Consider the following 284,254-nt stretch of genomic DNA (forward strand, 5'->3'; position numbering starts at 1 on the left):
GCCTCAGGGACTCTGCCTTGCAGCCGGCCCCTGCCTGCACTCACCCATCCCCAGGCCTGGGCCTGGTGACCCATCATCCCGGGTTCAGAGAGAACATGGCCTACCTAGACCACCCTGTCTGAATCTCCACCCACATAAATCTGCCAGACCATTCTTCAGAGCAGGTCTCGCTATCTGAAGTTCTCCTGTGTCCTCGCCTGTCTGCCTCCACCAGATATCAGCCCAAAGTCCATGGCTGACCCTTTCAATAAAGTGGCCCCAACCCCTCCTGCTGAGCTTGGAAGCTACTAAAGTCTCTCTCTCTCTCTCTCTCTCTCTCTCTCTCTCTCTCTCTCTCACACACACACACACACACACACACACACACACACACACACACACAATATGTGGAAAAGGCGGGCATCCCTAGAAATGTACTCAAATGTTCTTTTGCCCTAATCCTGGGGACAAACTATATCAGCCTACAGCTTTGGCCAGGACTCTGCCTATGGAACTCAGAATCCTTGCTGAGGGACATCCGCTGCAGAAAAGGCGATTTAAAGTCACTGTAGGTGGCCTATTTTTTTGTTCTTGGATCATCTTCCCCAGGACCCTTTAGCCAGGTAAAATTGACGTGGAACCCACCTCCCTCTGATTTGGCATCCCCAACAGCCCTGCCCTCCAGCAAGTGAGTCTCTAGAATGCAGACTCCGAGGTGCCAGCCGCACAGAGTTCCAGGCGGCTGGTCTGGGTGATGCCTGAGGGTCTGAAATTTTTAATTTTAAAAAATGGTGCCTCAAATAAATAAAAAAAGAGTCAATATGAAAAATCAACAGAACCCCAAACACTGTCCCCAGAAACCCACAGCAAATATTTTACCTCTTTGAAATGAGTATTTGGATTTTCCTGGTTTTGTTTTTTTAACAAGCTTGCATGGCTACGAGGGTTTCCAGTTTTAGGATTATTGAGTAGCTTCACATGGGGCAAAGGGAGGGTTTAGCTTTCAATCCCTCCCTGTGTCTCTAAAGCCCCCTCTCCTGGACCTCCTGGAACCACTTCATTCTACTTTGGCTTAGAACAACATCAGGGACTTGCACAGCCCAACGACAAATGGAACAGTGGCAGACTCTGGTTACAGGTCTTCCTGGGTCGCTTCTCACCTTAGCTAAATCCTTTATCCAGGGTGCATCAGCTTCCAGCTCCCAAACTTTTGTAGCTGCTCGCTCCCTCCTCGTGTCCCTTCTCCCTGGGTGGGGGGAGAGGTCACCCCTTTCCTACTGTTCTCATGGATTTGGGGGAAGGAGTGAAATTCAGTGCAAAGATTTTCTACCAGTTTATGGCTTGTCTTTTCGCACTTTCTTCTCTTCTCCTTCTTTTTTATTTTAGTACCAAGGATTGAACCCAGGGGCATCAGACCACTGAGCCACATCCCCAGCCCTTTTAAAAAATATTTTATTTAGAGACAGGGTCTCACAGAGTTTTTAAGTGGCTCACTAAATTGCTGAGGCTGGCTTTGTACTCACAACCCTCCTGCCTCAGCCTCCTGAGCTGCTGGGATCACAGGTGCCCAGCTTCACACTTCCTTAATGGTGTCCTTAAAAGAGCAAAAGTTTTACGTTTTAAAGTCCAATTTATCAAATGTAGTGTATCACCTATGTATAAAATTTTCATGTGTGTATATATTTGAAAATGCTAGCGGACAGGATTTGCTAATGGACTGGATGTGGGACAACAGAAGACTGAAGAAGGAGCCCCATGTTTTTGGCCAGGCAGGTGGAAAGTCACAGGACAAGTTGGGGTCAGGTGTCAGGAGCTGGGACCTCCATATAATGAGCCTGACCTGGTTAGAAATTCACATGGTGGTGGCCGGGGTTGTGGCTCAGCATTAGAGCGCTTGCCTCCCACATGTGAGGCCCTGGATTCCTACTGAGCACTACCTAAGAGTAAAGAAACAAAATAAAGATATTCACAGGATGATGCTGAGAAGCAGCTGGAATCCAGAATTTTGAGGTCAGCTGACTGATAAGATGGGACTGAGGGTGACAGACCGGTGATAGTAGAGATAAGATCATATCTGAGATTAAAATCTTCCTGGAGCTTGCTTTGTGTTTTCAGCTCTTGTGTCTTTGCAGGAGAGGATTTTAAGTTAAAAAAATAACGAAGTTTTTTAGAAAAAAAAAAAAAAAAAACGAGAGGGAAAGACCCTCAAGGGAGAAAGTGGGTCCCTCATAGAGTGACAACTTATTTCTTCATGTGTCAGCTTTTGAATTATTTTTTAGTCATTGATGGAACTTTTTTATTTATTTAGATGTGGTGCTGAGAATTGAACCCAGTGCCTTGCATATGCCAGTCAAATGCTCCACTTCTGAGCCACAACCCCAGCCCCCCCATGTCTCAGCTTTTGTGGGGGCAGGAGGGAGGCTATTAGAAGGTCCCCCCCCCCCCAAATATCACCTCTCTCCTCCGGACTGAGAGACTACAGTAGCTAAGAGTCTAAGGGCAAGTCTCGGTCATTTTGGCCATGCTGACAGATCCTCATTGGAACTTGCTTTACAGAATTTATGGTTGGTGGGATCCAGTCTTTTTTTTTTTTTTTAAAGAGAGAGTGAGAGAGGAGAGAGAGAGAGAGATAGAGAGAGAGAGAATTTTTTTTTTTTAAAGAGAGAGTGAGAGAGAGGGGGACAGAGAGAGAGAGAGAGAATTTTAACATTTATTTATTTTTTCTTAGTTCTCGGCGGACACAACATCTTTGTTGGTATGTGGTGCTGCTGAGGATCGAACCCGGGCCGCACGCATGCTAGGCGAGCGCGCTACCGCTTGAGCCACATCCCCAGCTCCGAGAGAATTTTTTTAATATTTATTTTTTAGTTCTCGGCGGACACAACATCTTTGTTGGTATGTGGTGCTGAGGATCGAACCCGGGCCGCACGCATGCCAGGCGAGCGCGCTACCGCTTGAGCCACATCCCCAGCCCGGGGTCCAGTCTTAATCATCCTGTTTCTTGGATCTAGAGATCTCTGGTCCATGTTACTTGGACAGGATCTTACTTAAGATGTAAGATGGCTTAGCAATGAGGCCCTTTTGAGCAAGTGTGTCCTTGCCCTTTGGTTCTTACTCCCTGAATGTCTCTATCTTCCTCCTGTCGTAGGAGGATAGGGTTGTAGGGCTGAGCCTGGCGAGGGTCCTGAAGCAGCTCTCCAGCCAGACCTCGTGTTGCCCCTGAGGCCAAGCTGATTTGCCCTGGTCTGAGTTTTTCTTTAACTCCTGTCTCCCTGCCCACGCCTAACTGCTACCTAAGAACAGGAGGAGGAGACCAAGGCCTGCAGGGTCCAGGGGGCCTCTGCAGCTAGAGGCTGAATGCAGGAAGCGCAAGAAGAAGACCCAAGAGCAGCTTCTGAGGTGACTTCATCTTCCGCAACTTGGGCTTCCCAGTAATACCCAGGGATTAGCAGTTGACAGTTCTTCCCCCAGGGTGGAGATGGGGATGCCGAGACAGGCCTTGCGAGTGCCCAGGGCGGTGCCTTTCACAGTAAGTGCTCAGTACCCGGAGTCGGAAAGTAACCACCTTATCTGAACCTTCTGCAGAACCAGCAAACCTTGCCGATGGCTCTCGGCTGGGAGGTGACAGCATCTGTGGAGCAGGGTGGAGCCCCATGTGGCCAGGCGGCTGGGCAGCGCAGGATGCCAGCGAGTGGGGTGGAGAACGGGGCACTGCTTGGAGCCTGCTGCCCGAGGCACTCTGCCAAGCCACCAGGTCCGGGAAGCAGGCTGAGCTGGGGGGGGGGGTGCAGACACCCTCAGGGGTGTGGTCTGGCTGAATCCTGTGATTAAGGAGGGCGAGAGTTGTAATTTTGCTAGGAAACCTCATTTTACAGCCCTGATCCTTGAAGGCTGGATCTGAGGATTAGTCCTTGGTGGCTGAGGCTGACCACCACCCCAGGCTGCATCATTAGTAGAACCCAAGGTCAAATGAAGATCAAACATCACAAAGAACTTCAAGATGGTTCCAGAGGAGTGTTAAACCAGCCCCAGGGTCCCTAGTGCAGGGCCTGTGTAACCAAGTCACGGACCCTAAAGCTGGCCCAGCCCAGCACTGCCTGGTTTCCCTCTGAAGGATGGGGAAGGGGGAGGTGCTGGCTCTCCATGTTCAGAGAGAACATTCTGGCACAGTGTGGGTAGTGAATCGAAGGGAGCTGCTTGCTGAGATGGCATGAAGCCCACTTTAGATCCATTGGGGAGGGAATTCAAGGGGAGCAGGACCCTCTCTCTGGGACACGGAGCTGCAACTTCCTCTCTCTCCACACGGCCTGCTCCCAAGGCCCTTTCTGGGTTCTTGGCAGGAGTCTCCTGGGACTGCCATTCTGGGATGTGTGTGTGTGTGTTCTTTCATTCCACTCCCCTTGGAAGGAAGAGAAACTTCCCCATTGACATGGGGCTGAGGACAGATTCTGTTGACAGCCACATGGATGCCACAGCTCCCCCCTCCCACGGCACCATTGATATCCCTCTGGGGAACTGTGGGCTTGGGATGTCCTGTTGAGTCATTTCATACCCGCAGTCCTGGCACACAATGTCAGTGACATTTATAGACCGAAAAAGAACAATACAACTTCAAAAAAATTAATAATGAGCCTGAGTCAGACACAGTGGCACACCTCGGTAATCCCAGTGGCTCAGGGAGGCTGAGGCAAGAGGATCCCAAGTTCAAAGCCAGCCTCAGCCATTTAGCAAGGACCCCGTCTCAAATTAAAAAAATATATATATATAAATGGGCTGGGGATGTGACCCAGTGGTTAAATCCCTGGTACAAAAAAAAAAAAAATTGCAGAAGACTGTCTATGGCCTCGAGTGGTAACACTTGCAATAATCCCAGTGACTCAGGGAGGCAAAGCAGGAGAATCACAAGTTCAAGGCCAGCCTGGGAAACTTAGCATGACCTTGTCTTAAAATAAAACACAAAAGGCTGGGATGTAGCACAGTGGTAGAACACTTGCCTATCATGTGGGAGACCCTGGGTTCCATCCCCAGCCTAGCAAAAAAGAAGAAAAGAGCACACTGTCCCTGAATGCAGAATTCTAGGCACAATGGCGGTTGTGATGGGTAGGTGCCAGCATCTGTCTCCTGTCTGGGGATGAGATTAGTGTTGCCTCTGGTTCCAGTAAAACAGGTCCTCCCACAAAATTAAATCCAGCTGGTGAGGGCTCTTTAGGTTGAGTTAGCCTACTTAACGGGACGGGGAATCCCGGACATTATGGAGCATCAGGAAATGTACGAAGTTCCCTTCTCTCAGACAGCTCACAGTCCACTGTAAAAGGAAGAGAAGGAAAACAAACGATTTGAGGACAGGAATGTCCCTCCACACCGGGGACAAGCATTGGAGACTTTGGCAGCTGTGAGGAGGTGAGCTTGTGGGGCTGGAGGTGACGGAGTGGTGCTTCTAGGAAGAGGGAGCCCTGTGTCCTGAGTGTGGGTCGGATTGGAGGAGCGAGAGGGATTGCGTGGTAGAGGGATTGCATAGGAAAAGGACAATTTGAAGATCCCTTGGCCTGTGACTCCATAAGCCTAAGGACTTAGGCTATATTTATGGCTGTTCCAAGAATAAAACCCGGAGCTAATACCAACTCCCCATGACTACCAACCCCCTCTGGAAGGTGTGGAGGGTGAGCTGGCTCTTGGGTGACAGGACTTCTAGGAGTTAAAAGAGCAACATGACTCTAGAAATGCTATGTATTAGCTGCGCGCAGTGGCGCACACCTGTAATCCCAGTGGCTTGGGTGACCGAGGCAGGGGGATCGAGAGCTCAATGCCAGCCTCAGCAAAAGCAAGGTACTAAGCAACTTAACTCAGTGAGACCCTGTCTCTAAATAAAATGTAAAAAAGTGCTGGAGATGTGGCTCAGTGGTCGAGTGCCCTTGAGTTCAATTCCCAGTGCTAAAACTAAAACAAAAGCAAAAAGAAAGAAAGAAAGAAATGCTATGCATTGTCACTGTTGTTAACTATATTACAGGTGTGGGAAGTGGCTCTGGGCACTTGGATCCTAGGAAAGTTTGAGCCAGGGCTCAGAAGTTGCTGGAATAACTACAGGCAGGCCACAAAGCAGGGACTGTGGAAAAAGGAAGACTTAGGCTTCAGTGAATTCTCAGAAATATGCAATTATAAAGTCTGAAGAGGGTCTTTCATTTCAACATATTTAGATTTTGTCTTTTGTGGGTTTTTTTCTTTTCTGTTTTTGCAGTGCTAGGTATTGAATCCAGGGCCTTGTGCATATCAGGCATAGTTGTCTACCACTGAGCTACACCCCCAGCCTCTTGATGTCATTTTTTATTTTAACTCCTATTTGTGAGAAAGGACACCAAAATCTCTTCAGTGCTTTGATCCTGGAAAGAACATTGCATAATCTGTAATTTCTAGACACTCACCAAACCCCTTCCAAACAACCTGCCATAGACAGCCACTGGGCTGTCTCAATTCAATGCCTCAGTCTATGTTCACCGCTCCCTTTTGCTGCTTGTGACTATCAGGAAACTTCTGGAATTGGAAGATCATACAATAGTTATGGAAATGACTGGTATTATTACAATATGTTCACATGCTCCGGGCCCCAGAGATGGGAATTTGTATGCATTGTTTACTTAATCCCTGTGACAACCTACTCAGGCAATTTACAGATGAGATAAAGTGGTGAGATAAAGTGACTCGGTTAAGGTCACACCTTAATGAGGGTTAGAAGTGAAATTGAAACCCAGGGTGCCTCTTCTGCAGCCCTAGTCCTTGACCTTTCCTCAAGCTGCCACATGGAGCCTAGAACCAGAGGGGCAAAGAGATGATCTCATCTAAGTCTTCCATTTTGGGAATTAAATGACAATGACGTGGGCTGGGGATGTGGCTCAAGCAGTAGCGCGCTCGCCTGGCATGCGTGCGGCCCGGGTTTGATCCTCAGCACCACATACAAACGAAGATGTTGTGTCCGCCAAGAACTAAGAAAAAATAAATAAATGTTAAAATTCTCTCTCTCTCTCTGTCCCCCTCTCTCTCTCACTCTCTAAAAAAAAAAAAAAAAAAAAAATGACAATGACGTGCGACCTTATCTACCTCCAACTGCAGACTGCCAGAGTCTCTGCTCAGGTGACTTTCACACTATGTATAACGTACGTAAGTATAAATTTAATAGGAAAGGAAGTTTCCTTCCAATAATCCAGTAGAGGGACTGGGGGTGTAGCTCAGTGGTAGAGCATGGTAGAGGCCCTGGGTTCAAAACCGGGTACTAAAAACAAACAATCAAAAAATCCAGCAGAATATTTATGTGTGTACTGGGAAATTCAGTCTTGCAAAAGTGAAATACCGTTTTTTCACCTTCATCTTGCTATGAGACATTTGCAAAGTCTTTTGCTCTTCATTTCTTCGGCAACTACTTGTTAAGCACCTGCTGTGTACTAGACACTGTTTGAAGTACCAGGGTTAAAGGAATGGACAAAACTGTCGGGTAGGAAATCCCAGCAAAAGCAGGGAAACAAATCCATAAGGCAACCAGGCTGCCAGACAGGTCACATGGAAGGAATGAACAGGGCAGCATGGCACAGTGACAAGGGCCAGGGGTGACTGTACGAGTTCAGCCAGGGAAGGCCTTTCTGGGAAGGTGGCATTTGAGGTGACAGTTGAAGAATGAGAAAGCACCGTTCTTCTAGTTGGGGTCAACCTGAGAGAGGAGCCAGCAAGAAGTCCAAGAAGTAGTCACTCACCAGAGGGAAAGACCAGCAGAGTGTTTAGGGTCCTGGAAGCCAAGAGGTGGATCTTTTTCTTTTTCCCCCGGCACCAGGGATTGAACTCAGGGGTGCTTAACCACTGAATCACAACCCCAGCCCTTTTTATTTTTTATTTAGAGACAGGGTCTTGCTAAGTTGCTTAGCCTTGCTAAGTTGCTGAGGCTGGCTTTGAACTTGGGATCTTCCTGCTTCAGCCTCCCAAGCCGCTGGGACTCTAGGCATGTGTGCCCAGCTAAGAGGATTGTTTCAAGGAGGAGGATGTGGCAGGCTGTCCTTGAGATTTGGAAGGTGGAGACCATAGGTGACTTTAAAAAGAGGAGTATCAGCTGGCTACAGTGGCACATGCCTGTAAGCCCAGCTATGTAGGAGGCTGAGGCAGGAGGATCCCAAGTTGGAAGCCAGCTTCAGAAACTTAGGGAGACCCTGTTGAAAAATAATAATAATAATAATAAAAAAGGACTGGGGATGTAGCTCAGTGATGGCGTACCCCTGGGCTCAATTCCCAGTACCAGTAACACACACACACACACACACACACACACACACACACACACACAGAAGAAGAAGAATTTCATGGAGAATTTGTTGGGCTGTGTGATGGAGACAAAAGGTAAACTAGTGGGCCGGAGAAAGACTGTGTGGTGAAGAAGTTGAGTGCAGACAATTCTTTCAAGAACGTTTGCTATAAATGAAGCAGACGCTGGCGGGGGATTTGGGGACAAGGGAAGGTGTACTAGAAAATCTCCTAGCTCTGCCCATTTGTGTCCCACTCTGAGCTCTGGGAGAGGGATCCTTTTGCAGGGCATCCCAGAGACTCTTGCTAGGTCACTTCCAGATGTCTCCAAGGGGCGGGGGGCAAAGGCAGGAGAGCAGGAGGCTGGAAGCAGGAGAAGCGGTGTTACCCCCCTCTGCCTCAGTGTGAGTGGTGCTCTGCGCCTACCGTCTCTGGGGGCTACCCAGTCCTCCTGGACCCTCGGACACTCTTCTTCCCTTATTTTGCCTGGGAGTTACTACTCCCACCCACCTTTGCTTGTCTCTGGGTGTCTCAACTTCCTTGTTTGTTCCTTCTCTTTGTAACCAGCCCCTTCTTTGATGTCAACTGAACCATCTGAGTGAATTCTAAATTTCGCCTAACAGAAAGAGCGAGCTTGTTTTCTTGCTTGCTTTCTTCCATCTTTCCGTTCTTCTTTCTCTTCTTTCTCTCTTTGTTGGAGATGATCAGAACATGTTTGTGTGCACATGAGCATGACTGGGTAGAAAGGGAGAAAACAATGATTCAGGGAAAAGCAGGATACTTGCTGGAGTGGAGGCTTCGAGCCTGCTTGAGAGGGTGAGACCCAGAGTCCAGGCAGAGGTCATCGGCCTTAGGTTTACACAGGATGCCTCTTGTGTGGTCCCAGGAGGAGAGGGGGGGACTCACGGGCACAGGGACAGGAAAGTGGGTGGGTTTGGTCTGCTGGCTTTTGGTTTCTCCATGAAGGATGAGCCAGGATCAGGAGCTGAGGAGTGCAAGGTGGTTTGTGGACACACAGAAAAAAAAAAAAATGCATGAAATAGCCATCCTGGAGAAGAGGAAAATGAACTTTCTAGGAAAGGCTGGTAGGCTTGCCAGGCGTGAGGAATGCCAATTTGAGGTTTGTGGTCATGAATTTAAAGGGCAACCCGTCAGCGGGCTGCACACTTTCCCAGCATCATTGAGCAGCTGGAGAAGGGGGAAGGTTGGGTTTTGTGAGGGCTGGGCATCAGCCAGGCTCATGTGGTGGAAGGAAGGGGACAGGCTTGTTGGATGTCAGCCAGGGAGTGCTCGTCAAGATGGAGCGTGGGTCTGTGTACGGTAGGGAGGGATAGAAGGACATGAACAAGTGACAGTGACAAAGGTGATAATGAAAGCAAAGGGGCCGGGCACCGAGGTGCAGGCCTGGAATCCCAATGGCTCGGGAGGCTGAGGCAGGAGGATCACAAGTTCAAGGCCGGGCCTGGGCCATTTAGCAAGACCCAGTCTCAAATTAAAAAAAAAAAAAAATAATAATAATAAAAAAAATAAAAAAAGGGCTGAGGATGTACCTCAGTGGTAGAAAATAAAATTTAAAAAGAAAGAAAAAAGGAAAAAAGTGGCTGGTTTTGATGAAGAGGCTTTGGTGGAATTTAGGGGTGTAGAGGAAGCCAGAGTCCAGAATAAATGAGCTAAAGTGACCTGGAGATTACTACAAGAGAACACAAGGTGCCAGAGAGCACATGGTGTACCTTGATGGCTTCCCAGGGCCCAGGGTTTTGGGAGTGGAGGAGGATAAATGGTTTGGATGGTACCTGGAGACACAGAAGGTACCCACGCCAGCTCCTGACCTTTCCTGGATCCGTCTCTCCCTACATCTCCCAGAGTACTTCTGTGTCTTGCCAACTTGCCTGAAAAAGCCTGTGACAACGTGGGTGTCTTCAGTTTTAAGGATGAGCAGATTATTTTTTCAACCCGGTTCCTCTGGCAGCCTGACCCACAGCCTGGTTCTGTCCACACGGCAGCGGTGGGAGCGATGTGTCTTCTAGAAAGAGCCCACAGTATCTCTCAGTCTCCCTAGAGAGAAGCCCTGCTTTCTTTGCCTTTGAAATGCGTTCTGTCCGTTGTGTTTTATTTACTGCTGTGGGTCATCCTATCTGCTTCTTTTCTTGACCCTTCAGGGGTGTCTACCCTGGAAGGAGGGATTATTATACTCTTTTCCCTCTCTCTCTCTCTTAATGTGGTACTGGTGTCAAAATCTAGAGGGGCTGTACCACTGAACTGCATCCCCAGTCCTTTTTAGTACCTTTTTTTTCTTTTTTTTTAAATTTTGAGACAGCCTCTCGCCACGTTGCTGAGGCTGCCCTTGAACTTGCAATCTTCCTGTCTCTGTCTCCTGAGTTGGTGGGATGACGGTGTGAATCAGGCTTTTTACACTCAGTTTTTAGGGATGAGGAAATAAAACCTCAGGGAGGTGAGAAACCTCACCGTGGTGATGAGGATCTACCACTGAGCGAGGAGGACTCACTATCCAGGTGGGGCAACCCGGTAGGGGAAAACAAAAATAAGTTCCAAAAGTAAAATTCTTTGGGAGCAGGGCAGTTAGGTGAATTCTGCTGTGGAGAGGAAGAAGAGTGCATGAAAACTAGACCCACAGGAGGAGTCCAGATTTAGTAAGGAGATGGCCGCTGACAGAAGTGAGGGCCTGAGCCGAGACACTGTGACGTGAAAGTGTGACCTGAGATTGTTGAGGAAGGACAGTGGGGATCTCTAGTTAGGCAGGGTTCCTAGCCTTGTCTATAGCCCTGGGATTCATGGCCAGCCTTAAGGGGCCCACAACCCCACTACCCTATGTTTTGGCACAATCTTGCGGGTATCTCTTTATTCTGCATTCTGGAGGGACGCTTTTAAAATTTTCATTAGATTCTTAAACTGGGGCATCTACTCAAAATAGCCTTGAGTAGTAGATAAGCTTGGAGAGGTCAGCAGGGCCCGGGAAGGAAGGGCCTTGCAAGCTCTGCTCAGGAATTCACGCTTCTCTCTGGGGTCCACAGGGAACCCACGGGTTTCTAGCTGCAGAGCAACATGGGACAGGCCTTAGGATGACCTCACAGGAGCATTGCCAGCTCAGAGAGGACATCCTGTCATAGACTGTAAAGTGATGTGCCGCTGCCCCTTCCGTATCCATGCATTCTGCATCTGTGGATTCCACCAACCTCAGGTCAAAACTATTCTAAAAAATTTCATCTGTATTGAATATGTATAGACTTTTTATTCCCCCCTCAGTGCTGGGGATGGAACCCAGGGCCTTGCCATGCTGGGCAAGAGCTCTATCACTGAGCTACATCCCCAGGACCTTAAACTTTTTTTTTTTCTTATGGTTATTTCCTACACAAAACAGTAGAGCAATTATTTTCATAGCATTTATATTGTATTAGGTATTATAAGGAACCCAGAGATGATTGAAGGAGGATACAGGCAGCTGATGGTCAGAGACCACACCCTATTTTATTTGTTTTGCTTTGGAGACAGGGTTTCCTTCTGTTGGACAGGCCTATCCTCTCCAGGAGCCTAGGCCACAGTTGTGCACCACAGTACCTGCCTTTACTATGACATTTTACATAGGGACTTGAGCATATGCAGATTTTGGTATCTGCAGGGGCCCGGGAACTAATCCCCTGAAAATCCCAAGAGATGACCATGCTATTCACTGCTGTAACCTAGTGTGGCTCGGTGCTGAGCACATATTGGGGATTTAATGAATATTTGTTGAATGAATGAATGAGTGAGCACGGGTAGGGGTATGTGCTAACAAGAAAATGGGTCTCTTTAGAGCAACTCCACATATTTCTTGGGTGATTTGACTGAAGAGGGAATCCAGGACCCCAGGATCTGCACCCGCACTGCACTAGGCTCTAACAGAAGTTTGCTGAATCCTGAGGTGATGCTGGGCGTGGTGAGCAAGGAAGAGTGGATGTGTCCACACTTGGTGCCCCCCCCCCCAATGCAAGGCCAAAATGCTTCCTTCCTTCCTTCTTTCCTTCCTTCCACGTTTGACCTATTGGCTTGTCCTGTTGATTCTCTGGTCATCGCAGCCTCCAAACCAGTGCCATTTCTTCTGCCCTTGTCTCTCTACCACCCACTCTCCACGTGGTGACAAGAGGGATCTTTTAAGTCTTCTTCTGCAAAGAATGTGTCTTTCTTTCCACAGACTGAGAAAGCTGTGTTTCTAAAATTTTAATAGACATACGGGAATTTTGCTGAAATGCAGGCTGTGATTCATTTGATCTGGGGTTGGGAAGGAGACTTCATTTCTAACAAGCTCCCAGGCCAGGAGATTGCTGCTACTCTTGGACCACATTAGGAGCAACAAAGAATTAGAGAGAAGGCCAAACTTCCTCCCCATGTCCTACTTTATCTGGCTCCTGCCCAGCTCTCCTACGTCATCACCAACCTCTGTTCTTTCTCATCACTCTGTGGTCACATTGGCCTTCATTCTGTTCCTGGAGTGTGCCAAGTTTTCCTACCTCAGGGCCTTTGTCTGTGATGTTTCCACTGCTTGGAACGACTCTTTCCTGGTGTATACATTGCTTGCTTCTTTTCTTTATTCATATCTCAATTCAATGGGCAGAGAGTACTTCTCTGACCATCTCAGAGAATAAAGTACCTCATCCTCCTGGGGACTATCAGGTATTGGCTTTTTAAATATTTTCTTCTCCATAGCATCCATCACTCTCTGAGTGTATTTTGGTAATATATTCATTGCTTTGTGGATGTTCTGCCTCCACCCTTTCATGTGTTCCACATGATAAAAAGACTTGGTTTCCTTCACTTGAAGTCTGCCCCTGAGCCTGGCACATAGCAAGTACCCTTTTCATGTTAATTTGGTCTATGCATGAACGTGTTACTATGGTGACTTTGTTGTTCAGATGCATGTGGGGAAAACTTAGAGTGACATTAATAGAGGTGCCTGAGACAGAGGGGTGGAAGGAGGGAAGAAGCAATCTTTTTATACTGAGGGTGCTGCAGTAAAGGTCTCAAGAAACTGGAGATGACATTGAACCTAAGAATCAGCACATGATAGTTACATTCATCTAAGACACTCACTCTGGAAGGTGAGGAAGAGAGTAACTCCTATTGGTTAAGTGAGTTAATGAGACATTTGGAACAGTGTAAGTATACACATCATAAGTATTTATTAAATAAATATGTTGAATGCTTATTTTAAAATCATCACTTTGCATAATTATGGTTTTTTGTTTTTGTTTTTGTTTTTTTGATACTAGAGATTGAACTCGGGGGCACTCAACTACTGAGCCACATCCCGAGCCCTATTTTGTATTTTATTTAGAGACAGGGTCTCACTGAGTTGCTTAGCACTTTGCTTTTGCTGAGGCTGGCTTTGAACTCATGATCCTCCTGCCTTAGCCTCTGGAGCCACTGGTATCACAGGTGTACGCCACCACACCTAGCATAGACTTATCTGTTTATCCTCACAACATAGTATCTCTGTCTTGCAAATGAGGAGCAGTATTATGAGTTGGGAGACTTGCCCAAGGTCATACAATTCAGAGACAGACTGACAATCCCATTTCCTAAAAAGCTTTATTCGATGTTGTAAATTCCATCCTGCCCTGTCCCACCTACTGTTAGCACCTGGTACATTGTGCTTTCTACTTGCTTATCTGTCTTCTCAGAATGTAAATTCCCTAAGAGGAAAGATCTTTGTTAAGTTCATTGCTATTTTCCAGTGCCCAGAACAGGGCCTGCAACACAAGTAGACACTTAACAAATACGGAATATTTGTTAAATTGTTTTAAAACCCTTTCTTCCCCATCTCCAAGAGGTGGTTCTGTACATGGGAAGGGACAGAGTGGCTGACTGGATATATAAATTCAGACACAACAGCTGGAGTCCCCCTGAGGCGACCTGGGAAGGAGAGCTGGGGCAAGCAGAAGGACAAGTGACCACAGAGGTGGGAGCAGCTGCTTGGAGCCTGGTGGAGAGCAGCCGGGGAGCTGGCCTTGCCCGGTCCCCAGCCCTGATGCCACTGCTGTGGTGGCATGGATAGGTGTAGATGCCACAGGCCAGGAGCGGCCTTTCTCAGGATGTGGCTTCCCACAGAAAGTGACCCTAGAGGCCCCATGGCAATTACAAGCTGATGTAAATGCATAAATAGGCACTTATCAGGCAATTGCTTACAAATGGAGTCAGGCAGTTGCTCAAGTCTGTCTGCTGGAAGTTCTGAACGAGTCAGTCCCTTGAGATGGTTCTCTGGCCTACTGACCTTCCTGTGTGCCATGGTTCTCAGAGTGTGGTCCCCACACCAGCAGTATCAGCATCACCTGAGAACGTGCCCCAAATGCAAATTCTACCCTCTGACCTAGGAAACTATAGGCGTAGGACCCATCATTGTAGGAATTAACAAGCCTTTTAGGTAATTGTGATACATGTTTTGAGTTTGACAACCATGATTTCAGTTTCTCTTTCAGGGTAATTATTAGTTTGCTGCAAAAATCAGGGTTAGGGGACTCAAATATACTACAGGAGGTTCCCATTATAAAGTGAGAACTGGAGCAGTGATTACTTATTTTTTAGGTATCAGGGATTGAACCCAGGGGTCTATAACCACTAAACTACATCCCCAGCCCTTTTTATTTTTTAATTTAATTATTTTTTAATTTAAAAAATAAAGAGAGGGTCTTGCTAAGTTGCTGAGGTTGGCCTCGAACTTACAGTCCTCTTACCTCAGCCTCCTGAGTTCCTGGGATTATAGGTATGCATCACTGCACCTGGCTGGATCAGTGATTCTTAATGGGAAAGGACAGAGTTTGCTGGAACTCCTTTTTATTTCAGAAAATCCCCAGAAGAGGGGTTGTCAAAAGTGCATTTTAAAGTTACCATAGTTTTTTTTTTTAAGATCTGATATTTAATTTGTTTTGAAATGTCAAATGACATTAAAGGAAGGTATGATATAAACCACCAGCCAGTACTGATTGTTTTAGTGTCTGTAGATCAAATAAGAATATAATGCTGGGATCTCACGTCCTGTCCCATCCTCAGCCTCAGCCTCAAAAACAAAAAATAAAAACAAACAAAACAAAAAGACTCAATTCTCTATCCGTTCACAGCCCCCCCACCCCCACCCCAAGTGCCTAGGCCTCAGCTGGCCTGAGAGATAAGAGAAACCTGGCATAGGGCCTGCCTAAGAGCTCATGAGACTGGTTGCACAATTTAATGGAGACTTTACTGTGCACAAGGCACTGTACTGTATTTGACTCTGTGAAAAGGGTGCAAAGATAAATTAGCCAGTGGTTTCTGCAATCCAGGAGCTTTAAAAGAGATAATTCAGAAGGGAAACATTTCTTCTGGTTGGCAGATGTCGAAAGTACAGAGGTGTGGGACCTTTGATCAGAGCCTTGGTTTTTCAGTATTGCTAGATAACAGAACTTACACATCGGACTGATGGCAGAGGAGGGCGAACACCTGGGGTGGGGTTGGTATGTGAGGTAGGAGGCACTAATTCCAGTCCCTAGAGGTACTGCTGCCATGCCCAGGGACTAGTGGGTTCAGAGCCTTATTAGGAGAGCTGAGGTTGGACAGCAACACTTGCTAACGTTTATCCAGTGACTGCATGTGTCAATAACAAACATAATCTTTCATGAGAACCCTATGAGACAGGCACTATCACGGCCCCATCCGACTGAGAGGGAAACTCTGGTGCTCAAAGGAAAAGCATCTGCCCAAGGTCAGACACCAGGCAGTGGTGGAGTCAGAATTTGAACCCAGGCTATCTTGATCTACAGAGCTCAGCAATAAGGACTTGACAAAACTATGCACTGTCTCCAGTGTCCCTGGGCTGGCCTGCTGGGTAGGGGATGGCACACTGATTTTGGTGAGTAAATAGGATCCTGAAAGTTCTTTCGCCTTTCTTCATGCTGGATCATTCCCTTTAGTGTAGGACTTGCCCCTCCCCCCACGGCTCTCCCCCTTCCCCCCTTGTCTCTCCCCCTGTCTGTCCCCCAGGGCTGCGGATCAACCCTGCACAAGCTATGCAATTGCTCTACCACTGAGCACACCTCCAGCTTGGGAAAAATTCTTTAAGCACCTTCCTATTAGATGGCGGCCCCTAAATCCACATAAAATTCCGGAACCTCCGCGGTCCCCCATCTTCCAGGCAGCGGCTGCGGCAGAACTGCAGGAGGAACGCCCTCCTCCCGTCTAGGGGGCCACGGGCTGCTGCCCCGCCCCATCCGGGGGTCGCGGGAAGCTCCTAGGCGAGGTTGCGGGGAGGGGAGGGGGGAAGGGGAGACTGGTTCCCCCGACTCTGCGCCCTGGGGAGGAGCCGGAGCTGAGCAACGCCTCATCGGGCGCCAGGCGGGGCCCCCTCTCGCCGCTCGTGCCTGCCGGGAGGGAAGGCCCGGCTGCGCGGCCAAGGGTGCGGGCGGGGGCTCCCGAGGGCGCGGGCCCGGCGGCAGGTGCGCGGGGCGGACTACAAGTCCCAGCATGCCTGGCTGCCCTGACCCGGCCCCCGCTGCCGCTTAAAGGCTCCGGCAGCAGCAGCCGTCGGGTCGCCGCGGCTTTCGCTTTGCTGCCGCGCTTGGGCGGCGGGAGGAGCGGTCTCGGCGGGCGGCTCTCCTGGAACCCCGGCTTCAGCAGCACGGAGGGCGCTCCTGGTCCAGCCTTCCAGGTCGGGGCTTCCTTGCCGAGGCGCCCGTGCCCCCGGGCTCCCCGCCTCGGCCCCCAGCTGCCCCGATGCCGAGGCATGGATAGAGCGGCGCTGCGCGCGGCGACGATGGGGGAGAAGAAGGAGGGCGGCGGCGGGGGCGCCGGGGCCGCGGCCAGCCGGGCTCTGCAGCAGTGCGGGCAGCTCCAGAAGCTCATCGACATCTCCCTCGGCAGCTTGCGCGGGCTCCGCACCAAGTGCGCGGTGTCCAATGACCTCACCCAGCAGGAGATCCGGACCCTAGAGGTAAGGGTCCGCTACTCCAAAGGGTCCAGGACCCCGACTGGGCGCGAGGAGCGGCCCCAGCTCACTCCTTCCCGAGTTGCATCCTGGAACCTGGTCCCCTCCTTGGAGGCTTCCTCCGTCGCCTCCCTCGCTGATGCGGCAGCTTGAGGACCCAGGATCAGCACTCACCTTGGGCAGGATTTTTGGAGGAGAGGGCGCAGACTGGGAACCGGGATGGGAGCTGGAGGAGCCGGTGACCGGCGTGGGCTCCGCGCCGAATTCCCCTGCCAGCCTTCTCTCCGCCCCCACCCCATTTCCAGGGCTTGCCGGGGTCGTGTCCCACTGAGTCACGCGTTGGACTTTTCGCTGTGGGCTGGGGTGATGGGGAGGTCCCCTGCCCTCTGCCTTCCCTCCAGCCCTGGTCCGGTTCTTGTCCCTTCCTCTCCTCCCCTCCAGGTCTTGTCTGTTGCTTTTCATAAAGTGTTTGCTGAAACTGCATTTTTTACTGTTCAGGCGTTTGGTGCTTTCCTTTCCTGATGCCACAGTCTTTCATTCCTCAAAATGTAATTACCCACTCCCTCCCCCCAGCTCCCCCCTAAACGTGGGGTTTTGGCTTAGGAAGGATTATGCTGGGGAAGGAAGCTTTTGGTGGGAAGATGGCACTACTTAAGGGCTTCTGCTGAAGTCTGCATGGAGTGTAAAGAAGAAATGTGGGCCTCCTCTTTCAAATTATAGCTGGGTAGTGCAGCATTAAAAGGATTTGGAAGAATCATCCAGAAGGGTTGTTGGGTTCTCAGAAGGGAGAGCTCCCCCCACCCCTTACACAATAGATGGAAACTAGTGCATTCCCAACTTGCTTTTGTCCAGGGACAGGGAGACCTCTGAAATTCTTGGGGACAGTTAATAGCTGCCCTGTCTTGAAGAGGGACCTTCCACTACCATGCATTGCCACATCTGGTCTCCTGTAGGTCTGGGGATGTTTTGTTTTACTGGATCCTCAAGGCACCCACCCCTTGTTATTGCTAATTGCCTCTGCCAGCTGTCAGAGGGCAGACGGTCATTGCTGTAATTATTACAAGACCAATCCTCCCTCCACACACACCACAAGCCTGAATCCTTGTTTGATCTGAAATGCTCGGAGTGAGTCTCCCTTAGTTTTATTTGCTTAACAGCTACAAATCCAGGGACATTGGAAGAATCCAATTAGTGTTGGCTATTATTATTATTATTGTTGTTGTTTTTATTATGCCTGTTATGGCAGGACTGACCAGGACATTGCTTAAAAAACAAACCCACAAAGCCCTCCAACATGCCTTTCTGTATGTGGACTACCAAGTGTTTTCCAAGTGAAACTGATTTCTTGAACACGGCCAGAGTGTGTTTGCCCAGCGAAGTTCAGTTTTTAAGCGGACACAATAGGTGGCCTGTGTGGTTTAGTTCTGGGAGGAGGGGTCGTTGTCCAGCAGTGTGTGTCTGGTTGGACTGCTGTGTTGTTGGGCTGAGAGAATGTTCTCTGAGTTGGCCTGTGTCGGGTGGTCTCCGTGTTGCTCTGAAGTGGTTCCTGGATCCCAGGGTGAATGTAGGAGAATGGTTTGCTGTTCATTCTCTGCAAATGGCTGTTTGTCCTCCAGGTGAACTGACTTCTAGTCTTGCTCATTTAGACCAAGGTGCAGCATGGTGACACCTCAAAGCCTCCAGCTGTTGGGGTCTCAGTGCTGGTTGACTGAGTGGCCTCCCTGATGAGTGTGTTGGAATGGTCATCTCTGGCAGCCAAAGGCAGCCCGAGTGCGATTTTCAGGGTGAATGAGACTAATACCAGCTTTCTGTTCTTCCCACTGTGGTATAGGTTTGGGCTCACCTGCTCCCTGAAAAGGCAGGATCTGGGTTGCTCTTTGGGATAGGAATTTAGACCCCTGGAACTAGTTCCTGGGACTGCCACCAGCTAGTTTGGGTGAATCATTTTTTCCTGGAGGCTTAAGCTTTCTTATCTGCAAAATGAGCAGGCTGATGTGGGTCTCTGAGGGCTCCTAAAGCTCTGCCTTCGGTGCGTTAGGGAAGGAGACTCAGTTACATTGAATGAAGCATTGGTGAGTGTTTATATTCATATTCATATTTTAGAATAATTCTATAATCCAGATTTACTAGACTGACAAAATAGAAGGTAAGTTGATTCCTACAAGAACCTTGACAGGGACAGTGTGGTGAAGAACAGAAGCCCACAGCTTTGAAAGCCATCCTGGCTCAGTCTGTGTGGCCTTGGGCAAGTCCCATGACTTCGACTGTCAAACTCCCTCATCTGTAACATGGGGACGGTCTGCTCACACCTGTGGCATCTTAGCTAGAAGCTCCCTGGTGAGGACCCAGTGACATCCATCCATGCCCAAGCCCCTTTGAGAGAAAGGACTTCTTACAGCTCGCTCTGACTTCCTAGAGGTGGATGCCACTGGCCAGGAAGCAATCCTAGCAGCTCCACCCCCAACAGCACTGGAACGGCCAGGCAGGAGGCCAGGGTCCCTTTGGCTTTCTTTTCTGTGCTGCAGACTCCTCTTACCACTAGGCCAGGCCCCCAGAGACTGTGCTTGCGACATTGGATTCCTGGCTTTTGAAGAAGGGTCTGGCCACAGGGCTTGCTTGGCTCATGCAACGACGTCAGACTTGTTGTAGAACCTTAGGAACCACAGTCCACTCTGGCCCTCATTAAATGAGCAGTTGGTGGGAGAAGCAGCATGTGAGATGTCTCTGGAAGACCCTGATCAGGGGCAGGCTGCTGCAGTCCAAGATTTCAGGTTGCGACAGGCATGCAGGCACTGGTGTGCTTGGCTGCCCGGTGACAGCTTTTCTCTGTGGACCAGCTGGATTAAAAATGGTGGAAGGAGGCAAGTGGTAATGTTATACACACATACATACTTTTTTTTGAATGGATGGGCAGGAGACACAACCAGAGTCAATCTATAGAAAGAGTCGTAGGATTCACTTGATCCTGATCACTCCTGGTGCCTTGTCTCCTTGTCTCAGACCCTTTTAGGGGTCTGAGAAACCCACTAAGGCAAGTGGGATGTTCCCACTCTCCATTTGTGCTTACAGAGGGACACCTGGCCTGCCTCAAACCAGTTCCTCCCTTCATCCTCTGCGGGTCCCATCTGTGCCCTGTGCTGGTGAGATAGAGTATGCAAAAACAGACATTCACATCGCCTGCTGAGATTCACTTTTATTTTTTTGGTACTGGGGATGGAACCCAGGGGCGCTTGACCACTGAGCCACATTTCCAGCCCTTTCTTTGTATTTTATTTAGAGACAGGGCCTCACTGAGTTGCTTAGGGCTGCCTTTGAATTCCTGATCCTCCTGCCTCAGCTTCCAGAGATTCACTTTTTTGGGTACATTGTAACTTGCTCTTTCCTGCCAGCACACTAGCCTTTCCCATGTACAGGCTCCGTCCCACCCAGGCTTCCCACTTTGTGCTTATGCAAGCTGACCTAGAGATGTGTTCCCCAGGGGAGAGGACACTGGGAGTCATGGTAAGTATAGTGTAGTTTGGCCACTTCTCTGAGAAGTTGCTCTGGAGCCAAGATGTGCTGGGGGGAGGCGTCAGGTCAGAGAGGCCTGATCCACACTCAAGTGGGCCCTGCAGAGGTCAGAGCCCTGCTGTTTTGAGGACTGCAGCTTTCCCTGGGCCCTCCGCGAGTGTCCACATAGTGGAACTGCTGGAGGTGGTGAGGGGTGTCCTGTGTCCTCGGATCAGGTCCTTGGGGGCACACAGGGGCATGCTCCTGCTGCTGCTGCTTCCTGAATTCCTGCTGGGCTGCTGTCTGGCAAGGGTTCTGAGATGAGTGGGATGCCCTCCTGTCTTGGGGATTGAGGGGTACTTTCAGTCTAAAGGGGGAGTCACAGAAGTGGACAGTAGTGCCTGCAGTGCCACAGCTCCTGGGGAATGCTGGGAACTGGGCCCTGCACTGGGAATCCCACTGAAGTGTTAGCCAGTCCCACTTCTTGGCTCCATGGGAGATATTCCTAGAGACTTGGTGATTTCTCCCAAGTCCCTTGTCCCTGGCAGAAGTGAGACCGAAAGTTGGCTTTCCTTTCCTGACTCAGCCACTGTCCTGGAGTATGACATTTCTCTGCCATGGTTTTAACCCTTGGCCCGAGTGACTCTAATCATCCCTGAGGGAACACAGAGCTGTGGCACTGTCCCTTTAGGTGCCCACTTTCACCTTGCCAACTTTTTCTGTGGACAAACCTACTTCCTGAAGGCCTGGAGGGGGACCTGCAGTTTCTAGAGGCTGTGAGCTGGAGAGGGCTGGGGGTGCTGGAGGGAGGCCTTTGCATCTCTGCAGCCCACGGCAACATAGGAGTAGGACACTGGGGTTTGCTGCCTGGGGACAGGAGTGGGGTTGCTTCTTTACTTTCAGTGGCCTTGGTTGGCTCAAAATTCTGGGAACACTAGAAGCATTCTCGTCCTGCCTGCTGTCTGAGGCTGGAGAGGGGCCGTGCAAAGGTGATGACCCGTGGTGACAAGGTCTTGCAGAGGTGTGGAGAGGTAGGAAAGCCAGTGGCCATGTCTCTGAGCTGTGCTTTAAAAAAAAGGGACATCCTTCCAGAACACGCTGGTTGAAATCTCTTTTTATATTCCGCTCAAAGGGGAAGCTGCATAGGTGCCTCTGGGGTTGTGGGAACCCCCTTTGCAAGGAGAGGACCCATGTAGAATGAGGAACATTCTTGGCCACCCCCTGTGTGTCCAGCTCTCTGCTAGGCTCTTGCCTTATATCACCCTGTTGAACACAATGGTTCTGTGAGATTTTTATCCTGATTTTGAAGATGAGGAAACTGTGGCTCTGAGGGATGAAGATATCGAGGAGGTAGTGGAACCTGAGTTGACTCACCTTGGGAGCCCATGTTCTGAACTTTGCAGCTGCCTTTAGACATGGTGGTGGTGGTGGTTCTGTTCAAGGTCATGGCTGCTAATACCCAGGAAATTGCCAATAACTAAAAAGGCAGGCCCAGGGGCAGGCGTCTCCATCACTGGGCTGACTGGTGGTCACCCCAGGCTGTCCAGCCTTTGGCATGGGGCTGTGTCCCACATGTCCAGCCCAGCACATCCTCACAGATAGGTTCTGTCCGCAAGTCCTTAAGCACCCAGCCCAAGGCTGGTCTCATTCTGAGAAACAAGAAGCTGCCTGGAGATCAACTTACTCATAATTTTTTTAATGACTCCCTGCCTTATTCTTTCTAGACAATTCTTCTGATAAGTAGCGTGTTCTTTAGCATTCTACCTTTAATTAAAATATTTTAAGATGATATAACGTGTTCACGATGAAAAAACAAAATATAAGGTAGATCAAAAAAAAAAAATCACTCCTAATATCACCTTTGAGTTAATTCCTTGAACATTTTGCTGAATTATTCTTCCAGTCTTTCTACTCTCTGCATTTGCATATCAGTAGACACCCTGTGCTTCTAAATGCCTTGCACACGTTGTCTTTCTCGGCACAGTGCCCCGCGGTACCGGTACCGCTACACTGACTGCACTGTGTGGTCAGACCAGACTTCTTCTAACCAGACCCCAATGTCGGCTTTCAGGCTGTTTTTTCAATAAACCATGCCGCAACGAGGATCCTCCTAGAAGTGGAATTTGCTGGATCAAAGTGTATGAACACATTTGATGTCTGTCCATTTAAAGTCTCTAGGGTATGACATTTTCCCTGCTTCCTAGTGGGAATGCCAGGATTTATGAAACGGTAGCCTTTATCCATTTATCCTTTTGTCGATTCATCTTTGACCATGTCCAAGTCTAGGTTTTTAATTTAAAAAACAAAAAACTTTTGCAGTGCTGGCATTGAACCCAGGGCCTTGTGCATGCTAGTCATGTGCTCTGCCACTAAGCTGCATCTCAGTTTTCATTATTTTTTATTTTGAGACAAGGTTTTGCTACGTTGCTGAGGTTGGCCTTGAACCTGCCATCCTCCTGCCTCAGCCTCCTGAGTAGTTAAGGTGATCACTGTGCCTGGCATGTCCAAGGGTTTATATAAGAAATGGGATATGACCCGGTGGCTGAGGTCCTGTCAGGAATTCTGGGTTCTAGTTTTGCACCGGCTTTTGTGGAGTTCTGGGTTATGTGTCAAGGATTGTGGGTTCTAGTTTCATGGTTGCCTGCAGCACAGGGGAGTCCCCTTGGCCTGACCAAGTAGAAGGACCTTTCCTGGCTCTAAGATAGCAGAGGGAGGGTTAGGAGGTCTCTGTCCAGGCAGTGCACAGCGCATGGTGAAATCTTGCTCTCTGGACAGTAGTGATGCATGCTTCACATGCTGCAGCCTGAGTTCAGCAATTATCAGTGTTGATCAGAGAGCCTTTGGGGTGTCTGTCTTTGGGGTTGATTTAGTAGACTTGGGGTTGAACCCTGAAGCACTCTACCACTGAGCCACATTCCACACCTGTTATAGTTTTTATTTTGAGACAGAGTCTCCCTAAGTTGCTGATGCTGCCCTTGAACTCGGATCCTCCTGTCTCAGCCTCCTGAGTGCCTGGGATTCCAGGTGTGCACCTCTACGCCTACCAACCCTTTCCTCTAGCAGGTGAGGAAACAGAAAGTGGGGAAGTGACTTGCCAGGAACACCTGTCAGGGAGAATTCATCAAGGGAGGTTCATAGAGGGGCACTGAGCTGGGAGTCAGACCTGGGACTCAAGGACTCATGAGTGAGACAGGATGCTACCTTGGGCCTGCTTTGCTGACTGAGGGGGACACAGCAGCCTTCCAATTCCGTCTTCCAGGAACATGGGTCTCCACCTCAAGGGTTTTCCTCCAAGAGGAAGCAAACGGGTTTGCTCCTTACTCATCCAATGTCTTAGGGACCCTGAGGGTCAGACAGATTCCCGGAGAGCCCTCTGAGTGCCCTTTGGGGGGGACCTGGCTTAGCCCATGTGGATTATCTTGAGTCCTTGGCTGTGAATTTCAAGGGCTATTCATTTTTCCAGGGAGATCCCCTGAAAACCTTTACTCCTGTGGGACCTGGTGATTGTCTTAAAAAATTCCTGCAGATTTTTCGTCCTGCACCCCCCCCATCTGTTGCTGGTTTTGCTGTCAAGATAATGTCATAAATTCTTTCCAGTGGCTCCCAGGAAGGTGCCACCTTTTCATCCAGTATCTGTGTGTCCATCTTGGCTTTCTTCCTGATTCTAGAGCACGGGTGGAGAGGCCCAGGCGTACTCTGAGGACAGCTGTTGAGATAAAAAAAATGCTTTGTCACTTATTCCCAGGCGTCTGTTTCTCATCAGTCCCAGCAGCCGCCACCACCACATAGCAAACCTACATATTCATGTGTCTCTGTATTTCTGGGTTGTCCTGGCATTTGGGGCAACAGTGCAGATTGCCTTTCCAAATGACGGGGCTGAAGTCCTCCTATTCGCTTGCCGCGTTTTTCCTCCCCCTTTTCATTTTTCCACCCTCAGAATAATTGTGAGAATGAATTAAAACTTGTGTTCAAAGTTGGAAAAAAAAAAAGACAGGAAAAGAAAGTGTGCAGTGCATGAACGAGGCCAGCCGTGATTATTAAAGATAATGTTTTGTGCAGCATGCAGTGTACCCTTTTCTTGGCGACATAACGATCATATTCATGGGGCTTTGTTTTCTGCAAATCTGATGAGGTGAGTTGCTTGTGGGGTGGTGGGGCCTTCTTTCGCGTGGTACCTGGATGTTTTGAGTGCCAGCACAGCCAATTATTTTATTTTAGTTCTTGGTAACTAGGGATTGAACTCAGAGGTGTTGTACCACTGAGCCACATCCCCTGCCCTTTTAATTTTTAGAGACAGGGGTCTTGCTAAGTTGCTGAGGCTGCCCTCAAACTTGCAATCCTCCTGCCTCAGCCTTCTGAGTTGCTGGAGTTACAGGTGTGCACTGCTCCACCTGGCTGGTTTACTTTTAATATGGATAAGCAGGACCGACTTCACTCCTGGTGCACACAGAATTTTTGTGGATAAACAAAAATGAATAAAAAAACCCCCAAAAGTAAAGTTACATGTAATTTTTAAAAAGTGACCCGAGTGTTCTCACTCATTCAGCATTGTCTTGAGGACTCTTACCCCAACAAGAAGCCTGAGGACCTTGAAAATCCAAATGCAGCCTTTCCCATACTGCATCCTGCAGGATGCTCCCGGGAAAGAGAGATTCATATAGTTGAGAATGGGTCGCATTGTCCACCTCACTTCTGGAGATCCTCAGTATGGGGATTTGTGTTTCAAAGGCCCCGAGAATTCCTGCAGTAGGGGTTCCAAACTTACTCATCAGAGGGTCTTTTTCCCCTTTGCATGTGATTGGTGAAACACAATCTTAGCCATGAGTTGGGAAAGACAAGAACGGTGGGCTCAGTCTTGGCTAGTGTTGCTTTTATGTTTTATTTTATGAAATGGGGGTCCCATTTGGGGTTGCAGGCAGAACTGGGCCTGGTGAAGAGAGCCTGGTGTCCCTGCAGACTCAACCAGTCTCGAGAAGTCGATTTTTGGGGAAGGAGGTATTTTACCAAGGGTGGCTGAGGCTCTGAGCTCTTAATGATGTGGTTCACTTAACCTTCCCAGCAAGAGAAAAACTGTGCCCAGAGCCACTGTGTCCTGCCTTCTCTCTGCCTCAGGTGCGCTTAGTGGGTACCCAGTGCCCTCCAGATCCACCAGGAACCTCAGGGTCCCTCTGGTGGGCAGAAAACAATGCAGGAGAGGTGCAGATGGCTGGGGGTGTGTGTGAGCCCCAGGCTGGGTGGAGGGAAGGGCTGGGCCGCAGACGCAGACGAGGAATGCTTTTTAAAACAAAAAAGGAAATGCTGGCTCTGAAGGGAGAGGAAAGGAAGCAGCTTCCTGTTGCTGGTGGTGGCTTTTTGGAAGGCGGAGCCTTTCTGGCCCCATGACCAAGCAGAGGCTGGGCTGGCTGGGGCCACTCTGGGGGCACTGGCGTTGCGGGCTGCTGGAGGTTTCAGAATGACAAGCTGCTTCTTCTACTCCATCTTCCCCAGATCATTGAGTCAAATGGACCTGTGGTTTTCAAAACAACCCTCTATACCTGTTACAAAATGGATGTGTCATCATCGCTGACATTTACCATGAGCTTACTCCGCTGCCTGGTGCCCTGGGTAAGGGCTTGGTGGGGGCCTGTACCTACGTCTCCCAGCACACTTGGAAGGAAGGCCCTCCCGTTATCCCCGTTTTCCAAGTGAAACCGAGGTGCAGAGAGGTTAAGTGACCTGCCCCGAGTTACACAGCTAAGAAGAGACCGAGCTGTCACTTGAACCTGGACATTCTTAATTTCCTGCCTACACCACCCAGCTGGCATTTGTAAATTCCCTTCAGCTCCAGATGGGAAACTTGTTACACAGTGTAACATATTGAGATGCACCTCCCACGGGCTAGGTGGGTGTCCATCACTGAGCCACCTCCCCAGCCCCAGGTTTTAAAGATTTCTGGTGGCCTTTGGGTTCCCCAGGGCAAGCCCAACGCTTGGGCCAGGCCCTAGTGATTCTTGGCTGAAGTTCTTGGGTCTGAGTTTACATTTTGTTTAAACTTTATTATGGAAATGTTCAAACTTATACAGAAGTTGAGAGGAGGTAATGATGGTCCCCAGGTGGTGATTCTGCGGTAACCGGCTCTGGCCCATCTTGGGTCATTTAGTGCATTTACATTCCCTGTAAGCCTGGTTTTTTAATTTTTATTTTTGTTTGCTTCTTCATTTATTTATTTATTTTTGATACTGGGGATTAAACCTAGGGATGCTCCACCACTAAGCCACACCCCCAGCTCTTTTTTTTTTTTTTTTAACAATTTTTATTAGATACAGGATCTCACTGAGTTGCTTAGTGCTTTGCGGTTGCTGAGGCTGGGTTTGAACTCGTGATCCTCCTGCTTCAGCCTCCCAAGCCACTGAGATGACAGGCATGTGCCACTGTGCCCAGCTATTTTTTTTTTTTAATTGGGGGTTGAACCCAGGGACACTTTACCAATGAGCTACATTTCTTTTCTTTCCTTTTTTTTTTTTTTTTTTTAAAGACAGGTAAGAACCTTGCTAAGTTGCTGAGGCTGGCTTTGAACTTGAGACCCTCGCCTGGTATTTTAAGTGTGTGCCACCGGGCCTGGCTTTGAAGGGAACTTTTCTTTCTTGCTTGCTTTCTCTCTCTCTCTCTCTCTCTCTTTCCTTCTGCTGGGGATTGAACCCAGGACTTTGTGCATGCTAGGCAAGTGCTTTATCACTGATCTACACCCCCATCCATTGAGTGAGCCCAGTTTGGGAAATGGTGGCTTTGGGCCTTTAGTATCAAGGACATAGAGAGACCCAGTGAGATCGGGTCCCATCCTCTGTCCCCAGGTAGAGCGGTACCTATCTCAGCAGGCTTTCATTTCTTTATGTATTTTTCTATAGAAAGATGGTTTTGATCGCCTTCCCTGTTCCCAGGCGTGCTCTGTCCCCTGCCAGCCTGGACAGCTCTCTTCCCTGTTCCTGCAGCCATGCCTGGGGCAGACCTGGGAATGTGTAAGGAGGCTGGGCAGGAGCCCTCAGTCACATGCTGTGACCTGCCCTGCTGTCCAGGCCACAGTTCTCCATGGCTCTACTGACCACTTGTTGCTTTATCCACACCACGAGGACGAGGGTACTTCTGCCAACATCTATTGAGTGCTGCTGCACGTGGGCCCAGAAGAAGTGCCTTTGGGTAACAGGAGGAGGCTATTCTCTGTCCGTTTCTGAGGTTCCAGCCTGAACCCAGAAGGAGCCTCCTTGTCCTTTGCAGGTCCATCTCATGGTTCTGCTCGGTCCTTCCTGAAATTCTGTGCTCATTCCTTTTCTCTGTGGTCTCTGGACCCCGACAGGGGGTTTTCTTTTGGAGAGTCTGCTGTTTTGTCTTGTGCTGTATTTGTCCGTCGCTCTGTTATTGCAGGCTGACCTGGGTCTGGCCTCCCCGGCACCAGCATGATGTCATTTCAGGAAAGGAACAGTGTGGAGATAGGCAGCAAGGATGTCAGGGTGTGCCTGGGCTTCTGTGGGGTGAGATGACACATTCATGGCCCGCCATTTCATTGCTCTCTCTGTGGCCTTGGGTTCGTTCCTTAGGTCTTTGCACCTCAGTTCAAAAAGGAATAAGGATAGGTTCCTTTTGGACTCCTGTGTTACAGCACACGTGCTGAACGGTGCCTGGGACTCAGAAGGAATTCAGATCTCTTTTTAAACCTCCTCTTGCTGAACATTATTCTCAAACACCCTTCCCTGTGTTTCTCTTTCGGTCATTTTAATTGCTGCGTGATGGTCCGGCCAGTGGCTGTGCTCTTCTTTGCCAAAGCATTTCCCCTGTTGCTGGACATTTCGGTTGTTTCCAGATTTCTGCGATGACATAAACAGCGTGACAGGCATCGTTCTCCTACAGGCACCTCTTTATTTTTGTTCTTATTCTGAATTCATTTCCTTGGAAAAATTCCAAGGAATGGAATGACTGGGTCAAAGGGCATCGCTTTCTTTCCTTCCTTCTTTCTGTGATAGGAATTGCCAAACTGATCTCCATTTTATGCTTTTTGAATGATGGAGATCTTAAAAATTGGGCTTCTGGGTATCATATATATATATATATATATATTTTTTTTTTTTTTAAAGAGAGAGAGAGTGAGAGAGAGAGAGAGGGGGACAGAGAGAGAGAATTTTAACATTTATTTTTTCTTAGTTCTCGGCGGACACAACATCTTTGTTGGTATGTGGTGCTGCTGAGGATCGAACCCGGGCCGCACGCATGCTAGGCGAGCGCGCTACCGCCTGAGCCACATCCCCAGCCCATCATATATATTAATAATAAGAATTTTTTTTGTGTGCGTGTGTGGTGCTGGGAATTGAACCCAGGGCCTCATGCACGGTAGGCAAGTACTCTACCACTGAGCTGTACTGCCAGCCCCTTATGTATTATTTTTAATCATCCTTTTAGAGCTGAGTGTGCAGTGGTGCACACCTGTAATCCCAGCAAGTCCTTGAGAAGGGAGGATCGCAAGTTCGAGGCCAGCCTCAGCAGCTTAGTGAGGTCTTAAGCAACTGAGTGAGCCAGGCACTGTGTTAGGCCCTAGGGAAAGAACAGTGAAGACAGAGGAATTTCCTATAATGGAAATCAGCTGGTAGCAGACAGAAATGGTATGAGACAAAGCAAACTGGAAATGGATTGGGGAGTGATGATCATGGGGAAAGAGATCCCTGCTTTAGTTTGGGTGGTTGGAAAGGCTTTCTTTCCTGAGAAAAGGGGGGTGCTTGGGCTGAGTTTCAAATAATAATAAGAAGGGCACTGCAGCCTTGAAGGGGGCTCCAGACAGAGGGACCAGCATGTGCAAGAGTCTCGGGGCAGAAGCCAGCTTGGTATGCTCCAGGGCCAGAGAGGTGCCTGGGACACAGTGGGAAGGGAGGGCATCCCCTCCACCCCCTCCCCACCCGCCACACCTCAGTGGTGTTCCAGGCACTGTTCTGGGATATCAGTGAGAAGAAGAAGTGCATTGTGTTCCAGAAAATCACCTCTGTGGGGGAGTTTGCGGATGAGTGAACCCACAGAAGGTGCTGGTGAGGTGCGAATGAGGCTTCCAGGCCCCACGGCTGACTCATCTGTGCACCTAGGTGTGCAGGACTCTGCTGCCAGCCTGCGCTGTGGCAGTGAGCTCGTCAGTTCTGGCAGGTCCAGCCTGGCTGGGGGCACCCTGGCTCTCTGCCGGGAGGGAGGGGGCCTGGGAACTGAGGTCGCCAGCTCAGACGTGGAGCTGCCGTGACCAGGTGTGAGTCGCTGGCACTCACTTATGGGAAATCTGCCTGAGAAACAGAGGTGGGAAAGCCCCTTCTTCTGGGCCGCCCCACCCCGCCTTATTCTTGATTTACAGAGACTTTGCACCATGGCTCTTGCTGGGAATTGGGGACCTGGGGACACTGGGCTTTGCATGGCTTTCTTCCTTAGGGTGGGCAGAGAAGAGAGTGTGAGGTTCCAGGAATGCATCTGAGGAGGTGGAGAGTGTGTTCACTTAGGTGAGGGCCTCGTGGCATTGCAGCAATAGACCTGCTGGCAGATGTTGGTCGCCATGTTGTTTGGAAGAGGCTGATTGACTCAGGCTGGGGATGCTCTGATGCTGGAACAGTGCCTGGCTGTCACCAAGGGCCACAGTGGGAGGTGTATCATTCCCCCATCACTATGTCCCAGGTTCCTTTCTGGCCTCCAGATCTCTTGCACATGCTCTGACATGGTGCCAGCTTTGGCCAGAGTTATCGAGCTCCTTGGATTCGTTGCAAGGGGAGGCTAGATCCTGGGAACAGAATAACTTAGACCCCTGGTTCCCTCCCTCCACCGCTGTGGCTAAACCCAGACAGACAGGCCTGTTTTTTCATAGCAAGCTTTTTACAAGAGTTCCGTGAACTCTCCTCGGGAATAACTTTGCGCACCCACTTTGCGGATGAGGAAATTTCGGGCCCGAGTCATCCAATGCTTGGGGGAGCTGGGGTTCAAATCTTTTTTTTTTTTTTTTTTTAAAGAGAGAGTGAGAGGGGAGAGAGAGAGAGACAGAGAGAGAATTTTTAATATTTATTTTTTAGTTCTCGGCGGACACAACATCTTTGTTGGTATGTGGTGCTGAGGACCGAACCCGGGCCACACGCATGCCAGGCAAGCGCGCTACCGCATGAGCCAAATCCCCAGCCCAGGGTTCAAATCTTGAATCCTCTCAATTCACATTTCTGTTTGTTTCATTGAAACTTACAGAAATCTGCTTGACCTTGGGGGTCTTGCTTGGGGTAGGAAGAGGTCCGAAAAGGCCTTGCATGGCATTCTGGATGAAATAATGCTGGATGGAAAAGAGTGTAAAAATCTCTCCTTTGTTCCTTACCCTATGAAGGGGTCGAACAGGATGAAAATAGCAATGTGGGGACCTGGGGTAGCAGAGTGAAGGAGGCAGAGCAAGAGGCCAAGGGCTCCTAGCGGAGAAGGAGGCCGGGGAGAGGCATCCCTGGGAGCCGCTGGCAGGTGGAGGCCCCTCTCTGATTCCTGAGAGCAGAGAGGTTTCATCTCAAAGAATCCTGCCTCTGCTTTGAAGCACTCTGGTTCGAGAGGCAGCCTGGTCGGCGGTACTTGGGCCTGATGGAGAGGCCTTGTGGTTGTCCTTTAAATGTTGGTGGCTTATCGCAGAAGAAGGTGACAAGTCCCTGGGGAGATTCCCCTCAGTGGCCCTGACTCACTGTGGCCGAGGGGATGGAACAGGGCAAGGAAGAATCCATCGGCCAATGGAAACTTGTCTCTTTTTAGGGGACAGGAAATCTTCTCGGTGTGGTTGGCTGGTGGTTTGTGAGGAGAGGTGAGCCTTTGAGACGAAGCCCTGAGCTACTCTTGCAGCTACCTCTCTGACACGTTTGAGAATTTTAGGAAGTAGTTTAGAAAGAAAAGAAACCCAGAGTCAGAGACGTCACTTACAATACTGGTGCCCAGACAGCCACGCGGGTTGGGATTTGCCACGTGACCGATGGAAACTTCCTCACTTGCTCACTGCCCTCCTGCCTTGGACCCATCAGTCAGAGGGCCCTTCTGACTATTCTTAGACAAAGACTTAGGTGGCCTCAAACGACCAGACCTTGTCTTGGGCATCTGATAGCTTACATTAAACTTCTTCTCTGGCCCTGCTGGGTTTAAGCAGTTTCTTAGGCGGGCAGGATTTATTCTCTGAGCACCCGGCTTGCCCAAGCTCCAATCCCATTTGTGACAGCAAACTGGCCCTTGTTGCTCCGTGGCTGCCAAACCAGGCCACTCTTGGGTTCTGAAAATCCGACCTGCTACTCCCCTGGGGAAGTGGAACACCTGCAGGCTCCTGGGGCCCCCTGCCCAGCCTCACTGCCCCCATCCCTTTTTGATCTCAAGATGGGCACCTTTGCATTGTCTTTGGATGTAAGACCAAGAAGGTGAGCAATACTCATAGTAGGTGAAAGCACAGGTTCTGGTGCTGGATGGCCTGGGTTCAAACTCTGCTCCCTCCCTATCTATGTGTCCTTGGGCAAGTTGCTTAACCTGTCTGGGCAAGAGTTGCCCCATCTGTAAAATGAGAATCATAATGGGGTTGTTGTTCCCAGTAAATAAATGAGATAAACCATGTGAAGCACGATGCCTGGCACAAAGTAAGAATTTTTAAAATTAATTAATTTTGGTACTGGGGATTGGGCCCAAGAGCTCTTTACCAGAGAGCTACGTCCCCAGTCCTTTTTTTAAAAAATTAGATAAAAATTTTTTTTCTTTTAATTTTGAGACAGGGCCTTGCTAAGTTGCTGAGGCTGGCCTCAAACTTTCGATCTTCCTGCCTCAGCCTCCCTAGTCATTGGGATTACAGGCATTGAGATTAGAGGCCCTGCCTCTGTTCTGTAGAATCCAAAGGGAATTTTGAAACTCAGCCCTTCTTTCTTTTTTTCGGGACTGTGGGTTGAACCCAGGGGCACTTAACCAGCATGTCTCCACTCCTTTTTATATTTTATTTAAAGACAGGGTCTCACTGAGTGGCCTAGTGCCTCATTAAGTTGCCGGTGGCTGGCTTTGAACCTGTGATCCTCCTGCCTCAGCCTCCTGAGCTGCCAGGATTACAGGTGTGCCCCCTCCCCCCCCCCCAGTGCCTGGCCTCAGCCTTCATTTCTCGTTGACAGCTGGGACCTGACCATACTCTGCAAGGCTGTACTCCTGACTCATGCATGCTGTGCCTTCTGACCTGTGGGCAGGTAGCAGACCACAGCCTGCCCCAGGCCAGTGCTCTGCCACCCACTCAGAGTGTCACTTGGGTGAGGCACTTGTTCTCATTCCCTGTGCATTTATGGAGCACCCAGTGTAGTAGCTCATACCTGCATCCTCCTGGTGCTCCTCTCCTCATCCATAACCTTAGGATGAGAGCTCGTCTTTGACCCCCCTCTATCCTTCTTTGGGAGTTTTTCCCTAAGGCAGTAGCTAAATAGAAAAGCAGAATTTATGAGGCTATTTAAATTATCTGTAATACAGAAAAAGAGAAAGCAAGGCTATCCAGTGACAAGGGGACGGTTCAGTGTGCCGAGGCACAGCACATACGGCTGGGCTCTTGTGCACCCGGATGCTAGTTACGAAGGTTGGGTAAGAGTATGACCATATTTGTAATATCACATTAAGTGAAAATAAATATACAGGAGGCAGAGTTGCGTGCACGCAGCATTTGTCGTTATATAAATTGGTCCAAACGTATGTTGATGGAAAAAAAAAAACCAAACTAGAAGTAGAATGAGCTGGGTGGGGTCTGTTTTTCTTTAGGAGAAATTCCTTTCATATTCCATTCATTTGTTTATTTAAGTCATGAAAACGTGAGCGCCCGGCAGGCTGCAGGCTGTGAACCCGTGATCCTCCTGCCAGAGCGGGTGCCCAGGTACCGTGTGGATTGCACTGGGGGCCCCTGCCCCGGACGCAGCTTCTGTGGTTTCTGATCCCGTTCCCTCTCAGTGCCCGCAGATGTGGCACAGAGCTGAACCTTTCTGGAACAGGATGGAGACTTGGTCTTACAGATTTTCCTCTGGGTGGTCAGGGCTGGATTGAGCCACCCCTGGATTCTGCTGAGCAGAATCTGGAATCCACTGAGTGGTCCCCAGAGCTGCCACCCCTCCTGAGGTCAGTGAGCTGTTTCTAGCAAGCTGTCCTGTGGGAGCGGAGGCTGGCACGGAGAGGGTCCCCAGGCATCACTGCTTGTACTTGAGTGACAGCCGGGTGCTGTCAGAAGGTTGGGATTCAGATTCCAAGGGGCGGCCCTGACTTTCTGACTGTGGGGCCCTCTGCATGGGGGGGCCGTCCAGGAAGGAGAACCTCAGCTCGGGCCCTGTCTCCTAGGTGCCAGCACTCAGAGAGGAATCATTGCCCCCGGAAGCCTGCTCTTGGCTAGTCACGATGGCTCTTGCTGCTTATACTCCAAGGAAGATCTTTTTGGGGGTCATTTTTAACTTAGTGACTGCTCTCTACGTTCTGGGCTCTGGGGTAGCACTGAGAATACTGTACCCCACTAGTCCTTCCAGCTGCCAGAAACAGCTGGAGTGCTGGTCTCACCTCCTCTGTACAGGAAGGATCTGAGGCCCAGAGAGGTGAGTTGGCCTCCTGTGGGTGCACAGCGGTGACAGGCTGAGATTGACTTGGGGCCTGGCTGATCGGAGTTGTAGCCCAGAGTGGCACAAGTTTAAACTGGCTACACAGGAAAAACTGCAATTCCTGGGACCCTTCCCTGCCTCCCGCTCCCAGCCCTCCCAGAATGCCGTCGCTACCACAGCATTTGCCACACCAGAGGCTTCAGGGACAGTTTCCTGTTCTTCACAAAGGGTGACTAGAGCCCTTTAGCTGTAAGGAAGGATTTCCTCTTCCTTTAAGGACAAAGACTGTGTCAGGACCTTTAACCCAGAAGTTGCAGGGTCTGGCCCAGGGCTTGGCACCTAGTAAGTGCTGAGGCATTGAATGCGGGACCTGGAGCATGTATTGGAATCCGGGTGACATTCCTGGAAAAAAAAAAAAATTACGTGAATCTACGCAAAAGACCACGTGGAGCAGGGCTCAGGAGTGTGGCCTCCAGCATTAGGCAGTCTGGGTTGGACTCCTATTAACCTGGTCAAGTTATTTTACTCCTCTGGGCACCAGAGGGGGGGCAGCTGCAGTACCTGCTGCTCAGGCTGCGGTGAGAATTAAATGAGTGAATGTTGGAAGCGGTGAAGCAGGGCTTGTGCGTAGTCTTGGTCAATAAACAGGAATCGCAGTCATCGTTGTTTGTTTGTTTTATTTGGTACTGGGAATTGAATCCAGGGGTACTTAACCACTGAGCCACATCCCCAGCCCTTTCTTATGTTTTATTTAGAGACAGGGTCTTGCTGAGTTGCTTAGGGATTCGCTAAGTTGTTGAGGCTGGCCTTGAACTTGTGATCCTCCTGCCTCAGCCTTCTGGGTGGCTGGGATTATGGATGAGTGCCACGGTACCTGGCCTCATCATCATGGTTTTTCGTTACCATGCATGAAAGTAAAGGTAGTGGAATGTCTAGGGAGAATGCTCAGCTCCCAGGGTAGATTCTTCCCCTGTCTGTGGCTCCAGAGGCCAGACCTGCAGCCCCTGACTCCCCTGCCTTTCCTCCACCCTTACACAGAGCACATGGGGGAGTGGGGGAGTGACATCCCTTTAGGAAGATTGGATGCATTTGGAGGCAGGAGAGTTTTGGGCAGAGCTAGCTCTGTGGTCCTGGGCAGGTCCCTCATTTTTTTTTGAGAGCTCATCTCCTAATCTGAGAAATGAGAAAGACTGTCGCTGGGATCTGGGATCGTGGGAACAAGGTCAGTGCTGTAAAGCGTAGGCACGTCACAGGCCCTGTTGAAGTCCTCCTTCGACCTGGAGGACAGGAGCCGCTCCATCCCGCGTGAACCCCGAGGCCTGGATCAGCAGGAGAGAACCAGTGGGCGGCTGCTTTCTCCTCCGTCAGTGGCACCCCCTCTCTACCCATGTCACCTCTCTTTGCTCTTCCTCTCACTTTGCCTGGAGCAACCAGAAGAAGGTGGGGAAGGTGTCTCCTCCTAGTACAGATGACAGGGATGGGCCACTCTGACCCACGCTGGGCCCATACCTGCTTTTCCGGCTCAGACAACTAACTCTCTTCTTCCCCTTCAACCACCTGGGATACCAATGACAGGCACTTGGGCTGCAGTTGAGATTTCTCTTGAAAGAAGGCACCTCCGACCTGCAGGGGATCTCTCTTGCTGGGACCCTAATGGCGAGGGGCTTCTGTGGGATGGGGAAAGGGCTTCAGTGGGATGTGGGCCTCAGGTGCAGGAGGAAATGGCAACCAGGATCCTCACAGTTGAACAGAGGCTGTCCCCAAGAGTTGATGGAGGATAGTGAGGGGTGTCCTGTGCTGCCGGAGGCCTCTGGCTCGTGACATTGAGTTCATGTGCCTTCCTTTGCATTGGCTAGGATTGCTTGGCGAGTCTCAGCCTCTGTGATTAAGGATGCATTGATACCGATGCCGATTTTTATAATTTTCATAACAAAACTAGTTTTGACCGGAGCAGTCAATCATGTCTAGCTCTTGTTACTGTTTATATCATTGGCTTTTCTTTTTCATCACATATACTGTAGATCTTAGGTTAGTTAAATCTCTGATCAAAGTTCTGTAGGTAACTCAGTTTTGTTGAAAATCCAGGTAGTTTTTTTTTTTTTTTTCCCCTTGCCTTAAACTAGATATTTTGTTTTTGGGTCTTTAATACAGTTCTTATGAATTGTGTGTTTTGCTTGCTGTTGTGAGTTACCTCTTGGACCACTGAGTTGGGGGGCATGACCTGGGTCTCCTGGGAACTGGTTTTATCACCTAGTTTCCTTGAGCCTTCGTTTCCTGGTTTGTGGCAACAGGTTGAGGGGATTGGATTGATTTCTTCTGCAATGCCTTCCAACCCTGTGGTTCTGTCTCTCATGGGACAAACTAACAGTAATCTAAGCATCCAGCACGCCTGTGCTGTGTGTTAGCCCCGCATGCCGCTTGTTGTATGCAAGCTGTCCTGTGGTCTCTGGTGTGGATCAGCCTCGGGCTCTCCTGTTGTGTGGTTGGGGCCTGTGGAGCCTCCAACCTGTCTGCTCTGTGCCCTGGTAATTGACAGTGCAGTCCCAGGGCCACCAGCATTGAACAGCCACCTCTATCCCATGGTAACCCATCTGAAGAGGGGTTCTGCTTCATTCTCCTGCCCTCTCAGAGCTGTGGATTTTATTGCTGAAGGCCTGAGCCTGCTGACGGTGAGCCCGGAGCTGATGCAGTGGGCATCCTGAGTGCTGTCATGCCAGTACATTGATGGGATTCTTTATGTCGAACCTCAGTTTCCTCATCTATCAGATGGAGTTGCTCATCTCTCTCAGGATGATATTGGGGGTTAACTGTGACAGTGCATGCAGCCTGCCTAGGAAAATGCATAAGTGTTCATGGGGATGATAATAAAGAAGAGTTGCTGTGATATGGGGTAAAGAATATCTGTCTCCAAGAGTGGAAAAGAAATGAGAAACTTAGGAAATCTGTAATCTACAAAACTAATTTTTGAATTTAAAAGATCTAGAATCAATTGAATGAATACCATTTGGCTGAAAATTGGATGAGATTCTAGGGGTAAGTTCTAAATAGATGCCTTAGAACATGTGAGGTCAACAGGCAGGAAGACATACCTTGCCTGGGGTGAGGTTGGGTCACCAATCCACTTTGGAATTTCAGGGCCAGGGATTTAGGGTAGAGGCCAAAGTCAAGGCTGATATTTCTACCCTCCTAGAACAGCAAAGAGAAAGCCCCATCTTTTGGAGGTGCAGAGGCAGAGAGTGGGTCTGCACTTCCTCTCTCTGCTAGTAACTGCTGTGGGTATTGAGGACCCGTTATTTAAGTTTGTAGGATGCAAGTTCAACAACGGTCATGTGAGTATAGGCACTGAGGATTCCTGTTAAGGACCGACTAGAGCCAGCTACCACCTTGCTGGGTTTTATGGCCTTTAGAAATATAAAAAACTTATTTGCTATAAAAAATTACTAGTTGACACTGGGCACTCTGAGGCACCTCTGTAATCCCAGCTGCTCAGAGGGCTAAGGCAAGAGGATCACAAGTTCAAGGGCAGGCTGGGCAACAGACTGCCTGTCTCAAAAAAAAAAGCATGAAAAAAAAATGTAAAAAGAACAAAAAAAGAATTACTACTTGAAAAAATGATCACTAGCAGAAAACAAAAACAAACAAACAGGTCATCAGATAGCATGACTTCAGTTAATTATTATTATTAATTTTGGTATCAGGGTTTGAACCCAGGGGTGCTTAACCACGGAGCCACGTCCCCAGCTTGTTTTATTTTTTATTTTGAGACTTTGAGGTCTTTCTAAGTTGCTTAGGGCCTTGCTAAGTTGTTGAGGCTGGCTTTGAATTTGCAATCCTCCTGTCTCTGCCTCTTGAGTTGCTGGGATTACAGGCGTGTGCCACCATGCCCGGCTATGACTCCAATTAATTATTAAAAATAAGTGGAGGGGATACTATTATCCTATGTGCATATATGATTCCGCGACCTGTGTAACTCTACGTCATGTACAACCAGAAGAGTGAGAAGTTATATTCCATTTATGTATGATGTGTCAAAATGCATTCTACTGTCATGTATAACTAATTAGATCAAATAAAAAAAATAAGTGGAGGAAAAGAGAAGGAGATGCATAAAGTTATCGGTGGTGGGGGGCTCATCCTTGAATAGTGGCATAAGAGTCAACTTATTTTCTTGTTGCTTTCCTTTTTTTCACAATTTTTCTTTAGTAATCCCGCATTTCTCATGTCGTGGGGTAAACACACACACACACACACACACATGTATATTGGTATATATTTTTACATCCATATATGTGTTTCATATATATGTGAAATATTTTAGATGGATTTCCATGTACCTTAAGATTTAACAAGCATTTCTCACATTTAATTTTTGTTCTCACTATCACGTTTTAACTATTTTATTGCCCCCATCTCGTCCCCCGCTCAGCACACGCCCCTGCTCACGTGACGTGCCTTGAGTCTACAGATCAAAAAAATAAAAATTTTTTTTTCCAGGTGTGTGAACTAGGAGCCTGAGAACGATGAGGGAGAAAATGGAAAATTCACAGAGCAACTTGTCGACAGGGCTTTTTTTTTTTTGAAGTGAAATTATGTGTTCTTAAAAAATAATCTAAAACCAGGGAAGCGAACGTTAGATCCTATCAGCTCAGTAGTGGGTGACATGAAAAGGACAGGCCCGAGTCCTCTTCCCCTTTGACTTGACATGTCATTTCTTGCGGAGATAGCTGGGCTGATTTTCTATTCTAGCTGAAACTCTTCTCCAGGGAACCACGGGCAGAGACCACAGGCCTGAGAGGTGTGCCCTGTCCCTGCTCAGAGACGGGGCCCTGTGACTTCTGGAACAGGTGGCCCAGGCACAAGCCCTGCCCTCCAGAGGCCTGTGGGTCTTGACCTGAGGGTGTCCACTCTGCCCAGACAGATTGTGCTTCTGCTGAGGCCAGCACCTTCGGTGGCTCTACCCTCCAGCTCCTGAAATGTCACCAAACCAGGTGACTGTTGATGGGTAGGCAGACCGGTGGAGGAACAGTTGCTTCCTCAGCCTTTGAGGCCACTCTTGATGCCTGCGGGATGGCATTACCCCTCTTAGACTGGGTGGCACTGTGCCTGCCTGGCCAGCTGCCTGGCCAGCCTCTAGAGTCTTCATCTGCAGCCACAGTGGACCGTGCCCCCCTATTTCACGCCTTTAAGCCTTCCTGTCCTATCTTTTTCCTTTGTAGCCCCTGCTCCTCTATGAATGCCGGGACCTCCTCTTTCCGTCTTTCCTCACGGACCACAACCTCCAACCACGCCCCTCTGTGCCTCTGGGTAAAGACATTTCCATCCTGTGCTCCCCACGTGGGTACTGTCACTTCCAAGTTGCATGTGCACACCGCTGTGCTGTGCGGTCGTGCTCTCCGTTATCGGGATCCACCTGCAGAAGGAAGAGATAAGGAGGTTCTGTTTTCTTCATGCAGCCCCTTTGAGGGCCTCTGGACAGGAACTCGGAGATGGAGAATTTTCTGTGTGTGTGTGTGTGGGTGGGTGGGGGATGATTGTGTCCCCACCATATCCTCCGAACCAGGGACAGGTGAGGCCCACCTTGCTTCACCCAAGAAGTTAGTCTTGGGTGAGAGATGCACTCGCTGGGGAGCAGACGGTGCAGGGAGATGGACCTGGCCTTGCTCAGTCCTGGTGTCTGAGGCCCTGGGGTGCGCCCACTCACTGGAGGGTTTTGTCCTGTTCACACATTTCAGAGGGTGATGATCATAGTGTTTGTCATTTACTTGGTAAATATTTACTGAGCACCTAGTGTATGCCAGTCACCTTGGCATGTATGGGGTGGGGGTACAGAAGGATGTCACTGCAGGGAGCTCTGACCCCTCCCCCTGGTAGAAGTTGACCAGTGGATGCTCAGGGAGTGATGGGGAGGTACCTGTGCGTGAGGAGGGGGCTGTGCCCAGAGGAGAGGTAGAGGGGGGCTGGCCCTCGGTCTGAACCTTGATCCTCCCCGGTGTGAAGACATGTGGGACTGCTGGGCTGGGCTAGACCAGGTCCCATTAACTGTGCCCCCCTTCCTGTGGGATTTGGGGATGGAGTGCTCCTCTTGCTTTTACCAGGGAGGAGACCTTCCAGTGAGGATCATAGAATTTCCCAACGAGAGAGAGTGGCCGAGCCTGTCTTGCCCACTTCCCTAGCCCAGCGGCACTGCCCCTGCCAGCCAAAGGGTCCATGGAGTCCTTGGGCCTCTGTGGCTCTCCATGAGTGGCACTGAGTTTGCTCATCCTGGGCTGGTCACTCATCTCTCCCACTAGGACCTCATCTCTCAGGCTGTGAGCCTGGTGTGGTGTTAACATGTGGGCTGATGAGGTCATCCAGGCCCTCGGTCTCAGCTGCAGCAGAGATGGCAGTAGCAGCTGGGCTTGGTGGTACACGCTGTGATCCCAGTGACCCAGGAGGCTGAGGAAGGTGGATTGCAAGTTTGAGGCCAGCCTTGGCAATTTAGCAAGGCCCTAAGCAACTTAGCAAGACCCTGTCTCAAACTAAAAGGGCTGGGGATGTGGCTCAGTGGTAAAGCACCCCTGGCTTCAATCCCTGGTACCAGAATAAGGGAGGAGACAGTGGCATGGATGGATGCTTCTTCATGAGGAATTCTGGGAACTATCTGCTCTGTCCCCCTGTCTGCCTGGCTTGCCTGCTTGGGCAGCTCCCTTTTCTGGAGTTTGATGGATGGACTTCTGAGTATGTGAGTGGGGAGCAACAGACCAGGGCAGAGTGGATGTAGATGTAAGGAGCGGGGCTCCTGTGGACAGGGCTGTGTCTTGCCCAGTGGGTGGGGAATGGGCATTGGAGCCAGATAGGCCCCAGTGTGCCATTTGCTAGCTCTGTAACCCCGGATGAGTTACAAAGCCTTCATTTCCTCCCCTGTGAAGTGGGGTGATCCCAGACACGTTGGAGGACTGGAGAGGGGCCGCAGTGAGCCCAGCAGTGTGCCTGGCACGTGTTCCTGTATTGGAAATGTTCTCCAAAGGTTAGTTGTTCTAACTATTTTTAGCGCTCCCACCCAGCCTGGCTCACAGTGAGGTGGTATTTGTTGAGAAGAATGTCTGAGCTCAGGGTTGTTAGCATTTGTTAAATAGGAAGTATTAGGATTTGGATTGAGTTGTTTCTGGCCACGGATCAATGGAGCAGGTATGGTGGGAAACCATCCTGTCTTCTTGCCTCCCGCTGGCTCGGAGGTGTCATGATCCTCCAGCACACCTCTTCAAGGATTTTCTTCAATGTAAACACACGGACACGGGTAGAATTTAACAAGGGTGGTTTGACCCATTTGCATGGGTCTGGGATCCTTTGGCTGGTGAGCTGGGGAGGCTGGTGTTTGGCATGAAAGCATCAGGGTAAACACTTTCCCCCCCAGAGTGTGGTTATGACTGTAAAGTGGTCAGCATGTGGAACTCCCCCAAGTGGGTTTGCTGGGCAGTGGTTTCTTGGGAGGATTCCTTTGCTGAGGGCACAGGAATGGCCATGCAGGTTGCTGCCTGGGGTGTCAGGACGGGAGGTGGGAGGCACAGAGCCAGGCACCCACCTGGAGGCCTAACCCCCAGGGAAGAGGGTTGCACTCTCTAGACCTGGGAACTCTAATCTTGACTGTGTCCTCTACTGCCTTCTTGTTTTTTTTTTTTTGGTTCCAGTGATTGAACCCAGGGGTGCTTAACCACTAAGCCACATTCCCAGCTCTTTTTATATCTTATTTTGAGACAGGGTTTTACTGCATTGCTTCGGGTCTCACTCTGTGGCTGAGGCTGGCTTTGAACTTGCCATCTTCCTGCCTCAGCTTCCAGAGTTGCTGGGGTTACAGGTGTGTACTTCCACGCCTGGCTTAACTGTGTCCCTTGACTCCCTACCCTGGACTTGTGGGTCCCACCCTTGATTCTCCCTGCTCCATCTGTGGCTGCAGGTGGGGAGGAGGGGCAGCAGGAGGTGTGACCAGGCCAGCAGGTAGCTGGTGCTCCTTGGGGTTCAGAAGCCTGGGAGTCCCTGGTTGAGAGCAAGAGGTAGAGAACCTGGCCTGCATGCTGGAGACTCGGCTTCTGAGTCCCCCACTCATGTGCTGTATGACCTTCGACAGGACACTTAGACCCCCTGCGCTGTGGCTTCTTTAGCTACGAAATGGGGAAACTGACCCTTGGGGTACTTTCCCGATCTGTGATGCTGAAACACCCTGGAAGATTGCCAGCTACCGTTGTGTGTGTGTGTGTGTGTGTGTGTGTGTGTTTGTGTGTGTGTGTGTGTGTGTGTGTGTGTGTATTTAAGTGGGCAGGTCATACATGTGGTAAAAGATTTTGAAAAGTTATAAAAGGAAATAGAATAAAAGAGGAAACCTTCTTTATATCCTAGTACATATACACCCACAAATAGGCACATATTCCCACCTTTAAAAAATTTATATTGTGAAATATTCAAAAGCATGTGCAAGGGTTGGGGCTGTAACTCAGTGGAAGAGCGCTTGCCTAGCATGGGTGAGGCACTGGGTTCCATCCTTAGCACCACATAAAAATAAAGTAAATAAAAGTTAAATCCTTTTTTTTTTTTCAATCCCTGGGAGTACCAGGGATTGAACTCAGGGGCACTCAACCACTGAGCCATGTCCCCAGGCCTATTTTGAATTTTATTTAGAGACAGGGTCTCACTGAGTTGCTCAATGCCTCACTTTTGCCGAGGCTGGCTTTGAATTTGTGATCCTCCTGCCTCAGCCTCCTGAGCCACTGAGATTATAGGTGTGTGCCACCATGCTCAGCAAAAGTTAAATTCTTTTTTTTTAAAAAAAAGCATGTTCAAGCCAGGCATGGTGGCATGTGCCTGTAGTCTCAGCTACTCAGAGACCGAGGTAGGAGGATCGTTAGAGCCCAGGAGTTCAGGGTCAGCCTGAGCAACATAGTGAGACCTCATCTCTTAAGGGGAAAATTCAAAGCATGTACAAAACATACACAGAGTTAAAGAATAATGCACTAGAGACCCATGTACCCACTTCTCAGATTATGAAACAGAGCCTTCCCAGCCCCTCTCTGTTTCTTCCCTCTTATTCAAATAGGAAGGTGCTATTAATGCTCTTTAGTGCTTAGTTTTTCTTTCTAAACTTATAGCTAGAAGATTGGCTCATGCGTGTTTTTCCTTTTTAATACAGGCTTAACATGTCTTCTAGGTGGATGTTCCCCTGTTAGTGGAAGTGTATTTGATTTTTAACCAATTCCCTCTTGATGGATATTTAGGGTGTTTCCAATCTTTTGCTGTTACCAACCATGCTGCAATAAATTTTCTGGCTTCCAGGAGCTGACATGAGTAAAAATGTGCTGTAAGAGACCCTATTGCATCAGGCTCCCTAATCTTGGTCGTTTCCAGAACATGGAAACCACTCAAGGAATGGAAGCCCTGATGGCTCTGGTCTGCTAGCATGGATATCCCTGCCACTCTCCATGCACCTTGTGGGTGCCGGCATTTCCTGTCTGATGGAACACCTTCCCTGAAGCCCCTAGGCCCTGGGAAACCCCAGGACCCCCATCTGGACCCCCAGGTGGGTGCCCACCACCGGTGTGCTCAGAGGCAGGGCGTGGAGAAGGGTGCTGCTGGGGACGAGGCTGCAGGCTGCGCTCCAAGAAGAAAAGTTCCTATTCTTTTGATGATGCCATGTCCCTGTGAGGGTCTGGGTCTGCTCTTTTGCTTTTCTTCGTCTTTCTGCAGAGGGGCCTGTGGCAGGAGAGGTGGTTTGGGGTTCAAGCCCAGGGCACTTGTATTTTTGAGCTGAGCCTCCCATTTTCCCTTTCCTGCTCCATCGGCCTCTTCTTCATTTCCTCTTTCCCTTTTCTCTCTTCCCTTTTGTTCTTTTTCCTTCATCTGCACCCTAGACTAAAATTCCTTGTAGCCTGGCGGATTCTCCCATCCATGGGGGCAAAGTTCTGACCTTTCCTTCCTCTTAGAGTTCCGATTGGAGATGGTGCCCAGTGTGAGATTGTGGGTGGTGGAGCTCAGGTCAGGGGTCAGGAATTGGGGCCTGGGCTGTGGCTCCCTTTGCCTTGCCTGTCTAGGGTTGAGCTGGGCTTCTGCATGGGCCGTCTTCCTTCTTCTTGTTCAGGGTGTGAGGCTGTGAAGTGGGGAGGCCAGAGCTGCCCAGAAGAGCTGGACAAAGATCAGCAGCAGGAGTGGGGCCTTGGGGTCTGGGAGCCAAGTGGCTGAGAGGGTCTTTAGGGAGGAGAGGAAGTGTGGCCACCTTCTTAAAATTATAATGTTGTCTTGGTTTGCCAATCTGGGCAGAAAGGGGTCATCAGGAAACTTGTCACCTAAAGTTGGTTTCAATAGGTTGAAATCTGGAAGTGTGTATGTCTGTCTGTGTCTGTCTGGCTCAGGCCCCTCACTGGAAGGTTTCAGTGGCTGGGCAAGTGTAGGGAATTGGACGTCAGATCACCTAGATCCATCCTGGTTTCACCTCTTACTAGCAACTGGGGAGACCTCACAAAAGTCCTTCTAAGTCTCAGTTTCTGCATTTGTAAAATGGGGTCGTTGAGAGGATTGGATGAGATTCTAAAGCATTAAGCACACAGTAAGTGCTGCACAAATGCCTTTTAGGTGTTTTTTTTTTGTTGTTGTTGTTGTCGGTTTGTTTGTTTAAATGTTCTCTATAAAAGACGGTAATGCACTGGTTCACATATCGTGAAAAAATAGTTTAATTGTGAAATGACCCAGAAAGTTTTACGTGAAAGTAACTTTCATCCTCCTGGCTGTTAAAACCCAGGTGAAAGTGCCTTGGAGTTTGTGCAGTGATTTTTTTTGAGCATTTTAGTTGGAACAGTCCTTCTGTTTCTCCAGGTGAAATCTCATGGGGGAAAGCCCGCAAGGGGGATGAAGCCAGGCTGCACTGGCTGAAAGGGTGGGTGGGTGGTGCAGCATGCGGGCAGCAGAGGCCCAGGGATCTTCCCCCTGGCCCCTGCACCTCTCTCCTGTGGTCTGGGGAGAAGTTTGCAACTCTCATATGTGGTAGAGTTTTGCAAATTTTTGAATTGTGATTTGAGAGTTCTTATGAAACTGAAAATGTAGATTCTTAGGAATCAGCAATCCCAGTTGGACTACGACGGCTATAGAAACTCGTATGCATATCAGTATATACACAGAGCTGTTCATTGTGTGAAAGGTTAGAGATGCCTGAATATCCAGTAATGGAGAAAGTCTGAATCAGTTCATTTTTGGTGGTTGGTGGGGGGGGTGTGTGCCAGGGATTGAACTCAGAGGCACTTGACCACTAGGCCACATCCCCAGCCCTGTTTTGCATTTGTTTAAATTTAGAGACAGGGTTTACTGCTAAAAGCGAGGTTTTAGCACCTCGCTTTTTGCTGAAGCTGGCTTTGAACTCGTGATCCTGCTGTCTCAGACTCCCGAGCTGCTGGGATTACAGATGTGCACCACTGCGCCCAGCCTGAATCCATTTTGAAACACTGTACAATCATAAAATGGATGAGACAGCTCTATGGATGGTCTTGGAAAATTTTTCATGATAGAGTAAGTTAAAAAAAAAAAACACAAGATGCAGAATTTAGATATGCAGTATAATCCTGTTTTCTTTTTTGTTGTATGGGGGATTGAACCCAGGGCCCAGCATGCACTCTACCTACCACTGAACCTCAGCCCAATTCTATTATTATTATTTTTGGAAATAGGGTTTCACTATATTGCCCAGATTGGCCTTGAACTCCTGGGCTCAAGAGATCCTTCAGTCTCAGCACTGCAAGTAGCTGGGAGTATAGAAAGGTGTCACTGTGCCCTGCCCAATCCTGTTGTTGAAAAGCATCTGTATGCACGCCTCTGCCTATGTGAGCATGTGTAGATACACACAGATACACAGATACACAGCTCACTAGCTCAGGAACCAGCAGGGAAGGTTTCAGTCCAAACTGCCAACATCACTTTATTTTGGGGGGATGGAGAGGAAGCTGGTGTATTTTTTCCTTCCAGCCCATAAAAGCTTGCTACATTGAGTAATTTTACTTTCTAGTTGATGTTCCTCCAACTGAAAAAACGATGTATGCAGATCATCTTAGAGCTGAGAAAACAAGTCCCAAGAGGGACAGGTGGGTTTGCCCAGGTGGCGCAGGGCTTTGCTGGAAGAGATCTCAGGGTCCCTGATGTCATCAGCCGGCTGAAGGACGCGAGCCCAGGCCCCTTGCTCCTGTCTGGCTGTTGCCCCCCGAGGGCTGGCTCTGTGGGCTGCATCCCTGCTGCGCTCAGCTCACCATCTGTTGAGGAAGCAGTTGATAGGCTGCTGGCACGCCTGCCTCCCATGTCTAATTTAGCAAGCCACCTCTCTCAATAGGCCTCCGCAAGGCTATGGGATCACCCTTTAATTATTTACCGGGGTCAGCCACCTGATGGAACTCCTATGCTGGAGACACATGGTACTGACAAACAGATTAGTTGCACGTTGCCGCAACGGCTCCGAGTGGGTGGCTTCAGAATAGAAATTTGCAAAGCATCGAGGAAGATAATTTTAAACATAGACTATCTAGAGGCTCTGGTTCCGGGTGAGCAGAGCAGGCAGCGGCCACACACGTCAGGCAGCTTTGCTCTCCTGGCCAGCTTGGGAGGGAGGGGTCTCCTTGGCTCGTTTCCACATTGCTCTTATGTCACACCTGTGTCTTCCCACAGCCATGTTCCTCTGGGAATGCTTGGGCATCTATTGCAAGATCTTTTCCAGAGTCAATAGACTTGACCCAAAGACTAGCCCAGCCATGTCACCTTGAACAAGCCACTTGCCCTCCCCTGGGCTGAGTCCCTGATACTCGTAAATCTGGGGATTGGGAGTCTTGCAGTTCTAGAACATTCCGAGAGTCGTAAGCCCATATGTGCTGTTTGCAGGGAGAGAGCCATGAGCTAGACAGAGCCCCAGAATTTGAGGTGCCAGGTGTTGGTGCTGGCCACAGGCAGAGAGGACTGAATCTACCTCTGTTGCTTGTTTGCATTGAGATTTGGGCCTGGAGTAGGAAGGAGGTGGGGCGTATTTAGAGCCTGGGCTCCCCATCTGCAAAACGGGGCTCCCTGTACTTGCCTTGCAGAACAAGGATTTGTGAAAATGTGGTTCAATTCCTGACACGTGGTAGGTGCTTATTAAGTGGTGTTAAGCAGTCGGTACTTGCATTCCAAACCCGGCTTTAGGTCTTAACTGGAAAATATATCCCATGTAGGGAGGGATATGAGGGTGATCTTGCTTTATAGACACTGCCTCTTGGAAAACGTTGGTGGTGGGACTTGCCAGCCTTGCCCAAAGCATGCTGATTGTGATCAGCAGTCACTGTGCCCTTGACCATGTATGACATAGGTGACAACTCCAGTCTTTAAATCTCACAAAACCCTATGAAGTCATAGTCACTATCATTGTTCCCGTTTTATAAGAGGAGCTTATAATCGAGGCTTGGTGAAGGGGTGTGGGTGCCCAAGGTCACGTGGTCAGTACCTGGGCCAGCTAGGCCTGGGGCCACAGCTCTTAGAACTCAGAGTCCTCATTCTTAACTTCGTGAACTTTTCTGGATCGGAAGGGCTCTGAGAGATCAAGAGGGGCTCCTGTTTTGAGATCATGGCTGTGAAACACCTGGGCCAGGGAGGAATTCATGCTCTTGAATTCTTTAATCCAGTAGCTTTTCTGGGTGACATTAACCATCAGCTCCACACAGTCTTCTGGCTTGTCTGTCCCTGAGAGGCAGTGGGGCCCCATGACCCACATAGGCCAGATGATTCGGGTTTTTTTTTTTTGTGTCTTGTTTTATTGCAGGTGACCTTGAATTACCTAAGACCCAGGGAAATGTGTTCTTAATTTGCCCTCTTAATAGTGCTGATTTCCCCTTTCTACTGGATTTAAATAACTCTTCCTTCTGTGTTGTCATGCACTTAAAAGGCAGCATCACACACACACACACACACACATACACACATACACAATCCCAACCCTAAACCCTAATGAGGGGGTATGGCAAAGAGGGAGGGGCACTGAACAGGAAATAATGGGCTCCTCCTAGCATTCAGAGCTGCGCTGGTTATATTCCGGAGCAGAGGGGAGGATTTTTGCCTGCTGCTGGAAAGTTAAAAAGCAAATCACCCTCTACCCACCCACCCACCAGCCAAAGGGTTTAGCTGCTGATTTTACTCCCTTTAATTTGAGGTCTCTGAGGCTCCCCTTTGTGGTGTGATTGACTGGGCCGTCACCCGGGTCTTCCTCTATGTGGCTGGGGAGCAACTTGAGGATCCTGAGGCTGCTTAGTCTTGTCCCTACCCCTTGGACCACTTGTGGTCACTGTGGGGTTTCGATGTCTTTGGTGGTTTGGGGCAGAGGTCTGGAAATGCTTGGGGTGGGGGCGGGGGGTGGTCTGTGATCTGGAAACAGGACTCTTTCCCCTCCTCTGTTTGACAGCAGGGGAAAAAAAGAGAGAGAGAGCTGGGTGCTAGGCTGGGTGCCATGGTACATACCTAGAATCCTCAGCAGCTCAGGAGGCTGAGGCAGGAGGATCTTGAGTTCAAAGCCAGCCTCAGCAACTTAGCAAGGCCCTAAGCAACTTTGAGAGACCGTGCCTCAAAATAAAAAGAGCTAGGGATGTGGCTCAGTGGTTGAGTGCCCCTGAGTTCAATCCCCACCACACACACACACACACACACACACACACACACACACAAAATGTATACAGAGTACTTCCAGGAATAAGGAGGGAGGTTTTTTAAGGGTGAAGTTTGAGGGTGAAGAGGCCAGGGGGTTTTCTGCAGGGAGTGTTAGCGGGTGGGGACAGTTGCACAGGACGACACTATTCTGTGCTGAGGTTACAGGGGTGGGAAGTGCGGCTTGATGGGCCAGTCCAAGCAGGTGAGCTCACTGGGCCTGTGAAGGAGGGGAGGGAAGAACGGCAGGTGGCAGTAACTGGGAAATTTGCCCTTATCTCAGGCATTAAAAAAAGCGAAAGGGACGAGTTCCCCAGAGTCACGAGACTGGTCAGCCCTTAAGTGGACACAGAATGTGGGCCCCCGATTCGCCCCTCCCTGGCTCCAGCAGAGCGCGTGTCTGCTAGAGGCTGGCTGGGGGCTGGTGTCGGAGGTTTCTGGAGACATGACCGAACAGGTCTTTTAACTTGACTTTTAAAACAACGAAGAGCAGGAAAGAGATTTCTGGCATTTGGACAGTTTAAAAAACCAACTAGACCAAAAAAATCTTGATGGAGCCATTTCCCCGATGGGCCGGCGACCCGGTCCACCTTGATTTCCTGATACGGAAGGTTTTTCTGAGAGTGCCGTTGGGTGGTGTCCCTTTCCAAGTTCTCCAGGAAGCCTAGTTTGGACCCTGGCCACTGACTCAGTATGGCCTGCTGGGTGGCTCCCTGTGCCTGCCTGGGAGGTGGCCCTGGCAGTGGCCCTAGGCCCAGCCCATAAGCAGGTGCGCCAGGTGATCCTGCTCCCATTCAGCGGCTGGAGAGACAGTGGAGGGGTCCCTGCTGGGTCCAGCTGGTAAGTGGAGCTTCCAGGCGGGGGAGGGAGAGAGGCCCCAGGTGGAGGCTTGAGAGCCCCAGGTGTGCCAAGGCCCCAGGTGTGCTGAGTGGGTGTGGTTTCTACGCAGAGCAGAAGGCCTTTACCTGTTGGGCAAGGAGAGACACTGGCGGAGTGGAACTTGGCTTTGGAGCAGCCGGCTGGAAGCTTGGCTTCAGCTGGGCAGGAGCCTGCAGCGTCTTAATGTAAAGTGCCTCGGCACCCTTCGGCTTCTGGGGTACATATTCATCTACTGTGCCTCTTCCTTGTCCCCCAAGGTCTCTAATACTGATCTCACTTCCCTGGCCTTGACCCAGGTCTCAGTTGGCAGAAAAACCTAGTTTCTCTGTGTGTGTGTCTTTGTGTGAGACTGTGTGACTGTGTTTCTGTAGTTAAAAAAAAAAAAAAAAAAAAGTCCAAGGGGGGAGGTGAGGCACAGCAGCAGCCTGGACCAGGGCAGCTTGGACCAGCCCATTCTGGTACCTGCTCCAATGATGTCTTAGGCCTAGTTCCTTGGTCTCTCTGGGTCTCCCTGGGATGCAGCCCTCTTGTCTGCTTCCAAGGGTGCAGATGGGCCACCAGAGGAAAGTCTGGCAATCATTTCCAACGTCCCTTCCAGCTCTGAAATCCTGTGAATAGTGTCGTCCTGTGAAACTGCCCCCACCCGCTAACACATGACTGCCAAGCGGGTATTTTAATCGCTGTGGGTTCAGAATAACAGGGCAAGTTCTCACAGCGTTCATGGCTTCGTTGATCACGCCGCTGATAGCAGATCTGCAGTGGCTTCAGTGTTCCTGTAGCTGTGTCTGACCGGGGGCGGACACTCCCTTCCAAGCCTGGAATCATCTATATATGTTAGGTTGGATCACGTTTGTCCATTATGGCCAGTAACATTTTGGTGCCTTTGGGAGGCAGAGGGAGCAGTTTGGAAAGCACTTCCACTTGGGGATGGGATGCCCTTGTCAGCGAGCCACTTTTATGGGTAGGCAGCTCGTATATGGTAAACGCTCTGGAACCTTCTGAACTCTGCTCCCAGCCCCATGAGGAGCCTCAGGCTCTGGCTTATTGGGACCTCATGGCCCAGTGGTCAGGCTTTGCACTTTGAATCCCCTTTTGCCAACCTCCTGGGATAGCCAGCTTTTCCTCTAATAACTGCTTATTTTGGGTGAGATACTTGGGCCTGGGGGTGGGGGTGCTTTGTGTTTGCCTGAAGGGGATGCCTCATCTCCAATGACCCAAATAAACCAGAAAGAGGCAACCATGAGGCTTCTTTTGTTTGTCTCCAATTATGTTTAATAGGATGGGAACCAGGGAGAGGGAGCAGAAGGGATCGTTCTAGCTAATAAAACCCTGTTTCCTTTAAAATAAGAAATCCTAGAACTCAAGAGTTGAGTTTTACAAGCTAGATCATTTGCTGCCCTCTTGCTCTGTTTGGGCCAGCTTTGTGATCGAGTCTGCCTGATTTTAGGGCTTTTGCCCTGACGCCTGCGCCCCACCCCCCACCTCCCTAACAGAAGGCAAAGGTGCCTGCCCAGCTGGGTCTCTGGCTTGCAGGGCCACTCTCAGCAACTCTGGAGGGGACTTGCAGATGCTGTGGCCACCAGCAGGTGAGGCTGGGGGGATCTCAGGACTGTGATAAAGCCCTGAGCCCTTGACACTATTTCAGAGGGGCTAATGGTCCTCGGGATTCCCATTCCCCTGCAAAGCTTGGTGCCTTTTACTCCTGGTAGCTTTGCAGACTGTGTAAAGACTAAAACTGTGTTGGGGGAAGAATCCTGAGGGGCTGGCAGCTGCTAGTGAATTTGCTAGTAGTCACAACTGTGCCATGTCACTGTCTCAGGTGAGCGTGTGGGCCAGCATGTTGGAACTTTGGATGCAGCCACCCAGGCCTGCCTTCAAGGTCAACTTTGTCAGACCCACAGAAAGTTTTCTAAGCTCCTTGTTTGTGTTCATTTTTGTAGAAACAGGAAGTATTAGACCCTAATTCCTGGAATTTCCAAGGGGCAATAGTAAGTGGGCTCCTCCCTTTTGGGAGAGGGGCATGCTGAGCTAGCTGTTCCTTGAGGTCAGCAGGTGAGCAAATATTTGGTCCTCAACTCTTCTCTCTCTTCTTCCCCCTGCCTCCCTCTTTGCAGTACTGTGGATTTAACCCCAGGACCTTGGCTAGGCAAGTGCTCTACCACTGAGCTACACCCCAGCCCTTATTGTGTTTTGACAAGATCTTGCTAAATTGCCCAGGCTGGCCTTGAATTTGTGATCTTCCTACTTTGGCCTTCTCAATAGCTGGGATTACAAGTGTGCCACTGTATCCGGTGGTCCTCAGTTCTTTCATTTGTACCATTTTGTGCTTTGGGATAGCCAGTGCTTGCAATTTGTGTCACTGGTAGTCCCATTCCATTCTGTAACACTTCCATAAGGTCTGTAAATCATGTCAACCCCATGCAGAGACCCAGAGGCTACGTGGGGGAGATTGAGTCTAGCTCACGGGTGAGATTTGTCCACCTGTGAAGCCACCAGTAGCCCCAGCGCCTTTCACTTCTCAAAATGGTTGTCATTTCTGGCACACAGCCAAGGACATGCCGAAGGGTAGCACCTCAGATGATTCTAGATGATGCTGGATGTGGCATGAATATTTTAAGTCCCTTATGAAGAAGCCGTCTACGGCTAGACCCCTCCCAGTCCAACTGGCCAAACCCCTTTTGAAAACCATTTGTCCCATTTCCCACAGTCAAATGGCCTCTAGAAGAAACTCTGAACATGACTTTTTTTTTTTTTTTTCTCAAAAAGCAAGGAGTTGAGACGTGGAGACCTCAGAATCCCAGCCTTCTGCAGGCAGCAGGGTCCAAGAGATACAATAATCTTGTTGCAGTTATACTTGTTCTCATGTAACCTCTCTTTCTTTCTTTCTTTCTTTTTTTTTTAAAAAAAAGTGAATAGATTTAAGAAAAAAAAAAGTTAAATAACCCTTTGGGAGCCTAGGCCCAAAGCAATAAGCAGCCAGTATTGGGGAAACCTGCTTGGAGTGGGAGGGCCCACGGTATGTTAAGGAAGCACTCGTTGTCAGTGCCTGACCGAGAGGCCGAGGTATCTTTCTGGAAAGCCTGGCAGCTCAGTGCGGGCACACCCACGAGACTGCCAGGGCGGCGGTGTCTTTCCAGGATGACAGGCAGGTTCCCACAGGCTTTGCCACCACCTGGGGAGCGTGTGTGAGCACTCATGCACTCAGCTCAGCGCTTCCCTGCAGCGGTCACGCTCTGGTCACGCTCTGCGCTTGTGAGGGTCTGCAGCCCCCTACCCCCCCACCCCCCTGCACACACACCTGGCCTGGTCACTCTATTCAGGAGAGTTTAACCACAGGGAAGCAGTCAGGAGTTTCCCTGGGGGGGAAGAATCCCCTGTTACCAAACCCCCTTTGTAAAACTGTTTTGCTCCATTTTCTGAAGCAGTCCTGATCATTATCAGGATGGCCTGGGGGACAGAGGCCCAGGCTCTGTCCCACTGTGGCCTTTCATGCCCTCCAGGTGTCCCCACATGCCCTGGTGTTTTGAGCCTGTGTTGTAGGTCTGGATCCCCGCACTCCTGCCTGGATCCCATCTGAGAGGAGCCTACCAGAGTCTGGGGTGAGGCCTGGACCCTGGAATTCTTTTAAAAAATTATTTATTAATTTTTGGGGGTGGTGCTGGAGATTGAACCCAAGGCCTCGTGCAGGCTAGGCAAGTGCTCTACCACTGAGCCGTACCCCAGCCCACACTGGGTTTTTCAAAATGTTCCCCAGGGGGATTCTATTGTGTGGGCAGGTAGAGACCCATTGCTGTAAAGACTTTGGAGAAACTGTGGGAATGTTCTGGATAAAGAAGCCAAGGCACCCATGAGACATTTAAAGAAATGACTGGCTGCAGAGGAGAGGCACAGAGCCGAGTTGGGGGTTTGGAGAAGGCCAGTGGGAAGCAGGGCTGGAAGACAGGTGAGCCCCGGGGGGGAGTAGGAGAACCACCCCAGGCTGCGAGAACAGGCTCCGCAGCAGGGGCCATGGCCCTGAGAAACGCTCCAGGCACCAAAAGGGCTCTTGAAGGTTTGTTCAGAGCAGCAGGAGGAGAAGTGGTGTTGAGTCAGGAGGTGGAGGGCTCAGGAAGTGGAGGCCACAGGGCATCTCTGATTTCTGTTAGGTCCCTGGGCAGCAGGAGTGACTAAGCCAAGAGCCAGAGGAAATGGAAGCAGAGATAAGCGCAGAGACGGCCAGAAAGCACGGGTCACCCCATCCCATCCCCAGGACTGACTTCCCCTGGCTGTGAACCTGGTCATTGCCCCCACAAGGTTGCTATGGGTCAATTGAAGGAGGAAGATCGAGGCCCTGGAAGACTGGAGGAGGGCAGAAGTTGTCTTAGCTTTTAAGAAGTTAGGAAAAACTGAATTCCAGACACCACAGTCTGTGCGCTTGGGCTCCACTTCCAAGACATTTCCAGACATCATGGTGTGCAGCTGCTTTGTGAGCGTGTGTGGAGCCTGGCTGGCTCAAGGCAGTGACTACTTTTGTCTTTTCAGAATGAGATGTACCAGGCTGGCTGTGCCTGTTCTGGCAGGTAGCCAACCACAGGACTGCCCACCAACAGGGACTCTGTGCCTAAGGCCCCTTGCAGAGTGCTGGCACAGTGCTTCTGGTATTTTTTTTTTTTTTGTACAGGGGATTGAACTCAGGGACACTTAACCACTGAGCCACATCCCCAGCCCTTCTCTATATTTTATTTAGAGACAGGGTCTTGCTGAATTACTTAGGGCCTCGGTAAGTTGCTGAGGCTGGTTTTGAACTTGAGATCCTCCTGCCTCAGCCTCCTGAGCCACTTCTTCACGTGCCCCCAGGTGGAGCTGAATGTGGCTCAGGTGGCACTCACTGTGACTGTGAAAATGCCTGTGGAAAGATGTACAAATGGGGACTGAAGGAAATGCTGCTGTGTGTCTCCAGAGTGAATCCATCTGCCACTCTCAAAGCAGAAAGGCCCCTGAACTTTGATGTAGGAGGGGGTCTGATGAGGTCCCCTTTTTGGAAGGGAAGCATAGGGGACCTGTCTCAAGATCATGATGATGGCAAGCCCTGGGTTCATTTAGATGACCTGGTATCAGAGGGCGGCTTGGGGGACTGGTGGAGATGGTAGGAGCCGAGTCATTTGCCAGATCTGTACCAACATGGCTGCTGTCTTGTCAGTGGACCTGCCGGCCTTTTCCATTCTGCACCATTACGTGCATAAAGACCTGAATAAAGGTCTGTTTCCTAAAGACCCAGGTCTGGGCAGGCTCAGCCAGGAGGGTGACCACGAGCTTACAAAGAGCACCCCTGTCAGAGGCCCTGCAGCTTCGAAGTGATGCCCTTGGAGTCTTCCCTCTAGCATTAGAGTCAGAAGTGGCCCTGGTGAGCTGGGACACCATGAAAATGGAGGTAAACTGTCCCAAGGCCACAGTAAGTGGCAGCTGTGTAAGCACTGCTGGAACATCTGTGGTGTGAAAAGACTCAGATATTAGCAGCCATGGCCCCCCGCTGACTCTGGGAGGTGTGTCTGCCAGCAAAGCCAAGAACAACTGAGGCCTTACTGGTCAGAGGTCTGGCGTTCAGAATTGTCAGTCTGCCCCCTGCCCCTGGGCCAACCAGGCCTCATCTGGGTGCTCATGTTTTATTTTGGATACTCCTTTTTATTTGTAACGTATCTGGGCTACATTAGAGACCATTGTTTTGAAAGACTATTTTTAAAAGTTCTAAATATAGTATTTCAACCACAGAAATGTTAGGAAAAACTGGGGCCTGTCCTTTGGAAGAGATGCCGGCAGTCCTGGGTGATAGGGGAGCAGAGGTATGAGGAACGAGAGGAGGAGGTTTGCAGAGGGAGGCTGATGGCCACCACCTTCGGAGGTCAGGGGTCTCTCTGGGGAGGAAGACAAAGGGAGCTGCCAGGTTTTGGTTCCGGCACTGCCAGGCCTAGTACCTGCCCGTTTGCACAGGTGAACTCTGACTCTTCGGCACAGCGTTACCAGGAGCAGATCAAACTCAGTGGAGTTGTAGGATGCAGAATTCCTACAAAAGCTATGCAAGAAAAAAAAATTCTATACTGGCAATGGCTGGCATCTTCTAGACCCTTCCTCTGAGCCAGGCTTTGTACTAAGGTGACACTGAGTGAATTGCCGAATGCAGAGTTCAGACCAGAGGCTGCGTGAAGTCTGTGAGCTAATTACAGATGCTCATCGCGCCTTTCCTCCGTGCCCAGCTCCTTTCGCATGGTGTCCCGTATAATCCTCATTGCCGCCCTGCGAGGCACCATTCGGGCTGGTTGTGGTTGCTCTGGAGGGAGGACATTGGCCCAGGCTACAAATGAAGTCATCGCCCATCATCGGGAGTCACCATAACCTTCATTGCCATGATCCCAGTGCCAGGCACAGCCGAACACTTTGTGTACACTGTCATTAATCTTCATAATAACTCTGTGGAGATCTGGGGATTATTGTCCCCATTTTGAGGTGGCAGACTTGAGGATTCAGTGAGCCACTGTAATACATCATACCGATTTCGTGCCAGTGACTAAGGGCTGTTCCTCAGGGTGGGCCACGAGGGGTTGCTGGGCTTGGTGAGGTTGGTATGAGCTGGACTCCTGCCTCCACGCCCGTCTTCTGGACTGGCGCCTTCATGCAGGGCTCAGACTGCTCGGCCTCAGGTGACTGTCGGCCCTGATGGATGATCAAGGCTGAGAACTTGGCAAAGCCACATAGCTGGGGAATGGTAGAGTTGGAATTTGAAGCCAGGTCTGCTGATTCCAGAGCTGGCGCTCCTCTATCAGGGCAGAAGAGAGACAACCATGTGCTCATCAGACTGTCCAGTGTGGCCTGGGCCATCCCAGGGCATGCCTTTGGAAGTGGACCCTTGGCACAGAAGACATCCCCCTAGCCAGTGGGGGAGGGTGAACTCGGTGACCCCAAAGTGCCCCTCCGCTGGTTCTCAGAGCCCATGATTCAAGTCAGTTAGCTGTCAAACCTCAAAACCTGACACCTCCTGCAGATTCTTTTCCTTTTGCTAATTTAAAATCGACTTCATCTTTCCCTCCCATCCCTCCCCCCGCCAGCCTGGGTGAAAAGGCAGGGGTGTGGATGCTGGGGGAAGCGGGGAGCGCTGGCCATGTGCAGCCTCACAAACGGTCATTGTATGCTTGTGGGTGACCGAGTCCCTCGTCAGGATCCCTCTCGGGGCAGATGATCCTTTATCATCTCTCCATGCTTGCCCACGTGAGGGTCAGCAGGTTCCTGGACCTACCTCCAGCGGCTGGCGTGGCATAATAATCGCGATTGGCATAATATCACGACCGGCATAATTGCAGACACCAGATGTTTGACTTCAGTCATTGGGGACTGGGGTGCAAATGGCAAGAATTCTGTACCAGCCTTGGATTCCCTCTGGGCCAGGATGACCTTGGGTCAAGGGAGTGGCTCCCCTGGCTCTCTGGGGGAAAGAAAAGAAATCCACACCTGGCTGTCCCGCCTGGCTGTCCCCGCCTCTCCTCACCGACAGCAGCAACAGCGCTGATAGTAACAGCAACCCAGCGAGGAGGCCTCATTACTCACGCAGGAGCACCGTCGACCTCAGCCTGTGCACCTGCCGGTGCCCAGTGCTTTCCATCCCTCCCTTGGTTGAACCTTTGAGGTGGTCACGTTCCTGTTCCTATTCTGCAGATGAGCAGTATGTCTATAAGGTGGTTCTGAGCAAGAGACCTCAGGGAGGTCTCTTGGATGTCATTATTTCCTGGGCTCTTCAAGAGAGATTATACTTCTTGTAAATCTAAGCAGAGGTTCTCAACTGGGGTGATTTTTTTTTTTTTTTCCTGCAGGGGACATTTTGGCAATGTGTGGAGACACTTGAGATGGTTACTATTTTGGAGGAGGAGAATTTGTGGCTGGTATCTTGAGGGTAGAAGTCCAGAGATGCTGCTTAATATCCTGCCGTGCACAGGACGACCACCTATAACAAAGAATTATCTGTCCCCAAATGTTAATAATATGAGGTTGAGAAAGTGATAAAAAGAGAAAAAAAAAAAAAGCTGTAGTCAACCTTTCACCCAGTTTGATACCATTAGTGTCTGCTCCAGCCCCATTGTGGTCACTTGTGCAATTTACCATCTCCTTCTGGTTCTCTTTCCACTGAACACCTGGTGGGAATGACCTTTCCTACCTTCAGTTGAGGTATGGACACATGCATGGGCCAGTGAGCTATGAGCAGAGACTACCGTGACCCGTGGGGTGGAGACCTTGCAAAGCTCTTGTAATTTGCCACATCGGTTTCCCTTTGTGTCCCCAGAAGGTGGAGCTCAGTCAGCCAAGTCCTCTCTCAGAAGGGTGGGTAGAGCTCCAGGTGGACTCACAATGGTTTGAATGAGGTATAACCTTTGTTGTTTAAACCGCTGACGTTGAGGGTTATTTGTTACCATGGCACAGCCTGTCTGATCCTCACTGATAGCCTCTAAATATTAAAAAAAAATAGGAGTTGGGCATTGGGGTTAGACGGCTGGCTGTGGATGCTGCTTATGGATGTTCTGGTACTCCAAGTCTGTGATGCCCAAGAGAGTGTGCTTCACCTTGCAGGGAGTAGAGAGATGCTGGGCAGTTTGCTTTGTAGAGGAAATTGGAAGAGAGTTTAGAGGATCAGCCAGCCCTAACTAGACCTCCCCGAGGTCCTGAGGCTTAGTGGCTTATCTAGCCATCTGCAGGTCCCCTGCTGGGATCTGACAGCTACACCCAGACCTGGCTTTGCAAGGCTGGACCACACTCACCCGCACTTACCCAGTTCAGTAAGTGGTTTTAAATCGGTTGCTGCTTTGAGGGCGAAGTCCATCTTTACCTTCCCAGGGCTTCTGGCAGCATCTGGCATGGTCATGTTTGTTGAGTCACGGGTGCAGGGACAGGGTAGAAAATGGGCCATGGCAAAGTACACCTAGGGGCCTCTGAGGGCTCTGGGGGAAGAGAGGACCTGGTGGCCAGCAGGGACACTGGAGCCACTGAGGGTGGGTAAAGAATGGGATTGGGCCTGGACGGGAAGAGAGAAGGGCAGAGCATCTCACGGTTCTGAGTTTCAGGTGTGTAGGAAGCACCCCAATCCCGAGGAGCTTGGTGAAGGAGTCCTGTGGGATGGGGTGTCCTCTCTTTAGTGAGCGCTTGGAAGAACCTCTGGACTCCCTGCCTTGGCCTGGACAGGCACTGCCCTATCTAAGCAGCACGTGCCCTGGGAGGGGCCTCATCCGGGAGGTAGGCTGAAGGCTATTGATTCTTCTCCTCTCCTCAGAGGCTTGGGTCTGGTCATTTAGTGCTAGGAGCAGCTCGCCCTGGCGCTGAGCCACAGTGTCCCCAGCAGTGCAGAGCACAGTCAGCTTGAGTCCTGCTCAGTGCCTCAGTGTTCCTGTCTATAAAATGGGTGGGACTGGGATGCTCTCCTTCCCCATGTGCTGCTGAGGTCAGCACATGGGTGAGCTTTGCCCTGTGCAGCGGGGTAGGAAGCACTTACAGGTTGGAAGGAAGGAGGGAAGGAATGAGTGACATTAATTTCCAGCCACTCAGTTCAGGCCATAGAGGAACTGTTCCCAGGCATTGGGATGAAGCCTGGGAATGACTCAGACAGCACCTGTCCAGTGGGTACGACTGGCTATGGGCAGGGGCAGTGCTAACACACACTTCAATGGGATGGTCTCTGTGACCCTGTGGGAGCTCACCTCCCTGTTCTAGGTGCTTGTAGCTTCCGGGTCAATCCTAACGGGCTGTGGGCTCCTTGATGGACCTCACTTGCCCAGCCTGGTGACCTCTCCCCCAGGGCCCCCAGGCCCATGTGTGTGCGCTTCCTGCCAGTCAGCCCCCTCCCTGCCCACTGCCCTACTTAATCCAGAGGATCAGCTCCTCATCCAGGAAGGTGCCAGTAGTCTCCGCCTCGGTTGGGTGATTCATTCAGGTGCCTGCCACAGAGAGTTGTTATTACTGCCGTCAGAGACACAGGGTGGCCAGAAGGCTAGGAGCCTTGCTCTGGAGCCAGACTCCCTGGCTGTGTGATATTGAACAAATCATTCGTCTCGCCGTGACTCAGTTACCTTATCAGTAAAAGACGGGAACCTGCCTCAGTGGGGCTGTTGTCTGGGTAAATGAGTGTATGTAGAATCTGCAGAAGGCTTACACCAGGGCCAGGTGCCATGCGATGTTAACTATTAATATTTTTATTACATTTCTCCCATTTTGTGTCAGGATTGGTGTCCCTGAGCGGTTGCCACCAGCCTTGTCTGCACCTGGTTCTTTGACATAAATAATTGATGTGTTTTCTTTCTTCCTTGAAGCACCTTCCCAGGGTGGGTCAGGTCTGGACTCTTGGCCTCAGGAAAGACCAGGCTGGCTGTATGCACAGTTGGTTTTCTTGGTCATACTCTCATTTTTTTCAGAAGGTAGATGCCTTTAAAAAGGATGCATTGCGGGGGGTGGGGAGGATGCATGTCATCAACAGCATAACACTGCAAAACTAAATTGACTTTTGCCCGCCAACTAACCAAACTGTTTCTATGTGTCCTTGTGTAAGCAGATCGCAGCTAGTAATGGATACTGAGATTAAAGAGTAGAGGCATTTGTTAATGTCACCACCCCCAACCCTCCCAAACTCTCCAAACCCCCAGATTGGAAGGCAATAGTAAATAAGTTTAAATAAGTTTGGGTTCTGGGGTGTGGTGGACTCTGGTCAGTTTGGCCGTGGCCCCTTGCTGGCTGGGCCAATTTGGGCAAATTCATGTTGCTTTGGGGGAGATGGCTCTCTGTATCTCAAAGCATGGGGATAATGCTATTCTAACTCATGATTTTGCTGCAATAATTCATACAGGTAGAGTAAGTAAAAATTCCAGCTTCCAGTTGGGCATGATGGCACATGCCTGCAATCCCACATGCCTGCAATCCCAGCTAGTCGGGGACCTGAAGTAAAAGGATTGCAAGTTCAAGTCCAGCCCCAGCAACTTAGCAAGGTTGTATCTCAAAATAAAAGAGAATGAGGATGTAGTTCAGTGGTAGAGTGTCAGCCCAGCATGTGTGGGGCTCTGGATTCAATCTCCAGTAATTAAAAGAAAAAAATTAACTTGGGATGGCTGTTTAACAAAGTTTACTTTTTTGTTTTTTTTTTCAATGTTTTTAGTTGTAGCTGGACACAATACCTTTATTTGTTTATTTGTATGTGGGGCTGAGGATCGAACCCAGGGCCTCATACGTGTGAGGCAAGTTGCTTGACCACTGAGCCCCAGCCCCAGCCCCAAAGTGTGCTTTTTACTAGTCTTAAGTGTTCACTGTGACGTTTTAAATGACTACTTGAGACTCTGCTGTCTACATACAACTGAATTTATCTAACCGGTGTCTGTGATTTGGACATTTCGATTATTTCCACTCCTCTCCCCTCTGAGCATCACTCTGGAGGGAGCATCTTGGGAACCAATGACTGTGAGTCCCCCAGAGTGAAGCCCTTGGCGTCACTTGGTGTGCCCAGGTAAGAGGTGACCCAGAGGCCTGCTCAGGGTTAGCCTTCATCCCCCTCCTTCCCCCCCTGCACCCACTGGGATCCCCAGGCTGTGTTGTTCTCTTTTCTGGTCTGGGTACTGGTTCAGTTCCCTGGGGGCACGGGGCTTTGGGCTCTGCAGATGTCATGGAAACCCCCAGCCCTGCCTAGCCCTGAGGAGGGAGGAGGAGAAGGCTTTTTCATAGCCAGACACACAGATATTTCCTGTCAGCCCCAGCTGTCTGAGAAATCAGCCCCTTTGGGAATTCAAAAGAGGAGCCCTACCTCTTTTGAGGTTTCAGAAAATGTGAACAAGAGCAGGTACATGGATTTATACACGGATTTTGTGTATTTTATTCAATTGTAGGTCAATGATATTTTGAGTATGTTTGTTTAACTAAAATATGTCATTAAAATTAACATTATCATTAGTTATTTCAGCTTGTAATACAGCTACTAGAAAATGGAAAATTCCATAGGGGCTTCCATTATACTTTTTCTTTCTTTCTTTTATTTACTTTTTGTTTTGTTTTTTTTTTTGGTACCAGGGATTGAATCCAGGGGTTTTTAACCACTGAGCCTCATCCTAGCCCTTTTTATATTTTATTTTGAGACCGGGTCTCACTGAGTTGTTGAGGTTCTTGCTAAGTTGTGGAGGCTGGTTTTGAACTTACAATCCTCCTGCCTTAGCCTCCCAAGTTTCTGGGTTAACAGGCATGAGCCACGGTACCCAGCTCTGTTACACTTTTCCCAGACGGTCCTGTTCTAGAGGGTGTGGACTGGCTGTTGCTGTCCTGCCCTATGGAGAAGGGAGTTTGGCTTACAGAGGGGAGAAGTGAAACCCACCTGGGCATTCCCAGCTCCTCCTGCCCGGGGTCCTCCTGCTCCCAGACCTGCCACCCGGGTTAAGAAGGAGCAAGCGCCTGGGTCACAGTGTCTGCTGAGGCAGCCACCTGGTGCTACCTCTGGGTGTTAGGAACAGGAATTCTCTCCCAGTGGGGTGGCTGGGTGAGGGCGGACTTTGGGAGCATAGCCATGGTCTTGAGGGTGTCATACTGGACAGAAGACGTAATGAGCCTTGGCTGGAATCCTGGCTCTGGGCAGTTAGAGTAATAGTGCTCTCAGTTGGGTGCCTGTGGCCTGCCAAGCCCTGTGCTGGGCACTCTGTCCTCCCCCCTGAGCCTTCCCATCAGGCCAGGAGGCACCGTGGCACTCATGTTGAGGATCACTGAGGTCCTAGGTGGTGACAGACTGGCGTGGAGTCCTGCTGTTCCGTAGTGGACACCCTGTGTGATGCAAGGTCCTGCTCTTTGCTCCACACCATTCCTCTCTGAGACCAGCCTCCTCTTTCCTTCCAACCCCCACTTCCTTGTGAAAACAAGCAGGCTGGACCTCTGCTCACAGGTGTGGAGCAAGGGCAGGGCCAGCCACCACCTCAGATTTCAGGTACCTGCCCTGCAGAGGGGACAGGTTCACTAGTGTCCACAGGCCTCTCTGCTGTGGTTCACCAGGTTTAGAACTGAATTTTTCCCAGACCCACAGAGAAGCCACGTCCCAAGAGTCTGGGCAGCCAGTCCTGAGCCCCCTCTGCAGAGGGAGGGGGGGAGGCCTTGTTTCTTACGTCTCAGGCATTTTCCTACCACCTGCTTTCTGCACCAAGTTTAAAAGCACCGACAAATATTTGTTAGAGACCAGAGGCCTCCATGATGCGGTGTGTGTTGGGGGAGGAGGGACAGACCTAGCCTTGGACTCACTTCATTATCCAGGGTCCTCAGATGGGGCAGATTTGGCTTCCAGTAGTGGAGGTTGTTGTGGTATCCTGATTTGGGGGCTTGAGGACAGTACCCCCAGGACCAGCTCGTCTCCCTGTCCTTCCTCTTGGTATCCTGGGGAGTTGGGCAGTCTCTGCCTGCACATATCACCTGGCCCATTGCTCACAGCTTGAGGCTGCCTGAGATGACCTCTGTGGATTTCCGGTTCCCAGCTGACTTCCAGTCCTGCCTCCTGATGGCTGTCTCCAGGACCTCTGGCAAGTCTCTCTGTCTCCCCGGGCCTCACTTTTCCCCATCTGTAAAAGGGGAGTCATTGGTGAGATCAAACACACCCCAAAGAGTTACAAGGTCTAAGAGTACATGGAAGGGCTTGGTCACCAGGAAAACGTATGGCACCGGTGGGAGTGGTCATCTCACCTAGTTCCATGGACACTTGTTAGACATGGAAAGACAGTGTTAAGGCTGGAGAAGTTCCAGCCCTAATGCTGCATAGCTCAGTGGCCTTAGTTAAGGTAACTTAGGGGACACAGCCTCTCCAAGTCTCAGTGTCCTCGAATGTAAAATAGGCTTGTTGAGATGATTTGACTGAGATGTAAGTGCCTGGTCTGGTCATAGCAGATGCTCAGTCACCACCTTGTTTTTCTGAATGTCTGGGTGGGGGTGTGATGGAGAGGTGGCTTCTCTGGTGTGGTTTTATAGTGTACGGATTTCCTGGCTCACACATTTATATCCTCCTCTGAGCATCCTGTAGTGACCCTCCAGGCATGCTTCTGCAGTGTCCAGAGCTGCTAACCCATGACAACGCACACAGAGGGCCTACATGTCCCTCAGTGCTCTCTGGCATCTCAAGAGCAGGTAGCATGGTTGTTGTCCCTGTCTTAGAAGACAAAAGTCTCAGGAAGTGGGGACAAGCATCACCGTGCTCACACAGCTCTTGGTGAGCATACACCATGTCGAAATGATAAAAATACACTTGATGTCAACCTCCTTTGTTGTTTACTCTTACTCAATTAAACAAAGCTGGGCACAGTGGCTCATGCTGGTGATCCCAGCCACCTGGGAGGCTGGGGCAGGAGAACTGCAAGTTCGAGGCCAGCCTCAGCAACTTAGCAAGGCCCTAAGCAACTTGGATCCTGTCTCAAAATAAAACGGGCTGAGGAGGTGGCTCTGTGGTTATGTGCCCCTGGGTTCAATCCCTGGTACCAAATATAAATAAATAAAAATTAAAAAACCAGAAGTGAGGTCAGAGATTGGAGTCCATTTTTCTCTGGCGGAATGGTTGCCTGTGAAGAGGTAGACCAAGAAACATGTTGGGACTACTGATTGGGGCTGGCCACCTCTGGGGAGTCACATGGGTGTGGGATCGTCCTGCCATCTCAGAGCCAGAGAGGACCTCTCATCTCTCGCCCCTAGGGTGAGTGCTTTGAACATTCTGGGCAGCAGCAGGGCAGTGGAGTCCTGCCTGCAGGAGGGAGGGGAGGGGAGGCTGGGTACTGAGGCCACCAGCACTCCACCAGGAAGAAGCCCAGCACCCATTCATGGGCACTCGGGGTCTAGACCTGAGACAGGGAGGGTCACAGCTTGCCCTCTGGAGCTGACAGACACCCTTGTGAAGGGCTTGGGGATAGTTGGGCCATGATTCCTGCAGAACCCCAGGGTGGGTTGCGGTCAGGGTGCATGCTCCTGGGCCAGCTCCTGGATTGGCTGTGGCTCACAGAGGTATCTCCATGGAGACAATGATTTAAAACTGGCATGGTCAGCCATAGCTTCGGACAGGGAGGGGTCCTGAGGCGGGGTCCTGAGGCAGGGTCCTGCACCCCAGGGAGAGGCATCCCCCTGTGAGGACTCGTGAATTCCCTCCCTCTGACCAGTAAGGCCATTGCTGTGGTTATGGCAAGGATCCAGGTTGGTTTCCTGATGCCACTGAAAATGGGAGTTCTTCAAACTGGTTTTTGATGTCAGATAAGGACAGGCTTCCTGAGCCAACAGATACCCAAGCGCCAGCCTGCTACCCGGGGGGAATGCACTGGGGACCTCCGAGGCTAACAGAGCCCGCCATAACACGACACCGGGGCTTTCTGCAGTTGGAAGCAGTCTCGTGTGCATTAAGTTAGCTTGAGTCCCCTCTTGGGGCTGGAAGTGGGCCAGATCTGGGCCCCTCGTGTCCCTGCTCTGAAGTCCTCACTGCTGCCTGGGTGCCGGCCCTTGCTCTGTGGACGCCAGCAGGACTTACCCCACTTTCTCCTTGAAGCAGCTAGTCGATGGAGACATGTGAGTGTCCCAAACTGTTCTCTTCCTTTCAGAGCTCGTAATTCTGATCCAGGGACAGATGGTGTCTGTGAAGCCCCTAGGGAAGCTTTGATGTATTCCTTAGATCACCTCTGAGCTCCTCTTGGGGATACGCCCCTTTTCCAGGTGTGTGTGTGGAGGGTGGGATTCGAGTGCTGGAGCTTGTGGGCTACTCATGTTCGGCCTCTGTACCTGTGAGTGAGAATGCAGCCGGGCGCCCCGGAGGGGTCCTAAGGTAGCTGAAGATTCGGGCTCACTTCAGTTGTACTGCGTCCCCGCCGTGGGCTGGGTTGTACCCAGACATCATTCCTTTTCCATTTTATTTTTAACTGTTGATGTTGTAAAATATAACACAGATTCAGGAAAGTATGCAAGACATGAACGTAGCTCTGTGAATTACCACCAAGGGAGAACCCTGTAACCACTGTCCATTAAGAGTCGGACCCTGCCAGCTCCGCGCCAGTCTTCCTGATTGTCAGTCACTGCCAAGAGGAACTTTAGCCTCTTTGGGAATCACTGCCTTGCTTCCCCAAACACTGGGATTTAGTTTTGCCTGTGTTCTGGGCTTTTGTAAGAGAATCATACAGATAGATGTGTATGTGTTTGGCTTCTTTTGCTCAATATTGCCTGTGAAACCCATGCATCTTTCTTTTTAGCTTTTTTTGGTACCAGAGATTGAACCCAGGGGGCACTTAATCACTGAGCCACACCCCAGACCCTCCCTCCCTCCCTCCCTCCCTCCCTTCCTTTCTTCCTTCCTTTCTCTCTTTCTCTCTTTCTTTCTTAAGATATTTTATTTAGAGAAGGCCCTCACTAAATTGCTGAGACTGGCTTTGAACTTGCGATCTTCCTGCCTCAGCCTGCCTCCTGAGCCACAGGGATCACAGGTGTGCACCACCACCCCGGGCTTTCTGTGCATCTTTCTTGCACATCCTTGCATTTGTTCATTTTTACTGCAGTGTATTATTTTAGTGAATGATTGGCACACTTTTTACATCTGTTCTCTTGATGACTATTGGGTTTGTTTACAGTTTGGGGGTTTTACCAAAGATTGCTGCTGTGGTCCTTGTTGGACGCGGTTCTCGGTGAACTTGCCTCTGTGCGCACGCGCATGCGCACTCTTGCACACTTTCTGCTGGGAGCAGGTGGCAGTGGAGTCGCTGCATCTCATTCCGTCCTCACATCAGCCTGTGAGCAGGTGGGGAGGGGAGGCGGAGCTGAGGGGTGTCTGTGAAGCCCCTAGGGAAGCTTTGATGTATTCCTTAGATCACCTCTGAGCTCCTCTTGGGGATACGCCCCTTTTCCAGGTGTGTGTGTCGGGGGTGGGATTCGAGTGCTGGAGCTTGTGGGCTGCTCATGTTCGGCCTCTGCAGGTGGCTCGGGTGTGGTGTGGGACAGGTGGGAGAGGCTGGTGAGGAGGCTGCAGGGCTGAATGGGAACACGACCTGTCTATATAGTCTTCCAGAGTGGACCTGGGAGCCCCGACCCTTTAAGCCATGGTGTCTGCCTGCAGGGTTCCCTCCCCGTGGCCCTGGCGCCCTTCCAGCGCATCTAGTGGAGAGTGATCAGGGAGGCCAGGGCCTCAGCCGAGTCTCCTGGCTGCTGCTTGCGGGGCAGCTCAGCTCAGCTCCTAATGTGTTTTCATAATCAAAGCAGAAAGGCCCCATTGTGGCACTCACGCCCTGGCCATAAAGCACTTTTTGTTTCCTAGCAAAATTCCAAGTTGCAGAAGCAAGTCAGCTTAGCAGAGACACAATACCAGCTAATGGCCGTTTGCCACTTGCAACAACCAGGCAGGCTCCCGGTAAATAACAGTTAGCCAGCCTGTGTTTATTGGGGCACCCCAAAACACACACAAAAACACTTTGCAGACTACCTGCAACGTCAGAGTAAGATATTGGGAGTGGTGTTTATCACCCTGGAATTATAATCTGATATTAATGTGTCAGGGTTCATTTGGCTCCATATTTCAGAAATTTGAATCACACTGGGTTAAACAAGGGCTTCTTTTTCTCATGAAACAAGAAGCCCAGAGGTAGGCATTCCTCGGGCTCCGTGGGGCCTTCTTTTGCTTTCTCATCCTCAGCACACAGCCTCCTGCTCTCAAATGGCTGCTTCATCTCTAGACTTCACATCTGCATTCCAGGTGGGATGTTTAGGTTTTTGCCAACTGCCTATTATCCATTTTAATGAGGAAAACTAACTTCCTGGAAGTACCAAAGCATAGGCTTCCCTTTACATCTCATTATCTCAAACTGGATCGCGTGGCAACCACTGGAGCCTAGGAACCGAGCCCATTGTTACCTGAACAAAATCACGACTCCCCAGAGTTAGGGAAGCAGGGGAGAGTGGACACAAGAAGGCAGCCAGCCAACACGGGGCAGGTGTCACGGTTCACTGAATAAAACTGACAAGGGAACAAGATGCTTCCCAGAAAATTATATATTTCCTTGGTAACGGAACATTATTCCTGTAAGCACCAAAATGCCTTTTAATCATTGGGATCGGTTCAAGAAGGCTCATGTGTTTTCTTCTGAATAAATTTAATGACTCCCCCCACCCCCGCCTGGTGGCTGGGCAGCTCTGCACACTCTGTTGAGGGTGGTTTGTGTGGTTACTTCTGCCCCAGAACCTGGGGTCTGCTCTGTAGTTTCCCTAACTTCTTTCATTGTTGGGCTGGGTCTTGGGGCTTCTAGAGTTTTGGGGTAGGAGGGGCAGGTAATCAAATGTGATGGACATGCCTGGGGCTGGGGTGGGCAAGGCTTGGGTAAAAGCATAAAGGGCGTCCATCCGGTAGGGAACCTTCTTGAGTAGGCTGCTTTATCAACTTCCGAACATTCAACCCCTTTGGTTTACTAGATAAGAGAATTAATTTCTTATTATATCATAGGATATATTTAAATGCAGGGAGAGTTTCCTTTTGTATACTCTAATTAAGGGGATGCTGGACAATTTTTTTTTTTTTTTTTGGTACTGGGGATTGAATCCAGGGGTGTTCTATTACGGAGCTACATCTCCAGCCCTTTGTATTATATTTTTAATTTTGAGACAGAGTCTGGCTAAGTTGCGGAGGCTGGCCTCCAACTTGCCATCCTTCTGCCTCAGCCTCCTGAGCCACTGGGATTGCAGGTGTGTGCCACCGTGCCTAGTGGGACAGTTGGTTTTTGCATGGCTGACTTCATGCTGATTTTCCCACCACCCCTTGAAATAACTCCCACTTTCCCCCAGTGGGGATTTCCATTACCAGAGGAAAGCCCCACTTGATAAGCACAACATCTAGAAAACCTGGTTCTATCTCATTGAGGCCTACCCCATCCAGGCAGTGGCCAAAGGAGAAAATCAAGAAAAGGTAGCTGTGTGACTCTGGGCAAGTTCCCTGACCTCTGTGTCTATTTCCTTATCTGTGAACCGGGGAGAATAAGGATTACCTTGTGGCCATTGTGGTCACTGAAAGACGCAACTGGGAACCAGTTAGTGAGTGAAGTGGTGCCTTGCAGATAGTAAGTGCTCAGTAAAAGCCGCCATAGGCCTTCACGGTAGGGGTGTCTGATGGATCGGGCTGACCTGGGAAGGCATCTGGAATGAGGCCAATCTGAGCCATATTTACCTGATGACAGAGGTAAATCTATTGTTGGGACAACATGGGAGCAGATGTCCCACTGGGCCGTTTCCCTGTTCCCTTTCCATGATAGTCCACAGTGGAGTTCCCCTCCCCCACCTTCTTCCTCCCTTCTGTACTTCTCGCTTCTGATTATCAACTTATAATATGTTCATCAGGACAATTTTGAAAAACAAATTCATAAAAGAGAATTCAGACATCAATCTTACAATAACACATGCGCAGAGAGACCGGTGGGGGCCAGCAGAGGACCCCCCCTCTGTGCCCCAGCTTCAGCAACTTGGTGAGACCCTAAGCAATGCAGCAAGACCCTGTCTCAAACAAAACAAAACAAAACAGGATGAGGCACTGGCCCTTAGCAGTCTCAGACAGGGTCTCAAGCTCATTGAGGGAAAAAATGTTTAAAACCAGCTGAGCTGGGCGGGTTGGTGCGCACCCGGGGTCCCAGGCATTCAGGAGGCCAAGGGAGGCAAGAAGGGACATTGCTGGAGCCAGGAGTTTGAGACCAGCCTGGTGACCCAGGGAGACTGAGGCCTGAGTCTTAAAAACAAACAAACCAAAGCAGCTAGTGCAGAGTGTTGTTGGGGATGCTTGTGTTGAAATCTACCGGCTCCTAGGGGAGCCTGGGGGAGGGGCTGGGGCTGGGGCTGGGGCTGGGTGCTGGGCAGCAGGGCTTCAGGGCTTCAGGGCGAGGGCGTTCCAAGCAGAGGTGTCGAGGAGCCTGGGTGGATTAGGTTAGCAGCAAGATGAGGCAAGAGCTGCACCTTCCCATTCCCCAAACCATTTAATACTGGGTGGGGGAGCTGCACTTGAGAAATTTGGCATTGAACTTTAATATACTTAAAGGAAAAGGAGGGGCGGTGCTTGTTGGAAAGCACACGTAGGTTTCTTTCTGGAGAATTAAAGATTTCCTCCTGAATCATCGTAGAGTTAGTTGCTTTTAATTGGCCTTTGTAGTCTCCCCTCCTGCTGGGGACCCAAGCCTGCCTGTGCCAGGTCCTCATGATCTGTTGGGGGATTGGGGGGTGGCCATCTACATATAGTTGTTGTTCTTTGCTGATGGGTTCTGTTTGAAGGCAGAAGTGAGAGAGAGAGTTCTTCCCTGACTCGCCTGCAATCCCAGCAGCTCAGGAAGCTGAGGCAGGAGGGTTGCAAGTTCAAGATCAGCTTCAGCAACTTGGTGAGACCCTAAGCAACACAGCAAGACCCTGTCTCAAAAAAAAAAACCACACAAAAAAACAAACAAAAAACATAAAAGAGTTGGGGATGGGGCTCAGGGGTTAGTGCTCTGGATTCAATCCCTGGTACCAATAAAAAGCTCCAGTCTACATAATGCTGGGAAAGTTCCACATCCAATTGTCTACTGCAGTGGAAAAAAGGGAGAGTCCTTTAAGGGAACTGAACCATCCCAGGCTGGGTTCTGTGGTAGGACACATGATCTGTAGCCTATGAACGTAGTCCGATAGCGTGAGGCAGTTGGGGCTCAGATGTGGCATGATTTGTCCAGGGTCATGTGGTCTAGAAGTGGCAATGGCTTGCTTGACCCTCAAGCCCTGGCCCTTTTGCTCACTCACTGAGCTGCAAGGTCACTTCTGGGCCTTGCAAGCTGCTGCTGCTGCTGATAGTGGTGGTGAGGTTTATGCCTGACCAGAGTCTCCCCCAATTAGCAGCTTGTAGTCGTCAGCTCTGGCTGTGGTTCTCCTGTAGAGAGGGAGGTTTTGTTTTATCACAATTGTAAGTCACCTGGATGACACCACCCCTTAGCATTCCCAGAGAGCAGGAATCCGGGAACCACTGCCCTTCCCCTGGCCTTGGGTTCCCATTCTCCAGATGCAGGTCCAGGCCTGTGCTGTGGGCCAGGGCGCAGCACTGGGGCAGGATCAGCCACACCTCTCTGACTTCCAGAGGCATGCAGACAGAAAGCCCTTGTAAGGTCGCTGAGTTCAATAGCCCTTCTCCACATACCCATTTTACAGCCGAGGAAACTGAGTCTCCTTCTACCCTAAGCGTTTGGTGAGCCTGTGGTGTTCGCACATTTCCTCTTTGACTTGCCCGCGGAGGGTTTGATGCCAAGAACAAGGGACCATGGTGAGGGTCAGTCAGTCTGCCCCTCTGCAGAGTTGCAGGGCTTCGGCTTCTCCCTAAATGTCCCCACACAATCTGGCCTCAGATGTCACCCGTAGACCCTGCGTGTGAACATTTAGTAGTGTCGGGTTGTAGGAGAATTTTTGTTTTTTCAAGTGCTGGGGATGGAACCCAGGCCTCCGGCATGCTAGGTGAGCGATCTGGCACTGAGCTACACCCCCAGCCCGTGTGTGTGTGTGTGTGTGTGTGTGTGTGTGTGTGTGTGTGTGTGTGTAGGGGGCTAGGGGTTTTCCATGGTTAAAATCAAACAGAAAGCAAGGAGCTGTAGTAAGCTTTAGGATCCCTTGAACTCTAAACCTGGGTGGGGGTGGCTGCAGCCAGGAGGGACCCAAAGTCAAGGACCAGAGGAAAGTCCAGCTCAGGCTTTGAATCTATTATTTCCAAAGGGCTTGGAACGCACAGGAAGGGCTGTGGGCGCTAGGGTGTTTGTTAGATAAAATGAAAATAAATAAATAAGTAAAATGCTAATAATGCCACTGGCCCCAAAGTCTCCTGTCCCTGCTGGCTTCCCCCCTCCACTGTGCACCCACCTCAGGGCATCACAGTAGAGCTTTGTTCTTCTGCCTGCCTCTTTGTCCAAACAAGTGACCAGTTCCTGCTGTCCTCCTTTCCCAAGGGAGGGCCGCCCTGTCTGGTGGCTGGGAGGGGACCCAGCCTGCGCCCTGTGAGTACCCAGTTTCTAATGAGCAAATCCAGTGAGTTACCCCTGCCCCCTTGATTGGCTGTGGGCAGGTGGACCCCGTGAACTTCCAGCGTAGGATCCCCATTTGCCTGACTTCTTGACTGGAGTCTTCCTTAAGCCCTTGCATCCCTGGGAAAAAGAGAATAAGTGGTTACGGGCTTGTGGTCTCTGATCTGCCCCTTCCTGGGGCAAGTTCTGGGTCAGTCTGTAAGATGAGATTCACAGCCCCTGCACCCGAACATTGTTCAAAATAGTGGTTCTTAAAAAGATCAACAAGTGGGGCTCGGTGGCACATGCCTATAATCCCCAAAACTTGGGAGGCGGAGGCAGGAGGATTGTAAGTTTGAGGCAGCCTCAGCAACAGCAAAATCCTGGGGCTAGGATTGTAGCTCAGTGGTAGAATGCCCTGGGTTCAATCTCCAGGACCATCAAAAGGAGAAAGTGTCCTTTGTCACCCCCACCAGTAGGGAAGCAGAGCTTAGGTAAAATTCAGTCTTTCATCCTCTGACCTCCCCTCTGACTTGCTTGTTATTTTCCACTGCATCTTCTCACAGAGCATCGCAAGTATCTGTTCTCTTTGTTGCAGAGGGCAGCTTCCACCTTATGGCTGTTGTCTTCCTGCACGGTGCCTGGACAGAGCAGGTGCCCAATCAGTGGAGTGAAAGGGTGGATCCATGCTGTGAGCGTTGGGCAGGGTGGAGAGTCTGTCTCCTGAGCCCCTGGCTAAGCGGGCGAAGGCAGCTGCGCTCTGCATTTGAAGCACGTTCAGATGAAAAATGCGTGCACGGCCAGGCGAGTTGCACAATCAGGACAGGACAGGGCTGTGAGTGTGAAGACCTGCTTCCTAAAAATAAACAGCTCCAGCCCCCTACCCCCCACCCCGTCCTGCCGTCCAGCAGCTGGGTTTTGCAGCGAGCTGATCCAGTATTCCTATCACAGCTGGAATCTGGCTTGTTTGGAAATAAACAAGTTGGCTCCTCTCTCTCTGCCTGGGACTTTCCTTTATTAGGAGACACTCTTCCAGATGAGCTGAGTCGGCAGCCGCCTGTGTGCGCTGAGGAAGGGGACAGGCTTTGCAAGAAAGAGGCCCGCACACCTTCCACCTGTCTTCAGGTTGGCATTTGGGGAGGGCTTAGGAAACAGGCTGGCCATGAATTAATTGGAGGCATGGTGGATGCATTTTTTTCCCCTCCCAGAATGCTGCGCGAGAGCCCGTTTCCATAGCGCCCAGGACGCCGCCGTCCACAATGTGACCTGGGAAGGCTCCTCTCTCACTGGGGCCTGCAGGAGGCTCTGGGGTTCCCGATGCCGGGGTGGGGGTGGGGTCCTCAGGGTAGCTGAGGAAGCTAAGGGTGCCTGTACCCAAAGGTCCAAGGAAGTGCTCAAGCAGCAGTCACTTTAGCATTTTCCATGATCATGAAAAACCAGAAGCAGCTTGAATGCCTGCGGGCAGGGAAATGCATCCGCGCGTGATGGTGGAGTTACAGCGGGTAGTTCAGCAGCCACCTGTTTCTTGCATGAATTAGCCTGGCTACCTCCAAGAGAAAGATTGGTAGAAATATTCATTCAGAATATATGCAATAATGATTTAAATTCAAGTCAGAATAAATGCAATAATGATTTAATTTCTGTAAGAGAAAACAAACTGTGTAGCTAAAATAAATAAATAAATAAAATCCCAGATAGGAAGGATATATTTGCAGGTTGGAAATATTTTCTTTCTTTCTTTCTTTTTTTTTTTTTTTTTTAAAAAAAATGAGAGTCATGTTCCAAACTTCAAGTTGCTTGGAGTCTCATTAGCAAATAGCCATGAGATTCCAGAAAGGGAATATTGATGTTATTATTGACCCAGACAAGGAATTCAAGAAGACACCCATTTGGATGGTATATTAGTGAAAATGGGATTCAGATAACAGCAGCACAAACAAGTTAGTTTATTTTTCTCACACATTAGAGACACCTGGAGGTGGGAAGGATAAGTTGGGTGTTAGGTCCACAGAATCCATCAGGAAGTGTGATTCCTTCCAGCTCACCCCTCTGCCATTCCTTGTCCTTATGTTCCAAAATGGCTGCTGGAACACCAGCTCTCATATCATCTTTCTAGGCAGCAGGATGATGAAGGGCTAGAGAAGGATATATCTTTTAAATATTTGATTTGAAATCACCACATGACAGTTTTATTGCCATGGCGTTGGGCAGATGTGAGTCACATAGCTAGGAGCTGCAAGGGACGATGGCAGTGGGCCAGCCGCACGTTGGCCTTCTGTGAGGAAGAAAGGCGAATGGGAATAAGGAGGAAACTAGATGATGGGAGATAAGAGCGAAGGCGTGTGGCTGGGGCCTGTTGAGCCTGAGGTGCCTCTGGGCCACGTGTGGGACTGGAGAGGGCTGGGCTTGGAGTTCTGACTCAGGGGCTGAGAACCAGGGTGGGCATGTCTGCGGGAGGAGGAGCCTCCTGTGCCAACTGTCCCTCGAGGCCAGGCAGGGTTGGGGCAGGAGTGGGAACAGACCCTGGGGCTTCTGCAGGAGGAGCTTCAGGGGAGTGGGACGCCCAGATGGAGGGCCACACCTAAGCAGTGGGTAGGCCTTGGGTGGAAGGGAAGGGGAGAGGCTGGAAGCTGAAGGAGAGTGTTTCTTCAGACCAGGGAGACTGGGGGCAGGCTGGAGGCAGAGGACAGCTGGTTCTCTCCCAGTCCCTTTAGGAGGCTGGTGGCAACAGGGGAGGTGAGGAGGGGAGGGGCGGCACTTGGGGGGGGAATCAGTGGACTCCACTGTCTCTGATGGGGGCTTATGGAGCTCCTGTCCCAGACCAGGGCACTGGCCCTGCACTGGGAAGAGCAGGATTAGGTTGGAGTGTGCAGAGCTGCTAAGCCCAGGTGCCCGAAGGCCCAGCCACCTGCAGCCTTCTGCTTCCTCCAGGCAAGGACAGGAGCAGAGAAAACAAGTTATGGGGACAGGAGGCAGCAGGCGGGGGGGGGGGGGGGTCAAGAAAAGGGAAGGGGCTATGGGGCCTGGATGGTGAGGTGAGTTCAAGGAGGGTCCATAGTATTTGGCGTACTGTGTCCTAAAAAGTGGAGAAGGGTGGTGCACATTTTTAGAACTATTTCCACTAGAAATGCTGAACAACCAAAGAGCCGCCGGCCCCGTGAAGTGGTCAAGGTCAGAGCATTTTCCCACCCCTCCGAACAACTGATGGTTTCGGGCACAGAGAACCAGCACTCACTCAGCCAAATCAGTGCTTCTGGGCCTCATGGCTTGCATGGATTTTTCTGGCTGCTCATTTACTATTAACTGGTACCCACTTGTTACTCGGGAGGCAGGGGAGCTGGGTGGATTCAGGCACCAGCTCTGCCTTTTACCAGCCTCTGGCACGATGGAGCAGTATACGGTCAGGCAGATTGTGCACTGTACCAGGGGTGAGGGAGTGCTGAACCGCAGACCACTCCTATCACTAGGCACATGTGCCTTGTGAGTCTGGGCAGAGGGAGGGATGCCCTCTTCCTTTCTTCATGAAGACACTGGATGGGCTGGTTCTGGCTCTGACCTGGGGCAAGTGACTTAATCTCTGTGCATGGGTTTCTTCCTCCATTGGGAGGATACAGAAGTTACAGTAAGTGAAGTGCTTGGAGCGGTGCCCGGCCCGGTGGTAAGAACCACGGTAAGGATTAGCCACCGTGGTTATGTTTAGAAGTGGGGTTTGCTGAGCCTCCTGGGTTTCCTGGTTTGCCTGCGCCTGACATTTAGCAGGGGGTGTGGCCCTTGACGGCTTACAGTTTGGTTGCTGAGCTTGCATTTCCTTGCAGAGCATTCTTTCTAAGCCTTCCGCTTTGCCAGGGCGCTGTGCTTACTCTGGGGACAGCCGACCTTGGCATTGCTGGCGTCCTCTTCGTCCAAGAGGATGCAGTGGTTGGGGAGGCCAGGGAAGCTTGCTGTGCAGATGTTTACCGAAGTCTTCTCCCCAGGGTCAGCCCCAGGGTGGGCTCCAGGGAGATGAAGCTCTGCTTCACGGAGGGTCGGGCTGCATCCCCCTGCCATCCAGATCCACGCCGGAGCTACTAGCTCATCCATTCTTTTGAGCCCCAAATCAGATGGTAGAAGAAGCTCATGTCTTGGGCTTCTATCAAAGGCTGTATCCTGGTTGTCCCCATGTTTAGAAGAGGTATTGTTTCCATGTTCCTTTGATTTGGGGATTTCATAGTAATTTTTCTGAACTCGGGATGCACCGTGTGATGTCTGGTTTTTTTTTTTGGAGGGGGGGATTGAACTCAGGGGCATTCAACCACTGAGCCACATCCCCAGCTCTATTTAGTATTTTATTTAGAGACAGGGTCTCGCTGAGTTGCCTAGCACCTTGCTTTTGCAGAGACCGGCTTTGAGCTTGCGATCCTCCTGCCTCAGCCTGTAATCCCAGCGACTCCGGAGGCCGAGGCTGGAGGATCACAAGTTCCAGGCCAGCCTCGGCAACTTAGCGAAGGCCCTAACCCAACTTAGCAAGACCCTGTCTCAAAAAAAATAAAAATAAAAAATAAAAAGGGCTGGGATGTGGCTCACTGATTACGCACTCCTGGGTTTAATCTCTGGTACCAAAAAAAAATCAACCAAGCCACCAAGCCACCAAGCCAGGATGGCTGCTTCTTCACCCAGCAGGATTCCCCCACTTGGTCTTCTTTCAGTCCAAATAGCAGCGCTGTATGATGATAAAAGCGGCATCTGTTCTTTCTAGAAAATACAAAAAAAAAAAAAAAAAGTAAAAGCATCAAATAAAAATTCTCTGTTTCCAGTGTTTGCATTTTGATACGTTTATTTTGCTGTAAAATATGTTGACCTCCCCGCCCCGCCCCCCCCCCAAGAAGAAGATGCTCTAAGGTCAAAGTAGAGAGGTACCTGGTGTGGGCTGCTGCTGTCCTTTTCTTATCTGGAGCTGTCAACTCGCTGCAGATAGTGTCATGTCATGTTCTTTTAAAACAGGGGTTTTGTATTTTTCTTTTAGTTGCCTCACAGCTTTCTGCCCATCAGCGGCTCCCCTACTTCCCCCTCGGTGCCTATTTTAGGCTGTCCTTCCGTGCATGGCCCCTGCTCGGGCTGTTTCTTTAGAATAAATTCCTAGAAGGGGACTCTTTGAGGGTCAGAGGCCGCGTGTCACCTTATAGAGCTCTGCTGCAGGATCCAGTTTCTCTGCTACCCTCTTGGGAGGCGGTGGCCCTCAGGGCTCCCATGGCCACCCATCCAGACCCAGAGAACCACGAGAAGTCACTGCTCCTGTCACCAGAAACCTCCGCCTGGGTGTTTGCACTTGGTATCTCCTTGCTTGTCAGTGAAATGGGAAGGTTTGGTTGGATCACTTGTATCATAATTTTCTTTTTTTTGGTTTGAACCCAGGGACGCTTAACACTGAACCACATCCCCAACCTTTTTTATTGTGTATGTTGAGACAGGGGCTCGCTAAGTTTCTTAGGGCCTCGAGAAATTGCTGAGGCTGGCCTCAGACTTGTGATCCTCCTGTCTGGGCCTCCCAAGTTGCTGGGGTTACAGGTGGGCACCACTACGCCTGCCTGTGCTTTTCTTTTGAGGTGAGCATGGTCATTTTCTTGGCCTGTTTTCCTGATCTCTTTCTGGACTCTTGCTAGTTCTCCAGGGCTTACTGCAAAGCCCAGCTTTTCCACAAACTTGTTTTGGTGGTTTTCACTCTTTAATTCTCCCAGCATTGTGTATTGTAAGACCTTTGCCAAATACCCTCTTGCATCGTCCCTTGATAATAACCTTTGGTCCCTACTATAATCCAGGGTTTTTAGGGTGGCAAGCAGATCTTACCTATTTCTGAATTATTTGGCCTGGTCACCAATAGGGATTCCAGACTCTTGAATGGAAGGACAGACAAACTCATGCTGTTCTTTTCAAAAATAAATAAGTGAAAAAAAGCCCCACACGTTTCAGCAAAACGAGTCTCATGCCACATCGTGCAGGTCTTTTCTTCCTTCCCTCCTCTTTCCCTGGGAACCAGTGAGGTCTCGCTGCACCTCCAGACCCAGCAGGGCACGTGAGGGACCTGGAAGTCACCCCTGGTGGCAAGGCGGGACATGGGGCCGAGCTCAACTCCTCTCCAAGCCAGATGAGGATGACTGGCCATGCAGAATCTTCTGCCCCGCTGGAAAAGAATCCGCCACGTCTTTTTGACAATTTAAAATGTATTATAGCAGTAATAGCCCCATATAACCAGTGCATGGTAATTACAGAACACTCAGAAAACAGAAAAGTAGAAGAAAGAAAACGATTACCTGTAACCTTTCCACGTCAGGGCTAGCATTTCTTCTTTTTCTTTCTTTCTTTTTTTTTTTTTTATTGGTTGTTCAAAACATTACAAAGCTCTTGACATCTCATATTTCATACATTAGATTCAAGTGGGTTATGAACTTCCATTTTTACCCCAAATACAGATTGCAGAATCACATCGGTTACACATCCACGTTTTTACATAATGTCCTATTAGTAACTGTTGTATTCTGCTGCCTTTCCTATCCTCTACTATCCCCCCTCCCCTCCCCTCCCATCTTCTCTCTCTACCCCATCTACTGTCATTCATTTCTCTCCTTGTTTATTTTCCCTTTCCCCTCACAACCTCTTATATGTAATTTTGTATAACAATGAGGTTCTCCCTCCATTTCCATGCAATTTCCCTTTTCTCTCCCTTTCCCTCCCACCTCAAGTCTCTGTTTAATGTTAATCTTTTCTTCCTGCTCTTCCTCCCTGCTCTGTTCTTAGTTGCTCTCATTATATCAAAGAAGACATTTGGTATTTGTTTTTTAGGGATTGGCTAGCTTCACTAAGCATAATCTGCTCTAGTGTCATCCATTTCCCTGCAAATTCCATGATTTTGACATTTTTTAGTGCTGTGTAATACTCCATGGTGTATAAATGCCACATTTTTTTTTTTTATCCATTCATCTATTGAAGGGCATCTGGGTTGGTTCCATAGTCTAGCTATTGTGAATTGTGCTGCTATGAACATTGATGTGGCAGTATCCCTGTAGTACGCTCTTCTTTTTCTTTATTTTCTTTTTTTGGTACCAGGGATTGAACCCAGGGGCACTCAACCCCTGAGCCACATCCCTAGCCCTGTTTTATATTTTACTTAGAGACAGGGTCTCGCTGAGTTGCTTAGGGCCTCGCTTTTGCTGAGGCTGGCTTTGAACTCTTGATCCTCCTGCCTCAGCCTCCTGAGCCCCTGGGATTCCAGGCGTGCGCCCCCACATCCGGCCAGGGTTGGCATTTATCCAGGGTTTTCATTCAGATGCATTTTCCAGGCAGAGATTGTTAAGAGTCTTTCCTACGTAGATGTGGCCATGTGTCAGGCAGCTCCCTGTCCCGCCTCTTGTCACTCAACAGAGTAACACACACAAAAAAAAACTTCCTGTGTTTTTGTAAACTTGTTCGGTGGTTTTATTGTATTTTATTAAGTGGTTTTACCATGACCCACTTAGCGGTGCCTTCTGTCATTCTTGGTCCATGGGCCAATCTTTTCCCTGGGTGGCTCTTGTGAGCAGCCCCTGCATGGACAGGTTCCCGCACAGCTTGCTTGTGTGGCCCATGCCCGCCCTCCCCTCCCCTCCCTGGGGTCAGCGCCCCCTTGGCCTCTGGGTTCCTTTCTCAGTATCTGCATGTAGCAATACATTGAGAAATGGCTTCCTTTTTCGGGAGGAAAACTCAAGTTCTTGAGCCTCAAGGAGGCCGCACACAGGAGTGCAGACTCATGTCAGGCCCTTGGCCCCTCCTCCCCGCCATGGCGAAGCTACAGCAAGCCAAGGGAGATAGGTGGCCCTGGTCACATGCTCCCGGTCCCTGCAGGGATCCATGGTGAACACCAGGGTCTGTCTTCTGTGTGGTCCCAGATGTGGCTCCTTCAGGAGAACTCTGCTCCCTCGGTTGTGTGGGCGAGTCTTGGGGACGGGGCCACCCTCTGTGGGCGCTGCTGAGATGGAGCTGCCCTGAGCTTGCTGGCGGGGTGCTGCGCTCCACAGGCTGCTGACCTCCAAAAGCCCGCCTCCTTCAGCAGCAGCCTGCCTGCATCGTGGGGCTTGGACTGCAGAGGTTCACATCTGCCCCTGTGTCTGGCTCTCCTCCCTCCGTGGGGTAGCAATGACTGAGCTCTCTGGATGGAGTGAGTCTGCTTTCACACCTTAAAACAGTCCTTGGTTCGCTGATGGAAACAGGCAGTTGGTGGGCTGTTCACCCAGCAGGAGGACCCGGGCCTCTGCCCTGCACCCAGGGGGAGCCTGCAGGGGCTCCCCAGCACCGCCTTCTGATGCTGCGTGATGTTGACCAAGTGGCTGCTGGTCCCTGGCCCTCCTTCTCCCCATTGATTATTTACACATTTGTGTGAGATGACCTTGAAGGCCCTTTCTCATCTTAGCACATTTCTAGTTTTTGGGGGTTTAAGATATTCCTGGTATCTCATGGGTCCAGTCCTGCCAGGAGTCCCTGCTGGTGGTCACGATCCTCCATGAGGATTGCCCAGACAGATGGCATTAAGCCCTGTCTTTATTTTGAAATGGGTTCCTTCTATGTCCGGCTGGAACTTGTCGGGGCTAGCAGGTGTGTGCACATGTGCGTGTGTGTGTGTGTGTGTGTGTGTGTGTGTGTCTTATTAAGAGTTCCCCTAAAGGAGCCACATCTGGGACCACACAGAAAACAGACAGGATAGGAGATGCAGAGCCCTTTGGGGTTCCTCCAGTAGGTCAGGTAGGTCTCCTGCACCTGGAGGGTTAACTCGAGTATGAGATCCGGGTCATTTGGGAACGGGCCGTGGGAACATGAGGTGTGCGCTGTCTGCTGGCAGGAGTGTGGCCTGGGTGTGGGCTGCTTGCTTGCCTGGAGGTCTGTGTGTGAGCAAAATCAGCTCTTATGCAAAATTGTGTGTGTGTGTGTGTGTGTGTGTGTGTGTGTGTGTGTGTCCAGATCCTTGTTCTGGTTCTTTCTGCTGTCCGGTAGGAAGGAGTAGGATGTGACCTGCAGGCCCCCCGAGGAGATGACTGGTGCTGGATTCTCTCCCAGGTACTGCTGGGGCCTCTGGGCCTTCTGGAAGGTTCTGGCTAGGTTAGGGGACAGGGTCTTTGTGCTGTGTCCATGATGAGTCCCAGTGCATCTGGAGCACAGGCTGTGGCCGGGGACCTCCTGTTAGGTCCAGCTCAGCGCCTGAGCTAGGAGGGGCAGCACGGAGCATGCACATCTGCTAATGTGAGCTGGCTCTGGTGCGGACCGGTGGGGTGGTGTTGGGTTGGTTCTCTGACCTCTGGGTCCTCCTTTGTAAGCGAGAGGACTTGTACCAAGATGCCAGCAATGGCCTGGTGCACTGAAGGTGCCCGCACATCCCAGTCACTCAGGGAGGTGATACAGCTTGTGGTTAAGAGTGTGGGCCTTACTAGCTGCGTGACTTGACTTTCTTGTCCTTGGTTTGCCCCTCTATGAAATGGGGATTTCATAGAGGGGCAAACCAAGGTTTGGGCGCGTCCCAGGGGTCTGCTCGGAGAGTCATGCGAGTTGGTGGAAGGCATTTAAAGCAGAGCCCGGCACATGATGAGCGCTTTATCCGTGTGAATGTGATGATCTGATTTCTGGGAGGTTGGCAGCCTGCTGCCTGCCCTGTCTTTATTTCGAAATGGATTCCTTCTGTGTCCGGCTGGAACTTGTCCGGGCTAGCAGGTGTGTGCACGTGTGCTGTGTCTGTGTGTGTGCGCGTGCGTGCGTGTGTGTGTGTGTGTGTGTGTGTGTGTGTGTGTGTGTGTCTTATTGAGCTGTGTCATCCCTGCCCAAGGTCCTGTGAACAGCTCCTGTTTCAACCCATGGGCTGGGCCCTCCTGGCCTGGCTTCCTTGGGCTGTGTGCCTCGGTAGCTGTCCTGGTTTGCCTCGCTCGTCTGCACAGGTCACTCTCGGGGCTTTGGTCTGGCGTGGCTGTTGACCTGCTCTTGGCCTCTTGAGAATCAAGGGAGTTTCAGGAAAGCCACCCTGGGGTGAGCACATTCCAGCCACACCCGGCCTCATCTGCCTTTGCCCCGTCAGGAATGTGTGAGGGTAGCTTGGAATTTGCCATGTCAGTGTGCTCACCCAGGAACATGTTTAAGATCTTAAAAATCAGTCAGATCACAGCTGCCTTCAAAGACCCCTAGAGGTGGGAATTGTCCTGGCAGAGGTGGCTCCCAGTGCTAACAGTCTCCCACGCCTAGTGCTAATAAGCACTTTATGTCTCCTGCTTCCCCTGTTTTACAGATGAGGAAACTGAGGCATAGAGTGGTGGAGTAGCTCACGCCAAGCCGAGGCAGCTTGTCAGTGGCAGAGTTGGGAAGTGCCCTGGGTCTGCTGGATTCCTGACCGAGCCCCTGACTGTCCATCCCTCATAGGCTTCTGGCTGGTGCTCCTAGGATTGCCCAGCAGTGACATTGTGTTATCAGAACACTTTCTCATTCCCGCTGATGATCGCGTTGGTGACAGGAGGCAGTGACAGCTGATAGCCTGGGTGTGAGGTGCTCGGGGAAGTGGTGCTGTCGGCCTCGGGCTGCTGCTCGCTGGAGAGGGTGCCTGGGGTTCTTTCCTCTCCCAGGCCTGGGGCTGGCTCGGTTTTGCTGCAGTTCCATTCCTGGGGTTTAGGTCTTTTCTACAAAAATCTAAACCCCACGTGCTTTGCTGTCCAGATAAAATGGTCTCACAAGGAGAGAGCTTGGAAGGTTTTATAATAGAGGAGGCCATGGCTAGTTGAATGGCCTTCGCAGACTCTTTCCAAAGAGAGGCAAAGAGATGTCCCTGTCAAGAGGCCCTGCCTTTCTTCCCTGCGTGGGACTCAGTGTTCAACTGTGGACTCGAAATCCTGCTTTCCTTGGGGCTGGGGCTAGGGCTCAAGCGGTAGATCTGGGGCTCGCATGTGTGAGGCCCTGGGTTCGATCCTCAGCAGCACATAAAAATAAATAAATGACGAAAGGTATTGGGCCCATTGACAACTAAAAATGTTTTTTAAAAAATAAAAATCATGCTCTCCTTTGGGGGAGGAGTGTGTGGTGGATGTGACGCTGGTTCCGTATTGGATGGCTTTGGCTGTGCCACTTCTGAGCCTTGGTTTCTCATCTGTATAAAATGGTGATGGCCCGGCACAGCGGCACACGCCTGTAACCCCAGCAACTCAGGAGGCTGTGGCAGGAAGATCACAAGCTTGAGGCCAGCCTCAGCAACTTAGTGAGGCCTTGTCTCAAACAATAAAAAGGGCTGAGGATGTGGCTCACTGGTAAAGCACCCCTGGGTTCAGTCCCCAGTACCAAAAATAAATAAATAAAATGTTCTAACCATATTTGGGATGAGGATCAGATGAGATGTCTCTCTGAAATGCTCCTAAAGCTCCAAGAATGGATAGTCCCGTGACTGGTGGGTCACTTTGGTCATATTTGAAATGCAGCAAGGGCGTTTGGTGTCAGAGGAGCTCCTTAGGCCTCAGGTGCACTGTGGATTGCAAACAGGGTGCCGTCAGCCCTCGTGTGCAGGGTGTTTGTTTCCATGGTGGGGTGCTCTGCCTGTCCTGTGGGGAGCAGATCCATCCGTTGACAAAGACCTTCATTCAACCCTTTGAAGTCTCCCCTGCTCACCTGGTCTCCCCGTCCACAGGCAAAGGCATGACCTTCCCCATGATTAAGGCTGCAGTGAAGGAAATTGCAAACAAATATTTGCTGGCCACCCGACCTGCACTGTATCATTTTGTCTGCTCTGTGATCTTTTGAGGCCAATCTTTCCCCCTCATTGACTGAATGAGGCTCAGAGACATTTGGTCATTTGCCCCCGCTGTGCAAATGACAGTTGAGAGTGAGATTTGACCTTGGGTCTGTCTGACTCTGATCCCTGTGATCTCTCCAATTGAGATGAGGGAGATGGATGGGTCAGGGTCTCTGAGTCTGTCTCCCTCTCTTATAGGTTGGGGAGGCGTGGTCAGCTCCAGCCTGGAGAAGGCCCTGAGGAGTGCGACCACTCTGGCAGGTGCAGCTGTGTCCCGTCCCCGTCTGACCCTGCTCTGGGGCTACAGGGGAGAGTGGAAGGCAGCCCTGATGGAGCAGTGTCTTTTGCTCTTTAGAAGTTCAAGGTTCCCTCTGCCTGGGAGGGGAGCAGGTGCACTGCTCAGCTGTGGAGGAAGACCACCTGGGCAGTTTGCTGCCCCTAGGCTGTGCCCCGCCAGCAAAGGCCTCCTCTCCCACAAAGTGCCAAGTTCTAGTAAATCAAGCAACAAGCGGGGCTCTGCGTGGTTGGCTCATTGGCTGGAGAAACTCAGCGCTTCGGCTTCCTGCATTCCAGGGGACTGGTATGCCAGAAATTCCCTGGACAAGCAAGAAGGGAAGTCTTGTCTTCATAGTAAAAAATGCTAATAAAACATCTCTTGGATCTGCCCCTTCCTTTCCACCCACACCGCCACTCGCTAAATTACTTTTTGTTCTCATCATTTGCTGAATCGCAGTGGCTTCTTAATTGATCTTCCTGTCTCTCGATTCTCCACGCCCACTTCCATCTGTCCTCCACACGGTTTCCAGAATGATGATGGTTCAGATATGCGAATCTGATCACGTTTCTTCCCGCACTTCCTCCCCACATCTGGGAGACGGAGTGCAGATGCCAGGAACTACCCAGAGCTTTCCAGGACCTGCATGAGCTGGTCCTGGGCCCACTTTGCTCTTGGTCCCCTCCCCTTCCCATCTACACACTATACCCTTAAAAAGAAAGTTCCTTCCCGACTGTGGTCCCCCACCCCACACCTGTGTGTGCCCCTCCCCCACCCCACCATGACCCTTTGAACTCATTTTAGGGATCACCTTTTCTCTGAGGCCTTCTCGGGGTTCTACCCACTCCAGCCTTCTGCTCTGGGCAGTCTCCCAGGGATCGGCGAGGACAGAGACCTGCGTGGCACTGAGGTGGTGGCCTCCAGGTACTGTCACCTCTCCTGGTCTGGCAGGTCCGAGGAAGCCCCACTTATACACTTGACGCCTTGATGGGGCAGCTGGCAGGCTGGGCTCAGCTGGGGTGCCCCACCTCTGCACACAAGCTCCTTATGGCCTGGGTTCCGGAAGACTCTGGACCCTGGTGGACCAAACAGCCCCAGACCAACTAAGATTTCCAGGGAGAGGAGATAGACTAATAGACTATGAAATACTCGAGGGCCATCCTTACTCCACCAAGATGGTCTACGCTTACATCACAGCCTCAGACGATCCTGCAGCCCCCTGATGGGGAAGGACAATTCTTCACACCCGTTGCCAAGAGCAGGGGCTCTTCCCCCATCCTTTTTCTGTAGCATGTGCAAGACCCTGAGTGTCTTGCTTCATCCCACCCCGACCATGTGCACCGCTGGAAATCGAGTCACCCACTGTGTCAGAGGAGGGATGCTGGAGGGAGGGGTGTTCCCAAGCAGCAGGAATCGCATCAGGCTGGTTAAAACATCAGTCCCCTCTTTAGTCAAGCTAATGTCCTCTACTCCGGGTCCTGTGTAATAGACATGAAGGTGCTCTAAATGGATTGTAGTACATGAGGGGCCTTTTTTTTTTTTTTTGAGTATTTGTAATGCTCTTAGCCTGTTTCCTCATCTGTAAAATGAGATTAGTAATAGTACCTGTCAGAGGATTAATGTGGTTATTAGATAATACGTATGGAATGCATACCGCAGCCCAGCACAGCGGAATGTCAATTAAAAAAAAAATTGTGGTAAAATTAGAACTGGAATAAAAAGAATTAACTTAAAGGCGGATCTTAGATTTAGACAAAAAAAGATCACACTGTGAAACTTCTAGGAGAACATCTTTGTGGATATGGGCCTGGTGAAGATTTCTTAGGAGATAAAAAGCACAAAGTAAAAACCAACAAAAAGACTGATAAATTGAACTTGATAAAAAATTAACTGCTCCTTGGAACTTTGAAGAACTTTTGGAAGAATACTTTTGGATAGCATGTGCCCCCCCACAAATGAAAGGAGACCCCCTTTATCCTCTTGTAGATTTTCTGGAAGCCAACAGGAAACATTAGTCTAAGAAGGAGGTTTGGAATAGAGTGGCCTTAATAAAGGTTAGCAAGGACTACTTTTGTTGCAAATTATAGAAATGTAACTTAAACAGGCCATTATGTTTCTCCTACAAATAAGAAGTTTGGAGTTGGTGGCATGCCTGCACTGATTCAGCACGAGTGATGTTGGCAGCCATGATTCTCTGATTCTCTTGGCTGTTCTAATGGTTGCAAGACAGCTGCTGCCGCTGTCCGTCTTCGAAGGGAGCGGGTGGTGGTGGGCCGCCTCTGAGATTGTGCCACGTCTTCTCCGCAGTTCCCCAGCAAACATAGCCAGAGCTGTCACATGTAGGGAGATTGGAAGTGGCGACTGGGTCATCATGACAGCCCTGCTGGGAAACCACCCAGATCAACTGTATTGGAATCTCTGAGGCTGGGGCTGTCGGGCCTATAGTGTAGGGACTGGCTGAGAACCACGGACTCAGACCAGTTCACCCCCGGCCATGGTGCTGCCCCAGACACAGGTTGGCTCTGTGAGCGGGGAAGCAGCCAGGAGTGGATACTAGGTAGATAATGAGCCATGCCTAGGGGGCACCCATTATCACTCAGGAGACTTGCCTTGGCATTAGTGTCAGGCACTCACCTGCCCTTGACCCCTGTCCCCCTGCACATCCTTTTCTGTGATGACCTCAGTTGCTAAGCCAAAAGTCACGTGCCCTGAAAGGAAGTCCATTTCTCTGTCCAGCATCCTGCACGATCTCCTCCTCATCTACTTGTGGCAGGTGCTGATTGGTCAGAGTTTGAAGTACCTTGCTTTCCCTCGTCCCTCTCTGGAAGGGAGACTTGAGACCGATCGGGGCAGGCTCCATTTTTGCCATTAGGTGTGGCCTCTGCCTTTTTCTGGGTCTCTGCTTGGTACTTCACACTGGGTCCCTTCCACTGTGGAGGATCAGGAATTCTCCAGGATCACCTGTTGTGACTGAGGAGCTCAAGAGTAGACCAGCTCTGTGGCTGTGTCCTGTAGGCCTGCTGAACTTCAGACGGCCACATGGAGCCTCTGAATGGACACCCAGGCTCTGTGGATGAGGGATCTGGTTATGAGCCCTGACACCTGGGCCACTGTCCCTTTGGTTTCCCAGCAGAAGCACTGGACATTTTTATGGGCGGAGGCAGTACCAGGGATTGAATTCAGGGGCACCCAACCACAGCCCCCCTCCCCCAAGCCCTATTTTGTACTTTATTTAGAGGCAGGGTCTCACTGAGTTGCTTAGCACCTCACTTTGCTGAGGCTGCTGTGAACTCGCCATCCTCCTGCCTCAGCCTCCTGAGCCGCTGGGATTACAGGTGTGTGTCACTGCACTGGTCTAAGAGCAGTTTTTTATTTGTTTTGCTGTTGGCTTCAGGTAGATGCTGTCTTAGGACATTTAGGTCAGGCAAATGCTGTGTGTGTGTGTGTTGTGTGTGTGTCTGTGTGTGTATGTGTGTGTGTGTGTACTGAGGATTGAACTCAGGAACGTTCTACTGAGCCTTACCCCCCAGCTCTTTAAAGTTTTTTAATTTATTTTTGAGACAAGCTTGGCTAAATTGCTGAGGCTGGCCTTGAACTTGTGATCCTTCTGCCTCACCCTGCAGAGTCGCTGGGATTACAGGTGTGTGCCACCCGTCAGCATGAGACGGAGCAGCAGGTGTCTCCAAGGAAAGTCTTATCCTTGGCCTCCCCCCTGCCCCGCTCCTGTCTCAGGTTTCCTAGGAAACTTGGTGAGTACTTCTATCCCACCAGGCCTCCTTTCCCTGACTATGAGGGTGCTCCTGGTGCAGAGGAGCTAGCTGACTTATCAGTGCTTCAGGACAAGGTCCCTGCATGCCCACCCCCTGGCCCTGGCATGCACTCACACCCATCCACAAAGGCCACAGAGTGACCTGGCTTTGTCCCAGCCTTGGGCCGAGGCTCGTATCTGCAGCCTGTCCCCAGGTCTAGAGTTCAGCCCTGGGGAGCCCGGGGCAGGGCGGGGAGCCCCAGTCCCAGGGTCCCAGCTGCGACTGCTCTCACCCTGGCCTCCTTGGGAACGTCTCCGCTTGTGGTCTGGGGCAGACTTGTTTGTTTGTGTTTGAAGTTCCCCGACTCCGAGTTTGACGTCAAGGAGGATTGCTGGTGGGAGGCTTGGCAGGGAGGCTGCCTCTGCAGAAATGCACACGTCTGGCAGCTTCCCGGGAGAGCCGGCGGCGGGTGGCTGTTGCGAAAGGCTCGGTGTAGGGACTGAGGTTGCTCCTCCTCTGTCCCCTCATCGCCCCACTTTCCTGGGTGCTCCCTCATTCTGCCCCTGAGCTTGCTAGCGTCAGCCCCTCTGAGGACCCTCAAGGGGTGCGCACAGAGCCCAGGGCGGCCTCTGGTGCCCTCTGAGTGTAAGCACGTGGTCAGTCCGCGCGTGCGCGTGGAGCCGTCAGCGGCCCCGTGACCCCCAGGGCCTCCTTACGTTCTCAGACATCATTTTGCAACAAGTTAGCCGTGGGGTCCAGGCCAGACTGCTTAGCTGGCTGGGCTGGCAGGCAGTCCCCAGGAGCACCCTCCAGCTCTGGGGAGGAGATGGAGGACGTAAGGGAACATCAACCCTGAGCCTGGGCAGGGCAGTGGGGAAGGGGAAGGGACAGGGGCTGCAGCATCAGGGACCCTACAGGGACAGCTGGAGGAAGTCCTGAGAGCTTTGGGGACTGCCAGAGGTTTGGGATGCTACAGATGGGGACTTGGCACTCCCAAGGACCATGGGGGTGTCCACTTGCCTGAGAGGAAGGAGGCAGGGTCCTGTGGGTGCTGGTGAGCTGGAACTTGCCCAGAAGCTGTCCCTGCCTGCTGGAGCACTTGAGCAGACCGAGAAGAAAGGGGTGCCTGAGCAGGCTGGCCACCAGGGGCTGCACCTCACTCTGCAAAGCCGGCTGGGGTCTTGAAACCGGTGGCCACAGGACCGGGCAGACCGGTGATGGTTTTCATGGATTTAGTGCTCATTTGGAGTCCAAGGCTCAGGTGTAGCCCAAAGGTAGGTCCTTACAGGTCAGGGGCAGTGGCCGTCACCTTGTTGTGTGACTAGACCCAGGAGGGCGTGGTGAAGCCTGCAGCTTTTATCCCAGGGTTTGCCGACTGGAACAGTCTGGGTATTGCTGGATTTGGGGCTTTGGGTTGCAAGAGGGAGGAAGGTCCCCCCTTCTGCCTTCCTGCTTGTCCCATTCAGAGCAGTGTGGAAGAGCTAAGGGCTCTAAGTAGCAGGGGTCATTATTTTGGGAGATGGTGTGGCACATAGAGACAGGAGCATTTAAATTAAATCCCTTCTTTAGCTACTAGACTCAAAAAAAAAAAAAAGTCATAAAACTCTTGGTGTCTCTGTTTCCTGATTTGTAAGATGGACATAATAAAACACACCTGTGTGTCTGGGGGGCTTTAACCCGTGGTTTCACTATTTCTCAGTGACGAATAAATAATAAGCAGCGTGTCATGGTGCCGAGATGGGACTCAGAATGGTGTGCGTCACCACCTGCAGGGTGGGCAGGCCTCCTTAGCCCCGCCGGCTGCCTAGCACCCAGTGTCCCCCTGTTTTGCTCTCAACCTTGAGTACATAGATCTTGACAAAAGCCAGGAAGAGTCTATAATGTTTTCAGTTACACAGGACTGTATTTTGTGAAGGGAATGACAGTTGTCAGGGATATCGCCAGCTCTGAGGTTTCTGAAGAGTAGGATGTCACCATGTGCTGTCAGACACCTACTCTCATTCCTACCTCTAGGAGTTGTCATTGAGGATCTATGGAGAGAAGGGCTGTGGGACTATACAGATGGAGATTTATTTATTTGTTTGTTTGTTTGTTTTTGGTGCCTTGAACCCAGGGGTGCTTAACTACTGAGCCCTTTTTAATATTTTATTTTGAGACAGGGTCTTGCTGAGTTGCTTAGGGCCTTACTAAGATGCTGAGGCTGGCCTTCAACTTGTGATCCTCCTGCCTCAGCCTCCAGGGCTTCTGGGATTACAGGCCTGCACCACTGCATCTGGTTGATGGAGCTTATTAACTCTACCTGATTGACAATTGAGTATCGACGTGATTTCCATAATTGAGGGAGTCTGCCGCTGTACATGGGAATCTGGCCTCCATCTCAGCCAGTGCCTGGGATTCATTTGTCTGTTTCAACATCTGTCACATCTGTCGCCACAGCTCAATCTCCTGCCCGGCTTTAGACACACAGAGACTTGGGCCACTGAGCGGGTTCTGCAGCAGCCCACGTCCAAGGCAGCATTAGGGTTACAAGCCCATATAATGGATTTGTGAGTTTGTCACCCACAGAAGGGACCTCCCCGAACCAGACCCTGCAATTTCAGGGTGGAGTTTGACTCGGTTTGCAAAGTGTGTTATCGGGAAAGAGGTGTTTTCTGCAGAGGTGCAAGAAAGCCCGGGCAGGGTGTGACCTGGTGACCCCACCAAAGGTCTGGAGGCTTCTGTTCACTGAGGAGCAGGTGGGCTGAGCAGGGTGGTAATCACGGGGTCCAGTTTTGGGGGCTCTTTGTGTGCTCTGGTCGCTGAACCAAGCACTTGCAGACTGGAGTCTGCAGGGAATTTGGTGGTCCACTTCACAGATGAGGAGACTGAGATAAATTAAACTAGTCTCTGGGGCTGGGGCTGGGGCTGGGGCTGGGGCTGAGCGGTAGAGCGCTTACCCAGCACGTTTGAGGCCCTGGGTTCGATCCTCAGCACCACATGAGAATAAATAAGTAAAGGTATTGTGTCCAACTACAACTAAAAATTAAACTCGTCTCTGCCACACAGCTGGTAACTGATGGTGCCCAGGGTGGAGCAGAGGTCTGCCTGGCAGCCGACCCGCTGCCTCCTTTTGGGGGAGTGTAGCAGTGAACTAATGGCGTGGCAGGTGCAGCAGGAGGCGTGGACACACCGTGCTCAGGGGTGGCATGCTCGCCTGTTACCACTGACCCTCGTCCAGTCTGTGACAAGGGCTGGTCCCCAGCCAGCCATCCACCCCGTGGAAGCCTGCAAGAGCCTTCTGCTGGGAACCCTCTCCCAGCCGGCATGGCCTCTCTTTGGGAGGCAGGGTGGCCACCGCTGTGGCTCCAGCTCTCTCTGGCAGCCTCCAAGACGTGGGTGGTTCTGTGGCCTCAAGGAGCTGGCCTCCCAGATCAGCTTGGAGGGAGCAGATGGGTCAGGCCTCCATGTCTCGGGGGACGCTGGCAGTTCTGGGAGTGGCTTCTTTTCCCTGTGGAAGTTTCTCTTGCTCGCTGGCGTGTGCTTGGGTGAGGCCTGGCTGGTGTCCGCTCTGCACCGAGTCCATTATGCTAGGCCCACGCTCTTGAGGGGTGATCCCAGGTCTCACCGTCACTGAAGTGAGGCTCTTGGCAGCCGTCATTGGGGAGGCTGGTGATCAGATCATGCTTGGAGCTGCTGGAGTGGCAGGTGACATTCGAGGTGGGTGAGGAGGCCAGGTTAGGGGTGCAGGTGCTCTTCTGGGCTAGCAGCATTCCCAAAGCTGATGACATTCCACAAAAGGCACGCCCTCTGGTGCCCTGAGGGCAGAGGCGAGGGCCTCAAGGGGCCCCTAAGGGCTCCGCTCAGGTTCCCTGGAGCTAACTGGACCAGCCCAGGTCCTGCTTTTCAAATAAATGTGCCTGATCCCCGAGTTCCACCTGCATCATCCCCAAGGCCACCACTAGCTTTCAGCATCCTTAGCGTCTTAGATGTGGGCTTGATCTCACTCATGTGGTCCCTCCTGCCCAGGAGGTCATAAGAGGGGACCTAAGGACAACTTGATGAGGACACCACCCTCCACAGCCACCACCAAGCAGGCATCTCTCTCAATCTAGGTGTTGTGCTGAATATTTTACATCCATATTCTCTCCCATGAGCGGTCACAACAGCTTTTAAGTAGATCAACCCTATTTTACAGATGGAAAAACTGAGGCCGACAGGTTGGCATCTCTTGCCTGTGCAGTGGCGAGGGGCTTTGAGCTGGAGGTTTTCCTCCCGGAGCTGTGCTGCCTCCTGGGTGTGACTGAAGTAACCAACGGTGACGTGGGGGACCTCTATTTTTCTTGCTCGTGCGGAGCACTTATGTAAGTGGCAGCTCACTTGGCCCCACTCTCTATAAATTGACACTCTCTTTATAAGTGAGATTGAAGCTCAGCTAAATGTCAAAGCTGGACCGGAGCGTGGGTGTCGCAGTCGGGCTACTTTCTGTTCACGGTGGATTGGGCGGTACCTGCTGCCCGCTCATGGGTTCTTCGGTTTTCCCTGGAGCCAGGCTGAGTGGCGAGGGAGGGGTGGGTACACGCTCCCAAGACAAGGCATACTGCTTAAGCCCAGGCCCCCCTCTGCAGCCAGAGTCCTCCCGACCCCTTGGCTGCATGCAGGTCCTATCACTGGAACCAAAGGTGCTTTTTTATTGGGGAAAATTGATATTTTGCGGTTTTTGTGGTTCCAAGAGGACGATGCTGCGGATGGAAGCTCTCCTGGTGGGCCCTGGGGCTGGCCTGGCTGGCCCCTCTGCCTTTTGTCTGGGAAAGTAACCTTTGGTCCATCTGTGAACACCAGGGCTTTCTGCAGAGTAAAGAGCAGTTCTATTTCTCTGTGATGGGGAGCTGCTGTGCGCCAGGGATCCATCCTTTGGGAGTCAGGGGAGCTGTGCTCCTCAGCAGAACCCAGGTTTGCAGGTGGCAGCCGCTGCCAGGACTTGAGACCCACTAGCAAAAGGGCCACCGTGCACTGGCATCTTCCCAGTTCCTCGGTGTGGCTGGCCGGGTGTGTGCATTGTCTGGGTGCAGTGAGGAGTCAGCTCGTGCTCTGCACAGACCTGCCTTTGGGCCTTCCTTGGGCTCTTTACCAGGGATCTCTAAAAGTCTTTAAGAAAAAAAAAAAATGGGACAAGCTGGGGGCAGTGTGCACACCTACAGTCCCAGCAACCTGGGAGACTAAGGACAATCACAAGTTTGAGTCCCCCCGCCCCCAACAACTTAGCAAGATGCTGTCTCAAAATAAAATGTAAAAAGGGAGTGTTGGAGATGTAGCTCAGTGGGATAGCACTTGCCTAACACATGTGAGGCTCTGGGTTCAAATCTCCCACCCTGCAGAACAAAACACCAAACAAACCAACCTCTCATTCCTTTTCTGGGGAACTTGTTGTGGTGTTTGAGATGCTCACGCTCCTGATTCATCATTTTCCCACTGGGCGTTTGTTTTCCCGATGGCATTTTGATAAACCTGGAACCTGTCTTAAGCTCCAGCCTGCATTGCGTGTTCACCTCGCCATCTCATTCAACCAAGGGTCTAAAATAGCAAACAGTGTGCCAGGCACTGTGCTGCTTCTTGGGGGATCTGGTGGTGACCTGGAATTCAGATTGGGGCCTCTGGTCTCTCCAGGATTTCAACTCAAAGAAGGAAGCAGACAGGTTAAAAAAAAAAAAAATTAGAACTGACATGCATAATCTAGGCTGGTGCCTGGGGGCTGTGGAAGCTTCCTGGAGGAAGGGGTGTCTCAGCTGAGTTGGAGGCCGAGGAACCCCTGGAAAGAGCCTGTCTGGCAGGGGGATGAGTGTCTTGAAGCTGCAAGGGATGATGGGTAGGTTGGAAGGGCCTGAACTGGAGAAGGCCACATACTGGCCAAGCTAAACTGGCTGTTGTGTGTATTGGCCAGCCACGGCCAAAGTCTTGTGCAGAACAGATATGATATCAATCCCTCCCAGAGGGGTGGCCTGAGAACCCCCATGCTGGTGACAGATGGATCGCGCCAGGAGCCCAGCCTTTTCAGTTAATGTGGAAACGACTGGTTTTGAGTTTGCAGTTGTGGCTTCAGAGCCATCGGGAGCAGAGGGACAGACTGGCGGTGGGAAACACGGGGACAAAGCGTGTCTCCTTCCTCTGCCGTTTATGAACACGTGTCGTGATCACGTGTCACTGCAGATGTAGTGACAGGCACGTGAGGACAGATATGCATGGGGAGGACACAGTTCCTCCTCTGATGGATGATGGGGGACCTGACCTTGTCATCTGGGGGTTTCCATCCTAGAGTTCAGTATGAGCGAGTCATTCCTGTCTTGCAGAGGAGGGAACCAAGACTCAGAGAAGCGAATTAACTTTCTTGGGGTTGCACAACCCGTAAATGACAGCTCTGAACCTGGCTCTGCTCATCTCAGAAGTGTGTGTGGTCTCGGGCCTGGGAGCTCAGGTCTGTGGGGGGAACCCGCTGAGAGCTGTGAGGCCCACCACTGTCCGGGCGACTGTTGCCAAGAAGGGAACGAAATTCTAATCCTGATTGGGCCTGGAAAGGGTTTGGTGAAGGGAGGGACTGAAAGGACATTTTGAGCAGAGGCCCCAGGGTAGGAAACTAGGCAAGTATTTGAAGAACAGCTGGTAGGTGGGTGTGTGCCTGGAGGTGGGGCAGAGACAGGGGTGGGGTGGAATGGAGATGATCCTGGTAGGGGAGGCCGGGCCCCAATTTTGGAATTTGCCTCTGGTTATACTGGGAAGGATGGGTAGGAACCTGAAAGACAGATGTGAGTCCCCCTACTTAGAATTTCCGGATAAAAGTGACATTTGTGACAATTATGTTTATCCCGAAGAATGTTCCCAGAGGCTCAGGTTTCCTCATAGACTAGCAAATGGACTTCCCATGTGGCTACTGGTAGCTGTGAGACTCGGCACAGAATGTTGGATTAGCAATGTCTGGTCACATTGGAAGCCTGTGCAGTGTTGGATTAGCGATGTCTGCCCTGGGCGGCACTGGCTCCAGCCACAGGTGTGCCCTGGCTTTGTCTCTGTGTTGGTGCCCTTGCCACCCATCAGAACCATACAGCAGAGTGTCCCCTCTCTAGCAGTGGCTCCCACGTGCTCCTGACTCTTCTGGCACCCTGAACGGAGCAGGATTTACAGGGTTTGCAGCCAGTGACCCCAGGAGGGCTCAATCAGGGTTGTTAAATTGGAGGTAGGACCAAACTGGAGTCTGGGGGAAATTCCAGAAGGGGTGACATGGTGGCTGGTTTTTATTGTCATTGTATGTCTCATTTCACACATCTCTTTAACCATGTGGGTTCTCCGTCTGGGGTCTGTGGGTAGAAATTAGGGGGCTCCATGAAGATGGATCAGAAATAAAACTGCACCTTTATTTCCCTTCCCCTTACCTGAAGTTTAGGTAATCTAATCAGGTTGTAGGTGACAAGGTACAGTCAGCAGATACCTGGACTCGGCCACCAGGAGGGGTCCCAGATATATTCATAACTCGTTACAGTTGTGAAAAAAGCTGTCTGGCCCCAAATTTTGTTACAACTATAAGACTCACTGTTAGATATTATTTAAGACTTTAATAAAGAAGCTTTTAAAGCTGGGGCTATAGCTCAGTTGGTGGAGTGCTTGCCTCGCATGCACAAGACCCTGGGTTCAATCCCTACCACAAACAAAATAAACAAAAAAACCAGGAAGCTTTTATTACTCCATCACAATATTAAGTAGTATCTTGAAAAATAAGTTTAAATATAACTGATTTTTGTTGTATGCATTTAACGAGTATTGTTCTGCTGGGTGCTGTGGTACACACGTTTTCCCAGCGAGCCAGGAGGCTGAGGCCGAAGGATCTTAAATTTGAGGAGAACCTCAGCAACTTAGCAAGGCCTTTCTCAAAATAAAAATTAAAAGGTCTGAGGATATAGCTCAGTGGTAGAGCCCTCCTGGGTTCAATCCCTAGTACTATAAAGTGGGCGGGGGAACAAGCCTTGTTCTTAGAGATAAGGGCCTCCCCAGACCACTAAAGGTGTTCGTGGTCCCAAAATGATTGATTGTAAACTTCTGTCCTTATTGGGAATTGGGAGCCTTTTTAGATATTTGAAATATAAAATTATTATTTTTTTCTGTATCAGGGATTGAGCCCAGGGGCGGTTAACCACTGAGCCATATCCCAGCCCTTTTTTTGTATTGTATTTAGAGACAGGGTCTCACTGAGTTACTTAAGGCCTCCCCATTGCTGAGGCTGCCTTTGAACTCAGGATCCTCCTGCCTCAGCCTCCTGAGCTGTTAGGATTACAGGTGTGCGCCACTGCACCTGGCTTAAAATGATGATTTTTTTTTAGCGTGTGCGTTAACAAGAGTCCTTGTTCTTTAGAGAAGTATACTGAGAAGTTTACACATGAAAGGAGAAGGGATGAGTTAGCCAGACAGCAGCTTGCTGTCCAGGGCAGTGGGACCTGGGAATGTCTCCAAGGGGCAGATTCCTGTGCCAGACTTTGAAGGTGGCGCTTACCTTTGGGGGAAGCTTGGAAGTCAGGCCACTAGAGTCTTGTCACCACCTCATGAAGCTCTCACTGCTCTCTGGGTCACTTCATCTTGGTCAAGCCAGGCGGCTCCCTGGTTCTCTTTGAGTGGTGAGCTCACTTCGGCCTGCCGAGTCGCCTGGCTGACCTCCTGCTGGAACAATCCCATCTGTACAGCCAGTCCCAGGTGTCCCCTCCTGTGTGTCTTGCCACCACCTCCCTCCATCCAGCATGGGGCACCCGTTGGAGCCATTGCTTGTCATTTGGCCTCAGTCTGTCCACTGTCTGGAATTTGTGAACTTTTCGGGTGTGAATCCCCGAATGCATACTTAGGGACCCGGGTCCGGGGCTCTCACCAGTGGTCGAAGCCAGCACTTTGGGTGGTCACGTGCATGGGTTGTGTGCTAGGTGCTGTGTCCTCTTAACTTCCCTGAGAGGGAGCATCTGTTGTTATCCCATTTTCTGGAGGAGGAAACAGAGGCTTTCCTGGGATTAAGTAACTTGTCCAAATCCATAGCACCTGCGTGTGACTGAGCCCTGGATGCCAACCCTGGCAGCCTGAAGCTAGGCTGAGTGTCCTGGTTGGAAGGTGGCCTGTCCTCCCTGAGCCCCCACGTCTCCCATGGTGTCCGTTTCCAGCTCCGCTGCCCCATGAGGCAGAGGGCCGGCGTCGGTCTAACCAGGTTCTGTTCTGATCCTTCTTGATCTTTTCCTCCCCAGGGAGCAGGGGCCGGAGGGCAGGGCTGCACTGGCCATCCTCGGGTGCAGCAGCGGGTGGTGGGTGGCTCCTGGGCTCCTTGCCTGCTCCCCTGGGCCCTTCTTCCCATTTGCTGTTTGAGTGGCCACAAAAGGGACCAGGTCAGGCCTGCCCTGGGCCGTGCTCACTTGGGGCTGCCTGCTTGCTCCTGCCACCCATGGACATGACCTCCCTCTCCTGGACTCCCCGCAGGCGAAGCTGGTGCGCTACATCTGCAAGCAGCGGCAGTGCAAGCTGAGCGTGCCCCCCAGCGACAGGACCCCCGAGCTCAACAGCTACCCGCGCTTCAGCGACTGGCTGGATACCTTCAACGTGAGGCCCGAGGTGGCGCAGGTACACGGCTCAGGGGGCGGGGGTGAGGGGTCAAAAGAAGATGCCGCGCACAAACCCTGGGCGAGATTCACCCAGGCTAGGACCAAGGGAAGATGCTCTCTGATTTTGGGGAGGGAATGGCAGGAGGGGGTGACAGCAGCAGCCGGCTGGGCCCTAGTGTCAATGTGGTTCCAGTAAGTGTCCTTGGGGCTACAGCCTTATAAATAAGGTAGCCTGACTGAGCTGGTCATGCATTCGCTTATCACAGTGACAATAGCCAGTTTTTCTGCAAGCTTTGGCTGGTAAGCAGATGCTACATAGTATTTAAAAACATAGTATCCCTTCTCACAAAATCCTATAGAGAAATTATTAACATTTTTGCTATTTTGTTCTTGAGGAGATGAAAGCACAGAATGATTAAGCAACTTGTTTAAAATCACACAGCTGGTAAGTGGTAGCTTTGGAGTTTAGAAACAAGTCTCAGTCTACTCTTCTGCTACACCATGTTGTCTTCCTCCCTTTATTTTGTCTTCTCATGCAACCCACCAACCTACTGATCAACCACTATACACGGAGGGCGTGCAGTGCCAGGTATCAGGGGTAGCAGTGCTTATGGAGCATAAGAAAATCAAGGCTTGGCAGAAATAATGTCCCCACTCAGGTCTTGTCAATGCACTACTTTCATACTCAAATTAAAATGATCTATTAGTGCTGGAAGTGGTGGCACGCTCCTATAATCCCAGAGACTCAGGAGGCTGAGGCAGGAGGATTGCAGGTTTGAGTCCAAACCTCAACAACTGAGCTGTCTCAAAAAATTTTAAAAAAAGTTTTGAAAAGAGCTGGGGGTATAGCTCAGTGGTGGAACATCCCTAGATTCAAATCCCAGTATTTGGGAGAGGAAAAGAAGAAAAAGAACAAGAAAAGTTGGACTCTAGCTGTTGTATGAAAAAATAACACAAATTCATTATGTATGGATACTTTGAAAAACAGAAAGAGAAGGGGACATAGTCACTTCTTCTGTTCCCACCACTCAGAGAAAAATAAGTAATTAATTAATTACAAGACAGGGTCTTGCAGTGTTGCTCAGACTGGCCTTGAATTCCTGGGCTCAGATGATTTCTCCTGCCTCAGTCTCCAGCCTCAGTCCCAAGTAGCTGGGACTACAGGCACATGCCCCTGCTCCCAACTTATATTTATCATTTATTTATTAATGTTTTATTGAGTGCATATGATATGGGTTAATTCCAGCTGCTGGCTGTAAGATAGAATAGTGGTTAATTTTGTTTTCAAGGCTATTCGAATTCTTAGGAATTTTCCCCAGGAGAGATTCTTGCATGGGAAATGACACCAACATAAGAGGTTTCTGTCATGGGGTGGGGGTGGAGTGGGGGTCCCATGGGGGGAGTTCTGCACTGACACAACCCTGAACTCTCCTAGGCCCCAGCAGCCCTCACGACTGTGGCGTGGGCCGGTTCTTTAAACACAGGCAGAAAGGGTGGGGCTGATGTGAAGGTCAAAGGAAACTACACTGTGGGACAGAGGTTCCCTGAGCTTTTGCTACCAGCCAACAGTTGTGTGTGCGCGCGCATACACACACACACACTCACACACAGTTTGGTAATGAGCTACATCTCCATCCACCTCCCTACCCATCTTCTTGCACAATAGTTCTCTGCCACACAGGAAGAACCTGTCATGAGAGTCACAGGTTCAAAGTCATGGTCTTGGAGACTTTGAAGAACCAAAGGGCTCCTCCTGTCCCCCAGCCCAACACACCATGCCTCCTCCCTCCTTGAAATCTCAGACAGGAAGCGCCTCTCCTCACATTCACATCTGTGCTGGGGGCTGGGGTCCAGTGACAGTCACAGAGCTCATATCAGGGACAGACCTGAGGTTCAAACCCAACATGCTGGACTCCACACTGGGCCTTTTCACCTCCTCTCTTGTCCAGAGCCATCTTTGCAGATGCTCTCACCCCCATGGGATTGCGTAATCTCCAGTGATCTGCGAGGTGTAGGAGACTCAGCTCCTTCATGCCGGTCCTTGAGAGAGGGGTGCGGTGTTTCCGGGATGATGGAGGCTGGCTGCCGGGACTTCTTTGCCCTGGAGAGCTCTGTGGTGGCAGTCAGGCCTGGGGTCTTTTCATTCCATGCCTGGGTGTAGCAGATTCTGGGCCAAGCGATGTTTGAATCATAAAGTCATGCGCAATGCAGCGGAGTTGGGTGGTCTATGAGTTCCTGCCAGCTCATTTGGATCCTGGGGTCAGGCAGGCCATGGAGCTCAAAAGCCAGGTGGAAGCTGGGAATCAGGATATTCCTTGGTCAGAGAGCTCTGTGGGAATGGAGGGCCCGGGAGATACAGCAGAAACACCTCCTCCTGTCCGGTGACCTGTCTACTTAAAGATCATGAGGCAGCTCAGGAATGCACGTGTCTCCAGCAGGCTCTTGTTCTGTCCCTGACATACCCAGGTGCATGCTGTCTTTTCACGCTTTCTCCTCATGTCAGTACATGGTATCATCACCCACCCAGTTGCTAAAGCTACAAACGCAGAAGCCACCCCTGATTCATTGCTTGCTTACCCACAGGTGCAGTACTGGAACTGTGCCCAGTGCCTGTCTCCTGTTCCCCTGCTGGTACCAAGGACAGCAGGAGGAAGCTGGGCTGGGCTATAAAACCTGCCTGAGGTGTCTGCAGATGGTGGGCCCAGCAGATTTTTACCTGGGCTTTTTTTTTGAGACAAGGTCACTATGTTGCCTAGGCTGGTCTCCCATTCCTGGGTTCAAGCAATCCTTCTACCCCAATCTTCTTAGTAGCTGAGACTACAGGTGTGCCCTTGCTTGGGTTTGAAAAGCTACAAGCGCCCATCCACTGTGTTTTTACTCCATCTTTTCCCAAACAAGCTTTTGTGATTTGGGTTGTTATTCAGTGTTACGTGATTTATTGTGCTGCTAAATTGTTCCAGTTGTGGCCATTGAGAGCTCTTTCAGGTTGGTTCCTGGGTCCTCTGGCTTGGTCCCCCTTCATTCTGTTTTGGTTTGGGGGCATTTCTTCACTTTCTGATATGACCACATGCTATAGCCTCATCTCCTATTTTCCAGCTCCTGGAACTACCTATTTCTCCAAAGAACCCTAAGAGCCATTGTTGTGCTTTTGCCATTATTATTATTTCTTAAAATTATGGTAAAACACAAATAGCAAAATTTACCATCTTCATTGTTTTTGAGGTCACGGTGCAGTAGCATTAAGTACATTCACCTTGTTGGGCAGCCATTGCACCAGATATTTTGCATCTTGCCAAAGGAACCATCTCTTCTAAAATTATCAGAAGATATGTGTGTATCGTGGGGGTTAAGTAAAGCCAAGAAGGAGATAAGGAAGTCCTTCCTCCCTGTTCCCAGGAGTTTGCTCGTCTTTCTGAATATTTTCTGGCCTCACTTTCCTCTGTGTATGGTCCATTTTGCCCACGTAGGGTGGGACCAGATGTGTGGTTCTGAAACCTGCTTCTTCCCCTCAATGGTCTATATGTTCTATGATCACAAACTCTGTTACTAAGAACATCTTTGTGCACCTATTGGAAGAAAACCCTGGAAGTGAAATTGCCAAGCTGAGTTTTAATAAATGTTTCCAGAGTCCTTTACAATACTCTAAGACAGTCAAAGCAGTCTTCTGCTCAGCCTTTTAAGGCTGGTAGTATGGAGAGAGACTCTCATGCCATCTGTACCTGGCCTGGACAGTAAGCTGCATAAAGACCTTTTTCCTACTTGGTTAGGAAATAGGTAGGACCTACCCTGTCCCCATATGCTCCCTAAGAAACTTATAGGCCCAAAGGGATGCGGTGGTGCATGCCTCTAACCCCAGGGACTCAGGAGGCTGAGGCAGGAAGATTGAAAGTTTGAGGTCAGCCTTGGCAATAGCAAGACCCTGCCTCAAAATAAAACATAAAAACAGGGCTGGGAATGTAGCTCAGTGGGTAGAGTGACCCTGGCTTCAATCCCTAGTACCAAAAGAGAAAAAAGAAAAAATTGTAAAATTGTGTAGGGGCTATGTACACAGAATCAATCAGAGAGGCAGAGGAGAGACCAGGGTCCCTGGGTGTGTTGAATGGTTACCGTGGTGCTCGGCCCTGATTCCAGCCTGCCTGCCCTGCCTCAGGAACCCCTCCCTGATGCTCGGCCCTCGTGGATGGCGTGTTCTCTACTGTGTCCCACTGCCCCAGAGCCTTGGAGGCTGAAGAATAAGTGGCAGTGTCTCCCTGGCCTGCCTGCCCTAATTCCTTATCCCACCTACTGGTTAGAAAGCTGGAGAGTCCCCAAAGAGCCAGCAGGACAGCTCAGCTCCCCTGGGGGCGGGGATACCAAGGTCCTGCCAATGTCCAACCCTGGTGTCTGGGTCTGCCATGGAAGGGGCTTCCCCTTAGGGAAAGCTTCAGAAAGGACCTAATACCCACCAAGCTCTCCAGAAACCTAGTCTGGGAAGAGATAGGTCCCCTGGGTCTCTGTGGGGCAGCTGGTCTAGCCTGGAGGATTCTTCTAATCTGGCTCTCTCTGCCTGACCCTGAAGTTTGGCCTGAGGACAGGCTTCTCCAAAGCAGTTCGTACTTCAGAGCTCAGCTCTCTGAAGAGGTAGGTAGGTAGGTAGGTAGGTTGTGTGTGTGTGTGTGTGTGTGTGTGTGTGTGTGTGTGTGCGCACGTGCCATGTGTGCAGGGACAGGGTTTGGAGGAAAAGTTCTCCAGGATCAGGAGAGAATCTGGGGGATAATGGAAGCCAGGAGGTATGGTGTGTGTTCCTCCCTTTCTAGGCAAGAAATACATACCCCTGGCTACAGTTTGTAGCATGGCCAAGGTAGATCCCCCTGGGAAGTGCTGCAGGTAGACCAAAGGTGCCTGCCACCACCTCCTGGAGCTATTGTCCAGTGGAACCGGGATGGCCCTGTCCATCTGTGCCTGTGGATGACCAGGCACGGAGTGCAGGCAGAACCCGAGAGTCTGTGGGAATCTAGAGTGGCCCCTCTGCCTTATATATCCCGTGAGCTCTTGGGCAAGTTACTTCATCCCTCAGGGCCTCTGTTTACCCATATGAGGTAGTTTGGGGAGGCCACGTAGCTTGGCATTTTCCCCAAACCCTCCAAATGGCGGCTCTGCCTCGTGTGTCTATTCTCCCATAAATCATCCTCCACTCTCCTTCAGAAGGGCCCGGGTAGCAACCTGCTGTCCCATTGGGATCCTGCATAAACCATGCACCCTGTGGACGGAGCAGGGAGCTCTGCCCCACAGACAGAATATGGTCCCCCATCCCCAGTCCCCAGTGCCCCCAAATCAGGCTTTTCTCTCACTGATTTTGAGCAAATCCTCCTGATGTATCTTCAGCCAGCTTTTCTTTTTTAGCCCACGTAAGAAATGATCAGGAAGCCAACAGATACCCACAGACACTGAGAGATGGTGTTTTCAACTGTTTTCCACACCCAGTGAGTACAGGGGTGTTAATTCAGCAAGCAGAGGCCCTCCCTGCACAGGGAACCTCCTCTGCCAGACCCCTTCATGCTTGTTGGTCATTTGAACTGACAGTACCCATTTGTTCCCTTCCTGGGTTTTTGATGGCTAAAACAGGGTCATTCAATATATATCATTTTTGCAGGGTTTTCATCTTAGTCTTATCTTTGTATGAGTCTATAAAAACTCAGCTTCAGCTGGGCACGGTGGTACATGTCTGTAATCCCAGTGACTCGGGAGGCTGAGGCAGGAGGATTGCAAGTTCACGAGGTTGGTCTTAGCCGTAGAGCAAGGCCCTCAGAATCTTAGCAAGACCCTGTCCCAAAATAAAAAGTCCTCGGCATGTGGCTCAGTGGTTAAGTGACCCTGGGTTGTATCCCTTGTACCCAAAACAAAACAAAAAAAATTCACTTTGGTTCTTCCTTAACAGGAGAATAGTAAGAGACTTCTTCAAGATATCCTGTGGTGAGCTAGAGGGTGATTCAGAGATAGATCACTTGCTTGGCATGCCCAAGACCCTGGGTTTGAGGCCTGGTACCATCCCAAAACCCAAACTTAACAAAACCCACTATCTTGTGAGTGACTGGGTGATGCCCACCTGCTCACATAGGCAGGGGCCTGTCCCTGAGGAGGCTGTGTGCCTAGCAGCATGGCGCCAGGCATGGGAGGCCATTGGCAAATATTTGCAAGGTAAAGAAACGACCAGAATGAATGGCAGTCACCGTGGGGTGAAGGCTGGGGAAGCCAGGCTCAAAATGAGGTCTCTCTCCCAACCTGGCCATCTGCCTCCCAGACCCGTGAAGTCTGGCCATTTCCTTTTGCCACACCACGGGGTGATTTTCCCCCGGCTGCTCCTGAGGCCTCTGGAGATGGCCCCTTTGTTCTCTGTTGTTCTCGACTCTTCCTGGTTTTGTGACCACATCTGATTTTTCCCTTGGGAAGACACATGTGAATCCCACACAGGTGAAGCCACTTGGGTCCCCCTGTTTCTTCCCAGCGTTGCCTTCCTGGCGTGTCCCTGTCCCTGTAGGGTTAGCTAAATAGCCCCCCAGCTTTTGCCCCCAAGTGGGACAGTTGTTTGTGGTGGGTTTCCTGGAAATGTGCCTTTTCTGAGGACGAAGAGAGGCAGTGTGTGGGGATGTGGTCACGGGAGTGATGGTGGCACTTGTTTCCCTCAGTCCCCACCTGAGTAGGACCTGTCCCCTCTGGCTCAGAGCCTGCTGTGGTGATTCTGAGCGTGTGACCTCCGGCTCCTCTCTTCCTTCATCTGTGGCCTGGAGACCGAGAGTGTGGGCGTTGGGTTCCTGTTACCCAAGGGGGACCGCTGTCCAGCAGAACTCCCCACAGTGCTACGGAGGCTGTGCGTGGCCCTTTCCAGTGTGGGGGGGACCCTTGAAAGGTGCACAGTGCGACAAGGAACCTGAGGTTTGCGTTTTATTATATGGTGATGGATTTTAACTTAAGTAGGCATCTGGCTTGTTGCCACACTGGGCAGTGAGGACTAGTCTACTGGTGGGGGGCCCTGAGCCCACGCCTGGGGTGCCCCAGTGCTCTCCCGAGCCCCATAGCTCCAGGCTGGCACCGGGTACCATGATGGCAGACTCACCCTGGGCAGCCAGGAAAGATGTCCCTGAGAGCCAGGAAGGGAAGGGAAGAGCTCCCAGCTGAGGGAACCGTCTCTGCAAAGACCCCGAGTTTGAGAAAGACAGAGCTGCCCTCCCAGGAAGCGCGGGAGAGGAGGCTGCCTGGGAACCTGGGGGGGTTCAGGGAACTCTGGGTGTTGAGCGCAGGGGCTGGGCTTATCAGGGGATGATTGAAATGTGTGTGTCAGAGCGTGAGGGAGGAGGAATGAATGCTGGAATTGTTTTAAGGAAAATAAAACTCCTACCAGTGAGAAGGCAGGTTCACCCTGGGGTTGAGTGAGGAGCAGGGGCCTATGGAGGCAGGGCCTGGCCTGGGGGCAGGCGGAGGACTGTGGGATGGAAAGGAGGGCGAGGGGGAGTCTAGAGGCAGGGTCCTCGCCTCCCTGGGGCACTGTGACAGTTTCCAGCTCCTGCTGTGCCACAGGTTAAATCATGGCTTCGTGTTCTGGCTGCAGCTGGGGAGATGAGCTCAGCGCCCACTGGCAGGTGGCCACTTTTTTTTTTTCCTCCAGCAGTTTCTCTGTTGGAAGTTGTTGAAGGAAGTGTCCAACGCGGCTGGGGTCAGGTCTAGGAGGCAGAGCCCGTGGGTCCCACCACCTCGATGCTGGTGGCTTTTGAGCTTAAGATGCCCCCCAGTTTGGTAAAGGTAGTTCTTTTTTTTTTAATCGTGGGCCCGACAGGCTCTTTTCTCTTTGCCCTCCCCCCTGTCCTTCCATTTCCAGGCTTAAAGGGAGGCCTGCTCTTGGTACAGAGGGCAAAGCTACCTGATCTCTGCCACCATCTTGGATTCCCACTGGCTGGGAGTCCCTGGCTCTGTGTGGGCCCAGGAACGTAGGTTGTGCAGAGGGAGATTGAAACCAGAAAACTGCCCTGGATTTGGGCCTTGGGGTCACACCGGTACCAGCACGAGTCCTGTGGCCTGCCACCTCTCTTCCTTGCTCCGCCCCTCCCCTCCCTTCTGAGAGCCAGTGGCCCAGCTGGCTTTTTGGCAGTGGGGAGCCCCCTCCTCAGAAAGCAGCACACACCCCACCAGCCTTGTGGAGGGATCTGGACGTCAGCCCCAGCCACTTGGGCTGCCTGGATGCGGTACTGTGTCCTAGTACTGAGATAGCAGTACGAGGTGCTGGATTTTAGTACCATCTCGGCTTGCTGGACCACAGAGCCCTCCCCATTTAGGATGGGGGAGTGGAAACCTGAGAGGTGGACTGACACGATCCTGTCACTGAGTCCAAGAAAAGCTGACATTGGGATGTGGAAGGAACGGGGCAAATGGAAAGGTCCAGATTTTCTCTACTGTTCTGCTTAAGCCTTGTGCCTGGGGCAGGGAGGGTGGAGATCCTGTGGTCCCCATTTTATGTGAGCCCCAAACTGAGGCTCAGAGTGATTTGTCGGCACCGTCCAGTGAGCTGATGGCCAGGTGAGAACTTGGGTGGTTGTGATCCTAACCCTGGTGTCCTTCTCCCCAACTTTGTCATCGGATGTCTTACCTAGAACAGCCCAGTCGGGGGCCACTGTGTGTAGTCAGGTCATTGAATCGGCTGCCTCTGGTTCAGATTCTCTTTCCTTTCCCTCTCACCCCTCCTCTCCTTTTCCTTTCCATTCTTTCATTATCCATCCATTGGTCACTTCCCTTGTGCCAGGTGCCCAGATTACTCATCACAGGGGATTCACTGACGGCTGGGGGGTGGCGCACACATCTGCAGATGACCACGGCCCCCAAGGGAAGAAGGGATGAAATGCGGCAGGTCCCGGAGCCAAGGGCCTCCTCCTGCACCCTCTCCTGTTCCTTCCGTGGCTCATTTGTTGAGTGTGCTGTTAGCACTGATGTGTGCCAGGCACTGTTCTAGGCACTGAGCTCCTGTCCCAATGGGAACCTGCATACAGCACTCTGTCCAGATGATGAAGTCACTAATATTTCTGATTCTGAACCAAAGTACCCTCTTTTAAGCTTCTGAGGTGGGGGAGCCACTAGTTTCTAGAAATAGAAGTCCTGAGCATGAGCCTTGTCCTTGCCCTGTACTGCTCCGTGGTTTGGGGATGGTTAATTAGCCGCCCCCCTCCACTCCTTGCATTTTCTGGCTGCTGAGTCCCATGCACAGAAGCCCCTGGGGGCAAGGATCTGGCTTTTTTTTTTCACTGTGACTCATTCTCCGTTCTGGCATGTACTAGGTGTGCTTGTTGAGTGCTTGGTTTTCGTCACTGTGACCCAAACACGGGATCCAGAACAACTTAAAGGAGAAAATGTTTATTTTGAGCTCCCAGTTTTGGAGGTTCGGTCCATGGTCGGCCGACTCCATGGCTCCGAGCCCAAGGCAAGGTGTAGCATCATGGCAGAAGGGACAGCAGAGGAAAGCTGCTCAGGTCACAGCATCTGGGAGCAGAGAGAGAGAGTGAGGAACCAGGGGTAAAATATAAGCCCCAAGGACATGCCCCCAGTGACCCACCCCCAGCCCATGCCCCACATACCTACAGTTACCACCCAGTTAGTCCATTCTAATGATCCCTCCGTCAAATGCATGAATCCACTGGTTCGTTTAGAGTACTGAGCCAACTCCGGGGCCATTTCCTCTGGCTTCTAAGCTGATAGCTCATGTTTGCCCCCCGCCCGCCCTTCCTGGGACCACCTCAGAGGCACCATTGCTCTGCAACAGATCTGACGAGCCAGATTATATTGGGAATTTTTTTTATGTCAACACTGTTCTGTTTGAATTATTAGAAAGCAAAAGTCTCTTTTTTCATCAACTTTCTTTTTTTAAAAAAAAAAAATAGCTGCACTTAAATTCTGGAATCCCCTGTTCCTAGCAGGAAGACTTTTGGGCAAGAAGCAGGGTTGAAAAACAAGATTGCCGTGACATGACCTCTGTAAGTAGATGGCGCAGGTCCTGGCCTTGGGAGGCAGATGAAATCTGCTGTTTGCCAGCAGCGTGACCTTGGACAAGTCCCTTACCCTCTCTGTGCCTGATTTCTCCTCCAGCACTTGTTCTAGCTAGAAATTTAAGAGTCATTTCTGATGCCGTCTACTTCCTCCACCCCAAATTCAAATGGACTACCAAATCCTGCCGGCTGGATTTCCCAATCCATGTCCCCAATCCATCTGAGTCTCTTTGTCGTCCCCACCGCCTCCTCTATTGTTCCAGTCACTGCTTGGAGCTGATCACCCTACATCATTGTCCCCAGTGACTTTTCCCTTCCCTGTGTTTTCATTCTGCATGAATTAAGAGTGATTTTCTCTTAAAAGCCAAATCCAGTTAATCTCACTTTTCTGAGTTAACCTGCTTTACTGGTGTCTTACTGTGCTCAGCGTGAAGTACAGACCTGTCCCTGGCGTCCTGGAGACCCTGAGGTCTTGGGGTCTTCCTCCTCCTCCCCCATCTCCTCCTCTCCTCGCTCTGCCTCTGGCCGCAGAACCAGTCAGGCTGTTTCCTGTCTCAGCTCAGGGCCTTTGTACATTCTGTTTCCTCCTGGAAATTCCAGCTCTAGCCTCAGAGCTCATCCCCTCATCCTCTGCCGGGGCACGGAGGTCAGCTCTTTAGAGAGGCCCCATGTCTAAAATTAGACGCCTCTCACAGCTACCACTTTCTCGTAGTGTGTTCTTTCCATTTTATCACCTATTTGCAGATCTCAGTTACATATTTAAGTTAGTGTAAAAAATGATTTTTTTTTTTTTATTCTGTGGTTTTTATCACCATGTGAGCTCCCTAAAGCAAAAGACTGTTTGGGTCACTGATGTGCCCCCAGAGCTAAGTGAAGTGCTCACACTTGGTAATTGGTGGCTCCTCATTGACTGGTTAGATGAAAGACAGGGGTGATGGACGGGTTGCTAGGTGGAAGAGTGGCAGGGTACCAGGCACAAAATAAGCACTTACAGAGTAAAACCTCATATTTTCCTCCTCAGTCAAAATTTTTCCATAGCAAGTTCAAGTACCACTGAACTTAAGACAGAGAGTTTGATGAGCTTAGATAACTCAAGTTATCTGGCTGCAGGGTTGGGACAGTGCTGTCAACACGTGGCTTTGGATAGTCCACCCCACGTGGCAGGCACGAAGGGTACAGCAGCCCGGCCTCACTTCCTTCCACTGTAATAGTGCCTATCCACAAAGAGCTGCTGTCCCCAGATCTGTAGCTGCCAAATCCCAGGGAGGTCTCTGATTGGCTTGACTCTGGTCACATGAGCATACTGTAACACATGAGAAAGACTCTAGATGCCTTAAAGGGCTCGGCCTTGGTGGAGAGGACAGAAGGCTTAGGGCCACCTGCACTCAGAAGCAGGTTCTTAGAGGAAATGACAGAAGGAAGGACACAAGGAGGAGGCATGGAGACTTTCTCAGGTGCTTCTGGGGATGCAATGGCGCATGCCTGTAATCCCAGTGACTCAGAAGGCTGAGGCAGGAGGATTGCAAGTTCAAGGCCAGTCTAGGCAACTTAATGAGACACTGTCTCAAAAAGGGCTGCGGATGTGGCTTAGTCGTAAAATACCCCTGGGTTTTATCCCAGGACTACAGAATTTTAAAAACTGATATTGAAAAATCTCAGATGCAGTAATAGCTGCTACTGTGGCTTTGCGGCACCCTGTCCCAACCATGTCCAAAGGGGAGGGTCACCTGGGAATCTTGGGTGACAACTGTGTCTCCCTTCTCCCATCAGTGAGCAGAACTCCTGTGTCTGGTTCAGAGACGTCTGTGGAAGGCCCTGCAGCTCTTGGGATGGCTTCTGTGGAGATCTAGAACTTGATAGGGCAGCCCACCCCCAGGTTTTGTTTTTAATAACATTTTTAATTTTCCTTAATTGAAAATAATCTTTATTTTGGAAAATAGAGAAAAGCAAAGAAAATAAGACTACTGTGGTGCTACTCAGAGACAATCATTGGTTACTGACGTCTTAGGTTGTTTTCTTAGCATCTAGTAATTCACACCTATGCTTCATGTTCAAAAATGTGAAAAGGGTAGAAAAGAATAACAGCAGCCGTTGATAGACAGTTTACCTCATAATATTACTACTCGGAGAGGAAAAAAAAAACACTATAAACATGGCACATTTCCTTTATTGGAAATGTTTTTTTTTCCTTCCTCTACTGTAGTTTATTCATGAATTTATGCAATAATTATTTAGTGACTGCTCCCAGGGTGCCCAGGACGGAGCTGTGAGGGTCCCTCAGGGTCCCATTCAGTCCTCCCTAGAACCCTCACGAGGCGGCGCTGTCATCTTCAGTGTGCGATAGAGGTAGAGAAACTGAAGTGACCTGTCACTTACCTGAGGTGACCGAGATGGTCAGAGGTGGAGCCAGCAAGTCTGGCTGTGAATACGAGTCATTTTCCTCGTATTTTCTGTCCCCCAGTCCTCGTGAATAGGACCATGTGCACATTCCCTCTCTAACGCTGGAGACATTTTCCTTTTTAATTTTATTTTTGAAAATTGATTTTAAAGTCGGTTTTCTAAATCTAAAACTCACATTCATTGTAGGGAAATCCAAAAAATTCACAGAAGCTTGAAAAAGAAAACGAGATCCCTACCCAACCCTGCCAGGCACGGCCCGCCAGCGCCTCACTCTCTTGACATTTCTTTTCTGGTTCACAGAGAGGCATGGTCACCGTTTCCGGGGTGCCCTGCTGGCACCTGGAGGGCTGAGCGTGCTCTTCACGGCCGTCTTGTGTGCTGTCCAGGACACGCTGCAGGTCACAGGGTGCTTCCTGTGGGTGTTCAAACCACCCAGCCCTGACTATGGGAGAGGCTGCGGGGGGGCCTGGGTGGCAGTTGGAGCTCATGTGGAGGTGGGGGTACCCCAGATGACTCACTGGGAGGAAGAAGATGACAGTGTTCCTCGTTGACTCAGGCCCTTCTACTTTTTTGGAGGGAGGTGGCAAGGCAGGGAAAACCTCTCCATCTGGGTCCCAGCAGCCCGGATCCCAGCCCCCTGCTGCAAGGCCGCCAGGGCCTGCCTCACACCCAGCACCTGCTCCGGGAGGTATGTGCTGACTCCCCAGCTCCCAGGCGCAGACTATTTTTGGCTGCAATGACTGTTCACTATAGTCACGAAAACATACCCCCCCCTCCCTGCCTTGCTCTTCCCCGGGACACAGCACTGGGGGCCGGGGCTGCACAGGACCCTGAACTCGGCCCCCTACAATGCATTGTCTGTGGAGCTGGGTGATGGCCAAGGCGTCCAGGGGCACCGCGGCCCCCCCGCCCGTCTTGCTGCGAGAAGCCCCAGGCCTGAGCCAGCCTGCGCTGGAGGAGGGTTGTGAGGTAGGCACTAGGGTCCAGCTTCCCCCAAATACCCACCATGGGTTCGTGTGGCTGGACTTTGAATCCTTGCTTTGCCAACTGGCTGTGGAACGTGTTTGGGCAAACCTGCATCGTAGGGGACAAGTAGACTTTCCCCTTATCCCGTTCCCTGGCTTATGATAAGGTGATGGGGGAACAATCTAAATCTTCCTAAAGCAGCCCTCTCCCCTATTGCTTCTAGTGAATTGCTTTTGATGTTTTTTTCATGCTTCTAGTTGAAATAGGTTACACGCTTGTTTGGGGCCTGCTGTGTTCAGAGAGCGCAGGGAGCCACAGCTGTGGAGCTGAGCGGCCCTGCCTCCCTGGCTGACCAGGCCAGGGGGACAAACGGCATGCTGTGCGTGTTGCCTTTGGGGCGACTGGACCCGGCTCCCAATCCAGGCCCTGTCACTTACTCACCATGTCTTCAGGTGACTTACTCTCCCTGAACCTCAGTTTGCTTGGCTACCAAGCAGTTGTGCCCAGGCCACTTTTTGAGTGGTAGTAGTACCAGTAGTTGTCGTTTGCATGATTAGATGGATTGAAAAATATTTTTAAAAAGTGGATAAGAAGCAGTATGTCTCAGCTGGTGTGGGTCTTGGGTCTGCTCTCAGAACCTGGATGTTGGAAGGTAGCTGGTAACACGGGGTCTGGCATCTGTGTACCCTGTCACCAGAGTGTGGATGGGTAGGGCGGAAAAGGACATGGAGTTGGGGGTTTCTGTCTGCCGCTCATCTGCTGAGCCACCCAGATGCTAGGGTCTTGTCAGGCTCTGTTAGGGACAGCCCAGGACCTGATTGCCTCTGGATTGCGCAGGGCTCGGGGCCCACGAGGCAGGCGTGTGGCTTGGCATGTCCCAGGAAGCAGCTGCTTTGGGCGGTGATTCTCAGGCAGGTCTCGGGAATCTTCCCTGGCTTCCTGGTTCCATTTGCTCAGAACACCTGGAGGAAGGAGGCCTTTACATCTGGGTAGGGAACGTCTCCCTGGCTCTTGGTGTGGGTTCCTGGCAAGGGCGTGGGGATCCTGGACCTGGTCCTGGTGCTGTTGTTCTGGGTGACTGAGGCGGGTCCCCTCCCTCTCTCTGGGCCCTGGTTTTCTCCTCAATAAAATGGACATTGGACTAGATTTTCTCAGAGGAACCCTTTGACCTCTGCCTTTGATTTTGGCCAGTGGTTTCTTCTCAACCTCTGGGGTATCCACTGCCTCCCCTTTTTATGCCCGCAGAATCTGGGAGCTATAGCAATGGCCTCCTGGCTTGGGTCCTGGCCTCCTGCTCTGAGGCTCCGTCGGGCTCTCTTGGCTTTTAGGTCAGAGCTCCTGTGGGGCGGGAGTGGTTCTCATCATTTCTGGAAAAGTACAGAGAGGACTGCCAACCTCCTGGGTCTCCTGAGAGATCTGGGCTCCTGGTGGACACCTGTGGGGGACACAATACAGGCTTGTCTGCAGGCAGAGAGCCTGGTTCTCAGGTCTCAGCCCTGCGCTCCCTTCCTTCTGCCCAGCCCTTCCCGCTCCTGGACAGACAGACAAACCCCTCAGGACCGACCTCACTTGCTGAACACTGGACCTGGCTCTCTGATGGAGGGGTCTGATTTGGTTCCTGCAAGACTGAGATTGGGGCCAGGCCTGTGACCCAGGCCTATTTGCCACTGTGGGCATGCTGGCACAGCTGGCCCTGCTGCCTGGATCCAGAGCTCTCGCCCTGCAGCTCTGGAGGAGGCAGTAGGTGGAAGACGGGGCTCACGGGACTCTTTTTAATGGTGAGTTTGAATGGGGGCGAATTGGAAGGGGGAGACATTGGGGACCAGTGAGAAATAACCATGGCTACACCTGTTTATTTCTGTCAGGGCCTTACTTGACCCTCAAGAGAGCCGGGGTTCCCCTGTAGAGCCACATTTCAAGCCAGATCTTCCCCTTACAACCTATGTGTGGGATTTGCTGGCGACAATCCCAGATTCCCCTTTCCTTCAAGGAGAAGTGTCCTAGTGGGCCGGGACAGTGTATGATCAGCTGCTGTCTGTCACCCTGCTATTCTGTGGCATCAGAAAGGGAGTCAGGGACAGCTCCAGGGACAAGGAGCCACTGCTGTGGAGCAGACAGGGTGGGGAGGGGCCTCTGAGCCCAGGCCTGCTCTGTCCTAGCCCTTCTCCAGCACTCTATTCTGTCCAAGAAGGGACTTTCCCATTTGCCAGTTCCCAGAAGCCAAGTGTCACCCAAGGTGTTAATGTGACTCTTTGGCTGCAGGCTGACCATCTCACCAGGACCCCTGTCTTCCTTTTGAATGTTTCAAAGTATGTTTTTAGGGCTGGGGATATAGCTCAGTTGGTAGAGTGCTTACCTCACACGCACAAGGCCCTGGGTTCCAATCCCCAGCATCACACACACACATACACACACACACACACATACACACACACAAGAATTGTTTAAAAATTTTACAGTAACCCCCAAAAATAAACAAACAAAATTTTTGGAGTATCTCATTTTTGTCTTGAGCCTTCCTGAGGGGTTTTGTGGATAATAGTGTTTCTTTCAATTTTATATCTGCAGTCATGCTCAGTCTGGGGAAGCCCACCCGCCTCCTCCCTCTATTTTGGGAGGAGCCTGGAGATGTGGGGAATCATCAGCCCCCCACGCTGGGGTGTGTGTGTGTGTGTGTGTGTGTGTGTGTGTGTGTGTGTGTGTGTATGCGCATGCATGCTTCTCTCATGCTAGATGTGTCTGGCCGTTTTCAAATGGTAGCCAAGACAAGCAGTTTTACAAGTGTGTGTTGATGACACAGGTGACGGACTTGGGCTGCCTAGGTGGCAGCTATGGGGCTGGGTAGGAGCCTGTCCTGGGTGTTCTTCCTGCTGGGTGCCCTGGAGGAGGCAGGGGGCACGGTGGGGAAGGGTCAGTGAAGCCTGGGACCCATTGTGGTTGGTGGGTGTTTCTTGAGGCACTGAGTGACCCAGTACATCCAGGGTCAAAGAGCTATGGCCTGTAGGCCAGATTTTGTTTTTCTGTACACTCAGAGTGTTTTTCATATTTTTAACTGGCAGGGGAAAAAGCAAAAGAAGAATATTTTGTAACACATGAAATGCTATGAAATTCAAGTTTCGGTGTCCCTAAATGTCACGGGAACATGGCCACACCTGTTTATTCACATGTTGTCTTTGGCTGTTTGGTTGTAAGCATGGCAGAGAGGAAGAATGGGCCTTTCTGTGTCAGTGAGGGGGTCGGGAGGCAGCCCCAAGACAAGCTTTCCAGGAGGTGACAGTGGCCCTGGAGGGAAGGTGGTGGCTTGGGACAGCTGGCAGCTGGAGATCTGCCCCAGGCTGAGCTGGAAAGCACCAGCCCCTACCAAAGACCAGGAGAGGAATTGTGGGCAGCTCTGAGGCAGCTGGGAAGCAGGGTGAGGGGGTCCATGGAGAGAAGGCCTCTGGGGAGCCCCTGCAGCTGCTGTCAACCCCACTGCTGGACGACCTGACTCTAACTGACCCTGGTTAGGGCAGTGTGGAGTCAGAGAAGCCAGGTGTGTCCTGTGAAGCCAGTGGCTACAGAGGCACTCTGCCCTGAGAGTCCACTTCATGGAGCAAGACAGTGGCACCAGGCATGCCTCAGCCTCACTCATCATGCTGTATGGCCTCGGGCAGGTTACCCACCCTCTCTGACATACATCCCTCAGGCTGTTTTGAGGATTGCATTTGGTGATCTTTAACAGTACTAACAATGCCTGGCACCTAGAAGGTGCATAATCAATGCTCATCACTACCCCTTTCTTCACCCCTCCCCTTGTCCTGCATCCCTCCATTCTCGCTGCTGTGCCATCTATCTGAGACTTCCAGTTCCAGCTGTGGGTAGTGGAGGCCATACAGCATGACGCCTGGAGATAGCTGGGCCGTGGAGGTGCCCTTGCAGCGGGGCTCCCACGCTGGGGCACCTGTTCTCCAGCTTGGGCGACACTGGGGTTGGTGAAGGAATGTGGGTCTCAGAGGATGATAGGCCCAGCCCCAGGACACAGCCCTGCCCTACCAGACCTTTTCTACCCTGGGCTACCTCTGCCAGACTGCATGCCGTACCACCCGATGCCCTGCTAGTGGTCCCTACCCCTGCAAGTTCTGATTCGGCTGGTCAGAGATGGGGCCAGGGCACCTGGGTTCTTTTTAAAAAATCTTTCAGGAAATTCCAGGGTGCAGCCAGGGCTAAGGGTCACTAGTGAAACCCACTCATTGTGTAAATCAGAAAGCCAAAGCCCAGGGAGAGGCAGGGTGGTGCCCAAGGCTGGGGGGCCGGGGGTGGTCCAAGCCCGGCTCTTTTCCCTGCCGTGCTGGCCGATGGGCAGTGGGTGGGCCGCTGGACCTCCTGGGGGTGAGATGGTGAGAAGGCTGGGCCCAGAACTGTCCCCAGACAAAGCTAGTGTCCCCAACTTGCTGCTGATCTCTGTGGAAAACCCTAAAGGCGGCCCACCCTGCTGACTTAGCCCCTCCTTTACCTTCCAGAATATCTGACCGTTATCATCCAGGTCTCCTCCTCCTCCTCCTCCTCCTCCTCCTCCTCCTCCTCCTCCTCCTCCTCCTCCTCCTCCTCCTCCTCCTCCTTCCTCAATGCCAGGGGTAGGAACAGGCAGAAGGAACATCTGCTCCCTTGCCCCCCTCAGAAACAGCCCTTCCTCTCTGCCTTCTCCTTCCCCAGCCTTAGACAAAGGCACAGGCTCCCTGTGGCCGCCCATGGGGCTGCCTCACTGTTGTGACCTGTTAAAGACCAGCAAATGCAATCCTCAAAAGTTCCTGGGGATTATTTAAGGGTCTTCTTGGCCCTTTAATTTTTCAACAGACAAGGAGGCTGGGGGATGCACTGCCCACAGCACAGGGGTCCAGGTGCCAAATGGTCCTCAGAGCAGCACCCGTGGATGCGGAGCCCTCACCCTGCTGGCTTATGTGCCCCAGACGAGGACGCTGACCAGAAACGCACAGTGTGGATCTGCACCTTGCCTTCCCTCTCCCAGCTCCCCTCAGTTCTGGCTTGAACTGTGACATGTCTCTGTGACCCACACCCAGGCAGTGAGGCCCCTGGCACTACAGGGACCCACAGTGAGTGTGGATGGCCTCCTGGTGCCAGTCGGCACAGGTTTCTAAGTATAGACTCCAGTCTGCCCCGTGGCTGCTGGTAAGTCCCGGGATACCATCTGATTCCCCGGGGTGGCCTGTGACACCAGCTGCCACCAGCTGCTGAGGGGAGGGGCTGCCATGTTTGGCCCAACCCATCCCCACTGTGGAGAACAGAGACCAGCAGTCTGTTATGGCATGGCTTAATTGTCACAGAACAATTAAGGGACCTCAGGGCTCAACGGCCCCGCTCTCTATCACTATCAGAAAGAAGAACTCAAGACCAGCTACCGGAAAACACCGACTATGGTTGAGGGAAAGAGGCAGAGCTAAGCCAGGGAGGCTGGGCTGCTGCCCCCCACCCACTCCTGTGCTCCCAGACAAACCCTGAGGCACGTAGGGGCCAGGGCTTCCCCCAGCAGGCTGGACACCTGAGCCTTTTCCTCTTGGTTTCTACTTCCAGTTTCTTCTTTAGACAGAAAGAAGGTGGGCACTGGTTCTTTGGGAAGTAGTATGGACTCCCAGCCTCAGTCCCTCCTGAACGCCAGGGCTTTGAAATGACCCAGTATCTTCTGTGAGCTTTCAGGCAGGGGGAGGATGTCCTCCCGGGGTTCAGGGCCTTTTGGTGGCTAAAGGGCCCCCCCAGTCTGGAGAGGGTTGCTGAGTGGCTTCACCTGTGAGCGCACCTTCAGTTGGAAAGCCAGGCTGATCCCAAGCTCATCTTTGGCGAGAGGGTCTCCAGAGAGGCAGACCTGGCTGTGCCTGTCACTGTGGGGTGTAAGGTCTGGGGAGTTGATTCAGGGCACAGTTGAGCCACGATACCAGGGGGCCACTCCTGAAGGTAGGGCTGCTCAAAGACTGGGCTAGCTGGAGGCGCAGGCAGTTAGGAGGTGCTTCTTCTTCATGGGCTGGTTCCCCTGGTTCCAGCATGGCTGCCGGCCCTGTGTACTTTCCACCCTGGATTAACTTTGGGTCCCCAATCAGTCCTAGGAGTCAGGTGGCCTTCTGAGTGCAGTTTCCAGGGTGGTGGGTGGCTCACCATGAAGCCTGGCCACCCAGTGTACCTGCTGCCGGGCGAGGTCACAGATTACACTGACACTCAGAAGACATCGCATTCTTCCTATGGGGTCTCCGGACCTGGTGGCTCCCTGTAATCCATGGACATGTGACTTGTATTGTCTGCACAGATTTGAATCAGTTGCCATTATGTAAAAATCAACCATTCGAACATTAAAAATTCAGATTTATGTAATTCTGTAAGGTCTGGCACCCCGCCACTGCCTCTTGTCCCTCTGACAAGGCCTCTTGTCCCTCCAAAACTTGAGCAAGGGCAAGGATAGGTTTCTCATGAGCATTGCTGTTGCAGCTAGTCACAGCAGAGAGCGCCTGCATCTCCTTAAAAAGGTAGATCCAGGGACTGTGCATGTTCCTGCTGGCCCCATTTCTGCCTAGGGACTGGGACCAAGGTATGTGGGTTTGTGATCCTTGTGGTACCAAGTGACCGGTTGCTGACAGTGGCCATCTCCATTGATTGTAGCTTCTAAGCAGAGCAGTGATGTCCCCGCTCCAATCTAATCATCCCGATGCAGGGAGGAAGGATTGGACTGTGGAACAGTCACTCAGAAATAATGCTACTGCTCTTCAGTGTAGATGGTGCACTGAGCACTCTGATTTCATTGATGAGGGAAGGTGTAGTTCAAACCCCAGGAAGCACCAAAAGTCTAAAGGCCCCACCTGGGAGATGCAGAGCAGCGCCCATTAAGGAGGGTCTTAGGTAGCCATTTTCCCTGGCACCCCTGCCTGCCCCCCAGTGAACTGGAGCAAAAAGTGGAGGCAAGAGAGGCAAAGAAAAGGTCACCCTTTGCCTTATTTGAGGAGAGAAGACTGATTCCCCAAAACCTCAGGGGAGTGAGAGACATTTTCCAGCTAACTTGAGACTACAGGGAAATATTTTTCTTATATATGTATTTTTTTTTTATATTTTGAAGAAATGGATTTGAACACATTGTCTTTTTGTGAGTGGGACGGGTTGGAGATTGGACCCAGAGATGCTTTAACACTGAAGTACATTTCCAGTTCTTTTTATTTTGAGACAGGGTCTTGCTAATTGCCCAGACTGGTCTCAACCTTGTGATCCTCCTGCCTCAGCTTCTTGGGTTACTGGGATTACAGGTGCATGCCACTGCGCCTGCCTTCTATCTCTCTCCTTGAATCAACTTGCATAAAGGGCAAAGAAACAGTCCATTTTATAATGTAGTTCTTTTGAAAAGTGGGTAGAAATTAATTGCTTCAATTTAATTTGGAAAAAAATAATTTCCTCAAAGAGGGAACTACTGCATCCCAAGGCTTCAATTATCCAAGCCTGGGATAATTGAAGGAGCTCTAGGATGTGGCATGCCTGGGCTTCAGGTCTGGCCCCGCCATCTACTAAGTCACACGAGGTCTCAGTCAAATGGACTGAGCGGCAGCTTCTTGCTGAATGGGTTAGAGTGGGGGTAGTGTACACAAAGTGCTGGGCGGACTGTGTGGCAAATCGTTTTTAGTAATGGATTTAATTATTTTATTTGACAAATTGAAACTTGGTACAGGCTAGGCAGGAGGGGAATAAAAAGGCAAAAAAAAAAAATCCCTGTTTGCATTTTAGTTAGGTTGCAGTTTATTCCTGGGCTCGGTTCCCTTAAGCAGATCTCTCATTTTCCGTAAAATTTCTGAGTCCGTATAGCCTTGGAGAAAATGCGCATTTGTCCTCCTTGGCGTGCATGGGCCTGTGCCTGCGTGTGGGTGTTTGTGGGTGACAGGTGGAGGACAGCCCATCCTGTGCAGGGTGGAAGGTTGCCTCGTGCAGGTGTGTGAGGCTGAAGGTCACTGCTGATCTTGCCTGATGATATTGCCAAGTTGGTTTCCATGGCCAGATGGAGAGGGAAAAGATGTCAAAACTGTGTTGTGATGAAGAAGAGGTGCTGGAGGAGATAAGGGAAGGCAGTGGTGGAGTGGAAACTTCTGGGTCGTTATTTAATCGCCTGCCCCGTCTGTGCTGTTCTAATTAGTGCTGTCCTGGGATGGATGCGTCCACACACGCGTGGCTTTTGGTTTTATCATCTGAAAGGATTTCTGACAACCAGGGGTTTTTATCCCACTGAAGATATACTTCTTGGTTCTGTTCCATGTCTGTTTCTCCTTGGCTGAGAGTCTTGCCACAGCTTTGGCCAGGCACAAAGACAACCAGCAGAGTGCTGTGGGGGGAAGGAGCAGGGCAGACCCATGCTGTGGCCCTCAGGCTCCCCCGGATCCTCATCAGGCTCAGTTTGACACTTGGGTCTGAGATTTACAGTACCTTGAATAGACTAACAGTGAAATTACTCTTTTAAAATAAAATTAGAGGGCTGGGGATATAGCTCAGTTGGTAGCGTGCTTGCCTCGAATGCACAAGGCCCTGGGTTCAATCCCCAATACCACCAAAAAGAACAGTCTAAAATGAAATTAGAGCCAGGTGCCATGGCACACACCTGTAATTCCATCGGCTCAGGAGGCTGAGGCAGGAGGATCGAAAGTTCAAAGCCAGCCTCAGCCAAAGCTAGGCACGAAGCCACTCAGTGAGACCCTGTCTCTAAATAAAATACAAAATAAGACTGGGGATGTGGCTCAGTGGTTAAGTACCCCTGAATTCAATCCCCAGTATCAAAAAAATAAGTAAAATAAAATTAGAAGCTAGGCATGGTGGCGTGCCTGTAATCCCAGTGCCGTGGAAGGCTGAGGCAGGAGGATCACGAGTTCAAAGCCAGCCTCAGCACCGTAACAAGGCCCTCAGCAACTTTATGAGAATCTGTCTCTAAATAAAAATACAAAAAATGGCTGAGGTCATGGCTCAGTGGTTAAGTGCCAATGGGTTCAATCTGTGGTATCAAAAATAAAATAAAGACACAACTTGCTAAAAAAAAAAAAGTCATTGAAAATCAACTTAAATTCTCAAGAGCTATGACATTTATAGGATCATTTGCTAAAAGGTAGATCTGGCCTTCCCTGTTATAGAAAATCTAAAAAATAAACAAGGAAAGAAGGGGAGAATCTAAAACCCCATCCAGCCATGTAGCTCTTTGCATTCTGTCTGTACTCACCTGTATCTTAGTGTGTTGTCGTTACTTGTTTGCATGACCTCCCCCTCCTCACTCACCCCCCAACCCACGCTGGGCTGCGCTCCCAGTGGCCAAGGACCTGACTGGTTCTCTGGATCGGCTCCAGGCTTTTTTGTACCTGCTTGAAAGAGGAAAGACCTCAGGTTTTGGAGTCAGACCTGACGCAAATATTCATCCTTTGTATTAGTTTTCTGTTGCTGCATAAGAAATTTAGCAACTTCAAGCATCACATATTTATTTATTTATCATTGTTCCTTTTTTGCATCCCGTATTTGTTAGCTCACAGCTATGTAGGTAAAAGATGGACAGGCAAATCCAAACCAGCTCTGCTCCCTTCCCTGCTTAGATATTTTTACAGAACTAAACCAAGTATCAGCCAGGCAGGCATCTTTTAGGGAAACTTTGGGGGAGAATCCACTTCTAAGCTCACTTAGGTTATTGGTAAAATCCAGTTCCATGTGACTTTAGGAGCAAAGTGAAATTTCCTCTCTGACTTCTGACGGTTTCTTGGAATAAACTGAGAGAGACAGATGGAATTGGAGAAAAGACACATGAGCTGATTACGGGCACAGAGTCAGTCACGTATTGTACTTATCCACTAGCCCAAAATGATTCCGAAGCTTCTATCCCCCTTTGTCTGTAGGGGAAGGGAAGAATGGGGAATGCAGACAATTTTGAGAGATCCTAAGAGATAATTAGGTGAATCGATGGTCCCAGAGACAAAAATTAGCTTGCGAAATCATTCTCTTTGAAATTTGAGTAAGCCCAAGGGATTGACATCCTCTTGCAGTGGAAGGCCACTGGTCACTGTCCCAAGTCCTCTCATCTGAAATAGATGGTGGGATTTCAGATGGGGACAGAGAGAGCAGTGGTCCCTCTTGCAATCTGGTCTTAATGCAAATAAGGGAACTCAGAGAACCTCTCTTACACCTGGGTGGGAGAAGCAAGCCAAGGTTAGAGGAACCTGGATTCGGAGCCTGCTCTTAAGACCTTTTAATTTCCTTCAGCTCAAATTGCTCAGCATGGCCTAAATAAATAGTAAATTGCAAAGCTATATATTGAGAGTCTCCTACTCTGAGCCTCAACATGACTGTATGTTCAAGGCCCCCATTTCTTTGTTGGCTGTCTGCCGGGTGTCACCCTGTCTCCTAGAGGCTACATGAGAGGCCACCTGATTTCTTCCCTTGTTCTCCATCTACAACATCCACACCAAGTTCTTCTGTGTTATGAACCAGAGAGAACCCCTTGCTTTTGAAGGGCTCTGGTGATGAGCTCAGACTCACTTGGACAGTTTCCCTTTGGGCATGTAATGTAATACAATCAGGAATAGCACCAGGAACGGAGGTCTTAGGACCATCTTAAAATTCTTCCAACCAATTGGACACAATGGCACACGCCTGTAATCTTGGGGAGCCCGAGGCAGGAGGATCGCAAGTTCAAGGCCAGCCTGGACAACTTAGTAAGACCCTCAGCAATTTAGTGAAACCCTATCTTAATAAATAAATAAATAAGAAAGGCTGGAGACATAGCTCAATGGCAAAGCACCCCAGGGTTCAGTCTGCAGTATAAAAAAAATTTACAATTCTTCCCCTCATCCACTTTCTTCTCCTTACTACCTGAGTGAGTCTGTCCGGGTAATGTGGCTTCTCTGACCCTCAGGAGTTAGAGAGCCCAGTGGGTGATCTGACTGCATTAAATAGGACCTGTCAGTACCTGGTGAGGGTTGTTTTTTCTCCCTCTTTTGCTAAGCCAATTTTATTTGAAACCCATGCTGTTGGATTCAGATGCAATACAGTTGTAAAGGGCCATCATTGCGTTCTAAAAAGTCGTGACTATTTGTAACTTTCCTGTGCCAAAGAATAACAAGAAACTAAGGCAGCACGCGCCCATCCAGGCCTTTTTGTTGCCCCGCCATCCCACATGCCCCAAAGCTGGTGTCTCCACTCAGCTGCTGTCTCTGGGAGAGCGGAGGGTGGGGGTGAGAGCGCTCTGCCTGTGTCCACAGACAAGTGGTGGCTTCTGGGCGGAGGCCCCACCAGCAGCTGGCCCCTGCCACTCAGCCGGAGGAGGCCTGGCCAGGCGGAGGAGGCTGAGGCGGATGGTGAGGCTTGCCTGCTCACCCGGCTCTCTGGCTGTCCCTTCTGTGCCCCTCAGGAGATCCCTCGAGGACTCACCTTGGATGCCCTGCTGGAGATGAACGAGGCCAAGATGAAGGAGACGTTGCGGCGCTGCGGGGCCAGTGCCGAGGAGTGTGGCCGTCTGCAGCAAGCCCTCACGTGCCTGCGGAAGGTGACAGGCCTGGGTAGGTGGGCCCTGCTTCCCTCCCCTTACTCCAGGCCTCCGCACCTGCCTGCCTCCCCAGGCCTGGCTGGTTCTGGGGGGGTGAGACCTCTGCGGAGGGGGGCAGTGAGGCTGGGCAAGCGTGGCTCAGAGGTGTGTGTTGGGCCATGCCAGAGGCCTCCCAGGGTCTGTGGGTTCTGGAGCCCAGGTGATCTGGCCACTTTCAACCCTGGAATGCTTTAATGGTTGTTAGGAATCCCCGACCAGCGCATGGGGCCAGCCCAGCATGATCCCCACCCACTCCTGGGGACCCAGCAGGGTCAGGCCCGGCCTTCCACCAGCTTCCTGCACTGGAGTCCTGGGTATCCCCATCAGCTCCTCCCTAGCTCCGGGTCCCCATCAGGGGGCTGAGCTTGTATGCAGAAGACCCACACTGCTATGAGCTTAGCTGAGCCAAGCACAATTAGAGAAACTGTAGGGCTTTTCAGCTGGGAGTGTGTGCAAGACTGTCCCTGGCCAAGTGTGTAATCCTGGCATTAGGACTAGGTCCTGGGGAATTATTTGCAGGCTTTCTAAAATCTTACCTTGGAAACAGCTTCAAATGCCTGACTTAACGCTCCTGCTGCCACACAGATAAAGCTTTAAAATGAGCCTAATGAATGGAATTAGGCCCATTTTTAATTATCTGAGCCGCCTGTCTTATCTCCTGCTGCCTGAGGCTTAAGAAAAGCACTGAGGTTTAGATTCTCCTTGATTTTTTCCCCCCAGAGATGACTGGGTTTAATTTCTTCCCTGGCCGCATTATACCAAGTCCTCTGAACACAGAGTGCTGTGCAGAGAGTTTCGCTCAATGAAGAATATCTTGACACTCCAGGCAGGTGCTGGACATAAACATGATAGAGGCATGGTTAGCATTCTTGTCCTCATATTTTACAGAGGAGGAGACAGCCCAGAGAGGAAAGAGGGTGTGGTCAGGGACACACAGCAGTTTGTATCAGAGCAATGGTTGAGCCTCAGACTCCAATGGTGGTGGAGAGTAGGACTTGCCTCCCAAACTGAAATCTTTGGGGTGACTCATCAGCCCTCCCTCTAGGATGCCTGGATTTTAAATAACTGTAGAGGAGCCAGCTGTTGAGTGGTAGTGAACCATTTGAGTCACAAGGGCTGCTGTCTGCCTGTCCCAGATGCCAAGATAGGGAGATCACTAATTTCTTAGGCACCTACTGTGTGCCAGGCACGTGGCTGCAGTTCAAAGCATTGGCAGCATCTGGTGAGATGTCTGGAATCCCAAACCTGGCATGGGCCAGAGATGAACCTTGAACTTTGGTTTCTCCCTTAGAGGGTCCTTTGTCCACTGTGCCCAGGAAGCGGACCTGGAAAAGAGACCTTGACCCTTTTGTTCTGAATAGGGAGACGTTGACCCTTCAGTTCTCCCCATCTCTTACCTGGACCTTTTGCAGGTTCTTTCTTTCACTCAGTCTCATCTAGACCCCTGCATCCTGGGCTGGGATGTGCCCAGGATGGGGGCCTGTATCTGCCTGATTGTGACTGTACTTCACTAGCACCTGCGTGTGTGGGGGGGGATTGCATGGATGCCAAGAATGTCACTTGATAAGGTCATGCATTCAGAGCATCTTCAATGCACCCAGGCTAGTCTCTGTAAAAATGAGCCATGAAATCCAAGTGGCCTCTGCGTGGCCACTTACAACTCATGCTCCTTGTTCACTTGTTTAACCTCACTGTGCCTCAGGTTCCCCATCTACACTGGAAATAATAGGTAGCAGCAGCCCCTTGCTCGCAGGGTTGTTGTGAAGATGAACTTAGTGAAGGGGTTATGCTTAGATTCCCTTTCCAGAGTTAGACCTGTGGAGTGACGGAGGAAAATGTTAATATCATGTCCCTTGTGGTGTCTTGCCTTAGGCGAGTGAAGGGCAGTTCTCTATGCTGGTGAGTAGAGAATGATCATTCCTGCCCGTCTGTCCCATGCTGTGTCCACGGCAGACATCACTAATCAATCCATCAACTCTTCTATTGAATGACTCTTGTCATTCTCAAGCAGCCCCACTGCCAATCGACTGCCCATCGGTGTTGCCATTCATATCCCTGATAGTGATCCAAAGAGGTGGTGATTAAATAGGCAATTTGAAGAATTTGGAGTTTGTCTCCTTTGGTGGCAGACTTGTGCATAGATTCATGGGACTTAATTTTTCATCCTCTCAACAAGATACATGTGCCTGTCGCCTCCACTAGGCCAGCAGATAGGCTCAGCCTTCGCTTCAGCTGCAGTTCTAAAGGACCAAGCCCCACGGCAACCGAAAGGCTAACTCATTCTGCCCTGTTGTTTCAGTCAACTTTTTCACTGCTCCAACCAAAAGACCTGACAAGAACAGTTTTAAGGAGCACAATTTTATTGGGGGGCTCACAGTGTCAGAGGTCTTGATCCATAGATGGCCACTCCATTCTTTGGGTCCTGATGGGAGGACCCAAGGTGGAAGAGTGTGGTGGAGGAAACATGGCACCACGAAGCAGAGAGAGAGAGAGAGAGACCTGTCCTCATCAGGATAAAACATAGACGCCAAAGTCAGGCCCTCAGTGATCCACCTCCTCCAGCCACACCCTCCCTGCCTTTGTCCCGCTCAGTTAACCCCTGCTAGGGGGTGAACACACTGATTAGGTTAAGGCTCTCATAACCCCATCATTTCACCTCTAATTCTTCCTGCATTGTCTCACATGAGCTTTTGGGGGACAACTAATGTCTAAACCATAACACCGAGTGACTCATGACTGCAAAGTCATACTGTGAAGGCGGAGGGTGGGGGGCGGGCAGGCTCCTTGCAAAGGTGATGAAACTCACTAAGAAACTCCATGAACTGTGAAAGCAACACCCCCAAGCCACAGGGGGCCATGTGGGCGAGGCTTGACCACCTCTGAGGACCAAGAGCTCATTGCCTCCAATGCTGTTCCGCTGTGTCCAGCCTCCCCAGCACTGTGGGAAAGGAGTGGTGTGTGGTCAAGATCAAGGGGTTCAGCTCCCATCCCCCCACTTTCATAGCTGTCTGACCTTGCTCGGTGTCTATGGCCTCTCTAAATCAATCCTAGGGAGGACCAAGGAAGGGGGCGGGTGCAGCACATTGTGAAAGGTCTCCACGTGGAAGCTCATTCGGTCTTGAGCCAAGGTCCCCCCTTCCTGTCCTCCCATTTGGTCATGTGGAGAGAGAAGTACCTTCTCTTTTCTCTGAGAGCCTCTTGAATTTGCCCCCTGCCCTTGACCCTTCAGTTCTCCCCCTCTCCTATTGGATCAAACCTGAAGTCCTTAGCAAGACATCTGGGGCCTTCCTGAGCTGGCCCCAGCTGGGCTGACCCCTCCATCTGCATCCCTTACCCCTCCTGGGCTCATGCGGAGCTCTCGGGCACACGGGACTCTGCAGTTACATTTACATGGCAAGGTGGCAGTACTCGGGTGCCTCTGCATTGGCCTTCCCCCCCGGCCTGGTCAGCCCTCACCTGCCTGCTCAGCCCTCATCCTCAGGCAGAGGGAGCATCCTCCTCCTGCATAGAATGCCGTACATCCCTGTCCCATTTCACAGCACGCTGTGTCTCGTGTCTGTCACCCCCGCTGGTCTCTTCAAACTTGGGGTGTCTTTTTCTGTACCTTTAAACCCAGCAGCCAGCACAGTGCTGGGATGAATGGACCACCCTGCCCTTCCCTCCACACCCCCGGCTTTCTTTTCTAAGGTAGGGTGGGTTCCCAGCTTGCTGCCCCTAGATGCGACAGTAAGATCCCTGCACAAGTCCTTCCATCTCTGGGCCTGTTTCCCCTGGGCACAGCGCAGACAGCAATTTCTGGTGGGCAGCTTCAGGCTGAAAGCGTTGTGGGGATGTAGGAGGCTCGGAAGCCAGGTAAGGTAGGGGCTGGAGCCATCCACTGAGGACTGGTGCCACCTCAGACAAGTGCCAGCCTCTCCAGACCCTGGCTGTTGGATCTGTAAATCCCTTCTGTCCCCAGCTGGGTGTGACTCGACTCCTTGGCCCACAGGAGGTGAGCACAAAGAGGACTCAGGCTGGAGTTCGTTGGATGCTCGGCGAGAAAGTAGTTCAGGCCCTTGCGCAGATGCCCTCCCACCTGCCAGCCTGCCCTGGCCACCGGGGAGCTCGCAGCTGGGCCGAGTGGGCAGCAGTGGCCAGGGTCCTCGCTCCATCTCCGTGTCAGCGCTGCCTGCCCTGGACTCGCCAGCCCCTGGCCTTGGAGAGGGCCTCTCGGACACCTGTATCCCCCTGCACGCCAGCGGCCGCCTGACGCCCCGCGCCCTGCACAGCTTCATCACCCCGCCCACCACGCCCCAGCTGCGACGGCACGCCAAGCTGAAGCCACCGCGGACACCCCCGCCGCCCAGCCGCAAGGTCTTCCAGCTGCTGCCCAGCTTCCCCACGCTCACCCGGAGCAAGTCCCACGAGTCTCAGCTGGGGAACCGCATCGACGAGGTCTCCCCGATGAGGTGAGTTTGAACTGTGGACAGAGAAAACCAACCAACAGAGAAGAGTATAAACTTAAAAGCGGAAGGTACCCCCATCTCTCAGTCTGTCCCCTCATACTAGATTAGCAGTTTGGATTGAAGCCCACTAGATTTTTTTTCTTTACATATACACACAAGTGAGATAGTGCCGGGTATCCGTCAGGGTAGGCTGAGTTAGGCTGCAGTAACAAACAGCTCCCAAATCTCCAGGGCTTCAAACAGCAAACGTTTATTTCTCATTTGTACTACTGGTCCATAGTGGGTCAGCCTCCTTCCAGGTCACAGGCAGACCACTATAGCCATGAAAAAAGTGCATTCTAGATGTTGTGCACTGGCAATTAAGTACAGTTGGATTTCTGCATCCCGGAGTTGTACATCTGAGGATCTAACCAATGTGGGATTGAAAATGTTTGGAAGAAGAAACTTATCTTGTTGCTAATGTATAGAATGTAGTTAAACCTGTGATGGTTGTGCGTGTACTAAACATGTATAGACTTTTTTCTTGTAGTTGCATGAGGTATGATAAGTAATCTAGAGATGATTTAAAGTATACAGGAAAAAGTGCATGGGTTAAGCTAGGTGTCATGGTGCTCCTGTCATCCCAGCAACTCAGGAGGCTGAGGCAGGAGGCCTATAACCTCCAGGCCAATCTCAGCAACTTAACCAGAACTTGTCTCAAAATAAAAAATAAAAAAGAACTGAGTATGTAGCTCAGTAGTACTGTGTTCAATCCCCAGTACCCCCACCATCACCAAAAAAGTACATAGGAGATATATAGATATATATATGTAAATACTATGCCATTTTATTGAGCATTTATGGATTTTAATATCCATGAGGAGGTCTTGGAATCAATCCTGAGCCATTTCTCTGTGATAGAGATAGCTATACCGTTTCCTAGAAGTCATTGCCATCCATAGTTTTCCCAAACAAGATAATCAAACGATGCAGTTCTCTTATGTGCCCAGAAGGGGAGAACTAGAATATTTGGCTCAAATATCTTTATTATTTTTTTTATTTCTGTGTATTTTGAAGAAGTGGTAGTCACATGATCCAAAAATGCAGTAGCACTATGGCCTCATGTCCATCTGTCACTCAGGGGTGCGTGGTAAAGTGCACCCCCACCATTTTTTTTCTAAATATATATTTTTAGTTGTTGATGGACCTGTATTTTCTTCATTTATTTATTATACGTGGTGCTGAGAATTGAACCCAGTGCCCCACACATGCCAGGCAAGTGCTTTTACCACTGAGCCACAACCCCAGCCCACCCCCACCATTTTTACTGAGTAGCCTGGCTCCTCTTTCAGGGGCCCAGCAGGTTGTCAGTTGTACGTATTAGCTGTCCTAATTCATATGACCTTGTTTTAAAACCTTGTCTGTATTGCACAGTTCTAACTTGTCCTCTTTTGGGGGACCTTTAGATCACTCTCCTTTTAGCTATTTTAAAGCCCACTCCTGTCCATATGCCTTTGTGAGCAGGACCGAGGGGAAAAGGGCTGTTTTCTTTGGGTCCCTCTTAACTTTTTGTACCCCCGAGAGCTGAGGCACCTGGCTTCTCTTCTTGGCACAGGCACCCCTTTTCTAGAAGGTTCCTCAGGCCCTGTTCTATCGTGGGCAGTGGAGTGGGGCTTACTCTCCCTATCCTGAAGCAGGGATGGACCCTGGAGAGCTCTGATGATTTTCAATGCACCAGAGAAATCACATGTTCCCTATGCTGCTGCTACTGAGCAGGCTGCCCTGCGGGGCCTGGGTGCCCTGCAGATGTGGCTGAGGAGCACAGTGGTAACTACCACGTGGGCAGAGGGGCCTCACGGTGGACTCAAGCCGGAGCTCATTTCTCATGTTCTCTTGAGAAGAGGGTGAGGAGGCCCTGGTCCTGTTCCTCTGATACAGTGGGGTACAGGGCGTCAGGCCAGTGACATCACTGACCTTAGATCCTAGGAGTCTTGAGTTCAGCCACCCTCCCCTGGGCCACCAGAACCAGCACTGACACGGATGCTCAGGCCACCTTGGTGAGCCCGGAGGGCAGATGCAATGTCCTCCTTCCCCCCCAGCTCCTTGCATCCCTGGGGGCAATGGCAGTCCCACAGGAGGCATTGCTCAGAGTATGTTCCTCCCTGGCCCTTCTTGGGGGCCACCCTCCTGCTCTGCGTAGCTGTTATTCCTATCCTCTTTCCTAGCCACAACTTGGCCAGCAGACCGGCCCAGCTTAGGGATCATGTGACTTAAGACTCCATGAAGCTTGGTTCCTCGGCTATGAGCTGGGGTGGCCTGTCCCAGGCTGGCGAGGCTTCGGGAAGCTGACACATTAGAGTGCCCAGCACAAGGTGGTGTTTCAGTGTCCCCAGGAGTGCTTTCCTGGCCCTTCCCATCGAGGACACATTCTTTCCACAGAGCATGCAGCAATTCCCACAGTCATCAGCCAGCCTGGCCCCAAGCCAAGCCTCTGTCGCTCGTCCCAGCCCCTGGCCTGCTCCCTCCCCAGGGGTGGTGTTCTAGGGACATGCTGAGCCGGTGTGGTGACATAATCCCTCTCTCTCCTTTTTGTCTCCTCCAGGTTTGGTAAGAGTGATTCATTTTCATCCCTTCTGCTACCTGGAGTCGTGTCTGTGGTGCTGTCCCCATCGGGGGTGGACGTCTCTGACCCTCTCTTAACCTTCGTGGCCTTTCCATAGTCCAGAGGCACTGGCACTGGGAACCACTGCAGGGAGTAGTTACAGTGGCCTTAGAATGAGCGGCTGAGAACTGGGCGTGGTGGCACAGGCCCATCATCCCAGCCACGTGGGAAGCAGCAGCAGGAGGCTCACAAGTTCAAGGCCGGCCTGGGCAACTTAGTCTCTTTCTTAAACATCTCATTCCCCACTCCCCATCTAGCTAACCTCCACGTGCAGTTTCTTTCCCTCTTGCTACATCCTTAAAAAAGAAAAGAAAAAAGGAAAAGTGCTGGGGCATAGAGCTCATTGGTAGAGTGCCCTGGGCTCAGTCCCCAGTTATGGGGACAAAAATAAAAAATGATGGGCAGGCCTTAGCCCAGCCAGTGGCTGCTCTCTGGGAAGTAGAGACTCTAAGAGTGTCACAGTCCTCCACAGTCCAGCGACGAGTCCTGTCTCCACCCTGCTATCTCTGCAGCGACCTCTGTGGTGGACACTTGCTCTCTGGGCTGCTCTGATAGAGGAGGGAGGTGCCATTGGCCAGGTTCAGGTGGACGTCAGCTGTCCTCAGAGCCCTGGCTGGTGTCTCAGGACCCCACCCTCCAGAAGAGGGACATTGCTTGAGGCAACTCGGACTTGGAGGGTGCGGATGTCCTCCCAGGAGGGGAGGAGGAAGACCAGACAACCCTGGACCCCCTTTTCCACCCCTCCACCTCCAGGATGGGCACAGAATCTGGCATGTCCTGCAGGGCCTCTCGCTCAGCAGAGCCGGGGAGTCTCCTTAGCTGGCTAAGGAGAGTGACTTGGGGGCAGGAAGGGACCCAGGAGGAGGCAGGGTTGAGGAGGCAGTGACAGAGCTGCAGGGAGCTGCTGCTGGAGCCCCAGGGGCAGGGCATATGAAAGGAGAGAACTCGTATGTCCCTGTCCCCAGGGAACACACAGGAGCCCCCAGACCCTTAAGAAAACCTCAGAGAAATGTCCAGTGAGTCCCGTCCCCAGACAGCCTGGGCCCTGTCATCCTCCTGTTGCTGGGGTAACACAGGAACCACAGAAGCAAGGCTATTAGGCCTTCAGGGCCACTAGTCCCATCCAGATCAGGAGCAGGGACACCTGGGATGCGTGCCATCTCATGTCCCTGTCCCCCACCTGTGGCCAGTGGTACCAACCACAGGTTATGTTCGGAGCCAGATAGTTGAAGACTCATTTGCCCCTTGTCTGTCTCGCAGGCTGGCTACCAGCCCCTCCTAGAGCCTGTGTTTTGACATCCTTGGGTTCTCATGGGACCCAGGGTATGGAGGGACCCAGGGGGCAGTTGAGAGGCCCTGTGGCAGATGAGCCAGAGAGCCCAGGTGATAGGATCATGGTGTCCCTGATCTTCAGCCTTTTGTCCCCATCAAAATCCCCTTCGTGTGAGAAGGATTGGCACTCAATGAGCACCAGCTGTGTATAGGGCAGCCTTCAGTGACCCAGACCCACCAGGCCTTACACACTGGTTCTTAGGGGGAGCCAGATCAGGAGAGGCGTCCCCAGGATGTCCTCCGTGGAGGCAAGCAGAGGGGCAACTCAGAGCCTGTGGCCCTTCTCTCACCAAGGAAAGAGGGTACCTGAGATGTCCCCAGAGCTCAGACTGTAGGGCCCCAGTGGAGTTGGCCATATGGGGCTTCATCTTGTCCTCGCTCTTCCTGTCTGGATCCGGCTGGGTGGCTCTCAGGAGTGTGCCCAGGGTGCCTCTGGAGGAAGGGTACAGGCTGAGCGGAGTGGTTAACTAACCCTGAGCCTCCACCCAAGGTCAAGGTCAAGCTTCCACTTCCACCTGTGCTTAGCCTCCTGCCTTCAAGGCTGACCCCACGGGGACACAGGCCGAGCCCTGCAGAGGCAGGTGGCAGCTTCCACCAGAGAATAAGCCCAGTGTGAGGGAGGTGGCATCCGTTCCCTGGCCTAGCTGGCCTGTCCCTGTCTTGATAGGTGTTGGTTCAGGTAAGCATTGCTCTACTGTGTGACATCTAGCATCCCTTCTGGCCTGCGACCTCTGAACTGCAAGGTCACATGCGTAAGCTGTCCTAGGCAGAGCTTCCTCAGCTTGCCCAACCTGACCTCTTTCCCTGCAGATCTTCCACATGGATCCCCACAGATGGTACGAAGGGACATCGGCCTCTCGGTGACACATAGGTGAGTCCAGGTAGGGAGGCGTGCAGAGCTGGGCTGGGACCAGAGGGTGCTGGGAGGCCCACTGACGGGGGCATCTGTCCTGGCCTAGGGTTCTTTGCCCCTAGCCTGCCTGTCTGTCTCCTCGAGTGACATAAACCTGCACCCACCTCATCAACAGCCATATGGACTTGCTGGGCTTCCCCTGCCCCTCCTGTGCCTCTTTCCCACCTGCTGAGGGAAAGTGCCCTCTCCCCTTCCCAAGACATGGGTCCCAGGATGAATAGGGTCAAGTCGTGGGAAGGAGGAGCCGAGAGCCTCTTCCACACCCTGTGATGTCGTGAGGTCCTGGGCTGGCCACCCATCAGGAGCTTTGTGGAGCTTGCAGGAAATCCACATTCCCAGGCCTGCTCCTCATCTGGATATTTAACTTTCGGTAACTGGAGCTCACAAACGTAGAAAAGGGCTGACGTGGGCCCGTGATGTGGACTGTCCAGAGGTCTTGGCCTCATCGCTGAGGCTGTGTGTGCAGGCCCCAAAGGTCTGGGTGGTACCTCATAGCCCCTGGGTGGCCAGCAGGACACTGTCTTGGGATGCCCATGCTCTGGCTGTCCCTGTTAAAGGCTGTTGAAGCGTGATAGGGAATACTCTCATGGGTGCTGCCCCTTGCCAGGGCCTGTTGTTTCCCAGAGGGCAGCTGCAGGTCCCCAGGATCAAGCACCGTGTCTGAGGTCACACTCAGTGAGGCAGAGCTTGAGTCCAGAGACCTCTACATGGAGCCTTGTCAGAGCTGGGACACCTGTGCCCGTAGCCTTGACAGCAGGACACCCATGAACAGGGAGGCCAGGCCTGCCACCTGCCTGTCCAAGCTGGCTTCTGGCCTGTGTACTAAGAATCCCGGGCCTGCCTAACTCCTAGGTGTGGTCATAGTGACCAAGTGAGCTGATGTTCAAGGACACACAGCAGACACGATGCTACTCACATTCCTCCAAAAACGAAAGATCTGTCTGCTCTTAGGTCTCCCCCCGCTGTGGGCTGGCCTAGTGTCTTTTTCTGGAGGATTCCATCTGCTCCGATCGCATCTGCCTTCTAGGCTACCTTTTGTATTTTCAATGTTTTAAACTTGGGACTGAAAAGGCACTCATGTGTTCAAAATCTAAGAGGTTTAAAAAGGTAGACAGAAAAGTCCTCCCTCACCCCTGTTCCTGGCTCCCCAATTTCTTTTGTATCTATCTCCTAGAGAGATTTTATAATTACCAAATATGTATATTTGGTTTTTTGCTTTTTATTTTACACAAATAATATATATTATACACACTATTTTGTACTTTGCTTTTTTTTTTCTTTTTACAATTATGTAATTTGGGGCTGGGACTCAGTGGTAGCACACTTGCCTGGCATGTCTGAGACACTGGATTCAATTTTCAGCACTGTGTATACATAAATTAAAAAAAAGGTCTATCAACAACTAAAAAATATTTTTTTAAAAATTACATAATTTATTTAGAGCAAAATGCACATGTGCATTTATGTACGTAGACCCTGTTGAGACCAGGCAGATGCAGATACAGGAATTCCAGCACACCAAAAAGTTTGCTTTGGCTCTTCGCAATTGATAATGTCACCACTGCGCAATCACTACTCGTGGCTACCGTCATAGATGTGTTTTTCCTGTGCTTGAACTCTATATTAATGGAATCATATTAACATTAAATGATATTAGACCTTAATTTTATCAGTGGATGATGTGACTTGAAGCTTGCTCTCTATTTGCACAAAAGGAGTTTCCTGGTTTTATTTTCTGGCTGCAGTGTTCTTTTTTTTTTTTTTTTTTTTAAGGGACAATATTCTATATAAATTCAATCCTTTGAGATATTCTTGATGATGTCTTTCATTTGTTTATTTATTTTTAATATGGTGCTGAGGATCAAACCCAGGGCCTTGCACATGCTGGGCAAGCGCTGTACCACTGAGCCCCAGCCCCATGCAGAGTTCTTTGGTATGGCCGGAGCCTGCTTTAGTCAGTCACTGGTGATGGCCACAGGTCATTTCTGGTCTTCCTGCTGTATTCATACTGCAGAGATGCCTTGCTGATTTGACACTTGGGGGAGGCTCTGTAGGTAAATTCCTAGGACCTAGTTGCTGGCTTAAAGGGGAAGCCCATGGGTGATTTTGATTGCTGTTGCCAAATTCAGCACCAGTGACTGCACCAGTTGGAGAATGTGGACACTGGTGACTTTGTGGCTGGGAAATCTACTTGGTGTGTGTGGGGGGGGGGGGACTAATGGTCCCTGGGAGAGGTTTCCTGGGGCTCTGGGATGCAGCCCCGGGAACCCCTCTGTGTCCACCCGCTGCAGGTTTTCCACCAAGTCCTGGCTGTCGCAGGTCTGCCACGTGTGCCAGAAGAGCATGATGTTTGGAGTGAAGTGCAAGCACTGCAGGTGAAGGCAGAGGGTGGGAGGGAGAAATGCTTGGAGTTCAGGAGCAGTCCTGATACTTCATCCATGGCCTCAGGTCAAGTCCAAGGTCAAGAGTTCCTTATAACCTGCTACCCATAATCCCATTCAGCACACCAGGCCTCCCTAGGGGAATTGAAGTGAGGCACCCCTGCAAGAAGCGGGTATTTGAGGTGGGCTTTGAAGGATGAATAGAAGTTCAGCAGTTAGACTAGGGGAGAAGGAATCCAGAGTCCAGGAGGAAAGTGGGGCCTGTTCTGGGAATTGTAGGGAGTTCTGAAGTTCAGCCTTACACTTCAGCACATGAGGAGTCGGAGACCGGCAGGCAGGGGTAAAAACAGAGTTGGCTTCTGAAGGGCAAGAGTGAGAAGAGAATGTAGATTCTGTACAAAATCAGCTTTATTTTCTCCTAGCATTGTAGTTTCTAGTGGGAAAGCAGGACAAGTGGACAGCCGATGACCCACGGCTCAACCCACACTGTTCCCTATCTTGGCCTGAGTCCAGGGGCTGCCCTTGGGACCCCTAGGGCCTTTGGGTAATGCACACATTCTCATTTGTGTTTTGTAAGTTCAGATTTGCCTCCAGCTTTCTGAAGCTGGGTGGCAGGTCATCTTCTCTTTAGATGGGAGGAATACATGTGTGACCTGCCATGAGTCACAGGGGCCACGAGGAACCGGTAGAGGACTGCAGAACATGGCAGGCAGCTGCAGTTCGATGGAGTGTTGTGATCTTTGGAGCTAATGTTTGTTGAGAAGTTTGTGGAAACTGAGGCAGTGGGGGTGAGAGCTACACAGCTGCTCTGATGACGTGCATCAGAGCTGACTCTGCCCCCTTTACCAGGTTGAAGTGTCACAACAAGTGCACGAAAGAAGCCCCGGCCTGTAGAATATCCTTCCTCCCACGTGAGTGCCCCGCCCTCTCCCCTTTCCCTGGGGGGGGTGGTGGTGGTGGTCTGGAACCTTCCTTAGCCTGGTGTGACCCTGCTGATGGGTTTCCTCCCTTTTCCAACAGTAACAAGGCTCCGGAGGACGGAATCCGTCCCCTCGGACATCAACAACCCTGTGGACAGAGCAGCCGAACCCCACTTTGGAACCCTCCCCAAGGCACTGACGAAAAAGGTAGGGTCTGGCGGGGAGCTGCCCGCTCCTTCCTGCAGGGCGCCCCCCAGTGGAGGCTCGGTGGGGATGCAGGACCGGGCGCTCCAGGCCAGTACCTGTGGCTGCGGTTGCCAGGAGGGATCCTGTCCCGGCCACTCAGCAGGCTCCATGTTCTATCCAAATGGTGGTTGTGCAGCTTTGGTTCCCACGCCCTTTCTTCTCCTCTGAGCCAACATTTCCTGAGCACTTACTGTGTGCCAGGAATTCTCCATTGGTGATTCTTTTGACTCTTAAAATAGCTCTGAAGGGGCCTGGGGTTGTGGCTCAGGGCTGGAGTTCCTGCCTGGCACGTGTGAGGCACTGGGTTCCATCCTCAGCACCATATTAATTAATTAATTAATTAATTAAAGTTTAAAAAAAAAAAAAAAAAAAAACTCTGAAGGGCACCTGCTGGAATTACCTGCATTTTCCCGCTGGGGAAGCCGAGCCCAGGGTCCCCCGAGAGCCTTTGTGCCTTTTTGCTATGTCTTCATGTAATGGGAGGAGGGGTCCCTCTGGCCTCTTTGGTAAAGGCTCCTGTCCCATTGGATGGCCCCACCTTCAGGAGCTGATCACCCCTCCAAGGACCCCACAGTTCAGTACCATCACCTTGAGCCATGAGTTCAGCAGCCGTAGGGGGACATTCAGCTGCTGGCAGGGCCAACGCCCTGGGTGTGAGTGGCGGCAGTTCGTCCTCTTCGCTTCTATGACCTTGAGTGAGCTGCTTGACCTCTCTGAGCCTCAGTTTTGTCCTGGGTGTGAAGGGGGGTCATGGTGCTTCGTTCACGGAGTGTCTTCTGGCGGTGGGAATGTTCACAGGGTCACACGAAGGGCTGGGTACCGTCTGTCACCTGTGATTTGTTTCTGAGCCTGTGACAGCGGCTGAAATTCTTAAAATATCTTAGTGCCCTCCAATGCCAGCCCCCCTGCTCCCACCCTGTCCTCTCCCTTCCGGTGCCTGGGGCCCCCTCGCACGGTCCTCACCCCAGGCTCAGTCACAGCCTGGCGTGTTTGCTCCTGCCTGTCCACCCTCAGCCGCCTGTCAGTGCAGTGGCCTCTCCAGGGCCACCTCCGCCCGCCCTCCTGCGCACACAGCTGGACCCGAGGCACTGAAGCTGGTGCTGCCAACGGTCTCTCTCACCACGCCCAGCGCAGCGAACCCATAGTGTCCTTCTGGGGTCCTGTTTGATCGTTGTTATGACACGAGCTGCCAGTTGCTAGGGGCACTGGCCGAGATGGGGTTCATCCTACTTCTCTCTGACCTCTTCTTCAGCCCCTTGCCCCTCTGAGCACCCCATTCCACGTTGGCGCAGATGCCCTGGGAGGCCAGGCAGTATCTTGCTCCCCATGTTCCTGATGCCTGCCTTGGGAAGCATTTGTATGGATCATCAAGTGGATACCCCCATTTTATGGGTTTCACACTGTGGCTCAGAGAGGTTAGGTAGTTTGTCCAGAGTCACACAGCTGCTGAGAGGAGGAGCTAGGACTTGTCCTGTCCTCATTGCCACTGTTGAAGACAGGGATGAGTGGAGGGTCTTGAGCCTTGGAGGATGAGCAGGAAGAGTGAGGGCTCAGTGGACCAGTCCAGCCTTCTCCTTTAGTTGGTACTGCACAGGGTCGGCTTGCTGACCAGTGAGGCCCACTGCACCAGCTCAGGTGGGCTCCATCACGCTGTGCATCCCCCAGTCTCCAGGGCCTGCTGAGGACACAGGTTGAACTTGGCACTTGGCCCTATTTTGAGCAACTGCTTCCTACCCTCTGAGGCACTGTGTCCAGGAAGCACTGGTTAGCCAGGCCACTGATGAGCCACCTTGAGCCCTGTACTTGCTTTGGGGTGTGAAGGGAATGACAGTAACATTTAAGTTGGGACAACAGTGGGAACCAGGCCTGACCAACAAACCAGCTCCTGTGGTCACCTTCTGGAAGCTTCATTCCAGCTCTGGAATTCCTGACCCTCTAGGATGGCTGGTTGCACCAGCCCAGGGTTTTGCTCTCTCGGGATTTTGCAGCTGTATCTGCACCGAGAGTCCCAGTACACTAGGGACAAGGTCTGCAAAGACAAGGACTGTATGCTCCTCATTTTCTTCTTACTTCTAGCAGAGCCTGGCACATAGTAGATGCTGCATGAACTTTTGTCAGAGTCTGGATTTAATTCACTTAAAAAAACAAATAAACAAACAAACAAAAAACTCTACTCTGCCCAACTCAGAGCCAGGCAGGCACTGGTGTGGGAGAAACGTCCATCCAGCAGAGTACCTGAGGACATCTGCAGTTGACAAACTGCAGTTACAGTGCCCCGAGGAAGAGCTGCTGGGAGCTAGAGGAGGAACTAGAGGAGGAGCATGGTCCCAGTCAGGGTCCAGGAAGGGCCTCTGGGAGGAAAGTGTGTTTGAGCTGAAATAAGAAAGATGAATGGGGCTGGGCGCGGTGGTGCACACCTGTAATCCCAGTGGCTCAGGAGGCTGAGGCAGGAGGATCGCAAGATCAAAGCCAGCCTCAGCAAAAGCAAGATGCTAATAAGCAACTCAGTGAGACCCTGTCTCTAAATAAAATGCAAAATAGGGCTGGGGATGTGGCTCAGTGGTCGAGTGCCCCTGAGTCCAATCCCCAGTACCCCCCGCCCCATCAAAAAAGAAGAAAGATGAACAGGAGCCTTTGCGAGCAGGATCTCTGTGTGCGGCCATCTAATAAGACCTGGAAAATTTTAGTGCCGAGGGTGGGACCCTAAGGGCCCCTGGCTGGCCTCCTTTGCAGTGGGAAAGTGGGGGGCTCCTGGCATGTGGGGGGCAGCCTGGTGGGGCAGTTCAGCCCCCCATTCCCCCGCTCTGGTCCTGCAGGAGCACCCTCCCGCCATGAACCCCCTGGACTCCAGCAGCAACCCCTCCTCCGCCACGTCCTCCACGCCCTCCTCGCCAGCGCCCTTCCCGACACCAACGAACCCCTCCAGCGCCACCACGCCCCCCAACCCCTCGCCTGGCCAGCGGGACAGCAGGTTCAACTTCCCAGGTACCACACTTCTGGGCTTCTCCGGGTTCTCAGGGGTGCAGTCAGAAGACCCCTGGCAGGTTCAAGGTCGAAGGCCGCCACTGTCTATGTGACGCTGACCTCAAGGGCAGGAGCTCTGGGGTTGGTGAGGTTGCTGCACCCATTTTACAGATGGGGACACAGAGGTCCGGAGACGAGTGGTTGCCTTGAGTTTTACAGCCTGTAAGAGGCAGGGCCAAGCCCATGCCCCCCGACACACAGCAGGCTGAGTGTTCTTGGCCTCATCCCCACACTGTCCTCCTGTGCTGCGGTGGCTTCTGCTGGGCATTATCACTCACTCAGGGCGGGCTTCTCGGCCCCCCGTTGGCATAGCAGGCAGCATATTGAGCCAGAAAGCCTAGGACAGGGCTTATTGACCTGTCACCTGCACACTCCACAGTTAGGGCCAACTACCCAAGGAAGCCATGTCAAGTTAGAATCAGGTGGTACCCCGGTACCGATGAGAACACCGAGTCCCCACAGGGGTGCTCGGGGCGTAGGCCTGAGCCAGGGCTGATCTCTAGTGCTCCCCACAGCCCAGGATGCCCCGGGTCTGCAGGGAGCAGCCAGAATCTCTGTCCTGCCAGAAGCCCAGCCTGGGGGTCCTGCCTCTCCCAGTGGCAGAGCCAAGCCTGTTCACCGCTGTTGGGACTCAGCTGCTGCCTGGGCTCCTCTGGCAGCTCCTTGTGCCCTTGTCTCCGCCTCGGTTTCATTTGCAGTCCCAGAGGAAGGCAGGGGAGCGACTGTGACACTCCTGTTTGCTCCAGGCCCCACGGCAGACCCTCCGCCCTCTTGCGCTGAGGGGTCCAGCCAGGCCCCCACCATGATCCCACCAGCCCCAGGCCCAGGGGGACAGAAGTTCAGCTTTCTCTGTGCCAGGAGATGCCCCTGGGGCTGCGCCCAGCCAGCAGCAAGCCAGGTGACTTCACTGGTCCAGCTCACCAGGGTCCTGGGGACCTCGTTCATGGGTGGTGAGACAGATTTTGTAGGACTCTTTCTCATTGGCTTATTTCTTTAATATGCACGTGGCTGGGTGTCTGCGGACACGGATGCCTTGACCCAGCGCCCCCACCCCTTCCTGCAGTGCAGCGACGGCCCGTTTGATTTACCTCCTCTCCTGTTCTACTCTGTCGTTATTCACGGAAATCATCCCTTTTCAAAACCCCCTAGTTTAGCTTTTCCTAAAAGGAAGGGCCTATTTGAAAAACAATAGCTACAGGAAAAAATCCTTTTTTGTGATATCAGCCAAACCCTGTCCACTTTCACTGATGTCCCATCAGGGGCTGGGCCTCATTGTCCCCTGCGTGGGGCCTGACTCTTCCTGATCTCTTATTGGACCACTGGGACCCACCTCTCTGGGGCTGGGGTGGGACAATAGTTAACCTGGGGAAAGAACTGCGACTCCTGCTGTCCACCTGCCCTAGGCTGCGGAGGAACAGTGTCGTTGGCCTGCAAGGGTGACCCTGGGAAGGTGGCCCTCATTTTCTAGTGAGGCAGCTAGAGAGGTGAATCGACTCCCGAGGTCCCAGAGCCCCGTGGTGGAATGAGGTTGCCTTAAGTTGCTGGGCAATGGCATATACCCGTCATTCTAGCAACTCAGGAGGCTGAGATGGGAGAATCACTTGAGCCCAGAAGTTCAAGGCCGGCCTGGGCCACATAGGGAGACTCTGTCTCCAAAACGCAAAACAAATCAAACAAGAAGAAGAATTCCATGTCAGATTCCAGAACCCCGGTGCATCCCTTAAGAGACATGTCTACGGGAGGAAGCAGGGGATGAGGTTGAAGCTCTCCAGGGGTCAAGGTGGACTGAAGGGTAGGAGGCCATTCTCCCACACACGGCACTGTTAAAACTTTCTCAGAGCCACCACGTTCGCTCATTGTCTTCCCTCCTGGGCTCCCGTGCATTCTCCAGAGCAGGAGAGAGCGGGGTCCTGGCTTTTTCCCAGAGCAGATTGCTGGACTGGGCTGTGTATCAAGGTGACACTGAGCCAGGCCCTGGAATCCCGGTCCTCGGGAGCCCCTGTACCCTGGGGCTCCTGCGGCACCCATTTCTTTCCTCTTTGCCTCCCTCCTGCATGGCTCAGCCTGTCCTTGCCAGGCCCACCTGGGGTGGAGTAAGCTAGGCAGGGCCGTCCCAGCCCAATAACCAGTTCCTGTCTCCCAAGCCCATGTGTCCCCCTCCTCCCTCGCTGCGTTTGCTGTTCTGTGTATGTGACTCACCTCCTCTTCTGTTTAAAGCTGCCTACTTCATTCATCATAGACAGCAGTTTATCTTCCCAGGTGAGTCCTCTGCATGTTTCCACTAACTGACCCCTGCCGAGACCCCCCCCATCCACCCCCGCACACGGATGCCCTCTCTCTGGGTGCTTGAGTCCATCATGGCTGAGCAAGGGGGGGCAGGTGTCTAAGAGGAGGGCCCTTTGGCTGGACAGGGCCTTGTTGAGAGGGACCCTGGAGTCCATCCACTCCAGCCTCTTGCAGATAGACTTCAGGCTACTCATTAAAGGTCACACCGCCAGGAGGTAGCAGAAGCAAGGCTAGAACTTGGGTTTGCAGAACGAGGGGAGAGGGCTTTGTTGTTGATGCTGCATGAGCACCTGTTCCCATGTCCTTCCTTATACAATGAGAGGGAAACACTACTTAGTTTTACAGAAGGGAAGCCATGGGGGGAGGTCTGCAGCCTTTGTTCCGTCCGCAGGCCTCACCTTTCTGAGCCTTGTCCCACAGTGCCACCTGCTGGCCATCTTCGGGGACTGCCTCATTGTGCAGAGTTTGAAGGAGAGAATCAAATAAAGACCATCGATTGATTCTCCTTCACAAAAATTGTTTTGCACACCCTGGAAACCTTTGTGCCAGCCTTTGCATCTGACCATATTCCTGCCCCTGAGTGTTTTATAATATCAGCGCTTTCTTCTCCAGCTGAAGACGGCAAGCACTTTCTGTCTGTAGCTGGTTGTTTATTCTCTGAGTTAAACAAGACCATCTTGAAGTCACAGTGTTTTGGTTATTCCGGGATATTTTTGTTCCCCATCTCAGCTCCATTAGGGAGTTGGCTTGGAGAGCTTGTGAGTCCTTACTCATGTGGCTCTGCTCGGGTATTTGCAGGCCAGCAGCGGTCAGGACCCAGGGTCAGCGTCCATAGGCGGCCCTGGGAACAGCTGAGCTGCCTTTTACGGTTTTGTATCTGATTTTGTTGTCCCCCTCCATGCCTCCCCAGAGCTCACCTAGTTGCTACCTCTAGGACATGTACAGAGGAGTGCCCTCAAATTGGGAAAATATTGTTCTTCTGGAAGCATCCATTTTGCCCTGGAGATGTGTCAAGGGCAGGGGAAGGAAATGCTTATGAAAGCAAAAAAAAAAAAAAAAAAAAAGAACATGTTTTGGGGCAGAATACCCAACATTCTTAACTTTTTAAGAAAAAGTATGAGCCTTCAGAGATGTTTGCCCTCCAACCTGGGCTGTTTCTCCCCAAATCTCCCAGTCCCCCCTCCCTAGGCATGTGCTCATCTTCTGTGGGAACATCCAAGCAGGGCTGGGTGGGTGGTGGAAACACCAGGCCACTCCTGGCGTCTACAGACATGAAGTGGTGATGTCTAGGGAGGTGCTAGCAGAGTCTCCCGAGGTCCAGAGCCCTAACCGCACAGTTGGGGTGTATGGGTGCCTTGCCCTGATAAGAAGGCCTACAGCTCCCTCAGCTTCTCCAAGTCTGTGAGGACCTAGAGATGCTCACACCTGGTTCCTTTGACCTTGAGAGAGAGCTTTGGAAGAAGCGCAGGGCCGGGGAGGTCTCGTGGCTGAGCAGGGAGGGTCTTTGTCCAAGGCAGAAAAGGGCTGTTGATCACTTGGCCCACGGCCCTTTCCGGGGATCATAGTCTCTGTGTAGCTCTTTGTTCCCATGTCAGGGCCCATCTGTTCTGGAAACGCCCTGGGCCCGGGGTCAGTCTCCGTTGCCCAGCTTGGGCCCCCTGACATGTAGCGGTGACTTTCTTCTGGCCTGAGAGCTGTGTCACTGGTGACACAACTTCTGAAGGCGAGGGGGTGGGGCCTTCACTCTAGAAATTCCCAAAGCTGCTTTGGACACCAGGTGTCACTAAGGAGCCCACAGGCTGTCCTGGAGACTGGCTCTGCCTCAACCAGGAGGTCCCTCTGGCCACCCGCCCCAGCCCTCGATGGCCCCGTTAGCTTTTCCACTTGCGTGCAGGGTGGGTTTGACTTTGGGGACTGGGGCTCACTGAGGCATCGCCCTCTTTTTCTACCCCAGGTCCCTTCCTGGGATAGAGCTCTGTGGACAAAATCCCGGGCTGAGAGCCTGAGTCTGTATCAGGTTTGGGAGATGAACCCAAGTTGGTCCTGGGAGAAGTGGCCTGGTGGACAGAGGCAGCCACTCAGGGGACATCTGCTTCCCTGGCTTCAGGCCGGTGTCTCTGGAGACATGGAGCAGGAGTCTCACACCTGTGTTTGTTTTGTTTCCTCCAGACATTTCAGCCTTCCCGCCGCCAGCCCCGATCCCCGACTCGGCCGACAGTGCCCGGTAGGCGCCCCTTCTCTTTCGTGAGGCTAAACCCCAATCCCTAACCCCCACCCCCAAAACCTCCGACCCTCCCGTCCTGGACAGCACTGTGTTCCCGAGCCGGCCGGATGGAGAACTCGGGCTCACTCACCTGTGTTTTATTTGCCCTCTCTCAGCACAGTTAGCATGGGGTGGGGCTGCATGTGACCCAGGAGGGTGGACAGAGGGCACTCAGCGTCAGAGACCTATTGGAACTGGCTCCATCAGGGTGTCCTTTCTCCCAGTTGGGCTGTGCAGAGTGCCGACTCCCATCGCCTCCTGTGCCCTAGTCCAGCGAAGCTGGCATCACAGTCGATGTCATCTGAACCCACAGCCAGCTCAGGGCCACTAAGTTCCATAAGGTCACACGGGGAGGAAGTGACAGCCAATTCTCCAAGGCCAGGCTGTTGGATTCTAAGTCCTTCCTGTGTGTACTCTGAACCCATGTACGGCAGTGACAGATCCGAAGGGGCCTTGATGGTTATGTCCACCCTCCAGCCTCTGTCACCTTCCTGCACACTCAAGACAGGCTGGAGAGAAGGCTGAGGCCGAGAAAGGTGCACCTGGTCCCTGGCCTCTGCCTGTCGCCACAGCATCCACCCACAGATGGCTGGGTCGCGGTGAAGGTCCAGGCCTGCTTGGTGGCCTTTTGTCTCAAGCCCAACCGGGGAGTCCCCTGCTCAGCCCAGAACCTCCTTAACCAGGCCTGTCTTACTCTTAGGCTCGACGACCCACCCAAAGCCGATGTGTTGGAGTTTCCTGAGGTGGAGGTAAGCCAGGGTAACAGACCCACAGACAGACTTTGCTTTCCCCTCTCGGACCATGGAGGGCTCTGGGGAGAGAGTGGGTGTCTCGTCCTGGCACGGTATTCCCAGGTGCCTGCAGATGTGCAGAGCAGGGAAGAATGATGAAGGATGCCCCAAACAGCCTTCCTCTGGCTCTTCTGGAGGCTAACTGGAATAAGCTCTGGGGTCTCAAGGTCCCCACTTCCTGTCCAAAGCCCTAAACTCAGTCTGTCTGGGATCACGTCAGACATCTTCAGGTGTCAGCACTTTCCAGGTGATTCTGATTTCGGGCAGGTTCAAGAACCTGTCCACTGAACTGAAGTATAAACTGAGCCTGGATCCCTGCTGTGCAGAGCAGCGTAGGGTCTGTTCCTGCTGCCTGGGGAGAGTCAGGAGCTCTGTGTTTAAACAACACAGTATCAGAAGGGTGGCTGGGTAACATTCTCCACGCCAGGGATGTCCAGGCCCTTCCAAAACAAATTAGATGCTGCTCACGGGTGAATCTTGGATCGTATGCAGGATGAAGGATCTGGCGGTCACTTGGGTCAGCAATCACATTTAGTGGATGAAGGACTCTGAGGCCCAGCGATGATAAATGACCTATCGCTGTCCTCAGCAGAGCAGAGCAGAGTGGCAACTAGATCCCAGCCCTCCTGACCCTGTGCTTCTCCTCCCTCACCTCATGGGGGCCCAGGGACAGAGGAGAGAAGACCTGGACCTCTCCATGTTTTCCCACTTCCTTTTCAGGCTGAGGAGCCAGAGGCTGGAAAGTCAGAGGCGGAAGATGACGAGGACGAGGTGGACGACTTGCCCAGCTCCCGCCGGCCCTGGCGGGGCCCCATCTCTCGAAAGGCCAGCCAGACCAGCGTGTACCTGCAGGAGTGGGACATCCCCTTTGAGCAGGTGGAGCTGGGCGAGCCCATCGGGCAGGGCCGCTGGGGCCGGGTGCACCGTGGCCGCTGGCACGGCGAGGTGGCCATTCGCCTGCTGGAGATGGACGGCCACAATCAGGACCACCTGAAACTCTTCAAGAAGGAGGTGATGAATTACCGGCAGACGCGGCACGAGAACGTGGTGCTCTTCATGGGGGCCTGCATGAACCCCCCCCACCTGGCCATCATCACCAGGTGAGCTGCCCGGGAACCCTGAGGAGGCAGGGAGGTTTTCATAGAGGCATAAAGAAAAAAAAAAAAAACAATGGGAGTAAATGCCCCACTCACATAGCCCCGATGTCATTACAAAAATAAGTGAGCTAGGCTGGTAGGTGCACACCTGTAATCCCAACAGCTCGGGAGGCTGAGACAGGAGGAGCACAAGTTCAAAGCCAGCCTCAGCAACTTAGCAAGGCCCTAAGCAACTCAGGGAGACCCTGTCTCTACATAAAACCCCAAATAGGGCTGGGGATGTGGCTCAGTGGTCAAGTGCCCTTGAGATCAGTCCCCGGTACCTAATAAATAAATAAGCTGATCTCTCTCTAAGGATACAGAAAATTCCAGTGTTCCATAAAAGGTACAAAGTATAATCCAGTCTACTGCCTTCCCCCGTAACTGGGCACTTCTCCCCCAAGATGGATAAACACCAGCATACCTTCCATTAAAACAAAGGAGTAGGCATGTGCTCATGGAGTTTTTCCTTTATAAAAATACACAGGAAAGATCACACTGGTTCATACTTGCTTTTTAAACTTGGTTACAGTTCTGAGGTCCACTTTTCTTTCTCTATGCATTAACAGTGCTGGGGATGGAACCCAGGGCCTCATGCATGCGGGGCAAGCACTTGACCTCTGAGCCACACCCCAGCCCCTGCCACTTTGACATGTACCACCCATTTCTACAGCAGGAAGTGCCCACTGGTACCCTGCACCCATAGCAGTGTCCCCTCCCTGGAGCAGCAGGGCTTTGTAACCCTGGACCAGCTTTGCCCACAGCATCTAAGAAATTGTTGTTTACCTTAAAATCAGGAAAAGCAATATGAGGTCATTAAAGAAATTTGGAAATATACATGGAAGTTTCCAGAAGAATCTAAGCATTGCTTTATTTCTCGTCAGGCCAAGAGATCCCTCAGTAACATTCTGTTGACACTCCCCATACCCGGACCCTGTGCTTGGAAAAGCAACAATGTAATGAACAAAATAAAAATTAATTTCCATTTGGCTTCTGTCAGAGGTCCGAGTACCCACTCCCCAGGCCTCCTGAGCAGGGAGCCCTCCCCAGGGGCATGCAATTCCAGCCAATGTGGGACAACCTGATGCCTAGGGAGCCTGGCTGTGGTCACACCAGGTGACAGTCCCCAGGGTCACCTGCCAGTGTTCGTCCATTCATTCATTCATCCATCCTTCCCTCCTCCTCTCAATTCCACAAGAGATTGGAGTCGGTGGAACAGGGGAAGGAGCTACCCGTTCTCTTAGGAGACCCAGGACACAGCTGCTTTGCTGGATATCACTCTGATGCCCCTGACAGCTGTCCCGCTTCTCCCTAGTTGCATGTTCTTTATTTTTTTTTTTTTTAAAAAAAAGGCTCTGGAATCTAAAAATAATAAGAACAATAATAAGCATCTTTACCGTGAACCTCAAAGCCTTTGTGTGGCCTCTTGTGTCCCTCAAAGGCCCGGTTCTCCCCTTTTGAATTTTCCTGCTTGTGGTCCGTCCTTCCTGCTGAGGGTGGGCTGGCTGCCCTGACTCCTGGGAGCTTTGGTGAACTGTTTCCTCGTGCAGGGTGGCAGGCCTCTGAGTGTGCAAGTGAGCGTGCTTCTGAAGGCCTGCCCACCAGGATTGGTGTCGGGCTTGGTGAAGGTCATTGATGTTGAGGGGTGGCAAGTACTGAGGAGGCAGGTGGGCCCGTCCCCTCCAATGGCTCCACAGGGGTAGGGTCAGGCTGTACAAGCCCCAGACCTCTGACCGACCCCACCACCCTCGACAGCTTCTGCAAGGGGCGGACGTTGCACTCATTTGTGAGGGACCCCAAGACGTCTCTGGACATCAACAAGACGAGGCAGATTGCTCAGGAGATCATCAAGGTAAAGGGGTGTGCAGCTAGCTGCTGGAGGGTGGATTTCCGGCTGGTCCCAGAGCACCTGTCCTCCTCCCCCGTCCTGCTGTCCCTGCTTGTGCCAGGGTGCTTTGGGGTGCTCTACCTTACCTGCTAGCTGGAGCTCCCAAGGTGGGGCCCACCTTCTTCCTTCTCAGAGTCAGAGCTGTTCACTTGGTCAACATCGATAGAATTAAATTAGTTGGAGAAGTTCTCAGTTATGTTCTGAAGACAGTTTGGCTCCTGTTCACACCAGCTGCGTGACCTTGGGCAGGTTGTTGCGCCTCTCTGAGCCTTGTAAAATGGCGATATCAATACACCCTCCTTCATTGGATCTGTGCAAGGATAAAATGCAGTCCTCTGTGCAGAGAGAATTTGGCACAAGGCAGGGCATTTGTTGAGGGTCTATTTGGAATGCTGACTGAATGAGGGGACTGGGATAAGGGGGCTGGTATTTAGCTTCTGGGGCACAAAGGAACCCACACTTTCTGCCTTAAAGTTTCCACATCTAAATTCTTCGAGGGCAGGCTCCCAGGGCTTCCTTTCATCATTTCAACAGTAATTCCTTGAAAGTGAAAGAAAAGCTCATTGGTTGCTTTCTTTAGCAACAAAGAGGCTCAAATAAAAATTAGAATACTGATGGGTGGGACTTCCTCTCTCTCCTCCTCGGTTTGTGCTAAAAAGCTTTCTTCTACCAGCGCCATCGAGTTTCCGTTTTGTCTTTCTCTCCTCCTTGTTCTCCTGCCTGCCCCCTTCTCTCCTCCCCTGTTCTGACCTTCAGTCCGTTTTGTGCACGTGGGATCAAAAATCACAGCGACATTTGTGGACGAACCAAGTTTGCCATGTGACGTGTCCCCGTGGCTAAGCACAGGCCAGCGGGAGCTGGGGGAGGTTTCCTCTTGCTTCCTCCAAGTCCTCCGCCTTCCCCACTCCCCCAAGCCCTCTCCAGTCCTCCCAGAGCTGGGAGGCTGCCTGGCTCCTGAGTCATGATCAATGACACCTGGAGATTCCAGGAACCAGGAGGGAAATTACTAAAAGGTTTCAGAAGCGGCCTCTGCTGGCTTATTTGATTTCTTTCCTGCTGCGAAACCATCTTCTTCCCCTTTGGGCCTTCCGGCCACAAACTTCCTTCATACAATCATCTCCGATGCTCTGGGGGGTCAAGCTAAATAAAAGGGGCCTAACTGTTGGTTAGGAGAGGGTCTGAGGTCAGGAGTGGCTACGGAAACATGAAATTCTGGGAAAGGAGACTCGGTACTCCAGACCCGACGCTTTTCATCTTGTCTTTGTAAACTGGCCTTTCTCAGTCTGTGACACCTGTTTTGTAAATAAGCCTCAGAGAGAAGGTGAGCTGCTTGAACTTAGGTCCACAGCTGGTCCCTGTCTGGGCCTCTGTGTGGCAGCTGGGCAAGGCGTGGGCCTTGGTTTGGTTTGGGAAATGGGCAGATGTTGCATGTTGAGAGCCACAGCCAAAGGGGCCCCAGCAAACTTCCAGCTGCCGGCTGATGATTGGCTCACAGTGGCCCCAGCACCATCTAGCTGATTGGCTCTTCTGCGGTGATGTTCATTGGGCTGTTTCCCTGCCCTTCAGACTGCCAGCTGATGATTGGCTCACAGCAGCCCCAGCAACATCTAGCTGATTGGCTCCTCCACGGAGCTGCTCATTGGGGGACTTCTTTGGCCCCGCCCACACAACCCAGCTAATCTGCCTCAAGAGCAGGAGGATTGTGGGAGGTGGTGAGGCTTGTGTGGGTGAGAGGCTTGTGGAAGCCGGTGGTGGCAGTTGGGCTCTGAGGGTTTTTTCCTGAGGAGCGGTTTTGTTTGGCATTTGTAGTTCTAAAAATAAAGTTAGTTTCTTTTGACAAGTGGCTCCTGAATTGTGCCCAGCCAGACTGCGGCAGTTGCATTCAGATCAGGGTTTGGGGAATGAAGCAAGCTGTTCTTTCCCGGAGCTCCCTGTCCCCCTGTCAGGTGACCACTCTCAGCAGGCCTGGGGGTGGAGCCCCAGCAGCTGCACACACACCCCAGGTCCTTCCAGAGGGGAGTCGCCTTGTTTAAATTCTCCAGCGCCCTCCAGACCCACCGGGACTGCGCTCCGGCTGGGGCTGAGTTGCTTCTGGTTCTGCCTCATGGTTGGTTGATCCTCTTTCCTAGATGTGGCTTGTTTGTCCCTAAAAGTCACCCACAGACCCCTGTATGGCCTGGGACGTGTCTGCATAAGGCCTAAAGCTCCCTCGACTGTAGGAGGTCAGGGGGATTTTTATCACTTTGACCAAAATAGCTGATAGGAACAGTTGGGAAGAGGAGAAGTTTGTTCGGGGCTCATGGTTTCCAAGGTCTCAGTCCACGGTCCCCAGACTCCCTTGCTCTGGGCCTGACCTGAGCCAGGAAACCGAGGGAGGGAGGGAGGGCCAGAGTCACTGCCTCAAAGCCACCACTGAACCTTGCTGCTCTGAGGACTCATGAACCTTTGGGGACATTTCAGATCTGAACCATAGCAATGTCTTCTTTCCAAGCCGGAGGGGGTCCATTTCAGCCTTGGTGCCTCTCTCTGGTCCCCAGGGTATTGGGCTTTGCAGGAGGCCTGGGCTTGGGGGTTGAAAACAGCTTTGACCTTGGATGAGATCACTCTGTGTCAGTCACCTATGTTCCATGCATCTGGCTCATCAGTGGCCAGTCCAAAGAGCACTGATCAGCAGTTTCCCACCTTGCACTTGATAGATGAGGAGACCGAGGCTCAGAGAAGTTAGCACTGCGACCAAGGCTACACAGCTAGGGAGGGAGAATCCAAGCAGAGATGGACCGTGAAACCTGGATTGCAGTTTTCATCCAGGGCTTCTTTGGCCACAGCATGGATATTGGGAATACCCAAATTTGGGGACCCCTCTAGAAAGGTCTCTCTCCCTTTCTGAGCCCTTGCCCCTCCAGAGAGCAGAGATGAGCTGTGTAAATCCTGATGGAGACTGCAGCTCATCTGGGCCCTTTGTGGCCTAACCCAGACGGTGTTATTTTTATGTATTTTATTTTATTTATTTAGCTAGCAGTTCTGGAGATCAGACCAGGGCCTCGTGCATTTTGTACAGCTGAATTACATCCCAGCCAGCATTGTTGATCTTTATATAGTCAACCTTCCTGACCCCTCACCAATCACCCTATCCACATCTTATCCAAGTGTGAGGTGGCTATTTGGTAGCCCAATGGTGTAGAAAGAGTATGCGCTGGCTTAGAGTCAGATCTGAGCTCTGCTACTTAACTGCTGTGTGGTTAGGGGCAAGTAACTTCCCCTCTGAAGCATCCCGCCCAGGGCCTGGCCCAAGTTGGAGCTCAGTCATCATCACTTTGTCTAACGGGAGGCTTGCTATCTTCCAGGGCATGGGGTATCTTCACGCCAAGGGCATCGTGCACAAGGATCTCAAATCCAAGAATGTCTTTTACGACAATGGCAAAGTGGTCATCACAGACTTTGGGCTGTTTGGGATATCAGGAGTGGTCCGAGAAGAACGGTGAGCTGGCCTTGGGTGTGTGGGTGGGATGGGAGAAGCTGGCGTGCTGGGTGTATCTGGGGTCCATGCACATGGCCTTCCCCACAGAAAAGCCCAGGCTGGTGTGGTCCTGCCCTGTGGTTCTGGTCCAGAATCCCATCTAGTGAGATTTGGGTCCCTCCTGGTGCTTGATTCACAGGGAGTCTAGGTCCCCTGACTCATGTGTCGCCTCACTGCTCCCAGAACTGGATGAGGGACCAGGGTCACGTCCCCATGATGAGGAAGAGCTTCAGGTTTTATTTCCTCTGGTCTTGAAGGGGGAAGGGTAGGGAGAAAGGCTGTCTCCCCACACCAGAGAGAGCGGCAGCTGGGCTGCAGGGCCCCGCAGGCAAGCCTGAGACCTAGGCAGACTGTCCCACCCTCCCAGCAGAAAGACTTGGGCACCTTCACATGCAGGTCCCTGCCAGTACCATCCTTGGCCTGCTTTCCTAGAGGAACCCAGGTAGGGTCCCCGGGACAGTCCCTAGAAGCACCCATGTAGGAGCAGGAGCAGCGTTCTGTGCTCGGGTGCCTTTTCTGCACGGGGCTGGGGTGGTTTGCTGACAGATGTGGGCAGGGCAGGCCTCTTTGCTGCCCACTGAAGGGCCTGTGTTCTCATCCTGGCCTCCAGGCGTGAGAACCAGCTCAAGCTGTCCCACGACTGGCTGTGCTACCTGGCCCCTGAGATTGTGCGCGAGATGACTCCCGGGAAGGACGAGGACCAGCTGCCCTTCTCCAAAGCTGCGGACGTCTATGCTTTTGGGTGAGCAGGCCCCCGGTGCACCAAGGACAAGCAGGAGGGCTCCAATCCAGGGCAGGAGGCTGAGGCAGGAGGATGGCGAGTTCAAAGCCAGCCTCAGCAATAGTGAGGTGCTAAGCAACTCAGTCTCTAAATAAAACCCAAAATAGGGCTGGGGATGTGGCTCAGTGGTCGAGTGCCCCGAGTTCAATCCCTGATACCAAAAAAAAAAAAAAAAAAATTAGCTTTAACAATCAGTTTATTTAAAATATTATCATTTTATGGGTTGGGGTTGTGGCTTAGTGGTAGAGCGCTCGCCTAGCACATGCGAGGCCCTGGGTTCGATCCTCAGCACCACATAAAAATAAAATAAAGATATTGTGTCCATCTATAACTAAGAAATAAATATTTAAAAAATGTTATCATTTTAATGTTTAATCAATATAAAAAAAATCAAGGAGGTGTTTCATATTCTTTTTCCTACTAAGTCTTCAGACTCCGGTGTGGGTTGCTCAGCAGCCTCATGTGGCAGGTGGTCCCCACGTTGGACCGTGCAGGTGTAATTAGTGTCCCTGTCCCAGTAAGTTGAGAACGCTAAGGGGATTTGAAGAGGCCGAGGAAGGCTCACCCCCAGCCACTCTGCACTCTCTGGGGGTGTCTTTCCCACGGGGGTCCGTGAGGGCCAACTCTCCTCCCTGACCTTGAACTGTCATTGCCTAAACATGATGTGCCCCTGAGCTGGGCGTGGTATTTTGTTACTACTTCAACATCCTCATGATCCAGGCATCCGCCCCTCTGGTTGGGCAGCTGTGTGCCAGGATCTCTCAGTAGAGAGTGGCGAAGCTGGGCTCCTACTTGGGCCGAGTGACCTCATCTGTCCTGCACTGCCTTGGGCCTCTCACCCCCATCGCAGCAGGCTGGGAGGGGCCTCAGGGATGTCATCACACTATCACCCAAAGCCTGGAGAGGAGGAGGGCTGAAGAAGGGTGCTGGTCCTCAGGCTTGGCTCCTGGCTCTGTGGCAGCCAGGTCTCTGGCCACGGAGCCCCAGGCAGGAGCTCACCTATGGCGACCCCACAGGACTGTCTGGTATGAACTGCAAGCAAGAGACTGGCCCTTTAAGCACCAGCCCGCAGAGGCCTTGATCTGGCAGATCGGAAGCGGGGAAGGCATGAAGAGAATCCTGGCCTCCGTCAGCCTGGGGAAGGAAGTCACCGTGAGTAGCCACCCAGAGGGACGCAGGGCTGGAGGTTGGACTGGGGGGGTATGACCTGGCTGCCCCTCCTTCAGCCATCAGGGAAGAGACCACTCCTCAGTGGTCTCAGCTCTGCCACCTGAGGTGTCAAATTAGACACTAAAAACAATACTCGCTTATTGAAAATGAGGGAAAGCAGGGAAGTCTAAAGAAAAAATAAAACCCGTCCTGTATCACCCCACGTTAACTTTTGTCTTCATTTCCTTCCAGTCTTTTTTCGGAGGGTGGGTGAAGATATAGTCTTGCTAAGTTGCTTAGGGCCTCCAACTTGTGATCCTCCTGCCTCAGCCTCCTGAGTCACTGGGATTATAGGTGTGCATCACGGTGCCCAGCCCCAGTCTTTCTGTTTTGTTTTTTTTTCTTTCCAAAGATAAAGTTTTTAATTATTGGTGAGATGAGAAGAGAGTAAATTCTTATATAATACATGAAAGAAAAATTTTAAAATCACCACTGAAAATTCAAATAGTGGGGATAAGCTTTGGCTTCAGACCTTTCTCCATAATTGTTGAGGGGCTGGCTCTTCCAGTATTGGCTGTGGGGAGCTTGGGGGCACGGAGAAACCCCTCTAGAGACCATTTCAGAGAACTGCATCTGCTTTATTGCGCGGCAAAAAATAGCTTTTATTGTGGGTATGTGCCAGTTTACATATGACAGTCATGATAGGCCAGAGGTGATACACAACATATCATGTTACGGGAGTCCAGACACCAAAGGTTCAGAAGCTGCCACGCAGTCTGGCCGTGTACCAACAGGGGACTAACTTCCTGTCAAAGGAGCAAGGAAATTGCTCTTGCTAGTGTTCTGACAGCACTTTGTCTCCAAACATTGCATTCTATGTTAGGACATCCCTGCTGCACCATGAGCAAGATAAGCCTTCCTCCAGGAGGGTCCAGAGTCAGGCCCACCAACACCTAATGTTTTTCTTGACTGCTCAAGAACAAATCCAAGTTCCCATGACAAACTTGTTCTCACAATGCTGAATTTCATAGTTGCTGAATTCTCATTTTTGAACGGATTTTCTTGAATGGTTTCCTTCCACTTGTAAGTCTCCCAGTCACAGCACAATCTGTAAACTCCTGGCCTCGGCACTGTTGGTGTGATCAGGGATAAGCACATGTCCATGTTCATGCACCAGAGGGGACGACACAGCTCTGTCATTAGTAACTCCCTCACGTATCTGGGCAGCAGAGCAGTGGAAACAGCATCCAGGTTTAGACCTCTGGAGGCTGTGAGTTTCTAAAGTCGTGAGCCATGTAGGCAGGATCATCACCTGCAAACTCTAGACAGAGGATGAATTCAGCCTCATCTATTTTTTTTTTTTTTTCAGAGTACCAGGGATTGAACTCAGGGACACTCGGCCACTGAGCCACATCCCCAGCCCTATTTCGTAATTTATTTAGAGACAGGGTCCCACTGAGTTGCTCAGCACCTCGATTTTGCTGAGGCTGGCTTTGAACCCTCAATCCTCCTGCCTCAGCCTCCCAAGCTGCTGGGTTTGCAGGCATCAGCCTCATCTTCCTCCAAGACCTGCTAGATCTCAGTAGATTCCTTTATGGACTGGTAGCGAGCAGCTAGGGCATCCTCAGAGGGCTCATTTAAAATGGCAATTTGGTAGATTCACTTGGTTTCACAGAAATGCCTGTCATCTGGTTTAAGTACAGATACGCTCCCCCAAGAAGGACATCAAATGCTCATGCACAGCTCCAACACCAGGCTTTGGCCCCTGGATACCCCTGCAGCTCAGGTGCTGGGCAGGCTAGGTGACAAGCACCTCCCCACCCCTGGAGTATCCTCTAGGCCTTGCTCTAGGCCTGAGTCAGTCAGAGGCTGCCTTCCCCAGGAGGTGTCCTTGGGCACCTCAGGAAGGTCGTGGTGGACTCTGGACATGGGGCTGGGCTCCTGGGAGTGCCTGCAGCCTCCTGCCTGGGCTCTGGGGCAGCTCAGATGGCAGCCAGAGCAGCTGCTGTCAGTTCACAACGTCTCTTCCACATGACATTTTATTTTGCTCATTATCTCAAATCATTAGCAAATCCTATTGTCTGTGTGGCCTCTGGCTGAACCACCATGTCACTGCCTGTCGAGGTTATTTCTAATTTGACCTTTATGGTAATATTCAGAAGGACGTCTTTGGGTAAACCAGAGTGTGTGAATGTTATATCTGGGGGAAAAAAAAAATTTTTATCAAGTTCTCCTGGCGACCACCTGGGTTCCCCTTCTGCACACTTAGCACCTTGGAGCAGAGCGTCAGAGCTGGATGGGGGCCGTAGGAGAGGCAGGGCTCAGCTACAAGTCAGAATCATCTGGCAGCTTTGTAAATACACCAGGGTCAGGGCCTCCCCCACAGGAATACGGATTTAATCAGCCTGGGATGAGACTAAAGTCATAGTTAATTTATTTTTATTTTTTAGAAAAGCTCCTCAGATGATTCTGTAGCATAGCCAGTGACCTGAACTAATCGGAAGGCTTTCTTTCAGTGATGAGGGATTGGTACTGTTGGTGAGCAGCCAGGGTCCTTCCCGGAGAAGCGATCCTGTCCAAATATTTTGCACTTGAATCTGATGACAGACACTCCAGTAGAACAAAGTAGATCAAATGTAATGTCATTTTAAATGAGCATCTTCAGATGCCTGGACTAATTGGAAGGATTTCTTTTAGACCAGAGTGTAGAACTTTTTAAGAATATAGATTGAAGCCAGGTGCAGTGGCGCATGCCTGTGTTCCCAGGTATTCCAGAGGCTGAGAAAGGAGGATTGCAAGTTCCAGACTAAGCTTAGCAATTTAGCAAGATCTTGTCCCAAAATAAAAAATTAAAAGGACTGAGACTGTAGCTCAGTGGTAGAGTCCACCTGGGTTCAAGGCTCAGTACCAAAAAAAAAAAAAAAGTGGGGAATTAAAGCCAGGTGGGTGGCACATTGGGATTACATTTTCTTCTTTATGGGCCTAGCTCTTACGCTCCATCGATTCTCAAAGGCTCCCAATTTTATTGGCTTCACCTTTGGACCATGACTTTCCTGTGAAATTTTAGGTTTTTCCTGAAGTTTCTTTTTTTTTTTTTAAGTTTTTTTTTTTTTTTTGTAGTTGCAAATGGACAGAAAATGCCTTTATTTTATTTGTTTATTTTTATGTGGTGTTGAAGATGCAAATGCTCTGCCACTGAGCTACAGCCCCAGCCCCTCTTTTTTCTTTTTTGTAGTTGAAGATTGACAAAATACCTTTATTTTTGTTATATGGTGCTGAGGACCAAACTCAGTGCTTCACATGTACTAGGCAAGCTCTCTACCACAGAGCCACAACCCCAGCCCCTCCTGTAGATTCTAATTGCTTTTTTACTCTCCCCAGTGAGGATTCCCTGTGTAGTCCAGGCTGACCTCAAACTCCTGGGATCCTCCTGCCTTGGCCTCCTGAGTAACTGAGACTACAGGCACCACCGGGCCCAGCTTCTTTTTTTCTTGTTGAAAGAACAGACAGTTTTACCATATTCCTGAGGGGTTTCATTTTAAGGGGCAGGGTACCAGGGATTGAACTCAAGGGCATTCGGCCACTGAGCCACATCCCCAGCCCTATTTTGTATTTGATTTAGAGGCAGGGTCTCAGTGAGTTGCTCAGTACCTCATTTTTGCTGAGGCTGGATTTGAACTCGCGATCCTCCTGCCTCAGCCTCCCCATCCACTGGGATTAACTGGTGTGTGCCACCATGCCCGGCTCCTAAGGTCTTTGTATTCCTTCTGCCTTTATTGTTTATTGAATGGCCTCTGTACCATACTTCTCTTTTTTTAATTAATTTTTTTAAATTTATATATGACAGCAGAATGCATTGCAATTCTTACTATACATACAGAGCACAATTTTTCATATATCTGGTTGAACACAAAGTATACTCACACCCATTCGTGTCTTCATACATGTACTTTGGATAATAATGTCCATCACATTCCACCATCATTTCTAACCTCCTGCCCCCTCCCTTCCCTCCCATCCCTGTCCCATACTTTTCTGATGATTGTTTCTGATGATTTAAATCGATGGGATTTCAGGCTTGCTGCAGTGCCATGGTCCTTCTGAGTTTGTTGTTGTTGTTTGTGATTCATTCCTGGGTCACTTGCATGATTCTTCATCGCTCATAACTTTCCTCCTTTATTTTTCCTCCAGCAAAATGAGAGTGAAACCGAAAGACTCTGCCACATCTTTAAATCCTTGCGTGCTAAAAAAAGTCCTTATTTTCTCTGCACGCCATGAGGAGAATTCTAGGTTCACAATCATTTTCCCTCAGAACCCAAATGTTTGGCTCTGCTGTCCACTCACACCCAGTGCGTTATTGAGAAATCTGCTGTTGGGCTGATTCTCAACCTTTTAGAGATGCTGTGTCTTGTTCTTTCCAGAAGCATCTAGGAGCTTTTGTTTATCCTTGCTATTGAAACATTTCATAAAATTTTTTTAAGGGAGATTTTTCTGTTGGGCCTTTTCAGCTGAAGATTCCTGTTTGCTTTGAATGTTTCTGGGAAATTTTATGTTTTTCTTTGATAACTTCCTGCCCTATTGCTTGTTTTCTCTGGTGGAAATTCCCATTGGGTGGAATTCGGTCCTTCTCAATGAGTCTCTGTCCTTTCATACTTTTGGTCCCTTCCTATCTAAAAGTGTCCACAGTTTGGGGAATTTCCTTGCTTTTGATTTTCTAACACTGCTCCTGTTGGGGTTCAAAAATGATGTTTTTGCTTTTAAGCACTTTTATTTTTATTATACCCTAATCGTTTTAGTTGTTGTTCTTGTTAAGATATGCATGACAGTAGCGTGCATTTTGACAGAGGATACATACGTGGAGTAGGACTTATTCTAATTAGAATCCCATCTTGTGGTTGTCCGTGATGTGGAGTTTCACTGGTCGTGTGTTCATAAATGAACACAAGAAAGTGATGTCCAGGTCATTCCACCGTCTTTCCCATTCCCATCCCCCTCCCTTCCCTTCCTTCCCCTTTGGCTAATTCTGTGAACTTCTTTTCTTCCTGATATTTGTAAATGGGTAGAGGACCTTCCTTACACGTACACTTCTGGACGGCAGGGTTTTGTTCTGATTGTCTCTGGTCTTTCTCTGGAAGCATCCCATGGGGTCTGCTGTGTTTTGGATCACACTCCTGCGGTGCTGACAGCCTGTGTTGCTATGTTGAGTGTCTGTGTCCTGCACTTGTGTGGGCCTGTTGTCCCACGGGGGCATCTCCTAAATCACAAGGCTGTGGGTGTGCTGTGCGCATGCATGGATCCAAATGCCACAGTGAGAAGGGCTTTCCTCTGCTGGCTCTCAGCTGCCACATGTGTATTAGGCCTTCTTGGGGACGCCGAGGCCCCTGCCTCGGTTGTCTCCATTGCAGCCCACCCTGCACAAAATTCCGAGCACCTCGCGTGTCACCTGTGAGCGCTGTGCCTTCCAGTTTCCATCTTCCAAGAACCAGCCCCTGACCCTGCCACTTCTCTTTCCCACCATCCCTCTGTTCCCCTGTTATTTCAGGAGTGGGGGGGTCTAAGAAGGGAGGAGGGAGCTGGCAAGTTCATGCATTTCATTTTAAACTGGAAGCTTAAGAGCTCTTCTGAAATACGGTTATTTCTCAGCACTCCATGTCACAGGGTGCTGGGGGTGGGAGGATACCAGCTGGGTGCTTGAGAGCATTGGAGGGTCCCTTGGTGGAGGGCCCTGGCCACGCCCCCTCCACTCCCACCAACTCCCACAGCACTGAGGGCAGCTCCGTTTGCAGGAGATCCTGTCTGCCTGCTGGGCATTCGACCTGCAGGAGAGACCCAGCTTCAGCCTGCTGATGGACATGCTGGAGAAGCTGCCCAAGCTGAACCGCAGGCTCTCCCACCCTGGACACTTCTGGAAGTCCGCTGAGTAAGTACCCCTCACCGAGCCAGACCTGCCAGCAGGCCCCGGGCACTTTCTGCTGGGCCCAACCCCCTGCTCTGGGAGGGGTACAGAGCACATTAGCCCCAGGGATGCCAGGGTTTCGTTTGCCAACTTTATGTTGAAGACTCCCTTTGACAGGCAAACTCCCCCAGTTCACACCCGGGAACATCCACATATCACTATGACCAGGTGAGGCCAGGAGAGAAGGTTCTGCCCTGGGAGGGGCAGGAGGGCGGGTTGGAAGTCAGAGCCACGTGGGTACTGAGTAACCCCACAACAAGCAGAGCCAGGATCCTTAGAATGGCGTGACTCAGACCTGGTGCTCAAATCAGAGGTGTTGAGCATCAAAAACTGGCCCCAGGTCACTCAGCCTTGTGCAGTACCTGGGTGCCTGATGCCCTTCCCCTCTTTATATAATCACAGGACTTTTGTACCCTGGGCCTGAAGGTAGTCCCTGCAGGGCAGAGAAGCCACCGTCACCTCTCTTGCATTCTGTTTTGTTCCCTTCCTTCTCTCTCTCTCTCTCTGGTGGCCTTGCCCAGAACACTCCAAAAAAGACCTCTGCCCTGCCACAACCTTTGTTGTGGGGATCTAGGGCCTGAATTCTGAGCCTCATTTTTACAACTATAAAAAGTGGAGGCTGGATATGATCCAGGGGGCACAAACTTTTGCTGAGAGGTGTCATCTGGTCAATATTTTAGACTCTGCAGGCCAAGAAGGAGGTTCAGATTCTAACATGACATTGGCATTTGCAGTGTGCAGAGCGTCTCTGTTACCCCAATTCTAGGGCAGGACCCCCCACTGTCAAGATGGAGGCCAGCCAGCTAGCTGTGGGCCAGCTGCTCTTGATCATGGAAATCTGAGTTTATGTCATTTTCATACATCGTGAAATATTATTTTTTTTTCCCCTTCTACCAACCATTAGAAAAGTCAAAATCTTCCTTGGTGGGTGGATTATATAGAAACAGGTGGCAGGCCATAGTTGACAACCAGGCTGGGCTCCTGGATTGAGATGAATAGTTTTAGATCTTTTTAAGGCCAAAGACTCTTTCTAAAAGTGAACCCTTCCACAGAGCCCCAATATTTAAAACAAATAATTGCAGGTTCAAAGCCAGCCTCAGCAAAAGCCAGGTGCTAAGCAACTCAGTGAGACCCTGCCTCTAAATAAAATATAAAATCGGGCTGGGGATGTGGCTCAGTGGCTGAGTGCCCCTGACTTCAATCCCTGGTACCAAAAAACCAAATCAATCAATCAATAGATAGATAATAGGAGCGCCCTAGATGGGGAGTAGAGGGCAAGAACCTGGTGGCTAACCCCCTTGCCAAGGCTGCCCTGGCCCCCAGCCTCTGTTTCCACCTAGTCCCTGGAGAAGCTGCAGGCCCAGAGCTCACCCCTGGTGCCCAGACGTGTGGTGGTAGCATCCCTCTTTCTGGAACAGGTCAGAGAGGCCTGCCAGGGATAAGTCTGTCATATGTTCTTTTAAAACCCCTTGGCTGGGCACGGTGGTACACACCTGTAATCTCAGCAGCTCCGGGGGTGGAGGCAGGAGGATTGCAAGTTCAAAGCCAGCCTTGGCAAAAATGCAGAAGGCACTAAGCCACTCAGTGAGACCCTGTCTCTAAATAAAATACAAAGTAGGGCTGGGGATGTGGCTCAGTGGTTGAGTGCCCCTAAGTTCAATCCCCAGTACCTCACCCCCACCAAAAAAAAAATGAATAAAACCCTTTGATCAAAACCTTAGCTCATGCTCTGTTTGGCTTCCCTGTAGTTGGCCATGTCCTCTTTTGAGGAAGCACCAAACTGATTAGGCCCCAAGCCTCAAGTGAGGATTGGCCCCAGCATGAGTCACCCCAGCAGGGTACAAGTGAGAGAAATCACTGAAGAAAAGCAGTGAACTTGGCTGCTTTAGGCCAGAGGTGGGGGTGCTCTGGAGTGGGGGGCGATTGGGCATCTGGGAATACCACATCTTGTAATGCATTAGATTCAACATTTTGATCTTAGGGTGTGTCAGGGCCCAGTACAGGTTGGGCATCTCATACCTGAAGTGCTTGGGACCAGACATATTTTAGATTTTGGCATTTTTCTTTTTGTTTTTTTCATTTTTAATATTTATTTAGTTGTAAATGAACACACAGTATCTTTATTCATTTTTATGTGGTGCTGGGGATTGAACCCAGGTCCTCACACAGGCGAGGCAAGCACTTTACCACCGAGCTACCTCCTCAGCTAGATTTTGGCATTTTTCAGATTTTGAATTATTGGCACAGACTTTACTGGTTGAGCCTCTCTAATCCGTGTCGGCACTTGGGAAGTTTCGGATTCTGGAGCATCGGTGATTTCAGATGAGGGGTGCTTAGCCTGTACAGGTGGGGGGTCACAGTGTAGCCATTGGAGGTGTGAGCTCAAGCCCACCCTTGCTGCACACCTGAGGATGCACAGGTGGCCCAGGCTGGGCCTCCACCAATGAGCAGTTTAATTCATCTCATCAGATAAGACAAGCAGATGTGCTCCAGAGAAACCTCCATGCCACAGGATTCTCTCTTGTCCTTGTCCCGAGCTCCTAGCTCAGTCACAGGAACAGAGTAGCTGAGTAACAAATTCAGGCACCTGCCTGAATGAATAAGCAGATGGTCTTGTCGGGCCAAGTGACAGGAAGGCACACAGGGCCCTGTAGGAGCGCCCCCTGGAGGACTGCAGGAGGGGTCCCAGAAGACAGTCATCAGCGTTGGGTGTGAGCGGGAACCAGCTGGGCAGGGCGCAGCGGCAGGGTTGAGCTCTGATCCACTCCTTCAGACCTGGGGCCTCTCTGCCCAGCCTGGGCCCTGCCTTTCTCCTCTATGGCACAGAAGGCTGACTAGGTGGGCACTGGCATTCAGGGGGTGGTTCTTATTCCCTGAAAAGCAAATCGCTCCCCCTTTTCATATCACAGATAGGAAACTGAGTCACAAAGGGGGGAACTTAACTTGCCCAAAGCTATGAATTCCAGCCCTCGGAATGGGAGGTCCAGTACCCCAATGAGCTGTCCAAGCTTCCTGTTCACCACGGCCATTCTGCACGCACAGCCTCTAATTCTCATTCTCTCTCTTCTTTCCCATTGGCCTTGTTGCTTTTTTATTTTGGGGGGATGGCGGATGCACTGGCCGGTCCTGGCCTCTCCCCCTGCCCTGCCATCCTGACTCCTCCTCCTGTCTGCCATCCGCGCTGGGCTGGACCACGCTCTCCCCACTCCTGGTGAATGGCTGTGGGCACTCCCAGCCGCTGGCGGAGCCGCTACTACGGGAAAGGACGTTACGGCCACCCTGACTTTAAGAACTCCTGCCCAGTTCTGGAGGAATAGTGTGTTGCTATCGTTTCTCTTGGTCCCCGCCTGTGTGTGGCTGCCCCTTTGTACCCCTTCTTCCTGTCTCTACATCCGGCCTTCTGCATCTCGGCTTCTCCTAACCGTGTCGTTGTGTCCCCATAATCCAAAGTGACATCCCGCAGCTGAAATGGCCTCCAGCCAGGGCCCTGCAGACTTGTTTCCTCCCAGTGGAAGAAAGAGCCCCACTGCGCGTGGCCTGTCCCTGGGTGGGAGAGAGCTTGGATCACTGACCTCAGCTCCCAGGGCCCCTCCTCTGGCCAGAGGTCAACAAAAGGGAATCCAGTGAGCGAAAGTGGTCAACGCCAAGGTGTCAGTTTTGATAGTCAAGGGCTAAGAAGCCTCTATGGACCTGGCCTAGGACAGTGCCCTGGGACAGTTGAGGAAAGACTCCTTGTGGCCAGGGTCACTTCCAGGCTTGCCCTGCTGCCGGCCTGAGGGATGGAGTCGGAGGGGTCCCTTTCTCTGCAGGGAGGAGGATCCCCTGTCCGGCTGCCCTGGGGGTCAGCTCCCTGTGGGCTCTGGTTCTGACCTGCTCTCCCTCTTCTCTGTCCTCTAGGTTGTAGGCCTGGCTGACTTGCATGCCCAGGGCTTCCTTCCTCCTAATCGACCGCTGGCTCTGCGACACTTCTGCTAACACTCAAAACGCCCAGCGGGCACTAACCCAGGGGATACCATCTCTGCTGCTCCAACTTCTCTCTCCAGACTTGCTCTGTTTGTTTTTAAAACCAGCCCCCTTCCCTTTCCACGTGGCCTGTGTGTGCCTGGGTAACAGTTGGCGAGGATCGAGGATCTCACTAACCCGGCTCCCCCCTCGGGACGGCCCAGCAGCTTCTAGCCGCTCTCTTGGACGTGGTGACTCCTCCTCTTGTCCTTCAGAGGGCTGACTTGCTTCTGTCTGTCGGGTGGCCCTGTTCTCTTCTAACACCTGAATGAGCCTCCTGCTGACTGGTCACAGCACAGGGGCGGCGGGGTGCTTGGCTTCTAACCCGTGAGGATCCTGTCCTACAAGGAGTGGAATGACTTCAGAGCTGCCCCAAGACCAGCGCCAAGGAGTCCTCTCTAGGTTCCTGTGTCCTCTGTAGACTTGGGGCAGTAGACACTCAAAGTCCTGTTGCCTTGACAGACTCCTGCTCCAAAGAGCTGGGCCCTCAGCAACACACTCAGAAACGTTGTCCTAAAGCAGAGCGGAGCCTGTCTCCAAACAACTCCACTACCCAAAACAAAGCTGCTTCCCCAGCCCAACCCCACATCTTCTCCCTTCACATCTGCGGGGGGGCTGTATAGATGGACCCCAAGTCAGCATTCGTCGGGGTGGGGAAGACAGGCCACTGTGCTGCTCACTGAATGCAGATGGCCCCCACCCTCTGTGCAAAGCTGCTCTTTTTGGATCTCTAGAATGGGCCTCTGGGAGCCTTCACCTCAGTCTGCCTCCCAGGTGGCCCTAGTGGACCCAACATTTGGTCACCATTTGTAGAAGGAGCTTATGTGTCACTCCTGGTGCTGGGGCTTAGGTCTCTCTTCTTTCCCAATTCTGCGTGGACCAAGGGTGTTCTCGGGAAGCCAGTGAGGAGCTGTTCAAATGAGCCCACAGCGGTTACAGCGCACCCCAGGTACCAGGGAGTCAGAGGTGCATGAGCCACGTCGCTACCCCCAGGAGGGAAGCGTGGCCGAGGCCCAGGACGTGGGGGACCAGGGGCAGCTCTGCCAAGGCTATGGGCTGAGCAGTCATTGTCGCTCCTTGGTGGGGGCTGGGTCCTCTGCTAAGCTTCTGGAACTAGCCTGTTCTTTAACCAGCACCCCAGTGTTGGACAAGACCAGCAGGCCGTAACCCGTGTTTTTGTTCCTCTTCGCAGCATTAACAGCAGCAAAGTTGTACCCCGCTTTGAAAGGTTCGGCTTGGGCGCCCTGGAGTCCAGTAATCCAAAGATGTAGCCGGCCGTGCGGTTTTTCGACCACCCATTTCTTTCTTTTGCAAATGTGTTTCTAAAACACACCAACAACCACCACGACAGAAATAAATAAATAAATAAAAATCAAAACACTCCACCTGCCCAGCACTGCACACGAGGAACACGAGTCCTCCATTCAGACTGTTTGTCACCAAGACGCATGGGTCCTGGAGATGGAGCCACACACCTGCCATTTGAGATGACGCCACCCACAACCAGATCTGTCTGACTGACAGCGAATGTTTACACGTACGTCTCTGCGGAGCGGACTTGATGTTTTACAATAGGTAATAATAAACAGTCCATGTGTAGGGGTGCTGGCACCTTGGGGTGGCGGAAGTGGCTGTATCCCTTGTGGAGGACTTGAAACGGTGAGGGGCCCAGGGTTGGGCCAGAAGGAGGAAAAGCAATGTGATTATGGCTGTTCTGGGGGAGGCAGCCCATGGTGTGACCTGGCCTCTGCCTTGGCCCTAACACCCATCCATAGGGAGTCTCCATCTGGGATTCCCTCTTTGTCCTATCAAAGGGACATTATCCCTTCCTCATTTTGCAGAGGAAACCCTGGCTGGGAACCAAGCTGGATTTACAAGTGTCAGGATTCCCTGAAGAACTTGGATAGACCCTGTGACTCCCTCTAATCCAGGCTGTTTCTGTTGCAAAAGTAAAGGCAGAACCCAAACAGCATCTGGGTGGTTCCTAGCCAGGGTTTCTGCTGCATGAAGAAGAACTGTCCACTCACCATGGAAATGTGGTTCTTGAAGCCCCCAGACAGGCACTTGTGGTTCTAGACACATCTGAATGTGTGACTGACATCTGACCCCAGGGCTAGGGCCAGCCTGGTAGCTGCACATGTCACGGGGAGTTGGTGAGTGAGAGTAAGGAATATGGTAAAGGGAGGGGGAAAGAGACAGCCAGTGGGGGCCTGAGCCCCGCTTTCTGGCCACAGGGTGACCCTGGCACTTTAGAAACCCATCCCATCCATTTTACTAGAAGGTTCCAGAACTGCCTGCCTCTTCCACCTCCCCAACCCTATTGAAACCCCTTCACCCATCCCCGACTCCTCTCTCCATGCTCAGAGCTGAGACGGGGGCATGAGGTGGTCCAGCCTTTCCAGTTAGACCCCCAGGGAGCCCCCACAGCTGCAGAACCCTCTCTGGCAACATCAGGCCTTTTGCTTGTATCCATTCAAACCAGCGGAGGAGGGGTGGGGGGACTGGATTTGGGAACGCCTTTGATGTGATTGACCCCCACTGTCCTCTGTAAAACTATCACAAAGAAAAGTGCCCAGTGGAAAAGAGGCCTTTAAGTGGAGGTTGGGTCTCATGCGGCTGCACAGACAGAGGAGAGACGAGGGAGATGGGGTGGAGATGCGACGGGATTGAGGCCTGGAACCTGTGCTTCGCTCTGAGCTCAGACAAGGGCAGCCATGTGGCTCCCACCTCTTTCAGTTAGGCCACCTAGCAGAGCCCCCGGTCTTCAGAGCCTTCCCTAGCACCAGAGTCAGGTCCTAATGTCACATAGGACAGGCTGCTCTGCTCCAGAAGCTGGGAAACTGCCTCCCTCTCTCCAGACCCTCCACCCCACCCTCTTTGGGAGTATGTGACAGTACAGTGGTGCAGAGTACCGTGGGACTGTGACATCCTTACCTTTTTTGGTCATTGTGGGCAGGAGAAAGAGGAACTGTAGGCCAGTTGGGGTCAGCTCTGTCATTGTGTCTGCCTCCCTGTGACTTCCCCACTTCAAAGCCATGTGGCCACTGCCTCTGTGGCTGCAGCATACCTATAGCACCCCAGAGGGGACTGCAGACCCCCCCAACCCTGTGCTGCCAAGGGCTGGTGGACAGCTGGGTGTGTCGGGCTCAGCTCCTCCCCATCCCCCTCAGAAAATCAATCTCCCTTTGTCTCGTGAATGTCAAGGTTCAGGGGGCTCTCCCGTGGTCTTGTGCAAGTGCTGGGGACCCAGAAGTAGGAACAGCCACAGTCCCTGTCTGAAGGAACTGACCGTCTTCCGGGAGCCTGGTATCTACCAGGAACCCAGAAGCCTCTTGGCCCTGATGGTAGGGCTAAGGTGCTGGGGGCCCTCCCCTTGCCCCCAAGGCCTGGACAGCCTCTGGCTCTCTGCCAGCCCCCTCGGCACTGCCTGTCGTTTAGAAAAATCCCCCACAATGGTCCCCCTTCTCCCTTTTTTTATTTAAGTGACTGTGAATTGAGGTTAGGAAGACGAGCTCACCCTTCTGTGTGCCCTCCCCGTCTGCCTTGGAAACGCATGAAGGATCAGATACTGTGAATTCAGTGCTCACGGCCCACTGTGAAAGGGATGGAGAAGGCCGAGGGCTCCCTGGGGCTGCAGAGGTCCCCACTGGGGTCTAAGAATGGAGCCCAAGAAGCTTTGGACCTTCCAGGCACCCCTAGTTCCCAGCCTGGCCTCCGAGGCCTTTAACCACCAGTCTCTAGTCTCCCCGGGTTTCTTTGTGACTCAAAGGTTGAATCCTGGCCAGTCCTGAGCAGCGTGTAGCAAAGTTGATCTCTCCATGTCACCAAATCAAAACACCCTGTGCCATCTCCTGGCATTTCTTTCTGTGGTCCCTGAAAGGAGTGAAAAGCCCTCTCAGGCTGTTGTTGTGGAATGACTTGGGGACACAGCGTTGCTCAGGATGTTTGTATGCACCTGGCGTCTTCCATGGCCACGAGGCACACATTTTACTTTTTTTTTTTTTTTTGAATGTGATGTAAAATTTGTACAGTAAAAGTTTTTATATTTTCTATCAATTGCGTTTGTCTTCCAAAAATGCTATTAATTTAAATTAAAATGGTTAGTATTAACAAATGTGCTGTCTCCACGTTTTGATTTTTCCCGTCTTTGTTTTGCCACTGGTAAGAACACACCCTCCGCGCTGAGCCAGCCCTACAGGTCTGCTGTTTGTGAGTGAAGTTATACAAGGAATCCTGGGGCTCCTGTGTGCTTTGATCAGTTCCAGATGAGAGTTGGGGACCTCTCGTATGATGGCATAGGGTGACAGGAATGGAAGGGTCAGGGGTGTTTAAACACCTCACACATCAAGGAGCTCCTTCTAAAGGAAGAGAGAAGACTTATGCTTGGACCTCAAGGGCAGGTGTCTCTGGAGAGGGAGGTGTCGAGGCCCCTGATGCACAAGGAGAATCACCCAACCCCACAGTTAGAAGCTCTCAAGTAACCTGGACCCAGTACGTCTCCCCGGGGCTGAGGTGACCTTTACCTTATAGAAGCCTTGGATGAAGGGAGCAGCCTTTGTGTTCAGAGAGGTGCTTGGAAGCTTGGCGCAAGGAGAACAGGGAAAGGAGTGGAGGAACCATCATATGTGGGACCCCCACTCTGAGCTGGGGAGTTGTTCACTGAGCGTAATCATCCTTTATTCTAATCCTTCAAGTAGGCATTGTGATATTTTCACTAGGCAAACAGGTGAAAGAAGGTAAGGTAGTCACCTGAGATCACACAGCTGTGGGACAGCCAGTCCAAGGCTCGGCTTTGACCTCCTTCTTATCTGAAGTCAGGGAATTTACTAGCCAGATATTTATTGAGCTCCTAAGGTGTTAAAAAGATAGTGCTGGGCTGGGGTTGTAGCTCAGTGGCTGAGCACTCGCCTCACATGTGTGAGGCACTGGATTCGATCCTCAGCACCACATACAAAAATAAACAAATACAAAAAGATATTGTGTCCATCTACAATTTTTAAAAAAAGAAAGTGCTAAGGGATGGAATGTTTTTCAGGACAGATTGTAGGATAAACCACAAAATTTAGTCTCAATAGATTTAAAAAGTTAGCAAAGTATTTTACCTGACCACATGATATGAAGTGAGAAATCGATAACAGAAGACTGGAAAATTCACAGACTTGTAAAAATTAAAGAACATGCTCTTTTTCTTTAATATTTATTTTTTAATTGTAGTTGGACACAATATCTTTATTTTACTTATTTTTATGTGGTGCTGAGGATCGAACCCAGGGCCCCACACATTGCTAGGTGAGTGCTGCTAAACCCCGAGAACACACTCTTAACTAATGGATCAAGGAAGAAATCACAAGGGAAATTAGAAAATACTTGGAGATGAATGAAAATTAATACAAACATACCAAAATTGATACGATGCAGCAAAAATAGTGGTAAGAGGGAAATTTATAGCCATAAACACTTAAAGCAACCTAACTTTACAAATTAAGGAACCAGAAAAAAAGAAACTGGGTCAAAATTAGGGAAAGGAAATCAAGATTAGAACAGAGATATTAGAGAATAGAAAAATGTTTAGAGGACATCAATGAAACCAAAAGTTGGTTCTTTGAAAAGATCAACCAAAGTGGTAATCCTTTACGCTGGTGGGGGCAGGGGGAGAAGACTAAAATTAGTAATAAATGTGGAAACTACAGATTCTACAGAAATAAAAAGGAATATGAGGCAGTATCATGAGCAATTGTATGTCAATGAATTAGATAATAGATGAATTGGACAAATTCCTAGAAAGACAAAACCTATGAAGACTAAGTCACAAAGAAATATACATGTGATAGACCTATAACTAGTTAGGAGATGAGATCAGTAATCAAAAATCTCCAGGTAGGGCCGGGGTTGTGGCTCAGCAGTAGAGCGCTCGCCTAGAACATGCAAGACCCTGGGTTCGATTCATCACCACATAAAAATAAATTTTAAAAAGGTATTGTGTCCAACTACAACTAAAAAATAAATATTAAACCAGGTAAAAGTTTTGGACCTCATATCTTAGCCTGTGAATTCTTCCAAACATTTAAAAGGCTAATGCCTATGCTTCTCAGTTTTTTTTAAAACTGAAGAGTAGGAAATAATAACATATTTTGTAAAGCTACCATTACTCTCATATAAAGCCCATACCAAAAAAGAAAAAAGAATAGTCCAGTATTCTTTATGAAAATTGACACAAAAATTCTCAAAATACTAACAAGCCAAATTTAGCATGCTAAAAGTTGAGTCACCATGACCACATGGGGTTTATTTCTGGAATCCAATAAAATTTGGTCAGTGTAATATACCACACTAACAGAATGAAAGAAAAAAAAACACATGATCATCTTATCATAGAAAAAGAGCATTTGGCAAATTTCAAAACCTTTTTACTATAGAAATAATGTAAGAATAAAAGGAAACAACTTCAACATAATGAAGTCATATTTAGAAACCCACAGAAAAAGGGCTGGGTGCTTGCCTCGAATGCACAAGGCCCTGGGTTTAATCCCCAACACCACAAAACAAAACAAAAAAACAGAATTCTCACTGGTGAATAACTAGAAGCTGTTCCTATAAGGTCAGAAGGTGAAAAGGGTGCTCATTTCCAACATTTCTAATTCAGCTGCTGGGAATTCTTGCCAAAGCAATTAGGCAAGAAAAAGAAAAGGCATCCAAAATGGGAGGGGGGGGCAGTAAAATTAACTCCGGTTATAGATACTATGTTATATGTAGAGAATCCTAAAAATTTCATTTGAAAAAGTTGATAGCACTAATAAATAAATTTTTTCAAGGTAGCAACATACAAACAAAAATGGACTGCATTTTTTTAATATTTATTTTTTAGTTGTAGTTGGACACAATATCTTTATTTATTTTTATGTAGTGCTAAGGATCGAACACAGGGCCTTGCCCATGCTAGACAAGTGCTCTACCACTGAGCCACAACCCCAGCCCTGGATTGCATTTTTATATACTAACAATGAACAGCCTGAAAAGGAAATTACAAAAATATGATTTCATTTATTAAAAAATATTCAAAAAATAATGACAAAATTATTCAAAAAAGAATAAATACTTAGGAATTAAGAAGGTAAAAGAGGGGCTGCGGTTGTAGCTCAGCGGTAGAGCGCTTGCCTAGCATGCATGAGGCACTGGGTTCGATTCTCAGCACCACATAAAAATAAAATAAAGGTTATTGTGTCCACTTACAACTAAAACAAATAAAAGAAGAAGAAGATAAAAGACTTATACAATTAAAACTACAAACATTGCTGAAAGAAGTTAAAAGGATATAAATGAATGGGAACACATCTAATGTCTATTGATTGGAAAGATAATGTTAAGATGTCACTAGTGTGATTTGGATGTGTGTTTTTGTTTTGTTTTAATTTTCTGGTGCTGGGGATTGAACCCAGGGCCTTGTGCATTTGAGGCAAGCACTCATACTAACTGAGCTATATCCCCAGCCCCAGATGTGATCTTAAGGAACTCCACAGCCCAAACAATCTTGGGGGGGGCGGTGAGGTAAAAAGAAAAAACAAAGCTGAAGAACTTGTATTTCCTCATTTCAAAACTTATGTCAGGCTCCTTATCCCTTATCCAAAATACTTGGGGCCAAAAATACTATAGATTTCAAATGGTTCTGGATTTTGGAATACTTGCTTATGTGCAATGAAATATCTCAGAGATGGGACCTAAGACCGAACAAGAACTTCATTTATGTCTCATATGCATCATGTATGAACACATAGCCTAAAGGTCACTTTACACAATAATTTTGTGCATGAAACAAAATTTTATGGTGTGCATTTTTTTCATTTGTGGCATCACAAAAGCACTCAACTATCGTCAGAAGATTTCAGATTTTCAGATTAGGGATGCTCAACCTACAAAAAGTTACAATAGTTAGCACAGCATGGTACTGGCACAAAGACAGACATGTAAGCCAACGGGCCAGAACAGAGACCCCACAAGGAAGCCCCAACATGCATGGCCAAGTGAATTTTTTTTTTGGGGGGGTGTGGGTGTACCAGGGATTGAACTCAGGGACACTCGACCACTGTGCCACATCCCCAGCCCTATTTTGTATATTATTTAGAGACAGGGTCTCACTGAGTTGCATAGTGCACACCATTGCTGAGGCTGGCTTTGAACTTGGTATCCTCCTACCTCAGCCTCCTAAGCCACTGGAATTACAAGCGTGCACCCCAGAAGGGAGGGAATTTCCTCTCCTTTAGCATCTCAGTTGCACTGTGGGGGATGTCAACCTACCTAACAGGGAGACTTTCTGGAGGAACAGGGAATTAGAATCCAAGATATGCATGCCGTAATGGTTAATGGGCAGATCTGGGGAGGTTGAGACAAGATGATACTTTTAAAGGAAAAAGGAAAAGTGTATGTATGTATGTGTGTGTGTATGTGTGTGTGTGTGTGTGTGTGTGTGTATGTATATAAATAATGGTAGTAATAACTATAAGGTCAGGCAGCAGTGACCAAAAGGAGGCAGATTTTAAAAGGCTGCTGAATGAGGCTTTAGTGAGTTTTCGCTCTGAGGCAGGACCCTTAGACCAGCAGAGTGAGTCCAAGGAGAAGCGCACCAGGGCTGGACAGGACTGGAATTTTATTGGGCTTAGGGCATGAAGGAGGGCTTGGGACAGGAAAAGGGTGTTTTTAGAGTCCCTTGTCCTACTGGGGTTGTTTGTGGGTAGCTGGCTAAGATCCAGGATTGGCTAGGAGACCCCACTGATTGACAGGCAGTTCCATCAGTGCCTGATCGGTGTTTCTTTCGTGTGCGGGTTGCTTGGTGCTTTGTTCCTGAGCCACCTCCATCGACTAACATCTCTGCCTTTTTGATGATATAGGGCAGTGAATTTCATCTGGCTACTTCCTGCTGCTAGGGGTACTGGGCGGGGGAGGGTGGTTTGGGTGTCGATTTGGTGGGTAGGCGACTGTAGGGGTGTAGGAGCATCTGGTTGTAGGTCACTCTGGCAATTTCACCCATGTGCTTTTGGGTGAACCTGAGGAGGCAGGGAGTGATCATTCATAGAAGCCCTATGACTAATATAGGAGTGAGAACGGGAATCAGCCATGTGGTGAGGGTTGAGTTTAGCCAGCCTGGCCAAGGGTCATTTGATTGTTGCTGTTTAAGCCTTTCACCCAATCAGCGGAGGGTGTCGACATTCTTTTTGACCAATCCAGTTTCATTGATATAATAGCAGCATTCTTCTTTCAGGAATAGAGGGGTTCCTCCTTTGTCTGCTCTCAGGAGGTCTAGGGCTCCACGGTTCTGTAATGAAACTTGGGCAATAGATGTTATTTGCCTTTGTAGGGAAGTGAGACAGGCAGCCCATGCCTCTACCGATTCCCGAAAGTTGTTGTTCAAGCTTCTGAGTAGCAGTTACAGCATAACCAAGTCCTCCTGCCCCGAGTCCAGAGGCAGCGAGGGAGGAGGCCAGGGAGAGTCCAGCTACTACTGGTAGAAAGACGGCCCTTCTTTTCCTGGGAAGGGAGGTAGTAACCAGCCATGTTAATTCAGCCTCACTGTACAGAGTTAATGGAGGGACCACGTTGGAAGGAACACAAAACACAAAGGGCATGTTGAAGCTGGGATTTTTTTGTTTTGTTTTGTTTTTTTGTAAGGGTACCATTGCACCAGGAAAAAAAAAAAACCTGGAGGAGCAAAGGTTGGGGAAGAAATTTCAATGATCTAGTCAGTCACAGGGTGCTAAACCAGAGGAAGTGTAGCAGCAGAGGAAATTCTCTGATGGGTTACGAAAAAGGGGCATTTTCACCAGATCTCAGATACGAGGAGTCTGAGGGCCCTCCTCAGCTCATTTGAGCTTTTTCCAATATCAGGGGCCCATTGAGTCATGAAATGGGTTGCTAACACTGTAGCCCCAGAGGGAGACTCAGGATCCAGCTTGGTATATTTGGCGAGGGCCTCTGTAAGGTGGTTGAGAAATAAGGCTGGATTCTCCTCTGGTTCCTGGGTGATTTCTCTCGGCTTATTAAAGTTAACCACCTTATTGGAAACCGCCTGCTATAAGATATTGGACCATGTGAGTGCAGTGACGGTGACCTTGTTGGCCATCTTGATAGTCCCAGTTGGGATCAGTTAGGGGAACGGCGGCTTCACCGGTGAGGAGAGTCCTATCTGTTAGACAAATTTGATCAGCATCATCCTGTGCGGCCTGCTGGATGCAAGCTAGATCATCAGGAGTGAGGGTAGAGGACAGAACGACATAGACATCATGCCAGGTTAAGTTCATAAGTCTGGGAGAGGTATCACAATTCCTTAATATAAATTGAAGAGTGAGCAGAGAAGGACCCAAGGCGCTTTTCAATCTGGGAAAGATCTTGAAGAGAGAATGGGATGTATATTCGGATGATCCCTTCGGCCATCATCCACTTCCCTGAGAGGGCAAATGAGCTTTGGGTTAGCTGGTAAGAGGGTCTGGTGGGACCCGGTTTGGGCACTGACAGGAGAAGAGAGGAGTGAGTGGGGGGAGGGGGAAGGGCTTCTCATAGAAGAGGTGGGCGGAGGAGTTAGGGCTGCAGGAGGGGAGGAGGGAGAGGAGGGGGAGAGTCCTGGAGCGGGGGAGGAGGGGCTGTGGTAGCAGGAGGAGGGGCAGGGGAGGAGGGAGAGGAATGGCCTGGGTAGAGAGGGGGAAGGCGGGAAGGTGGGGCTGAGGGCAGCTCAGGTGGATCTGAGAAAGAGGAAGGAGAAGTAGAAGAACAATGGGAAGGGGTCCTCAAGGAAGGAGAACTTGAGCAGTTTACCTAGAGCAGAGGGGAGGATGGAGCAGACCTCAAAAAGCCTGAACGTTTCTGCCCACTTCCCTGCCCCCTTCCCTTTCCGGAGACAGAAATTGTCCAATTTCAGTGAGGCTTTAAAAATCAAAAGTTCCTTCTGGGGGCCATTGTGACCCATTGTCTAAGTCACACTGGGGCCAGGCCACAGTGGAGTAAAAGACCAGGCGCTTACAGAGGCGTACATCTGGAGTGAGTCCTAACCTGGCAAAATTTGAATATAGACACCCAAGAGAGTTTGGGGGGTCTAAGGACGACTCGGTGATTCCCATGACCTTCCGGCACCCTCTGGGGTGGGTGGGAGCAGAAAAAGGCATCATGCCCAAGTTCACTCACCCGAGGATCAGAGATAAAGGCCCGGGGGGGGGGGGGTGTTGAGGTGTCCCTACAACCCACCAGGGGCTCACACAAGGACTGGGCCGTCTCACAGTTCCCGGGGCGGACAGGGTTCTATGGTACGTGTGTGACTTATGGATAGACCCCTGGGGACAGAGAGGGGCTGGTAGGTCAGGGGAAACAAGGGAACTTACCCCACTCCTGTGGGCCCCGGATGAAGGGAGAGGGAAGGAGCAGTTTAGGAATTTCTTGGTTTGTTTGAAGTGGGGAGGGTGAACCTCAATCCCCAGATAGAAGGTATGGAAGAGGCCCGAAAAGTCCCCCAGGGTTTCGGCATCAGATGTAAGGTCAGGCAGCAGCGACCAAAAGAGGCAGATTTTAAAAGGCTGCTGATGAGGCTTTATTGAGATTTCGCTCCCAGGCAGGACCCTTAGACCAGCAGAGTGGGTCCAAGGAGAAGCGCACCAGGGCTGGACTGGACTGGAGTTTTTATTGGGCTTAGGGCAGGAAGGGAGGGCTTGGGACAGGGAAAGGGGTTTTTAGAGTCCCTTGTTCTACTGGGGTTGGTCCGGGGTTGCTGGCTAAGATCCAGGATTGGCCAGGAGACCTCGCTGATTGACAGGCAGCTCCATCAGTGCCTGATTGGTGGTTCTTTCATGCGTGCGTGGGTTGCTTGGTGCTTTATTCCTGAGCCACCTCCATCGACCTGACAGTAACTTTTATATTATTTGTATCTTTTTTATTTGTTCTAATTAGCTATACATGACAGAATGCATTTGGATTATTTGTATCTTAACAATAACAAAATTGGACAAAAATGTGCCAGGCAGGGTGGCACAGGCCTGTAATTCCAGCAGCTCAGGAGGCTGAGGCAGGAGGATCAGGAGTTTCAAAGCCAGCCTCAGCAATGATGAGGCACTAAGCAACTCAGTGAGACTCTGTCTCTAAATAAGATACAAAATAGGGCTGGGGATGTGGTTCAGTGGCCAAGTGCCCCTGAGTTCAATCCTTGGTACTCCCCATTCCCCAATAAAGGGGGGGGGCGATGCTGGGGATGAGGCCAGGGGACAAAAAACTACAGTCAGTACAGGTCATAAAGGATAGGGTCAGAAAGATGGGGGTTGATTCAGGAGGAAATGAAATGCTAATACCTTCAGGACGCCCCGCCCCCACTGTTGCCAAGGTGACCAGCCTTCAGGTGACCAGGGGCTGTTAATGAATGAAGGCCTCCTGGGCCCCTCCCTTCCTTTCTAGCCCAGGATCACTCCACCTTTCAGGTCCTCGCCCACCTTTTGGGTGGCTTGTCACAAATGTACACTGGATGGGGGGAGGAGGAGAGCATGAGAACAAAACAACTCTAAAATGTATAAAGGGGGCAGGTCATTCCCACTTCCTGGGCCACCCAGCTCTGGAGTCTCTGCAGAGAGCCCTGGCATCAGGGATGGGGCTCAGTGGTTAAGTGCCTCTGGTTCAATCCCTGGTACCAAATAATAATAATAATAATAATAATAATAATAATAATAATAAAGACAGCAGCTACTTGAGTCTGTCTCCAGGAGAGCGGCTCAGCAGCTGGGCAGCAGGTTGCTGGTTGCTCAGGCAATTGCCACAGGCGGCCCCTTCACTGACCAAAGCCGAGGGGGGCTGCTGGTCGGAGGACACGGCTGCTCCAGGTGCTCTGGGTTCTGCCCTGCAGGGGCCTGGGTGCTCCTCTGCTTCCTAGGTTTGTCCCTTACTCAGCCGGTGGGGATGGGGGAGCCCTAACAGAAGCACCAGCTGCAGAATCCCCGGTGCCCAGGGCCCAGCAGAGCGGAATGGATGCCCTTTCCTGGGGAGTGTTTATGGAGCAGAGGATCTTTGCTCCCTGAGAGCAGGAACACAGAAGAGCATTAGCTGATGGACCTGTGACAAGGAGGGAGGAGTGGCCTCCCAGGGCAGGCGTGACCTCCCTGTGCAAACAACACCAGCTGCTGTCAGCTGTGACAGATTCTTTGTGGCTTAGGTGGGAACTGAACCCAGAGGTGAGTTCCTCTGCAAGTTGAAGAATCTTCCCTCAGGGCGCCTTAGTGGGTTCACAGCCTCACAAGCTCTTCTGAATGAGCTAAAAGAGCTCTGCTGTCTCCCCACTAGTCCCCCCCACATCACGCATTTCCGCCCCAGACACTTGGTGTGTGAGCCCCCCCCCAGTGGTTTTTTTTGGTGGGGGTCAAGGGGGAGTTGAGTTGGAGGTACCTCTCTTGGGATATAGTGCAATATGTTTGTGGGGTTCACAGCCACTTCTAAGAGTAATCCAGTTATCCCCAGCTGTGGGCTTAGGACCCCCTTCTGGGACACGCCTCCTGCCCACAGTGCCAGTTCACCTGGGTCCAGAAACAAAGATGATCGACACGAAGGATGGTATCCCATGGCACCCAGCACCCAAAGAAGGATCTATTTTCTCTCCAGAGAAGAGGTCTGATCTCCATCACCTGAAGAAGCAGTCAGAGTATGCAGCTAAAGAAGTAGTATTGAGCAATTTATGAAAAAAAAAACATGTTTTTTCTGGGTTGTCGGATACATGAGGGATGGTCAATTTTTGAAAAAAGTGTAACCTATTTTGATTTCTTTGCTTATTCAAATAAATATTCACTTTAGTATCTGGTTTTGCATTCACCATTTTGTACAATTTTTTTTCTAAAGAGGGTCACCCAAATTATAAAAATTTGGGGACCCACAAAACCTAGAAATGCCCCTAACAGAACCCCCATTTTGTTTAGAGTGGCAACAGACCCAACAGACTGTTTTTCAGTCTCCCTTGCCGATATGAGTAGTCCCATGACTACGTTCTAGAAATGGAGTGAGATAGAAGTGCTTGGAGCCTCCGGGAAGTCGACTGGGAGAGGGGGAGCCGACTGATCTGAGAGGAGTGCCCTTTGGCTTCTCCCTTCTGCTCCTTTCTGCTGCCTGGAATGTGGATGTGATGGCTCACTCAGACTGCAGCAGCCCCTGTAGTTCATGAGGTAACACACTCAGGACGGCTCAGATGCAATTAAAAGGAGCTGGAGTCCTGAGTGGTAGTGAAGCCGCCTCCCCAGTCCTAAGTTCCTGATATCCAGCCTTTTTCATTGGAGAGAAAAACTCAATCTCCATATTGGATGTTTCTCTATTAACGGCTGCCAAAATTGATCCTGAATTGTCCAATCTTGAGAAAGTCAGGTCCCCTTTCTGTGCCTCCGTGTCCCCATCTGAAAACTGAAATAAGGCAGATTTCCTAAACTCCTGCTTATTTCAATCACATACTTCATTTCTAAATCTTCCCATTCCGTGTACCACCAATACTATCATTTAATCTGTTTCTTTAAATTAATCTGTACTTTAAAACATTTATTTCATACTTTGAACAAAATGCCAGACTCCTGTGATAATTCCGGGATAATTTTGTTTTCACGTTTTTTTATTTTAATTATTGTTGGTGGAACTGGAGATTGAACCCTGGGATGCTTTACCACTGAGCTACATCCCTGGCACTTTTTAATTTTTTTGAGACAGGGTCTCACTAAGTTGCTGAGGCTGGCCTTGAATGTACCATCCTCCTTCCTCAGCCTCCTGAGTCACCAGGATCACAGATGTGCACACCACACCTATCTCTGAACATTTCTTTTTCAAAGAGTGCATGAAATGACTCTTTTATTTTCATTTCATGTGTCTTTCTTCATTAAAACAACAAAAAAAATGTTTAAAGTGATTTGACCCAAATAGCCCCATGGGGTCTGCCCTAGCCACACATGGGTGCCATCTGGACAGGTCCCACCTCACCCTGCTCCCTGTGTTTAATTTCAGCAATTTCAGAACCACTTGCACACCGAGGAAGGGCCAATGGGACTGGCCAATGAGAAGGGATTAACTTAGAGATGTTTGAGATGCTTAGAGATGGGCCTGCGGTGTCCCCCCTGTGGCTGCCACAGATGGGTGTCTGCTGGGACCTGGTTGCACATCAGACCACCTGCTGTCTCGGCCAAGTCAAATGAGCTTGGCTGGCTCTAGTGCAGTTCTTTATCACGAATGATAAAAATTTGTTTAAGAGCTCTTCCCATAACACCAGTGGCCAGTTACCCAACCTCTCTGTCCCCATGTCACCACCCAAGTCAAGCTGAGTTCCCACCTCCCAGCCCCCTGCTTCTCGGCTCAACTTTTCCAGTCTGTCCTCCTTTACGCTGCTTGAAGAATCCTTCTAAAACACAAAGCATGTGACCTCACGCCTCTGACTCCTCTTGGTGCTCAGGAGAAGATGCTAGCTGCTTGGCCTGGTGCAGAGGGCTTCCAGATTGGGGGCCCCAGGCTCTCCAGCACCGTCTGGCCAAGCGCCTCCCCCAAGCTGAAAGCTGGGTCCTTGTCCCTGATGCCAATCCAGTAATGAGAACACGGTTTTGAGAACAAATATAAAGGTTTATTGCTTTGTAGGCAAAGGAGAAACACAGGGGACTCCTGTCCCAAAGGCTGGGATTCTGCCCCAGCCGCAGGAACAGGGGGCTTTTAGAGAGGTGATTCAGGAAAAAATGAGACTAGGGAGGAGAGACAGAAGATCAAGGAGGAGAAAGTCAGGAAGAAGAAGTTTGGGAAAAATAAAAAAATGTGTAAGTTTCCAAGTGACAAGGGATATAGTCAAAGCACCAAGTGAACCCCTGTTACATCAAGACCTCTGCTCCACAGTTCCACTGACTGAACACACAGAGACACACGTGCATGCCCCCCCCCCCCCCCCCCCCCCGTCTCACCAGATCTGCCTGTTCCGTGTCTGATCCCTCATCCATGGCTGTCCTAGCCAAAGCCCCCTCTTCTCAGCTCCACCCCGGCCTCACCCTCCATGCTAAAACAGGGAGGCAGACATAATCTAGGGAGTGCTCAGACCACCATTCCACCAGCTTCTTCAGTGCTGGACAAGCTTTAGCTCATTTCCTGCTCACAGCGACCTTATAAAGTAGGCCTGTCATTAGCTCCATTTCACAGATGGGGAAAGAGAGGCTTGGAGTGTGAATTAGCTTTCCAGTGTTCACCCAGCCGCCACAACCCCCTCTTCCCCACTTTGCATAATAGAACCTAATTTGCATAACCTCCAACCCTAATGGCTCACAGCCCTCTGGAGGGCAAGAACATCAACCTGATCTCCAGTCCTCAGAGCAGAGCTCAGAGCCTGGCCCCCAAGGGTGCGCCCAGCCAGTGGCCACAGCACAGTAGCTGTTTCCTCAACGGAGTTTCGCTTTCCTCTTGCATTAGAATCCCCCTGGGCTCTAAGGAGGACTCATGGGGATGTTGCTGAAAGCTAAGTCCTTGTCCCTATGCCACTCCAATAATGAGGACACGGTTTTGAGAAAAAGGAAAAAGAAGCTTTATGGATTTACTAGCAAAGGAGAAGCACAGGGGACTCCTGTCCCAAAGGCTGGGATTCTGCCCATCTGCAGGAACAGGGGGATTTTAAAGAGGTGACTCAAAGGCTACCTTCCACGTGTTCTCTGCTGGAGCTGTGATTCGCTTGATCACTTGGGAGACAGTCATTTCTGAGATCTGCTGCCCTCCCCAGAGTCTGGATTCCTTGTTCCTATGGGGGGGGGGGCGGGGTGCACTCAGGGACAGATAAATCTGCCTAAAATGGGGAAGAAAGGGAGGAGTAGGGAGAGGAAGAGAAAGGAACATGAAGTATAACGTGGGCCACTGTGGCAGGAAGGCCTGGGAGTGGGTGCAGGGACTCCCACTAGTGTGGGCCCCAAGAGAGTCCCCAGCCACATGTCCCCGTGGACATCTACTTTTGTAAAGTAAGACTCTTTTTCTTTAAGATGCACCCCAAATTTGTCATCTTTGGGGCCCCCAAACCTGGGTCTCTATGGGATGTTGGTTAAAAATGCAGATTCCCAGCCCTGTCCGCAGAGCACCATGTCATGGGCGATTCTTAGCTTGTTCCTCTTTGAGTCCTGCCAGGCTAGAGGGTCTTCCCGATTCCCAGCTGGCAGATTTGCAGGAGGGCTCACTGGAGACTTGGTGCCCAGCTGGGGTCTGATCTGCTCATATCCATCCCTCCCTGTTCCCGGAAAATAGCTGATGCCCGCAGGAGGGGCCCCGAGCTCTGAGGACATCAGTCTCTGCCCTCCTGGCCAAGACCTGTTGATCTGCCGGGCCTTGCTGATGGAAGTTAGGCTGCAGGGAGGGGGAAGGGTGGAGTGGGAAGGGCGAGGAGGCCAGCGGGGACAGCCGGCAGCCCTGGACCCTGCCCTCCCCCTGCCTCGTAAGGGGTCCTGCCTCCTTTTCCCTCAGGGCCAAGGGTCCTCCCTCCTCCTCCTCCCTCCCATTCTCAGTTGGGTCTCTGATTCTGGGGGTGGGACAGAGTGACTCACAGCTGTCAAGGTGCAGGAAAAATAGGCTACCTGGAGTTGACTTCTCTGGGTGACCCAGAGTCACTCCCAGAAAGCCTGGTTTGGACTTTTAATTTCCCCGTAAGTGACCCTGTGTGGGCCTTGCCAAGAGGAAATGAGGAGAAGGGAGCCTCAGGGCTGCGGAGTGGAAACCCAGTGAATTCTGTTCTTCTGAGAGGCAGTGGGAAGAGCCTGAAGCTGGAGGAGGTTCTCTGCAGTGCATGTCCACACTCTTCAATGAAGTCCCAGGGGGAGGTGACCGTCTGGATGCTGGAAGGGGGTCCATCCAGGCTGCGGGAGGATTTGAGGAATTCTTTTTTTTTTTTTTATTGGTGGTACAGGGATTGAACCCAGGTGCACTCTGCCGCTGTGATACATCCCAACTTTAAAAAAAAAAAAAAAAACTTTGATTTTTAGACAGGGTACTGCTAAGATGCTGAGGTGACCTCCAACTTTGATCCTCCTGCCTCAGCCTCTTGAGTAGCTGGGATTACAGGCTGGGGCCACATGGCACCCAGTCCCAGGGACTTCGTATGGCATAGTCTGTAGTTGGTGATAGATGGTGTCTCTGCCTTCACTCTCTGCTCACACACACCAGGGCCTTTTTAAAAATTTTGAAATATGTTTGAGCCTCTCTAAGCCATTTTTTAAAAAATGGCTAAGGTGTATTTTACAGTTGAATTGGAAAGCACAGATCTTAAGAGTACAGGTCTTTGTTTGCTTTTGCAGTGCTCAGGATGGAACCCAGAGCCTGGTCTTGGCCAATATGCTTCAGGACTGACCCCGGGGCTGGGTGATGGCATACATAGCTTGGGATCTCTCCTCCAGAAGAATGGGGAGCCCTACACAGAGTGGCTAGGAGCATGGCAGGGGCAGGCGGGCAGCAGCCCAGGAGGGGGATTGGCTGAACAGAAGAATTTAATTCAATGTAAACAGGTGCAAGAGTCAAAGCCCGGAACAAGGCCACATCTAGGGGACATCCTTGGGCGTTCTCAAGATGTGAAGTGTAGTTTGGGACAATCTTATCTAAGTCATAAGGGACAGGGACACCTGAGGTTTGTCTGCTTACACAAGAAAGGCAGGAGAGAGGCAGCAGGCAGGATCTCACTCAATGAATTCTGTTCTGCACCAGGTGCCTTCCCTGTCGGAGAGCATAAGACCAGGGAGCATTGACCAGGAGGGGACCTAAGGGGCCCTCTGGGTCACTACAGGGGTCAGCTATTTTGATCTCTTACATGTACAGAGACACATGCATAATTTAATTGCATGGTACACTTAAGATTTGGGCTGACAGAAAGTGCCCAGATAAGATCCAAGGTGGACAAGCCTGACCGGGACCCGGCAGTGGTAGATTCTCAGTCTGAGACCATCTGACTCACATTTTTAAAAGTGTAATTTAGTAAAATACACCTAACGAAATTTACCATTGAGAAACTGATGTGACTCCATTTTTGAGAAACCAGCCTCTGCCACAGAGCAAAGCCTGTCCAAGGAAGAGGGCGTGACCCTTGTCTTTGGAAAAACCCACAGAGCACTCCTAGGCACAGACCCACCCTGCTGAGTTGTTTATCTACAAATAATAGGAGAGATCTGCTGCACCAGGTGTCCCTGACTCAATCAGGCTAGGTGAGGATCCATAGCAATCCCCTAGCAGCCACCAATCAGCATGAGACAGAAATACCTGGGATGCCAGATGACCCCCCAGTAGTTTATGGTGGTTGATAACCTGTTGGGAAACCATGTAGTTCAACACGTACTCCCTTGTGCCTTAAACCAATCAGTTCAAACGAATCCCCCTCTGGTACTAACCAATCACCCCTACCCAACTTGTTCCTGCCAGTGACTGTGCTAATCAATGTTAAGAGTTGTTTTATGGTTTTCCCGAGGGGTGTGATGACTTGCTAAGAGATGCTATGATGTATGTGAAGTCCCTGCCTTCCCCAAAGAGTGTATAAAACTGCTGCAAACCCTGGGCTCGGGGCCTCTCAGCGTCACCAGTTGCTGTGTGCGTGGAGGACGGAGCTAGCTCGCAATAAATGCCTCTTTGCTGCTTACATGGATCTTGGTCTCTGGTGGTGTTTTGGGGATCCCGAACTCGGGCATAACACCCCATCTTGATTTATTTATTTTTTTAAAATTTGGTACTGGGTTTTGAACCCGGAGATCTTAACAAAGGACTGAGTCACATCCCCAGCCCTTTTCATTATTTATTGAAAGACAGCATCTCATTAAATTGCTGAAGGCCCTCCCTAAGTTACTGAGGCGGGCCTTGAAATTGCCATCAGCCTGCCTCAGCCTCCCAAGTTGCTGGGAGTTTTTTCCTAAGAACCATCCTCCTGTCTTCCACAGCAGCTGTACCCTCTTACATTCCCACCCACAGTTCAGGAGCTTCCTGTTTCTCCACACCCTCACCAATAGTTCTGTTTGCTGTTGTCTGTTTAAGTTGTAGCCATCCTAGTAGGTGTGAGACGTCCGATTTGCAGTTTGAAAAGACCTGTCGGTCCCTAGTGCTGAGAAGCCAGGGCTGCAGGCAAAGACCTGGATGCAAGCTCTGAGAAGGAGCGTCCCTCAGGGCTGACTCTCACCTAGCTCAGAGCGACCAGGAGTGCACTGCGGCTCAGCAGTCTGGGGAGCTGCCTGGGTCAGAATCCTCTGGCCTGGCACAGTGCCTGGAAGGCATCTCCCTGATGCCTTGAGTAGTCCAAGAACACCCTGGCATGTGGGTTTGACCGTGGACCCTCCCCAGGCTGCCTGGAGCAGCGCCCTGGGGCCCTCCTTGGGGACTGGACTCACCAGTGAGGTCAGTTACTGTGACTCACCTGCAAAGCACAAGGTTTTGCAAAGGTATTTGTTTTCTGGGCCTCTCTTAGGCTCTGGGAGATTTTTTTTTTTTCTTCTAAGGGTGAAGCCGGGGGACAAGGCCATCGGTGTAGGTCATGAATGATTGACTCAGAAAGATGGGGGGCTGGTTCAGGAGGGAAAATGAAAGGCTAATACTTTCAGGACTCGTCCCCCTTCTCCAGGGAATTGTTCCTCCTCACCAGGGGCTGTTAATGAATGAAGGCCTCCTGGGCCCCAGGATCACTTTCCTGCCCAGGATCACTCCACCTTTGGCCCACCTTTTGGCCACTAATCATATATGCAAGATGCGGGGAGGACAGAGCACGAGAACAAAGAAAATCTAAGAAGTATAGAGGGGCAGGACACCCCTACTTCCTCGGACACTCAGCTCCCTGTGTTTCTCAGGTGTTCAGTCTTCACTTCTGAGAAATGGGTGATTCTCATCACCAGCATCAACAGACTTTTCTTGAGATATCGTTTACCTAGTTTGCTGAGGTTTTAAGAATGGAAATGCCTGTGGGGCCACCACCCAGATAAGGTCTGGAATGTAGGCAGCCATCAGAGGGCTCATCTGTGCCCCTCCTGAGGGGTTGTTCCCCTCCACCTACTTTTTGTAGCTTGAGGGTTACTCCATTGGACAGACACCACCATCATCTCTCCTCTCTCCTGTTGGGGACCATTTGGCTTGTATCCAGTTTGCTGCTGAGATGGGTGAAGTCGTTGTGAACCGTCACCAGTCACGTAGGTCCTCCATTCTCTTAGGTATATACTTAGGAGTAGAACAGCTGGGACCAAGAAGTAGACGTTTGACTGTGTCACACCCAAGCAGTTCTCCTGAGCTGAATGATTTCACTCTCCAAGTGAGAGTTCCAGTTGTGGTTGTTCCAAATTATGACCAATTGGCAATTGCCTAAAAGTGACAAGATCCTAGTGTGTTCTCTTTTCCCCTTCCTTTCTGCTCCCACTGGGCTGTCTCCTTAAATCCATTCAAAATTCTGATCACTCCAGGGGCACGTGGGGTGGAAGGTTTGGGGGACACATATGCCCTCCGTCTATGGGACCAACCCTCTCCTAGAAGTCAGTCTTTGCAAACCCTGATGCATCTCAGTAGAACTCGAGGAGGAAAAGAGGTGCAAACATACATGTGGCTTGAGGCACCTTCTGCCACTCTGTGCCTGTGGGACCCGGGTCTTGGTCTCTTTCATGGCGCTATAACAGAACACATAGACCAGGTGATTCATAAACAGTGGAGGCTATTTATTTCTCTGAGCTCTGGAGACTGGGGAGTACAAGGCGCTGGCATTGGGTGAGGGCCTTTGGCTATATCATCTCTTGAAAGAAGGTGGAAGGTGGGAGGATGGGAGATGGCAAGAGTGGGGACAAGGGATGGAGTTGGGGCCACAGCCCTTCATAATCCACATTAATGCATTCATGAGGGTGCCCCCCTCCTCACCCGACACCTCCCATTGGGTGCTTCTCAATGCTGGTGCCTTGGAGATGGTTTCCAGCGGGTGCTTTAACTGCTCGTCCCAAGTTTTCTTCTTCTCACTGGCGTGTGGCGGGGACCTGAGGGACTTCGGGTCAGTTTATGGAGATGGCTCCCCTCCCCCACTGCCCCTCCTGTGTTCTGTTCTATTGCCCTCACCTGGTTGCTAACGCCAATTAAAGGCCATTTGTTTCAAATGTCCCCGTCCACCCCCTTCGGCATCGCTTGGAAGGTTCTATGGTGCGCAGGACTGACTTCTCTCCTCATTCCAAAACCCAGGAAAAAGTAGAGAAAAGAGAGGAAGAAGAGAAGAAAGACGAGTTCATAGAGGAGACTGGAAGCTCTTGGGATTCTAGAATAAAAATGTCCATCATGGTATTTTTCTTGCAAAACTCTTCTTCCTGCATAATTATGTTTTTACAGAAGGAATCATATTTAAAGAGATACTTTTTGGATAGCCTAAGAATTCTCAAGTAGTTCAGTGGGCTGTGTGTCTTTGGGCCTATCCTGAGTCTCTCTGAGCCTCAGCTGGTCTGTGTGTGTGGAGGGTTGAAACAGGCCTTCCCATCATTACCCCTGTGCTACCCTGGATACTGCAACTGGATCTTGCTGGGGAAGATGGCCACGTGCTTCCGGACAATGTCAAGGAGAAACTCTCCATCATGTCACTTGGAATCTATGAACCAAATGGGCTTGGGCTCTGCTGGAGCCCTGGAGGAGAGAGGAGGGAGAGGTCATAGGGTTGGAAACTCCCCTTTCCTCCCCAAGTCCCCAGTGATGGGGAGGGATGACGTGTGAGCCATGGGAACAGGAGACTAAGGGAATCATTCTCTAAACTGGGCCCACTGGGCTGCCCCCGCGTGCTTTCTCTTTTCCAAAGCCATTTTCCTGCCGCCCTGGCTGGAAAATAAGCCACAGGGCTCCTGACATTCTTTCAGCAAACAGCCTGCAGGACTAGCAGGCCCCGAATGCAGATATGAGGAGCACCAGTTTCCCCGAAGCAGAGACTTTAGTGACCCTTACACAGACCAGATCCCAGAACTCAGGGAGATAAGGATGATTCCCCCTAACCATAAAATCTGTAAAAACAGGTTCCAATGAGAACCAGTCCGCAGGGGCCAAAGTGACCTGCAGTTGTCAGGCACCGTGGGGACTCAGAGGTCTGAGGTCATCCTGCTGTCAGTCAAAAGTCTGTTATACAAAATTACGTATAAGAGGAAGTGAGGGGAAAGGGGGGAAAAAACAAGAGAGAGAAATGAATTACAGTAGATGGGGTAGAGAGAGAAGATAGGAGGGGAGGGGAGGGGAGGGGGGATAGTAGAGGATAGGAAAGGCAGCAGAATACAACAGACACTAGTATAGCAATATGTAAAACTGTGGATGTGTAACCAATGTGATTCTGCAATCTGTATACGGGGTAAAAATGGGAGTTCATAACCCACTTGAGTCAAATGGATGAAATATGATATGTCAAGAGCTTTGTAATGTTTTGAACAACTAATAATAATAATAAAAAAAAAGTCAAGAGGTGGACCTGGGTGGGATTCTCTGAAAACGTCCCCAGGATCCCCAGGAAAACTGAATGGCAGGAGGGGCATGCTGTCCCTCTCCTCTCTGAGAGGACCCAACCTCTCCCTTGAGAGTGTCCCCTTTCTCCCTTTCCTATCCCTTCTAGTAAACTCGTGCCTGTTACTCTGAGTGATATCTCTGATGTCTTTCTGGAATGATTCCAAGAATCAGGATTTGAAGGGAGGGTGGGGGGTCTCTGTGCTTCCTCAGTTGTCAGAAGGCCCCAGCCCTGTCACACCACCCCAGACTCCCGCCCCCTCGCCTACCTTCCTTCTGCAGACCCGCTGCTCTGGCTCCGCCCTGTTGAAGAACTGCCAGATTGCTTTAGTTTCTATTTCCTTGTATCGTCCTGCCTGAGCAGAGGACAGCCCAGCCGCCGTGAAAGGCAGCAGTGGCCACCAAGGTGGTGGAGAAATGGCTTTCTGTGGTGTCCAGCCTCCCTACCTCAGCCCGGTGAGTACTGGGGACTGTCACAGGGCTGTCCCCAGCTGGGCTGGCTGCCATAGCCTGGGAAACAGCCGGGTGGTGAGTGGGTCAGTGGGGAAGGGGCAGAAATGCTAGGTGGGGACATCCCAATAGAGCTCCTATTCCATGCCAGCCTCATCTGTGCCTCTTGGGACCAGTGGGTGACAATCACCATGGTCCATGCATTTGACAGACAGACACTCTGAGCTCCCGCTGGGTGCCTGCTCCATCTGAGGTGCTTGAGCTAGACAGGCCTAGTAGCTTCTAGAAGGGTGATGGTTTGGGGAATGGGGATGCCAGCAGGCTTCTGGGAGAGAAGCCACCATCACACGCAGTAGTTAAAGCACTGACTCTGGAGAGGGTCTGTCCGGATGGGTCTCTCACTAGCTGAGTGATCTCTGGGCCTCAGTTTCTCCATCTGTGAAGTGGGAATCACCCCCCAGCCCCCATCCTAAGGCTGGGTAAGCACTGAGGGAGGGAGCATATTTGAGCACTTCCTGGCACACTGTAGGTGCTTTAGGAGTGTTTCATGTTATTAGGAGTCAGGGGGCATCGAGGGGGTCTGTGCTCTGAGGACTGAGTCGGAGGTCACAAGGTAAGGGCATGTCCAGGATGTCTGCAGAGGGCAGCCCTGGAGGTGAGGCAGAGTGGGGACTGTCCATGTGGGCAACAAGGGGCTGCCTCCCACACCTTTCCCCTGTCCGTGGGGAGCCTTGTAAGGCTGATTATCCCCACTTTACTTGTGGAAAAACTGAGGCTCCAAGAGGTTGAGGCACTTGCCAAGTGTCTCCAGACGCAAAGTGGCAGAGAAAGCAGCGGCTTGGTTTGCTCTCAGAGGAGGGAGAGACCAATGCTGGGGAAGCAGGAGCGCCTATGGTCGTTGTGTCCTGGGTGTCAGGGTTGAGGGGGTTGAACAGGTGCCAGGGGTAGCCTGGTGGCCTGGACCTCACACTTGACCCTGCCGCAGCAGAGGCCTGAGGCCTGGCCTGAACTCCCCAGCAGCTGCCAATGCTGCCATCACCCCTCAGCCACCCTGTGGGGCTCCTGGGGTGGGGCGTGTGTGGAGGGGCCAAACAGCACCTCTGTGGGGGGGGGGGTCTGCGGGGTCACAACGGGTCCCCACAGCATCTCATACCCTCTCGCTGATTCCCCATCAGACTGGAAATGACATAAGTGCTGACATTTTGTGATTCTGATTTTGAGATTTTCTGTGGATGTAGAAGCTAAACTTTCTGGTTTTCTATCAAACGAGAAAGAAAATCCTCCTGCAGGCAAGGGAGAGTTCAAACAGGACTTGGGCTGCGCACGTCCAGACAAGAAAGAGGATGTGTGCCCTCCCCACTCACGTGGTGGCCGCTGACCTCTGGTAGTCTGAGCCACATTTCCTCCAAATGCTGACTCCTGAAGGAGCCGAGTGACCACTGTGGTGCGAGGAAAGGCTCCCACTGTGAGGCCCTGCTGCTTCTAGGCAGCCCTCTCCAGGGCCAGGAAGGAAGCCAGAGCCACGGACAGGACAGGCCCGGCTGTGAGGCCGGCAATAAGGGTGTCCTGTGCTTTATCATCATCAGCCTGTGTGGGGAAGCATGAGTTCTGGGGTTCAAATCCCAGCTCTGACATTGACCAGCTGTGCGGCTTTGGGCAAGTTACTGAGACTTTCTGTGCCTCGGTTTCCTCATCCTTAAAAGTGGCATTAACAAGGGGACAACACAGGCTTGAAAGGCCAGCTACCAGCAGGACCTGGGAGCTTCTGAGGTCTCAGGGCCCTGGGCTAAAGTCACATACTGCCTCCTGCTGCTGGGTAGCCTCAGGCAGGCGTAGTGGTAGCCGTACCGCTGGTGCCAGGATGGGGTGCCCTCTGGTGACGCTGAGCCGGCTGGCGGCAGGAGGCTGTCCACACTTTGTCTCTTGGACCCAGCCCTGCTTTCTGGACCTCCAGACAGAGGAGGGGAAAATCTCAGCCTCCAGGTACAAGCAGGAGCTCAGAGCAAGATCTGAGCCAGTGGAGGGATTTGTCCTGATGCAAACAGCTGTATTACCAAGGCTGAGCCTGAGACAGGGCCTTTCCTCATGGCATCGCATGCCACCCTCTCCCCAACACTGCCAGGCCACATTATTAGCACTGTATTATAGTCTGAGGAGGGACTGGGGCCCAGACAGACAGAGTGACTTGCTCAATATCACAACTTCTGGCACAGGGAGCTGGGGAAGGAGCCAAGGCCAGAAGCCATAAACCCAGTGCAAGATGCTATCCTCCCTTCAGCAGGATCAAAAGTGGGTCCTGCTCAGAGCTCTCCCTCACATACAGGCCCAAATTCCATAGGAGCCTCACCTGGCGAGGCCTCACAGCATCTGTTCTCTGACAGCCTGCATGCTGTGGCGTGCTCACGGCTCCTGCTTCCATCTGTAAAGCCTGCAGTTTTGGAGCCGGAGGCATGGGGTTCAGTGGTAGAATGCTTGCTTAACATGTGCAAGGCTCTGGGTTCAATCCCCAGCACCACAAAAAAAAAAAAAAATTCAATTACATTAAATAAGCCATAACCCCCGTGATTTGGGAAGCTGAGGCAGGAGGATCTCAAGTTTGAAGCCAGACTCTGCAACTTAGGGACACTCTGTCCAGAATACTTTCCCCATCTTAAGATCCTTAACTTAATCACACCTGCAGAGTTCCTTTTGCCACTTCAGGTAACATAATCACGGGTTCCAGGGACTCTGGACTTTTCCAAAGGTGAAGGCGAGGGGTCATTCTGCCCTCCGTATCTTCCTCAGTACTCCATATCTTGCAGTCCACCAGCGTTATCAGGTCCTCCTGAATTCTTTTAGAGATACTTTATCTGTAATAAGCCTACACATGCTCACAGTCCCCCCACCCACTTTTTACACAAGTGGCGTCATTGCGTATCCGTGTTGAGACTTCCCTCCCTTTTCTCTCTAAGGACACATTGAGTCCCTCATTTGGAAACAGTATCACTCACTTCACCTCTTTTTCCCCTTGCATTTTTAGGCTGCCTCCCATCCTTTGCTGTTATAATGAGGAAAAGACAAACTTTGCTTGTAATTAGCGACACCCAGAACAATCTTATTTTTCACAATTTGGGGACAATCATTTAAGACATTTTGAAATCTCAGAAAACTTTTTTTTTTTTTTTAAGACACTGTTGCCTGAGAGATGAAGGTTCTCTGTCCTGCCCCATCACCTGTACCCTTCTTCCTCCTTCCAGAGTTTCTGTAAGATCTGAGCACTTCAGAGCCATCATACCTTGCTTTCTGTTCCTTTTTCTTTTTTTCTTTTCTTTCCTTCCTAGTACTGGGAATCTAATCCAGGGCCTCACATGCTAGGAAAATACTCTATCACTGAGTTCTCTCTTTGGACACAGGATCGCCCTAAATTGCTGAGGCTGGCCTCCAGCTTGAGATCCTCCCACCTCAGCCTCCTGGGCCACTGGGATTACAGGCTTGCACCACCACACCTGATAGCTTTCTGTTCTTGTGCCTCAGTGTGAATAAACTTCTGTGAAGGGCGCAGGCTTCCCAGCTTTGGCGTGTTTAAAGCGTTATCTCTTTTGATAGCATAAAAGGCTCTGATGAGAATGTTGGGCTTCAACAAACAGGGGAGGGGTTTCCAATACTCTGAACTCAATGCCCTTCAAGTCAGTTTATGCCACGCTGGTCCATATCTCTATCAGGGTGACTCTACTTCCCCCAGACCATGGACATGGGCAGGGGTGAACTCGGAGGCCAAGAGAAGTGTGAATTTCTCAAGGTCACTCAAGGATTTAATGTGAGTTCAGACCCATCCTAAGTGGCAACAAGAGATACTTCCCAGAGAGGTCTACTGACAGAAGCTTCTGCCTAAGGTCCAGGCCCTGCGGTGCCCCTGAGTGTGGATGGGCTTCTGTAGGTTCCACAGTGTCATATGTCTTCAGGACACAGGCGTGGGCTGGTCTTGGCAGTGGTGCTTTTGAAATCCCCAGAGAAAACAGGTCACAGAGAACCCCGCCCTTGCCCAGCCCCAGGGCTGATGGACTTTGGCCCTGCCTCACCTCCTCCCAACCTTGGCCCACTTCCCTTTCCACCCTTGGACTCCTCTGGAGCCAGTTCAGCTACAGCATTGCATTGCGAATACTTCATCCGGTATCTCCCCCATATAGGATCGGATGCACCCTTTTTGGAGAATATTTTTTTTCCCCAGAAATGAAAATGTTTACTCAAAAGATAATAATAAATCTAAATTTCTGGGTTACTCTTTAATTTGGGAACTGCTAACACTGAGCCTGGGTGGAATTCATGGGTTAGAGCTGGTAAGGGTGTGAAGTCCCCAGGCCTCAGTCTCCACTGCTCCCTACTGGTCCTACCTGGCCATCTGGCTCGTGCACATCACTGCCCCTGCTCTGGGAAACACTGAATTCTAACAGGAAATTGACCTAAAGGAGGTGTAGAGAAGACAGTAGGAAAACCACCCAGGACACAGAACTGTGCACTAATGAGGGTGGACAACAGCCATCCAGAAGTGTGCATGGAAAGTTGGGAAGTCACCAGGGTGGGGATTGTGCCCAGAGAGGGCAAGGCAGGAAGAGGAGGAGGGTAGCAGAGAGGCACCTACTATGCGCCATGTTCTCCACAGTCATCCACCAAGCTGCCTTAGCAAGGGCAGGGGTTATCTCTACGTCACTGAGGAGGACACTGTGCCAAAGAGAGCTGAGTAAGCTTCCCTCGGCCGCTTCTGCATCTGGAAGGCCCTCCTCCTGGTGGATTCCTGGGTAGTCACTTCCTCTCAGACTGTCAAGGTTGGCTGCCCATCATGTCCCCTCAGACTCAGGTGGTCTCCTCTTTTTAGGGCTCAGAATGTCTGCAATCAACGGAGTCGCATCTGCTTCTGCACAGGACCCTAAGATCTGTGAGGTTGGGACTCCACCTGTCCCATTCACAGCCACATGCCCAGGCCCTAGCACTGTGCTCTCACACCCAGGCGCGTGCCCACCAACTGACATCCCATGTCTTCTCCCTGCAGATGGTCCCCTTTTCTGGGACAATCCATGGAGGTCTCCAGGAGGGACTCCAGATCACTATCCAGGGGACCGTTCTTCACTCCTTTGAAAACAGGTATACAGATGGTGCTGCTGTTGTCTCCAGCCTCTTCCCTTAGCAGCCACAGGGTGCTGAGCGTGAAGGGCTAGGCCCTGCCCATGCTTCCCAGCGCTACTGAGCACGGGTATCGACTGCAGGGCTCCCTGTCCCCAGAGAACTCAGCAAGGAGGAAAGGGGCCCAGAGTTGCAAAAGCAGAACTTTCCTCTGTCCCCTTCTGGCTCCGTCTACTGTGGAGCCCTTCTTTGGCAGATGTGTGGACATATTCAAAAGTCATTTTGTCTCTTTGGTTTTCAAAACATTTTCTGGAAAATACTAAGTCAGCCAAGATGCTGATCAGAGTTGTTTCCCACCCTCCTCAGTGAAGCGGGGGCTGTGTGCAAACAAGGAAGAGCTCCCATGTCCTCTCAGGCTGGAGGGGGGGTCTCTGACCCCCATGCAGCCTTGGCTGACCTCTGCTGAGCAACACTGTCTGGGTGGCACTGAGGTGTGTGGTTTTACAGGTTTGGTTGGGATCTACACAGTTGCTGTCTTCCACTGTCCACAGTGCCTGGGCAAGCCCCATCGGGGCTCAGCTGTCTGTCTCAATCCCAGAGGCCCTGTCATCACCTTACATGGGGCACTAGGACCTTGTGGATCCTCTTCACACCCTCTGGTGCCTTGGATTGGCAATCTGAATTTGATTCACTTCCTCCACGACTGCCATCCCCTATGACTAGGGTGGACATGGCCACAGTGGACATGGGACTTGTCCAGGAGCCCTGGGAAATCCTGCAGGAGATTTACTCAAAGCCCTCCAATAGGGCAATCCAGGACCTACCCTGAATTCCCCCCCCCACACACACACACATCAGCCTGACCCCCTCCCGCACCAGAAGGAATTCCTACTGCGCCACCCTGTCTACAAGACATTGTCCCTCCAGTTCTGGTGACGCTCCCTTGGGAAATGTTGCTCTCGCCCTTCCCTGGAGCAGGAATTTTCAAAACACAGGAATGAAGCTGGAGGGCTGCCAAGGGAGAAATACATCCAGAGATATTTCAAAATCCGCATTCTCCATCCAAAGAGAAATGGCTTTAATTTTGTAACTCGGGTTCTTCCTTCTTCTTAGCACTGCTAGAGTCGGGGCCAACAGGGATCCAGGCTGGGTTCTGGGCCCTGCTGTCATAGAGCAACCTGGCTTGAAGGAGTACATCGTGCTTAGCGGGCCAGAAGGTGCCAGAATGTTCTAGAACATGCTCTTTTCCAACAGAAATTGAGTGGGCTCTATAGGAAGTTAGAAGGCTGCCTCTGGGGCAAGGTGCAGCGCTGGGCCCCGTGAGGGACAGAGAGGAGGGAAAGCCAAGGCCCTGGCCTGAAGTCTGTGTGGGAGAACAGAGTGGCCAATGAAGCAGGCAGAAGCTGCGTTCATACAGAGCTCAGGGAAGGCTGGACTGCAGGGAGATGCCCCATCTTGAACTTGAGACTTGAACTTGGTTTCAGGGTCTAGATATAACAGAGAAAAGCAGAGAAGACATCTATCGAGCCCCCATTTTGGGAGCCAACTGCCCTGGAAGGTTCTTTGATTTGAAATGGCTCATGTCCCAGGGGAAAGTGTCCAGGGTGAGGGGTTTCCTTCCCAAAGAGAGGGATGAACTTGCATTGGGGGCTCCTGAACATGACCTCCCTCAGGATCTCGTCCTGAGTGTGGCAACCTGAGGGCAGTGTCAGGGATCTGAGGCCAACCTCACTTGACTTCAGGGTCACCACGTCCACTCCAACACACACCATCATGCAGTGAGCACCAGGCTTCACAAAACTCCGCACAGTGACATTTTTATGCTGGTGAGCTGGTATTTATCCCACACTTTCCCTTTTCGACATTGTCTTTGTAGGTATATGGCCACCGATTTCAAACGATCTTCAAATTTGTTCTTTTCTTTCCCAGTTGGGCAGGTGGGGGCTGGCTTCCAACACTGACCCCTGCGAGCGTTCACTTGGCACTAAGTCACATGCTTCATGGTTACCATCTTTGACATCCATTTGTAATTAGTTTCCAAGATCCAGGCTTCTTGTGGCTAATGCTAGCTCTTTCCTTACCCATTTTCCTACTTACATGTTTTTAGAAAATCACGCTGGAAGGGCAACATACAATAACTTCATGAAAACACATTAGGTCCAAATTAGATGATCAATAACAACAGGAAATAGATGCCAACAAATTCATGTAAGCTGCGCAGGTTCTATGCAAAGAAGCCCGTGGTGCCAGGCTCTTTCATTCTGATGTTGGCAGTAACCATGCAACGGAAGACTCTTTGGTTTCCCTCTGCCTAGGTTTGCTGTGAACTTGCAGACTGGCTTTAGCGATCAAAACATTGCTCTCCACTTCAACCCTCGGTTTGAAGAGGGAGGGTATGTGGTTTGCAACACGAAGCAGAATGGACGCTGGGGGCCCGAGGAGAGAAAGATGCAAATGCCCTTCCAGAAGGGGAAGCCCTTTGAGCTCTGCTTCCAGGTGGAGAGCTCAGAGTTCAAGGTGAGCGGGAAGCCCTCTTCCTGTCCCTCTGGGCTGGGTGAACAGTCTTTAAATACATTGATTGAGATCAGGCCAGAGTGACACCACTACCCAGACCATGGGACTGTGGCTTTCTAGATCGTCACCTGTGGCTAGCTAGTCTCCATGCGTGCAATCACCTGCCCCTGCAGGTGCACCTGTTGCTTCTTTCACTGTGAAAATAGGGACTAGATACATCACCGTGATGATTTTTGAGCTCTTACGTCTTTAAGTTCAAGATGAGCCCATTCCCCTGCTGTAGCCATTCCTCCACTTCTGGAAACATCTCTTTTTTTGTGTGTGTGGGGGGGACCTTGTTCTAGACTTTATCCAGGTTCCAGTAGCCACATGGATTTGTAAGTCCCTGCAAATGACCTTTGCAGCCAGAGCAGTGTCTCTGGGCTTGGGGACCCAGGTGGCATGAGACTGTCCTCTTCTGTGCTGTGTGACATGGGGTTCCCTGCTTAGTGTGTGACCCTAGATCACTTCCCCCCCGCTCTCCATGAGCATTTTTATGCATACCTAGATGCTGTCCCAGGTGAAGTGTCACCAGAAAAATGAAGATACAGTAATAAACAGAAAACTATAGGAACAAAAAGCCAATGGGAGCTTGGGGTTGGAGACATTTGACTCACATGTTCCTGTCACTGGTGCAGCCCTGAGGGTCCCCCATGCCCGCTCTGAGGTGGGCTGGTTGTGAAAACCAGGCTCAGGCCTTTGATTCCAGAAGCGGGGCTCCAGGAGCTCAGGCGTGCTCCCGCCCTGGCCCGGGACTCCTCTCCTGGAACGCGGTCTCCTTTGCCAGGTGATGGTGAACAAGAACTTCTTTGTGCAGTATGCACACCGCGTGCCCTTCCATCGCGTGGACACCATCTCTGTCACCGGCCCTTTGCAGCTGTCCTACATCGGTTTCCAGGTGAGACTGAACCCTAGGCCCCTGTCCCAGGGCTGGGACCAGGGGCCCAGGCTGGCTGTGTCTAGACTCCGTGGCCCAAAGTTACCAGCCAATCTCCTCTCCACGTGGCTTTGGGGACACATAGGTTGGGAACTAACCAATCTTTTTTTTTTTTTTTAACTTATGAAGAAAAGAGATTTATTTTATTTTATTTATTATTTCATTTTATTTTATTTTATTTTTTTTATTAGCTACCCATGACATTACAATGATCTTGGCAATTCATACATTTGAATCAGTTGGGGTATAATTTCTCATTTTTTCTGATTGTGCAGGTTGCAGAATCACACTGGTACTAACCAATCTTGGTGGTGGTCTTCCCCGCCTCCTCTGTCACTCTGCCATCCTTGTGTTGCTGTCTCTGTCTGAAGCTCCTGCCTTGGTCTCCCAGACCCCTCGGCCTCTCCTCTGACTGTCACTCTCTGTTTCCACCTTGGTTCGCAGACCAGGTGGTTCCAGAAAGAGCCCAAGGTTGGGAACCAGGCAGAATCCCGTTCAAATCCCCAGCTGTTGCCATTCTCTCCATCTGTGGGGGGACCAATGTCGCCTCTCCCCGCCTTGAAAGGACATAGTTACGGCCACTGGGTTGGTGGTTCCTCATCTGTAGAATGGACATAGTCATTGCCACTGGGTTGTGTGGTCCCGTGACGCTGTGTAAGTCAGGGTCCGACTCCACGGCCCACTTTGTCGTCGGTTTGACCCTCCCTGTTTTAAAATATCTAAAAGCTGAGGAGACATCATGTGAAGAAGGGGAAGGTTGGGGTGTTCTGGACCCACAGTAGGTCCGCAGTAACCACGAGCCCCTTTCCCTCAGAGCTTCATCCCCCACGTCCCCTCCCTCCCTGGCAGGGGAAAGACAGAGAGAGGGAGAGGGAGGGAGAGTGCCCACCTGCCACGACTCACCCAGCAGCCCCTTCCTCGCCCTGGAGCCACCTGGTCCTGAGCTGGCCTCTGGGTCCTGTGTCTGCCTGGCCGCTGCTCCTGCCCGACCTCTTTCTTCTCTTCCTTGGCTCCATGGATGCTCCGAGTCAACCGGTGGTGCCTTTTGTTTTAACAGAGGTCTCCAGTCCGGCCGGCTTTTCCCACCATGCACTTCTCCCAGCCTGCCTGTTTCCCATCGAAACACAGGGGGCGCAAACCAAAAGTGAGTTAAAGATGGAGGCCGGGAGGCTGAGCAGACAGCAGGAAGGACAGAGGGCCCACAGGCCGCTCCAGCCTGTCATAGCCGCTAGGGGATTCCCCCGTCTGCTTCCACCAGGCGCCCAGAGCTGGGGACCTGGGCAGTGTCCTGGGTCCCTATCCCCTTCTTGATACTCTTGTCTCTCCCTCTCCAAAGCCTCTGCCATGACCCAGACCATGGTGACTCCTCACTGTGACAGCCGTGGTCCAGCGCCTCACACCCCACTGGGCAATCCCTTCCCATGAGCACACCCGTCCTGGTCCAAGCCTCGGCCCTTCTGAAGGAAGCCCCAGGTCCCCAGAGGAGCACAACAGAATGTCCCCAGATTCGCCTCCGCCCACCTTCCTGCCTTCCAGCCCGGCCCACTCATAAAGAGCATGCAGCCTCTGCTGTTCCCTCGAGGCCTCTCAGGCCACCATGCTTTTGCCCATGCTGTCCCCAGAGCTGAAGCCACCATGTGCCCATCTCACCCCGGGCAAGCCTCTCACCGCACAGTGATGCTCTGCTTAGATATCACTCCTCCAGGGAGTTTTTCCCGTCAGGAAGGCTGCCAGACGCTCCCCTCTGTGTCCCCATGAACTTTGTCCATATCTGTGCCATGCAGTCACCATGTCCTATTATAACCATGCTTATGTGTCTGTCCCTGTCACTCTGCTGCCCCCCTCCCTATGCCCACAAGCCCCTGGAGCACTGGCACTGTGGCACCATTATTTGGACACCGACACCTTGCACAGAGTCTGGCACAAAGCAGGGACCCAAGAAATGAATACGGGCTCTGGTTCCCACAGCCAAGTACAGGAGGAAGCAAGCCAGGGCCAGAGTGGCCTTCTGGGAGGGGCAGGATCAGGGACAGGAAGGCAGCCCTTCCCCTGGCTACCAGAGCAGTGGGGGTGGGGAGAGCGCTCGGACTACCCAGGCTCAGCATGGCCCATGATGACATGGACGTCACACTAATTGCCTCCCATCACACCAATCCCAGGACTGGTCCAGCTCCTGGAAACCTTTTGCAGAGCCCTCCAGATTTGGCCCTGGCCTGGGGAGGATATAGGGGATGGTGGATCCAGTCAGACAGATTGGGTGCCATTTTGAATTTTCTCACTTGCTTCCTGGGCCAGCCTGGGTAAGCTGCTTTGCCTTGCTGAGCCTCCAGGCCCCGCCAGTGAAGTAGAAGCTAAAGATGTCTCCCTTCCTGGAAAATGAGAAGCCCAGTGCTCGGCTCACAATGGGGCCTCCGGTGAACACTGGTTTTCACCTGATGGGTGGAATAGGGCATCGGGCGGTTGCCTCTGGGGATTCAGGGAAGCAATATGGCCTGTGTGGGACCCATCTGGGGCAGCCAAGGGCACATCCTCCTCCCCAGCCCTGAGACTTGGGGGTGGTCATTTCTGACCACAAGAAGCCCCCCTGGAGGTAGGTAGCCATGCCTCCTCCACCTGAACCAGCCATCATTTTGAGTTTTCTTGTCTTCTCAGCCTCCAGGCTTTTGGCCTCCCAACCTGGCTCCCGTGGTAAGTCAGCCTCTCTCTCTTCTGGTCCTCTTCATTTTGTTTCTTCCTGTGGGTTAAAGGAAGGAGCCATGGCCAGGCATCAGTGTCTCTCATAAGAAAGTGGGCAGCTAAGGCCAGCCCCACGGACCACCTGCCTGGCCTCTGGGTGTGGTGGAGGGACCTGGGGGTGTGGCTGGTTGGCCCCATGCAACAGGGAACCACCTGAATGGCCACTTGTCTGCAGAGGCCCCACATTCCCCCTCTCTTGCTTGCAAAGTACAGCTGTGCAGACGGAAATTCCCAGAGAGGAAAGTGGGGCTGGGGCAGACGTGTCTCTTCTCTGGAGCTCTAACCTTTGGTCCCCCACATTCCTGTGAGCTTAGAAACAACTCTATCCAGCCTCTCTGAACCTTGGTTACAGCTCAAGGTTAATTCTCTTCATAGTGTGTGCGCGCGTGTGTGTGTGTGTGTGTGTTTGTGTGTGTGTGTTTGTGTGTGTGTCCACTGGTGGCAGTTAGTAGCATTCACGCTAGTGGGAGCTGGGAGCTGGTTGAGACTTGGTTTCTTTCTTCCAGACTCAAACTGTTATCCACACGGTGCACAGCACCCCAGGACAGATGTTCCCTGTAAGTCTAAAAGTTTCTTCTCAGCTCCTAGCCCCGTGGCTTCCCTCTTGAGCACCAACAGAATTCCCTAGAGTCCCAGCACTGGTTTAGCAAGTCCTAAAGTGGTTTATCCAGGAGGATGGGAACAGATGGGGCCGACCCCCCCCCCCCACCTCCAGTCTGGAGATGTCCAGCTAAAACTCTCCTTGGGACAGTGGAGATTCTGGAACAATCTTCAAATAAGCAGGTCTGCTAGGGGCCAGCAGAGAAATGGTTCCTTCTGCTACCAAGAGAGGGAGGGATGGTGGCCCCAAATCCTGGATGTGAGGTTCCTAGACTTGGATCCCAAGGACAAGTCCCTGCAATGTCACTACTGATCACGGTCTTGATCTTTCTCTTCCTCCTGCCATTGCAAATCAGGTTTGGGCCTGGATTGAGTGGGGCTTCTGTGGAGGTGATGAGAGGGAGGTGTCTATGATGGGTCCAGGAACACACCAGGAAGTTTCAGGCAGGAGGGCTGATGGAAGGCATGTGGCAGAATCCAAGGGCTGAGCCCTCACAACTCAGTCTCCCACTGGAGCGTACTCTAGAGTGTGTGTGTGTGTGTGTGTGTGTGTGTGTGTTTGCACATGTGTTTCCACATTGAATTTTCTGGTCTCTCTTCAACAGAATCCTGCAATGCCACCTACGGTGTTCCCCAACCCAACCTATGTGAGTAGGTTCTCAGAGAAGGCAGGAGATTCCATTTGTGTGGGGCAGGGAGGGAGGGCAGGGCCAGTGGGGATGGTCCTCTGACTTGCATAATTCAAGGCAGTCCATTGTCAAGCTGATTTTAAAAGCATCCACATAAATTAGAAGACTGTCCAAAGGAGCCCTCAACTCTGACGTGGTCTCTTCCAGTGAGCAAATTAGGATTTTCCTTTTTCCACCCCGAGAACCCTTTGGTGTTGGCCAAAGTTCCTTCTGTGACATTTAAAATGACATTCCCCACTGCCTTGGGGAATGCTGGAAAGTTATCCTTTGGCTTGACTGAGCCAGGTAAAGATGTCCTAGGGCTCCTTCTGGAAGACGTCCTGCTCAAAGGCACAGTTCCAGACTTGGCTGATGGGACACATGTGTGGAAGTTGGTACAGGATTCTCAGGGGCAGGTGTGGCTCTCTGGCTGCTGCTGCTGGCTGACTTGTCCCCACCCTCCCAACAGCCGATGCCTTTCTTCACCAGCATCCCAGGGGGGCTGTACCCGTCCAAGTCCATCATGGTGTCAGGCACTGTCCTGCCAAGTGCTAAGAGGTAAGACAGGGCCTTCAGGGCTATCAGAATAAAGACCCCCACGGTCACTCTGGCCATCTCCCTAGCTCCCGACAAGTTGGGGATTGTGGGGAAGGGCTGGGTCCCAGAGTTCAGTGGACAGAGAGGGTCCATGTGAGTTGCCCCTCACCCCAGGTTCCACATTAACCTGCGCTCCGGGAGTGACGTCGCCTTCCACATGAACCCCCGTTTTGATGAGAATGCTGTGGTCCGCAACACCCAGATCAACAGCTCTTGGGGGTATGAGGAGCGAAGCCTGCCCGGAAAAATGCCCTTCACTCGAGGCAGGAGCTTCTCGGTACGTTGCTGTGGCCTCGAGCTCAGAGGGAGGGGCTCACAGGGGGCAAGGGGAGAAGAGGTGGAGGAGTCTGGGGGTACCTGGAACAGCATGGGGGCTGAAGCCTGAGGGATGAGGATTGCACCCCAAGGAAGAGAGAATGTTAACAGGTTATTATTATTTCCATGATCACTGCTCCCCCCACACATAGCAGGTGTCAGTGTCTGCTTTTCACATATGAGTAAAACAAACTCGCAGGACACAGGTCACACGGCCGATCTGTGCCAAACGGAACCCAAGAATGAGGCCTGATTCATTTGCTCCCATCTTCACTCTGCCATCACTTGCTGACCCCTTTATGGGGGCCACCTTGTAGGAAGTAGCCCACTTCTGTGGATGCAGCCACCAAGCTATCAGACAGGGTCCTGCCCCCACGGAGTTCACAGTGTAGATTGGGGAGGAAGAAGGAACGGTCATGAACTGGTCACTGCAGAGAAGGGACAGGTCCTTGCAGAAAGGGAAACTGAGCATGGGCTGGAGGGAGCTGCCTGTGTCTTGCGCAGAGGCAAATGGGGTCCATCTGGAGCCTCAAGGGCAAGGGCTGTGGTGGAGAGCCAGGGCAAGAGAGGTACAGATTAGCTGGAGGCCTGACCACCCAGAGTGGGCCTTCTCCACCTTGACTCTGCAGTGGATTCACTCAGAGAGCTTAGAAAGACAAATCAAGGCCAGGGCCCCCACCCCAGGCCAGTGAGGCGATCAGCCTGGGCCTCTGTATTTTTAAGACACTCCCTAGGTGATACATCTGCAATCGGGGTTGAAAATGACTGGTGTGGGCCTTTGTGGGCCATGAAAGGGGCTTGGATTTTAATACAATGAGAAGCCATTGGAGTGTTTCAAGTCCGGGAACAATAACCTCGATTAGTGAGCTCTGAGACCTGGGGGAAGTGACACATGCTCTGCGTCTCAGTTTCCTCATCTATAACATGGAGTAATAATACTAGAGATCAGAGGACTGTTAAGAATGGAATGAGACCAGATCTGTGCATGCTGAGGGCAGTGCCCAGCGCAGAGCAAGGGGGCTGTGCTCGCCATCGCCATGGGTGATGAGGTTTTGAGGTTTGTTCCCTGCCTGCCTCGAGGAGAGGCCTCCGGCTGTAAAGAATGTTAGGAGGCTGCTGCAGGAGTCCAGGCCCCGAGCCCTGAGGACACAGATAGCCCAAGATAGCAGCATCTCATCCCAACTGGAGAGTGGACTGGGGAGGCAGGTGGCTCGACAGGGAGTGAGTCAAGGAAGGTTTGGATCCTGGAGGGTGACAGGCAGAGGCAAAGGTGTGCAGGGTGGGAAGAGCATTCCATGCTCAGGAAGGGCATATGCTAAAGTACCAGGGAAGGAGAGCGCATGGGTATTTATTGAGGAGCAGATATTACCGTGTAGCCAGCATGCAGGGGTGGGGCTTGTTACTGGCCAAGGCAGGAGGGAGGGAAAGAAGGAGATTCAAGCCCTGCGTTTAGGGCTGCTGATTTTCCAAATGGAAGTGACAGGGCCTCTCTGTCCAGGTATGGATCATGTGTGAAGGTCACTGCCTCAAGGTGGCTGTGGACGGTCAACACCTGTTTGAATACCTCCACCGCATGAAGAACCTGCCGGCCATCAATAACCTGGAAGTGGCGGGTGATGTCCAGCTGACCCACGTGCAGACATAGGTGGGCTCCCTGGCCTGAGGACAGGGCTGGGATGTGGTGCTGAGTTTCCTCATCATCTCCACTCCCCTGTCTCAGCTCCAGCCTCCTGGATGCTACCATGCAAGCAGAGGGTGTTCAGAACTGGTGAAGCTGTGTTCACCCCCCTCAGCAGACACGGAGTCTCTGGAGCCTCCCAAGCACCCAGTCCAGGCCTGTGTTGAATGTGGCACATTCCTGTCCCAGGTCAACTCCAGTTCCCAGCCAGAGCTATGCACTCCCTGCAGGGAGGGGACCTCCTCAGCCCCACCCCCCTTCTCTGACCCTTACTCTCCTTCCTTCTCACCTGGCACCCAGCTCAGCCCCCCACCCGTCCAGGAAACTACCCTGATTCCATCCCCCAAGGCTTCCACCAACTCTCTTTCCCAGGGGAAAATAAGGAAAATGAAGGAATAAAAATGGTTGTTGGGGAAGACCGTGGTTTATTAAATGTGTCTGGAGACACTTGGGAGTCTCTGGAACTGGAGGTTCCTGCCCAGGGAGTGGGAGAGACAGTGTGGGCTCCCTTTGGGAAGGGGGATCCTGACATCCACACCTACTCACAGTGAGTCCCTTGCAAACCCCAGGAGAGAGCTGGGGAAAGCAGGAGGACATGGAATTCTTCCACAGGGGTCTTTGGATCTCAGCAGCTGGGTGAACCTGGAAAACAGCTCCATGCTTCTGAGATGGAAGAAGGGCTGGGACAGAGCCTGTGCCCCCCCCCCCCCCCCCCCGCAGAGCCTCATCAGAACCTTGTGCCCAAGTGAGAGGAGGAGGCAGGCGGGACAAGAAGCTGATTCCAAAGCTGTCCCAGTCATGATGTGCAAGAGGGAAATGGCTCAGTATCTGGGGATCTGCCGGCCACTGGGCAGCAGAAGGGAGCCCAGCTGGATGTCCAGGTGATGCCCTTTTACTCTGCACACTCCATCAGAACCCAGCCCCAGGAGCCAGGGTGGGGCTCAAAGAGTGTTCAGACCAGCAGGCACCGACATGACCTGGGAGCTGATTAGAAATGCAGTACCTTGACCTGGTGCAGTGGTGCATGCTTGCAATCCCAGCAGCTTAGGAGCCTGAGGCATGAGGATTTCGAATTCAAAGCCAGCCTCAGCAACTTAGCAAGGCCCTATATCTACATAAAATACAAACAAGGGATGAAGATGTGGCTCAGTAGTTAAGTGCCCTGGGTTCAATACCTGGTCCCCCCCCCCAAAAAAAAAGCACCTCGGGCCCCACCCAGACCTACTGTATCAGGTCTGCATGTTAACAAATCCCGGGTGACTCGAGTGTACATTAATTTGTGAGAAGCCTTTGGTCTAGGCCACTGGATTCTGGGCAACTAGACTTTGGGAAGCCCCTTTCCCCCATCCCCCACCTCCATGAGAGTAGCTGCCACCAGAAGTGGCAGGAGAGGAGGGGAGAGAAGGTGAGGGAGCCCATGAAGCAAGGGCCAAACTGAAGCCGAGAGCAGGATTTCTCTAAACCACCACTTGTCCCCAACTGCGACCTTTTTGTGGTTCTGACCAGGAGGAGATGCAGCTCTGTCGCTTAAGAAGCTCCCCTGGGTCAGGAGGCTGAGGAAGGAGGAGTGCAAGTTCAAAGTCAGCCTCTGCAACTTAGTGAGACCCTGTCTCAAAAGAAAAATAAAACAAACACCAGGTCTGGGGGTGTGGCTCAGGGGTTAAGCACCCCTGGGTTCAACCCCTACCCCAAAAGAAGCAGCTCCCTGGCTGGCTTCAAATCAAGAAAGGACCACAGTCTCCCAGGAGGGGCAAGGGTAATGCATGCCCTTACCCTCCACAAAGTCTTCCACAACCAGGAAACCTCACCTGCTTTCCCCATGTGCTAAATCACAAGTGGCCAAACAGGTGGCTACAGAACAAACCCCTTCCTAAGACAGGGTGAGGGTCCAGGCCTTTGCTAAAATCCTGGCACTCTGTGCATAATCCCGCTGCTCACCACACCTTTCATCAGATGCTTTCTGGGTGAGATACAGCTCCAGCCCCTTGCCTGTGCCCTGCATCCCCAGCACAGGTGGGGATCTTTGTCCCTGTGTGGGACACATCAGTCCTTCTCCATAGGACTTAGATCTGCTTTCCTTACAAAACAATCCCCCCTCCAAACACACACATACATATGCAGGTTGGTTAAAATAGAACACATTTAATATAAATATTATATTAAGGAATCACAGAGGAAAGGTCCAAGGGGCTGTTGCGAGTGGGGTTGGGGGTTGTTTTTTTTTTAAATACGGAGACATAAATAACTGTACACAAGGCAGCTAAATACAGAGTGTTGTGGTAGCGCCTCCTGGTGGCCACTTACAGTGCTGCAACCAGAATAAGGTTTCCCCTTTTCCTCCCCCTCTTGCCAGGCCTGGCTCAGGGACTGAACCTCCAAGGGGCCAGCGAGGCCCCCCACCCCTACCCCCCGCACTCCATTGCCCAAGGAAGGGTGGGCTCAGAGAGAGTGCTGGCTCCAAACCAGCCCAGGATGCTACTTGGTAGTAGGTCAAGTAGAAGGATGGTGGAACTAAGAAGGGCTTGGAGAGATGGCTGTTTTCCAACTCCCCAGGACCTTGTCCTCAGCTTGAGAGTCGACTCAGTCCTTAAATTCCACGCCAGCAGCTTTCACTGCTCCAGTGGTCGTCAGAGGCCTGTGTTGGGCTGTCCCGCGGCCCTGTCCTTTTTCACCTCGTAGGGAAACACAGCACCAAAGACATCTTCATGATAGCGCTTCTGGCTCTTGAAGAGAAACAGGGGCCACGAGGTCAGCCCTGCTGGCCCAGCCACCCCCCCACCCCCCACTCACCAAGCCCTGGCTCCTCTGTGACACGGAACAGGCCAGCAGGAGCCCTTTGGTGTGGAGAGTGCACTTGGATCTGGTTTATGCCCCCCCCAGCCCCATTAGCGCCTGCTCTGGGGTGAATCCTCTCAACATCTCCTGAAGCTCTGCAGGTGGACGCCATTCCTACTTCCTGCCTAGTGTTCGTCTCACGAGATGCCCCAGAAGGTGGCATAAGTCTGAGATAAGTCTGGGTGGGAAATACGGTGCACTTTCTCTCCCCTCCTCCACCCCAGTCTTGAACTGTCATGATACATCTGATGGTACACCAGTGTGTTTGCCTTTGTTTAACTGAGCATGTTCTAAACTATCTGACCCTGGAATCTACCAACTCTGAACACATTTTGGGAGACATTTGTGGGGTCTTGCTGTTCTTCACACACATATGCTAATGCCACCCCAGGACCTTCATGCATGCTGTTCCCTGAAGAGCAGCCTAGAATGCCATCTCCCTCCTTACCCACAAGGCTTCTTCCTCACCTGCTTCAGGTATTTTCTCAACTGTCACCTTCCAGTGACATCTTATTTAAAACAATAGGCCCCTAAGTCTCCCTCAGCAGCCTCCCTGATGCAGTATCCATTATGCATGTTCTGTTGTATCAACTCTTCTAGAATGTTCCATCCAGGCAGGGATTTTTTGCTTGTTCTATCTACTGCTGTATCCCTATCACATAGTAGGTGCTCAAACATGATGAACATAAGAACGTGTCTTAGGAAGAGTATGGAAGTGGTGAGCACAGGCTTTGGGGCCAGAGACAGAGTGCTAGGCTTTCAGCTTCACTGTTGTGGACCCCGAGGCCCCTCCCTCTGTAAAATGGGGGTGTAAATGTGCCTCCCTCATGAAGCCCTTAGAAGGAAACGCCTCATGGGAATCCTCCATAAGCACCTGGCCCCAGGTGGGCCCCTGATGAACACTGTGGCTGTTACCATCATAAAGGGAGTGTCCTTCCCACTGGGGGCTGAGGACAAGCAGACAGCATCCTGGGTGTAAATAACAGGTGCTTCCTGCATAGGAGGCTGCCAGAGGGGACAAGTTTCCTACCCGGTGTTTGTTACTCTGCTCTGGCTACACAGCTGCTCTCTGAAAGGGGCCTGGAGAGAGGCCAGAGAGGTCCTCCTGCTCCCATTCCACCCATGGAAAGACAGAACTCGTGGACCTGCCTTCTTAAAGCTGACAGGCAACCACACGGGGGGGGGGGGGCGGGGGGGTAGAGTTAGGCTTTCCAATAGCCCATCTGGACTGCTCTAGGGTTCCTTCGGGACCCAGGAGTGTTCTGAGATTCTCCTGGTCCTGTCGCCCTGGTCCTAGCTCCTTCTGCAGCCTGGACCCTTGACTACACGGACCCACACATCAGCTCCCCGTACCTTGAGCTGGAAGAAATAATCCTCAACCTGCTCTTCACTCAAGCTCAGCTTGGCGGCCACCAGCTGCTTCAGGGTGTGGGCCACATCTCGAGCCATGCGCACATCCCCACAGACATAGAGGTGGCCAGGGGACTCATGCAGCACTCGGAGGATCTCGCCAGCCAGCTGCTGCCGCAGAATGTCTTGAACATAGACCTGAAATCAGAGGATACGGTGGGTCTAGTCCCTAGCCCCTGGGAGAGAGGCTGGGGGTCAAGCCTGCTGTCCCCCGTTAGGGGAGATAGGGATGTCAGGGGAGTAAGCACCCTCCCAGGCAGAACCGTGGCTCAGTATGAGAAGGTACACTGACACCTAGCCCAGCCCAGGTCAGGGGGCCCCCCGGATATTCTCCAAATCTTCATCACACTTCAAAGAGGCATCAATCAAGTCAACCCCCTGCCCAGGGCTCTGAGGCCTGCCTGCCTACATTCTAGAAAGGGCAGCCTCCCCATGCCCAGGTTCATTGATTCGAATCTGGGGTGCAGGTTTCCAGGCTTCCCAGTCACACAGAGGGTTCAGGAGACAATCGGGATTCTGTATTTGTTCCACACCAGATGTCCAGTGGGCCCAGAATGGGGTCCAAGAGGAGTCTTCAGGAACAAGTTCATGACTGCTGAGCCAAAAGTTTGTCCAAATCCCCAGGCTCCTGGGGCCCAGTGCAGTAGCTGCCGTCTAACCTTTTCAGCTGGAGTGTAACCAGCTGGACCATTCTCCCTGGGCAGCCACGTGCCCGAGGGGGCTGCTGGGGGTCTTCAGCAGGCTGGGCTCTGGGGATTAACCCATAGTGTCACCCTGAGTTGATCCTAAACCTCTCTGGGCTTGTCTCTTCTCCTGGACTACAGGGCACAGTGCTCTCCACAGTGTCACCCTGATGGGTGTGTGTCTCCACTTTCCAGCTGAGGAGATGGAGGCTCAGGGGGCCAGGGTGTCCACTCACCGCCGCACTTACCTTGGGCTTGCCGGGCAGCCGAGAATAGGCTGTGTGCACCTCATGCAGCACCCCCTTCCGGGCCATCTCCAGCATCTCCTCCCGATACAGGTGGTCCTCCTCTGGGTGGCGGCATCCAAACACGAGGGTCATGTGGCCTCTCTGGAGCCCTGCAAGACCCAGCAGGCTGCAGTTACCAGCACGGCCACCAGAGGGCAGATCACAGCTCAAAGTGACCAACTAGAAATCTCTTCAAGGGTCCTGTCTGGTATAATCTCCATTTTACAGATGAGGAAACAGAGGCCCAGGACATAACTGGACACGCAACTGAAGGGCAGGTACAGGAGTCCGTCCAGCTCACCAAAGGTCAAAAGTGGGGATTTCCCCCATTATTCCCTGAGAAATAATGCACAGGCCAAGGCAAAGTCTGGAGGAAAGTCTTCCTGTGGACAGGGGCCAGGAAACATCTGTGGGGTGGTGGCAGAGTTCTTCTAGGCAGATGGTGGCCACCTAATGCTGTACCCCACACAGGAACCTTCAAGCTGTACCTCTTTAGGGTCTTATTTTATTTATTTCTTTTTCAGTACTGAGGATTGAACCCTGAGGCGGTTTACCATTGAGTATGTCCCCAGTCCTTTTTATTTTTTGTTTTCAGACAGAATCTTGCTAAGTTGCAGAGGCTGGCCTCAAACTTGTAATCCTCTTGCCTGAGTCTCCCAAGTAGCTTGGATTACAGGTGTGAGCTACTATGTCCGGCTTTCTATTTTATTTAATTTTTTTTTCAGTATGAGGTATGCAAATCAGAAGATAATGAAGGGCTGGGTGCAGTGTATGCACCTGTAATACCAGTGGCTCGGGAGCCTGAGGCAGGAGGATCACAAATTCAAAGCCAACCTAAGCAATGGTGAGGTGCTAAGCAACTCAGTGAGACCCTGTCTCTAAATAAAATACAAAATAGGGCTGGGGATGTGACTCAGTGGTGGAGTACCCCTGCATTCAACACCCAGTGCCAAAAGAGAGAAAAAAAAAAAGAAGAAGATAATGATGGCAGTTTTCAAGATCACACATTCATCTGGGTGCAATAATGCACACCTATCATCCCAGTGGCTTGGGAGGCTTAGGCAGGAGGATCACAAGTTCAAAGCCAGCCTCAGCAACTTAGTGAAATCCTGTCTCAAAATAAAATGTAAAAAGGGCTGGGGATATGGCTCAATGATTAAGTGCCACTGGATTCATTCAGTCTCTGGTACCCCCCCCACCCCCCCCAAAAAAAATCACACATTCAATACCAATCCTAAGCCAATACATTGTTCTTTTTTGTTTTGTGTGTGTTTTTTATTTTAAAATATGCGTGATTATCATCCAATTCATGGAGCACAGTGTGATACTCTGACACTTGCATACAGTGAATAATGATCAAATCGGGATCATGAGCATTGGCTAGGCCTCGCCGTGGGCTATACCTTTATGCTCAGAGTCATGGAGCCGCTGCTGCCAGAAACTGCGGAAGGGCGCGATGCCTGTGCCCGGCCCAATGAGGATGCAGGGATGGGAGGGGTCCTCGGGCAGCTGGAAACTGCTGGCACTGAAGGGAGACAGAAGAAGAGAGGCCTCATCCTCAGACATCCTGGGCTGGTGCAGGTGCAGGACAGGGGCTGGGATGCTGGGCGTGTGGCCAGGAGGTGGAGTTGGGGATGGAGGAGAAGAGCTCCAGGTCGACTTCCTGCCGGCCACCTCCCTTGCCCTGTCCAGGCACATCATCTCCCCACCCAGGAGCCTTCTGAAAAGACCTGACCCCACTGTACTCTGGGCACCTGCTAGAGACACAGCCAGGGGATAAAATGGGGAGGCCCAGTGTGGCCTCAGTACTTTCTCGGTACTGGACCAAGTGGCCCAGAGGGGCACCTAACCCCCGATCTCTCTCTCTCATCCCAGGACACCCAGAGGTCAGTGGTCCCACAGGGATGGGAGGGTGTTTACCTTCGCACAAAGCAGGGCACTGGGTCCTGGGGCATCAGGCTGCTGAGCCACGTGCTGCAGACGCCATGGTGCAGTGGACCCTGGCCACCTGCAATGACAGAACAGACCTGACCATCATTCCCCCTCCAGCCCGCAGGTGACCCTGTCAGCTGCTCCTCCCACACTGACGCACCCCCTTGGGCTGGCCTGCCCACTCAGATGCTCTAAGGGCTGAATGAGAGGCTGTGTGTCTCTGGTTCTGGGGTCCACCCTCTACACATCCAGAGCTGGGAAAGGCTGCCAAGGACTTGGCAGGCAAGGTGCCCCTTTTACCTCTCAGAAACCAAGTCTCAGAGAGGGAAAGTGGCTTGACAGGTTGCTCAGGTGGTGGATGGCTCTGGGTCCCTGTTTCTTACTCGATTGCTTCTTCCAAGAGTTTCTCCAGGGACCCTCCCAGTCCCCAATCAGCTTGGAGATGGCCACTGCTGGGTGTGTCCTCGTGAGGGTAGCCCTTGCAGGTATAGCCTGGGTGGGGGAGGCCTCCCACTCACCCCGCCTGTTCTGATGTCACTGTCTTTCCTTGTAGTCCCTCCTGGCCTTCTGGCCCTAGGACTGAGACCTGGTCCATGGGGAGCTCTCTGGTGGACTGACACAGCCTCTGTGAGCTCTTAGAAGCTGTGTGACTATTCTTCACAGAGGATGGAGGGCTCCCAGGTGTGGCCAGATCCCAGCTTGCCACCACAGACAATGCTGAGTGACAGGGGGCAGGGCAGGGGGCCAAGTGTGTCCAGGGGAAGAGCCAAGACCACAAGGGATTGGCCTCCCCATGAGCTCCATCATGGTCGCCTGCACGTTCCTTCTTGGCTACTTAATCCTAATCTCTCATTATTTCCATGCCTGTCTCTTCTTTGGCTCTCCAGATACTCCATGAGCACAGGAGCTATGCCTGCTGCGTTTCCACACCCACCATGGTGCCCAGCAGAGAAGTGTGACATAAGCCGTCCCTGAATGAGTGGAGTGAATGAGTGACCAACCAAGTCAGAACCACCCTGAGCTCAGGCTGACTCTCGGGGACTAAGAATCACTGGGCTCCCACTGAGTGTTGGATGGTCTCCCCATGTGATCTCATTAACTTGTCTCAAAGTGATGAAGAACCAGGATTCAGCAATTAAAAAAACCGGGTTTGAATCTCAGCTGAGAACTTACTACCTGTGTGACTTGGATCAGTGGCTCAGCTTCTCCTCCCCCGTGGAATGCCCAGTACCTCTCTCACCTGGCTACTGACCCTAGTGATTCAAAGTGGTGAGCTTAGCGCCTGCTCTGTGGTGATCTCTTCCTCACACCCACGAGTATGATTGACAACTCTGGGAGGGGGCGGGGTTACCACCCTGTTTAACTAATGAGATCAAAACTCCCAGATGTTGAAAAGCTGCCCCAGAAGTAGGAGAGCTGTGCCCTTCACCTTGGGTGCGGTAAGTGACCACGGCCACGGTGAGGTGGACCTCTGTGGGTGTGTGGTCGCGGGAGGAGCTGATGGAGTAGTAGCGCGGTTTCAGAAGAGGGAGCTGGGAGAGCAGGAAGGCAGCCGGTACCCGCAGCGATGGGAACTCCTCCAGCACCTCCAGGAACGTGGGGCTGTTGGTGGACTTCCACTTGTAGTATTCTGAGGGCTGAGAGTCAAGGGCAGGGTGAGGACTCAGGGTGCCTGCCCCGCCCCGCATTCACCGGTCAATCCCGCAGCGTGCGCTGTCCAGGGTGCTGAGACTCCCAACCTGCAGAGGAAGGGCTCCCGACCTGGAGTAGCAGTTGTCTAACTTTGTGCCCAGAACTCTGCTGTGGGCAGCTCAACTCCATTGCGATCTAAATCAGGGCAAGGCTTTGGAACCAGTTAGATCTGGGTTTGAATCTTGGTCAGACACCCTTCCAAGCTATAGAACCATCCCCCTTACTTAACCTTTGTGAAACAAGGACAGTGTCACTGCCCACGTGGGGACATTGTGAGAATTAAATGAGATGGCATGGGTCAAGTCAGTACAGCACAGCTGGAAAGTAGAGTAGTGGGAGGGTTGGGATAAAGATGATTAGCCACAATGAGGATGATGATCACGATGTCTGGTGACTCTTAGCAAAGACTTGGGCCCAGAAGCTGCAGGTGAGTTAATGCATGCTCTCATTAAGGTGCTAATTCCGCTCTCTGTCACTGCATCAGTTATCCATTCGTCCACACCACCCCTCCTCCTAGGCTTCTGAGTGCCATGTTTTGAGAGGACAAGGACAAGCAAGACATGGTGGATCCCCTTTCTAGCTCATTCCCAAGGAAGTGCACTTTGGCTACATCCTGCTGGCACTGAGGAAAAATTCAGTTTATTCCACACAACTGTGTCCTATAGCAGGGATGGCAGACAATGTCTGGCTTCCCACTAGCCCTTGACAAGTCTCGCCTTGGGAATCTGGGGAGATCCTCTTGAAGGTTAAAGACCCACTCTGGGAACTTCCCCTGCCTCACCCACCAACCCTGACATTTACCTGGCACAGGGTCTCCAGCCTCTGTCTCTCAGACTCCTCTGTGGCCAGCCTGGCCAGTTTTTGGAGCTGCAGAGGGGTTGGGGGCGTGGTGATGTCCAGGAAGTAGGTGAGGGCCTGGCTGAGCGAGCAGGGGGGCAGCCTCTTGTCCCTGATCCAGTAGCTGCCTGCAGAGGGAAGGAAGGGCATCAGGAGAGGGAAATGCCCCACCTGGGTTTCCCGGAAGGTGATGGGACTCTGGGAAGACACACTCTATGCTCCAGCTGCAGGGGAGAAAAGAAGGTGGTACCCAGAGATAGGGCTGCCAGGAAAGGCCGACTCTCGGGGGACTAACAGTCCTTCAAGAGGCACCCTAAGTGATATGATCCTGACGAACTAACCACGTCCTTCTCTGGCCTACACCTGTACAGTAGCAAGATATCGACAGTGAACTACAGTCTCCCACTGGCTAAATTCCACAGGAGACTGACCTATAGCCCAGAGGCCTGTTGTTCCTTTAGAGAAAAACTCATGACCACCATGCCCTTGGGTGTTATACCAAGAAGTGCTGGCTAAGCAGAAGATTAGCACAAAGTGAGATGGCAAGGGTGAAGGAGTCCCAAGGGGCAGTGTGCAGGGTAGTCACAGCATGGATCCTGGGGCCAGCAGACCTGGGTTCAAACTCTGACTCCCTGTTTCCTGTCTGAATGACTGAACCGTAGGGCTCTGGGTTTCTTCCCTGAGAAATGGATATGATGACAAAAACCTGTCTTACTGAGCTTCTATGAACACTGAATAAAAAATCAGGCATGTAAAACAGTTGATACAGTGCCCTGTACACAGGTACTCGAAAATGTTGGTAAAGATTATAATTATTATTATTATTTCATCTGGGCCAGAAGTCTGATGAACCACAGGGCTTCTCTGGCTCTCCCCCTTTCTCCTGGACAGGGAGAGATGGGGGCTGGCTTTGCTTCTCTGACCCCCCACTTTCCTATCTTGGTCTCTGTGCTTAGAGGGTATGTCCTTTGGTGGTATCAGTAACCCCGAGGACACTAAGGCCAGGGAGCTATTCCTACAGGCCGGGGCTGGGGTAGCTGGCCTGGGGTAGGTAGGGGCCCAGCCCTGGGGCTGGCTGGAGAGGGGCTCTCAGCCAAGGGCTCACCGCTGTCATCCAGGGCCTCCAGGCGCACAGTCTGCTGGGCTGCGGGGCTGTCCACTACTCGCTCCAAGATGCCTTGGACCAGGGCCAGCTGGTTGCTTGGGAAAACCCCGAGGTGCTCTCCGGGCAGGTAGCTCAGGTCTGTGCTGTCCTCACAGGAGAGCTCCACCAGGAGGGTGGTGCGGCTGCAGAAGGAAGGACCTGGTGACTGCCAGGATTTCCTCCCGGCCACCTGGAAGGCGGGCCAGTTTCCCCAGGAAATGTGCCCTCCTGTCATTTTCCTGCCTGGTTCCTTGAGCCTGAGTTGGGGACCAGGCATAGCTTTGGGCGGGAAGACTCAGCATCCCACAGTTTTCCCTTGGGAGAAGGCCACCCCGCCCTGCCTGGGCAGCCCGCCAAGCCCCCCGAGGTCTAGCTGGAGGCTGTGCTGAAAGAGAGCCTCCTGCGTGGAGATCTCTAGGTACTGGAAGAAATGCTTCCCTGTCCCCAGCGCAAAATCCTGTCCTTACTAGAAAAAAAGTCCAGTTTCCCTAATGAACTTGGGAGAGGACAGTACAGAGAAACAAAACCCACAAATAATCCCCAACGCTCAGCTTCCTGGCTAGGACATTTCCTCCCCGCCAAAACTTCATGGCAGCTCTTAAGACCCCAATGACTTGTATCCCTGGGCCTCTCCTTTCAATGAAAGAGTCTAGTGAGGAAGGAGAGAAAGCAAAGCAGGGGCTTTGTTCCCAAGCTGGACAACTGGCCGGTCAATTGAAACTGGCTGCAAAGACACACAGGTGGCCACAGGTTGGTAGACCAGTTGATCCTATTGGTGGTTATTTATTTATTTATTTTTTTGGTGTGTATGTGTGGGTACTGGGGATTGAACTTAAGGGTACTTAACCACTGAGCCACATCCTGACCCTTTTATGTTTTATTTTGAGACAGGGTCTTGCTAAGTTGCTGAGGCTGGCTTTGAACTTGCAATCCTCCTGCCTCAGACTTCAGAGCTGCTGAGATTACAGACATGCACCACTATGGCCCAGCTATGGTGGCATCACTTCTAGTGACAGCGGATGCTTCTCTCCTTTCCCTTCAAGGACTGACTTGCTCTGGTCTTCCATTTATCAAAACAGAATCTTCTTGGAACATCATCCAAGAGCCCTGCACGATACCTCACCTGGATTTGGGACTCTGTAGATTCTGCTGAGACTTGAGCCTCATGGTGAACACCTTCTTGGCGTGCATTTGGCTGAGGGCTGTGGAGACACAGATAGGAAAAGTGGACTCTTGAGCAATGGTCAGGGAAGTCCCATGTCTGAGTCAATTATTCTTGCCCACTGCCTGTTATGGTTTGGACATGAACAGTCCCTGAATTGAAGACATATCCCCAAAGCAGCGATACTCAGAGGTGGGGCTTTGGGGAAAGGATTGGATCTTGAGGGCTCTGGCCAGTGGATAAATAATTTGAAGTCATTGCTGGGAATTGTAGGAGGTGGGGACTGGTTGAAGGAAATAGATCACTAGGGGCATGCCCTAGGGGACTACATCTTGACCTTGACCCCTTCCTCTTTCTCTCTGCTTTCTGGCTGCCATGAGCTGAGCAGCTTTCCTTCGCCATGGAGTCAGCCGACCGTGGACCGACACCTCTGAAACCACGAGCCAAAATAAATCCTTCCTCCTCTAAGTTGTTTTTATCACGTATGTGTTTGTCAGCTTTTGGTTGCTGTGACCAAAATATTTGAAAAGAACCACTCAGAGGTTGGGCTCCTGGTTTCAGGTCTCAGTCCATGGCCAGCAGACTCCACTGCTCTGGGCCTGAGAGGAAGCAGAACATCATGGTGGGATGATGGAATGGAGGAAAGCTATTAAGTTCAGGGCCACCAAGAAACAGAGGGAAAGAGGAAGGAAGGGGTCAAGGACATATATAGTCCCCAAGGCCACACCTCTGGGGACCTACTTCCTCCAATCACACCTCACTTGCCTATAGTTACCACCCAGTAGTTCATTCAAATTATTAATCCATCAAGTGGATTAATCCACATATGGGATTACAGCCCCCACAATCTAGTTTTTTCACCTCTGAACACTGCCTAACACATGAATGGGCAGGGGGTAACCTTCCAGATCCAAACTGTAACTGACAAAAAGCTGACTAATACACAGTGGTAGCTATTGAGATTTTTTTCCTTCTGTTTTCCCCCCGTTTCTGAATATAAAGACCCCTCATCTGACAGATGGTGGATGTGCTGCTGCTAACTATTGGGAAATTTAATTTAGAACCCAAAATGCATGTTGTCCCAGGGCAACTCCCTGGCTTGGGATCCACAGGAGGGCAGAGCTGAGGCTGGGGATGTTCTGAACATGCAGAAGCCTGCAGGATCTCTGTTCTTTAAAATGATTTAAAAAATAAGAACTCTTCTGGGAGGAGTGAGGATCACAGCACCTAGAGGGAGCAGAGCCTGACCACAGCCTGGAGCCGTCTCACACTGCCACCGTTGGTAAAGCTGGGCTCAGCTCCTAACCTGGCCATGCTACCACTTGCTTCACCTCCTGGAACTTCAATTATTCTGTCCCTTTCTCACAGGTTGAGTGTCAGGGTCTCTTAGATCACTGTCCATGGTATCAGCAACAAAAACCCAGCACAGTCAGCCCACCCCTGATGCAGCCCATCCTCCCTCCCAGAGCATCTTCTTCAACAGCTCTCTTTGGAGCCTGGGGTCTGGTTGAGTACCAGGCTCTTGGATTCATTGAGGCAGATGCCTGGCAACCCCAGCTGCTGTCTCCATTCAGAGGGACCTGGTGGACTCCTTGGTTGTGGGCTCAAGGCCCAGACACCCAACCCAGGCAAGAGGCTAAACAGGCCTCGTGTGGTGCAGAGTGGCAGGTACCTTTGTTGAGGTCGAAGGGCTGTGAGTCCTGCACAAGCCTGTGGTGGTGAGGCTCCCAGGTCATGCTGCCCGTGTAGAGCTTGGGGATCTGAATGTGGTGTTTGCCTCGAATGTCAAACGTGTCGCAGGCAGCCTGGAAGGCAGTGCAGACTGGTGTCAATCATCATCCTCCTCATCACCGATGGGGTTATCAGATTGTAGGCCCTCACCATGGACCCAGCATCAAGCTGAGTGCTTCAAAGAATTTCTAAGCACATGAATCTATAGGGTCACTATAGGGACTCAAAGAGGTGCCCAGGCTTTGCACACAGTAGTTACCACTAATATTAGAAATATTAATACTGACATTGTCTTGCCAACATGGTGAGGGAGGTTTGAATACTTTTCTTTCCTTATGTGAATCACATGGAGGAGGCCTGGGCTTTGAAACCAAGTGCCCCCAGCTCAAGCCTGAGCACCTTTGCTGAGCAAAACTCTTCCCCTCAGTGATAAGCCCCCTACACCCACAGGCAGCCCCCATAATAAAGGTCTACGGAGATACTGAGCCAGATCCGAAGAGCTCAACCATGTGGCCTCTGTCCCCAGCTCTCTGTGGCTAGGAGTCCCAAACAAGATGTGGTTGTTAAGAGGTGACCTAAAAGGCCAGGGTTGTGGCTCAGTGGTAAAGTGCATGCCTAGCACGTGTGAGGTACGTGGTTCAATCCTCAATACCATATTTTTAAAAAAAAATAAATAAAATAAAGGTATTGTGTCCATCTAAAACTAAAAAATGGTTTAATAAATAAGAACTCTTCTGGGAGGAGTGAGGATCACAGCCTTGACCTGAGTCCCCTGGCCCACACCTGGGACCTACCCACAGGGTGGGGCAGAAGTCACACCACCCAGGATGGCTGGTACACATGGCCTGGGTGTGAAGACACCCCATCATGGGGCAGCTCTGGCTGGGTACTGACCTTGAAGGTGTGCACGGCCCAGCTACGGAATGCATCCTCCTGCCCGCTGAGCTCGTCACCTTCCCCCATTGGGGTGAGCTGAGAGGCTCCCAGGTGGGACAACTTTTGGTCGATGTCATGAGCAAAAGCACAGAACTGTGGGTACATGCTGGAGCCAAGACCGAACACGGCATACCTGCCCCAGGAGGACACACACAGAGACTCAGGTCACATGCAAGCAGCACCCCTCGCCAATGTCCTGCAGACCCAGCCTCGCACTCTCCCATGCCAGCTGGGCCATGCCCGCTTTGGTCCTCTTTGAACTCTGGCCCTCACCACCAACTCCCATGACCAATGCATGCTTAGCTAGTAGACCCGGGAGAGGAAGTGGTTTCCCCAGCTGGATCTGCAACACACTGGAAGGATAAACTTCAGATTAGGGCTGTCCCTGTGCTGGACAATTCCAGGAAGACCCACTTATGCACATCCAGTTTCATCCCCAGATCCCAGACTCTGGGCCCAGAGGTTGGGCTCAGCCAAAAAAGGAGTGGGGAAGAGCCTGACCTGAAGGTGTTGGTGAGCTCCTTCAGCATGAAGAGGGATTTCTTCAGAGTCTAGAAAGGGAGACAACCACAGAGTTCGCAGGCCAGGATTCACACAAGCACAACTTTTTGTTTTTCTCCTGGTGGCCCATTTAAAAACTGGCCATATCTAGCTGGGCTGGGCACACCTGTAATCCCAGCAACTCCAGAGGCTGAGGCTGGAGGAGCACAAGTTCAAAACCAGCCTCAGCAACTCAGCAAGGCCCTAATCAACTTATGGAGACCGTGTCTCAAAATAAAACATAAAAGGGATGGTGTTGTGTCTCAGCGGTAGAGCGCTCACCTAGCACACGTGAGGCACTGGGATAGATCCTCAGCACCACATATAAATAAATAAATAAAATTGTTAGGAACCCCAAACAATTTTAGGTGCTGTGTGATCCAGCATAAACAGTGTCAAATCATGGAAATTATTCCCTTTTGTGTATTTCATTTTTTAGTTATTCTCTTCTCCATTTATTTTTCATCCTTCTGTGTACCAGGAGTCTCTAGTTGGGGCCATAGAGCTGTAACCTCTTGAATACTTGTCTATTGCACTTAAAAAAAAAAGAGAGAGAGAGAGACAGCAGACTGGGTTGGTCAATAGCATTAACTAAAAATCAATAATTTTGGATTTCACTGAATTTACTTTTTGCTGGATTTCCCTTTGTGAGAGTGATACAAGTTTCCTTTAAACATGAGTTTTTCAATTAGAAAATGTGTAGGTCAATTCACAGAGATTTATTAAGTGTGTCAGAGGAAAGGTGGCCTGTGAAGGACCCTGGGTGACTTGGGGTTTCACTCCCAACCACCCTCTTTTTTGGGGTGGTTTCCAGGGATTGAACTCAGGGGCACTAGCCCACTGAGCCACATCCCCAGCCCTACTTTGAATTTTAGTTAGAGACAGAGTCTCACTGAGTTGCTTAACGCCTCGCTTTTGCTAAGGCTGGCTTTAAACTCATGATCCTCCTGCCTCAGCCTCCCAAGGCGCTGGGATTGTAGGCATGCACCACCATGCCCAGCCCAACCACCCTCTTTGTGGTATGCCGATCCCTTTGGACCTTTCTTTGGTTCTCCTGGGCTCCACTCAGCCCTTGGTGATCAGGACCTTGGGCCACCCACCTGTCCGTTGCCAGGGGCATCTCCATTCCCAAATGTGCTGGTCACTACCAGCAGTAGCCGCTCCTGCTCCATGTCGCTCAGGCTGTACTCGTCCATGCAGAGGACCTGCGCGGCACCCAAGAGGACATTAGCCTTCAGCTCCCAGGCTGGGCCCTCCACCCTTTCCCCAGACCCCTATCCAACTGATCTGGTACCTTGGGGTTGAAGGCACAGCTGAACAAGGTCCCCAAGTCCTGGGCCAGCGCTTCTGATTTTCCTGTCTCAGTTGCAAAGAGGATCGTGACTCTGACTCGGGATGACATGGTCTTGCGAATCAGCATAGAGGCAAAGAGCACAGCTCTGTGGGGGCAGACAGACAGATGCTGTGTACTGAGTCCTCTTCCAGAAGGAAGTGAGGGTTAGGATGGGAAGGGGACAGAGTTCCAAGTGGACAGGTGGAGGGAGAAGCAACCTTCATTTCTCACCAGGCGTCCACCCTGACTAGTGGCCCTTATCTCGCCTCACCATCTACTCGGCCCCTTTGGGGAAGGGAGGAGAGAAAAGGTGGCACACAAGCATCCAGTGACCCTCAGAATTACTGCCCAGATCTCTGGGAGCCAAACTGCACAAAGCACACTCTGTCTCTGTGTGCCCTGCTCTTCAAGGCCTGGGGGCAAAAGCTGACTAGAAGGAAGGGACAATGCAGAGGCTGGTGATGATGGCCGTTCCCACTCACTTCCCCAAGACTTTGAACCGGATCTCTCTTCTCCTAGGTCTCTTCTTCTCGTCCTGCCAGACGTGGGTCTTCCAGGGCTCCACCTGCAAGAGAAGGGAGATGTGAGTGTAGGCCAGGGTCCTGCTGGGTTCATAACTTATAGTCTGAACCAGGATGCTTTCGAGAGGACGAGGAGGAGCTTGATGGGCCTCAGTAGTCCTGGGCAGACCAGGGTACACAGCTGCCTGACTTTGAAAGTGAGGCAGTTTCTCTCAAAATTGAATATTTGTGTGTGGTGCTGGGGATTGAACCCAGGGCCTTGTGCATGAAAAGCAGGCACTCTACCAACTGAGCTATATCCCCAGCACTTGAATCCTTTTTGATAAAACGTGTACTCATTTCCATAGCTAGCAGTTACTGACTGCATTCTGGCCTGGGCACCGGGCCACACTCTTAAAGAGGCCAGTTCCTATGACTCTCAAGCACATCCTCCTCTCATGGGAAAATCAGGGCCCAGAAAGGCAGGCACATAGGTAGCAAATGGCAGAACCAGCAGTCTCAGTCTGACCTCCCCATGATGCTAGGTGACAGTTTTCCAGACTCCCCAAAGAAGTAGGTATATCAAATAGACACCAGGGAGGCTTAAGCCGGACATGGCGACAGAACACAGAAAGCACAATGAAAGGAATTTCCTTTATCTCTGTAGACATGGACAGGAGATCCTCTGAGTCCTAGATTGGGGCTTTAGAAGCATTAAAAACATGTCCCTGGGGCTGAGGATGTGGCTCAGTGGTAGAGTGTTTGCCTAGCATGCCTGAGGCCCTGGGTTCAATCCACAGCACCACCAAAAAAAAACAAAAACAAAAACAAAATCAAAAACAAAAAACAAAAACACAAAGAAATAAAAAATTAAATGTATCAAGTCTTAAAAAATAATAAGTCCCTGCCCCCTCACCCATGGCACACACAGTCTCCACACCCGCGTTCCAAGAGGAAGGGGACAGGAGGCCCCTCCCTCACCTGATAGTAGTAGAATGGGGACAGGACATAGTTCAACATTTCCTGGTGAAACACAGGGGTGATGCTCCCAGAAATTGGAGGGACCAGCCAAATCCAGTCTGCAGGGCAGCCCCCACGGGCCCGGTACTCATTCTGCATGTGCTTCATGAAGGACTCCGCGGCCGAGTGATGGTCCATGATGGTCACGTTCCGCTTCTAAATCAGGAACAGGAGGGAAGTTGAGATAAGGGGTGAGGAGAGTGGAGAGCGGCCAGTGGCAACAGGGACAATTCCCAGGGAGCGCAGGAAAGCCTTGGATACCACTCCTCCTGGCCTTTCTGCTCACCTACTGGAAATAAATGACCACATGGGAGCCCTTCCCGAGCCTCTGAAGGGGCCTCGACATCATCTAAGCACTGTCGGCCCAGATGACATGGTGGCCCCCCCATGATCCTGGGGAGAAAGCATCCAGCTTCTCATGCCCACAGGTCTCCCCACCCTCCCGGCAAATGTCTCGTAGAGGACTCAAACAGAAGCCCTTATTTGCAGATAAAGAAATACCACCCCTGCCATCTGTGCCCTCTCAGCCAAAAATGAACAAGACATCTCAGTGGAGAGGCCTGAAGCACGGGAGAAGGATTACAGGGAAGACGAACCACCCATGTCCTAAAATTAGAGGCCACAGGATCTGAGACAACCTGGAATGACCCATTAAGAGCAGCACCACCCCAATGTCTAGGCAAACCATTTGGTCAAGAGACACGTGTTTAACATCGTGGTCCAGACTCTGACCTTTCACGGACAAGTGACCTTGACCTACTAGTTTCTTAACCTTGACCTTTCTTAAGCTTCAGTTGCCTCATCTGTAAGCTGGAATTGACAGTTCTACATCATGAGGTTGTTGAGAGGGTGCAATAAGTTAGAAACAAAGCATCAAATTTCTCAGTAGATGTTAGCTACTATTATTATTTCCATCTGCCAGGTACCGCGTAAGGCCCTGGCATAATAGGAGGAATGATAGTCCTTTTCTCTGTGGTAGGCTGTGGGGTCTAACTAGGGGAAGCAGAAGGAAGTCTGGGAGCCATGATGGAGGGGAACAAGGTTGCTTGGGGAGAACAGAGGCTTAGGAGAGTTGAAAGGGGCCTCAGGAACAGCTTCTGGAAGAGGCCAAGTCTTAAGAATGGGTACAAGGTGTCCCGGGATGCAGGGGTCTGGGGGGCATTCCTGGGAAGAAGATGCTATGAGTCAAGGATGGAAAGGACGGGTACAGCCAGCTGATGCAGGGCCTTGTACGTCCAGCCACATCTTTTAAAATTTCATATATAGGTACTTTCCCCCTTACTATGGGCTTAAATCTTGATAAACCCAGCAGAGTTTGAAAGTCAAATATGTATTCAATACCCCCGACCTCCTGAACATTGTGGCATCGCCACACAGCACATTGCAGAGGGTCAGGTGGTGAGCCCGATGCTGACGTGGCTGACTGGGAGCGGAAGGTTGCTGCTGCTGCCCAGTACCACAGGAGTATCCTGTTCCCCATCACCAGCCCAGGAAAGATCGAACTTCAGAATTCCAAGTTTAGTTTCTGAATCCACATCACTTTCACCCCTCTGTAAAGTTAAACAATTCCTAAGTCAAACTAAGTTGGGGACTGTCTGTGTACATACATGGCGACTCCTCAATGCCAGGCCAGTGGTCGTTACAGGAGCCAATGATCATAGCCATGATAACAATTATAAATAACAACAGTAAAACAAACATGCTGAGGGTCCCCTGTGGGCCAGGCAGTGCAGCTAAACGTGTTGCAAGAGCTGTCATTTAATTCTTAAAATAATCTAGGGAGGGAGGTCCTGCTATGATCCCCATCTTTCAGGGAAGGAAATTAGGCCACATTTTTGGAAGGTCATCCTGAAGGACGGTGACAAGGAAGTTCTGGAGACTCTCAAGCCCTGGAGGGGCGTGGTCAGCCATGGTCAGGAGATGGCAGAGGCTCTGCAGATTTTCTGGGATATAGCCGCATCCTGCCAGCAGCAGGGCTGATGCTGGGAGTCCCCTGGAGCCAGGATGTGTGGTCCAAGGCCAGCCCTTCCTGAGCGAGGCCAGCTCCAGGAGCTCTCTTCCTGTTCCTCTCAGCTCAGAACCCCCGACTCCATCACTCACAGTCTTGATCTGCCTGTGGAGTGACCCAGCCCTGAGGAACCGTGTGTGATGCATATATATTTTGCTTACTACTTATGTTCGTGGCCCAGCCTAGCACTGGTACATGGAAAATGCTCCATAAAATTTTGCCAGTGGCTTAGACTCTAGGGCATCTGTCAGTTTGGTAGAGATGGGTCCAGCTTCATACATCCTGGGCCTGAAGTCTAGGAACAATGTGAACAGGGGCAGCAGATGGACTGGTCTGGCCGTGCCTGGGAACCAGCCTGCTGTGTGTGGGCAGAGGTAGACGTTGAAACCCCTGCTCTTGTGCATGGGACTCACATTCATTCATTCACCCAGTATAAATAATTTTAGCATTTGCCTTGTGTCCAACATTATGACTAGAGGTGCAGTAGTGAGCACAAGGGACAAAGTCCTGTCCTGTGGCTCCCCAGGGAGCTTAGATTCTAGTGAAAGAAATAAAACAATGAAGAAAGACAGAAGTAGATGTCCAATAGAGTGCCACAGACTATGAAGAAAAACGAGGCAGAATTAAAGGAGTAACAGAGAGAGACAAGACAGAGGTGGGTGAGGACGTTGACTCACGTGGAGGACTTGGGGAGGGCTTCTTTAAGGAGGTGACAGCTGAGAACTTCTAGAAGGGAAGGAGCTGGCCAAGGCATGATTGGTGGGAAGAAAGTTTTACACAGAGTGAAAGTTAAAGGCAGAGGCCCTGAGGGGGAAATTCTCTTGGTGATTTTGAAAACCTGGCAAGAATTTCAGCATCACTGAGGAGGAGTGGGAGATAAAAGCCAGACGGGAAGGACTACTGGAATGACTGCAGGAGGAGGAAGTAAAATGAGTTCATTGAATAGTTTTGCTGTAAAGATAAGCAAAAAAAAAAAAATGTAGCTGGAGGGAACCTGAGGTTACCTCCATTTGTTACCTGCAGATGGGACCTAGGATAGCCTGCCTGCACACCGATTAGAATGTTCCAGCAGAGAAGGAGACACTGATGATGCAAACAGAGGGGAGGGGGATTGGGGGGAGTAAAGGCCTTGAGCAATTGAAAGCTCACAGGGATCAATGCGCATGCGTAGGGACTGACTTCGGAGGCAAGGAGTTGCTCGGTGCTAGACCAAGAGAGCGAGCAAGAGGGCACAGCGAGCGGCCTGCTGTGTGCCAGGGCCTAGCCGGTGCCGGGCACATGTTGATGTTCAATATTTGTTTGATGCAGGCACAAATGAACAATGCTGCCAGGGGGAACATCCAGCACCGAGCCGGATCATCTTCTCACCAAAGCATCGGTAGACCCACGTCACCTGACGTACCTGGAAGCTATGGAGCACAGCAACGTTTATCTCCGTGACAGCCCGGTCTTTCCAGAGGGAGGCCAGCATGTGCGTCTCCAGGCCCATCCTTCTCCCCACTTCCTACAGGGCAGAGCAGCAGGGGTGAGGCCTCCTGGGGACCCACCTACAGGCCCACTCACACCTCCAGTTAGGTGGCCCTCGTTACCTCCAGGATGTTGTAGCGCTGGACATCACAGAAGTCCCGGACTCCGATCTCAGTGCCCATGTACCAGCCATTGAAGGGGCACGCGGGGAACTCAAGGCCACCCACCTCCAGCAGCATGTTGGACACAGCCGGCAGGGCATACCACTTCAGGTCCAGCTCGCGGAACCACTCGAACCTGGGCGGAGGCAGAGTCAGTTGCAGTTGGGGACTTCTTTTTTTTTTTGTCCCCAGCTCCCCCACCCCCACCCCCACCCCCCCAAAAAAGCTTCAAGCTTCAGAGTCAACCAGGAAAACTCCTTTCCAGGTCTCTGAGTCACTCCACCAGGAAAGTGAACTGGGAACACCAGATGTCATTCATTAAATTACGCACTCATTCACTGATTCCTTCCCCCCCCCCCAGGCCTTGTGCTAAATGCTAACAATCCAGTAAAACATTGCAGTTAGGAGCTCCAGAAAGAGAAAACAGAACCTCAAATTTGGCCTCCCTACTGACAAGCAGTGGGACCCCAGGAAGCCTTTAGCCTCTCTGAGCCTCAGTCTTCTCATTCATCAACACAGCATCAAACTCATGGGACTATTTTGAAGACAAGACCATCCATTTATATATCCAATTATTCTATAAATATTATAACTGAGCAACTTCTGTGTGTCAGCTCCCTTTCGGCTTCTGGGGATGTTCTGGTGAATAAGAAAAGTGAGATCCCCAATCTCCATTCGCTTACAGTGATGTCTAGACTTTGAAACTACAGAGAGGTAAACAAATACATAAGAAAATAAAAACAAGATGATGTGTTCGTCTGAGGGTGACGGTGCCTACTCTAGATTAGGGGGGTCAGGAGAGTCTTCTGGGCGGGGGCGGGGAGTGACACCATGGACAATACCTTTCAATAAGAAGAAAAAAAAAAAAAAAGGTCTTGCAAAAGGGCAGGTCAGATTGGAGGAACAAGAAGCGCAAGGCCCTGAGGCAGGATGGAGTCCAGCGTATTCAAGGGACAAGAAGAAAGGCTCAGGGGCTGGGGATATGGCTCAAGTAGTAGCCCTCTCGCCTGGCATGCCTGAGGCGCTGGGTTCGATCCTCAGCAGCACATAAAAATAAAATAAAGATATTGTATCCACCTAAAAGCTAAGAAATAAATACTAAAAAAAAAAAAAAAGAAGAAGAAGAAGAGCTCAGCCTAATGCGGGCTACATAGTCTTAATATGTGGGGTTACTTTTGCTATTTTTAGAAGGGCCAAGAGTAGGTTCTGATCCCACTGAGCTCTCAGAGTCCCCATAGCCCTATCCTTGCCCCACAGCAGACAGACAAGCTGGGAGGAGGGAAAAGGAGACCTGGGCTGCCCAGACTGAGTATCTCCAAGGGTTTTTGTCCTGAGGTTGAGGCTCTCCCGGCTCCTCGGGGCCCGTTCATCTAAGCCTCGGATTCTTTTGTCCATCAACACATCTTCCTAAGTCTGAGGCCAGAGAATATAATGCAGAATTGTTGCAGAAGGCATAGGATGACACCTGAGTGTCACCTGCTGTTGCTGGGCTCTGGGGGAGGCACGGGAGGGGTCTGATGGTCGGAGTCCGTGAGGAAGGAGAGGGACGTGCCTGTGGATTCGCTGGTCCCACACCCTCAGCCACTTACTTGGGATGTTCCATGGGCACCTCAAGCACAAGTTCAGGTGGGATTTCAAAGAACTCAGGGTCATGGCCATCAGCCTGCAGGACCAGAGGCAGCACATCGAAGCGGCCATAACGAGGCTTCCAGCCCAAGTCGATGCACAGCTGGAGGGCAAGACAGGTCCAGTGAGCCTGTGGGCCTGCGCCTTGACTCCCCCAGGCCCCACTTGACACCCAGCACTGAAGACCCTGGGGTAGAGACTCGGCGGGTACCTGGGTGAACTCCAAGTTGGCAGGGTCCCCTCTGATGGTGCCATCAGGCATCTGGTAGCCGGCATACCGGATTAACTGAGAATTCCAGACTCGGAAGTCGTGCTTCCCATCGCTCCGCTGGGGGAACACAGTGATGGTCGACCTTCCCCAGGACAGGAGTGGCACTGTTTACCATCTGGCCCTGGTGGGGACTCCCAGCCATCCCCCCTGGCCCACCCCACCCCCGACTCTTCCTGCTCTGCAGTCTTTGCAGCTGAGCTGCCTCCCACCTCCCACCAGCCCCTTCCTTCTGGACCAGCACAGGGACCACTAGGGACCTCTGCATCCTTTAGGCGAGAGTAGCTGCCCCTCCACAGCCCTCTCTCTCCCTGCCCGGTATTTCTTCCCCTGAAGTTGAGTCAGCCGGATGCCTGTCTAGTGCGGGTCATGGTTCACAGTGAGGGTCTCAGACACCTCTGCATCCGGGTCCCCTGCCTCTTCTTCCCCAACCCCCCATGCTGGTCTAGTCCTGCTACATGGTCTTAATATGTGGGATCTAGTGATGAGTCCCCACTAGGTGGCCCCTGAGTATTTTGCTGGACCCCAAAATGAGTGAATGACAGAAGGAGATGTTGGTCCTATCGGGTGGGGGTAGGGGGACAGAGTGACAAGCAATGACTCACCTACCTCTAAGAAACCACACCAGAGTCATATGCTAGAAAACCAAAGTCTCAGCCCCTCTAGGAAGTGGAGAGCTGTAACACTGAACCGTGAAGTTACTTCTTAAAGGTGGAACTTCCACAGGGTTCCAAGCCCAAAGGAAACCCACCCAGGAAAATGGGCTCCTGGTAGAGGCTAAGCTGTGGAGGCTGGGCTTGCCATTAGAGGTCCCCGAAGACAGGACCAGCCAGATCTTTCTCCTTTTCTCTGTCCCTGGTTTCTCCTGGAATTGGTGAGGCCTCCTCCTAGACCCATCTGCATGTTTTGGCTAAACTGCGGGGGCAGAGTAGGCCCCACGGCCACCCTGGACAGGCACCCCCACCTGATGTTGCCGTTGTTGGTGGCATAACGGATGTGTCTGCAGAGGTGTTCAAACATCTCCTGGGCGGTGGAACAGCTCCGGGCGTCAAAGACCTGCACACAGCCCACCAGAGTCAAGGATACTCATGCCTTGACTTGAGGCATGTCAAGAAATGCGTAGGGCTGGGGATGTAGCTCAGTGACACAACATGTGACAGCGTATGTCCTGGGCTCAATCTCCAACACCAAACAACAAACAAACAAAAATCCGAGGACTATGCGGACAGAGGCTTCTGGGCCGATTGAAGCCCTGGGGGACAGCAGGCGGCCTGCATGCCCCCATTCCCACAAGACAGAGGGGCCTATGCTCCTCTGCGTGAACGGCGGCCCCTTTCTTCTGTTCCCCTGGGGCAACCCCACTCAGGAGACTCCAGCAAAATGCACATCCCAAGAAAACCCAAATTTATAGCTCTACAAGTCAGGAACACCCAACCCCAGCCTGCTCCCCTTGCATCTCGAGCCTATTTGACACGGTTGGGGTTGGCTTTCCTGGTTTTGCCTCATCCATTTCTCCTTCCAGAGGATCCAAACCACAAAATGATCCTCCAGCGAAATGTGGCCCAGGAGCCTAGGATAAATAAAGTGGTCTCTCGGAGCCAAGAATTCAAACATTTGAGGTAAACAACCTCTCTTGCAGCACCAAGGCCTTGGCAATAACAAAAACAAGGTCGTGGTGTGGTTTTACAATGGCATTTGGATCTCCTGAGCTTAATGCAACAGAGAAGGTCAGCTAGAGATCCTGAAGTTAAAATGGGATTCTGGGGGCTGGGGATGTGGCTCAGTGGTAGAGCACTCGCCTAGCACATGTGAGGCACTGGGTTTGATTCTCAGCACCACATATAAATAATTAATTAAAGATCCTTTGACAACTGAAAAAAATATATTAAAAAAAAAAAAGGATTTTGGATTTCTACGGGGGCAGGGTGGGGGGGCTTTGAACCCTATCTCGGGCTGGGAACATGGGGCTTCGGCTTGTCCTTGGAGACCTAGGCACAGCTCCGCTGGGCTGCTCCAGAGCCATCTGCTCAGGGCTCAGGGCCAGCCCACCTCCAGCTCCTCTCCTGCCCAGGGGGAGGAGGCTCACCTGCAAGTTGGACCACTGGATCCTCCCGATGCAGCGGGGGGCGTTGCGCCAGGCCAGCTTGGTGGCAAAGATGAGCTCATCTCCAGTCAGCTGGTAGGTTCCTGTTGTTTCGATCTCCTTTGTCACCGCTTCCACCCTGGCCAGATGTTCCTCTATTTTTGCCCTGGGGGACAGGAAGATATCAGGAAGACCAACAATGAGATGACCTTACGTGGGGATTAATTCAATCCACAGAAGCAGGAACTGCAATTGGACACCAAAAGGGCAAGCTGTCCCTCACGGGAGACTGTCCCCTCTGAGGTCTGCTCCAGGGGCCTGTACTGAGTGCTCAGCCATGGCCATCTTGAAGTGCTTAATCATTTGGAATAATGAGTCTACATTTTCATTTTTACACCAGATCCTGCAAATTATGAAGTCTGTCCTGCGTCAGTGAGAACCCTTATTATTTCTAGGTACTTTTTCTTTTCTTTCTTTTTTTTAATATATTTTTATATTTGTTCTAATTAGCTATATATGACAGTAGAATGCATTTTTTTTAAGAGAGAGTGAGAGAGGAGAGAGAGAGAGAATTTTTTTTAATATTTATTTTCTAGTTCTTGGCGGACACAACATCTTTGTTGGTATGTGGTGCTGAGGATCGAACCCGGGCCGCACGCATGCCAGGTGAGCGCGCTGCGGCTTGAGCCACATCCCCAGCCCCAGTAGAATGCATTTTGACACATCATACAAAAATGGAGTCTAACTGTACATGATACAGAGTTACACAGGTCACGTAATCATATATTTACCTAGGATAATAATGTCTGATTTATTCTACTACCCTTCCTACCCCTGTGGCCCCCACTTCCCTTCATTCCCCTCTGTCTAGTTCAAATTACCCCCCTTATTGTGAATTAGCATCCATATATCAGAGAAAACATTCAGCTTTTGGTTCTTCAGGATTGGCTTATTTTGCTTAGCATAATGTTCTCCAGTTCCATCCACTTACTGGCTAATGCCATAATTTCATTCTTATTTAAGGCTGAGTAATATTCCATTGTGTATATATTCTAGGTACTTTTTCTTTAATGATTCATCTTAGCAAGGGGTCTGATCCTTCTCAGACATTTACCAATGTTGGAGGAGCAGAGTCCCATTAAGCCACAACACTGTCCTGACTGTTTTAGTCAAGGGAGCACCTGTTCCCCTTGTCCTGGCTAAGAGGAGGTAGGCCAGACCCTCCTGCAGCAGCTCCTGAGCACCAAGTACTCACTATGAGCCAGGCACTGTGCAAAGCAATTCACAGACAAGGTCTCATTGCATCTGTGATTTTTAAAAGTCTTTTTGAGTTGAGTGTAGTAATACATGCTTATAATCCCAGCAGGAGGATCACAAGCTTGAGGCCAGCCTCACAACTTAGCAAGATCCTATCTCAAAATAAAAAAATAAAAAGGTCTGGGGATGTGGATCAGTGGCAAAGCACCCCTGGGTTCAATCTCCAGCACCCGTGCACTTGACTTAGAAGGAATTTCATGTTTACTTCATAGTCAAGGGTCTCAAGGCTACAGCAGTTAAATATCAGGCCCAGGAATATAAGTGTGGTCAAGAGAAAATCAGGACACAGACTCTAGGGGCAACAGCAAGCTCTAAGACATTCTTCACAAGCCCAGCCAGGCCCAGATACAACCCTGGAGGTTAAGACTCAGCCTGCAGGGCCTCAGAGAAGAGGTGCACCCAGCAATTTCTAAATGCACTTTAAAAATATCCCAAAGGAAAAGACTCATCAGAAAGACTTAAACCCCCACCATCACACACACACCTCACCGTAACCTTGAGATTTCCAATCAGCACCATCAAAGGTTTTCAAAATGGCAACAAACAAAATTATTTAAATTATTCTGCTCTACTCAGAACAAAAATGGCCTTTCAGTTGTGCCGTGTCTCAGCAACCCTTGATTAGAGAAAGAAGCTCAGAGACAAAACACAGGGTGATACTTATCCTCAAGGACATCCCTGTCATAAGGAACTCCTGGGGGCTGTGGGGTGGAGTGGTGCTCCCCCCCTTCTCCAAACAAAGCTTCTAGAAACATCTTCCACTCTGCGCTTTACCACAAAGACCGTAGTGACTGCTGTAACCCCAAAGCCTCCAACGTGTATAGCGGTGTCGGCATGTGAATACTTAAGAAAGGTCATTTTTAAAGTCTGTGCCTGGTTCCCTTCGAGCTTTATGTCTGACCATTTTGACACAGTCATGTTTCTGAGGCACAAACAATGCAATGATGCCTCTTAACTCTGAAAAAGGGGAGCAAGCCTTCCTCAGCAGCAAAAAGATTTGAATATAACATTCAGCACGTCATGATCCTCCAATGTACTACCATCCTCCATATACAGAAGATGACCAAACATGCTCGGCTGCTAGTGATTGTGGGGGATGGGCTGTCATTCATGATTCACACCCCCCAGGACCTCCCCTGTGTGACAAGTGGAACTTCCCTGTGTGAGAAGCCAGTGAGTTTCAGCAGAGCCCAACCGCAGCACCCTAGCCTCTGGGCTTCCTAACAACCATCCAATTACCTTTCAAAGACCAGCCACCCTGGCAGTTCCAGAAGAGCATCAGAAACCTGAAGGGTAGAAGGGCTAGGTGGAAGGGCATGCAGCTAATAGCCAAGGCTCAGGGTACCAGCTGCCGAGGTCCCAGACACAAGCTGCTGAGCCTCCCACCCCAGCCCCGGGATTTCAGAATGGGTACGTTCAAGCAATTACATCTCAATTGGCTTTGGTTTCCTTGTCTGTAGAATGGGGATAGTAATAGCGCCAATCTCACGGAGTCATGGTGTTAAAAAAAAAAAAAATGTGACTTACAAAAAGAACTGTGGCCCAATGAAATCCATTGGGGAAAATCCCTGTACTCCCAAAAGTCTCCCTACATAACAACTGAGCTGAAAGACCAAAGACCATGAACCCTGTAATCGGAACACAGTTCGGTGGAAGTTCCAGGTGCACGGCATGCAAACGAGACAGCGCCCTGACAGGTCTCAACCTGGGCTGCATATCAGGATCATTGAGAGATTTTGGAGAACATAGATACCCACCCCTTCCTCATCTCCCAAGACTCCTTCACCTTTGGTCCAGGGGACCCAGGCATCTGTGTTCTGAAAGCTCCCCAGGCGAGTCCACAGTGCAGCCAGGGTTTGGCGACCACTAGCCTGGAAGATGGGGACCTCTTGCAAAGACTCCTCATCTCTCCCAAGCTTGTACCTTCTAGGGTTGTGGTTAAGGGCAGATGGTATTTCTAGGAACCACTCTTTCCACCCTGGGTCCCAGGCACCCTTCTGTGGCTCACTTCATGTGGCCAAGTGTCACATGAGTCTGCCACCTAAAAACCACACTGTCCTCCCAGCTAGAAAACAGCAAACCCAATGCCTCTACCATCCCACATTTTGTCCTTCCAATGTCTTCATGCTTTTTTTTTTTTAATACTGGGGATTTATCCCGTGGGTACTTAATCACTGAGCCACATTCCTAGTCCTTTAATCTTTTTTTTTTTTTTTTTTTTTTTGAACAGTAAGTTGCTCAGGGCTTCGCTAAGTTGCTGAGGCTGGCTTTGAACTTATGATCCTCCTGCCTCAGCCTCCTGAGTGGCTGGGATTACAGGCTCTTCACGCGTTTTTATGTTTAAGTTTTAAAGGAGCTTAAATCACATAGTCATCTATTTTATTTGGACAACACAGGGTTCTAAGAATATAATAACAGCTCATACTTGGATTGTTCTTATAATGGACTAGGTACTGATCTTAGTACTTTATATATGTTAACTTATTTAGTCTATATAAACTCCTGCAAGGCAGATACTTTTTTTTTTTTGGTACCGAGGATTGAACTCAGACATTCAGGGGCACTCGACCACTGAGACAAATCCCAGCCCTATTTTATTTATTTAGAGATAGAGTTTCACTTTTTTTTTTACACAATATCTTTATTTTATTTTTTATGTGGTGCTGAGAATAGAACCCAGTGTCTCATGCTTGCCAGGTGAGCACGCTACTACTTGAGCCACATCCCCAGCCCCACTTAGTGCAACTTTGGCTGAGGCTGGCTTTGAATTCATGATCCTCTTGCCTCAGCCTCCTGAGCTGCTGGGATTGCAGGCATGTGCCACTGCACCTGGCAGCAGGTACTTATTATTCTCACTATTTTCAGGCAGGAAAATTGAGGCACAAAGAAACGAAGTAACGTGCCCAGGGTCGGGCCACTTAGGAGGCTCACAGCTAGGATTTGAACTTAAGTCTGCCACCCGAATCCTGACTATATAATATCATTATATGATAGTATAATTGTATAGCTATTCTCTGAATGTTTTCAATTGTACATGTTAACAATAAAAATCTGCACTCGACAATTTAAAACATCTTTGCATTCCAGTGCCTGACACCAGGCTGGTACTTGATAGTGCATTTGTCATCTGAATGACTGACTATAGAAGACTCCTAGCACTCCTTGCAGAAATCTCATTGGGTAGGAAGACGAAAAGAACCCCAGGAATGTGGAGCCCCACCAGATTCAGTGCAGAGAGCACCCGCCTGCCCTGGCCAAGTGAGATGGCCATGTTTTGTGCAGGGATTCAGTGACCTCAGGTGTGTCACTGGGTTCCAAGTTCACACCTGTAGGAGGAAGGGCTTGACTAGGTAGTCTCTGTCTCTGAGGTCCTTTCTATCTCAAACCTTTCATAATAAAAGAGTCCATTTAAATTCACAGTTAAGGTTACTGAGAGCTAGGACACTGTTCTGAATCCTCACAATGATCTTATGAGCCAAGTTCTATTATTCCCATGGAAGCTGAGGCTTCAGGAAGGTAAATAGATTTCTCAGGGATTCAGCGGTGGTTAATGATGGAGTCAGAATTCAAACTCGGTTATACCTCAACCCCCACTTTTTAGCCCTATTGCTATTCTTGAACTTTATCCCCGATTACAATTACCTACTCCAGGAACTCTTCTCTTGGAAAATTACAATTTAGCCTGGAACCACTAAGAATCTTGGAAGGAAAGGGATCTAGGGTCAGAGAGTCATTGCTGGAGATAGGAGAGCCCTGGGGGCGGAGAAGGAGGAAGCAGTGACATCATAGGACACAAGCCTTACTCTTTGAAGGAGGCGTAATACTGGTTGACAAATTCAATAGCTTGAGGTAGAAGCTCATCCAGAGAGATAGGCTTGTCCCTGGGTCCTCTGGTTAAACTTTTGGGGTTCATGATTGACCCCAGGCAAGATTTAGACTTGCAAGTGAAATCCTGGAAAGACAGAAGCAGGTCGTTAGCATAGAGTGTCAAGCCTACTCTGCTGGCCTGGCCACCTCCCTGCTCTCTGGATGCTTCCACTCCCCACACCTCCTCCACCCTGTGGCACCTTTTCCTTAGGATCCAGGAGCTTGGGCTTTCTCCCCACCCAGACCTCCTCTTCTTTACTGGCTGAGTCCCAATGGGTGTGAGTTAGGACTGTCCCCGGATCCTGGCCTTAGTCTCTGGCCCTGCTCCCATTTTGGTGGCTGGGAACATTTCATCTGCTTTCTTATTTAAAGAGACCCCCATGGCTCCTGGGGGGGAGGGGGACACAATTCTGGGGTCAGCCAAAATGAACTGAAACGAAAGGGTGCAAATCCCAGAGCCACAGGATGGCACAGAGAACATTCTGGAAGGAAGTATCCCCAAATATTAACTTTGGTGGTTTCTGGGGGTGGAGGGTTGGGGAAATCATTCTGCTTTCAAGGTCTTAACATTTTCCATTCTTTACATGTTGAGCAGCTGCTCTCTGCATTCTAAAGTCAAAATAAGGAACTTAAAAGACAAAAAGAAGGACTGGGCGTGTAGCTCTATGGTTGGGTACTTGTCTAGCACGTGTAAAGCCCTGGGTTTGATCATCAGCACTAGGAAAAAAAAAATTAAGACAGGAAGGAGCTTTAGAAGACATTTAGTCCAACCACTCACTGGATGCTCCACCCGCTCTGTGATCTCTATTATCAAATAGTATTTGACTTCTTCTCAATTACTGCCTCACTTAGTTCGGTCCAGCTTTGGGCAATTGGGTTAGAAATTCTTCCCAATTTCTGCTAAAATAGGTCTAAGAAAAGTATTAATTTGTTTCTTTAATCATTTATCTGATATCCTTGGTTATCCGTTTTCCATTAGGGTGGTGAAAAGGAAGCTATCATCATTAACTTCCTACTGTCATTGGTAAGAATATTAGTCTCTGTTCCCCTAGGGGGACGTCTGTTGATCCACAAAGGGTCCCCACAGCTTCACCCGGCTTGGACAAGGGTGGTTCTTCCTGGAGCCCCTCCTTCTCACCGATTTGGCTTTGAGGTGGAGCGTGTCTTGCAAAGTCATCCCATTGCCCCAGTTTTTGATCCTCACGTGCTCTGAGCAGGATGGAGGAGGCACATTCAGCGGACCCAAAGATTCTAGAGACTTCTAAGAGGGAGGGGAAAAAAAAAACAGGTCTCTCCAAGTGTCTGCAACCCCAGGATCCCACAGTCCTCCCCCCAGCCCTCTGGGCCCGGCTCCAGCTTGGGTGGAGAGCTGTAGGTATGCACACAGGGGAGGGGGCAGTCCCTGTCCCTCCTCCCTGCCCAGCAGTGAGGCCACCTGGGCCAGTCCCTGCTGAGAGCTCCAGGTGCCTGGGCCACTGGCCAGGCTTCTCTCCTCACCAAGGCCCTGCCAAAAGCTTGCTCAGAGGAACGGCAAGGGGAGAGACTCAGGCTAGATAAGGGGGAACATGTCACAGCCAGTACCACTAAGGACAGAAATCAGGACAGGGAAGAATGGACCACTGCCTTCCTCTCCCAGAACTGGGATTGAAGGCTCAGCTGGTAAATCTGATTGTTTGGGAATGTCCCACCCCTTACGATCAAGAATGATTACAAATCATCCCTCACCTGTCGCCAGGCCACCTGGACAGGTTACTCAGGTGCTTATGTACATTGGGGACCCCCACTCCTGAACACCACAGACCATTCCACTCTCAACAGCCCTTCCTTGCTCCCACCGGAGCCCCTAGGTTTGGGCCTCTCCACTCATCACCCAGACCCTGGCTTCCTGCACCCCCAGCCCAGCCCGCATCTGCCCATGTGAGGAAGGAAAAGGATTTCCACATCCATGTGACCCACTGACCTTTGCCATCTCCGGGAGGGGAGGGGGAGATCCATTCTGGTGCCTGCTGAGGTTGTGACATTTGGGGTCATCCTGCGTCCCTGGGCTACGAAAGGAAACAGCCATCAGAGATGGAGTCTGAGAGCAGAGAGGGATCTTGGAGTGCCGTCCCCTAGTCCCCTCACTTGACAGATGGGGGACTGAGGTCCAGAGGATGGGAATGAACGGAACGTGGCTTCCAGTCAAGGAGGACGGAGGGTGGGGGAATCAGTCAGACCGAATCTCCCCACCGGTCCCATCCTTCCTCTTCTTCTCTTTTTCCCACACAAAAGGATATGAGGGGACCTGAGCCAAAGCTACTGGCCCAGACAGCAACACACAGAAGTTCTGGGAAAATACCCTCTTCAAAAGCCAAGTGCCCATGTGGAACAGGGGCAGGTGGGCCGAGAACAGCTCCGTCCACTCTCCCCTCCCAGGCCAGCAGCAAGCTCTGCCCCACCACCTGCTTGTTTTTCAGTGACTTGATCTTCTTATCCAAAACACGAAACTTATCCTGGTTTATACACTTTAAATTTTTATTCTGGAAAATGTGAAACTTGCAAAAGTCAAGAGAATACTGTAATAGCCTTCCATGGGTCCCTCACTCAGATTCAACCCCATTCATCAGTTATCATGGCCATCTGGTTTCGACGCCCATCCTCTGCCTTTATTTTATTTGTTTGTTTTTACAGTACTGGGGATTGAATCCAAGGTCTCATGCATGCTAGGTAAGCACTCTGCCACCGAGCTACATTCCCATCCCTTTTGATTTTATTTTATTTATTTTTTTGCAATGCTGGGGACTGAACCCAGGGAGTGCTCTACCACTGAGCCACATCCCTAGCCCTTTTTCTTTTTTATTTTGAGACAAGGTCTTGCCAAGTTGCTTAGGGCCTCAATAAGTTGCTAAGGCTGGCCTTTAACTTGTGATCCTCCTGCCTCAGCCTCCCAAATTGCTGGGTACAGGCACGCAACACCTTTATTTTAAAGCAAATCTAAGATGTCATGACATCTTTATTGACATGCATATCCCAGTAAGTATTTCTTCTAGAAATACTTTCAAAAGGATTCTTTTTACAAACATATTGGTTTGATATATTTTAAAACAACAAGTTGTGTTTCAAGAAATGAGCCTGTCCTTTGAAGAAGGAAAAGCCTTGATTGTCTGAAATCATTGGTTTTGGTTTGGGATTTCAAGTTCACCTAGTGTTGTAGGAAGCAGACAACATGGGCGCTCTCTGTGCACGTATGTGAGCACCCTCCAATAGTCATACCCACACCTGCCTGCCCCTGGGGAGAATCATTCCATCGAGGCATCCTACCTTGAAAGCTATTGTGCCCCATGTTCTTGGCAATGTCAGAGGGGGAAGGTTAAAGAATATAATAAGGGTCTTTCATTTTCTTCATACATATATCTATGACATTGGAATATGAGTGACCATAGATTCCTTTTTTTTTTTTTTCCAGTACTGGAAATTGAATCCAGGGTGCTCTATCACTTAGCTACATCCCTCATCCCCCACATTTTTGTTGTTGTTGTTTTGAGGCAGGGTCTGTATAAGTTGCCCAGGCTAGCTTTGAAATTAAGTCTCTGGGCTTATAGGTGTACACCACCACACCCAGCTTGGATTGCCTATATTTTTGGGAAAAAAATAATAACTGTAGGCCAGGCACAGTGGCACACACCTGTAATCCTAGGGCTTGGGAGGCTGAGGCAGGAAGAGCACAAGTTCAAAGCCAACCTCAGCAATGGCGAGACGCTAAGCAACTCAGTGAGACTCTGTCTCTAAATAAAATACAAAATAGGGCTGGGGATGTGGCTCAGTGGTCGATTACCCCTGAGTTCAATCCCCAGTCCTCAAAATAAATAAACAATTAATAATAATAATAATATAATAATAATAAATGTGTATTATTGTTTAAATTAACTACATACATTTCATACGACATTAGGTGGTTTATAACTATAAAAAGATAGTATCCCTGGAAGAGACTGTAGGTATGTAGAACTCCTTTATTTGTGGTTTTGTTTTCCATGGTTTCAGTTGTAGGAAGTCAACCAAAGTTTGAAAATATTAAATGGCACATTCCAGAAATAAACAATCCATAAGTTTTAAAATTGCACGCCATTCTGAGGCGCATGATGAAATCTTACATCATCCCCCTCTATCTTGCCTGGGCTGTGAATCATCCCTTCATTCACCAAATCCCCACTGTATACACTGTCTGCCCACTAGTCACTTAGCAGTGGTCTTGGGCATCAGACCAACTTCCACTTTGTCATAGTGCTTGTGTTCAGATAAGCTTTATTTTACTTAATAATCATCCCAAAGCACAAGATGGGTGACTCTGGCAATTCATATTTGCCCAAGAAAAGCTATAAAGGACCTCCTTTCGGTGAAAAGGTAAAAGTTCTGGACTTAATAAGGAAAGAAAAATATTGAATGGTACGGTTGCTAACATTTATGACAAGAATGCATTTTTTCTAATTATGAAATTGTGAAGAAGGAAAAAGAAACCCATACTAGTTTTTCTGTTATACCCTAAACTGCAAAAATTACAGCCACAGCATGATAAGTGCTTAGTCAAGATGGAAAAGGCCCTAAATTTGTGGGTGGAAGATACGAACATAAAGGATGTTTGGACTGGACTGATGACAATATGTTCCACCCAAAGGCCCTGAATCTATAGGAAGACTCCAAACAAGTGACACCAGGCCACGTACTCCAAGTTAAGAGATGGTTATGCAGATTCAGGAATAAATTTAAATATATATATATATATATATATATATATATATAAATTATTGAAAGGGCTGCATCTATTGATGAAGCAGCTGCTGCTTTACTTCCAGCAGAATTGAAGAAGTTGATTCATGACATCAGACCATTGACACTGTCCTGGTTCAATGATGTACATTCATTCATATAACTTTAATAACAGTATATTGTTATAACAGTTCTATTTTCGTATTGTGTTAATTGCTTACTATGCCTAATTTATTAATTAAACCATTGTTAAGTGGGGAAATCCAGTATTTATAGAGGTTGGTACTACTGTGGGTTTAGGTATCTGCTGGGATCTGGGAATGTGTGCCCCATGGATAAGGGTGGACTGCTTATATGTGTCACAAAGCAACTTAGATATGAATCAAATGATTCAGCATCCCTGTAAATGGCTGTCCATCTGACCATCTATTAGTTATCTGCAAAGATTCTTTGCTTGATCAAACTTTGATCAGGTTTCTGAACCTTCTCCTACGCCTATCTGTGAACTTCTTTGTAAAACTCAATTTTAACAAAGAACCACATCAAGTCAGTTTAGCAGTAACTCCCCCAAACACAATAGCTCAGCACCCTTCATAACCGATCAGGTTCTTCATCCTCCACCATCCTCAGGTGGAGGCTCATTATCCTGGCCTTGCCTGCTTGCTATTTTTGTGATTCTAGGAATAGGACTCAGGGTGCTCTACACTGAGCTAAATCCCCAGCCCTTTTTATTTTTATTTTTTTAATTTTGAAACAGGGCCTGGTAAATTGCTCAGGCTGGCCTCAAACTTGTGATCCTTCTGACTCAAGCACTCAAATCTCTGGGATTACATGTATGTGTCATTGTACCTGGTCATGCTACCCTCTTTTTAGCAAGTATTTTGTTAGTACAGATTTAGATAGAATCCCCCTTACTCCTGATGTGACCTCTTAGAACTTCTCCTCTTAGAACTGGCCCCCAACCTTGGCTATCAGTTCCCACTTTTCCATACTGTTTTCCAAGTTGAGCTCAATCTCTCTCCTCCATTGCAAGACTCAGTTGCAGTGGTCCCTTAAAACAGAAATCCTTACCATGCTTCAGCAAGTGTCATGGAACTTTTTTTTCTTCTTTAACAGTTAAATTTTTAAAAAGGACTTATATTGTTCAAGGGAAAGAATGCTATCTCTTCTTATCCCAAGCCATGCTCATCTGTTCATTTCCCTGTAAAAATCTAGTTTGAGCAAAGAACCCCATTAAATCAGGTTAGCAAGAACCCTCCACCCTTGATGTCTAATCAGGTTCCTCATCCTTCACCATCCCCAGATGATGTTTCATCATCCTGGCCTCTTTTCAGCAAGAATTGTGATCCATTGGTTTAGACACAATCCTTCTTACCCCTGACATTCGTTCCATCTTAGATCTTTTCCATCACCCTTAGAACTGACCCTCACCCTGTCCCTTGGAGATCAACTCCCACTTGCTCATTCGGTATTCTGAATTAAGCTCAATATCTCTCCTCCACTGAAGGACCCTATTGTAGGGTTCCCATATCCAGCACCTGACCTGAATATATAGGGAGCCTTCCTTGTGGTGTTTAAACAACTATCATTGAATAATTTTTTTCTTTAACACACTCACCTAGTCTGGACTAATGTGCTTCATGGGTTGGGGTGGGAGAGCCAATATAGAAAATCTGGACATTAGGAAGAGAGAGATAAGTCATGCTGAGCAGGCACCAGGGGGCCACTTACATAGGAAGATGTTTTAGGGCTGGGCTCCCCACAGAAGCAATGCCTTAATGCTCTGCTCACTCTCGCCATCATCACTCATTCTAACCCTCTATCCTGCACCCATTCTGGTTTCCTCTCATTTACTTTTGGAGATAGGGGTGGACAATTTCATAAGAGTTGGATGACTTCATAAATCTCAAATCAGAAACAGCAACTAGTCTTCAGCAATATTTAGATTGAGAAACAGTGTTTTTGACTGCTTAATCATTTACCCCAAATATTAAAAAGCATCATCTAAAAGGGTTGTCTGAAAATTCGACATAAGGATGAACTATAATTAGACTGACCCCATCACCTACAGCTGGATGTTTAGATTGTGTCTAGTTTCTCCACTCTTATAAACAATGCCTCAGAATTGTATATGTGGTCTGATGCTGGCTGTGTGTGTATATAAGAACTTGGGGGGAAATGATGGTTAATGTTAACAGCCATTAGCATTAAGTGATGAGATCATGGGCAATTTTAATTTTTCTTTTTACTTTTCTGTATCTTCCAACTTTTTATGGTGGCTATAAATTCCTTTCATAATTTTTTTTGAAAAATGAATATACAAGGCTTTATCCAGGTGTCTGTCTGCTCTAGTTAGCAGATTTCTTTCATCTAGGGGCTGCAAGATCCTGTGACCAGTTGTCAGATGAGCACATTAAGACTCTGGTTACTTGATTCCAAATTACAGCATCGTTTATCTGAGCCCACAGACACTCATGCAATTTGACTAACCCCACAGCTGTGCCTGGACCTGCTTGGGCCTTTTGCTGACGAAGGACCTTCAGCACAGTCCTTCAAAAGGAACGCTGGTAGTGTGGTGGCTTGCTTAGACCTACAAAGCTATTCGGAAGCCCTGGAGTGATAGGGCTGCTGAGGTCAGAGGTGTAGTTTATAGCTGTCTGGGACTGACGTGGGAGCCCAATTCCCCTGTTGATGCCACTTCTCACCAGCCTCTGCAGCCTAGACCCCAAGTGAGTGGGGGTGGCCCTCCTCGGAAGGGGAATTCGTAAAAGAACATCTTTGCTCTCTTAACTACATCCCATCTAAAGAAAGTAGCAGTCCCAGTGTTGAAAAATCCCAAGCTCCCAAGTGCCAAAAAATGCGCAATTCAGCCTGACAGACGCCTCTCAAGGTGCACCTGGGGCTTCCCTGAACCATACGTGGCTCCTGCAGCGCTCCAAGGAGGCAAGCGCGCAGAGGAAGCCCTCAAGGAAGCAAGGGGAAGATTCCAAAGCGCCAGTTTCTCTAGCAGAGGATCCGTGCTGGCCGGGCTGGACTGTCCCGGTCAGGAGTCGCCCGCCCGCCACCCTCTGTCGCGGACACCTCGGCGGGCGGGGAGTACCTGGCTGCGCAGGGGCGGCGGGAGGGCTTCGCTCGGAGGATCCAGCGCAGAAAACGGCACAGCCGCGGCCGGGCCGCTTCGCAAGCGGCGCTCAGCCTTTCGCGCATGGCCCGGTGCCGCGCAACTCGTGGGTCCCGGAGCCCAAGCGGCCGCCGCTTTATCACTCCCGGACCCCGCAGCCCCCGCCCCCGGGCGGAGCGAGCGGAGGAGCGGCCAGGATCCACGTCCGGGCGCCGAGGGTCCCAGCGCTGGGAGCCCTGACCCGGTGGCCCCAGCGTTCCTCAAAGCGACCCCTGGTCCCCAGATCAGCAGCCGCAGCGCACCGCGCCGCAGTGAAGTTTTGCCGCCGTCGGACCGTCCCTGGGTTAAGAAGAGTGGGGGCCGGGATGTTTGGCCTCTGATTTGATGATTTCCCAAGCAATACCAATATGGATCATAACAAAAACGCCCAACTGTACTGCACTTTACAGTTTACAAAGGAATCTTTTCGGTCTGCTATTGCCTGCACATTTTACTAATCAATCAATAAGGCGGGTCTATATGTTATGTCCATTTTATTGAGGAGGAAGGTGGGGACCTAGAGAAGGTAAGGACCTTGACAAGGAGACACAGTAGGAATGTTAGGACCTTGACAAGGAGTCACAGTAGAAATGTTCTGCTGGGGAGTGATAGTGGCCAAATTATATTGTTATACCGTGTGCATATACAAATATGTAGCAACAAATCCCATCATTATGTACAACTCTAATGCACCAATAAAAAAATGTGGGGGAAAATACATTTGCATTTCTAAAAAAAAAACAAAGAAATGCTTTAGTTTGTTGTTGTTTTATTGAGACAGGGTCGACAAGGTTTTGACAGATTGCCGGATCTGCCCTTGAACTTGCAATCTTCCCGACTCTCAGCCTCCCAAGTAGCTGGGATTATAAGAATGTGCAACCACTTCTGGGGGGAAAGATTTCTTTTCTGCATGTCCTGTGTGATTCCAGAAAGGAAATGAAAGAATGGGCAGGGCTAGTGGTGACTTCTAGTGGGAAACATGGGAGTAGGCAGTTGGGCCAGAAGTCCTGTCAGGTCCCTTCCTATCTGGAAGGCTGAGAGTCATAAGGCTTTGTTCCATGTGTATATTGCTCCTTACATTATAGGTTAATGACTGATGGGATTCAGATAAGGATAGGGCTGCAACCCTCTGGGGACCCTCCTGGCTATATTTCTGCACATTAAATTCTAAACCCAAATTACAGATGAATCACTGTACATGTTTGTTTTGGGTCAACTTCAGTCCAGATAGGAGCACTTAGCTCAACTTTGTTCTAAATTCCTTTCATCTTCACCTAGATGACTCCACATTTGCCTTTGACTCTAAAACACAGACGTGAGCACACACACACACACACCATGCTCACTTCTGAATCACACATACAGAATATTAGAATCCTGAGTTACAGAGAATAGGTTATTGGTTATATTACACCTAAATAAATTGGAAAATTATGTTAAAAAATAAAAATAAATGGGCTCTTATTGCTTTCAGACTAAAATCTTCTTTGTATGGCTACTTCCTCTTCCAGTTGCATACTCCCTACCCCACACCCCACTGGGTGGTTGCAGTCCAGCTGGGTCGCCTCCTCCAGTAAGTTGGCTGCTACCCACCTGTGCCCCTCCCCACATATAGGCCGAGTCCTCAGTTGTCTCCCCAGTAGGGACCCTTGACTCTGGGGTCTGGGCACTCATACTTTCCAGCCTCCTGCCCACCTCTCTGTCCCACTGCATCTCTTCCATAATTTATAAACTCTTCAAGCCTCGTTCTTCATGGACTCCTCCAAAATCAGTGAGGAAGTCATCATTTCCCACACTTCCTGCCTGACAGTAGAAACTGGTCTCTTTTCTGTCCTTTCCACAGTCCAGTGCAAGGTAATCCCTCAGGGAGAGCCCAAGAGTGTAGAATTTGGACTTGGTTCAAAATCTCAGCTCCATCACTTTCTAGATCTTGGCCTCGAGTAGGTCACAACTTTATAAGACAAGGATGATAATAATAGTTTCTGCCTCATTATGGACACAGTACTAAGGCTAGTCTAAATATTACTTGTTATTTTTAGCAGTGACATATGTAATTAATAAATGGCTCAAACAATTCACTGATAAACAAACAGAAGGGCTTGTAGACATCTTCCACTCTTAGCACAGTGCCAAGTGAATAAGCCTAGGTGTATAATTGTTAGCTCCTCCTATGTCCTTTTTTTTTTTTTTTCTGTAATTCTGGGTATTGAGCCCAGGGTTTGTACAAGGGTTTCCCTGAACTACACACCTAATCCAATATATAATTATTAATGAATGGCACATGCCCAAGACCCAAAATGTAGCAACCTCTTATAGTGGTTACAGTCAGTCTGCTCATTTGAACTTCAGCTCTGTCATTTGCTAACATTAATAAGATCTTAAAAATCACCTTCACCTTCTGGCCTCAGTGTCCTCATCTCTAAAATAGAAGGTCACCAAAGTTCCTTCCTCGTGCATTGTTGGAGGACTAATGAATTAATGTGTGACATTTCCTCTCTGTCTCTTCTACTGTCTGATTTGAGCCTTTCTATCAGCCCACCCCAGTGTGAAGAGAGGGAAAAAAAAAATAGATGGTCAAGTTCAGGTTCCCTTGAAGCTCAGGGTTTTGCCTGAGGGCCTGAGCTCAGGTATCCTGAATGGCCTAAAGACAAGTTAGTCCTCAGGAATAACTGGTGACAGGCAATTATAGCCACTCCAGGCTCTAGAGCAGGAGCATTGCTTGCTAAAAGTCAAGAAAGATTAGGAACGCTGGAGTCAGGGAGGTCAGCTGGCAGGGGTAGCAGTAGTGAAATAAAGAGGAGAGGGTGCAGCCATTGTCAGTTCTGCAGCATTTTGAGACCTAAGTGATAACAGGATGTCCCAAGGCTATCCAATGCTTCATTCTCATCACTTGGTCTTTGGGCCACCACAGTGTGGCTCCCTGTTTCAAATGTTCTTTCCTCCCGTTCACCCCACACACCATGCCAGGACAGTCTTGCTGGAGAATCTACTGGAGCAGATGGCTCTCTGCTGCCACACAAAGCGAGTCCAGATCCCTGACCCTGCACTCTGCCTCCCGAACTCTGACTTCGCCTTTCCTCTCCCAACTCCACGGATACCCAGCCAGAGCACAGTCAGTTCACTTCTGCCTCTCTTTGCTTCCTCGCCACCCCCTTCCCAGAATGTCTCTGTTACATCTCTCTGCATTCCACCGCCCTTCAAAGTCCATGACGTACACCTGCAAAGCCCTCAGGGGAGGACTCTGCTTACAATGTTGCTCAGTCCCTTCCTAGCTACCAGGAACAGCAAGCACTTGAGGATGGCAACAGCAGATGCTGTTTCTTGAGCACTTGCTCTGTGCCCAGCCCTGTGCTAAGTGATTTACTGTGCATTTAATCCTTACCACAACACCACAAAATAGGCAACACCACAGATGAGGAAATTGAGGCTTAGAGGCTAGGGGGCTTACCAAAGTTCACAGGACTCTGAATTGACAAAAACATTTCCTTCTCCCCATGCTTTAAACTGGACTGGCACTTCCACAACCAGGTGAGGTATACCCAGGACCTGCTGTCCGCCTCCAGGGGGCGCTCTGCCTGTTGCATTCCCTGGAAAGAGACTTCTGGGCGGTGACGTTGCCTGGTGGCTCTATGTCAATTGGGACTTCCATTTGATTTGCTTGGTCATTGACTTTTATTTTCGTTTAAGCAAGACTCAATCCTCAGGCCAAGGTTATGAACTCCTCTAGCATTCTCTAGAAGCCTGTGCACTGACTGGTCAGGTGACTAATTCTCTCAGTTCTGTGGTACATCAGGCGTACGACTCCGGCTGGGGGATGGCATGGAAGAATACAAACTTTGGATTCACATTTCAACTCTAATTACCTACCAGTCATGTGACCTAGTCATTCCCCTTTCAGGGCTTCTATTGCCTCATCTGTAGAATGAGATAATGCGTGTTTCAAGTAGCAGCTGAAATGCAAAGTACGAGAAGCATTCTGCAGCCCTAGCAATGCTGAGGCTCTCCGGAATCTAAGCACAGCCCTAATGTTGATTAAGTGCCTGCTGCATGCAAACGCTCTCCAGTTGTTTACCCACTCCCTTTCATCCTCAATGTGCTATGAAGTGAGTTCTCACACTGCAGAGAAGCACTTGTGAAGCTCAGAGATGTTAACTTACCCTAGGTCACACAGCTGATAAGAGATGGCACAGGGCCAGCTAGTGAGGCACAGAACACCTTTGACATCCTTCAGCAGGATGTTATTCAAAATATCCAACAACTGGTAAGGTACATGTTCTGGCAACTCATGGTAGATACTGGTCAAGATGCTGCCTGGTGGTAACCATTAGGCACTCCTGCCTCCCATTCTCTCATATTCTTAAATTTTTTTTTTTAAAGAGAGAATATTTTTATGAGAGAGAGAGAGAGAGAGAGAGAGAGAGAGAGATCTTTCTTTTTAGAGAGAGAGAGAGAGAGAATTTTAATATTTTATTTTTTAGTTCTCGGCGGACATAATATCTTTGTTGGTATGTGGTGCTGAGGATGGAACCCAGGCCGCACGCATGCCAGGCGAGCGTGCTACCGCTTGAGCCACATCCCCAGCCCCCATTCTCTCATATTGTTGCTAGAGATTCCAAGCACCCTCAGGGCCAGCACTGTGCCATATCTCCTTCTCTCCTCTGTCCCCCATATTGGGGATTGAACCCAGGGGCACATTACCACTGAGCTATCTCCTCAACTCTTAATTTTTTTTTTTTTTTCATTTTGAGACAAGGTCTTGATAAATTGCCCAGGCTGAACTTGAACTTGAAATCCTCCTGCCTCAGCTTTCTGAGTCACTGGTAGTACAGGTGTCCACTACCACATCTGGTGTATCCCTTCCTTTTTCATATGGTGTCAGGCATAATGAGGTGCTCCCCCCCAAACAGAGGTTCCACAGAGACCTCCAGGAAAGAACCTGGAGACCAGACCTCAAGTAAAAGGCCAGGAGCAGAGAGAACACTTATGTGCCAGGGTCCTGGAGGATGATGGACACCAAGAGAGTCAAGTGGGAGGTGGCAGCAGGGAACCCTTACCTGGAGAGTGCACGGGTGACTTTCCCCACATTGTTGTTGATGTCCTTTTCCTCAGTCAAGTCAAACTGGCGGGATTTGACCTTGAACAGAAACCTCCAGGGACAGGCCATCTTGGTGGCTTTGCAAAGTAGCTTTTTTAACTGGATTCACAACTCAGATGTTCTTTGCTGTAGGGCTAAGGAAGAGCAAATAGACTGTGAGGCAAGAGTGAAGAATTTACAGGACTGAGCCTTCCCAAGAGATCAGTTTACTAAAGAACCAAGATAAAGTAAAGGTAGGGCTGAGGCTGGGGCTGGGGCTCGGTGGCAGAGCGCTTGCCTACTAGCACGTGGGAGGCACTGGGTTCAATCCCCAGCACCACATAAAAATAATAAACAAAATAAAGGTATTGTGTCCATCTACAACTAAAAAAAAAAATTAAGATAAAGTGAAGATAGGTCGTGAACAACTACCCAATGTTCTTCACCATGTTCCTAATGGGCATTGGGTTTGGGACCCTATTGACTTAATTCTACAAAGCTCTAAAAACACTATGAAAGAGCAACCTTGGACCTGCAGCATCACACCTCAGCAAGGACAAACCACATGCCTCATGAGCCTCCTTAGTGGTTCACCTGACCTGGGCCGGGTTCTTCCCTGGAGAGAGGCAAGGTGGGCTTGAGCTGGGTGGTCACTGTAACACATCAAACATGGGTGCATTTGCCTGACCCTGCAAGATGAGATCCGGTGGCTGTAATTAGCCACCACTGTCCTGTTACACCTGTGAATTTGAAATGTCCCCCAAGTCATAGCAGCCTAAAGAAAAGGCTGAGGAAAAGCAAAGAGACTGCAAAGTAAAGTTGAGTCACCAGTAGAACTCTCTTGAACCCGGGATGTGAGTTCCACTCCCAGGCTGTCTCTTTTGAGATTTTTAAGACTCTTTTAAGATTCAGCAATTGTGGGCTGGGGATGTGGCTCAAGCGGTAGCTCACTCGCCTGGCATGCGAGCGGCCCAGGTTCGATCCTCAGCACCACATACAAATAAAGATGTTGTGTCTGCTGAAAACTAAAAAATATATTTAAAAAAAATTCTCTCTCTCTCAAAAAAAAAAAAAAAAAAAAAAAAGATTGAGCAATTGTGAGCTGAGCACAGTGACACATGCCTGTAATCCAGGCAAAAGGATTGCAAGTTCAAGGCCAGACTCAGCTACTTATGGAGGCCCTAAGCAACTTAGCAAGACCCTATCTCAAAATAAACAACAAACAAGGGCCGAGGGTGGAGCTCAGTGGTTAAGCACCCCTGGGTTCAATCCCCAGTATCAAAGTGGGGTCGGGGGAGGTTTGGCAATTGTTGCTCTTCTTAGGTCAACAGTGCTGCAAAGAGGAAACAATTATGTGAATGAAGTGGTTGTTTTTACCATGCAGTATTGCATGATTTTGAGGTATGTGGAATTAAGATAACTGATTCCATTTTAATTATAATTTGTTAACTCCTGCATATATCATTAAAATAAACTTGAAGTTGAAAAAAAGAGAAAATAATTATTTATGAAAAATGCATTCCACTCTCAATATTTGAAATCATCTCTTTTAATAAAAAAGATAACGATCAGAGACCTAAGATACAGACCTTATTTGGTTTTGGCTTCCCATGGCAAACCTCCTCCTTGGGAACAGCTTCATGCTAGAAGACAGCTTGGGGATAGGGCCCACATCCTGGGTTCAAATCTTAGTTCTGCTGGTGACTCAACCTGGCTCAAGTTATTTAGCTGATACTCATTTCTCCATCCATAAAATGAGCTATCATATCCACCTTACCCAGAATTTTTAGGGAGTGGAGGGATACATGTTATAAAGACTGAATAAGATAATCTATGTAAAATAAGCAATGCTTCTCCCTACCTCATTCTGAATTTTCCAGAAAGTTTTTCCTTCTAATGTAGCAACCACAGCAAATATTTGAAGAAAAGAAATCTGAATAGATGCCAGGTTCAAATGACCCAACATCATATTGGTACTTCATTTCCTAAGTTTTCCATCTGCTTATGTCTACAGGCAGCAAATTCTCAGTTTTATGAGCTTTCTCAAAGAGAAAGAAGCAAAATCTCCAAACAGCAGCCTCCTCAGACATGAAGACAACTCACCTCAGAGCTCCCGAGCTGCCTCTGTAGGTCAGGCACAAGGAAGCTGGAAAGATCTGGCCTTGAGAACTTCAGGATCCGCAGTGACTGCCTAGTTCTCAAGTTCAAGTGGCTGAGAAGTTTCAGACCAGTGATGCTGAGCCCTCTAGAGCCAGAGCCTCAGTTTTCAACTCACTGCAAAGTTGTGATCACGGTAGCAGCCAAGAAGTATTTATACCATTCAGGATAATCCTGGAAACCACTGCACCAAGTTCTCTTATTTGCTTCCAAAGGGAGTGTCCCGGCTGGGTATACAGTTAGCTCATTTGCCTCTGGTGCTATTGCATCATGCTGAGTGTAGTGCATCCTTAGTAAATTTACCTCTTCCTGGTCCCAGGTCCAAAGCAGCAGCTCATCAGCAGGGTGGCCAAGAGAGTCACCAAGGCGCTAACTTGATTTGGCCAAACCACACAGCCTCTCTTTCAGCATCTGGGGGATTTTTTTTCCCCAGCAGGAGCTCCTGGTTAATTCCTGTCTAACCTCTCACTTCCAGTTTGCAGCAGACTCCAAGAAGCTAGGGAATGTTGACAGTATGGAACATGCTGGAAAAGGCCCAGGTTCCAGAAGCCTGGCAATGCCAGATGATGCCAAAGAGGACCCCAAAAAATTCAGTTTGAGATTTGGGGAAAGGAACAGAAGACAGGCCTTTGACCTAGAGAGGTTTCTTAGACATTGGTCTCACTAAAGTCTCTCCTTTAGCCTTAAGTAAACCTGAGCTAATAACAGGTAGCATTATGTTCTCTGGTGGGAAAATTCCTCTTTTTCATAATGGAAATTACATTATAACTTCTTATGTGGAAAAGTATAATTTTTATGATGCTCTAAATATAGCATTCCTATATGGCCTGATTATTTTTTTCCATGATGAAAGTAAAATAGCAACCTCATGAGGGAAAAATTGAGAAATGGAATGGGAAGCGCACCCTGAAATCTCACCCTGCTAACATAACCCTGTCACCATCCATCCATTTCCTTCCCATGTTTACAAGGTATGTTCAACATTAGAATGCATTGAATTTGTCTAAGATAGAGAAGCTAAGAATCGCAGAAGGAGACATGCATGGCCGGTGGAAGATCTTTGTTGCGTGAGTGAGTGAATGAATGAATGCGTGAATGCATGAAAACTAGGAGTGGACTGGAATGAATCTGAACGTATGAAGACTAACCTCCTTTCAGGCTTCAGCCAGGTGAGTCTGGGAAAATAGAACTGGGGAAAGATTCAGAGTGTCTGCTTTGGGGAGTACAGAGCCTTCACATGGGAACAGATGAGTATAATCCAAACTGAACCTGCAGTGAGGGAGGGCTGGCATGGTGCTGAAGCCGTTGGATCTGCCTGGCTTAGAGAAGGAAACAGGAAAGAGGACACCAGAGCAGGGTTTTGAGGGATGATTAGGAGTCTGCCACACTGTGATCCCCCAATTCCCATTACTGCCCCCCCCATGAAGAGGGCCTCTCCCAGGTGCAGGCCCTGGGCAGTCTCTGTGACCTCATTAGCTTGGTAAACTGCACTGGTAAGGAGCCTCCCTTGCAGGACACCCCCGACCCAAAGCATGCTGTGCTGTGACTGTCCTATGGCTTCCGTGTCTAATTTGATTCTTTACCTGATAAGCAGGTGTGGGAACCATGACACCTGTAACTTAGGGAACTCTGTGGCATCAGTCGATGCAGGGATGGGGAGCTGGCGCAGTCAGAGAGCCTCTGGAGTGCTGGCACAAGGTGAGAGCTCTGGAAAGAGCTTTATTTTCCCCAGCTCCTTCTCTCTGCATTCTGCTCCGTCCACCAGCCTGGGCTCCAAGGCCATCTTACTGTCTCAGGCCCTACTCTAACCTAGTGTCTGCTCTCCATGATGTTTGGGGCAGATGTCAGGGTTTGGGTCAGCAATGACTTTCTAACTCAAGTATCGGGCTCTGAGAACTTGACTAGAACTCTCCTGAAAGGTCCTGGGTTCTAGTGACAGCTCCACCCCTGACCATCTGTGTGGGCTCAGAAAAGCGACTTTTCCTTTTTGAACTTGAATTTTCAAAAGACAAAAAGTGACAGAGCTAGGCACAATGACACACACCTGTAATCCCAGCTACTTGGGAGACTGAGGCAGGAGGATCTCAATTTCAAGGTTACCCTGGGCCGAATAGCAAGACTGTCTCAAAATAAAATTTGAAAAAGGGGACCCCTGGATTAACCCAGGGGTGGGGAGAGAAGCCAAGTAATAAAAATGAGTACATGAGATGCAAAAAAAAAAAAAATGTTTTGACTTATTGAACAAAAAGGCAGCAAGCAAGAGTTTTTGACCCCTGCTGTAGGTCAGGGAGTGAGCATTTATCTTTTGATCAAGAGCAGGAATGTGACCCACCTGCCTTCCAAATTAACCTTCCTCACAAGGCTCACTGCAAATGCTAGATTTAAATTGCAGCGCTCTCCTTCTCTGTAACATTAAATTCATTCATTTATTAGTGAAATAAAACTTTCCATTTATCTATTTAAAAGTGCATGATTTAGTGACCAACCATTCCTTGGTCTCCATGGGTGACTGGTTCCAGGAACCCTCGTGGATGTCAAAATCTGAGAAAGCTCAAGTTCCTTATACGAAATGGCATAGAATTTGCATATAACCTGTGCCCCCTCTCTCATATACTTTAAACCATCTTGATATGACTTATCATATATAATACAATGTAAATTCTATGTAAATAGTCATAATGCATTATTTGGGGACTAATGATAAGAAAAAGTCTTCACATATTTAGTACAGACGAAACATTTTTTAAAAAGTATTCTTGATCCTCGGTTGAATTCATGGATGAAGAAGGACCTGTAGAGATGGAGGACTGACCGACTGCCTTTGAAATGTTCTGTGACCATCCCCACGATTCCAGCATTCTCTTAATTTTCGAATAAGAAGAGGGGAGTTAAAACAGCGATAAGGATTGTTCCAACAGAGAGGTTGGGACGACCGGCAGCCTAGAACGGGACAGGCAGTGAGCTTCTGATGCAGCCCAGGGTTGGCCCCTGGCTGGAGGTGTCATGGGTTTTCCCTCTTTGAGGGTCCTGCAGCTTCCTGGGCCTATGTGGTCACCTTCCTCTTGGCCCTGCTTACCCAACCAGCAGCATTCCTGAGCCTCTTCCGATGATGGATGCAGCAGGTGAATTCTGCTGGGGAGAAATCAAAGAGTTCCTGCAAGGGCAGGTGGGGACATCTGGGCCCTCGGGGGTGGCAGCAGAGGTTCCAAGGCTGCTGTGGAGCAATGCCCTCCTCCTCCCTCAGCTGAGTATCTAGGGCGTATGCCAACAGCGGCGGCACTGGAATTTCTCATTATCCTGGAACTGATTCTCCATCAAATCAAGCTGATGGGTTCCTAATCCAGGGTGGGTAGACAGCTCAGCTCCAGTTGGCCCTTGGGAGTTAGTGACTTTGAAATCCTTTTCACTCAAATGGTGATCAGAACCAAGGCTTCCTGTTAGTCCACACAACAGTCCTCTGAGGTGGATCTTATTACCAGCCCTGTTTTACAGATGGGCCATAGATGTTTTATAGATGCAAAGTGAAATGACTTGTCTAAGATCACACAGGTAGGGCTAAACCTGAGTCCCAGGTTCACAGGCTGGAGTCCTCCCTCTCTCCTCTGACTCTCCAAACACCTTCCAAGGCACAGAGCTGGGACAGGACCCCAAGGGAGTCTAGCTCCAAGGCCCATGCTCTGACATGCATGGGCACCTTGCTACCTCTCTTGACAGGTTTCCTCTCCCACTCTTGATAGTTCTCAATTATAATAATTACAACTGCCGTGTTGTAGCATAATACACGCTCAATAAATGCAGCCAGGCCCTGGACTTCCCATTCATTGTCTCCATCAGTCCTCCAACCATGCCACTCGATGGGTATTGGTGTTACCCTAATTTCCCAAATGAGGAAACTGAGACATAGAAAGGACAACCAATCTAGTGTCACTCCTCTCCCAAGGTGTTACTGCTGTTTATCACGATGAGTCCTTCTTCCCCAAATGCTGAAGTAAAACACCAGAGAAGCACGCTGAGGCGAGTGTAGAGTGGAAAGTGGAAGGCTTTATTAAAGGAAAGCAGAAAAGACTCCCCACCCCACCCCACTCCCACCTCCAGGAAGAAGGGGACCCATTGAAATATTTCTTGATGTGATTGTTGTCTATAGCAATTAACTGGCTTTCCACTTTTGGAAAATGATACAAATTTTAAAAAACACATGTTCTTTATTTCTCTCTATCCTGCATGTGATGGGGGATGCAGGTGGGAAGGCCAAAATGTGGGAAACAGGTGGACAGGTGGAGCAGGGAGGAGAGATCTGGGAGGGAAGGGCCTAGGGTGGTTTGATTAGCACTTCCCTGTTTTGCTGGGGGCTACTTCATTAAGGGTTCTTTAGGATGGGCCTGGGCCTTGGGGACATTAACATTTCAATTTCCCAGGTGTAGTTCTGGTTTCCCCGGACTCAGATCAAACTCCATTTTCTTTATGGACTCCATTTTTTTGATAAGGACTCATTTTCTTTATTAGACCCAATTTACCTAAACTACACTAACTACCTATCTTTAAATCTGGCTTCAAAGGCTTGACATCCAGGTCTGAGACCTTGGGCTGTCCTTGGACCCTGTTGACTCCCTGCTGCATGAGCACACCCTGGGGAATAAGGAGGAGGATTGAGGAACTGAGGTCAAGGTGAGAACGGAGACTTACTAGGGCTGGACAATCCTTGGTGCCAGCATCTTGTGCGGATCTGTGCGATGACATGGGAGGAGAAGAGGTACAAGAAGGCAGAGTCCCTGCCTCCCAGAATTCTGTGAGGGAACTCCTCATAATTTTAATTTTCAGAGGAAGAATCCGCAGCCTAGAGAGGTGACATGCCCTGCCTGAGTCACCAAGAGTCTAAAGGGCAGTGCTGGGATTTGAACCCAGAACTGTCAGGCTTCAAAGGCCAGGTTCTTCCTATGCCATGTATTATGGTTTGCCTGTTAGCTAGGACTCAGCACAATGCTGGGCAGAGAGGCCACCCCAACCACACAGCCCTTGTCCTGGCTCCCAGAGTATGCCTAGTAATAGTAGGAAGCAAGGCGACATTTTACTGGGCTCCATGAGACAGGAGGATTGTGTCTGTCACCCTCTTCCTATATTCCCTGGTACACAGTAGCACTCAAACATGGATTACAGGGAGACTTGGGTACTTACTGTGTGCATGGCACGATACCCAATCTCACAACGACCTGCAAGTAAATGTCATTGTCCCTCTTTGGTAGGCAGAGCATTGAGGGTGGGAGAAAGGGTCCACTGGCTCACCACCTACACACGCAAACCTCCCAGTTCCAAAGCCAAGGCATTGTCCCCTGGATCTCCCCCGAAGGTGCAGTGCTGACCCAGCACCCTGCCTTCCAGGGGCATAGGTGCAGCTCAAACACCAAGGGCTCAGGGCCTTCAGGGCAAGGCATTCAGGGGGCTGAGCCCCTCCAGGTAACAGAGGCACTTGAAGACAATGGATTAGCCAAGGTAGGGGGACAGGCCCCGGGAAGCCTCACTCTCAGGGCTGAGAATCAAGATGGTTAATGTCTGTTCTCCAAAGTGCAGATTGCTTATCTCTGGGGCTCGGGGAATTTCCCACCCTCTCCCCGGAAGCCCAAGCTCCTCAGCCCCAGCACCTGGTGCCCCAGATAGGAATAAAGAAGCCGCAGGGTCAGGGAGCCACCGGGTTTGCAGAAAGGCTACTCACGTGCCCTCCAGCCAGCTGCAAGATCCCAAAACAGTCCATAGCATGGGCAGGAGTGGGTAACCAGCAGCCACAGGCCACACTGCTACCGCTGGTGGCCGAGGGATGGCATTTCTACAAGGTCTGCCACAGTTGGGCTGATTGTCATTACCCTGTGCAGGTGGGCTGAGAAGTCAAACCAGACTCTCCAGTCCCAGACCAGCCAGGGGAAGTCGGCCAGATCTCTTAATCCCACCTCGGTTTCTTTAACTGAAAATGGAGACTGTAAGAACCTTTGTAGGGTCTTCCTGAGAGTGAAACAAGGTCTCGTCTGCAAAGTACCCAACCTTCGACGACCCACAAGGTTATATCAATAGATATGAGCTTCCTGCCCAGTGGATGGGGAAATGGAGGCCTAAGAATAACTCATTCTCAAATTCCCACAGAGACTCAAGAGGGAGCATGGACCCCTGTTTTGGCTTATTCTTTCTTTCAATCCCGAGGCTCCAGCTCCCTTGCATTCATCCAAGTCCTTTCCCTCCTCCTCCTCCTGGATGCCTTCTTTGGCCTCCATATCAGTTCTCTGGCCCCTTCCTTACCTGGTATGGTGATGATGGCAGTGACACCTGGTACCACCATCTTTTAGATGGTGAAGTGGCCACCATATGTCCTCCTTGAATATCTCATAACCTCAGCATTTGCATACAGTAGGTGCATAGTAGATGTCCTTACTGATGATGTTAAATGGGAGGTCCATATTTGGATGAACCTGAGCTTCTTTTCTGTCACATGATGGGTTTCTCAAAGTGTGGTCAATCCAGTGGGGATTTGAATAACATTTTTAGTTTAATCATTGAAATATTTCTTGATGCGATCGTTGTCTATAGCAATTAACTGGCTTTTCACTTTTGGAAAATGATACAAATTTTAGAAACACATTTATTTAAGTTAAAAAAAAACATCAATTTAAGCAAAGAAAAACACAGTTTACATGCATGGGTGACAAAAATCACGAAGATGGGACACAAAGAGCAAGTTTCATCATTGTGCATGTGACCCATGGCAAGTCATGTGCCCTACCTCCGATTCACTCCACTCATCTGTCCAAGAGAGACATTGGAAGGAAGTTTTCTAAGAGTCCCTCAGCTCTGGTCCCCTAATTCCTTTAAGTCTCCAGAGAGTCCCCAGCCTCCCACCCCAGCCCCATGTCATTTGTCATTGGATCTCTGAAGAACATGAATCATAAGAATTCTGGAAGCCAGAAAAAGGTCTCCAAGGCTTAGGATTACCTTGAATGACTTGGAGATGACAGGAGCCAAGTGATTTTTTGCTAGAAATACCCAGGTGGTCACTACAAGTGGAAAAGCCCAGGAGATCAGGAGATGGCCAGTTTTGCTTGCTGAGTCCCTAGAATGTGACTCATGCTAGCTGGTGTAGGCTGGCACAGTGGGGAAGAACCTGGCCTGGCTGGCAGCCTGCCAGCTAGGGGTGGGATCCCAGCCAGGAATTTTCTTTAAGGGGCTGGTTTTGTATGGATGCTCCCCATTCTCACCCTCCATGTTACGTCCTGGGTTCTGGCCCTTCAGGGTTGAGGAAAAGTAACTACAATAGCACCTGGGCTATTCCTGGGGTGATTGGGTGAGGATCAAGGATTCAGGTGCAAGTAGCATGTCTAGGATATGTGGGGGCCATGAGAAAGGGGTGGGGAAGTGAGGGAAGGGCAGGCAGCCATCAAGGGTACTCTCTAAACCAGCCGCCATGATAGACAGTTGGAGTTCAACTTACCCGGCACAGGGAACCTTGATGTTCAACTCTTTTATTTTATTTAATTAAAGTATTAAATTATTTATTTATTTTTGAGACAGGGGTTGCTAAGTTGCCCAGGCTGACCTCAAACTTCTGATCCTCCTGCCTCAGCCTCCCAAGTCATTAAGATTCCAGATGCACACCACTGCATCCATCGATGTTCAACTTTCCCAAAATGGTTGCACCATTTTACATCCCCACCAGCAGGGCATGAGGGTTTCAATTGCCCTGTGTCCTTGCCAAAACTTGTTATTGGCCATTTTTAAAAATTATTGCTTCCCAGTTGGTGTGAGTGGGGTGATAGACATTTTTTTTTCTTTTTGTTTTTTCTTTTTTGTGGTGCTGGAGATTGAACCCAGGGTCCTGTGCATGTGAGGAAAGCACTGTACCAACTGAGCTATAACCCCAATGTGAGTGATAGACTTTTAATGAATGTATGGATAGACACATGGAAGTAGATGCCAGTCCCTGAGCCTGAGCTCTGATATCAGTGGAAGATCTGCTTCTCCCAGGAGCCTAAGCCAAGGAGAGACAGAAATCTTCAGTCTGGCCCTGTCTGAGGTTCCTGAACCCAATCTACTACAGTCTTGGGTGCCTCCAAAGCACACTGCAGTGGCCTGGACCCCTTATGCCCATGGAAGACTCTAGAGGGGACCCTTTTCTGGATGGAACAAGTTCTATAACCCCTCTGAGCCTCAGTTTCCTCATCTCTGAAATGCAAATAATTAACTTCAATTTGTGGGATGGCTGTGCAGGTGAGAGAATGCACGCAAGCTGTCTGCACAGGGTGTGTTACACAGTAGGTGCTCCATGGGTGGGAGCTTTCTCTTGTAGTCTGGTTTCTCAGGTTGACCTACCCAGCAGGTGTGAGGAGTCTGGAAGATCTGAGCCTCCTATTTCAGCCCTTGGATAACAGTGGGGATGTGGGGACACGGCATCTGTGTAGAAATAGATCCAGCTCAAGGGCAGGTCCCAGGCAAACCTCACAGAAGGACCACCCAGCTTCCAAGACAGGATTGTAAATGGATTCTATCTGTTGTACTACTCAGGTTCATGCAGCAAAAAAGGATTTTAAGCGACTGTGTTTGAAAGCACAGAATGAAAAAGCAGCCACATCTGCCCAGGGCAGATGACAAATGACCTTGACTTGCAGTCTCTGGTCTAGGATGGAATAAGGCTAACTTACCTAAATAATTTGTTACTCGGAGCAACTTGTAGGTCAGGAGGGAAGAGTGGGTAAAAATAATTTGCTAAAAATCTGAGTGGGGAGGATGGCAGTGGTTTCTTACCAGCTCTGCCTATCCTCCGGGTGGCACTGAGAAATAAGCACTTGGTTTATGCAGAATCTGAGCTAAGATTGTCACTAAACACTTTGAGAAGCCAGGGGGTGCCCACAGAGCCAGAGAAGATTCTGGGTTTCTCTATGTAACTCCATTTCCTCATATGTAACGTGGGGACAGTGGTGACATACCTCACAGGGACACTGTGTATGTTGCCAGATAATCTCATGAGCCAGATAAATAAGGAAATGGTGGGGGCAGAGGGGACATATACTCTCATTTTTATTAGAAGAGAAAACTGAAGGGGCTGGGGATATATAGCTCAGTTGGTAGAGCGCTTCCCTAGCATGCACAAGGCCCTGGGTTCAATCCCCTGCACCACCAAAAAAATAAAGAAATTAAAAAACCGAAGCATGCAATGGGCTGGGAGAGGTGAAGAAAGTGTGGAGAAACCCAGGAAACTTCATGATCTCAACTTTGCCCCAGGTTCTCGTTCTCCCTTTAATTCCAAGTTCACTCTTCCATATTAACACTTAACTCCCATCTGGAGTGACTCCTTCTAGAAGTGTCAGCACATACACCCTGGTCCCCTCTCACATCTGAGGGGCTTTCTAGGCTGTAGTCTTCTGGTTGCCCATCACCAGAGCCCTCCCATTGATTCAAGGGCATGTCACCCTGGGGCAGCCAGTGGGACAGGTGGACCTGTGCCTGCAGGGGTTCTAAGTGGAGACAGAAAAAGGGCAGTGGTTAATAGCAGGATGGGCATTCAAGAGGCATCCCCTCAAGAGAAACAGAGGATAGGGACCACAGGACAGAAGTGGTCATGAGTGAGCAGATGCCACCTGGGTGGTGGGGAGTGGTGGGCAGATGGTGGTAGGATAAGCAGGGGCAGAGGAGGTTTGCCCAGCCCAGGATGCTCCAGCTGGGCAGGGTGGAAAAAATCCAGGTCCTAGCAGAACTATCTTTACGTGGCCCAATTTCAGGTCCAGTAACTCCTGGCCACAGGTCCAGCTTTCTCATTGCCTGGAATATTCTACAGTCCAGTCCCTGGTGTGAGGGGGCTTAACATTTTGGCAGCTCCCCAGCCAAAGCCAAATCCAGGTGCTGTTACTTTATTGAGGAAGTCTCCAATTTCATGATAAAAATGAAAGCAAATGTTTATTGGGATTAAGGAAGGGGAGAAGATTAGACTGATAAGGTGTGACACTGGAAAGTACCCAAGAGCAAATTTGCCGGGCTTCTGAGAAAGCAGAGAACTTTGCTGAGATTCCTGTTGGAAAAATAAATCAACCACGCATAGCCTCCTAACACCTTTAGCAAACAGCCAGTTCTGTGGGTTCTTCTGTCCCATGTGGAAAGTTGGGACCCTGGGGGTTTCTCACCAGCAGGGGAGTGCTCCCTGAACAGGGTTTTTTTTTTGTTGTTGTTTGTTTTGTTTTTAAGAGAGAGAGAGGGGGGAGAGAGAGAGAATTTTTTTAATATTTATTTTTTAGTTTTCGGTGGACACAACATCTTTGTTTGTATGTGGTGCTGAGGATCGAACCCGGGCCGCATGCATGCCAGGTGAGCGTGCTACCGCTTGAGCCACATCCCCAGCCCTCCTGAACAGGTTTATGTATTTATTTATTAGCATTGATTCTTTCTTTTCCTTTGGTGTAATAAACTTTATCGTTGGTGTAGATGCAAGCAGCCACCACCATACTCAGGTTACAGAATAGTTACAATACTCTTCACCCCAAATTATCTCATGCCCCTTTGTAGTCACCCCCTGCCACCAACCCTAAGCCCTGGTAACCACTGATACACTTTCCATCCTCATAGCTTTGCCTTTACTAGATTGTCATATAAATGGAATTGTACACTGTTTAATATTTGAGACTGACTCTTTTTCACCCAGCATAATGCCTTTGAGAGTCATCCCTGAAGTTGTATCTTGATAATGCATTTGGTTTTATTGTAAAAGGTTATTATTTACCCACTGATGGACATTTGAGTGAGTCCAGTCTTTGGCAATTTTGAGGAGGGTTGCTATAACATTCATACATTGGATTGGGGTTGTGGCTCAATGGTAGAGCACTTGCCTAGCATGTGCAAGGCCCTGGGTTTCATCCTCAGCACCACATAAACAAAAATAAATAAAATTAAGGTATTGTGTCCAACTACAACTAAAAAATAAGTTTTTTAAAAAATTCATATATAGGTTTTTACCTGGACCTAAGTCTCTTTTCTCTTGGTTAGTACCTAGAATTGGGATTGTTGGCTGTTGAGGTAAGTAGGTAAGAAAATGGCCAAACTGTTTTTCAGAATGGCTGCAGTATATCACATTTCCGCCAGGAATTTGAGAGTTCCAGTTACTGTGCCTACTGGCCAGCACTGGATACGCTCAGGTTTTGTTGGTTGATTTAGCCCTCTAGTAGGGGTGTGGAGGTAGCTCATTATGGTTTTATATTTCCCTAATGGCTAATGATGTTTCCTCATGGGTGAATTGGTCATCTGTAGATCTTCTTTGGAGAAGCGTAGATTCAAGTCTCTTGGTCAATATTTAGAAGTTCGTTTATTTTCTGTGATGGTTTAGACATGAGATAACCCCCAAAAGCTCCTGTATGAGACAATGCAAGAAAGTTCAGACATGAAATAATTGGCTTATAAAATCAGCGCATTAATCCACCAATAGGGATTAATTTGGTGGTAACTGTAGGGAGGTAGGTTGTAGCTGGAGGAGTGGGTCCGTGGGACATGCCTTTGGGTATATATATTTTGTCCCCGTTGAGCAGAGCTCTCTCTATGAACTGAGACCTCTGAAACCATGAGCCCCCAGATAAACTTTTCCTCCTCTAATTGTTCTTGTCAGGTCTTTTGGTCAAAGCAGCAAAAAAAGCTGACTAAAACACTTTCTTACTGTTAAGTTGTGGGGTTTTTTGTTTGTTTTGTTTTGTTGCAGGGGATTGAACTCAGCAGTGCTTAACCACTGAGACACATACGTCCCCAACCCTTTTTTATATTTTATTTACAGACAAGATCTTGCTGAGTTCTTAGGGCCTTGCTAAATTGCTGAGGCTGGCTTTGAACTCGAGATCCTCCTACCTAGACTCCCAAGCTGGGGGGATTAACGGCATGCGCCACAGTGGGCATGCGCCACAGTGCCTGGCTACTGTTGAGCTTTATGTGTTCTTCATATAGTCTGCGAATGAATTCTTTGTCAGATACATCTTTTGCAGACATCATCTCCTGGTCTTTTCAATTGGTTAGAAAGTATCTGTTGCAAGCAAAATGTTAAATTTTTAGGAAGTATGACTTGTCAATTTTGTAAAGTATAACTCTGTCAATTTAGATGATTTCAGAGAACATATTTGCTGGGCTGACAAGGAAAAGAAGGGATTGTAGATAAAGGCAATAGTGCATGCCAAGGTCTGGAGATCAGAGAAGCAGGTAGGGATAGGAAGTGTAAATGGCTTAATATTGCTGAAGAGGACCATGTTGTGTATGGGGGCAGGGCAGGGGAGGAAAATGGGAAATATTTGGACCATAGAAGGAGCCAGATAACAAGGCTATTAGAGGTTCTTTCAACAAGTGAGGATCCATCACCTATAAGATGCTAAAGATCATGGCAACAGCATACTTTTATTTTGGTTAACTTTAATTGTTAGAGTTAGACATAATTTATTATACAAATTTAGATCAACAAAGAGAGGAGTAAAATCCTTTGAGAGGTAGTTACATTTTAACATTTTTATAGTTCTTCTATTCACACACACACACATAATTTGTTTTACAACAATGAGATCTCTCCATGTACACTATTTTATAACATGGTTTTTGTTAATAATTCGTGAATAATACATGTGACACATTTCCAAATCATTTTTTTTCCCTGTATCATTTCTTGTTAAGATTACTATGTTAGTCAGCTTTATGTCACTGTGACCAAAATATCTATTAGGAAAAAGATTTTAAGAGGATTAAAAGTTTATTTTGATTTCAGTTTCAGAGGTTAAGTCTGTGGTCCGCTGACTCCATTGCTCTGTGCCCAAGTGAGGCAAGTCAAGGTGGAAGGGCGTAGTGAAGGAGCACTACTCTATTTATGGCAACCAGGAAATGGGGAGAAGCGTACAGGGAAGATGAAATTTTCCAGGGCATTCCCCCAGTGACCCACCTCCTCTAGCCACACTATACCTGCCTATGTTTACCACCCAGTTAGTCCATTTAAACTAGAATGGAATCATCAGGTTACAGTTCTCATAATCCAGTCATTTTACCTCTGAATATTCCTGAATGAACACAGGAGCTTTTAGGGAACACCTAATATGCAAACAATAACATTCTGACCCTGGGCTCCCAAAGCTCATGATTATCTCACAAGGCAAAACACATGTAGTCCATCTTCACGAGTCCAGTTTCAGCATTGCCCCAAAGTCCAAGTCCAATGTCTCATCTGAGATTTAAGGCAAACTCTTAGTTGTAAACTCCTATAAATATCAAAAGAGCAATTTATAATGCACAAAGGCATGGAGTAAACGTTCTCATTTCAAAAGGGAAGATTAGAAGCATAGAAAGAAGAGATGCAACCAAAACCCAAACTGAAGCCCGACTATGCAAACATTAGGTTTGGTAACTCTAAGTATGGCATCTGGAGCACACATTGAGGAGATGTAAGCACCAAAGGGCTTGGATAACCAAGCCCCTGTGGCCTTGCTGGTTGTAACCCACATGGCCTCTCTCTTGGCCTGGCCTTTTTTTTTTTTTTTTTTGCATAGCCAGCAACTTTCCTTGGAAGATGTTCCACATTACTGGTATTTCTTAATCTCAGGGGCATTTCCACTGCAGCTTCAGCTTTCTCCTCACAGCTTCATGAGTTAGTCCAATCAAACTAGGAAGAACCAATGAGCCACTCCCAGGGGCTTCCCACAGGGACTCAGACCCTGACACGCTTTGCCTGACTTCCTAGGGTCTTCCTTTGAATTCTCAAGGGAAACCTCCATGACCTCCTAACTCCAGCATCCTGCATTCCTGCAGAACAAACACCATGTGGATCACACTAAGGTCTGCTTCCAGCTCCAGAAGTAGCAGAGCCCTCTTGGATCAAGGTTGTAGCAGCCTCTATGTGCCTGGGTTTTTAAGCCTGGTGAAATCCTGGGAAAACAACTTTCCTTTGTGTGTTGCCCCCAAACCTCTTAAAATTGAGTTTTGCTTCTATAACTTTAAACTTGTAATCAGTGTGGTGCCAATTCCTGAGAGGCCTTTCTTTCCTGTTGTCTCTGTGCAAAATACTTAACTTCTACTTAGTGGTGGTAATCTCTTCAGCAGCCACACCTTCCTTGGCCCCAATTTTACATTCATTTTTTTCTGGCTACATTGAAAGTCTTTAAAAACTTTCAGCTCTGCTTTCTTCTTCCAATTCTCACAGTAAGCCTGTCTAAAAGCCAACAACATCCGTGCCACTGCCTGAATGTTGTGTTGCCTTAAAGTTTCCTTCACCCAATTAATTAGTCCATAGCCTTTAAATTCAGACTCACAAAAGTCTCAGAACATAGGCAAATGACAGACAAGTTTTTCTTGCCAGAATACAACACAAATGGCCTCTAGTCCAATTCCAAATAGAATGTTGTTCCCCTCTGAAACCTCATGATCACAGTCTTTACTGTCTGCATTCCCATTGGCATTCTGGTCTTCTGAGTTCCCACCAGAATTGTCCATTAAACTCTATTTACAGGGGCTGGGGATGTGGCTCAAGTGGTAGTGCACTTGCCTGGTATGCGTGCGGCCCGGGTTCGATCCTCAGCACCACATACAAACAAAGATGTTGTGTCCGCCGAGAACTAAAAAATAAATATTAAAAAATTCTCTCTCTCTCTCTCTCTCTCTCTCTTTAAAAAAAATTTAAAAAAAATTATCTCTACTTACAACTTCTAAAGCTTCTCAATCCTGTATCTCCAAACTTTTCCAAATTCCTCTTACAAATCAGTTCCAGTATTTTCTGAACCATGGAGATCTTACTCACAAAAATGACCCTACTTCTCAGTGCCAATTTCTGTGTTAGTCAGCTTTTTATCATTGCAACCAAAATATTTACCCCCACCCCACCACCAAAAGAAAAACAAACTTAGAGGAGGAAAAGTTTATTGTGGCTCATGGTCTTGAAAGTTCTATCCATGGTCAATTAACTCTATTGCTCTGGGCCCAAAGGGAGGCAGAACATCATGGTAGAAGAACATGGTAGAGGAGTGCTGCTCTGTTCATGGCTAGCCAGGAAGCAGACAGAGAATGAAAGGGGAAGGGGCTACAGGGAAGATGCACCCTTCAAGTGCATGCCCCCAGTGACCCACCTCCTCCAGACATGCTCCACCTGCCTAGAGTTACCACCCAGTTAGTCCAATCAAACTAGGAAGAACTAATAAGGTTACATGCCAGGTTTCTGTTCTCACAACTAGAAGGCTCAGGGGTCACTCCAGTTGAACTGGGCTAACTGGGCTGTGCAAAATAACCACACAAGAGACACAAATACCTTTTTCTTTGGGGTCCCTGTGATGGCTCCTCTGACCTTAAGGGTCCGCAGGAAGAGAGAGAGCCAGAGCATGCATGCTGATCCCTTTTATTGAGAAGAAATTATTCAAATAAGGCAAGGGGTCAGGTTTCAGGGGGCTGAGTCTATCTTTATGATGTCCACTGTCAGCAGGTTGACTGACACCTGGGTAGGACACACCCAAGAGCACAGTAAGAGAAGGGAACACACACAAGGCACTTCCATGGAAGATTCTATCCTAAACAGGGCAAGGGGTTATATTACAAAGGAACAGGTGAGCATAGCTTCGCCCATGGGGCTGTAGCAAGACACACTCAGGCACGAGACACTGACCCTTGAACCCAAGAAGGGTAGGGAAAGTTCTGCTACATTTCTGCGACTGAGTGCCTCAGCACCCAGCTGGGGAGTGTGACTCAGTCACGTGTAAGGTTAGTCTCCCACAAATACAGCTCTCATAATCCAATCATCTCACTTCTGAAGATTCCTTCATTAACACAGGAGCTTTGGGGGGAGGGGCACCGCATGTCCAAATCCTAACAATTACATTTTTGCTTTATTATCTTTACCTTAATAGTTCATGCACCCAGATTAGAGTGTGTAGCATTAAAAGTGTAATAATATTATGCGTCACCACAGATTGTCATCTAGCTAAAGGATAAGAACACAACCAAGACCATTATCATCTCCCCTGGCTAACATACATGTAGTCCTTACTGTGTACTGGACACTATTCTCTACATGTATTAATTCCTGTGCCTTCAAAACAAGCATCTGAAGTATTGATATGACTTTATCTATATCACTATGAGGAAAGGCATAGAGAGGTTAACCAGATTGCCCAAGGTCACACCAGTAGTGAGACAGAGGTAAGACTAAAACTTTTGGAGATAGACCCAATTGGGATATGGACCAGAGGTGTCAGAGGTGACTCCCAGATTTCTGCCTGCAGCAAAGGAGGGGCAAAGTCATCCCTTTATTGAGATGGCAAAAACAGTTGGAGAAGCTGACATCGGGGTAGAATAAGATAAGAAATTCAACATTGGAGGCATTGAGATTGAAAGGCCTATGGGACTTGAAAATGGAAATGGATGAGTGAATATAGAATGAATAAATGCATAGGTGAATGGATGAGTGACGGAGCCTCAGGCAAGGACACTCATACTATAGCAAAGACAGCACTGGTCAGTAACGTCAGGGAGGCCATAAAGCTGAAGTATAACTTGGGAAAAGTTCACAGCTGCTTACAACAGGCCAGAGCAAAGAGGACACAGACACTCAGGATCTGGGGAAGCTCATTTTCAACAATGTTTATCAAATATCCAGGATCCAATAAGGACTCCATATCTACAGGGAAGATTCCTTTTAACCCATAGTGGAGTTTGGGGTAGAGGCCACCTTCAGAATTGGGTCCTGACCGGCCCCCCCCCCACACTCTGCTTAGGACAAGGCACATTCCTCAGCTGTCAGGACAGGAGGGAGGTGGAGGGATGGGGAGGTTTCAATCCCCCTTCTCGGGAGACAAAGGACTCTTCATGATTTAATTAAAATGCCCATCAAAGACTTAGAAGATAGGGGTTAGGATGAAATAAAAATAGTTGGAGTGAACATATTACAATTTAATTTCATTCCAGGGGCATCTCTAATATTAGAGAGACTTAATTCATCACTAAATTCCCATCTGTCCGGCCATATCAGGGGCATTTCTTAAGATGTCCAAGTCCTGTTTGAGAGGTCTGGAGAGCTCTGTCCTTTGTTTCTCAATGAGATTACGATGCGGGGCAAGAGTGGCTGGTCTATGGCAGGCACCAGTTAACGCGTGCAGAAGGGGAAAGAGAAAACAGCTGGATGCGATGTGCACAGCTGTAATCAAGAGACATAGGAGGCTGAGGCAGGAGGATCACAGGTTCCAGGCCAGCCTGGGCAACGTATTGAGATGCTGTCTCAAAATAAAAATATCTGGGGGTGCAGCTCGGTGGTAGAGCACCCCTGGGGTTCAAAATCCCTAGCGGCACCAAAAATAAAGAAGGAAGGAAGAAAAGAAGACGGACACTCCTTTACCACTGGTCAACACTTTGGATTTTAGAATTTGCCTAATATTGGGGTGAGCCAGAGCCTTGAGGCCCCTAGAGAATATTCCCTCTGCATGAACAATTTTTCCTCCAGATAACTTATGACTCACTTCCCCTACCCTTCAAGTCTTTGATCACATGTCACCTCTTCATTGACGCCAGCCCTGCCACTTCTATTTAAAATAGCAGCCTCACCCATCCCTGACTTTCCTTATCCTACTTTCCATCTTCTGTTTCTCCCCAGAGCTTGACTTCACATCCTTTGTAATTTGCTTATTTATTTGTTCTGCGTCTATTTCTCCCCCACTAGAACATGGGCCCCCGCAAGAGCAGGAATTTTTGTCTGTTTGCTCACTGTTGTATAACCAGGACCCAGCAGAGTGACTGTCTTGATAAATAGTTTGGGACAGTGCATGGATTATTACAGCAGAGAAGTTATCTGTTGGGGCTGGGGTTGTGGCTCAGTGGTAGAGTGCTCGCCTAGCATGCACGAGGCACTGGGTTCGATCCTCAGCACCACATAAAATAAAGATATTGTGTCCACCTAAAACTTAAAAATAAATAAATATTTTTTAAAAAGAAGTTATCTGTTAACTGCAATTACTATTGCTTTTCAAGGAGAGTGGACCCTGGGGATACTTCGGGGTTGGTGGGGCCCAGAGATCCAAAAGTGCTTCATCCCCAGGCTGAGCTGCCCTGCTGACTCCAGGTGCTCAGGAATGAGCCATGACTCAGGGAAGGAAATGCTCTTCCAGCATCAACTGTACACCCCCTCTCTGGCTCAGTACCCACCAGCCAAGTCCAAGTCTACTCATGGTGCTTCTCTTCTGGAAATGGTGAGAAATCACTAACACTCTGCCCCATCCTCAGAGTTATCAGTGTGAAATAGCAGTGGCTTTCTTAACTGTCGCAGATGGCAGAGTGGCTCCTGGGGCTCACATAGCCAGAGAAAAGGCCCTGGGAAGTGGTCCAGGAAAGCACTGCACAGAAGACATCTGTCTGGAAAATATTAGTCCACAGTCTGATGTCTGCAGAACCTGAGCTTGGGTACTTTCTCTTTTACTGACAAAAATAAGCAGTTTTGTGTCTCAAAACATACAGAGGACTTTCCCCAGTTACTGTTGCTAGCAGCATTGCTTGCTGAAGTTTTTCATGGTTGAGAGCTTGTTTTCTTCCAGGAGAATAAATTTAGCCTGGGTAATGTTAAGAGTAATGAAAACATTTTAAAATGCAAAATTGGACTCATTCCTCCCCCATGGGTAGTTTCTTGGAAATCTCCAGTTTTACCAGCAATAGCTGAAAAGTGTGGGGTCACATCCTCTGAAGTGACACCAGAAGGAGTCAGAGAATTTCACAGGTGGAAAGAGCCAATCTCCCTTCTTTTGGTGTCCCTCCACCTCGGAGCTGATAAGTCCATACTGTTTCAGCCCAAGGCATCTGGACCCCTCCCCTTCATCTCTTGCTCCCAGACTTCACAGTCTAGAGACACTTCCAGATTTGAACACATGTCTGCTGTTCAGATTCCTTCTAAAGACTAGCGCTCCAGAGCTGGGGTGTCGCCAGACACCAATAAAGCACATGCTTAGCACCAATAAAGCCTTGGGTTCAATGCCTAGCAACAAAACAAAACAAAACAAACAAACAAAATGACTAGGAGTGAGCATAATCTTCATTCAATGGTACTGTGTAACAATTGGATTTCCACTTGAAATATAATGAACTCTGATCCCTACCTATTTTGTGTGATCAAACATAAAAAATTCATTCAAGGTGGATCATAGACCTAAATGTAAAAGGTGAAACAAGAAAGCTTCTAGAAGACACCAGTGACATTCCACACCATACAACCACAATAATGGGATCTTAATTAGAATAAGTTATACTCCATGTATGTATACTATGTCAAAATACACTCCATTGTCATGTATATTTAAAAAGAGCAAAAACAAAAAAGCTATTACAAAAAAAAAGGGGAATATCTTCATGACCTTGAGGAAGCTCAAGATTTCTTAGAGTGTAAAAAACACTAAACATTGGGGCTGGGGATGTGGCTCAAGCGGTAGCGCGCTCGCCTGCCATGCATGCGGCTCAGGTTCGATCCTCAGCACCACATACAAACAAAGATGTTGTGTCCGCCGAAAACAAAAAAATAAATATTAAAAAATTCTCTCTCTCTCTCTCTCTTAAAAAAAACACAAAACATAAATAAAAGATTGAGAAATTGAACTTCGTTAAAAGACATTATTAAGAAGGTGAAAAGACCAAAAGAGGATATTTGCATGCTTACCTTTAACAAAGGATTTGCATATATATAGGAGTATCAAACTTCTGTAAGTCAATAAGAAAAAGAATACAAATTTTAAAATAGTGAAAATTATTGTTTCATAAAATGGAATATCCAAGTGGTCAACATACATTTAGGAAGGTTCTTAAAGTCATTAGTTATCAGGAAAATGCAAATTAAGATCTATAATGAGATACCACTTACACACTCACCCAATTGGCTATAACTGATGATACCAAGTGTTATTAAGGATGTGCGAAGCAACTTCACTGTTGGAGTGTGAATTGGCATGACCACTTTGGAACACCATCTGACAGTGCCAACTAAAGCTACCCATGCCCACCTTATGACCTAAGCTCAACACTCCTTCCAGGCCACAAAATGAGTGCTTGTAGCCTGTTCTTCATTTGTACGATGTTTACTGCTGTAGTCAAAAAGAAGCAAAAACATTTACTCCTGGCCCTTTACAGAAATGGTCTTTAGCAATTAAAAGATGGATTCTTCATGCAAAAACATGGATGACTCTCACAGACATCATGTTGGCCCAAAGAGGCCAAACACCAATGAGTACACCCTCATGTGATTCCTTTTTCATAAAGTTCAAAAGCAGACAAAAGTAACCAATAGTGGTTAAGCGAGTGGCTACCTCTGGGTAGCAAGATCTGAGAAACAGGACATTAGGGGGGTACATTCTATACCTGGATGGAGATGGGGATTCCACAGATGTATATAATTATGTAAAAATCTATCAAGATGCACAGTTGAATTTGTGCATTTCACTGCCTATAACTTCTACCTCCATTTTTTTAATATTTATTTTTTAGGTGTAGAGGGACACAACACAATGCCTTTATTTTTATGTGGTGCTGAGGATCGAACCCGGATTCTACCTGTGCTAGGCAAGCGCTCTACCGCTGAGCCACAATCCCAGCCCCTCTATCTCCATTTTTAAAAGGCAAACAAATGCAGGCCTCCAAGCATGGTCTGTCATGGGCAAAGCAGAGAGGAGCAATGTTCTCCTTTACCCGAGAGATTTCACTGGGTATTAGTGCAGCTGTGCCATGGTCCCCTTCTGAAGAGAGCATACCACAATGGCACATTTCTTACCCACAACCCACCTTGCTTAGTACCACTTGACCACCCATTGACCTGGCTCCAAACACATGTCTCCAATTAATGGTGTCAAAGGCAAACTTCCATATCTGGTCCTTCAACTTTAGTGCAATTATTAATCTCCTGAAAACTTGCTAGCAACACTGGCTCCTGTTCCTCCTTCCCCATTTTCTAGTTCTTTCAAGTCCTGGATGGGATTCAGGAAACTGCATTGCCAACAGCTGCAATGGGTTTCTGATGGATGATCCAGAGACACAGATACCCAGAAACACTGCTGTGTGGGCTGAGGCAGTGTCTCTGAGGACGTAAAGGCAAGAAGCAAGAGAGCTGGATTGATCTAGATAAAGGGGAAGAAGGAGAGAGCCAGAGGAAGATGCAGGGGAAGGGAGAGAGCAGGGAAATAAAGCAGACTTTCTAAAGTCTGGCCATGTGAAATGTATGGAAAACCTCTTCCCATCTCCCCACCAAAGGGCTGGTGGCCTAGCTCTGACTGATGTACAGGCTGTGAGGCTGGCCACTACCAGGACGTGTTGAAGTATGGGCCCAGTTTTCAGAGTGAGAAAAGAGGCTATCCACGGAGGTGCCCTCATGTCCAGATTTGATTACCAAGCAGGAATATGAATATCATCCTTCCTCCCAGTATTTGGGTTCCATCATTCCCATCAAACCTTCTGATTTTCTTCACGGAGTCCAGGTTCAAAGCCACCCGGCACACCTTTGGGTAAATATATGTGTAGGTGTGTACATAGATACCTGTGCAAGGCCAACTAAGCCAGGTGATAGATATGGCCAGGAAAAAAACACACAATTACATTAGATTACATTAAATGGATAATGGAGTCCCTGCAGCTGCTGTAAAGAACAAAGAGGTCTTTATGCACTGAGATGTATTGACCTCCAAGGAAGATTTTTAAGTCTTAAAAGTAAGACAGCAACACATCAATATGCTCTATTTTTTTTTTTCCTTTTAGATATGGAATCTCACTATGTTGCCCAGGTGGACCTTGGACACTTGGGCCCAATGATTCTCCTGCCTCAGCCTCCTGAATAGTACCATATATGCTTTTATGTATTGAAAATCTCAAAAAGAATTACAGAACAATAGAATAGGGGTCACTAGGAAGAGAAACTGGGCCTGGGAGAGAATTGAGCTTGGGAGTGAGGCTTAATTTTTATTCTAGACTTTTTGATACTGTTTGATTTTTTTGTTACCATGCATGAAATTTATCTTACTAAAAAAAGAAAGATTGAGGAAAGCAAGGATGAGAGGAGGGAAGAAAGGAAGCCACAGAGGATTCTTAGATGGTTGGGAGCTACGCAGAGCAAGAAGCCAGCTCAGGCCCTGTAGGATTCTCTGCTGGTCCCAGCAAATGTCCTGGGCAAAACAGACTGCGTCTGTTTACTGCATCTGGGCTCCTCTTCCATCCCTTCATCCACAGCCTGCGGTAAGAACATGTTGTCTTAAGTCGTGCCCACACCCGGGGTGGAAACGCCGTGGTGTGCCAATGTGAAATTTCCAGCCACTTCTCCGGTGTCATGTAGGAGTTCAGAGATTGTTCATCATCGGGACAAATTAGCCAAAGTTGAAGCAAGAAGGAGGAAATGCAGAAGGGCCAGAAGCTTGGAAAATAGGCTAAGGGCCTCCTGTCTGAGAGGCAGGATGGAGCAGTGGGTAAGGCTCTAGGCCCAGGCTCTCTGGGATTCCATCCTGGCATTCCCACTTAGAGCGTATAGAACTCTCAGGAGCATTGTTTTTATGGTTTAAATACAAGGCATCCCCTAAAAGCTCATGTGTGAGACAATGCAAGAAAGTTTAGAAGTAAAATGATTGGGTAAGGAGAGTTTTAACCTAATCTGCACCTTAATCCCCTGATAGGGATTAACTTGGTGGTAACTAGGCAGGTAGGGTGTGGCCCGGAGGAGCTGGGTCCTTGGGGACTTGCCCTTGGGGTTTATATTTTGTCCAGGGTGAGGGGAGCACCCTCTCTCTCTCTTTTTCTCTCTCTCTCCCTCTCCTTCCAGCTCCTGTCCTCTGCTACACACCTCTGCCATAATGTCCTGCCTTCCCTCGGGCCCTGAGGAATGGCTCCAGCCGTCTATAGACTGAGTCCTCCAAAACCATGAGCCCCTAAATAAACTTTTCCTCCTTAAAATTGTTCATGTCAAATCTCTTGGTCACAGCAGCAAAAAAAAAAAAAAAGCTGACTAAAACATCATTTCTCCCAGATATAATCCAACAGAGTCTGCCACACTGGGCTGTAGTGAGGATTAGATGCATCCTGACTTGAGGAGTGTGTCTAGGTGTCTATCACAGAAGGACTACCAGCAGCTGGGAGCAATTAAGGCTCTTGCTTCTTATTTGAATTCTGATAGCATCCTGTGAGGAGGCTCCTTTGATACACCAAAGCTTAGATAAATAGACTCTAAGGGCTAGACAGTGGAGTTTCTGATACAGGCCTACAAAGTTGATCTGCCTCATCATTTCCCAAACTGTCCCAATGAGCATTTAGTATCTCATCAAAATTTGAATGATTCTTTCCCAAAACAGGTTTTGTGGCTAACGGATTTGGGAAACACTGGGTTAAGTGAAATTAAACAGGGTATTTACTGCAAACTGCACCAGAACCTTTGAAGTGCAAAGCACCTCTGACTCTAAGGAGAGAAGTATTTCCCAAACCATTTGATGATTAAATAATTTCATGGCATCCTGTGGACCCTTAGGGGAACATGAGGGCTGCTGGACAACAGCTCTGGAGATGCTAGGTGGCATTAGGTCAGGCACAATGAAAAGAATGCAGAACTATTCAACATCCGTTTTCATGCCCGTCTCCATAAAAGAGAAGGTCTCAAAACAGAAAGCACAGACCGCTCAAGGGCATGGTGGTTAAGAGGGCGACAGTGATCTGTGGAAGAAAAAAGCAGCATTGAGGGAAAATGAGGATCTGAACTCGAAATCACTGCTCCCCAAGCTGGGGCAGGGCATTTGCTCTCTCAGGACCTCAAGTTTCCTCACAAATTAGGGGGCAGAGTAGCATAGTGTCTGCTTCATTAGGTTGATTTAAGATCCACAGGTCAGTGACTAAAGTGCTTTCCATATGGTAATTTTTCAAGGTTGGTTTTTTGGGTTTTTTTTCTGTATCAGTTTGGACGTTTTCAGTTGCAATTAGCAGGTGGCCGAACTTGAATTGGCTCATGGGGAAAAAAAGGGTGGGGGGCGGGAATTTACCAGTCTGCAAAAGTCTGGGTGGGGCTTTTACTTATTGGGTGTGTGTGTATGTGTGATGTCATTAGAGTACATGGGAATTCTGAGCTCCAGAGAGCTTAACACCCAACCCTGGAAAGTTTCTAGACTGATCATTGAACAGATGATCTATGAGTGCCTGAAGTCCTAGGGACCAATGCAAAGGCTCCAAAACATTTGCAGATCAGTTTTTTCCTTTTTCTAAAAGGGGATCAGCATGGAGAAATGACCCTCAGGCCGTGTAGGAAGGTGGCCCCAGCAGCTGTCAGCAGTTCCAGGAGTTTACAAAAGTATAGTCCAAAAGCCTGCAATTTTGCTAATAGAACCTAGTAAAAATAAAGCACAACAAGTCTCCTTGGCTGTAGAGATATTTTAAAAACTGGACTACATAATCATTGTACAAGATCTGGGCAGAAAGAAAGAAAGAAAAAATTTGAGGAGCACTCCATGGATGTAGTGTGACTGAATCTCAGAAAAGACATTTGACAAAACCTTTCATGAGAATGCCAGAGGTAAACAGGAGGAAAGTGGACCAGCTGTGTTGCAGCTGCCATTGAAGGAAACACTGTAGTTCCATATAAAGCACACAGAACTTGGAATTTTCTTCTAAAGCATAACTTAACATTGTTTTATTAAGGTGTATTAGTCGTATATACACTTCTCAGTACATTGTGTGTGTGTGTGTGTGTGTGTGTGTGTGTGTGTGTGTGTGCATGCATGTATGCTTGTACCCTAACTCCTGGTGACTGAGCAGGGTCTCAAGCATGCTAAGCAATAACTCTACCACATCTACTACATTCCCAGCCCTGCTCAGTGAATTTTATACTTATATACTTTTGTGCTCACCATTCAGATCAAGATATGACATGTTTCCAGTTCCCCAGAAGGCTCCTTCATGCCCTTTCTTGTCAATCTTCTGCTTCAGAAGCCACCATTCTGATTAGTTTTGTCTGTCCTCGTCCATCATGCAAAATATACCTTTTGTTTGTTTGTTTCTGGCTTTCTGAGGTCATTGTTATAACACAAGATGCATCATATTGCTAAACAGAGAAGTCATACATTCTTTCTCATTGCCGTGTAAATTTATTTGATGGGTATTTGATTTGGGAGGTATTTTGTGAATATCTTTTATAATATCAATGAAACACTTATTGCTAATGTTAAATTTAGTGGTTAAATGTTAGATACTTTCTTCGAAGTTTAAGAACAAAACAAAAATAACTTCTATTGCTACATTTTTCTAATATTTTACTTGGGCTCCTTGTCAATGCAATAAGTCAAGAAAAAGAAATTTAAAAAAAATCAGAAAGGATACCATAAAGCCTTTTTTTTCCTGATGGCATAAATACATATGTAAGAAAGCTAAAGAATCTATTACCTGAATTAACAAGGAAATTTAGTAAAGTTACTAGCTAAAGTCAGTATAAAATATCTATTTTATTTCCATATAACTAGCAATATTTGTCAAATAAGATTCTTAAAATATCATTTACTAATGGTGTGTGTTTATGTATGTGTGTGTGTGTATGTGTGTGAGTATGTGTGTAAGGGGGAGGAGAGAATATGAAAAAACTAATGTAATCAAGTGTTAACATTTAGGGAATCTGAGTGAAAGGTTTACAGAATTATTTTACTACTCATTTTGCAAGATTTCTTTGAAATTATTTCAAAATAAAAAGTTTTAAAAAACCATTCACAATAGTACACAAAAATCAGGTATGTAAAAATAAATCTATTAAAAAGATGAACAAAGCCTACATTAAAATCATAAAATGAAACTGACACAAGCTAAAAAATTAGGAAGACATAATATTGCAATCTGGTATTGTTCTAAAAATTCAGTGCAATCTCAATTAAAATCCCAGTAGAAATTATAAATATCAACAAAGGATATAAAAGAGCCAAGATTAAAGCTTGGGAAGCTTTTTCTGCAAATGGACAGACAGTAAATGTCTTATGCAGTCTTTATCACAACTCATTTTTTGCCCTTGTGACACAACAGCAGCCAGGCACAATATGGGGAAAAATGTACGTGGCTGAGCTCCAATAAAACTTTATTTACAGGAACAGGTAGTGGGCCAAACTTGCCTTGCAGACCACAGTTTGCCAAACTTTAGCCAAGACCATCATGAAGAATAAAGGAAGTGAGTAGTCTTCCCAGATATCAATACTTACTAAGACCATGGAGCTACGGAGAATAGTAGCAAGGTTGCTGGTAGAGGAACGCACCGGTCCGAGAGGGTCCACAGTCCAGCCCCTGGCAATCCAAGTCTGCCTTCTGCTTGCTCTGGACTGAGGTGCCTATGATGGAGGTGTTCAAGGAGGAGAAAGTTGGTTCCGGGCCACCCCCAAAATGCGATGGCCAAGGTGCAGGAACCAGGGAGCAGACTGAGGTTGGGTTTCAAACCAAGATACTGGTTTGAAACCAGTATAAGGAAAAACAAAGACTTCCCAAACTTTAATCTTGGCTCTTCCATATCCTTTGTTGATATTTATAATTTCTCCTAATTAAGATTAAGAACTCTGAGTGCTTAACAGTGAAAATGGCACAATCCGCATTACACCCATGACCCAAAGGCGTGGCAATTAGAAGAACACATGTGGACTCCTGCACACGGAAACATACATACAGAGAAAGAAAAGCTTATAATTCTTTAGTAATGGGAAGGCATTTTTCTTCACCAAAATGGGTACATTCTGCTTATTTATCAAGGTAAAAAAAAAAAAATAAGAATTAAAGAGGCTGTCGCTGGGGCCCCATCACAGTCCTGGGTGCTATAGCAGGATGTTCTGCAATGGCCACGATTGATTGTGTTGTGACCTTGACAACTGGAGGAAGTGTGAACTTCATCATGTCGATAAATTAGACTATGGAGATTCTTTATAATTACCCAGTGCTATGTTTGTTGGTCCGGGCTTTGTTCCTCTGGGGTGGATATTAGAAAATTCTCAGGATACTATGTGTCTCCAGTATGACAGAGTCTGCCAAATACACAAGGCGCCAGCTCACATCCCTGCAGAAAGTGTAGCAGATGAAGAGGGACCATCAGTGTCCTCAGATCAACAATGGTCCTGCTTCCCAAGGTCGTGCTTGGTTCACACTGTTTCTCCTTTGGGCACTGCTGGGTTGTACCCACACATACCACTTTGTGTTGTTTTTTTTTTTTAATTTATTTTTTTTATTAGCTACACATGACATTACAATGATCTTGGCAATTCATACATTTGAATCATTGGGGTATAATTTCTCATTTTTCTAGTTGTACAGATTGCAGAATCACACTGGTCATAGAGTCACCTATATACATACAGCAATCATAACCACTTTGGGGTTTTTTATGACTATGTACACGCAGCTTTATAATCAGCTCTCCCTCAGGCGGAACATAGTAAGAACTGATAGGAGCAAAGTCCAGAAAGATCCTCTGCCAATTGTTTTCCTTTGGATTAGCTGAATTTGCTGCCACCTTGTTTGCCTTGGGATTAACTATCGAGATTGTTTTGTTTGTTTTTAAGGAAAATAATTCTCAAAAACAAAATTTCTATTGAATCATGGATTGAAGAGAAGGCTAAAGATCAAATTCAATATGGACAACTTGATGAAGTCTTTGTTTTTCCTTATGATATAGGAAGTCAACGAAGAACTATAGATGGGTATTTACATAATCATCTCCTGAAGAAGATGGATTGGAGTAGCCAATAAGAGAAGGTTGTCATTGGTTTAGCTTAACAATAGACAGTTGAAACAAAAAGCAGATAAGAGTTGAAGTGCTCATTATAAATTCATAGATTATATATACTGGTGCCTGCTGTCCTTTGAATAAGGGAATCAAAACCTTCTTCATAAGCCCTTGCACTAAAGAACCTGAAATATAGAGATACTGGTTGTATAGTTGTATGGAGAGAAAAAAAAAAATTTTTTTTTTTTTTGGTACCAGAGATTGAACCAGAGACACTTAACCACCAAGTCACATCGCCATCCATTTTAATTTTGTATTTTGAGAAACGGTCTCACTAAGTTGCTGAATCTGTCTTTAAACTTGAGATCCTCCTACCTCAGCCTCCTGAGCTGCTGAGATTACAGGCGTGCCCAGCTGGAGAGAAAATTCTTGATGATTACTTTGTATAAGGTATTCAAGAATAAGAGGATGTTTCCATAGAAATTGTGGGAAAATGTTCTTGTGATGCTAAAACATATCTAGCCCTAGAAGAAAAACAGAACCACCGTTAAAATGAACTTATTCTTTACATCTGCTTCATTACTTCAAAATTGTACATATCGCCAAAAAATTATGCAACAAGCCCACTCTGGTTAAGGTATCCTTTTTCTCAAAGGTGCCCTAGTGCCATGAATTAAATATCTTTATTACCATCTTGAAATGGAGAAGCCATCCTGCCTTTGAATTCCTGCCTTTTGACTACCTCTTCTTCCCCCTAAAAGGAAAAACATTTCACACAAGTAAGGTAAATGCATTTTCTCTGGATTTTGTTTTGTTTTATTTTCATGTGCTGCACCTCTGGACCTCACCTGCACAATTGAGATATGGTTTCCGCTTTGCCAGGAGAATCTTCATGTGATGATTTGTTTCCCTTTTATTTGCTATTTCTTATATGATATCCTAGATACTATAGAACTTAATTTGTCAAATTCAATAAAAGCTCAAATTGTGTTACCTTTTAGTAATGTAGATTTTGTAAAATCCAATAAAGATCAATGTATGTTCTGTATAAAAAATAAGACAAGGGAGTTAAATGTAGCATCAGATTAATGTGGGCTTTGGTTGCAGTCAGACTTATGCTATGTTATTTCTATTTATGTCAATTCTAGCATGTTAAGAATGTAACAAGGGCTGGGTTTGTGGCTCAGTGGTAGAGCACTTGCCTATCACGTGAGAGGCCCTGGGTTTGATCCTCAGCACCACATTAAAAAATAATTATAATAAACAAAATGAAGTTATAAAAAAAAGAATGTAATAGAAAAAAAAGTAAAAGTTCCCTTCCTCTTCAGTGGTTCATATCAACACAGAGAAAGTTCTAATGGGAAGCTCTGTCCATGGTTCTATCCAGTTGATACTTTTAGAAAAGATACAACACCTACTTATATTAATTCAGTGCTGAGAGGAATGTTTAACCATATTAGAACCAAAAAAGAAGTTCATAGAGATTTTGATAAGTGTGAAACAATCAAGAAAAACAAATTGAATGTTGGGAGACAGTATAATAGGGTGTATAAAGGGTAACATTAGAGAGATTAAAAAGGAGTTCCATACCAAGATAGTTATCATGGAATTATTTTAAAGAGATGGTGAAAGTAAGCAAAGCATTCAACAATAGCAAGGGGGTTAAATTACCTAACAAAATATTAAGGTGAAATTCACTGAGTGAATTTTGTATTTCCATTATGATTTTGTATGCCTTCAGTATTAAATGAAGCTTTAAAGAATATGTGATGATGTGAAATATATGTTCTAAAATTTGCAAAAAGTTATAAATGCACAAGTAGAACAGAAGACAGTAATAAACACTAGTGCTGGGCACACTAACACATTTCTGTAATCCCAACATCTCGGGAGGCTGAGGCAGGAGGGTCAAGAGTTCAAAGCCAGCCTCAGCAATTTAGCGAGGCCCTAAGCAACTCAGTGAGAACATGTCTCAAAATAAAATACAAAAAAAAAAAAAAAGGTACCCCTGGGTTCAATCCCCAGTATAAAAGTAGATAAGTACTAGCTATTTTAATGATTGATTTTTTTTTACCCTTTTACATCTTTCAAAAATCTGTACCTTTAATAATCAGGTGGGGAAACTGGCAATCAACATGTTTAAGTTGCATTAGGCATTTCTGCTGATCTTAAGCCCACGATGAGTCAACAGTGGGCTGGACACAGCTGCCAAGAAAACGAACACAGCCTTTAGCCACCCAAACAGAAGCAAAGTGTTCTGCAAAGAAGAGGTACCAACTCTTGGCCTCCAGATGGCTCAGACTCATGTGGAACCTAGTGTCCAATACAGGAAACCACATTTTGAACAACATTGGGATGGACACTGGGGCACGTCCAAAGAAGGATGACCAAGGTCATGAGGAAGATGAATGACACATCATAATTCTTTCACTTACTAACCCACCAATTCAACCTACCAAGCACCTACTAGGCATTGTGGAGGAAGTAGAAGAATTGTATCAGAGAATAGCTCTCGCATGGAAGGATCCTTCTGGGAGTTGTGATGGTTGTCCCCAAATATTTAAATCTCTATCGTATGGTGGAGGAGATGAAGTTCCCCTGGGTTATTCCATAGGCAGAACACTTGGGGACTGAAGGTCCAAAAAGTTCAGAGAGGCAGCTTTTATCCCAAGAGAAGACAGTTTGGGGAGTTTGGTTTGGTTTGGTTTATGGTGTGGGGATGAACCCAGGTCCTTGCACATGCTTCATAAGCACTACTGAGCTTCATCTTCAGGTCTTTTTTCTATCAAGCAGCACCATCCAGGGTGAGCAGCTCATCCCCAGATGGTCTTAAGCCAAGGCTGTCTGGCTGGGTAAAGCCACTCTTGCCTCTCTCTGGTCATGGCTGGGAGGTGAGTCTCTCAAGGCTACTCCATGACACCATTGGCTCTTGGATTGGCTTCTCTTCCTGTGTTGACCACCACAGTGCAGGGGCAGGTGGTCTCTTCCTTGAAGTTTAGTAGAAAGGTGAGTCCCATGTGACACTTTTACATATCTTCCCTCATCAATTACACATTTGTGTCTTCATATTGCCAAGCAGAGAAAAGAGTTTGATCAAGCAAGCTTTCATAATTTGCTGGCCAGAATCCCCCAGGCAGATCCCAACTGGCTTCAAGTGAGCAAAGGGCACTGCAGTTTGGGGGAACCACAGTCTAACTCTTCCTTCATCTCCTTGATTATCTATCATCATCATCATCACCACCACCATCACCATCAATCACTTTCATGTAATAAGTACCCAATAGGTGCCAGATGGATAATAACACCCTGTGAGGTAGATTTTATTATCAACATTTTCATTGTTGAAAAAAATGTGGATTAAAGGCATTGCTCAAGGGAATGTCAGAGCCAGGATTGGAATCTGGGACTTTGGGATCTTAAGCATGGAGGAGCTAGTAGTTGCTTCTAAGAATCTAGAGATGATGAATCCCATCATCCTCTTCTCTTTCTTACCTAAAGATTAGGGGAAATAAGGTTCTACAGCTAAATTTATCACCAAAGCCTAATGATTGTGGCTGTTCTGTATCTGTTTGCTTTTACCTATGTGCAGATTTGTAGAGGACTTGAGACACCCTGGAGAGAGGAGACCTGAGCTTCAGCCCTTACCCTGCCTCTAACTAGTTTGTGACCCGAATCAAGTCAGTAATCACCTTCCTCCTCAGTTTCATCATCTTTGAAGATAACTATATAATGCTTAAATATCCCTTCTACATGTCTAAGTTTCAAGAAAATGCAATTTTTTTAAAAAAATGGAAATAAGCCAGACATAAAGGGGCAAAATATTATATGATTCCCCTTATTGGAGGTACCTAGAATAGTCAAATTCACAGACAAACTGGATCAACTAAGAAAAAAAGAGAGAGGAAATAACTAAAATCAGAAATTAAAGAAGGAGGGTCAGGGCTATAGCTCAGTGACAGAGCGCTTGCCTAGCATGCATGAGGCACTGGGTTCGATCCTTAGCACCACATACAAATAAACAAAATAAAGCTATTTTTTTAAAAAAAAAAAAGAAGAAGAAATTAAAGAAGAGACATTGTGAGTGGTTTTATGGAACTAAAAATAATTATTAAAAATTACTGGACTAGGGGTGGAGTACAGGGGTTAAGCACTTGCTCAGCATGCATGAGGCTCTGGGTTCATTTAATCCATCAATCAATCAATATGTACAATGATATACCAGCAAATTTGGATAACCTCAAAATGAACAAATTCCTAGAAAGATGCACCCTACCAAGACTAAATCAAAAAGATATAGAAAACCAGAATAGACCTATACTCATTATAAGGAGGTTGAATCAATAATTTAAAAAAAAAAATTACCAAAAAAGAAAAGCACAGGACCAGATGCTTTCACCGGTGAATTTTACTAGATTTAAAGAAGAATGACCACCAATTCTTCCCAAAGTCTTTAATAAAAATCAAAGAGAGGGAACATTTCCCAATGTATTCTTTGAGGCCAGCATTACCTCATGCCAAAGCTAGACAAAGACCTTATAAGAAAACTACATACTCATATTCCTGACGAATTTTGATGCAAAAGTCCTCAACAAAATACTTGCAAATTGAATTCAACAACAGATTAAAATAAATATACTGGAGATATTAGCCAGAGTACTTAGGCAAGAAAAGGAAATAAAAGGCATCCAAATTGGAAAGGAAGAAGAAAAATTTTATCTCTGTTCAGAGTTGACATGATCATATATGTAGGAAACCCTGAAAATTTCACACAAAAAAAGTTAGAATTAAGAAATGAATCCAGTTAAGGTCTAAGATACACAATAACACGCAAAATCAGTTGCATTTCTACTCATGACTAAGGAACAGTCCAGAAAGGAAATTAAGAAAGCAATTTAATTTATAATTGCACTAAAAAGAATAAAATACTCAGGAATTAATTTAATTGAGAAAGTCACTTGTACACTAAAAACTACCAAAATACTACTGAAATGAATTAAATAAGATACCATTAAATGGAAAAGCATCCTCTATTCATGGATTGGAAGATTTTATATTGTTAAGATGCCAATATTACCCAAAGTGATCTATAGATTCAGAGCATTCCCTTTCAAAATGCCCAATTATGGTTTTCACAGAAATAGAAATACCTATTCTTAAATTCATATGGAATCTCAAGGGACTCTTAACAGCCAAAACAATCTTGAAAGAGCAAAGTTGGAGGTCTTACAGACCGCCTCACCACTGTGCAACCTTGGACAAGTTATTAAATCTCTCTGTTCCCAAGTTTGCTCATCTATAGATGAGGAAAACAACATTCTTCAACTCATAGAACCTTTATGAGCATCAAATGAGTAAATGCATAGAAAGTCCTTAGAAGAGAGACTGAAACACAGTAAGTACCATATAAGGAAGAGCTACAGAGATATTTGGTTCCCTGTAAGTAGCTCAGCTAAATGATACCCATTTCTGATATATTTTAAGGCAAAGTCAAGACTTAGAGCCAGGAGTCGGAAAGAGAAATTAACCAGAGAGGTGAATCACTTTCCTTACGCAGACAGGGAAAACCCCACGGGTGCCATGCTCAGAAGTGCAGGGGCATCTCTGAATGCACCAGTTTAATAAACTGGGGGGGGGGGATTTAAGGAGCTCACTTCCTATCATTGGACTTGACTCGACTCTGAAAGCAAGGGGACAGCCCCAGCCCCTGCTTCCCAAAGCCAATTCATGCCCCTCTGTTGACCATAAATTTAATCTTAGACTGTTGCTCATCTTCCCTGCCATTTACTTGGCACCCTAGGAGGGAACCTGTGCCCTCCAAAGGACACAGAGCTGAAAAGAATCCATCACGGAGCTCTTCCCAATTCATTCCAACATTACCTCACACCAAAGCTAGACAAAGGCTCTGTGAGAAAACTGTCTCATTAAGAAGGCAAGAGCAGGAGATATGATGTCTGCATTTCATTCAGTACCCTCTCCTTTGTAAGAGGCATTGGTTATCAATCCAGAGAATTTAGCAGCTCCCCTAGAAATGACGTGCAGGAGTGATAGGGGTTACTGCGCTGCTAAATATTCTCCATAGGCAATGCAATGCAGATGTTTGCAGCTTGTTGCAAAACAACCAGATGAGAGAAGGCAGGAAAAACAAGCTAATTGCATCTCCCAGTCAAAGTGTGCCAGAAAAATCTTTATACACAAAGTTAAATGTTGGAACTGGGCCAGCTTGCTCAGGACCAGGATTATTGACTTTGAGCAGGGATGACTCTTACCAAATGCCTGGTCTGGCTGTCTTCCACCATTCCCAGCAGGACCACGCTCCAGGTGGAAATGCCAAATTGTGCACACGGGGAATTTCCAAAAACTGAAGCTCCTGCTCAGCCCCTGAAGTCAGTGCTAATGTTTATGTCGCCCTTGGCCAAGACTCTTCTGGTTATTTTCACTTTCTCTCTCTTGACAGAATCACATAGGGGCAAATACAGTATTGAGCAACCGGGGGAAAAGATCTGGGGGTTTTTCTGGGGGCTAGCTCAAGCTGGCTGGTTTGTGGTGCCTGTGTTGGCAAGGTCTCTAAAATCCATCTTTCTGGAAATCGAGTTACGATGAGCAACCAGCTCTCCTCCCTGAGTCAAAGTTAAAAATCAATGTGGCGTGGAATCACACTGATGGGGGAGCTTACTTATTAATTAACTCTTCTCCATAACTGATTCATGCTTTCGTAGTAAGACCCAGACCATTTTTGCTCCTGCAAAAACGCACTGGAAGACATCTCTGAGAAGTTTACCCCAAATCCTGACACGAGGACCTATGAAATCTAATTTTCCCATAGTGCAATGCTAGGTGAATGTTTGCTTCTCCAAATAAAAGTGTTTCTTTTAGGGCTGGAGTTGTGGCTCAGTGGTAGCAAACTCCACTGGATCTACAATTTAAAAAATATTTTAAAAAATGCTTCTTTTAAAAACAAACAAGCAAAAAAAGAAAAAAAGAAAGAAAGAAAAAGTGCTGCTGCTTCTCACTCTCTCCTCCTCCCCCTTCTCCTTCCTCCTCCTCCTCCTCCTCCTCCTCTTCCTCTTCTTCTTCTAATGGAATTTATATGCCCCACCATTCCTGTTTTGACCCTGAATGCTGAGAAGCCCAGAGTCAAATTTCATGATTAAAATATTTATCCATATGCAAACAGTTCCCACTTGGACATAATGGGCTTCCAACTCTCTTCTTAAATTTTTCATTTTCACTGTATTTAAAACTGTAAAAAAAAAAAATCCTCACAATCTTTTAAAATAATAAGGTAGAATATAATTAATTAATTAATTACACTATTAAACTTGACCACAGCATTAATCTCCAACCTTGCTACTTAAAATAGAACTGAGCTCCTAATGTCCCTGAGGCATTGATAAAAGTTATTGTTCAAAAAGAATTGGCTCTGGGTGGGGTTCAGGTTCCTGATTTGAATCTGTTTTCTTGGAGTTGGTTTGAGAATTGGTGAGACTAAGGGATAGTCACTTCCGAGTCTCCTTTGTTTGAAAGGATCGTGTTTTGCAGGTGCAGGGTTCACAACAAGCTTTCTGGCTCTAAGGAAAGCACTTGTGCACCTGCGCACATCCAATGTTCTTATCTTTCAACCAAACCTTGTTACAAAGAATAGCAGCCCCACAAAACCCTCAATAGAACAAAAGATCTCCAAGTGCTGGGGATTTTAAAACTCCACTTGGGCTGGAGTTGTGGCTCCCAGGGCATGCAGTAGAGCACTAGCCTAGCACATGAGCAGCCTTGGCTTCCATCCTCAGCACCACATAAAAATAAATATTTTTTTTTTAAAAAGGTATTGTGTCCAACTACAACTTAAAAAAAATAAATCAATATTTTAAAAAACTCCACTTATTAGAACAATGGTCAAGTAACACGGTAGCAAAATAGTTACAATATTTGGACATAGCTCAGGATTGGTTACAACAGATGGAACTGTTTCTGACTTATACCATGAGTGAACAAGTGTCTGGGTCACAAAGTGTTCTTACAGTTACTATTTGCAAAAGTCAACAACTGGGGTTGTAGCTCAGTGGTAAAGTGCTTTCCTAGCCTGTGTGAGGAACTGGGTTTGTAATGTCAGATACCTGGGACCCCAGTAGACCTCCAGGAGCTGAAACCGATGCAGTCACACAAGAGTCTTTATTGCAAGCTGAAGCCTGGACTCACAACTGTTCCCAACACAGTGGTCCCAGGGAGTGAGTCCTGGTCCTTTGTTCAGTGAGATTTTACAGATTTTGGGGGATACTCTACGTGTCACAACATCACACAGCAAATCATTTCACACCGTGGGAAAATCAAACAACTCTTAACATTGATTAGCGCATTCACTATTGGGAACAAGTTGGGTAGGGGTGATTGGTTAGTACAAGAGGGGGATTCATCTGAACTGATTGGTTTAATCCGTGAAGGGTGTAGATGCTAAACTACATTGTTTCCTAACATGTTATCAAAGACCAAGACTACTGGGGGGGGGGGGTCATCTGACATCCCAGGTATTTTCCCTGTCTCGTGCTGATTGGTGGCTGCTAGGGGGTTGCTAGGGGTCCTCACCTAGCCTAACTGAGTCAGGGACATCTGGCGCTTCAGATCTCTCCTGTTATTTACAGACAAACAATTCAGCAGAGTGAGTATGTGCCTAGGAAGGCTCTGTGGGTTTTTCCAAGGACAAGGGTCCCGCCCCTTCCTTGGACAGGCTTTGCTCTAAGGTAAAGGCTGGTTTCTCAAAAATGGAGTCACATCAGTTTCTCAGGTTCAATTCTCAGCAACTGCATATAACTGAACAAATAAAATAAGCATCTATTAACAACAATTAAAAATTTTTTTTAAATCAATCAACTGCAATCTATTCAATTAGAACCCACAGTTAACTGGGATCTTTATTCATTTCATCTCTCAGTGTAGACGATCTTCTTCTTAAATTATAAGAAGTTACATTTATGTCTGAGAGGTAATAAAATACCAGTATCCCAAGAATATCCTTGACTTATCCCAGGATCCTATGTAGCTGTCTGTACCCATATGGGCATTGCTGTACTAAAACCTGTAGATGTTATTGTACCCTCAGTTACTGTAGGCAAAAGCACATTCTTTCAATGTAGTTTTGCACAGATTTCTGTTCAATTAATCAGAAAGCAATTTATCATAACAAGCTCTTCAATGAGCCCCATAGCAAAATGCTTCTCTTCCAAATGCCTCCCTTTGATGCATTAAAAAAACAAAAGCCTTTCCCTGAGTGGACCAAAGCATTCAAGTCAATTCCTTAAAGAAGTAATTCTATCCTTCCAGTCAACAAAAAGTTGCTGAGTTTCTACTCTGTGTTTGGATGAAGGTAGACAAATACCCATGTGACCTACTCCCTGCAACAGACTTGGGCTGATTGGTCATGGGGCTCTTGCACAGACACTATCAATCCATGGGGCCTGGAAGATACAAGCAGCTTCACCTTCCTGCACCAGTATCCTCTGCACCTATTGTGTGCCAGGCTGAGGGGGGGAAAAAAAACATGAATAAGGCAGAACTCACAATCTAAAGGGAAGCCAGACACACAGACTGTCATCATAGCAAGAAAGTTCTGTGATTGTCAGTGATGTGGGGCAGTCTTGGGCTACCTGGGCTGGAGTCAGGAAGGCCTCCTGGAGCTGGGGGCTCCTGACCAAGGATTCAGTGCACTGCAGCAAAGGGGTGAAGCACACAGGCTCTGAA

The 284,254-nt window shown here is 49.8% G+C and overlaps 3 protein-coding genes and 1 pseudogene across 11 annotated transcripts; 3 read left to right on the forward strand and 1 right to left on the reverse strand.

Moving 5' to 3' along the window:
• Window positions 1–16,674: 16,674 nt before the first annotated feature.
• Ksr1 (kinase suppressor of ras 1) lies at window positions 16,675–165,914 on the forward strand. 5 transcript variants are annotated; one of them, XM_078042522.1, is made up of 21 exons: window positions 16,675–17,206; window positions 97,072–97,212; window positions 121,956–122,103; window positions 126,118–126,577; window positions 129,156–129,160; window positions 131,358–131,418; window positions 133,752–133,835; window positions 134,691–134,752; window positions 134,862–134,968; window positions 137,824–137,992; window positions 140,249–140,290; window positions 142,487–142,541; window positions 143,281–143,329; window positions 144,092–144,471; window positions 146,263–146,359; window positions 149,740–149,873; window positions 150,523–150,654; window positions 151,710–151,845; window positions 157,629–157,762; window positions 161,034–161,114; window positions 162,993–165,914. In XM_078042522.1, the coding sequence occupies exons 1-21, from the start codon at window positions 17,000–17,002 to the stop codon at window positions 163,069–163,071; spliced, it is 2,763 nt and encodes a 920-aa protein (XP_077898648.1). In that variant the 5' UTR covers window positions 16,675–16,999; the 3' UTR covers window positions 163,072–165,914. The 5 variants fall into 5 exon arrangements, with proteins under 5 accessions (XP_077898648.1, XP_077898649.1, XP_077898650.1 ...); XM_078042523.1 differs by lacking the exon at window positions 161,034–161,114 and having other exon boundaries at window positions 16,681–17,206; XM_078042524.1 differs by lacking the exons at window positions 140,249–140,290; window positions 161,034–161,114 and having other exon boundaries at window positions 16,682–17,206.
• A 19,642-nt stretch (window positions 165,915–185,556) lies between these two features.
• On the forward strand, window positions 185,557–201,289 carry Lgals9 (galectin 9). 5 transcript variants are annotated; one of them, XM_005327804.5, is made up of 12 exons: window positions 185,557–185,698; window positions 190,719–190,810; window positions 193,105–193,306; window positions 194,130–194,240; window positions 195,337–195,423; window positions 196,932–196,967; window positions 197,522–197,572; window positions 198,221–198,262; window positions 198,753–198,841; window positions 198,995–199,157; window positions 200,694–200,840; window positions 200,916–201,289. In XM_005327804.5, exons 1-11 carry the CDS (start codon window positions 185,660–185,662, stop codon window positions 200,838–200,840), a joined length of 1,059 nt encoding a protein of 352 aa, XP_005327861.2. In that variant the 5' UTR covers window positions 185,557–185,659; the 3' UTR covers window positions 200,916–201,289. The 5 variants fall into 5 exon arrangements, with proteins under 5 accessions (XP_005327861.2, XP_013215199.2, XP_077898651.1 ...); XM_013359745.4 differs by having other exon boundaries at window positions 200,694–201,289; XM_078042525.1 differs by lacking the exon at window positions 197,522–197,572.
• Window positions 201,290–202,995: 1,706 nt separating this feature from the next.
• On the reverse strand, window positions 202,996–239,728 carry Nos2 (nitric oxide synthase 2). The gene is made up of 26 exons (XM_078042527.1): window positions 239,559–239,728; window positions 233,673–233,757; window positions 232,851–232,973; window positions 231,649–231,797; window positions 226,532–226,694; window positions 225,410–225,501; window positions 224,389–224,530; window positions 224,141–224,280; window positions 222,513–222,687; window positions 222,326–222,427; window positions 218,877–219,071; window positions 217,878–217,960; window positions 217,357–217,501; window positions 217,163–217,267; window positions 216,024–216,073; window positions 215,481–215,655; window positions 214,528–214,660; window positions 212,817–212,895; window positions 211,655–211,836; window positions 210,514–210,677; window positions 209,450–209,657; window positions 208,009–208,096; window positions 207,492–207,613; window positions 206,050–206,198; window positions 205,062–205,256; window positions 202,996–203,596 (listed from the first exon to the last, which is right to left on the reverse strand). The coding sequence occupies exons 1-26, from the start codon at window positions 239,663–239,665 to the stop codon at window positions 203,501–203,503; spliced, it is 3,447 nt and encodes a 1,148-aa protein (XP_077898653.1). The 5' UTR covers window positions 239,666–239,728; the 3' UTR covers window positions 202,996–203,500.
• Window positions 239,729–273,531: 33,803 nt separating this feature from the next.
• On the forward strand, window positions 273,532–274,721 carry LOC144375627 (palmitoyltransferase ZDHHC6-like; annotated as a pseudogene).
• The last annotated feature ends 9,533 nt before the right edge of the window (window positions 274,722–284,254 follow it).

Source organism: Ictidomys tridecemlineatus, chromosome 3 (genome assembly GCF_052094955.1).
Source record: "Ictidomys tridecemlineatus isolate mIctTri1 chromosome 3, mIctTri1.hap1, whole genome shotgun sequence".
In the NCBI taxonomy this organism is placed as follows: Eukaryota; Metazoa; Chordata; class Mammalia; order Rodentia; family Sciuridae; genus Ictidomys; species Ictidomys tridecemlineatus.

Excerpts from the sequence above, each read along its gene's own strand:
- Ksr1 (XM_078042522.1), top strand. The coding sequence starts at position 17,000 with ATGGATAGAGCGGCGCTGCGCGCGGCGACGATGGGGGAGAAGAAGGAG. Across the intron at positions 140,291-142,486 it reads ACAGCAGTTTATCTTCCCAG|ACATTTCAGCCTTCCCGCCG; the intron begins GTGAGTCCTCTG and ends TGTTTCCTCCAG. Across the intron at positions 151,846-157,628 it reads GCCTGGGGAAGGAAGTCACC|GAGATCCTGTCTGCCTGCTG; the intron begins GTGAGTAGCCAC and ends CTCCGTTTGCAG.
- Nos2 (XM_078042527.1), bottom strand. The coding sequence starts at position 239,665 with ATGCGCGAAAGGCTGAGCGCCGCTTGCGAAGCGGCCCGGCCGCGGCTG. Across the intron at positions 217,961-218,876 it reads CCCCATTCTACTACTATCAG|GTGGAGCCCTGGAAGACCCA; the intron begins GTGAGGGAGGGG and ends CTTCTCTTGCAG. Across the intron at positions 208,097-209,449 it reads GGTCACTTACCGCACCCAAG|GTGGCCAGGGTCCACTGCAC; the intron begins GTGAAGGGCACA and ends CTGTCATTGCAG.
- Lgals9 (XM_013359745.4), top strand. The coding sequence starts at position 185,660 with ATGGCTTTCTGTGGTGTCCAGCCTCCCTACCTCAGCCCG. Across the intron at positions 195,424-196,931 it reads ACAGGGGGCGCAAACCAAAA|CCTCCAGGCTTTTGGCCTCC; the intron begins GTGAGTTAAAGA and ends TTGTCTTCTCAG. Across the intron at positions 197,573-198,220 it reads CCCCAGGACAGATGTTCCCT|AATCCTGCAATGCCACCTAC; the intron begins GTAAGTCTAAAA and ends TCTCTTCAACAG.